This window comes from Ovis canadensis, chromosome 13 (genome assembly GCF_042477335.2).
Source record: "Ovis canadensis isolate MfBH-ARS-UI-01 breed Bighorn chromosome 13, ARS-UI_OviCan_v2, whole genome shotgun sequence".
In the NCBI taxonomy this organism is placed as follows: Eukaryota; Metazoa; Chordata; class Mammalia; order Artiodactyla; family Bovidae; genus Ovis; species Ovis canadensis.
In genome coordinates this window covers 41160686-41449043 of record NC_091257.1, presented here as the reverse complement: position 1 = coordinate 41449043, position 288358 = coordinate 41160686, and the positions used below count along the sequence as shown (strand labels likewise).

Below are 288358 nucleotides of genomic sequence, written 5' to 3'. Positions count from 1 at the left end.
ATGTGAAGAACTGACTCATTAGAAAATACCCTGATGCTGGGAAAGATTGAAGGCAGGAGGAGAAGAGGACGACAGAGGATGAGATGATTGGATGGCATCACCAACTCAATGGACATGAGTTTAAGCAAGCTCTGGGAGTTGGTGATGGACAGGGAGGCCTGGTGTGCTGCCGTCCATGAGGTCACAAAGAGTCAGACACAACTGAGCAACTCAACTGAACTGAACCAAGCACCCATGATCTCGTCCCTCTTCTTCATTCCCACCTATCAGAGCCATCCGTGTTTCACCGCCTCTAGAACAGCTCTTCAGCATCCTTACTTCCAGGTGTGCATGCATCTGGGGCTGCCAAGTTGAAATAAAATAGATGGAGTAGAAGAGCCCAGGAACAGGGCAAGACCAATCAAGACAGCCTCAAGTCACAGGCTGAAAGATACAAAATTGTGTTTTTGAGTTTAATCTGGACTGAAATTTATCCTGGGGAGGCAATTTCCTCAAGAATGAGAGAAAATCATGATTTAAATAATTACAACCTGGAGAGCATTTAAACACGCCTAGAAGATCAAGTTCTTTGAAAAGTTGGCCCAACTTGTAAATCTTATTCGATTTAAATTCTCTATGATGATGTAAGGATGACTATTTACTAACTGGTTAGTTACTAAAATGTTAACTAACCTGTGTCACTGTGACTCAGTTTCATGCCCAAGGGCAACGTCACTAACAGACTTAGTGTGGGGCTCAGACACGTCATCTACTCAGAGGGAACTCCCCCAAGTTCTACACAAAGCCCCAGAGGAAGATGGCATCTTCAAGGTTAGCATTTTAAACTCACCCCATGAAATTATGGCAGCATCACAAATAGTCGGCCTGGAGTCAACACTGGCTTCACAGTCCGTGGAGAATGCGTGCAGACTTCAGTACAAATTTTCTGAAAGTTTGTCATAAGGAAATAACCCAATAAGAGAAAAGACTCGTGTGTCCATGCCATTTTATTTTCTAATATCAAAAACCTAGCAGCACTTTATTCAACAGCACCCTGAATGTTCTATAGCAGAGGCTGGGGTTATTGATCAGCACCATCACTTGGTGGATTATTCCCCATCCAGTCAAATGGGTGATAAAGATCAGAGAACCACAAACAATGTGGCTTCTTTGTTAGCAAGGGGAAAAGGCAGAATAGAAGTATTACAAATGAAGTTATAAATTTTAACACCTAAGAAGCTAAAGAATACAAACAGATTATGCTATTGGGTTATAGAGGAACATTGGGGGCATTATTTCAAAACTTCTATGTTCTTGTATTTCCATTATAACTTTTTTTAACTTCAAGAAATGTTTGCCATACCAGCTTGCATTCAAACAGTTGCATTCTTCTTCTACCGTAGACTTTTCATACAACCTCAAACACCACATTAAAGACTCACTTATTAAAACCACAGGGTCCTGGGACTTCCCTGGTGCTCCAGCGGCTAAGACTTCATACTGCCAATGCAGGGGACTCGGGTTCAATCCCTGGTCAGGGAGCCAGATCCCACAAGTCACAACGGATCGTTTCCATGTTGCATCTAAAGATCCCTCATGTTGTAATGAAGATTGAAGATCTCTTGTACCACAACAAAAACCCAGGGCAGCCAAAGAAAAACAAACAAGAAACACAAAGTCCTACTGTATAGCATAGGGAATTATAGTCAGTGTCTTGTAATAAACCATAATGGAAAATAACATGGAAAAGAATATACTCTATGGGGACACGACTGAGACACTGAGCACACATACACAAATGGGGACCCTCTATTAATTTATTAACCTCCTAGAAGCCTACAATATTGCAAACACTCATCTTTGTGAACAATAACTCATTCTGACTGTCTTCAAGAAAGCATCTGGGAGTGATGGAAGGACCAAAACCAGCTGGGAGTGAGAAGGCTTGGCCACCAACTGGCCAGATTATCTTAGATGAGTGATCTCACCTTCCTGGACCTTCATATCCCCGGGTGTAAGATTAGCTGGTCAAGTTCAAGTCACTAAGGCTCCTGGCAGATGGAAGACTCTAAGATGCCAAATGCTGGATGGAACGGGCTTGGGAGCCCCGCCCCCACCCCCCTGCCCCCAGAGTGAAGTCTGGGTGAAGAGCCCTGGCCAGAGGCAGTGAGGACGCAGGTCCCTGAGAGAGGGGCATGCGAGGAGTCCAGGAAAGGGTGGTTACTTAATGCCCCATGTCCAACCGCCACGAGAGTAAGGGAGGCAGCCCAATTCCCTTCTCCTGGGAAGAAGTTTTGCCATCAGCTCAATAGTGGTCTATTTATAAACAAAAGAAATTGGATGGTGGAATATCCAAGTCTGAACCATAAAATTTAATTTTTAAGTATATGTTGTCTGCATTTATGCCCCAATCATCTCATCAAAAGACATGCTCAAATACAAGAATGGCCTTCCTTATCTTTCTCTAGTAATTCATCCCTTACCTTGTACAAGTACCAGGCATAAAAAAGATGCTCAATAAATACACATACGTAATAAGTCATTTTCACTATCTTCCATTTATTTCCAAAAGGTGACACTTTTTTAATAGATGAGGAAACAAAGACAAACAAATAAACGAAAAGCTAATGTTCCCAGAGCCCTCAGCTGGTGAGGGAATGGAAACATTTCATCATCCCCAGAGAACAGCTTCTCAACTTCTGTCTGAAGAAACCTTCTGGGCACAGAGCAAAAGCTGATGGACCTGCTTTAGCATAAGACTTTACTTCCTCCTCACAACCACGTGTATAAAATGACCAAATTTTTAATTTTGGAAGGAAACAGCACTAGATATGCTCGGTGTCAACTTTAACAATGCCTGAGGCTTTCTTCGGATCAAATATCCCAGGTGAGGAAGACCAATTACAAACATTTAATTGCCTCTCAAATACTCTTTCTGAGATCAAAAGCACTTTAACCTTTTAAAGCACAAGAAAAGGAGAACTCTAAAAGACAAAGTAACACATCGTTTCATACACCCAGGGGGGAAAACCTCATGCACCTTTGCAGACACCTTCTGTGACAAGTTACAGCCAGAGAGGAATTGTTGTGGCTGTTTAGGAAACAGGTTGGAAGGAGGACTCATACATGAATCGCACATGCTCTCCACGCAGCCCCTGTCCTTTGCGTTTGTTGGCACGTCCACCACGAGTTTCCTGGGTACTCACACCATAGGGTTGTGCACAATCCTCCCTGAACTCCATCTCTGCCAGTCTCAGCCATCATTGTCCATCTTATGTTACAAACCTGCCTCTCAGGCCAAACATTTGCAGTTTGCAGCCTGAACACGTGCAAAAGCCAGAGAAATGGACAATCAGACACTATAGGCAAAAATCAAGTAAAGTCGATATAAGGGGCCGCATCTCAACCCCAAGAGGATAAACCATTGTCTTGTTAAATGAACTCCTTCCCAGGAGACCTGAGTGCCTACAATTACTCCTTCAGCCCGAATTTCTCACCCCTTCTGTTTTCCAAAGTTAACCTAAAACAATTCCCAGATCTGCTGCTGGGATTTCTTAAATCCTCTTTTTCTGGGTGGAAATAAGTAAGAATGGAGCAGAGTGAAAATGCTCTAGGGGCGCCTTCAGGAATAAATTAACATCTTGGTGCTTAGAAGCACCGCATCCTAAACGTGGTCCAGGGGAGGCCTCTGCTGGTCAGAAAGGAGATGGGAAGGAGACTGGGAGCATCCCGAACAGTAAGGCAGTCCTTACATCCGCCTTTCAGCGCAGAGAAAATCAAAGTTCACAGAAACTGGACGAGTTGTTTAAACTGGAACAATGGCCTTTAGTTAGATTTCTACTGGTTTGCTGGCCTCTCAATCAGCTGGTGATAAGCTGATGTTTTGTTTTGTTTTGTTTTTCTTTTAGACTCACGGAAAGAGACAAAAGCAAGATATTACATGCTAGGTGCAAACCTGGAGCTGAATAAATACTGGTTAGTCAAAGTATCTCTGTTAATTTGAAATCTCATTTCTCAGCCTATTGATAAAATGCAGACAGGGGCTATGTGGAGAGCAAGAAGCACCCACCAGCAGAGGGAAAGAGGACTGCAGGGAGAGAAACCCATCCAGTTAACCAGGAGGGCAACTGACTGGGAGCCTAGGATTTAGAAAAGGCAGAGGAAACAGAGATTAAATTGCCAACATCTGCTGAATCAGAAAAAAGCAAGAGAAAACAGAAAAAAAAAAAAAAACTTCTGCTTCATTGACTACAATAAAGCCTTTGACTGTACAGATCACAATAAACTGTGGAAAATTCTTAAAGAGATGGAAATGCCAGACCACCTTACCTGCCTCCTGTGAAACCTGTATGCAGGCCAAGAACCAACAGTTAGAACTGAACATGGAACAGTGGGCTGGTTCCAAATCGGGAAAGGAGTATGTCAAGGCCATATATTGTCACCCTACTTATTTAACTTACATGCAGGGTACATCATATGAAATGCTGGGCTGGATGAAGTACAAGCTAGAATCAAGATTGCCAGAAGAAATATCAATAACCTCAGATATGCAGATGACAACACCCTTACAGCAGAAAGTGAAGAGGAACTCATGAGCCTCTTGATGAAGGTGAACGAGATGAAAGAGGAGAGTGATAAACCAGGCTTAAAACTCAACATTCAAAAAACTAAGATCATGGCACCTGGTCCCATCACTTCATGGCAAACAGATGGGAAAACAATGGAAACAGTGACAGACTGGGCTCCAAATCACTGTGGATGGTGACTGTAGCCATAAAATTTAAAGACGCTTGCTTCTTGGAAGAAAAGCTATGACCAGCCTAGACAGCATATTAAAAAGTAGAGACATTACTTTGCCAATAAAGTCTGTCTAGTCAAAGCTATAGTTTTTTCCAGTAGTCACATATAGATGTGAGAGTTGGACCATAAAGAAGGCTGAACGCTGAAGAATTGATACTTTTGAACTGTGGTGTTGGAGAAGACTCTTGAGAGTCCCTTGGACAGCAAGCAGATCAAATCAGTCAATCCTAGAGGAAATCAACCCTGAATATTCATTGGAAGGATTGATGTTGAAGCTGAAACTCCAATACATTGGCCACCTGATGCAAAGAGCCAATTCAGTAGAAAAGGCCCTGATGCTGGGAAAGATTATGGGCAGGAGAAGGGATCAACAGAGAATGAGATTGTTAGATGGCACCACTGACTCAATGGACATGAGTTGAACAAACTCTGGGAGATGGTGAAGGACAGGGAAGCCTGGCATGCTGCAGTCCATGGGGTAACAAAGAGTCGGACACAATCGAGCAACTGAACAACTAGAATGTGGACTTCCATTGGCCAGAGGCACATGCTATACAATCATTCCATCCTTTAAATGGGTCACATACTTCTGTACTCTGCCTGTCTGGGGATGGAAGAAACTTATTACTGAAATCCAGCTTTGGGGCCTTTCATGTGGTCCAGTGGTTAAGAATTCACCTTGCAATGCAGGGGACTCTGGTTCAATTCCTGGTTGGGGAACAAAGGTCCCACATGCCTCAGAGAAACTAAGCCCTCGAGCCACAGCTAGAGAGTCTGTGGGCCTCAGTGAAAGATCCCGTGTGCTGACACGGAGACCTGACACAGCTAAATCAATAAATACATACATTTCATCAATTGTGAAAATAATCATAAAAGAAAAAGTCTAGTTTTGCATTTGATTTTTGATTTCCTAAATTCTCCATGAAACTCATTTCATTGAGTGGAGCTTCTGAGAAAAATCAGTCACTTCTTTCAGCTCTCTTTTCTGCCACTCACATCTCTCTCTTGGGTCACAGCATGGAGGAGAGAGTTGCTCAAGGGAGAGATTCCCTCTATGCTGGACAGGAGGGAAGAAAAGTATACATTCCTCTGTTTCAAATGGGGAAGGTGGGGAGACAGCTGTTCCCTTTCTAGGAGATATTTCTCCCACAGAACAACCATAGCACAGCTGGCAGGACTCACAGGCTCGGCTGCCAACCGGGCCCCTGCAGTTCAGATGCTGCACTAGGGGCGGAGAAAGATCCTCTGCAGGAGGGGACGCTGGGCAAGTCTTCACTGCAGAGCCCCAGCCTCCTCCTCACCTCCTGCTGGAAACCAGATCCACACAGAAAATTTGAAGTAGATTCTCAAAGTGGATTCTAGCATCCTACCAAAAAAGAGTCACGTGTATTCATTCGGTAAATAATCCCTCTCTGCGCTGAGCAGGAGCATCATCTCACTGACCCTCACATGCTGTCTTGCACATCTGTCCCAGAGGGAGCCAGGCCCAGGTATGGTGGCTCAGTGCTGGGTTCCACCAGCTGGTCCTCACTGCAGCCAGAACACTAACTCAGGAAGATTTCTGGAAATCTAACCTGGAAAGCTAGACTTACACAGCATCTAACAAACCATTCATACTGAGCAAAGACCATCGCTGTGCACTTAATACCCACTAAGATTCTTTCCCACCTGAAACATTTCTGTCTAAGAACACAGTCCTGAGCACAAGAGATTCGGGGTCCAGACCCTTTTCTGTGGGTTCTCTGCATCGGCATCACCTCCTTTCTCTACTCTGCAACCCCAGTGCATCCCATCCAAGGACCTGAGCCAACATCCTTGCTTATCTTCTCTCCTGAGACTGGTTCACTGGCCACTGAAAAGGTATTAAATCCCTCCCACAGGGCAGGTACCCAGGGAACAGTTGCTGCCTGACGCGAACACTGGCCAACTGTTGGCCCTAACTTTTCCTCCTTCTTCCTGGACACATGGTCATCTCTCACTAACTGCTAGAAATTGGTTCCAAAATCCACAGATGGTCTTGTCTCTTATAGAAAATGGCCTAGTGTTTGCTTACAACCCAAGTGCACCCTCCCTTATACTTTAAATCATCTCTAGATGACACAATATCTAATACAAAGTAAATGCTATGCAAATAGTTGTAAATACAATGTAAGTGCTGTGTAGATAGTTGCCTGCATGCAGCAGATCCAATTTGGCATTTTGGAACTTTCCAGAATCTTTTGTAAAATTTTAGATCCATAGTTGGCTGAAACCAATTCACCCACAGATGCAGAGGGCCAGCTGTATAACTCAACCACCATTCGCAGCCTTCTGAGCCCTTAGGACTGAGCTCTAGCTGGGTATGCTAGGGCCCTTCCTGACCTGGCCTCAAAACAGTTCTGGTCTCTGCCACAGCAATCTTGGCATCATGGGCAGAAGATAGTAGAGCCTAGGGCGGGAGGAGCCCCAAGTCACCACCCAGAGGAAAACTGTCCATCCGTCAGAAAATGCAGCTCTTTATGAAACTGCTGTGCTAAGAATCTCAAATTGGGGTGACCTGTTAGAGCAGGTACAATTACCTAATTCCTGCTGCCTCTGCCTTGGGCAGCGGGTGACTCTGTAATGCTCCGTGGGAGGAACCCAAGCCCCTGAACCATCTTGTATTCACCCAGCGTGCCCAAGATACAGGTTTGCTGTTGCTGCTTAGTCGCCAAGGTGTGTCCAGGTCTATGGAAACCCCATGAACTGTAGCCCGCCAGACTCCTCTGTCCATGGGATTTCCTAGGAGCTGCTATTTCCTCCTCCAGGGGATCTTCCTGGCCCAGGGATCAAACCCATATCTCCTGTATTGGCAGGCAGTTTCTTTACCACTGAGGAACCAAAGAAGCCCCAAGATACAGAGAGGTGGACTGAAATCTTGGCAAGGAGGATGATAACCACATGATTTTCTACTTTTTTTAAAACCTTTTCTTGAACAGAATCTGAAAAACTTTTCCCCCCTCTTTCTAAGGGATAACTAGAAAAGATCTTTGAAGGCTTCAGAACTTGTCACAAACCAGGGGCGATGTACAGCAGCCTGTGTGAAAGAGAAGGGGAGGCTCACCGCCCTCTGTGTTGTTCTGATGAGGCAGTTACCATGAAGCGGATGCAACCAACCATGCTCCAGAACACACCAAGCCCCTTCTGCAATCTTGCTCTCACAATGCGGGTCACAGCAGATGACCCCACGTCTGTCCGTGCAGCCTCTGCCATCACTCAGCCAAGTGGGGAGTTGGTGAGTCATCCTCAGAGCCCCCTCCCCACTTTTGGGAAGTGCCCATCTCTCCTCCAGGGCAGCTCTCCCTGGCATAGGCAAGTCTCTCCTGTTCTGACCATTTTCATTTATGGAAACCTGTGCTCAGGCAGGTGGACCAGGCCTGATAAACTTTGGGCCTGGTAAACCAGCCCCTATTGATGTTAAAAGGGCTGACAGCTGCACCCGTCATTGCAGGCCCTCTTTCCTCACAGAAAGAAACTGAGGCCCAGAGGAAGGGAGTGACCTGGCCAAGAAATGATGGACATGGGGTCCTACCCTCAACACTGTATCTCTCTGCCTCTCTTGGTCTCCATTACTCTGAATGCCATTTACAGTTTTCCATAGAATAAATCTCCAGGCTCTTCCTCTAATAGTGGTATTTGGGACATCAACTGAGAGGCCCAAGCAGCCCTTACCAATAAACCCAAATACCAGCGCCATTTATAAAGCCAAACCTGAGCATGCACTCAGAGAACTCATAGGAGAACAGGGCCCACCCAGTCCTCTCTGGGGCCACGGCCAGGAGGGAGTCCCTGCTCAGCCCTCACTAGTTCCCTTTCCCAGAAGTTACCCAGATAGCAACCCACTTCAGTATTCTTGCGTGGAGAATCCCATGGACAAAGAAGCTTGGCAGGCTACAGTCTATGGGGTCACAAAGAGTCAGACACAACTGAGCGGCTATCACTCACTCAGCCAGGCACCCCACCAATATTTGTTAATTTTATTTCCTTTCTTCACTCAACATTATCAAGGCTCACATTGGGGCTTGGAGCGGTCCTGAGGAACTTATTTTTAAAATAGCAATGAAGCCCCTAGAGAATTCTTATGTCTGTAAGACTGTGCCCAAACTCAAAAGTACGCCAGAACTGCATACTGCAAGGGACAAGAAACAGATCTTTCCCCGAATACTTCAGGGATATCAGGCTCAAAAATCACATTTATCGAGCACTTGCTATGTGTGACATTGATCAAAGTTTCAAACAAAGGGGTCTGAGTCATGGTTCATGGTTTTGAATAAGTTGATGAGCAATCAAGAGAGAGAGAGTCAGAGAGTAGGAGAGAGATTTACTGCAAAGTTAAAACAGGTTCATTCATTCAATGAGCTTTATGCTAAGACCTATTTTGTATGATTTTTTTTTTTAAGTTTTAATCAATGGCTTTGATACTCTGTAGACAGATCAAGGAGGTCACTCCCCATTCCAACAGATATTTCACTGTCAAGGTTATCTTTAGAACAGTTTTAAAAAGTGCCCACTGTTTCCCTGGGTGTCCTGGTTCCCTTGTTTCACTGTCTGCTGGCTTCTTCAGTGTTGGGCGTTCGTGGACCTGAGGCACTTCATCCATTCTGGGAAGACAGCCTAGTGGCTCTTCCTTCCTCCTGGTGAAGAGGAACAGCCTTACCCCAACTTCTGCTGCACTGTGTCCTCCACATGGCAGTTGAAGGGAGCATGGAGGCTCTAACAGACTCTGCTCCAACTTGGCAGCACCTGGACCAAAATCAGGGCAAAGGGAGGAGAGCAGAGTCGATGGCAGGGAGCTCCCCTGGAAGACGACACTGCTGTGTCTGTCGGGTACCCCCTCCCCAGGTCATCAGCCCACAGTACAAAGCTGGAACACCCCCAGCCTTTCTCATTTGGGACATGAATGAAGACCCTTAGGGCAGCCCTAACGGTAGGACTGTCCCCAGGGCCAGGGGAGAGTCAGAGCCAGGACTGGAAGCCCTGTGACAACACTAGTTTTGCCATCAGCAGCCAAAAGTGCTCCCCTCTGCTCAGTGAGGACAGCCACCCAGCCGGCATGTCCAGCAACACTAAGCAAGCCAGTGGCCACTCCTCAGCTTGTGCACCTCACACCCACATGCAATAACCACTCAAGATGCCTCCAACAAAAGACCCCAATGGTTTTTAGCCAGATCTCCTGCATTTGTGGCTTCTCCTATGACACAGTGAAGTAAGAAGTGCGAGATCTCAATGCAATCAGCATTAATTTTATTAAAGGAGTCTGGAGAAGTTAAACGAATATATCCCTCTATGCATGAAGTTCCTAACAGATGCCGTTTTTAGCTAAGTAGAGAAACAAACCAAACCCCCTCCCCCACCAGAAAAAAAAAAAAACTCCTTCGAAAACATTAACATATTAATCAAAGCTCTGTAAATGCAAGAGGATGTGCTTTTCAACCTACAGGATAAAATAAGACAATAGAATCAGAGAGCAGCAAATTCAGGGGCCTGTTGCTCTTGGGTTAACCCATCCGCATTTGAACACCTAGGACGGTCGCCCCTCCCCCGAAAGGCTTTATCTAAATTAAATCTTTGGTGACCTGCATCAGAGCCTCCTGCGAAGTCCGTCTGTCCCGCCGGCTTTCCTTTCTGCGGTGCGGATGGTCGCCGCGTTCGGGTTCCTGGGGTGGGATGCCGGGACTCACACCCACTCGGACTTGCCGGGGCCGGACAGCGGGGCACGCGGCGCGCAGGGGCGCTCTTCCCACCCCGGGGCCGCCGCTCCTGGCCGGGCCAAGTGCGGCTGGTCGCTGGCTGAGGACAACGCGTCGCTCTCGTCCTCCCCCGGCAGCTCCAGGCTCCCGGGCGCGGCAGGCTCCGCAGCGGGGCTGTGCGCGCCCGGCCCTCGGGTCCCCAGTCCCGCGCGAGCGCGCTCACCGCGTCCCTCGTGCACCCCCAGCCCCTCCCGCGCCCCGCGTCCCTCAGGCGCCGCATCCCTTGCCCCTGGATACGGTCTCCTCCGGGCCCCACCGGGTCGCCCTCGCGTCTTCCAGCACACGCTGCAGACCAGGTCGGCGACAGTAAGCAGAAAGGACAGCGCGCACATCGCCCAGACGAAAAGCATCAGGATGGACTTCTCCGTGGGTCGGGAGACGTAACAGTCCACCACGCTGGTGCAAGGAGGGTGCGTGCAAGAGAACCTCTTGGGGACCAAGAATCCGAAGAGAAGGTAATGCAGGGCACCGAAAGCTGCCTCGGTCAAGGTCCGGAGGCAGAGGTGGACCACGTAGCCCGAGGAGAAGTCTGGCACCGTCAGGCAGCGCCTGGCCCCGGGGGTCAGCCCTGGGGCGTCGTGGTCCTCTGAGGCATCCTCCGGCCCACGGGATCTGCGTGCGGCCAGCTCAGCTCCTTTGTGCAGCACGTAGACGCCGAAGACCGCGGACGGAAGGAGGACAGACACGCTCTGGATCAGCCAGAATCGCAGGTGGGACACGGGGGCGAAGATGTCGTAGCAGACGTTGGCGCATCCCGGCTGCAGAGTATTGCAGACGAACCTCTCCTGCTCGTCCTGGTAGACGGGTGACCCGGCTAGGATGAGCACCACCATCCTCAGCAGCACCATGAAGATAAGCCAGATCTTCCCTGGGAAGAAGCAGCAGGAAGGGCACCATTACAGCCATACAAATACATCTCCTCCTAGTAGTTCTAAGTCCTTACGGAGGTGAACGGAGAACCGAGACTGGAGAACTAGGTGGATAAGCATGTTGAAGTCACAAGACTATCAGACAGTTGGCTCACTGGGTGAATATCTAACCAGCACTTACAACGTGTGGACCCTGGGCTCAACTAAGCTCACCCTGGAGACACTGCCGCTTTTCATCCAGACCGCCCCAATAAAGCGAGTCATAAGGATTTTTTGATTTCCCAGTGCATATAAAAGCTATGTTTTCACTCTACCTTGGTCTATTAAGTGTGCGGTAGCTTTATAAGGACAATGTACACATCTTAACTAAAAAATACTTCATTGTTAAAAACTGCTGACCATCCTTTGAGCCTTCAGCCAGTGACGGTATTAACACTGAAGATCACTGATCACATGGTTCATCAGAATAAATTTAGTAACAATGAACAACTTGGAAATATTTCAAGAATTGCCAAAATGGGGCACAGAGACAGGAAGTGAGCAAATGCCGTCAGAAAAACGGCACCAAAGACTTGCTTAAGGAAGGGTTGCCACATTCAATTGTTTCTTTTTTTTAAGTAATATTGGGGAGCACAATAAAAAGAGCTATGTCTATACTTGTTTGTAAAATGCTCTGAAATTGACAGATTTAAAGAAGCATAGATAACTAAAATGTTTAATCTGGCTCAGCTAGTTCAGACTCTGGGCTGAAAATTCTAGAAAGTTGGGCTGATGTGAATAAAGTCTTCCTCTTAAAGAGTGAACTTTTTCAAAGATGTTAGTGCTTTCCTGTAATTGTGTATAGCAAATAAAAGCTACTGTTTTCAGTGAGTTTTCTCTATGGTAATTGTCCACATGATCCTTATGTTTAATGTTGCTTTATGGCCCTTGAAATCAGATTTCTTGAAGAACATTCAGTTTTTTAGACTCTTCAATTATTCAGAACTCCTTTCCCCCTACTCCAACTATTATGAATTGAGGTTTTGTCTTTAACTTATCGTGAATGTGTGAGGCTAACCTAGAAATCAAAATCACTTCCAAGTCCTATTTTCATGTCATGAATCAACAAGTTTGGAATATGTTGAAGGACGAGTCAAAATAATTTGTAAATATTTTGTTTTGTGATGAGATGCAGAAATCATCACCTGACATCAGAAGAATTAAATTATTTTATCAATGAAGTCACTTCAACTCAAGAGAATTGCATGATAATTACGTGATAAAGTCATTAACTCAAACTTTTAAAACTAAGTTGACTTAGTTTAAAAAGTAATGAACAAGAAAAATATCAGCCACTTCATGGATATATTTTAATCCTTTTCTCAATCCCTTTTATCAGGGTAGCCACACCTCTCCAAAAATTTAACTTGGCTACATCAAACTCTAATAAATCAAAACTTTATTACTTTCATTGTTAGGGGAAAAAGGCTAAAACTAAAATTGGGATTTGGTTTAAAGTACACAAGAGAATTTACTAATCTTTACAAATGGAGCTTCAAGGATAATCCCTAAAAAAATGAACAAGCGAGCTGACTCAAGGCATGAATTTCTTAACTTGGTATTTTTACTTTTCCTAGTAGCCAGAGAAGAGTTACATAAAAATACCCCTGCCGCTTACTCAGCCCCCAAATGTTAGCAAGAAGAGGCCTCTTGAGAGGAACATTGCTCACCCCCAAGACATGCTTAAGTGATGGGGAGCCTCATGAAATGATGGAGAATTAGAGGAAAACTTGAGCCATGGCTCCCTGTCCTCCAGGGATAGGCAAGCCTTCCTCGTGGAGAAGGACCAGGAAAAGTGATCCAAGGCAGAATCTGTGCTCTGCAGGGGTTTGTACTACTCACCCACCATAGTCACGTTGCAATTTAGGGTGATGACGAGGAACCCCAGCAGATCCGACTGGTCCATGCTTCCAGGGGGTCACAGACTCAAGGTGACTGAAGCCGTCCGGAGCTTGTGTTCTCCAGGGAGGTGGGAAATCTTTGCAAGAATATGTGTATCTTTGCTACAAAATACTCCCAGGTGAGAGCTGGAGATACTAAAGGGACAATTCAAGCCCAGGAGCACAAGGTTGTTCTTCTGTCTCCAGTGGAGGCGGCCCCGAGCTGTTTGAGGCAAAGCCTTCCTGACAACTGCAGTGACCAGAGGCCAGTAGCAGCCGTCGCTCATCTGGCTATTCTTACCCTCTTGGGACATTCCAGGCCCCTGGCCATGCTCACATGTCTCCACCAGGAGAGCCGACGCCTCAGGATGTAAGAGAAGTGGCTATGTTTAACCCAAGAAAGAAAAGTTCAGTCAACCAGCCAAGTCTCTATAAAAAAGGCGTTTCCTCCTTGAAAACATTTCTATAACATCTTCACTGGTTAAAGAAGCATTAAGATGTCCACATTTCATCTCTTCTATGAAGCGCTGAATGGTGCCTGCATGCTCAGTCGTGTCTGACTCTTTGCAACCCTATGCAACTCCATCAGGTTCCTCTGTCCGTGAAATTTCCCAGATAAGAATACTGGAGTGGGTTGTCATTTCCTTCTCCAGGGGATCTTCCTGACCCAGGGATTGAACCAGCATCTACTGAGTATCCATCATTGGCAGGTGGATTCATTACCATTAACCCATCATAACTTGAGCCCCAGAGAATCATTGTCCTAACTCTGAATTCCTATATCTTGGATGACAGCAGGAATCTGCCCTGGGACTAGGTCATTGCGGAGCTATTTCCTATCTGGGTTAGCGATGAGAGCCCTTCATGCGGAGACAAAGAACCAAGATGCAAAACTGGGGCAGCCACCTGGTCACTGGGAATCACCACCTCTTCCCAATAGTCCTGTGTTTACAGCGGGGTTTGTGGGAGACAGACAGGAAGTGGTGTTTGTTGTGAGCACCGAGCATGTACAGTCCCCAACCTTTTTGGCACCAGGGACCAATTTCGCAAAAGACTATTTTTCCATGGACCTGGTGGAGGGATGGTTTCCAGATGATCGAAGTACATGGCATTTACTGTGCACTTTATTTCTAATCTAATGCTGCTGCTGATCTGACAGGAGGTACCGGTTTGTGGCCCAGAGGCTGGGAACCCTTGTGTGCAAAACTCAAATCACTAGCATTTCCGTCCCTAACTGGCCCCAAACACCCTCACAGATAATGCACTCCACTTGTATCCCCTGGCCCCACTGAGCCCAGGGCTGCAGCTATTGAATCAGCTTAACAAATGTCCATTCGATTTTTCGTAAAATATCACCATCTGGACCTGCTGACATCAATCACAGTTGCCTCAAAATCATCTCACGATCACCACTTTTCTACCTGGGAAGAGCTGTCCTGTGAGGCTGGGGGGTCTATCATCAGGGTGGGATTTGTCAACTTTAAAAGGAATGATTTCAATTTTCCATGAAAGCTCTTCTTGATATTCCTACCTTTTCTCCATTTCTGATCTATTCTTGACTTTGGTAATAACCCTAGAAAGATTCCCCAAGGAAGAGTACAACAAAGCTTCTTTCATCTTCATTCATAGGGAACGCTTCCATCCACAGAAAACATTTTGACCCCCTTGAAAGGAACCATAGTTGTGCTACATTTTAGTCAAATGCTTTGACACGGACAATGAAATTGAGAGAAATTGTAGTTAAAATATTTAAATAGTCATTTCAAGGGTTTGAGTATAAAATAAAGGAAAATATATTTGCTCCCTAATAGACCACACAGGATGTTGATTTAAAAGCGAAAAGACCAGGACAACAATGACTGAATTTTAAAAGGCACTCACAAGTCACCCATAAGTCATTGCTCAGGAAAGCAGTGACTGAATTTTGCTGCAGGGTCTAAAGAGCCTGTTCTGAATGGGGATTCAGAATGTTGTGACCTTGAGCCAATCACTAGAGCTTTTCCTGCCTCACTTTTCTCATCAGTGAGATGATGCCTTTTACCTACACAGAGTGGCTGTGACATGAAAAGTAAGATCATAGGCATGAAAATGGCTTAAAAATATAAAGAATGGCACACGGTAGTGACTTGGGCATCTGAGGGTCTACTCCTCCTGGTTCCCAGCCTTGGCTTTTCCCTACACATCCTGAACGCTTCCCCTGGTTTTCTCTCTGGGTGAGTGACACCAAGATCTGCCATGCTCCAGCAAAATCCCAGGGCTCAACTTGCTTGAAACACTTAAGGCTTTGTTTTGTTTTGTTTTAACTGCTTCACACTCTTCAGTGGCCCATCACCTTTGGGACCAGGTCTAGCAGGGCCCACCAAGCCCAGCTGGCCTGCCCAGCACGCACATCCCATCCCCAGTATAACCCCCTGGGCGGCTCCTAAGACTCTGCAACCCCTGAACCTGGCACAGCTGCTGGTTCCATTTGGGGCAACTTGCCCTCTCTGGTTGGTTTCCAGAGTCTTCCCCCTCCTTCACCAAAGTTGAGGAAGGTGCGCTTGTGAGTGCTCACATGGCCCACCGTGTCCATGTCATGATTGGGACCCTGGACTCCATCAGTGTTGGTTTCCCCCACCACCCCACCTGCTCCCTGACTGCCACCCTGGCCCCACAGACACAGTCAGATGCCAGCTTCCCTCACAGGCCAGTGAGCTTCCTTTACCCTATGCTTTTGGACTTGGGAGTCAGTCCTGCTTAAGAATCAGGAGAGGAGAAAACAGGAGAAAAGATGTGGATTTGAGCCTTAGTCCTGTCACTACTGACTCTGGGTCTCATTTCCTCTGCTGTAAAAACAAGGATAATGATAACACCAACCTCTCATGTTATTGATCAAATTAAATGAGCTAATCCATGTAAACTGATACTGGAAACAGTCAATAATGGAAGCTTGAGTTTCACTTTTTCTGGTCTCTTCTGCTTCTCTTTACTCATCTATTTTCTGCGTAAAGGACTGGCCCATTTTAGGCATGATGGTCAGTGAGCTGGAATGGTTCTTTCTCTTTGCTCATTGACTGGGGCAGTCACCACACACCAGAGGTTGCTTCTTATACTCTGAGCTCTTCCTGACTTAATTTTCCTTGGGATTGAACATTTGGCACCTACTATTTTGACCCAACTTTTGCTCCTGAAATTTGTCCAAATTTTAATCACCCAGAGACACCATGGATTGCATTGTTTCTCTGTGAAAACAGAATCTTATGCCCCTGAGGTTCCCTGGACATCGCTGGAAGCCCCTTTGTGTGAAGCAGATTTGTTCTAGGATGTGTGCTGACCGGCCCTGTCTCTGGGTCACCATCTCGCAAGGCACAGTCTGACTGCACTGCCCCAAATCTCTCACAGATCATGGGTCATCCTCTGGATTTGGATTTGTTTTGACTTTGAAAACATTGTGAGTTACAAATTTTTGATTCAGCTTTATTTGATATTTGTTGTTCTCCAATAAAGGTAGATGAAAGAGAGAGAGAGATGTTTGTTGCCATTATTTCTCTCTCCGGATAACTAAGAGACATCTTCAGGCCCTGGGTAGGACCTCCTGCCTCAAACACCTGTACCCCTTGTCTACTATTACATGTCAAATGCTCGAGGTCTTTCGGATTTTAAAAGCGATGATGATGAAAGTGCCTCAGGAAGAGGTAATACCTGAATTCCTACCAGTCACCTTCAGTATAGGGTACATCCAGAAAAGTCAGGCTTCCCTACGAAGGTGAGGACTTTGGTTAGGGAAGAGAAGCCAACAGAGTGTTGTAAATTTGCTCCCATGTTACCAAGCAATTCAAATTTGTTAGCGCTTATATTTTCTTCTTATGTTTTAAGTAATACTGGTGGGGAGAAGGAAGGGAGGAAAAGAAGGGAGGGAGCAAAGAAGGTAGGAAGGAAGGAAGGGAGACAGAAGGGGGATGGATGGGAAAGGAAGCAGGCAGACACTGGGTGGCTGTGAGTATGAGTCCAGGGTTAGATGAATGAGTCTTGTCAGGAGCACAAATCAGTCCCCTTTTCCTTCTGTGTGTGTTTCTGCCTCCTCCGGACCATGAAATACTAGAAGGGGGAGTGAAGGAATTCGATCTATTTTAAAACTCACAACTGTTAAACGCTAACCCTCCAAGCATTCAAAGCGCTTTAATTTGGGACAAGTGATGAGCCTGTCTGTTGAATGAAGGATATATTCGGAAGCCCCCCCAACAGCGGTGTCTGGTGGAGCAGCCAGGGAATTCCTCCCTGAACCAAGGTCCTCCCCACCCACCAGTGATGTGAGAGAAGCTGTCTTCTCAGACAGTGTTTTCAGGTCAAGTTCTCCCCTAAGGAAGAAACTAAGGAAGGAGGAAACATTCATTTCATCAGTTGCAGGGTGGTTGGTACCACCTGGACCTCCAGGGAAACAGTGAGCACGCTGTGCTCGCCTGTGAAGGCAAAGATGGACCGCAGGCAGAGGAAGTCAGTGTGAGGAAAGGGGCAGAGGGTAGACAGAGTGACGGGGGACACCTCAGAGGGGGATCGATGGAAAAGGACTGCTTTATACCTAAGTGTGCAATCCAGGTAAGAGCAGGCACAGCACAGGGACAGGATCCAGGCCCGCCCCTTTCAGGACACACAGTTTCTTTTTGGATATGTCGCAGGGTCACCCAGCTGGTGACGAAAGGACTGGGAATTCAAACACAGGGACGGACACCAAAGCCCTTTGCTCTCACCCACTAAAAGTAAGACAACCTCAGACTAGGAGAGAACAGATTTTGAGACAGGCCATGAGAGGAAGTCAGAGGAGTCCTTTTGTTTGTTTTATAAACAAGGTACTGGAGAGCTTGTTGAGTCCTTCTGAAAAAGAGAGAGAGAGTTTCATCCAACAATAGTATATTGACATCAACTCTATGCCAGATGCTGGACCGGGTCTAGGGATGTAGGGGAGTAAGACACAGCCCTTCCCATCAAGGACATTTCTACCCATGAGAACAGTGACCAACTTTCCAGACCCCAGGAGATCTAAGACACGGTCAGGTAACAGTAATGAGTGAAGGACTGTACCAGAGGCACGAAGAGGGCATGAAAGGAGAGAACGAATATCTGGAGTGTGTGCGTGTGTGTGTGAGTGCACACACGTGAGTGAGGCACATTATAGATGAAGAACATAGGGTTCTGTGATGTCCCATGATCACCTAAGCCCACAAGGTGTAGGTGCAAGGCTGGGATTCCATCCCACATTATTTGATGTCAATGTCCCTGGTCTTTCCATGTGACATAAGAGCTGGGGAGCCACTGGGGAAACTGAGGAAGCTCCCGAGAGAAGCTCTCACTCCCAGCCGAGCCTGGAAGACTTCTCTCCAGGTCTCTGCTTTTCCTTCCTGGAACTAGCTAAGTGCACAGGTTTGTTGGTGAGCTGCTTTCATCTTTTGTGGAAAGGAGTGCCAAACACGTGTATACCCGTGGCGGATTCACGTTGATGTATGGCAAAACCAATACAGTATTGTAAAGTAAAATAAAGTAAAATTTAAAAAAAGAAGAAATTCAATCATTTATTAAAAGGTAACAAAGAGCCAGCCTCTCCTGTTAGCTGAATTGGGATTTCTGGAAAGGCTCTTTCAGAGGTAATCCATGCTAATCCCAGAATGACCTGAAGGCAGTTTCCTTGGGAAATAGACTGAATTTAAAAATACCAAGTTGTGTCTACAAAGTGGATCTTTAAGAGTGGTTTTTTCCCAAGGTGTGGCACTGGCCTCATCGTAAGTGGGGCCACTGGTGTAACTAATCACTGGTGTAACTAATCACTGGTGTAATTAACCATCATGAGTGTGAATCACCCTAGAATGAATCTTTTTCCATAACTAGTCACAGCTTGCTTCAAGAATATTTGAAAGCAAGGGACCTACAGTAAGTCATCACAAGCCTTGTTGGGACCCCCAGTGTTGGTCTCTGGTCTCATGGGATGTTAACAATGATCGTCCTCCAGTTCTGTGGGTGCTAACTGAACTTATTTGGGTGGGTCATATAGCTACTAAGGCGTATTGTGGATGACTAAGCAGTTACAAGGCTGTTGGTAAGGCCAAGTACTAATCCTTCAAGACGGAAAATAGCCAACAGGAGCTTAATGATTTATTTGATTCAAAAATTGAAAGACAGAAGTTTAAGGAAAATACTTAAGACATACCTTTTAATCTTTTAATCTGTGTATGTGTGTTCTGTATTTCAGCCTCATTGTGAGCTCTTTGAGGTCAAAGCCAAATTTGTTAAGCTGTTTTTCTGTCACTCCAGCAACACCACAGGGTAGTTCCCTTAATCAATCTATGGTGATAAAGATGACCTTGCAAGTAGCTGTGCAGTATTTTCCTTTTTAATTTGAAACAGTTGCTATAGGTGTTGTTTTTTCCTGGTCAACTGGTTTCAGGTAATTTGAAGTTTTGTTATCAGATGCATACGTGTTAAGATTTTTATGTCTTCTTGATAAATTGACCCTTTTATCACTATGAAATGTCCCAATTCATCTCTAGTAATATTCCTTGCCCTGAAGCATATTTTCCTGATGTTAACATAGCCATTATACATATTTTATTTGTTTACTCTTAAATTCTTGAGTATATTAGAATAACTGGTCTTGAAGTCCTTATCTGCTAATTCCATTATCTGAATCTACTATGTTTGAACCTATTGCTATTAACTGTTGTTTTTTCTTTTTTTCTCTTTGAGTCACATTTTGCTGCTTTCATATGTCTAGTTATTTTTATTGAATGCTGGACATTGCATATGCTACATTGTTGAATGTTTGGATTTTAGCTTCCTTCAAAAAATGTTGAATTTTGATTTAACAGACAGTTGAGCTGTTTGAGTATTAGCTTGATCCTTCTGAGACTCGTTTTAAGCTTTATTAGAGTGGATTCAGTTTGGCCTGACTACTAAGGTATTACATTTCTAGAGTCTTCACTGAATTTCCCAGGTGTTTAACAAGAGATCCTCATTCTGGCTGACTAGAATTTAAATGTCTTCCTATGCTTTTTTTGCTGTTGTTCAGTTGCTAAGTCATGTCTGACTCTTCTGCTCCCCCCATGCACTGTAGCCCAAAGGCTCCTCTGTCCATAAGATTTCCCAGGCAAGAATACTAGAGTGGCTTGCCATTTCCTTCTCCAGGGGATCTTCCTGACCCGGGGATCAAACCCAGGTCTCAGGCTTTGGCAGGCGAATTCTTGACCACTGAGCCACCAGGGAAGCCACTTTATACCCTTATGAGGCCTAAAAATTATTTATTTCAAAAATTTTCCTTGAAGTTGCTTATTTCCTGACTGTTTGGAGTTTTTCTCTTTACATGTACAGCTCAGTATTCAACCTAAGATGCAGGGAACTTCTATGCACATTCCTGGGGTTCTATATATCTTCCTCTAATCTGTCTTCTTAACTCAGTGAAGCCTCCATGCTCTGCTTGGTTTTCCCCTGGGAGTAGTCCAAAAACTGCCTCCAGATAAAAAGCTAGAAAAATCGTGAAGTGACTTCATTCTTGTTTCCCTTATGTCAGGGCCCTTTGCTGCCTATTTTTAACATCTGGAAGCTTTTGCTTCATTAATTGCATCCAGTTTTTTAAGTTATTTACAGTGAGGGGGTCTAGTCCAGTATCATTTATTCTGTCATTACTATGGACAGAAACCCTACTTAATGGTCTGTGTCAACCTTGACCCTGACTTTCCTTTACCCTGAGGACATAGAGAAACAGCAAGGCTTTTTCCTCCCATTAATTTTTAATCTATTCTTGCCATGTGGCTATGTGTACTTGCCGTCAGGTTTCTGCAAGCACCTTGATCTGATGCAGTCTAACCAGGGTCATAAAAATGGTAAGTAAACCTGGGTATCATCACCTAGGGAGTGACCTGTATACCCTTGGGAAAGAGAGAGAAATGAAAAGAAGAGAATGAAAAGGAGGAAGAACAAACAGAAGAGAGAGAGGGGAGAGAAAAAAATCACAAAAGAAGAACAGATAAGGAAAAGAACAAGAACTTTAAATCTCCTCAGAAGTCACTGGCTCAAATCCTTCAGATATTAGCCATCAAAAGCAATGAAGTTTAAAAAGAAAATGTGTTATGGGCTGGTCTGTGTTTGCCATTCCTCCCCCATGAACCAGTAATCCACATGTTGAAGCCCTAAGCCCCAGGACCTCATAATGTGGCTGAATTTGGAGATAAGTCCCCTTTTTTAAAAAAAGGTTTTTTTTAATGTGGACTATTTTTAAAGTCTTTACTGAGTTTGTTACATTATTGCTTCTGTTTTATGTTTTGATTTTTGGGCCTCGAGGCGTGTGGTATCTTAGTTCCATGACCAGGAATGAAACCCACACTCCTGTGTTGGAGGATGAAGTCTTAACCACTGGACCGTCACCAGTGAATTCCCAGGAGATAGAGCCTTTGAAGAGGCAATTAAGTTAAAATGAGGACGTCCAGGTAGGACCTAATCCTATCTGACTGATGTCCTTATGAAAAAGATTAGGACACACAGGGTATAAATAATTAATACCAGAAGCCTCAATTGATTGAATGGAGTCAGGAGACCAGCAAGGGGAGCTCTCACACCCAATGACAATGGCAGAGCCCAAGAGAAGAAAGGAAGACCCGGCCCTTTTTCAGACAAGGACTCAGTCAATGACAAGCCATGGACTTTTAGTCTACCATAGCCCCACACCTACCCGTACCTCAGCTTCCTTTTCTTCCCTACAAAAGCATCCTCCTTCCTTTCTTGTGCAGGGTCTTTTACAGGGCTCCCCATGGTTGTAGACCTCAAATTGCAATTCTCTGCTGATCCCAAATATACTCATCTTTGCTGGGGAAATATCTGGCCGACTATTTGTTTAGGCCAACAAGGGAGACACCAGGGATGTTCAAACCCAGAGGAAGGACCGCATGAGGACACAATGAAAAGGCAATCATCAGCAAACCCCCAGAAGAAATCAACCCCACCTACACCCTGAACTGGGAGAAAAAGAAATTTCTGTTGTAGGAGCCATCCAGTCTGGGGCATTTTGTTATAGAAGCCTTTGCAAATAACACAGAAAGCCAAGGAACTTGCTCAAGATCATAGAAGAACTAGGGTCAGAGCTCTGAATCTTCTAGGACTTCGATCTCTCCATCTAACCACAGAGCACACACGTGCACAAGCACACAGGTGACTCATTCAGACTTTAGAGGGGGTGGTTTCGGTACAGCCCTCTGAAGGCTCAGAGGCCCTTAACAGGACAACTTGTCCAATTCCAATGCTACTTACAGAAGTCACAAGAAGCCTCACTCTGGAGACTCAGAGAAGAAGCAGAACTGGAGGTGCAGCGAGCACTTTGGATCCGCCCTCACGGCAGTGACTTTGTATCTGGGGATGAGTGTGATGGGGCAAGAGGTGGGGGTCTGTGACATGGCGGCTGAGCCCAACTGCAGGCCCCCGTTCCCTCCCTAACCGGATTCAGCCTGTTCTAGGGGACACATGCCTTTGCTACCATCACCCAACACACCCAGCTTAAGGGGAGATGCCTGTGTGTTCCCGTGGTGCCAAAGGGCTTAGATCAGGCTATTTTTGAAGGACTCTGCACAATGAAAGCATAAATAACTCCCGCTTAACGGCAAGCTGCTTTGGGGCCAACTCCTAACATCTCTCACTCCTTCTCTAACACAGAGCCCACCAGTTCTCTCGGCTTGAAACACATGGAGGATTCTCCACACCCCAGCCTTGGCTCTGGTCTTGCCACCCCTGTACCCGGTCACCAGCTCAGCCTGCATCAGTGTCATCAGCCTGGCTTCATAGAAGAGTCATGTCCCTTCGGGTTGGGTTAGCTGCTGTATTTTCTCTCTGTAACACTCTTCTCCATAAAGCACTTCCCCTAGCTTTATAACCTCACTCACAGGACTTTATACAAACATGGAATTTTGCTATCCACAGAGTGTTTTTCCACTGCTAAGTGTCAGTTGAGAGTGTGCATGTATATTGGGTGGGGGAGAACCGAAGAGAGGGGGCTCCCTGGGCCCAGGTGGCTGACAGGGTCCATGGGGCTGCTGTTCACTGAGAGGCTCACGGGAGAAGGACCAGGGATGGGGCAGAGGGAGGGTAGCAAGAGATGCTTATTCTTGATTGTGAGAGTGCCCAGATTTAGAAAATTCCAGTAAAGGCCTCCTGTGAGTGGCCTGCTCTCTGGAGAGATTTCCTCAACTTCTCAACCCGTTTCCATCTTGGTTTTTTTTGGCCTTGCCATGCAGGTTTCTCTCTGCAGCCAAGAGGGTGGCAGGTCCCCTGCCATCTCCATCATTGTTTCTGTGTGTCCTGCCTGCCCAGACTCACCTCAGAGATGGGCACATGCTCCAACGGGGCAAGAAGGCCTTCCCCTAGAAGCCAGGGGGTAGGGGAGAAGGGGGACAAAGTACTGCCACCAAACCCCCAGCTTTGTCAAGACCTATCGCTGCCAGCGAGTGACGGGACAGAATCTATACCAGCCTCCCAGGTGGGCCTCAGCCCAGGCATTCGAACCCCACTCTGCGCTCGAGTCCTGTGCTAACTCCACTCCTCTACCTGTATCCAGGCCCAGCACGGACATGGAGGATATGGAGAACACTCCCCTGTGCTGCAAGGCATCATGCTGGGGGCCCCTCTAACACTCGGGGGAGAGCCCAGAGAGGAGGGAGAACAGCTCATTTACAATGACCAGCAGGTTGGCATAAGCAGGCAGGGGCATAGCGACATACCTCCCACCAATGCCCTTTCTCAGTGACTCAGTCCATGCACGTGGCCTCCAGAGGCAGCCAACGAGGTCTGGGCAAGGAGAGGGGACCCTTCTGACCGGGGGCTTTGTGAATGGTGACTAGGAGCTGATACCAGAGGCCTGGGGTCTGCCACCCTAGCATAAACAGCGGGAAGAGAGGCTGGTGGGCACCTTCGACTTGGGTCAGAAAGCAGGTCCGTCTCTGGCCCACAGGCCCTCTGAGGACAGGGCCCTGCTCATCAGGCAAGGAGCCGGGCTCTTCCCTGTCAACACATGGCCAGGCTAGGTTCCACCCATGGCCACTGCCCTTCAAGGTCTGTCTTCCTTACGCTGAGCAGAAGCCCACAGCGCGAATTTAGCCCTGCCCCTGGCTGTGGCTCTGCTCGCTCTCTGGACCCAGGGCAATGCTCACCTGCCTCCCATCTTGTCCCTTCAATCCTTCAGCGTTCAGCTTCCCCAGGCCCTCCCAGCGCAGGAGAAGGGGCCAGTTCTGGGGTAAACAAGGGGCTTCCCTACTGGCCCAGATGGTAAAGAACCTGCTTGCAAATGCAGGAGACCTGGGTTCAATCCCTGGGTTGGGAAGATCCCCTGAAGAGGGGAATGGCAACCCACTCCAATATTCTTGCCTGGAGAATCCCATGGACAGAGGAGCCTGGTGGGCTACAGTCAATGGGGTCTCAAAGAGTTGGACAGGACTGAGCAACTAACACTCTCTTTTTACTTTCTGAGGCGAACAAGACAGAGTCTCCATGGCTTCAGGGAGCTCACAGGGCACTGGGATGAGCAGCTTCTGGATGGCCAGGTCCATCAGACCCGGTTTAGGGCCCATTCTCCCTGGTCAACAAGGGTGCTCCATTGGGTGCTGAAATCCCTGAGCCAACATCTTGTGCAAGATTCCCTTTGCTCAGGGTCACCCCCTGACAGCCAGTCCTTTCTGACAGGAGAGAGTTCCGCCTTCTGTTACAAGATGGAAAAGCCGGCTCGAAACCCAAGAGAAGCAGCAGATACTCTCAGCCGACGGCTGGCAGAGAAACAAGCAAAACTCAGAGGCCAACAGTGAACTATGGTGGCAGGAAGGGCAGGTGCCACTCCAGGGGAGGTAACAGCAGAGGCCACTGAGGGATGACCTCTGAGCTGAGATGTGAACAGTGAGGAAGAACAAGCCACACCGAGACACCCAGTGAGAGTCGCAGCCTGGGCATACTTTGAGCTAGAAAATGTACCTCAGACTTAAAAGTGAGAATTTGCACGTACAGAAAAAGAAAACCACAGTCTAGCTGCACCCTTGGAGGCCAGAGGATGGGCCATGGCCTCAGGGGAGGAGACAGCTGGGGCCATAAAAGAAATCCCTGGAGTCTAGATTCTCTGAAGGGAATTCTCTAACCCTAATCTTAGAGATGAGACCTGGTGGGAAGGGCGTCCCTGGAGGCTGAGCCGAAGTTTGGAAACGGCTACACCTGGAATCCACAGGATGCTGTGAGCAGGCCAGGACGCCATCTGTGTGGCATCTGCATTTAGCAGCTATAAAAATAACAGTCATATATGTCGCTCACGCTGGTAGGTATTGCTAAGCCTTTCTAAACGGCTAGAAGAGCGCAGCTGTCTCCCCACCAAGGACGTCGCTCCTGGAGACGGGAGGGACCTGCCCCAAGGAGGTTTTAGGGGCAGCTGGAGACGAGCCGGGGCTGTGCCCTCTGCCAAGTCACTCTGCCTTCCTGACTCCAGCCCGTCTGGAGACTGGGAACCAGGTCTGCTCAGCTCCATCAGGGAAATGCCCAGGGTGTAAAGGAGGAAAAAGCTCTGTGAGTTGAAGCTCTGAATATGAGAGAGCAGCGTTATGTTTCTGAGGGAAAAGCTATGTTTAAAATACTCTTCAGGACTTCCTTGGTGGCGAGGTGGTGAAGAATCTGCCTGCCAGTACAGAGGCACAGGTCCAGTCTCTGAAGTGGGAAGATCCCATGTGCTGTGGAGCAACTGAGCTCACAGGCCACAGCTCCTGAGTCTGTGCTCCGGAACCCGCTCTCTGCAACAAGAGGTCACCACAGTGAGAAGCCCACGTGCTGCAGCTAAAGAGTAGCCATTGCTCTCCTAAACTAGAGACAAGCCCACACAGCAACAAAAACCCAGCCTAGCCAAAAATAAATGGGTCGGGACGATCCCCTGGAGCAGGGATAGGCTACCCACTCCAGCATTATTGGGCTTCCCTTGTGGCTCAGCTGGTAAAGAATCCACCTGCAATGCGGGAAACCTGGGTTCAGTCCCTGCATTGGGAAGATCTGCTGGAGAAGGGAAAGGCTACCCATTCCAGTATTCTGGCCTGGAGAATTCCAGGGACTTTACAGTCCACGGGGTTGCAAAGAGTCAGACACAACTGAGCGACTTTCACAAATACAATATAAAATGATTTAAAAGAAAAAAAACTGGTAGAAACCAACACAATATTATAATTATCCCACAATTAAAAATAAATTTAAAAACAAAAAAATATTTTAAAAAAGAATTTAAAAAGGATTTTAAAAATTGTTTTACATAGAATACTGTTCAAATCTCCTTAGTTGACTTCAGTCGTCCATGCTTGCACCCGCATCTCTTCTGAGGGTGATGTCTCTCCAGTGACGGGCCTCAGCAATGCCCAGAGGGGAGGAAATGGGGAGAAGGGAAGGTATGGAGGAAGGACGGGAAGCGGGGAGAGAAAGCGGTGTTGGGAGGTGGGCACAAGGAGAGGGGACAGAATTCCTGAGTGAACTTCTTCCCTCTCGGTGTGTGCACAGACCCCACGACTTCTTCCCTCAAGGCCCCTCTGTCCCGGTTCACTGACCTCTCTGCCTCCTTTGGCCACACTCCAGGGGCAGGGGGACGGGAAGACGGGTCAGGGAGCTGAGGCACCGAGGGGCACGCAGGTCCTCGCTGGGACAGCAGCCTCCCACGGGCTGATCACAGGAGGCCTCTGGGACCACGTGACATCTGAGCAGCATCTGAATGAGAAGAATGGCTGCGTGGCTGAGTTCCAGAAACCTTGCTGGATTTCTGTTCATGCACAGGGTTGTGCCGGAGCTCGCATTCATTGCCTGCAAGGCATGTGAGGACCCACGCTGGGCCCACCCACCTGATCTGGCAGGGGAAGTTTTAGGACTTCCCCCATCAGCAGGCCTACCTCTCAGCACTTACTGCAGGGGAGAAGCATCCTCAGGGACAGGTCTGTCTGTGAACACTGGTCCTGGGCTGCATTCTCGGCTTCAGACCACACCCCCAGGAGGCACCCTGGGTTCACTTCCCTCCTTTAGCACAGTCTCTCCTCCAAGCCAGAAACCATGACGTCTGACTTTGCAGCCTGGCCCCGGGAATAGCAGCTGCCCCACAGTTAATTGGCGCTCAATACTCACTGTTCACATTCAGGTCATTTAATCCGAGGGCAAGGAGTAAAGCCCCAAATGTATGTGTTGTGCGAAATATTACACTTTTAGTGACTTTTATTATGCCTCCTTTAAGTGAAATTTATTCAGAAGTCCTCCTGTGAAATACCAGAACCCAGATGAGATCTTAACAAGAGTGTCAAAAATACTGTTTAAGGCAGTTCTTTCCTGGACAACCTGGAAGCTGCCTGTGGACACACTGCCGCCCCGTGGCTAAAAGCTGCCACTACTGCTGCTGCTGCTGCTAAGTCTCTTCAGTGGTGTCCAACTCTGTGTGACCCCATAGACGGCAGCCCACCAGGCTCGGCCGTCCCTGGGATTCTCCAGGCAAAAGTACTGGAGTGGGTTGCCATTTCCTTCTCCAATGGATGAAAATGAAAAGTGAAAGTGAAGTTGCTCAGTCGTGTCCAACTCTTAGCGACCCCACGGACTGCAGCCCACCAGGCTCCTCCGTCCATGGGATTTTCCAGGCAAGAGCACTGGAGTGGGTGCCATCGCCTTCCCCCAAGCTGCCACTGCAGATCCCATTCTCCGTGCGAGGAGAATGGGATTGTTTTTCTGGAGAAGTATTTTCAAACTAAGGCAAGATTTATAAGATAAAGATAATTCCCCAAATTTGAATTTCCAAAGGACTGCAGTACCTCCTCCAGGGACATCTGACAGCTTGTCTTTGCATGCTCTAGTCTTTGCGAGTCCATGGACTATAGCCCACCAGGATCCTCCATCCCTGGGAATTTTCCAGGCAAGAATCCTGGAGTGGATTGTCGTTTCCTTCTCCAGGGGATCTTCCCGACCTAGGGATCAAACCCATGTCTCCTATGTCTCCTGCACTCCTAGGACTCCTGCAGACGAATTTTTTTAGCACTTCAGCCAAGGCTAAGATATCTGACGGCTTGTTATGCGATAAGTCATCAGAAAACTAACAGTGATGCAGAGAGAATGGGATTGATGGATTTACTTTTCTCAGGGGGATAATTACGGAAAAATAGTCCTGATATAAAACTGTATGATAAATAAGTCAAGTCAATAAACAAAAATATTTTTCAGAAATATTTGTTACATTAGATCAACATTGTAAAGAAAACCAAGTAAACTGATGCCATTTATCTGTGTGTGCTCAGTCATGTCCAACTATGTGACTCCACAGACAATAGCCTGCCAGGCTCCTCTGTCCATGAGATTCTCCAGGCGAGAATACTGGAGTGGGTTGCTGTTTCCTCCAAAGGGGATCTTCCCAACCCAGGAATTGAACTCTAGTCTCCTACATCTCCGGCGGGTAGGCAGATTCTTTACCACTAAGCCACCTGGGAAGCCCACTTAGCAGCTTGCAGTTGCGGCTCTACAGTGGAGTAGAGCTGATTTCATCACCTCATGGCCTGTCTGCTTTTCTAGAAAAATGGGCTTACTTTAAAGACCAGCCACCCAGCAGCAATCCCGCTCCTGGATATAGACCCCAAGAACAGAGAGCAGGGCCTCCGGGAGGTATTTGCACATTTATGTCCATGTTCATAGCAAAGTTATTCACAGAAGCCAGAAGGTGGAAGCAACCTACTTACAGGCTGGATGACAATTTTCTTCTTGAAATATAATTAAGAATTTTTTAGTATTTTCATTTTATTTTTCTTGCTATAAAAACTGTATTTATTTGTTTATTTTACTTTTTATGATGAAGAAGGACAGATGCAGGAAGGCGTCTTCTGGGGCTACAGAAGGAAAAGGCTCTGCAGCGAAAGACCCAAGAACACGAACAAGTGCTCCCAGGGCAGCATAAAAATGAAGTCCCAGCCAGCCAGTAACCGGGGGGAAGGAGGCCAAAATGGGGAGGAGCCTGCAGTGGTCACTGGGCCCAGGGACATGGACGTGCACCGGGACACAGCGGAAACTCTCCCAGCCTAGAGCTGCCTTTGCTGCTGCTGCTGCTGCTGCTGCTAAGTCGCTTCAGTCGTGTCTGACTCTGCGACCCCAGAGATGGCAGCCCACCAGGCTCCCCCGTCCCTGGGATTCTCCAGGCAAGAACACTGGAGTGGGTTGCCATTTCCTTCTCCAATGCATGAAAGTGAAAAGTGAAAGTGAGGGAAACCAAAAGGAGGAAAATATTAGCAAGAATCATTTCAGCAATGCTTGTTTACCATAAGGAACTTAAGAAGTTCATCCTGATTGGAAGGACTGATGCTGAAGCATTGGAGGGATTGGAGGCATTGGAAGGACTGATGCTGAAGCTGAAGCTCCAATACTTTGGCCACCTGATGCAATCAGCCAACTCATTAGAAAAGACCCTGATGCTGGGAAAGATTGAAGACAGGAGGAGAAGGGGGCCACAGAGACAAGAAAGTTGGATGGCATCACTGACTCAATGGACATGAGTTTGAGCAAGCTGCTGGAGTTGGTGAAGGACAGGGAAGCCTGATGTGCTGCAGTCCATGGGGTCGCAAAGAGTCAGACACAACTGAGTGACTGAACAACATCCTGATTGAATGTTTCCAAGACAGTTTCTTTCTCCAGAGAGGCTGGGACCCCGCTTCCTATACGCCCAGTCCTGGGGACCCCAGTCCTTGAGCTGCAGCTAAGTGTGAGCTCATGATGGTGCCCTGAGAGAGAACATGCAGCTCGACCAGGACACACAGGGGGCCTCGGGGGCAGAACACTCATTTTAAGCAGCTGAACTTGGAAACTATGACAAAAGCAGTGAAAATCTTCTCTCTGAACACAAACAGGGAGCATTTGGGGGCTTCCCTAGTGGCTCAGTGGTAAAGAATCTGCCTGCCAATGTAGGGCACATGAGTCTGATCCCTGATGGAGGAACAAAGATTCCATGTGCTGTGGAGCAACTAAGCCTGCGAGCTGTAATGAAGACACAGCACAGCGCCCCCTGCCAAAGAATACCGTATATTCTTCTACGTCTTTTGATATATTGATCTATATATTTCACCTATAAACAAAAAATCAAAACTAAAATTATAGATAAGAGGTAAACAGTAATGAAAATATGTTAGCGTCTATGGAAAAGGCTCAGGAAACTTTCCCAGGTGGCTCAGTGGTAAAGAATCTGCCTTCCAGTGCAGGAGATGCAGGAGACCTGAGTTTGATCCCTGAGTAGGGAAGATCCTCTGGAGGAGCAATGGCAACCCACTCCAATATTCTTGCCTAGATAATCCCATGGACAGAGGCGCCCGGCAGCCATCCGTGCAGTCACAAAAGAGTTGGGCTCCACTTAACGACTAAATAACAACAATAGAAAAGAGGGAAACCCAAACACAGAAGAAAATCTGTAGACATTGATGTATTTACTGGAAAGGGACAATTCAGTATGTAAAAGTAGGGAAACCAGTTGGCAGGTGACTGTTGCCGTTGGAGGGAGGGGGTGGCTTCCTCTCTCTGGTGCCTGCAGCCAATGAAGGCAAAAGGAGGCTCTTCCTAAGCTTCGCAGGATGTGAGAGATGCAGCCTCACTGATTCTGTCTCTTGCTTGCCTAGGTCACCCATGCTCCCGTGAGTCTCCGCTTTGCAGCACAGGCAGCCGCGGTGGCATCTGCCAGCCTGGGGACCTCTGTCTCAGGCGGCTGCTGCTAATAGGTGATTATCTGCTGTGCCCCTGGTGGGCCCCGCTCTAAGCCGAATCCAATAAGGTCCTTATAAATGAGTTTACTGGAGTGAAACCTGCTTCCAGGTGCTTCAACCAACTCCTGGCTCTCTTTGCAAAAGTGCCTGGTGTCAGTGGATGGTTGTTTAAACAAAGAAATTCAAAATTGAAAACCCCTTAGTAGGTTCACAGGGGAAAAGAAAAATGGCATAATCTGTAGGACACATATCAAGTGAACCTTAAAGAAGCATTCCAATATACAGTTTTTGTTGTTCAGTCGCTCAATTGTGCCCAACTCTTTGCTACCCCATGGACTGCAGCATGCCAGGCTTCCTCGTCCTTCACCATCTCCCGGAGATTGCTCAAACTCATGCGCATTGAGTCAATGCTGCCATCTAACCATCTCATCCTCTGTCTTCCCCTTCTCCTCCAGCCTTCAATCTTTCCCAGCATCAGGGCCTTTTCTAATGAGTCAGCTCTTCGAATCAGGTGGCCAAGGTATTGGAGTTTCAGCTTCAGCATCAGTCCTTCCAATGAATATTCAGGATTGATCTCCTTTAGGATGGATTGGTTTGATCTCCTTGCAGTCCAAGGCAATCTCAAGAGCCTTCTCCATCAAACACCACAGTTCAAAACCACTATTTCCTCAACAATCAGCCTTCTTTTTGGTCCAGCTCTCACACATCCACACATGACTACTGGAAAAATAATAGCTTTGACTATACAAACCTTTGTTGGCAAAGTAATGTCTCTGCTTTTTAATACACTGTCTAGGTTGGTTGTAGCTTTTTTTCCAAGGAGCAAGCATCTTTTAATTCCATGGCTGCAGTCACCATCTGCAGTGATTTTGGAGCCCAAGAAAATAAAGTCTGTCACTGTTTCCATTGTTTCCCCATCTATTTGCCCTGCAGTGATGGGGCCAAATGCCATGATCTTAGTTATTTGAATGTTGAGTTTTAAGCCAGCCTTGTCACTCTCCTGCTTCACCTTTATCAATTCACTTTCACCAATATACAATAGATGCAGACAAATACAAGATACTAAAACAGTCAAATTCAAGAGTCAGAAAGTATATCATTGGTTGATGCCAGGGGCCAGGGGTTGGGAGGGTGGAATGGGGTCTTAAGTGTTTAATGGGGACAAAGTTTCAGTTTAGGAAGGTGAAAAATTCAGGAGATGGATGATAGTGAGAGTTGCACAAAAGTGTGAATGTACTTAGTGCCACTAAAATGTACAGTTGCATGCATGCACGCTAAGTCACTTCAGTCGTGTCTGACTGTTTTCAACCCTATAGACTGGAGCCCTCCAGGCTCCTCTTACCATGGGATACTCCAGGCAAGATCCTGAAGTGGGTTACTATGCCCTCCTCCAGGGGATCTGCCCAACGCAGGGATCGAATCCGCAACTCTTACATCTCCTGCATTGGCAGGCAAAACGTACAGTTAAATATTATTAAAACAGTGTATTTTATATTATGTGACTTTTACCACACACAAAATACCTTAGTTTATACAAAGAGCCACCCAGGATAGCAAACAATCAGATTTATAATGAATATGTGGATCAGGTTGACTTGCCCATGAAATTTCCATCAGGAGATGATTCTAACACACAGGAAGAATTTGGTCACGGCACAGTCGGGGATAGAAGAGAGCAGCTGCTGGCCTGGCCGCTTCCTATCACCAAGGGCTTTACATATATTTTCTCACTGAATTCTTTCCATCCCCTGCAATAAGTATCACTAACTCAATTTTACAGATGAGGAAAAAACTTTCAGAATTTATCAAGTGAAAAGACAAGATATTATCGAGGAATAGGGAATTCTGTCATTAGTCAAGAAGACTGAGAGGGGCTGGTGGCATTTTGGAATATCTGCTTCAGAGTCAGGGTGCATCAGAGACAAAGAATTCAGCCAGGCCTGGCCCATTGCTCCATCCAGGGATTTCTTCACTGAGCTTTGCTGTAATTATCAGATTAATGGTGTCAGTGGGTTGGAGACCTTCATACAATAGATTTACTCCTAGATTAAATCATCTCAAAATAAATTATTAGAGCTCATTGTGATAGGAACAGAGAGAATTAGTCAATACCAGAATCGAATTTCCCACCCATGCCTAACTGTGACTGGTTCAATCCAAAGAGATATTTTACCTGAAACTCCATCCACCCTTTCAAAAAAGTGAAGTGAACAGATGCTTTGTTTTTGCAAATTTAACAAGCGCATACACAGCACGAGGGGAATGCTTTCTTTTTCCCTTGGCTGCTGAGGAATAATGGGAGCCATCTGCTCTTTCCTGAACACACACCAGCCTGAGCTCAGCCAGCTGTGGAGATGCACAGTGAGGGATAGTCTCTCCCCCTAGAATAACATCTCAACAATTCAGAGGGAACAGAAACCTTATGCAAAAAAAATTGGGGGAGGGGGAGGACCATGCCTGGGAGGCTTGCAGGATCTTAGGTCCCCAACCAGGGATCAAACTCAGGCCCTTGGCAGTGATAGCCCAGAATCCTAACCACTGAACCACCAGGAAATTCCTGCAATTATTTAAATAAAAATGAATACTAAAGAAAATCCTCTTCTTTACCCTCTTGATCTCCACAATCCTAAAACAGACTCATAAGGAAATAAAGAGAAGTCCAAGGACATGGAAGCAGCCTGGATATCCATCAACAGATAAATGGATAAAGAAGAGGTGGTTCATACATGCAATGAAATATTACTCAGCCACGGAATGGAACTGGGTCATTGGTAGTGATGTGGATGAACCCAGAGACTGCTGGGCAGAGTGAAGAAAGTCAGAAAGAGGAAAAAAAAGTATCATATATTAACCCATATATGTGGAGTCTAGATAAATGGTACTGATGAACCTATTTGCAGGGCAGGAATCAAGACAGACACTTAGAGAATGGACATGTGGCCGTGGGGGAAGAGAGAGGAGGGGGGATGAACCAAGAGATGAGAAGTGACGCATATACACTGCCAGGCACAAAACAGATAACTGGTGGGAAGTTGTTATACAGGGAGCTCAGCTCAGGGCTCCATGCTGACCTAGAGGGGTGGGATGAGGGGATAGGAAGGAGGTCCAAGAGGGAGGGGACACGTGTGTACACATAGCTGATTTATTTTGTCGTACAGCAGAAACTAACACAACATTGTAAAGCAACTCTGCTTCAATTCACAATAAATAAAGAGAAGGCAAAAGATTTGGCAGCAAGTTTTTCTTTGGACCAACCAAAATCTGAATTGAAAGAAACTCTAGGAATCTCTCCTTTTCTTGAGTTTGTGTAGTTAAGTTCTCTTGGAATCCACAAAGTTATCACATTTCAGTAAATTAAAACTCCTCTTGAATGTCTTTTCCTTGGCAACTGTAGGAAGCTTTTAATTACTTTTTTTCAGAAGTGGGGAATCCCCACTTTGTGTTTACGTGTGTTTTCCTGTGCACGTGCTCCAGGACCAGCGATCCTGGGCAGGAGTGACCTTCAATGTAAGATCTTTTAATGGTTCTTTGCTACTTGCTTTTTGAGATGTTGGAAACTCTTTGATGGCTTAGGAAGACCAAGTCACTCTTCCTTCTCTTGGTGTGTGGCCAGTGAGTCATTCTCCTTATGTAAATAGAAGCTTGACTGTGCCTTGACTGTGACTTGACTGGACTTGACTGTGTTGGCACTTTCCAGTGAAGGCAAAACTGCTGATCCATGTCATCTCTCTAATTCTCTTGGGTGCTTGTCTGAGGCAAGGATGCTCTCTGAGCAAACGGGTTCAAACAGGTACTAGGTTATTTATCCTGGTAGAGATAACTTACTTCCTCTTGCTCTTTCTTCTCTTCAGCTATCCTGGCCAGCCCTTCTGGGTCTCTTGTCTCTGCCGAAGTGAAGGCTGAGTCCTTGATGGAGGCCATCTGCAGTCCACAGGGATGACTCACAGGATGGCCTTCTCCAGGGAGTTGCTGCTGCCACATCCTCGTTGTGTTCAGGATGATCGACTCTAGGTGGACGAAGTAGGAAGAAGACGTTGCCTTGAGAGCCCAGTCCTTACAGGCAGCAGCCCAGAATCCAAGTATAATGAACACACACTGACCATTCATGATGTTCTAGGCACTGGGCTCTCTTCTCTGAATCTTCGCTATCGTCCCGGGAGGTAAGTGTTCTTTTTGTCCTCGATGTTCAGATGAAGAACTGAGGCTCAGAGAGGTGCAGGGATTTGCTCAGGGCCAGGATTTGCTCAGAGTTGTTCAGTAGCCAAGTTGGCATCTGAGGCCCTGCAATGTCTCTAGGAGCCGCCTTGTTGCGCGAATGAAAATGTGAGCATGCAAGATCATCTGTCTCCTGGTGGGAGCTCACAGGCCACCACAAATCCAGCCTTCTAGGCCACCTCTTCCTTGATACTATGGTGCTTGCAAGGGCTCATCATACCTACTAAATCAAATATGTGTTTATCTGGCCTTGGTAGTGTCTGGGAAGGAAGTTAATGGGACTCAGAGCCTCATTGGATGTCAAGGACAAGAAGAAACTTCCTTGGGACCCCTCTGCTTCCGTAATTAACACCTGTGGTAGTTTCATCGTAAACACTGGGCAGGTAATTTTAATACTGTTTGGGTAGGCATGGGAACTGGAATCTCTTACTGTTACAGATGAAAGAAATATCAGGGGAGGTATGGGAATGGGAACATCTTTTAAGAAATTTCATCTACATTGGGGTAATATTGTTTTTATCATCAAAACAAATCTCTTTTGTCATTTAGTCTTAAAATACATATACCAGTGATGTAGATATTTGTTAATTGCAACTCATGGAAGACCAAGGGGAAAAAAAAAACCAACTGTGATGTCTTTTTGGGATGAAGAGCTTACAATAGTAATAAGAGCTTCATGCTTCTCTCTCTGTATTCGTTTCCCCCCCTATTCCCTGCTGCAGACTTCCACTAAGAACTGACTAGGTTGGCAAGAAAAGAACTGAGTTTATTAAGTCATTTCCAATAAAAATTTCCTTTGCATAAACAAGGACAGATGTTAAACCAGGTGTTTTTCCTAAATGAACATTTTGATACATGTTGCTGAGAATTGTCAGTTTCCATGCGGTGGCAAATGGTGTCGGATGTGTACATTTGTTTAAATCGTGGACCAGGAAACATTCTGTGAAGTAAAAAAAGAATTGGCTGTTCTAATCACTGGAGCCTGGGCAACACCTAGAACATGAAAAAGCCGATAACTCTCTCTTCTGAAGTCGACAGAATGAAATGAAGAGATGGTTTTGATATTTCAAAGTCACAACTTCTACTCTATCAAAGACTAATTTTGATGGGTTTTTTTCATTGTTGTTTATTTGAAACATCATGAAAGATCTTAGGTTCTAAGGGAGGAGTTCAATGCCAACAGGAGTTGGGAGGTATGTGGATTTGAAAATGAAAATATTATTGGGGAATCTGTAGCTTCTCGAAACATGTAGACTGCTTCACTACCTGTAGTCTTTCAAAGCTTACAGTCTGACTTACAAACATCCCAGTCAATTTAAGTAGTGTTCATTAAAAGCTAAGTGCCCTGAAATGGAGTTTGAGGGCAGGGAGAATCCAAAAGTTCTCATGGCATTACTGGTTCTGAGATTTTTGATTTATAGGGGAAAAGAAATGCAAGTTAACAGAGTTGCTAACTCCTTCTCTTATCATTTTAGAAACGTTAGAGCATGGATGAAGGAAAGCAACAATGAAATGCGCCAGGGGCAAAACCTGAGATGGGAGATTGACTTCAACTGTGTAAAACCCCGTCTTCATCCTGAACTTCTTTTGTACCCCATAGTAGAGACATCTTCCTTCTTCCTGGGTCCGCAGGCCAGAGGTTTGCAACACTCTGGATGAATGATCTTTCAGAGTATTTGCAGGTCTCTAAGCCTTTGTGTGAGGTTTCCCAAGTGGCACTAGTGGTATAGAACCCGCCTGCCAATGAAGGAGACATGAGACTTGGGTTTGATCCCTCAGTTGGGAGGATCTCCTGGAGGAGGGCATGGCAACCCACTTGAGTAGTTTTCCCTGGAGAATCCCATGGACAGAGGAGCTTGGCAGGCTACTGTCCATAGGGTTGCGAAGAGTCAGAAATGACTGAAGTGACTCAGCACTCATGCAAGCCTGTGTGTGAGCAGGGTGTCAGTGGTAGAGTGTATCCTGATTTGCCTTATCAAGCTCAGGTTGCTCTATGGGCTTGAGATGCCCTTAAAGGTATTAGCCTGGAGTGAAGAGATAGTACTTCAAGCAAACATATGGAGGGAGGCTATAAGAGATGAAGTTTCTGGATAATTTCAGTACTGCTTATAGGGGAACCAACAGACAAGAGCCAAATCAACAGGAACACCTGACATTGCTGCCCGGGTTCCCATTATTCTCCTGGGCTGGGAACAATCTGTTCCTGTTCACATCTTCATGGATGTTATTAAACTATAATCTGCACCAGGTGTTTATGTGGGTTAAATAAAATGTTAGCAGTTCGCATAGCACTTTGTTTCCAAGTGTGTGTGTTCTCAGTGGCTTCATTCATATGACTCTTTGCAACCCCATGGCCTGTAGCCCACCAAGCTCCTCTGTCCATGTGATTCTCCAGACAAGAATACTAGAGTGGATTACCATGCCCTCAACCAGGGGATCTTCCTGACCCAGGAGGGATCAAACCCACATCTCCTGCATTAAAGGTGGATTCTTTACCACTGTGCCACTGGGGAAGACTTGTACTCAAGAGTGTTCAACAAATATCCTTGTCATGCTGGTGCTGGCCAAAAATTTGTTCAGGTTTTTTTTGTACCAGGCTCTGAATTAGTAATTTCTGAAGCTGCTTGTAACCTTCACGGGAAGTCATTACACTTATTTTCTCCACTTCTGTATGTACATGAAATTTTCCATAATAAAATACTTAAAAAAAAAAAATTGGATCTGAGTGAAGGAGAAACCAGGGTAGTGAAAAAAGTATCCTTGAGAAGCAACTACAGAAGTAAGAGCTTTTTTTCCCCAAAGAAGACCCAAAGATGCTCTGAGCTCTGTGACAATGGAAAGACCTTTTATGCAGGCTAAGTCATTGGAAATGAGCCCCTCAACATGGCAAAGCCAGAACCAAGCATGCAAAGTCTGAGATATGTCCACATGTACACATTTATTTGGATTTAGAGAGACAACACATAAAATACTTTGATCATACACAAGTTCATATTTGGTAAGAGGATCAGGTTGTCACATGTTTATAGTTCTTTTTTTATTAGTGTTTTCTGTCTTTAGTAATGGAGCGATGCTGAGGAAGTGTCAATATCTTTCAGAAACACCAATGGGGAACAGTATTTCAGCATAGGTAACTAATCAATACACAGCATGTGCACTTAGCTTTTGAAAACAGGGGGCGCGTGCAAGATGATACCCACTGCTAGGTTCCTGGGTTCCCTGTTCTGCTGCTATATTTACACGCGTGCTTTCCTGGTCCATATTCTGAGGAGTAGCATCTACTCCAAATGATGCTAGCAGGGACAGTACCTGTGAGGTTGGCTGCTGGTGACCCTCCTTATTGGTCTCTTGTTCTCAGAAACACTGAAGTTGCATTCCCTTTGCATGGTGTGAAATCACACAATTCTCAAAGGAGACTTCTCAGGAGCAAGCGGAGCCAAGGGCACTCCCTGTGAGGGCTGAGGTGGAGGGCTTACCGTGTAGCAGAGAAAGTATGGCACGGAGGCAAGCGTGCTTCTCGGAATATCGATACGGCCAGCACACAGGAATAGACACATCAATAATATGTTGTATAAGCTTCTACAGCAACACATGTTGACTTGCAACACTGCAAATTCAGATCTAAAGTGCACAACCCCAATCTGAGGGGACGAGACAGTACTAGCAGTATATTAAAGGCAACACAGTTACACACAGGATTAACTTCCTTTTCTTTCCTCATGTCCTTGACACAGTCCAGGAAGTCAATACCATTTATGTGTCTCTGATGAAGACATACCACACTTTTTTTTTTCAAGTATTTAAAAATAAGAAATGCAATATTGCTGTCTAAATGAAAATGGCCATGTCAAATGTGATTAAAGCTAAAACCCAAGTTTTCTAATATGTTCAGTCACTCAGTCGTGCCTGACTCTTTGCGACCCCATGTAAAAGAATGGTCCCACATAAAGGCCTTTGGCACTGGGAATTGCGCTAAAGTTAAAACAATCTCCCTTCCTTCCTTCGCTCCTTTCTTCCCTACTTCCCTTCCACTTGAGCAGATTGCAAACCTACTTTAAAGAACGTTTAAACTACTGGGATCTATCAGGCTTTTATTTACCTCCTTCCCTGGGTTATGGTTGGTAGCATTTCACTGCAGAGAATGGAGCAAGGCTCGCAGCAAACTTGGGAAAGAACCTGGAAAGGACACGGTGTTGGGGAATGATCTATTGATAAAAACTCTTTCCTGGAATTTCAAACACAGGCACAAATGTTCCCTTTTAAGTTCAGTTGTACTATCAAGTGAAAAAGCAGTCAATTCTGCTGGGGATTCTGGACCCCCTAGGTAGAAGCCTCTTGGAGTAGAGAGGGGTCTGTCCAAATCAGGACATTGGGTTCCATCCTCCAGGCAGGATGGTGAGTTTGATAACTAGCATCTCTGCCTCTGAGATGGGTCCTTTGGGCCTGAGACTCATGATAGCTGGGCAGCTGTGTGCTTATTCTCAACAGCCAAATTCTAGAATGCTTGGCCATTAGACAGAGCCTAGAAGGAGAGGCTTACTCCTTCATAAAATTCTGGGGCATAGGGTTTTCTTCTAATCATCATGCATGCATGCATGCATGCTAAGTTGCCTCAGTCGTGTCTGACTCTGTGCAACCCTATGGACTGTAGCCAGCCAGGTTCCTCTGGATTCGAGGGACCAAAGTCACGTGCATCTCAAGTATCAATGTTTCTGTATCCAACTTAGGGGAGAGATGTACGGGCAAGCTCATGAAGCTTGCAGGTGGTTGGATCCTATGGTCAAGTGAGAGGGCTTTGCTACAGGATGAAGGATGGAGTCCTCTTCCCTCCCTCATATACCTGCAGTCTTCCTGATCACAGATCTGAGTGGTCCATACAGAAAGGATGAATGCTCCTAAATGTGCATCCACAGTCTGCGTATATGTGGATATATATGCAGGACATATATAGTTCTCTGTTAGCACTTGGAATCTGACAGTCTGTCCCACATAAATACCTATGAGAGCTCTCATTAGCTCCTATCTCTCCATCAGGTTTGCAGGGGCAGAAGGATGCTTTTAGAATATTATCTTGAATTCTATGGAGCATATGTCCTCTCTATATTCCAGTCACTTTGATCTTAATGGGACACAGAAGATAGAAGAAGGGTCTTAAGATGCTATCTCAAAATCCTGGGTAATGGGACTTCCCTGGTGGTCCAATGGTTAAAACTCCAGGCTCCTAAGGCAGAGGGCTCAGGTTCGATCCCTGGTCAGGGAACTAGACCCCGCATGCCGCAACTAAGAGTTCACATGCCGCAACTAAAGATCACGTGTGCCACGACTAAGACCTGGCACGGCCAAATAAATACATAAATCTAAAAAAAAAAAATCTTGGGTGAGGACCTCATTTCCTCATAACCTCTCATGGAGCAGAAATTAATTACTTGGGATCCCAGAGATGGGGAACTCAGCAGGAAGGACTTCTGTGGGCCGGAATGGGAGGGAATCGGAATAAGCAATGACCTGGGAGAAAATGACTCCTCCCTGGACAGGCGATGTGGCCTCCAGGATGACGTCACTATTCTCACAGAGACACTGAAGGCCAAGTGTGATTTTCTGGGCTTGCCACATCGGGAGTGTGTCTCATTCCTCTTTGCTCTGGCTGATTAGACTTTCTTTTCTCTAAGGAATCCAAATGACTTCATAAGAGAATACTGTCTGGAAGACAGCGCAAGAACCAGCATTCACCTTCTGTTTAGAACAGGCTGAAGGGAAATAAGAATAGAGACGATTACCCTCATTAGTCTAAGATGAAGCTCAGTCGTCAGGCCTACAGTGCAGGTCTGCTAAGGTCCAATGGGCGAAAAACCGAAAAGGGAAGAATCGCACTGTCGAGCTGACCAGTCGCTTTTTAAAGAAATGCAGTATTCTTTTGTGTTTGTTTTGTAAGAGCCTGAACAGAAAGAAGGCGTCATACTGTTAAAGAATTTTGTGGGCCCTATGTTCCAAAATAACTTTGCTAAGTGTTTAGTTGTGCCTCCATTCAAAGAAAGAAAAAAAAAATCTGGCTTAGTTTTTATATCTGCCCCTGCAGTTTGTATAACCCATATAAAATAAAAATCTATATGTTACAAAATAGGATTTTTTTAATATATATATTTTCCTTTTGTAAAATTATACGTATTTAAATACACTTGATATGTTACTATAGGTAAATTAGAAATTTTTTTCTAATACTATGAAAAAGGCAAGAGTTTTTTTTTTTTTAATTGTCAACATATATTTTATATTTACTTTATCCTTTTCACTGTACCCCAGAGAACCTTTTATGATTCAGGGGCAATTTGGCACTATTCAATCCTACTACTCTGACTTGAAAATAAAGTTTGATTTGCACGCTCTATTAAAAGTAAGGGAAATATTTATAACAATTGTAAGCTTTTCCTTATTGATTAGAACACAGCCTTTTGTCACTAATTATTACAGAGGTGTTCTAAACTTAAGAAACGATTTTTAAAAGGAATAATGTTTGTTAGTTTTTGATTTTTAAACTGTACTCTACTCTGACACCACAATATAGAAATAGATTTACTTTGGAACAAACTACAAATACATTTACATGGTTTGTGACAACTTAATTGTCTACCTAGAGAATTGAAACAGCTTAGTGAGCTAGGTTATTATAAATCTTGTCCAAGGCGTTCTATTTCTTCAATCAGGAAGTCAATGTCTTGGTGAGTTGCTGCGGGGTTTGAGATGACCATGCGGAAGAAGTTGACCTTGTCGCCCAAGGGCTGGTAGCTCACCATCGTGGTCCCATGCTCCATCATCCTGGCTTTAATCACGGGAGCCACCTGCGGGAGAGATGAGACCACTGCGATGACTGCTTCTCCCAGGGATTCTTCCTATTATCAAAGAATCCAGTGCCAAGTAGCATTTTGAGTCTTTAACTAAACAACCAGAACCATACCTGTTTTCCCTTAAAGGAACTGCTCACACTTTTTATGAGAACAGAGGGCTAGAACAGTTTAATAAATCCAAGATCTCAAAGGTGCTGAAAGGAATAATCAGTGGTGGGCTATCAGGAGCTTGACATCTTATCTTTGACTTTCTACTTAGTATTTGGTGACAACAGGAAGAATCTGATGGTGGTTCCAAGCATAAAAAGTTTAGCAATACAACATTTGGGGGACTTTTTAATCCTTCAGTAAATATAAAAACATTGGAAGTAAGACAAAATTCAGAGACTGGATACCACTATCAAGTGATGTGTGAAAATAAGCAGATTTGTGAGATCTTAAAGCAATTTTCATTCTTGAGATCCTAAAGCTTCCTAGTTTGAAAAAACACTTTTTGTTTTACATTAGAATATAGCTGATTAACAATGTTGTGATAGTTTGAGATGGACAGCAAAGGGACTCAGCCACACGGACACATATATCCATTCTCCCCAAAACTTCCCTTCCATCCAGGCTGCCACTTAACATTGAGTAGAGTTCTCTGTGCTATGCAGTTGTTGATTATCCATTTTAAATACAGCAGTGTGTACCTGTCCATCCCAAACTCCCTAACTATCCTATCCCCCATCTTTCCCCCTGGCAACCACAGGTTCTTTCTCTAAATCTGTAAGTCTGTATCTGTTTTGTAAATAAGTTCATTTGTATAATTTCATTTTAGATTCCTCAGTTCATAAGATGATTTGAAATATATTTCCTAATAGTGATGAAGAATCAGCTGAGGCAAAAAGCTGCACCCACAAAGATTTAACATTATGGAGTTGAATCACAGACAAGATTTCACCACATTTATGCCCGATGGATAATTACAGCCCTTGGTCCTCTATTGTGTATGAAATTAAGATAAAATGTGAGCGAGTGAAGTCGCTCAGTTGTGTCCGACTCTTTGCGACCCCATGGACTGTAGCTCACCAGGCTCCTCCATCCATGGAATTTTCTGGGCAAGAATACTGGAGTGGGTTGCCATTTCCTTCTCCAGGGGATCTAAATGCTTTAGTTCAGCACAAATGCCTTTTTGTCTCCAGTTCTGAGGACTCAGCTCCCAGGGCTCACCCAAATGAATCTGCAACTCTAACAAGACCTCCTTATTCCATATCCCTTGGATGTACTGCACATATTTTTATCCCTTCACATCATCCTCAGTCTCACCATGTCACATGTGTTCTGTTTGCTTAGAATCCCTTCTCTTCCAGTTTGCATCCTACAAAGATTCCAAGGCTCCGCAACAGTCCTACACCCATGAGGAAGCCTTTGCTGACTTCTGTAATCCACTAGCACATTTTCTCTAAGTTGTAAGTACATGATCCTTAGCCACAGAGTCTGTCTATATTCTAATTCCTATCATCCCCTCACTTATGTGAAAATATACTTCATCTTTGTACCCAACCGTAAGCTCCTGGAGGGCAAGGGAGGGGTCTTTCAGCTCCTTTATCAGCACGGCACTGTCTGCACATGGAGGGGTCCCTGAGTCCTTATTGACTGTAAAGAGTGTCCTGAGAGGAACAGCTCCCAGGATGAGGCATACATTTTGAATTATGTCCAGCTATACGCAGGACCTGTCCATATATTTTACCACTGGAGTTTGTAAATATAACATTGATCTTTTCAGTTCCTGGCTGCAAATACGTAACCAGGGATGTAGATATCAGGGAAGCTTTGGGCTTAGGCCAGATCTTTATAGTCAGTAACCCAGTTCAGTATGGGAACCATGCCCTCTATCACAGTTGTATTTGTCTTACATGAAGGATAGATTCATGTGACTTTTGAATATCAAGACTTATGTGACCACTGGTTTGCAATGAGGTTTTAATCCTCAAAGTACTCAGTGTGAACAATCAACATGGCTCCTCAAGAGGATCAGCAGCAGTTTTATTTTCTATGCATTTCTGAGGCCTGGAGTCTCTTCCACATTGTAATTGAGCACCAGTTTCTCTTGGCAGCTCAGCAATTTCAGCAGATTCCCGCTGAGTTGTGAAGTCAGGAAAGGTATGACCTAGTGCTTATGTTCAGCCCTCATAAACATGCTCTCAGAACACAGAGGCAGTCGAGTTGTTAAAAGTCTGGACAGACCAGTTGTGTGTGTCCTGGCTCAGCAGGAAGCCACAGAGGGCAGAGGACCTGTGACCATGGCTGAAGATAGATGTTCCCTAAAGACATGCACTTCTGTCAAGGATGATGGGAACACGACAGGCCCGTTATACAGGCTGAGGTCCAAGTCAGAGGAGCGTGAGTCCTTACCTTGGAGAGGCGGCTCAGTCTCTCTTCATCGTTGTCCAGGACACGCAGGCTCGGAGGTACGTACCAGAAGCAGACGTTGGTGTGCTGAGGCTGTGAAGAGGAGGGTAAAATTCATGCTCAGCTCAAACAGGCAAGTTTGAACATTTCAAGAATTTGAAAATTCGAAATTTCCAAATTTCAAATCTGTTCTGCAGCTTCTAGATACAATCCTACTTTTAAACCTCTAATCACCTTTGAACTGCCTGACTTTCACACCATTATACAATATTTGTGTGTGTGAGAGAGACAGTTGGATTTACACTTCCGTTCTAAATGGTTACCCCCTCCCCACTGCTTCTCCTTTGTCATGGGCTCACTTACTTGGACAGTACATTCTTAACTTCAAAAAATATCACTGAGAAGAGTTGAAATGGGGACTTCCCTGGTGGTCCAGTTTCTAAGACTTTGCGCTCCCAGTGCAGGGGTCCCAGGTTCAATCCCTGGTTAGGGGACTAGATCCCACATGCTGCAACTAAGACCTGGTGCAGCCAAATAAATACATAAATAAAATATTTTTAAAAACCACAAAGAGTTAGAATGGACTAAACTTGGGCGGGGGGCGGGGCACTATAGAAATCAGAATACATACCTTTCCATCAAACACCATTTCATAACCTTCTCGGTTTTTGATGATATTGTATAAATACTCCGCCAGCTCCAAACACTTATCAATATGTGCTTCAAATCCTGCGGTCCCCTACGTGAGAGAAGAAGAGAGCTTAGCAGTCAAGCTGAGAAAGATGGCAAGCTCTCAGGTGAGATGGGGGGATGCATCTCTCTGGACACTGGTGGTCTTCCGGGCCCTTTGGCCTCTGCTCTGCGCCAGCACTTTGCTTACACAAGACCATGTGTGTAGAGGCTTTTCTGACAATTATTCCTCCTTTCATGCTGTCCACATCAGATGCCCCTGTTCCCTTTCATGTCATTACAGCTCTCCACAGCAGAATCCTTTTCTTTCAGAGCCTCTATTCCCCAGCCAATTATTTTGATTACTCGAGGGGAAATTTTACAACTGCCACTCAGAGGAGTAATTATGGAAGTCATTAATGACAGGAGGGCTGGCTATTCTTTTCCTGCAGATAAAAGGCAGCATCAGAGACCACCCCTCCCCCTCCAGGATGTCTGCTGAGTCCCTGCCCATCAGGTGAATTTGCCGTTTCCAGATCCCACTTTTGTTCACCCATTATAGAACAAATAGGGTAGGTGCTCAATGAATATGTGCTGGACAAAAGAATCACTGACTCTTGAGAGGCACACAGATGCTCTATTAGCCTGCCATTTTGCAAAGCTTATTAGATTTCCCCTTTGGGGATAAATGGGGCTTCCCTGGTGGCTCAGGTGGTAAAGAATCTGCCTGCAACAAGGGAGGCCCAGATTTGATCCCAGAGTCGGGAAGATCCCCTGGAGAAGGGAATGGTTACCCACTTCAGTATTCTTGCCTGAAAAATTCCCTGGACAGAGGAGCCTGGTGGGCTATAGACCATAGGGTCTCAAAGAGTCGGACATGACTGAGTGACTAACACTTGGGGATAAATGACTCCTGTGTCTGTAATGGGTGAACATTATCACAGAGGCCTTTTACTTTCCAGCTGTTGGAAACCCAGGATCTGGACTTATGAAAAACAACACAACAGCCTTGGATTACAATGATTTCACTGACAATGGAATACACTAGGGCAGCAGTCCCCAACATTTTTGGCACCAAGAACTGGTTTTGTGAAAGACAATTTTCCACAGAGCAGGGGTGGGGAGAAGGCTTCAGGATGATTCAGGCACATTACATTTACTGTGCACTTTATTTCTGTTATTATTACATCAGCTCCACCTCAGATCACCAGGCATCAGATCCTGGAGGCGGGGACTCCAGCACCAGGGAATTACTTTTCACATGGCTTTACTCCTAACTCCACTGGTATGTGTGGAGTTCTACAGGAAAGCTTAGAGAAACAGCGAATGCTCGTCCCAGGAACTCTGAGAACAGACCTACCAGTGATTAATCCAACCTGGAATCCAGAGGAAGTAATAACGGAGATAAGATGGGCCCACTTTCCTGTTAACACACAGTCTCATCATCTCATCTAAAAGGGGGATCTAGCAGAACGATGACTTGTAGCATCGGAAACACATTTTTAAGAGTAAGCTGCATTAAAGAGAACTGATGCGTTCAGAAATCCATTTCTTTAGGGACTGCCACCCTTGCTGACTGATTCCTGTGACTCCAAGTGTCCACCTGATGCCTGGACATCCAGGCCATCACCCGTGCACCCAAAGAGTTTGTGGGTGCCAAAGATTTACCATTGGTTTGGACCAAGCTGGCAGTTTGCATCCAGTTGGGATGTACATTAAGTAAGAGGGAGGGGAGTTTACTGTTAGCCAAACTGTATCCTTGGGACCAGGCTAGCATTGGATTTCAACTTGCAGGGACCTGATCCAGGATCTGTTCAGAACCAGTATGACTCTGACCCTGTCCAGCCATATGGCCTTGGCTAACTTTTCTGGTCACATGGGAATGATGGTGCCTGTACTATTTCCCACACAGAGACATAGCGAGGTGAAATGAATGCTCTGAAAATGAGTGTGAGCAAGGTGAAATGAATGCTCTGAAAATGAGTGTGATTGTACCATAAAGGGAGTGGGGTTACCAAAGACAGGATGGGAGTTCTCTAGCCCTGCTAGTCTGGGACTCCACTCTGGCTAAGCTCAGGAGTAATCCATCTGCCCCACTGAGATGAAGGCTGACACATCAGGGGACTCTGATGTGCCTGTATAAGTCTGGGGTTCCTCCTTTCAAATTAGGTGTTCATGAGATAAGATCCATATTTTATTTTCAAGGTTTTGTAGGTTTTTAGGAGATTCTCTGAAATTCATTATATTAATATCAAATGCTTGCTGAACCATTACAGACCACACAGCTCTTCCTGTGAGAATGATAAAGGCATCTACAAATCCTTATCAGGCAAGGCCTCTCCATGACCCAAATCACTGGGAAAGAAGCTAAAAGCTCAGATGACCACTTCTGGGTGGACAGCAGGTTCCCAGTTTCGGGGCTACGTTGAAGGAGGTTCAGGAGAAAGATGTTTTTTCTTATCCCTCATCCTTACACACTCATAATGGGTTTGGATGGACCCACTCAGGCCCTCTTACTTCTCATCTGAATGGTAACATCCTAATTCTTCTTCAGTCAATTGAGATGCTCCACTAGCTCAGCATATGCCCTTCAGCCCCTGCCTGACCATCTTCCTGGGATGTCCTTTCTACCAGCCCTGCTGGTCGAGGTCTTACTTATCCTATCCATCCTGTTCACAAGCAATCTCAAAGGTCAGTTCTTGATCAATTATTTTTGGCTCTCAAATGAGGACTGAGCTCTCCATGCTTTAACTCTTCAAGGTGTGTCTGTGTTTCTTTTATAACCAGTTGTGTTCTATTTTTTAAAAAAATGTTTATTGGAGTATGTACTACGCTGTGCTTAGTCACTCAGTCATGTCCAACTTTGCAACCCCATGAGGCTCCTCTGTCCATGGGGATTCTGTAGGCAGGAATACTGGAGGGGGTTGCCATGCCTTCCTCCAGGGGATCATCCCAACCCAGGGATCGAACCCAGGTCTCCCGCATTGCAGGCAGATTCTTTACCATCTGAGCCACCAGGGAAGCCCTTATTGGCGTTTAGTTGATTTATAATGCTGTGTTAATTTCAGGTGTACAGCAAAGTGACTCAGTAGTGTGTTGTTGTTTACTTGCTAAGTTGTGTCAGATTCTCTTGTGACTCCATAGCCCACCAGGCTCCTCTGTTATTGGGATTTCCCAGGCCAGAATACTGGAATGGGTAGCCATTCCCTTCTCCAGGGGATCTTCCTGACTGAAAGATTGAATCCAGGTCTTCCGAAGTGGCAGGCAGATTCTTCACCACAGAGTCATTGGTTATACATATACATATATCCACTTTCATTTTTAAGATTCTTTTCCTATAGAGGCCATTACAGAGAATTGAGCACTGTGCTGTACAGTAGGTTCTTATTAGTTATACATATATCCATTTTCATTTTTAAGATTCTTTTTCTATATAGGCCATTACAGAGAATTGAGTACTGGGCTGTACAGTAGGTTCTTATTAGTTATCTATTTTATATATAATAGTATGTCAATCCCAATCTGTCAATTGGTGCTCTGTCTTTTATGATGGTCATTGGTGAATTTCTCTTTCCTGCCTGGAAACTGTAGCCCCTGATCTCATTCAGCAACAGATGCTCAGTAGCCACTTATGAAAAAAATTAATATTTTAGAGAGAAAGGGAACATTCACCCACTCAGTAAGGAGGGCCAGACATCCATTTCCCTTTAATAGTTTCTCCTGGTTTCTTTTTTCCCTCAGCTATTTGCCAGTCCCACGGTTATCTACACTTTCATTATGGAGGTCAATCAGAAAACTATAAGAAAATCTGCCAATCTGCATAATCACATACAAACATCAAGATTTACAGTAAAAATTCAGCAGTTACATATTAAGCCATCACTGGAGGCCTAAAAAAAGGGACTCCTTTTAAGATTTTTTTCTTTTTTTCTATCTACACAGAGTTTTAACAGAGGTAATCTGTCAAGATGAAAAATACGTTCTAGGATTCTCTAATAAAATAAAAGGTTTACCCAATAAGAACAGAGTTGAGGACAGACACAGTGTCTTTGCCAGTGAAAAGCTTACAAATCATGTCACCATCCAGAGTACCTTCTAGCATTCCACATCAGGAGGCTCAATTTTTTTTTTTTTTGCATTAATTTGCTCCAATCAAGTTGTCTTGGATTTAATACGACAATTGTCTTCAGTGCATTTAGCTCCATTTGTTATTAACAGGTGAAAGAATAGGAATTTATACTTAGATTACTATATTCCCATGGTTTATCTTACTAAGGAGAAAATGTGGATTCACTGGAACATTGTCTTCTCCAGGTGTATCGGATAACAGAGGGTTTGCAGATTAATGTCACATTCCTTCTCTTCCTCTTTATTATTGTTTTTGCAAATGCAAAACAGAATGACATGGTCAACTCTCATAGTTCTTCTTAGGGAGAGTGACTTCTCCTGCCCTGCCTGGCGTTATGACAGGGTTAGGCATATCAGAGGGTGCTTACCCTTGATCTGGGTTGTAGGACTGTGATTATTACTTTAATAGCTGTTATCATTTCCTTTTTTAAAAAAACGCAACTTTAAGTTGAAAACCAAATGGATGTTTTTGTCATTTAGATGTCTAGATACTTAAGGCTTTGTGTAAGGAATTTAAAAAATAGGTGTCCCTATCCTCTAAGTAATTCAAGTTCTTTTTTGAAGTTCTTTACTATAGTCTCTTTCTGTATTTTACACAGAAACAATATGTTGACTTTCATTAATTATAAAGAGTTATCCACATGTCTTCATTTCTGTTCACATCTTACACATGAATGTTAGAAAATGAATTATTCCTTCACACAAAGATGATGTACAAGAACTAATGAAACTATTTTAAATTCTGGATGATGATAAACTAATTTTCAATGCGAAACATATGTGTCTGTAAGTTACAAAGTCACTGTGACTTCTCTCTCTCTCTCTCTTTTTATCCCCTCTTCTGGTGCCTCTATCTCAGCCCTTTAGAAACTGGATCCTCTGTCTTTATTTCAAGCTTCACTGGTCCTGCTCTTGAGTTCACACCTGATGTCTTCCACGTGATTTCTCTGAGAACCAGCTGGCTGCACCAAGCTGGCAGGGAGGCTTCCGATGGAAAAGCAGCAGCAGGATCCGATGAACCATGTCAGATACATTTTTGTGTAAATATAGCTAATGATCATGATCTTAATAAAAACACCAGGGGAACAAGAGACAAAAAGAGGGAGAGGGACACTGAACAATATTTAGAGACCAAGCTTTCCTCAACTTCTTAGCTGATGTTTACCTCTGTCATTTGATCATTCCCACCAATCAAGGAAATGAAACGCCTGCTCATCTGAAAACAGCCTGAGAGTATACCAATAAGTCTACATTCTTGATGGATTTATTACTGCCAAATGAAAGTGTCATTGCCAACAGAGTGAGTCTTGACTTGGGCAGTGGGGACCAGATACCTGTCCTTGTCAGGTGCTCAACTTTCAAAAGAGGAAGGAGTCCCCTGCCCAGATCAAGGGCTTTGAGCCCACTCGTCACACACCTTTATGGGGCAATAAGTCACCCTGGGCCTCACTCCAGGTGGCTGTCTTGTACTTAGCAATACTTAAAGAAAACTCAATCAGGCCAAATAACATGATGGAGGTTTGCTGGAAGACCATGTAGTCAGTCCAGCCACCCCTGGAAACCAGCTAAGAATTTTTGCACATTAAGCAAGACCATCTTTCTAGTTAAACTGCCTTTTTCCAGGATGGGTTTAAAGAAGATTCCATACAATATTAAGTTGGTCAAAAAGTTAGTTTGAATTTTTCCATCAGATGTTATAGAAAAGCCTGAATGAACTTTTTGGCTTACTCAATAGATGTCCACTGTTTCACTGCTAAGTCCCCTCTTTTTCTTTTTAGCCATCCGCCCATTTGAACTGTTTAAGGAAATTCAGTTTGCTCAAACACCAGCATATGGACTGGGTACTGTGGACCTGGTCCATAGCTCTTTCTATAGACCTGACGAAGGAGCCATTCTGTGGTCTCATCCAGCTGACCAAGTCATTTGCTTGTTTCTATGAGGCTGACCCTGTCACCTCTTTGTGTAAGATATGTAGAAATCTGAGAGCCGAATGTCCCTGGGGGTCCAGTGGTTAAGAATCCACCTGCTAGTCCACAGGACACGGGTTCTATCCATGGTCGGGGAAGATCCCACATGCTTCAGGGCAACTAAGCCTGTGTGCAGTGCGACTACTGAAGTCCATGAGCCCTAAAGTCCGTGCTCTGCAATAAGAGAAGCCATCACAATGAGAAGGCTGTGCGCTGCAACTAGAGAACAGTCCCTGCTCACTGCAGCTAGAGAACAGTCCCTGCCCACTGCAGCTCGAGAACAGTCCCTGCCCACTGCAGCTAGGGAACAGTCCCTGCCCACTGCAACTAGAGAAGGCCCATGCACAGAAATAAAGTCCTACCACAGTCTAAATAAATATATAAAATAACTAAATATTAAAGGAAAGGAAGCTGAGAGTCAAATTTGTGGACCATTTCCCAAACACACTGGACCTAGGTCTCACCAGCTTCCCTCTCATCTCTCCCTTCGTCATGTTTCCCGCACATACTCTTAACAGTTGGGCTTTCCTAGCAGTTGGGTTTTTCCAGCATGTCCTCACTGGCTCTAGCCATTGCCTCCTGTGGGAGATAAATGAAACCAGGTGGAAAGTCACCAAGCTGTGACATTTAAGTTAGAAATCTGGTCAAAGTGAAAAATAAAATCGTTGACCTTCCCAGCCTGCTTACATTTAGCCACACATGTGTGCTCTTGGAAGCTATAATCAGGTCCAGCCAGTAGCATACAACATTGGTTACAGAGTTCCATGTCTGAGAGAGGCGTGATCATCCACAGTTAAATTCTGAGGCAAATAGAGAAACCAAACTAAAGGAGGTCACTAGGAAGTTCCAGGGTCTTTGAAAAAAGCTTTATAACTAGAGGTTACTCTACGAAATGACAAAAACAAGCTATCATGCTGATTTTTTCCTTTTCTTTTTTGTTCTCCAAACAAATAGTCTACATTTAACCTACCCAAATGATCAATCACTGGGTAAAAACCAAGAGTTGGGACAAGAACGGCAGTGAAACAGCTCTTAGGAATCCAGAGAGTCTGCTGTATAAAGCAACATGGATTGGTTTTTTAGATAAATGAGCATTAGAAGCAATTTGGCTTTAACAAAAAACAACAAACACACAACAGATTTCTTATATTTCTGCTCATGTAGAATGCAGATTACTAGATCTAGGATTCAGGAAACTTAGTCTTGAGTAAGTAATTTTCTATTTGGAAGTTAATTTTTGACATGTCCTAACAAGGGTCACCAGATACAGCGTCTGTTTTTAGTTGCCATTCAGCCAATTCTGGGGTGCTCACCTTTGCCCTCCACATTAGCCAGAGTTTAAAAACATCAACGTGGCGTCCGCACTGCAAGGCCTTGTCTCCAGTGTCATAGGACAGGTCATAGTGTTTATCTTGTTGGAAGAGGTAGGAGGCATGCATCTGGTTGCAACTCTGCATCAATCCCTAGAAGAGAAGAGAAAAGCTACGAAACCCTGTGCTTAGTTGCTCAGTCATGTCTGACTCTTTGTGACCCCATGGACTGCAGCCAGCCAGGCTCCTCTGTCCATTGGGATTCTCCAGGCAAGAATACTGGAGTGGGTTGCCATGCCCTCCTCCAGGGGATCTTCCTGACCCAGGTCTCCTGCATTGCAGGCAGATTTTTTACCATCTGAATCACCAGGGAAGCCCTTAGGAAACTCTCTACTGACTTTATAATGTGTTCTATTGGGTTTACCTTGTGCTGGAAATTATTAACAGAAATATATAAGAAAGAGGAGCTGAATATCCTGAAGAAAGAAAACAGTAAGAATTAAATGAGAAAAAAAAGTGAGACAAGTATCTGAGCAGGATAGACTGTTGCGATAGGTCAGTTCTATGGGAAAGAATGGCTTAGGGTCAGCTATTACCAGAGGTTAACATCAGGGCATATTTATACTTTTACTCTCCTTCTTAAGAGAAGGAATTCATCTTTTTTTTTTTCAATTTGTTGATTATTTCTGCTTAAGCTTCACAATACCCTTTATTGTGGCTGGTTATTAACAATTCCAATCTTACAGATGAGACTGAACGTCAAAAACTTTATGTAAGCTGCTCTGTAGCTTTTACCTAGAAATGGAACAGTTGGGATGTAAATCCAGCTCAGGTGAATTTCAGTAAGAAGGCTTTTTAAAATTTTTTTTTTTAAATCACAGTCAGAGTATAATGTTCATTGGGAGGATGTCCTGATGTTCTGGTTTTGCTTAATCAAACTATTTTGAAAACTCTTTGGTTTTATAAATTATCATTAGTGTGATTCTCCTACTGTTTCATTCATATTGAGTTCAAGTACTTTATCATTTAGCTGTAAGGGTTTGAGTTCTTTATGGAAATCACAGTTTTTAGGACAGTTCATTGTGGTGGTGGTGGTTTAGTTGTTAAGTCATATCCAACTCTTTGCAATCCCATGGACTGTAGCCTGTCAGGCTCCTCTGTCCATGGGATTTCCCAGGCAAGAATACTGGAGTGGGTTGCCATTTCCTCTTTCAGGGGATCTTCCTGACCCAGGGGTGGAACCTCCATTACCTGCTTGGCAGCAAGATTCTTTATCAGTGAGTCACGTGGGAAACCCAGTACAATTCATTGCTATTATCTTAAGATGCTAAAATCTAAAAAATAAAGACATTGGTACTCTGAGGTCTCCAAAATAGTGAATCTTTCAGATGTCATGCTCCTCTCTCAAGAGGGATTAGAGTTTGGGCACTGTGTTTTCATGCTCACTTGCTTATGGTAGTTACAGTGGAAAGTTTCGTTGTCAGTGACCATTAATTTACCCTGGCACCGCAAGCTAACTATGGAAAATGGGTGGCAAAGTGATTGAACTATTTCAAAGACCAGTGAATGAATCATGTTCTCTGACTAAAACAGCATCGTCAGCCTCCTTACCACACTGCAATTTGTCACGAGCCACAGGAAGTCTTTGACGCTTTGGTTATCTACAGTGTAATTGTAATTTTACAGAAAATTTGGCATTGACTTTTTCCCTTTGTGACTCATGACAAGAGAAGAAAAGACTAAACTGTGATCGCTTGGTTGAAGTTAGAAGTGAGAGCCCCTTTTGAAAGTTCTCCAAACTAAAAGGAAATGCAGGTAAAATTTGGTCTAGATCCTGAAAGACCAGACTAGGTCCCCAGATGGTAATAACAGATTGGGGCTCAGTCTTGTAGTCTGGACATCATATTCAGTGGAATTCATTATTTGTTTGAGAGTGGGAGAAATTCAGTACAATGTAATTGTAATAGAGCAGTAGAATGGGACTCGAAAGCCAGTAAGACTAAAAATTGCAATAGGTGAATCTATTTTGTTTCATGGTCCCAGAAACTTGGCACCATTTTTCCCCCAGCCATGCAAGCTCATAGCTAGGTGCCTTCAATCCTAAGGGAGACCACCCAGGGAGTGTGGAATCATGGATAGACCAGACCAGCTTCTACTGGGATAGGAAAAGCAACTCAGAGAACATCACTTCTAAAAGGTAAGACAGCACCAGTCTCCTTGTACAAAAGGACAAGTAGAAGTGAGATAAAAAGGGGAGATCATATTCTGATTCTGAGTCACTATATTCCAAACTTTAAAATACATGACTAGCTTATGGCTGTAAAAGAGTTGCTGTCAAAAAAATTCCCCTGATCAAATAAACTTCAGAAACCATCATAAATATCTTTTTTTTTCAGATATTTATAAAATACATCAGCAATTAAAGGCTCAGATACTCCCTGAAATTACGAAACTTGTTTTCAACTCTTTAAGCTAATATATTCCAAGTTTTTTTTTGAAAACCAAGAACTCTCTTATCACAGAATATCATCTAATAGAATGATATTATTCCTTGGACCTCTATAAAAGAAATGTTATGAACTCTTGGATTTCAAAGGGATCCTAGAGCTGTTCATCTATTGCTTCCCCCTTCTTCTTTTTTGGTCATGCCACGAGGCATGTGGGACCTTAGTTCCAAGAAATTGAAACCTTGCATCCTGGAAGGTGGAAGCATGGAGTCGGGCAGTCCCTATTCCAGCCCCTTCTATCTTTCCATCCTCTTTCTAACAAGTGCTTGTCCAATCTCCATTCAGTCAGCTCCCCTGATGATGAATTTATTCCTACATAAGTCATTCACTACCTGTTGGGCAGCTTAATTTTTAGAAAAGCATTCCTTTTATTGACCCTAAGTCAGACTTCAAATCATGGTTATTGTGATTTTGTCATCAAAGCCGTACCATCCAATGTGACTAACTCAGCTCCCTGAAGCCTTAAATAAAAAACAAATCTCTCCAACCTGAGTCATTTATGTTGTGAAGGCTGCTTTCCTCTCATCCCTTTAAGTTAAACCTTTTCTAGCTTAGATTAAACATCTTTAGTTCTTTCAACTACCTCTGTTCACGTAGATTAATGTTCCTCACTATTGGAGGCCTTGCTTGATGGGGTCTCCTATACGATTAGATGCTAACCTGAGCAAACCACTCCAAGTGTGGTTTAACCAGAGGCCAGTGAGGGACTGCCACCTCCCTCACCCTGAAACTCCACTTCTTTCAATCCCATGACTAATTTTTGAATGGTATTTCTCTCTTGACCCACTGTTGACCCTGCAGCTGACTACAACCTAATGTCCTATGCCTTCTTCACAAGCACAATAATTCAGCCATGCATGGAACATGACTGTCTCGTCTAGTCAGAATATAACCATCTTATATTTGGACATAAGAGCAGGGCTTTACAGATATCCTCATTGGCAATTTCCCCTACTGTAGATGTGGCTCACTGTTCCATTCTGTAAAATGGTCTTAATTTTTTCACTGCACACGTTACTCTATCCAACCCCAACTGCAGATGTGGCCACGAGTGAGGAAAGACATACCTCTTCTCTAACCAGGAGAGCAGAGCACTGCAAAGGAACGCCCATCATCTTATGCGGATTCCAGGTCACAGAGTTGGCCCTAAAGGAAACAAATCAGGTGAAGAGAGTGGCACCCATGACAGGCTCAGACGACCCCTTGTGAGGGCTCAGGGTGCTTGGCACTCTTTCTCAGACTCCAACATGACGTTAACTTACAAAACAAGAGGGGGACCCTTCAAAATCTACAGCCTTTCCTTTGTCTACAAAGAGAGCAGGGAAAGGCTGGTATCTCTCTTCAGCTCCATGGTGGTCTGAGAGCTCTGAGTGACTGGGGCCAGCCTGTCCAGGGTCCCTCCTTTGGCCACCACAGAGCAGGGCACCAGGGGGTCCCTCATGTGCCTTCAGTGTTCCCGCCTCTGACCCAACTGTAGTGGCCTGGGGCTCAGAGCAATGGCTCATTCCGCTGCTGAATTTTGTTCTTTTCCCAGTCCAGTTCCTCCTTCTTTCCACTCAGTTGATGACTAAGTGTTTCAAATGTGTTCTTTTACAAAAGCTAGCTCATACCCTGCTTCCATCTCTTCTCTCATCCAGAGATATCCTTTTGGACTGCAGGGAAGATAGCCTGTGGCTCCCATGGCAGCTTTCAGCCTATTTGTTCCAACACCCTTGATAAGCAGGATACTCTCTCACCAGTCACAGTGATGCTCAGCTCAGGGGGTTATGCTGTTTGAAACTCCTAAACCACAGTCCTGGTTCAGAATCCTTTAATAATAAAAATTGCTATTATTATTATTATTTTAATCTGGATATACTGTCTTAGCTGATGTTTGGTTTCCATTTCCTCCTCCACCGGGTACCATAGTTATTTTCTAGTTCTGTTTACAGCTCTCTCCTCTTCCTTTTGCCTCCAGCCTAAGTTCCAATTTGTAGGGTATGGCTCACGGTGTCCCCGCACTAGATCCCAGGCTATGCGCCTAGTCTGGAGTCCTGTCAGTTTCCTGAACCACTTTTCATCACACCAAAGTCTGTTTAGTTCTCAGAAAATTCTAGTCTCATGATCTTGGGTGCTATTTCCTCTTCCTGGAATGTCACCTCCTATGGCTTCAGTTGGTTACATCCTATTGATATTTAATCTTTTAAGGCCAATCAAGTATCATCTCTGCCGAGCTCTGCAACTGCCTTCAGCTTCTCTCCTTCTCACTCACCGTGCTGCTCAGCCCCCTTCCTCCTCCAGCTCCCCGGAGAGCAGCAGCTCACTTCCCATGAGCCTCTGCGCCGGTCTCTGAGAGACCGAGGCATCCTCGAGGAGGAGACTCGGGAACATGACCTTGGCACCAACAGACTCACAGGAGGAAGGGGAGCAGGACAACACGCAGCGGCTCCTCCACAGCGTTGAGCAGTACTGGCCCTCCTCCAGCTGAGTGACGGACGGGGCTCACCCCACTCCCAGCACTCATGGTGCGAGGACCTTGGGAAGAAATGAGATGCCAGGAAAGAGCCCATTCCTCTACTTGATGAATGGCGGTCAGCAGCTGGCCCGTCAGGGAACACTTACTGGCCTAGGGATCTTATCTGAATCGATGAATAGTCTGGCTCACTGTCTGGTCTTTCTTTAGCTTTGACACTGGCTGTCAGATATATTGGAAGTGAGGAAAGAAGCCAAGGTGGTTCATGGCCAGATGGGATGGCTATTCCCCTGGACAGAGGACTGAAAGACTTCATGAATAATAAAGAAACGGGTATCGAAAAGCTCCTTCTAGGAAAACAGCTCTTTGCTCTTTAGAATGAAACTAGAGTCAAGAAACCTGGGCTCTGAGCAGTAGGTAAGTTTTGGTTAAGGGAGGGGAGCTCAGGAGCCAGACTGTCTGAGTTTGCATCCAGGTTCTATCACTTGCTAGCTGTGTGACCTTGAGCAGGTTACTTAACCTCTCCATGCCTAGATTCCCTTGTCTATATAAGGAAAATAATAGGAAATTGTTTGGGACCTCCTTGTGGTCCAGTGGTTAAGAATTCACCTTGCAATACAGAGGATGTGGCTCAGTCTCTGGTCGGGGAGGTAAGATCTCACATACCATAGAGCAACTAAGTCTACACGCTGCAACTACTGAGCCTGTATGCAACAACTAGAGAGCCTGTTCACTGCACCAAAAGACCCTGTGTGCCACATGCAAATAAGACTCAACGCAGTCAAATAACCAAATGTTAAAAAATAATAAATCATTTGGATAAAGTGCTTATAACCACATCCAACACAATAAACAGTAAATAAGCCTGGCTCTTGCTACTAAGTTCAACTCTATCATTTAGAGCTTTGTGACCCTGGGCATATGTACACAGCCATTCGGTACGTTCTATACTATTCTATAACTGGATGCCCAATACTGACAAAATGCAGCTTTATCAGTAATGACACTAAATGGAGAAGAAAATAGCTGTTTTCCACGTTTCTGACTGAGGGTGTTTACTTCTACAGTAGCCCATTTGTCTTTTTAGACTAGAAGCTGTCAAGCTCCCCACTGACTGGTCCCTGAATTCTCCCAGAGGGGCTGCCTCATAAAAATGCAAAAAGATGCAGACAGTGATTCAACAACATGGCGTTAGTTCGTGTGAGAAACGTTGGCAATTTGTGAAAAGCAGCTTCAGGTTCATTTCAAAATGTTTTGCCTTGAGATGTTATTCTTCTGTGACTTTCAGTAAGTTTATAGAGAGCTGAGCCCCCTAGGGCTCTTGGGAGACATTTCCCAGTGCCCGCCTGTGCATGTCAAGCTCAGAAGATCCCAAACAAACTGGTTAACTAGCCCCCTCTTCATCCTTCCAGATCTCTTCTCTCTCCTCTATTCTGGACCTCAATTCCTCACACCCCTTTTCCCCCATTTTCCTCCCAAGCATTCAGCCCTCAAACCTTAGTGGTGTGGTTTCATTCTCTTTCTTTCCTCTCCTATCACTCTTTGCAGTTTTCTTTTTAAGTTCTGTATAAAGCACTTTATTCTGTAGTACCTTGGTGCTTGATTTGCATGTGTGTGTATGTGGATGATATATGAGAATCACTCGGACATTTTTCAGCATTCACATGCTACCTACATTTTCTATTTCCTATGTGGCAGGCAATGCTCTAATTGATTCACATGGATAATTTATCTAATCCATGTAGCCCTGTGATGTACACACTGTCATTGTACCAGTTTTATAGATGGGGCGACATCTTGCCCAAGAGCACATAGCTAGCAAGTGGGATTCAAGCCATTGGTTGTCCACAGGGTCCTTGCAATAATGGTGACCTAATGCTACAGGTATCCACTGAAAACCATGGAGAGTCTGAAATGTTTCCTTTTGGGGTGTGACTGGCATGCTGCTGCTAAGTCGCTTCAGTCATGTCCGACTCTGTGCGACCCCGTGGGCAGCAGCCCACCAGGCTCCTCTGTCCCTGGGATTCTCCAGGCAAGAACACTGGAGTGGGTTGCTATTGCCTTCTCCAACCTGTTACCTAGATGCCAGTAAAAAATGGAAACATCCTTGTGGTGATTTAGTCACCAAGCCTTGTCCGACTCTTGTGCATATGCGTATTGAAAAACTTCCCCAGGCCACTGTGATATACTCCCAACACAATGGTGCTAGATTTCTGATGTAACATTTGAGAAAAGTGTTTTATATACAAGTTCATGTTAGCTCAATGAAAGACATCTCCCCAAGAATGTCCCTCACTGTCTTCAACACAATATGCAAAACTGTAACATCTGTCAGGGAGGACATGCTCTGGAATTTCTAAAGGATTATTAACAGAAAATATAGCGAGGCAAAAAGAGCACTATATATAAATCGTACGTCAGCATTTTGTAACATCTGGCATTCTTAGTGTAATTGGAGTGTGACTTTTCCATGGGATCGGCCGAAAGGTTTGTTCAGGTTTTCCATAAGATGTTATAGAAACACTCCAGTGAACTTTCTGGCCAACCCAATATATACACACACACAAAGTATTTCAGAAGGAAGTGAAGGAAACAGAAGCACCGGCTTTTTAATAAATTACACCTGAAGAGCTGGTCTCTGATGACACATTCTGCCCCAGGAAGCAGCTCTCCTGGGTTCATCTCCTCCTTCCCCTCCACATCTCTGTTTCCTACCCTGAGCATCTTTCCCCTCCACTCCTCCTGCACCTGGTCCTCTGTGAAGCTCCAGTAGCTCCTCCTCAGTCCTGGCCTCCACCTCCCCTTGAACCCAGTGTGGCCTTTCCAAAGCACGGGAAATGCCACTCCTCTCTTCAGTTCAGTCAGTTCAGTTCAGTTCAGTCACTCAGTCGTATCCGATTCTCTGCAACCCCATGGACTGCAGCACGCCAGGCCTCCCTGTCCATCACCAACTCCTGGAGTTTACTCAAACTCATGTCCATTGAGTTGGTGATGCTATCCAACCATCTCATCCTCTGCCATCCCCCTCTCCTCCTGCCTTCAGTCTTTCCCAGCATCAGGGTCTTTTCAAATGAGTCAGTTCTTTGCATCAGGTGGCCAAAGGTGGCCTCTCTTCAGACCCCCACTATGGCTGCTATAGGAGGACCTTTCTCCAGTGTTTTTCCCCAACCCGAGAAACACAAAGATCTCTATGCACAATAAGGGCTCGAGTGGCAGTGATGTTCAGCTGAAGGATTTACCTTCGTCTGGATTTGGCTCTGCAGGCAGACCCTCCGCTGAGACTCACTGGGCAGGACTTCCGGATCCTACACTAGCTTCCTGGTCTTTGACACAAATCCATCTTGGTCTCCAACCAAGTTTGTCTGAACTTTCCCCAAGGACCCTCTCAAACCTCGGTGACCCTGCTCTTCACCTTAATGCCCTTCTTCTGCTTCTGCCTGATGACGCTCCATGCCCCCACACCCCAGGGGGAAGGCTTCCTTTCCTTTAATAACCCTGTTCAGAAGGAACAATCTCTCTCTTGAGCCTTTAATTCCTCTGCCTTGACCTGTAATCCATGGTTGACTGCAGTCTCCCTACTAGATTCTAAAACCCTTGAAGACAGGCTTCCTAGCATATTTGACTTTGCATCCACACTGTGCTTCATACAGTGGTTTGCCTAAGACATAGGGCCCATAACCAATGAACTGAGTTTCTGAACCTCTGGCCCTTAGGCGTGGGAGTAGGACTAAGAATTGGTAATTTGGCAGGATCTGTGCTGGAACCTTCAGCTGGGCCAGAAAGTCTTGAGAGTGGCCCACGACGATGGGTTCTTCCAGGTACACAGCAGCCTGCTGGCAGGAGAGATTAAAGAAAGGTCCGTTGACAATGCCCAGGAGTGCCAGGTCTCCTGGCACCCTCTTAGCTATCTCAGCTTGACAGTGTTACCAGAGAAGAAAGGTGCTTTCTGAGAAAGGCAGGCCCCTAGGTGCTTGTGACATTTTGTAATGTGGACAGCACTCTGGGATCCCTGTGACCAGGGGGCCACCTTCGGATCTAGGGGACAGGAATTCACGGATTTCTTCCATTTTAGAGTGAGTTCTTGTGCTTGGAAAGTGGGCATGGCAACACACTCCAGTATTCTTGCCCGGAGAATTCCATGGACAGAGGAGCCCGGTGGGCTACAAGCCATAGGTTGCAAAGAGTGAGACACGACTGAAGCAACTCTGCACACATGCATGCAACTGAGGCAAATTTCTTTCCTAAAAGTGTGTCCATGCAGAGTTCCCCTGGCCCTAAAATCTTCACCAAAGAAAGTGAGCCTTTTGTTGATAAGTCACCCAGATGGATTCTCTCAGGTCAATGGATTGCTGGGGAGGGTCCACTCAAAGCAGAACAATGGTCCCTCATTTTTTTCTTTTTGGCAGCTCCGTGTGGTACACAGAATCTTAGCTCCCCAGGGATTCAACCTGTGCCCCCTTCCATGGAAGCATGGAGTCTTAACCACTGGACCATCAGGAAAGTCCTGACAGTCCCTCATTTTAAAAAAGGACTTCTTTGGCTGTTTCCACTTAGTAGATTTACTTCCAACACAGCTTCAAGAATTCTGGCCACTAGAGAGGACTCTGTGTTCCATAACGAATGTTCTAAGCTTTACTCTCAAAGAAGAGTCTTCAGTACAAAAGTGCATGGGTGTTTATTTTTCCAAAGCCCAGAGTATGTGATTTAGCAAGCTTTCAGGTAGTCATTGGTGGAGGGCACCCCTGGCTGGCTGTCAGCACTTGGAGCCACAGCTGGCATCAAAGGTATAGAAACAGCCTCTCACATTCTGTGCTGGTCAATTTAAGGGGACTCAACGATGAGAAGGTTCTGTATACAGGCCAATTCTTCTGATAGAATATCATATCATCTGAATTTTTGTTCGATCTTCTGAACAAGCACCTTCTGGATGGTTTTCTTTTCTTCATTCTCTTTTCCTGTTTAGTTCACTCCTGCTATAGCTTCTAGTTCCAGGCAGATCTTCATGACAAGAAGGAATTCCGATCAACTAACCAGAAGCAGAAACTTAAAACTGGCTCCCCCTGGGAAGAGGCCAGGCCTGTCCTCATCCACTCACACCTGAATGGGCACCTGTAGTCAGAGTGTGGGCAGCAGATTAGGGGACACAATCTGCTGACCTGGGCCTTGGCTGGTCTGTCTCGAGTTTTCTCCAGCTCTCCTTCTGCTAATGAGGCAGGGTGCCTCAGACTCTTCAGTAATCCCATGCCCTCCTTACCCACCCATGCACTCTCTGCATGTGGGTAGGCCTGCATATCACACAGCACACCCTGTCCATTCATTCTGGCCCAGCTGCCCTGCGTGACTGGCGCTCTCAGATGTTTTCAAGCTCCGTCAGTCTCCTCATCTTGGTATAGAAATTATGCTGAGATGTCCAGAGGTAGAGCCAGGGGGAAACTTCCCCTTAACAACACCTGGCTACTTGGCTGGGCACAGTGGGCATTTGGCAGTCCTGGATGAATCCAGGCTTTCTCAGTTGCCTGGCATGTCAGGCTCCCTGATATCCTTGACCTGCCATGTTGTGATGGGAGAACTGGGAACTCTGAGCTCCCTCTGATTAGGGGCAGGAACCAAAGCCTGAGACCAATTCTGCATTCTGTGATTCTTTTTCTTTTTCCTTTGGCCCCGAGTAGGCTTTATGCTAATCAAATACTAATCAAATATCACTTCCTTTATGCTTTGCAGCTTTTTCTCAATGGTCCCCTGCTTAGTCTCCTAAGTAAAGGTGATTGCAGCATCTATCAGAACTCACCGGAAAGAACCATTATGGAGATGAAGCCATCAGGTGATGTTATCATAAGCAGGTTTCACTTTAAGTCAATGGGCCACGTTAAACCACAAACCCCTCTTTCAACACTGATAAATTACAAGGTGTTTCTTTGCGTCACAAAATTATTTATTGGTTTCTTTAAAGCAGTGGTTATTATCCTCTCATGAAACGTGAGAGCTACTTATCTCCCTAGAAAACAGTGGCTTGCCTGAAGCTTTTAACAATTTTGATAGTTGTTGGTTCAGAGATCCCAGGAAGGTTGTTCCTGAGTACTCTGGTCAACCATGGAGGCCAGTTAGGAATCTTTATGATCTCTATGTTTGAGAGACATACAACTTGGGTCACTTGGATAGGACTTGATGTCTCTGCTGTCTACACAAAATACTCATGCATTTATGACCACACAAGACAAAGCACACAAGCACTGACAGAATGGGCTCACCTGTACACCAACACTTCTTGGACATTGGGTGTAATTTGCTTTTCACATATAGCTTTCACACTTTATGTTGTTAAGGAGAAAAATGTATGTACCTCTCCACGCCGCTTAGTTTCCACTTGTGTTTCCGAGACATCAGTAATCCCCCACCCCAAGCTGCCTGGAAAAAGAAGGGCATACAAAGAAAAGGTAGTGTTTTTTCATTGCCTGGTTTTCTAGAGTTTGGTATCTTTCAAAACAGTAAGCATTGCATGGAGTGAAAGTTACAGCCTCAACCCCAGATAACTTGGGGATTGGCACTAGACTTCCAAGGGTTAAGTTGGGGGGCTATTCTAAGGTCTCAGGCTCCATCCCACATTTATATGGGTGTAAGAAGCCAAACACTTCCTCAGTCTACACGAAAAGAAGAAGACCCTTCCCAATCCATCATCACTGTGCTTAGTCCTAGGGAAGCTCATCATTTCAGAACTAGAAGTACTAATATCTCCACAGTTTAGACTAAAAATGAATTAAAACCCTTTAAACAACTTTCACATTGCAAGGAAAACTCTTTCTGACAACTCTGAGTGCATATTATTAATATAAAGCCAAAATGACCTAAACCAGTCTACTCAACAACATAAGCCTCTTGCACTGGAATGGAAAGCAACTTATGCTTCCTTCGTTGATAAAGCCTCACAATGGAAAACACATCAGCTGAACCAAGCATGGTGCTTAGTGACGATGTGGCATTGATTCCTGATCTCATTATGGGTCATTAGCAGTTTTCAGAGGGTTGCTGATCATTGAGCCACACTTTGAGTCATGCTGGTCTAAACTTAAATTCCATTAGTTTGTCCTTCTAAAGGTTGACATCTGGTTTCATTTGAAAATGTCTTGATGAGTGCCCTCCATTAATTATTTCTTGGTGTGACTAACTGTGGAGTCAAAACGTCTCATATATGGCCTATCTAACTAGCTGACCATACATTGGAAATTTGGTATTTCCTAGCAAGTTTAAGTCTACTTTCCTCCTCAGTTATACTTGTTTCTGACTTGAGTTGAATTTTTTATCCACTGGATCTCCTAGATAAATGAAACTCCTGTTTACTCTTTTGATCATTCTCATAAGGAAGGAAGCTTTGCATGTATGTGACTGTGTATTTTCATGTGTGAGACTGTGTGTCTGTGTCTTTGCATGTGTGTGACTGTGTGTATGTTTGTGTGTGTGTGTGTGTTTGCATGTGTGACTGTGTGTGTTCCTCTGTGGACATTATGACCTAATGAACCAAGAGCTAAGTGCTCAGCTCAGGTCCTGGTCCCAGAAATAAGAATACTATCCTGTTGGGGAAGTTAAGGCATAGTCAGCCTCAGACAGCTTCTAGCGCATGTCGTGTACTGTGAGTCATGTACTTCATTGTCTCTGCCACCTTTAAAAGCTTATCTATTATCATCCTGGGAATAAACTCCTAAAGTTAAAAAAAAAATACAATACATTTCATTCCATGAGCTCCAGGGGCAAAATGTGCAAGAACATTTCCGTGGTGCTCCCTCTCTGATACTTACATCTACGTGCATCCAGATCTTAAACTTTTTGCAAATGTCAGCAACCGCTAACAGGGGGTCAAAGGCTCCATACACAGTGGTCCCAGCCGTGGCGCTCACAAGGAAAGGGACAAACCCCTGTGCAAATGAGAAAGCCCCAAAGAATGTAAACCAGCAGTCCAAGGATTCTTTTAAAAAGCTGTGGACATTCTCTTCCTATCTTACACATCTGTCTTTTTTGGAACCACCAGAAGGGTTTTGACGATACCTTGGAGCCTAGTTGGAACAATGTTCGCCCTCCAGATCTGAGTTCTTCAGGCCATTCCGTAGGCTCTGCCAGTTGCCTTATGAGATCAGACACTCTGGTTCTCAGAAGAGGCTGCACTGGACCCAGGGGTGTGTAAACTTGGTGGTGCCCACAAATCTTTGGTACATTCCAAGGAGAGTTTCTGATCTTCCCCCCCCACCCCCCCCCACCCACTTACTTTCCTAGTCTTCCTTTTTCATAGAAGGGTCTCTGAACATAATAGAGTGAGCAGACAAAAGGATGAAGGGAAGGAACTCCTACCAGCCCATTATTCCTCGTTGGAAAATCCCTAGATAACTTATTTGGAGTCTCAGAGGATTCACTTGGGAGTAAACAATAAGCCATGATTTTTTCCATCTAAGTTGACTTCGTCTGTCTGGCCATGGCTAAATGAAAACTGATAGAAATAATAGACTGCTGACGAAAAATGGCCGAAGAATGTCACTCAGTCATGTCCGGCTCTTTGCGACCCCGCGGCCTGTAGCCCGCCAGGCCTCTCAGTCCATGGAAATCTTCAGGCAACTGGAGTGGGCAGCCATTCCCTTCTCCAGGGGATCTTCCCGACCCAGGGGTGGAACTCGGGTTTCCTGCATTGCAGGCAGACTCTTTAATGTCTGAGCCACCAGGGAAGCCCAAATGAAAACTGATAGAAACAATGGGCTGTTGCTGAAAGATGGCTGAAGAATGCCTCAAATAGGGTGAACAGAGTTACTCCATAAAGACATGACAGGCCCTGATGTTACAGTCAGTCTTTAGGTGGCAGCAAAGGTTTATGTGGTTACAAGTGGTTCTAGGACCAGAATAAGGGGAAAGGATCCTGCTGCCACTTTGCAGGGGAGGAAAAGGCCTAAGAAAATGAATAATGATTTCTGAGATCCTAATAATAAAATGCATGCGTCATGCTGTTGAACTGGGAACTGTAGAAGAGATCTACTAACAGCTCCAACCTGCAAATCATGAAGGGATGTAAATGACTTTCTAGAGCTTTGTAGGAATTTTCAGCAGGTCTTCAGAACGTGTCACTTCTAAAAAAAGTACTAAATGGCTTCCTGAAAAATAAGGCGTTTGGAGGGTCAATCATTTCAGTATGTGTCTTGGCAGGAAAACGGTCCCTTTCAAGTAACCACACACAGTAACTCCCATATGCTAAATTAGCTTCTAGGGATTTTCCATTTGTGAAAGCAGTCTTTCCAGTGAATCTGTTTAATGCCAATCCTCACACAGGAAGGCAAGTCCATTGGAAACTGTTACTACCATTGTGTTACTAGAACTGTTAGTATAACTGTGTTACTATAATTGTTAGTACCACTGTATATAGTATTTACCAGTAACTTAGACTTTTTCAAAGTAAAGCCCATCACTCAGAGAAATAAGTAATGACTGAATGAAAAATTCCACGTACTCTTTACAAACACAACAAAAACACTTTCTCTAGTAGATGGAAACAGAAATACACACCCTCAGCTTGTTATGAGCTGCATAAAACTCCCTTCAAAAACTTACTTTTTGTTTGGCTTCAAGGATCCTTCTTTCAAGGTCAGATGGGATCATTTTCCCCCTGAAAGGAGAAGCAAATATATGTTTGCTTTGAATAATTACTTTGTTGCCTTTACAAAGAGTTGCAAGGGGGTAAAAGTTCAACCTTAAATGATTGGTAATAAGGACCAGTTGGAACCATTCCTTGGTTGTTTCCAGAAAGAAAGGCATTTCCTCCCTGAGTGACACTGGATTGTCATTTCTGATATGCTTAGGAGACGCCCGATCCCGCTGTCCATGTGTCTCTCCACTCTGCACAGAGCCTGTTTTATAGGCAATCTCCTTAGTTAGAGCAAACCTGTTCTGGAGTGAGACATTTGGCACTGAAAGCAGATTTAGAAAAAAGATTTGTCTTCCAAATCTTCCAACAAACAGACCTGCAATTGCACACAGAGATGAAATGCCAAGAAGAGAAAATCCACTCTGAAACATCTGAATGAAAATATTACGTCTAAAGCCACCCAGTTACATTCCGAGAGCTAAAATCACAAAGCAGGCCAAGAACTCATGGGCTCAAATGTCAGCCAGGCATCAGAGAAACATCCTTTCATCTCCATCCTTTCATCCTTTCCTTCCTAAAGTAGAAACACATAGTGCTTTAGTTATTATAAAAACCCCACTATTGGACTTCTCTGGTGGCCCAGCGGTTAAGAATCCACCTGCCAATGCAGGAACATGAGTTCAATCCCTGGTCCTGGCAGATCCTGATGCCTCGGGGCAACTAAGCCCGTGCACCACAACTATTGAAGCCCGCAAGCCTAGAGCGATGCTCTGCAACAAGAGAAGCCACTGCAATGAGAAGCCCACGCACTGCAACTGGAGGGTAGCTGCTGCTCTCGCTGCAACTAGAGAAAGCCCTTGTGCAACAACGGAGACCCAGCGCAGCCAAAACAAATAAACTAGTACTTTCTAAAAAACTACTATTATAATAATCAAAGGAGCTGATTTCTACAAGAAGTTAGAGGCGGCTAGATGTGTGATCTTAGTCAAGCCACTTCTGTGCCTATGATGACCATACCTTAGCGATAATATTACTTATGGAGTTATGAGGGTTATATGAGTTAATAGATGAAAAATTATTTTTAAAAGTGCTTGGCATTTAGGAAGTATTCCAGAAAAGAGAGCTTTGATTGTTGAGGATTTTATAATGCATTATGACATTCCTACCTCAAGACTCTGGAGCAAAAATCCAAGCAAAAGACAAAGTAGCTAACTATACGTTATTGGAGGCGTGAATGATTTTTTGAACCAAAAGAACTCTTCTGAGGTTTCTACACCGTTAAACTTCTCACATTGGGGTCCTTGATCTAGGTTTGTAAAATGCAGCTTGGAAAAATAAGTGATGGGAAGGAGGATGTCACCATAAGCAGCTGGGAATGCTACTGGCATTGAGGGGACAGTAAGTGAGGTTTGGAGATTCACAGTCTTTTGTGGGGATCCTTGTAATTTTAGGTAAATATAGATTTAGATACAGAGTAAGCCATTAGGCTACTTCATTACAGCTTCTAGCATTGTCTTGCCTAAGCTTTCCTGACTGAAACGTGTTATCTTATTTTAAACTACTTTTCTCACCTTTCTCCATTTTATAAAAGTAATTTGGGCATAATGGGCATTGTATCTTCCACAATTTTCATTTCAAGCTGACAGAGGTATTACATAATGGTCGGCACAGAAAGCAGAGGTTACTTCCTGTGCTTTAAAAAGCATGGAGAACCACTGAGTTTTGTGAAGCTATTTTCCAAAGAAAGGCAGTTAACACATTATTGACTGGAGACCTATGAATGCCATAGGTGTTAGTTTCTTCAAAAATCCCCTGGTCAATAAAGCATTAAAATGCAATTAATTACCTGGCAACGGCAATGGACACATCACCAGTGATTAATCAGTTGGACTGGAGTGAAACAAAGAGCATTAAATGTATATTTGGTGCTGAGGGTGTGATTCTAATCTGAGCAGCCCACCTCTGGGGACTTTCTGTGGGATGGGCCCCTGAAGGAGGGACAGAAGGAATGGAGGGGCAGTCTTGTGGCAGGGGTGGGTGGGGGGGTGGAGAGTTCTGGAAGGCCCTTCACACCCTACATGTCTCCCTACACTTCACAGCTTGGCCTGGGAGCATCCCTGAAAGCTGTGATTTTATTTGCAAAAAGTGGAAACAGAGACACAGACATAGAGATCAAACATATGGATATCAAAGGGGAAGTGCAGGGGATGAATTGGGAGGTTTGGATCGATATATATACACTATTGATATCACATATAAAACAGATAACTAGTGAGAACCTACTGTGCAGCACAGGGAACTCTGCTCAGTGCTCTGTGGTGACCTAAATGGGAAGGAAATCCCCCAAAGACAGGATATATGTATATGTATAGCTGATTCACTTTGCTGTATAGTAGAAACTAACACAACATTATAAAGCAATTATACGCTTTATAAAGAAAAGAAAAAGAAAGTTGTGATTTTTCGGCCTCTCTTAGATCTGGCTATGCCAAAACACCCTGAGCCACCATGATAAAAACAAAAGGTTCAGAGGAAATTCAGGTCTTATATTTACCTTTGAAACTAAGTTTTAAGTACTTTAAAATTGCAAAGGTGCTTTTGTTGATAAACATAAAATTGAGAGATTTTCAGAAATTGTTTGCAAGTCTCAAATGTTATCTAGTCTACCATGACTAACCTCCTCTGCCTTGGAGAGTTCTGGGGAGACTGACTTGACAATTGCTATTTGCTCACTAATCACATCTAGATATTTTGTTAACCCTTGGCAGCAAGACCACACAGAGAAGTCACAGATAGGGGACATCAGAATTGAGAGGGGCCCAAGCAACCCACTCCAGGGTTCTTGTCTGGAGAATCCCAGGGACTGGGGAGCCTGGTGGGCTGCCGTCTATGGGGTCGCACAGAGTCGGACACGACTGAAGCGACTTAGCAGCAGCAGCAGCAAGACCTCTTTCTTGTTTTCTCAATGATTGTCTCATTTCTCAAATGAGGACACAGGATAAGACAGTTGCCTGCATGATAGCCTAGGATCAGGTAAAGCCTGGCTGAAACGAGCAAGTAAATGCCAAGCTTCCAGAACAAACTCAAAGGGCCAAACATATAGGAAACCTCTATGCAAATGTTGTTGTCTTTGAAGAAGATAAGATAAATCCTTTGTGATGACATTTAGCTTTCAAGAATCAGAGCTGTCATTCACACCTGCTGGGAAAGCAGTAATGAACGTATGAATGCAGGCGTGATAAGTCGTGTCCAACTCTTTGCGACCCTATGGACTGTAGCCCACCAGGCTCCTCTGTCCATGGGATTCTTCAGGCAAGAATACCGGAGTGGGTTGCCACCCTCCTCCAGGGGATCTTCCGACCCAGGGATAGAACGCACGTCTCTTATGTCTCCTGTTTTGGCAGGTGGATCCTTTACCACTAGCAGCACCTAGGAAGCCCAGTGAACACACATGCTGTCCCATTTCCACATGAAGGCAGGGAGAAGGGACAGCCTTGTCAAGTCATCAAGTCCAAGTGTTTGCTTCTCACAGAGTGGAAAGCTCTGGGTTTGTCCTTAACAGAGAGGTTCCAGACTTCTCCAGGCATCCAGCCTTCAAGTCTGTATTTGCCTTGCCCACTTAGAAACCCAGAGCCTGGCACACTGCAGGTGGCAGATGGACATTTGTCGGAGGTATGTGACTAGAAGGTTAACGTTTCACCCCAGGATAATATTAATATACTCACTTTATCTTGGTGACTGATCAGAAAGCTAGTATGGGAGACTCTGTAGACAAAACTTTTCACCTTTTCAGTGATCTTAGAATTGGATAACTTTGTAAAATTTCGCATGCATAAAAATCATGATACATGTTTTCAAAATGCATATTCTTTGGCCCTGATCTTAGGGATTTTGATTCAGAAGGTCAGTGATAGGGCCCTGGAATTAATTTATTCTACTGAATATTTGCTGAAAATATTTGCTGAAGACTCACTATGTGCCAAACGCTATTAGGGGTGCTGGGGTACCAGGGTAAACAGGCCAGTTTCTACTGTCCACGGCTTACATCCTAACAGAGGAGACAAACAATAACAAGTAAACAAACATGCATAGCAATCCACATTTCTAACAAGGAGATTGTGGCACAGGCAGACCTAGGTCCACATGTTGAGAAATGTTGCTTTAGAAATGGAAGTTTTACCCTGGCAGGTATTTCCATAACTGTGTAACATACTAGCCAGGCACTTTTCACAGGACCCAGGGTTTTGAGCCATCACAGACATAGGGAAGCTAGCAGAAGGAAGTCCGGCCATGACTTTGTGCATCCCCAACTGCCCACGTGCTGTGAGGAGGAAGAGAGCCTCCAAACTCCCCAACAGGCTCCTCCAAGGATTAGAAGCTCTTTGGCAGCCCTAGCTTTTCCAGACAAGCATCTTTTCATGCAGGGAAGCTTTAGACGGCAGCTATTGCATCCTGCATGTCTGGTTTAGAAGTATTTCCATAGCAAAATGTATATATTTTATCTTTAGATATGCAGCAGCCTGTAAGCACCCAGTGAAACAGTGGTTGATGCTCCGTGGTGCTATTCTCTATTAGGTGCCAGTGTTTAAGAGAAAAACTGCCATTAAAAGGGAGGACTGTTGAACAAGACTGCTGCTTTGGATGAGGCAGTTTTACATAGAGATTCTTGATTTTGATAGTCTTTTAAAAATGTATGTGATGGAGACTTCCCTAGCCATGCAGTGGCTAAGACTCTGAGCTTCCACTGCAGGGCGTACAGGTTTGCCCCCTGGTTGGGTAACTAAGATTCCACATACCACGCAGAGTGGCCAAATAAAAAAAAAAATTTCTAAATTTAAAAAGCAAAATGTGTCAGAATGGGTTAAAAAAAACCTAAGCATGAAAAATAAATATTAAAGAATTTATATGATGCTCTCATCATGTATACAGAAGTCAAAACCTTATGCTGTACATATGACATTTTGATAACTATGATAAACCAATGCTGTCTCAATAAATTAAAAATTTTTTTAATCCATATGATGCTATTGGGTCAGAAAACTTGATGAAGTTGCCTGAGCAAAATCCCACACTGCCAGCTAGAGCCACCAGGAGGAAGAATCTTCTCTTTGTGGAAAGAAGCAAATGACACAGATTACACTGTGCTATACAGATTCACGGTCATCTTCCCACGGCTGTAAAGGGGCAAACTGTCTTACCCAAAGGAGCACATTACTGGGGAGTGTGGCACTCTGGGCAGGTCACAAATGGGGTGCTTGAGTCTTTGGGGACTCTGCTCATTGACACTGGTGAACTATAATAATTCTACCAGCCAAAGAGCTGAGAGCTTGGCTCTGTTCACAGAGATTTGTGTGCAAAGAAGAAAGCATGTGTGATCCTTCCCATTAGAAATTGCCTAATGTTACAACCATTGTTAATAGCAATGGCCCCCAACAGTGACGAGGAACTACCAGTTTTAGAAGCAGTCACTGCACTGTGCCTTACTCCTGATCTCTGCCCCTCAGGTCAACTCTACAAGAGACTTATGACTGTGTTACAAGGGGGCTGGAAGGTTGACAACTCTTCTGGTCCAAGGCCAACAGGGTATCATGTATATTGGTCAGACATATTTCCTGTGAGGTTTAATAGCAATTTACTAATAATTTAGGTAAGTTAAAGGGAACCCTGAAGGGAGGAGCAAGAAATGGAGAAATCAAAGAACGTGGAAGAGAATGCTGGAGAGAATTAACTTCTAAAAGTACCTGAAAGTCCATACTGATAACACATATTAGAGACAGAAAGATAGACAGAGATAGAGCAAGAGAGATGGAAAAAGAGAGAAAAAAGGAAATTCTTCCTTCCTTTAGCATCATCAATGGATGCTAAACTGGTGAATGTATGTTTTAGGAGGGACATAGTATTTATATATAGTCTCAAAGCATCCCCTACCAATATTATTAACTGCAAAGTAGAGAACAGTCATTTTACAGTGGAGAGACCTTCCTGGAATTCCTGCCCAAAATGCATTGCCTGAATCTAAGGAAATGTCAAATAAACCCAATTAAGAAATATTCTGCAAAATAAATGATCTACACTCATCAAAATATCAATGTCATGATAAACAATGGAAGGATGAGGACAAGTTCCAGATTAAAGGGGACTAAAAAGGTGAAAACTGAGTGTCACTTGTGAACCTGGACAGCGAAAAAAAAAATAGCTCTAACGGGACAACAGAGGATGAGATGGTTGGATGGCATCTCGGACTCGATGGACATGAGTTTGCACAAACTCCAGGAGACGGTGAAGGACGGCAATGCCTGGCATGCTGCAGTCCAAGGGGTGGCAAAGAGTTGGACATAACTGAGTGACTGAACTGAACTGAAAGGATAAGATTGGGACAACTGATGCAATCTGAATAGGGTGGATAGATTAAAGATTAGTCTGTGTCAATGTCAAGTTTCCTGATTTTGGTAACTGGACTATGATTAGGTAAATTAATATTTTTGTTATAAAAAAAGATACACATTGAACTAGATTTCCCTGGTGGCCCGGTTGTTAAAACTATGCTTCCACAGAAGGAGTCATGGGTTTGATCCCTGGTCAGGGAAGTAAGATCCCACGTGCTGCATGCCGTGGCCAACAAACAAACAAAAATACACACTGACAAATTAATGGGTAAAGGGGAATGATGTCTGTAAGAAATTCTCAAGTGATTCAGAAAAAATTATATCTATAATATATGTATATTAATGTATGTAATATTGTAATGATTTCCTGGTGACTCAGTGGTTAAGAATCTGCCTGTCATTGCAGGAGACATGGGTCTTATCCCTAGGTCGGGAAGATCCCCTGGAAAAGGAAATGGCAACCCACTCCGTATTCTTGCCTGGGAAATCCCACTGGAGTGAGGAGCCTGGCAGGAAACAGTCCATGGGGTCGCAAAGCGTAGGATATGCTTTAGTGACTAAACAACAATACTGTAATATTCATTATGTTCAACATGTAATATTAATGTTAAATTCCATCCACAGAAAGAAAGAGAATGGTAAAGCAAGCATATCAGAATGCTAATGACTGGTGACTTTGGGTGTAGAGTGTGTGAGAGTTCTTGTTACTATCGTTGCAGTTTTTCTTTGGTCGAAATTATTCACAAAACTACAAAGTTAAAAAAAAGGCTGGATGAGTAAATGTCTAAGAACCTTTCTAATGCTGAGGGTATCTGAACTGAAATCAGCTAGCAGCTGGCCCCCTCCCATCCTCGCCAGCCCTCCTGCCTAAACCTCTTCCCTGCCCTTCCTTCACCACTCCTGCTCTCTCCTCCCTGTCTCCTTCCTGTTTTATAACGTAAGATGATTTCAGATTGCTTATGAGCTCATCAGAGGCAGTTCCTACATAATTTCAGCCACAAGAATAAGGAACTCACAAAGGAAATTAAACCTCGGCTATTTTTTCCATTTTTTTTCCATATAATTCACACTCCATCTCTAGCAGACTCTTCCCTGCACAGTTAAATATGTCTTAAGCCCCCTTGGGCTTACCAGGTAGCTCAAACAGTAAAGAATCTGCCTGCAATGTGGGAAATCTGGGTTCAATCCCTGGGTCAGGAAGATCCCCTGGAGAAGGGAATGGCAAACCACTCTAGTATTTTTGCCTGGAGAATCCCATGGACAGAGGAGCCTGGCGGGCTACAGTCCATGGGGTCGCAAAGAGTCAGACACAACTGAGCGACTTCCATTTCTTTCACACTTTCTTTTCTTTAAGCCCCCTTCCTCAAAACAACCCAACCCAAACCATGCTGGACTCCTTCCTCCCCTTCATGGCTCAACCTCTGGAAACAGCTGGCTTTTTTTCTCCATTTCCTCCTCTCCGCTTACCCTTGAATCCACTGCAAACTGCCTTCCAGTCTCAACCCTCTATTGAAACTGCTCCTGCCAAACTCATCAGCCACCTTCCTATAAGGAAAGCTGAGAGGCAGCTGATGACCCTCATCTCATCTACTGATGGCATCTGATGCTGCACCCACTCCACAGGCTTCCCTGGTGGCTCAAACGGTAATCTGCCTGCAATACAGGAGACCTAGGTTCAGTCCTTGGGTCGGGAAGATCCCCTGGAGAAGGAAATGACAACCCACTCCAGTATTCTTGCCTGGAGAATTTCATAGACAGCGGAGCCTAGTGGGCTACAGTCCATGGGGTCACAACGAGTCGGACAGGACTGAGAAACTAATCCTTTCAGCTTTCAACCACTTCTAGAATCACTCTCACAGCCCTGGGTCCTGATTCTCCTCCAACAACTCTGGACTGGCCCTCCTCAGTCTGCACGGCAGCTGCTCTCGCTCTGCCTGTCCCTGACACGTGGGTTCCCCCTGACTCTTGCCCAGGCCCACTCTGCACGGGTCCCATCACACATCTTCTGACCTCCAGGCTGATGCTTCTGTTGGCTACCCTGACACCCTCACTTGGACATCTCATAAGCTCTACAAACTCAGCATCTCCACTTCGGGGGAGGGGGGGATGGTTCCTGGCTTAGAGAATAGCACCACATGGATTTAGCCGGGAAGCCTGGTGTTTCCTCTCCTCTCACCTGTCAACTTGCACACACCCTCCCCCGGGTCAGTCAGTAATTCCTGTCAATTCCAGCACTTCATCTCCACTGCTCCTCCCCAGGTCAGCCCACCCTCCTTCTGCCGACAGGCCCTCTCCCTACTTGGGTCATATACGTCCAGGGAACTAGGATTATGCCTTATGCTTTTCTAGAACCTAGTGACATGGTAAGTGATCATAAATATCTCTCTAATAAATTCATATGAATAAATAAATGGTGAATTGAGTGGCTTCCTTTTAATTTAGTGGAATTTCTTATTCAATCCTTTTAAGACTAAATTTATTTTCTTACATTTTAACCTCACCTTTATCCAGAGTACCTACGAAGTTTGGGTACCAGATTAAGACAGGGAGTTTTCCTAAGAGAGCTCTTTGGCTCAGGCTCTGAGCTGATGAGTTGCTGGAGGCATTATTTACCTTCTGCTCCCTAAACTGTCCCCCTCCTGTAATCACTCCATCAAGTTCACACAATCTGTGGTGCCTGGAGGAGTGACACCTCCATAAATCAGTTCTCAACCCGTTGGCTGCTGCTTAAGTGCCCAGATGATAAATGTCCTTCTGCACCTTCTCGGTGCAGAAAATTCTGGTTGATTCAGCAAAGGTGTGGATTCAGTCAAAGGCCGTGAATGCCTCTGCGTCATTGAAGAACCACGTCCTAGGACTCCAAGCAAGAGGGAAAAAGAAACAGCGAAGACCAGCAGCTGGCAAGGAGGCAGGTCTGTGCCCTACAGGTCATCACCTGTTTTCAGACTTTTAAGGCGTATGTATACAAACTGCAAACTGGTAACCAACAAGGGTTGCAGATTCATGCTCACCTTTCATCACATTTAATCAGAATCACACTGTCTGTTCCAATGCCCAAGGCTGCAGCTCCCTTCTTGAGAGAAAAATGGCTCTGTAAAAGAAACCACATTTGTAATTAGTTGCAAATAAAGTCAAGATCCTTTTCCTTGGCTGTTTTTCTTTTTTCCTTTTATTTCTGACATGTCCCTCCAAAGCCTGAATTGCTGAGAAAAGATGGAATCCTTCATTTAACCTTTAATTTTCAATTGTGGTCAAAGGCACATAACATGAAATTTATCATCTTAACTATTTTAAGTCTCTAGGCCAATGGCATTAAATATATTCACACTGTTGAGCAACCATCACCACCATCTATCTCCTGAGCTCTTTATCATCTTGCAAAGACTGACACTCTGTATCCATTAAACAGCAGCTCCCCATTTTTTGACGACTCCTAGCAAAAAGACTATCAGGTATCACCACAGTGATAATGTATTCCTCATTCAAGAATTTGTGGAAGCATCCCTGGTGGCTGGCTCAGATGGTAAAGAATCCACCTCAATGCAGGGAACCCGAGTTCATCCCTGGGTCAGGAAGATCCCCTGGAGAAGGGCATGGCAACCCACTCCAGTATTCTTGCCTAAGAAATCCCATGGACAGAGGAACCTGGCAGGATACAATCCATAGCGTCACAAAGAGCTGGATACAATTGAGCGACTTTAACACTTCTACTTTTCACTTTTTCCAGTTAAACAAGCTGAATTAAATCTCCCTAGTACAGGACTTGTCAGAGCCTTTAATAGGAAAACACATGCAGCAGATATCCCAGGTAGATCTGTTTTGCTATGTTTCTTGCATTTATTTGTCAATGGAACCCCCTTAGCGAGAAGCACTCTACTTGCCCTGAACATGCACAGCGCAGGAGAACAGAGGCTCCTTCATGCTGGAGGGTCCACCCTTCTCGCCAGCAGTGGTTCCCAAACCGCGGGATACATCACAGTCTCCTGAAGGGCTTGCTCCTACCATTCTACTTTCTATCTTGATGAATTTGACTACTCTAATACTTCATGTCAGCGGAACCATCGGGTAATTTGTGTGTGTGGGTGACTGGCTTATTTCATTAGCATAATAGCCTCAAGGTTCATCCATGTTGTAGCATGTGTCAAAATTTCCTTCCTTCTTAATGTCAAATCACATTCATTTTGGACTTCCAAGGTGGCGCAGTGGGAAAGAATCTGCCTGCAATGCAAGAAGAGCAAGAGATGCAGGTTTGATCCCTGAGTTGGGAAGATCTCCTAGGGTAGGAAATGACAACCCGCTCCAATACTCTTGCATGGAAAGTCCCATGGACAGAGGAACCTGATGGGCTACAGTCCATGGGGCTACGAAGAGTCAGACACGACTGAGCAACTGAGAGCACGTTGCATATTTATCTTATGTACACACAATACTTTAGTTTTTCATTCATCTGTCAATAAACACTTGGGTTGCTTCCAGCCTTTGGCCTTGTGAATAAGGCTGCTATGAACATGGGTGGACAATCATCTCCTTGAGTTTTGCTGTTAACTCTTTTGGGTATATACGCAGAAGTGGAAATGCTGGATCGTAAGGTAATTCTGCTTCTCAGGTCCTGCCACATTGTTTCCTTAGCAGCTGCATTTCCTTTCTCACTGGCAGTGCACAACAGTTCCAGAGTCTCCACACCCTTGGCAACGGTTGTTGTTTTCTGCTTTCTGGTAACAGTCATTCTGATAGGTGTGCGGTGATACTTCATTATGGATTTGCTTTTTATAGACCTAATCATTAGTGATGTCAAAGATCATTTCATGGACTTACTGGCCATTGGTACATTTCTTTGGAGAAATGTCTCTACAAGTTCTTTGCCCATTTTTGAAGGGGGTTGTTTGGATTTTGTTGCTGTTGAATTCACTTGGGCTTTTGCATGAAGAGAACAAGATCCTGGAAATTATTTAAAAAAAAAAAACACACAAAACAAAACAAAAACAACCTGCTAGGTGTCTTAGTGGTAAAGAATCCACCTGCCAAGCCAGAGACACGGGTTCAATCCCAAGGTTAGGAAGATCCTCTAGGAATGAAATGGCAACCCATTCTAGTATTCTTGCCTGAAAAATCCCATGGACAGAGGAGCCTGGAGGGCAATTGTCCATGGTGTTGCAAAAGAACTGGACACAACTGAAGAGTAAACAACACACAGTAATCCATGCCAATCTCACACACAAGGCATCAGAACACAGCCACAGCCTCCAGCAGCTGTGTATCGTATGGCTCCCAGACTTACATTTTGCTACTCAAATTACCTTCACGCTTTTTCAAGTCCAGTGAAATTATGTGCCCTCAAGGAAGAGAAGCTGGCCTGAAACCCAGCACTCTTTCATCCCAGTCTCATTGGAGGGGCTGTTTGTGGTGGAGACGACCATCCAGCCCAGGGTGTGATCAGGATGGAGGCATCAGTCACCGGCTTGGGCAAACAGTGCAAGTGGAAAGGCCACCCTGATGAGCAGAATCTTTGTGATTTTGATTATGGATTCTGGCTAAGAATCTGAATCATTTCAATGGCTGTAATCACTGTGCATTCTGAAGAGCAGAGAGGATCCAACCTTGCCCAGCTGTACTGCATCTGCGAGCAGCCTCCTACTATTAAATACAGGTCATTAAGCTGTCCAAAAGGAGAGCTGCTTCCTCAATTTACATCCACAAAGGGTGGCTGCCTTGAATTTTAAATGATGGCTCCAGAGTGTGTTCTCCTCCAACGTACGCTTTGGACTTCTCCGAATTCTCAAATGTGCAGCCTAGGAACTGGTAACACGCATACTTCTAGGGGGTGTGGCTAATAAGCAAGAAGAAATCACATTTATAACAGCAGCAAATACTATAAACCAATAAATGAGGTGTTGAATATAGGAGTTTTAAAAAGCCCAGTGCCGTTAAGCATAGTGATGGGAAGGAGTCCTTAGTTTATTTTACAATCTCAGGAAGACAACGTGGACAACCATTACCAAGATACCTGGGAACTAAGAAAGTTTCATTGTATTTGGAAAGAAGCATGGCTTCCCCACCAAAAAAAAAGTTCTCTCTTACGTAGTTACTGGATCCCTGGGTGACCCCCAAAGGAAGACACTCGGGGAAAACGGCACTAAGTCTATTCCTACCGGGGAGGCACAGAATGGAGGTGCCAGCTGCCCTGCTGAGCAAGCACACACACCCCCAACTAGGCCCCTCAGTGAATGAGCCTGTAAGCACTATTAAAACCCAACACAAACAGAGACTTGAAAATTCCCTGAGCAGACAAAACCAGGGTAGTCAGACAAACAAAGCTCAATTTATCTGATTTTCCAAGACAAATGAGGCTCACTTGATGGGTCGCTTTTCAAGGATGCCTCTGAAAATCATGAGACTTAAATCATTCTCCCCATTTATAGGGGCTTCCCTAGTAGCTCAGCTGGTAAAGAATCTGCCTGGAATGCAGGAGACCCCAGTTCGATTCCTGGGTCAGGAAGATCCACTGGAGAAGGGAACGGCTACCCACTCCACTATTCTTTGGGCGTCGCTGGTGGCTCAGACGGTGAAGAATCCACAGGCAATGTGAGACACCTGGGTTGGGAAGATCCCCTGGAGAAGAGAAAGGCTGCCCACTCCAGTATTCTGGCCTGGAGAATTCCATGGATGGAGGAGGGAATGGCTACCCAATCTAGTATTCTGGCCTGGAGAATTCAATAGACGGAGGAGCCTGGCAGGCTATAGTCCATGAGGTCGCAAAGAGTTGGACATGAGTAAGTGATTTTCACTTTTCACTTTCCTCCATTTATAGGTGGGAACCATGAACCAATTCCCTTTCACTTCAGAAAAGTTTAATATTGTAACCAACCGCTGCCTCCACGTTATATAAGCTGCTCTGTAACAACAATCTCTGAGCCTCGTTGCTCGTAGTTTGCAAGGTGTCTTATTGATGTGTGTACAATAAACTTTTGGGCTTCCCAAGTGACTCACTGGTAAAGAATTGCTTGCCAATGCAGAAGAGGTGGGTTCTATCCCTGGGTTGGGAAGATCCTCTGGAGAAGGAAAGGGCAATCCACTCCAGCATTCTTGCCTGGGAAATCCCATGGACTAGGAAGCCTGGTGGACTACAATCCATGGGGTCACAGAGTCCGACATGACTTAGTAGTAGCACCATAAACGTCTACTATCAGTAATTCACTGGTTTCTGGGTTTTTCTTCCTCTCCTGAACTTTGACAGCACTAAACAGCTAAATGGCACACTGAGGATAAATAAGAGATCTGATGCACTGGTCAATGAGAGGAAGTAGCCTTGTCTGGTCTTTAATGAGGAAGAATGGGGATTCTCAAGTGAGGGGCAGTTACTGAGGATAATTGATCACTGTACCGAATGCCAGACATTTAAAGGAAAAACACACACCCAAATAGGAAGCTTCAAGAGGGGGAACAAAGGCATGAAAAAGAAAGTTAGGAACCAAACACTAAGTCCACTTACATTTTCAGGAGAGGGAACAGGGAAATAGCTAAATGCTATCTACAAATAGGGGACTTTCCTGGTGACTCAGGGGTAAAGAATCCACCTGCCAATGCAGGAGACACACATCTTCTGGGTTGGGAAGATGCCAGGAGAAGGAAAAATGGCAGCCTACTCCAGGATTCTTGCCTGGGAAATCCCATGGATAGAGGAGCCTGGTGGGCTACGGCCCATGGGGTGGCAAAAGAGACATGACTTCGCACTAAACAACAACAACATCCACAAATAACCAGTGACCTAGGAGAGAAGGAACTTGAGAGGGAAAAAAAAAGAGACTACCTAGTGAGGAAGAAACAATAAGGACAGCTTAAATGACAGGATGCCCTGAGCTTGTGAGAATACCAGGAGAAACATCTTTACTCTTTGGCACCATGTTGAACAGAACCCCTTGTTGATAAACCAGAGCAGAGCACAGCATCCTGAAGGCTGAGGAGCTTGGGAAGCAGGTATCTAGAGAGAGCTTTACCTCTCAGCTGGAAGGTCTACCAGTCATCCTTGGATTTGATCCTTTTTTACCAATATAGCCTTTCAATTTGTGAGAAGAGTGAACGGGGTCTGTGTGTGTGAGTGTGTGTGTGTGTGTGTGTGTATGTGTGTGTGTGTAGGCACACAGAACAGAAGTAGATGGATTATGCATCCTTACACGTCACAGATGCCCAGCAAGGAAATCTTGAAGCCCAGCCTAGCCTATGACTGAGCTGGAATCTGCTCCTTTAGCCCTTTGTCTTGCCCTGGAGTCCCTCCTCCACGGCCAGTTAGTGAACCAGCAGCCCTTCCCTGTCCTCCTGCTACTCCACACCCCTTCCTGACCCTCCTCGTTTGCCTCCTATACCTTCTCAGACAAGCTGGTCACTCTTGATCCTGCTTCTGCTCATCAAATGGACTAAAAGAGCATCCTACTTTGGAAAGCATCTGATGGACAAAGGGGCTTGTACTGTAGGAGCCCAGAGTACAAGCTCATTGGTTTCTGATTATCACGATTTAGTGGAGGGGAGGGGATCTCCCTCCATGTTCTTAGAGACTCCGTGTGAGTCAGAGGTGACATGATCTGCATTCGAGGCATTTTCTGTGCAGCTTCCACCTTATCATTTGCACTCAAAGCTATTAAGTTACCCCACTGTGAGTCTGTGCCCTAAGTATGTTTTAAAAGAAATGAATGGCGTGTACCAGGATTGAGTAGACCCAACAGTGGTGTGTGGCTACAAATGTGAACACCAGCACCAAGCATGTATCCAGCCACATGAAAGCAATTATTTCCCTGATTTTAGGATCCTGAGAAGAGTGGAATGAAAATGTGTAATGAAAAGAGGTCATCTGCCATGGAAAGAACCGAAGTGCCCATCAATAGATGAATGGATAAAGATGTGGTACATACGTGTATAACAGAACATTAGCCATAAAAAAGAATGAAATAATGCCATTTGCAGCAACATGGATCAAACTAGAGATTATCATACTAAGTGAAGTAAGTCAGACAGACAAAGACATATGATATCCCTTTTATATGAAATCGAAAATACGACACAAGTGAAGTTATCTATGAAACAGAAACAGATGCACAGACATAGAGAAAAGCTGGGGAGGGATGGATTGGGAGCTTGGAATTGGTAGATGCAAATGATAATATATAGGAATGGATAAACAACAGGTCATACTGTATAGCACAGGGAGCTATTCAATATCCTCTGATAAACCATAATGGAAAAGGAAATGAAAAATAATGTATATATGTGTATAACTGAATTGCTTTTCTGTACAGCAGAAATTAACACAACAACTATATAACTGCAAATCAACTATACTTCAATTTAAAAAATTAAAGAAAGAAAAAAGAAAGCTGTTCCTTGAGATAAAACAACCTGTCTCTAGTTAGGCAAGTTACTCTCCCATTGAGTCATCATTTGTTGGGCTGCAAGGATGAATTCTTACCTTGAGAGTTGGTGTGAGAAGCATAGCTATTGAATGGGAAGGGCCCACAGGTCGCCCAGCATTGATAGATGGTCACAAAATTGTGGTCCTTCCAATTCTCCAGTCTATCACCTAATGTAATACCACCATCAGATACCCTGAGTAACTTGAGCAGAATTTCGAAACCTTCAAACAAAACTAATGTCAATTCACTTTACGTTATAAAATAAGCATATGCCAAATTGGAGCATGTGAAAAAAACAAAAACAAAAACTCTCCAAATCATACAAGCAACAACAGAGAATCCAAACTGTCTTAAAGCTGGGATTCCTTGAGTATTCCTTGAGTGTTTTGGGGAAAATTGAAAGTGTTAGTCACTCAGTCATATCTGACTCTTTTTGACCCCATGGACTGTACCCCTCCAGGATCCTCTGTCTTGGAATTCTCCAGACAAGAATACTAGAGTGAGTTGCCATTCCCTTCTCCAGGGTGTCTTCCCAACCCTGGGATTGAACCGAGGTGTCCCACATTGCAGGCAGAGTCTTTATCATCTAAGCCACCAGGGAAACGTTTTGGGGGAGGTGCCATTATCCATCTTGAGAAAATAACTGACCCCCAGATATGCCCTCACCTTGCCCTCCAGAGGCGCTCAGCTCTCTACCTATGGGGACACCAGCGGGTAGCTGGTTACAAGAGCAATGTTGGTTGACATTGGTGGAGTGTTTACTAAAGGCCAGGCACTGTATTAGCCCATCTCGTCTTCCCAACAACTACATGAACTGGATGTTGTAATCTTCATTTTACAGATGAGGAAGAAATGAGCTAAGTAATCTCCTGGGAGGGGCAGAGTAGGCCCTGTCATCATTTCTAGTCTACCCCAAAGCTTATGAGCTTTATCCACTAACCTGAAGAAAAACAGGTCTATCCAGTGACTCGACCTGGCACTTGGAGCAAGGGAGAGTCACCCATCAGATGAGGAATGTGACTCAGAGGCACCGGGAGGGGTGACCATCCTCTTCTCCTCTCTGACAGTGCAATGCTGGCTCCTTGAGAGCCAACACTGGGTCTGTTCTGTTCACTGGCTGTCTCCCCAGTGCCTGGCATCCAGCAGCATGGAGTGAGTAGAGGAAGGAATAAAGGAAACATCTCAGTGCCCAGTGGCTGGATTTCTGCTTTTCTGCCTCATTCCTCACCTCCTATTGCAGTGAAAATGCCCCCATGAGAGGCAACACTTGGATTTTACAGTCATTTACATGATGGACAGGGAAGCCTGGCATGCTGCAGTCCATGGGGTCGCAAAGAGTCGGACATGATTCAGTGACTCAACTGAACTGACGTGACTTTCAGGTTCTTTCTGAAGAGGAGGTTTTGATGGGATTGGGTAGAGAAGATGGCACAGGGGTGACAAGGACCCTATGAAGAAAAGGAGGGAGGAACACAGAGGTGGAGTAGGGGATGCCGAGAGTGAGCTGAATTTGGTTCACTTGTTCACTTACTGAAAGATCAGTCAGTGTTTCTGTCTAATGAGGAGCATAACATGGGGGCTTTTTCCAAGCTGCCCAGGTCACCATTCATTTTTTGTTTTTGCTTTTATATTTCCCCAATTCTTTATTTTCTAGAACTTATCATTACTTTTGTTAGAGGATTTACATCATTATAAGATCAAAAGAATAAGTTGTTAAGGAAGATATGAATAGTTCGTTATCAACAAGAAGTTGTTATAGCCTTGTTATTCATATACATTGAATAATTTAGAATTATATTCTTTCTAAAATTTAAATTGAATTTTACAAAGTCAAATAATTACTTCAATACACCGTTCATTTTTTAACACAAAAGACATCTATTGTCATTGAAACCCTCTCAAAAAGTATTGCTATCTGAAAATCATCTTTCTAAAGCAATTATGAGAATCGTCACCCCCATGGAAGTGGACTGAGGTCATGAGGGGTCTCAGCAGAACACCAGTGATGATTCCAGGAGATGCAGACCCGCCCTAGACCTGGCATGTGACAAGTGGAGTGAGTTAGTTATGGTGATTTATCTGAAAGATCTCAGCGTCTGCTGTGATTATAAGAAACATTTTTCCTAGATGTGATTATGCTGCTTCATTGAAGCTATTTCTGGAAGAGCTTGTGTCACATGAGGAAATAAGAGGAATTTGGATTAAGCTCATGGTTGGGGCTTTCAAAAGATTTAGAGAGAGAGAGAGATGAATTACCAAGCTGTGATCTTAGCTTCCCTCTAAACCTGCTTTCAAGAAAGGACCTAAAATTCATCAGGTTAATTTTTTCTGGGCTCTCTGTCACTGAGTTTGATGAGATTCCAGCAAAGGATGAATACTGAACCAGATAATCTTTAAGATCATTTCCAATTTCGTGATTCTATATTTCAGAGAAAAATAATCTTGGAACTCCTAACTCATAACTTAACACTATCTCATTTCAACTCAGTGATTTATCACCATACTATTCGTTTGCTTTAATCTTAGGCGAATTTCAAGAACAGTTTGTTTTGAACAAACAAAACCAGCTTGCCCTCCTCATCAGCTAGGGAAAGTTCTAGTCTGTTTTTGTGGCCAGAGAAGTGATGGGTAGCTTTGTGGAACGTGGCAGAGAGGGAGTGGAGTGTCTTCTAGAAACCAACAGATGACCCTCTGCCTTCTGAACATGTGAAGTTTCTCTCTGGATGCTGGAGGATGGCAGTTTCTCAACACCATTTTCATCTCTATGGCACTAACCATGTCCAGTTATCAACTCCCTGCTCAGAATAGAAGAAAGGACAGTAACCAGCTCAGTTCAATAGGTCAGGAAATTATATTAACATCAGAATAACCAACATGAAGAAAACAGGATTTGAGGAAAGCTGCTTCCAGTGAATGTAGAACAGCCAGCTAGTGTGGCTCTCTGGTCAGCCAGCCTAGGAGCAGAAAGCACAGTGCTAGAATTGTTAGAAAACTGAGGTGCTAGTACTCTTGCCTGGAAAATCCCATGGATGGAGGAGCCTGGTAGGCTGCATGGGGTCGCGAAGAGTCGTACATGACTGAGCGACTTCACTTTCACTTTTCACTTTCATGCATTGGAGAAGGAAATGGCAACCCATTCCAGTGTTCTTGCCTGGAGAATCCCAGGGATGGGGGAGCCTGGTGGGCTGCCGTCTCTGGGGTCGCAGAGTCGGACACGACTGAAGTGACTTAGCAGTAGCAGTAGAGCAGATACTGCCATTGCCTGAGTGTGAAAGCTTGGGAAAAATATCTTCCATCTCTGAGGCCTGACTTCTTCATACATAAAACAAGCTGGTGGTGGTTTTTTTCAAGTTACCTAATATTTATGTGGAGCTTCCTACATCCCATTGGGATTCCCTGGTAGCTCAGACAGTAAAGTGTCTGCCCGCAATGAGGGAAACCTGGGTTCGATCCCTGGGTCGGGAAGATCCCCTGGAGAAGGAAATGGCAACCCACTCTAGTACTCTTGCCTAGAAAATTCCATGGATGGAGGAGCCTGGTAGGCTATAGTCCATGGGGTCGCAAAGAGTAGGACATGACTGAGCGACTTCACTTCCTACCTCCCAGGCACTGATGTAAGTGTTTTTTAAGACTCTCATTCCATTCTCCCAACGTCCTGTGACTTGGGAATTCTCTAGGAGCATAACAAGAGACAATAATGGAGGCAGTTCATGCCTCAGCCACTGGCCACTCCTTTCCCCACCTGACCCACACAGCACCCCACCCCACGCCCCCTCCAGTCTCCTTGCAGGTCAAGGGATTCAGGAAAGAAACCTAAATGCAGAGATGGAAACTAGCTTGTGGAAAGGGTATGCTGAGACCCGATTTGATAATTTTCTTTCTTCAGCCTGTGAAGGTCTATTTCTGGAGCTGGTGGAGACCGTGATTGCAAAATCCATTAAGATTAAGGAAAGATCCGGCATGGCCTGAAGTTGGAAGGAGCAGTACAAAAGGATGAATGGGATGGAATGGCCCTGAGGTCTGGAGCCCAGAGGCAGCTAGACATGGGGGTTATGCTACCACTTAACTTGAAGCTTCAAGGGCAGGACTCACTTTTAAGGGCTCATATGTCCAGAATGTCAAAGTGTTATTCTCTCAGTTGGGTCCGACTCTTGCCAGGCTCCTCTATCCATGGAATTCTCCAGGCAAGAATACTGGAATGGGTAGCCATTCCCTTCTCCAGGGGATCTTCCCAAGTGAGGGATCGAACCCAGGTCTCCTGCCTTGTAGGCAGACTCTTTACCATCTGAGCATGAGTTTGAGCAAACTCTGAGAGACAGTGAAGGACAGGAAGCCTGGCTTGCTGCAGTTATGGGGTCACAAAGAGTCAGACACAACTTAGCAACTGAACAACAACAAATGTCTAGAACGGTTTGGATCAAGTGCTCCAGGAAACACTGGAGTTCTTTAAATCAAGCTCTAAAACTCCCTTCCAGCCCAACCTATGGGTATCATGAAAGATATTCTAGTCTGGGGAGGGACAGAGAAGAAACAGTTTAGCATCGCCTCATGTTAAGAAAAAAGCTCTTGGTGGAAATCTGACTTGGGAAGGTATAAAATGTTAAAGCAGTCGATGAGCTGTAGTTTATAAAACTCTGTTGTATTTTTTAAGCTAGTTTCTACACTGATGGTTTGGGCAGGGCCCTCACTGCTCTGGGAGTCAGGAAATTTATTTAATCCTGGCTCTATCTCTCTAGCTAACTACACCCTCTTCATTAAAAAAAAAAAAAAAAAAAATCCTGAGAACAAGCCCTGTTCTGCCTGGCCCACAAGGTTGCTCTTGAATTAAATGAACATGTGTCTATTGGAGGTTAGAAATGGTCAATAACAATCAGATATACGGTCTTGCACGTTAGAAGAATAGCTTATCTGTCAAAATAATTATTGAGTTAGAGACAATTGGTAATTTAGGTTCCTAATTTTCAAATCTTGCTCCATAATTATAGGCACAGATAGGAATACCAGAAGGAGGTGAAGAATTGAATGGCTGTTGTAGAATCATTTCTTTCTAAATCACCTTTTTTTTCCTTGGAAAATGGAGAAGAGCGAGATCCCAAGTTGGCAATGTCAAGGAACTAAGGTATATTCAATTATCCTCAGATCACATGACTGAACTTTCTGAGCAACATTAAATGAACTTACATCCAACCTGAGCCCAAGAAACTCCTGCAGAAACCAGAGAGCACCATGAACATGCTGACAGGTCAACCTCATTCCAGATGTGGAAACAGCAAGGAAACCCAAAGAGGAAGATGCCAGTATAAGATCACCTGGGTGTTTCGAGCCTGAGAATACAGTAACATGTAACTACTGAGGGATCCAAATCCACTGTAGGGAAATAGTCACTGGAAGACAAATGCATTCTGGTTTTCTACCCTTGGAGAAGCTGAGAAATGAGAGCTATGTCATGGTGGGGAATCAGGCTTTGTGGGCTGAGTACTGTGCACAGTCATCTCCACAAAGAAGACCATACCCTAATCCCTTAAATCTGTGAACATGTAACCTTACGCGGCAATGGGGACTTTGAAGACGAGATTAAATGAAGGATCTTGAGATGAAAGATTATCCTGTGTTATCAAAGTATAATCACAAGAGGAAGAGGAAAACAAGAGAGTCAGAGCTAGAGATGGAGCTGGAGTGATGGCAGCAGAGGCTGGGGTTGGGGGCGGGGGATCTGAAGATAGCTGTTGCCGCTTTTGAAGACGGAAGAAGCGGCCGTGACCCAAGGCAGGCAGGGAGCCTCTGGAAATTGTAAAGGCAAGGAAATGAATTCTCTCCTACAGTCTTCAGAAGGAACGCAGCCTTCCTGACCCACTACAGATTTCTGGCCTCCAGAACTGTAAGATACCCATGTGGTTTTAAGCCACACAATTTGTGGTAATTTGTTCCAGCAGCAATAGGAAAAGAAAACATCAGGTGATTTCAGGCTGTCCTCTTCTCTGCTAAATTTGATGCCAATAAGTTGAGGAAGGGCATTCAACATGCTAAAACATGACTGAAAGCAAGATGCTAAGGATAATGTATTAAAATCAATCATGAATTTCCTTTAATTCCATTTTTAGTGGAGTGGTTATGAATTGTATTCACTCGCTTCCAAGGAACCAAGAGGGTAGAATATCTGATCAGAATTTTCTAACAGAAAGCCTGTATCAACAGGATACTTGGCAGTTTTGAATTCTGTACTGCACAGCATTGATGATCCATATGAGTTCACGGCTACTTTGCCCTCTCTCCTCTTCCTGTTTCCCCAACACATAACCTTATTACAAAGTAGGGAGTATAGGACTGGTGGTTGAAAGCAAACTGCTTTTACTTTGAGCATCTTTCTGAATTGCAAAGAGAAAGGAGCTCCCCGCACTGCACCACCCACCTGATCTCTCCCCTTCGTCCTCTCCCAAGAAGCATCTTCTGGAAAGAGGAAAACGTGGGGTAAAGTATTTCCAAATACCACTCCTTCAACCCAGGTTTTACGGAATATAACCTTAAACTTGGAAAGGACGTCGAACACCTACATGCTCAGACGTGAAGGCAATGAGCCTGGGGACGCCAGCCATCCCTTTCTCCTTGACTTCCGGGAACATCTTAAAGCGCGCAATCAGCATGGCGTACATGTTGGATATAGCGCCACCTAGAGGGAAGAGCAACAACAGTTACCTTTTCTAGTCATGGTTAACATGTCACAAGCAAGCAATATTAATTCCACTGACGCCATCTATGGGGTCGCACAGAGTCGGACACGACTGAAGCGACTTAGCAGCAGCAGCAGCAGCAGAGTCCTCTTTCAGAGAAGGCAATGGCAAGCCACTCCAGTACTCTTGCCTAGAAAATCTCATGGACGGAGGAGCTTGGTAGGCTGCAGTCCATAGGGTCACTACTAGTCAGACACGACTGAGCGACTTCACTTTTACTTTTCACTTTCACGCAATGGAGAAGGAAATGGCAACCCACTCCAGCCAGTGTTCTTGCCTGGAGAATCCCAGGGACGGCGGAGCCTGGTGGGCTGCCATCTACGGGGTCGCACAGAGTCGGACACGACTGAAGCTACTTAGCATTAGCAGCAGCAGAGTCCTCTTTGGACACGGAAGAAAATCGTCTTACTGGCTTGTGCTTTGAATTGAATCCTCAGACTCAAAGGCATTAGCTGAGAGGGCCCAAAGGAGGATTCGACCCAAACCTAGCATGGATTCCAGCCCTCTACATCCACGTCTGTCTCTGGGGACTTGGGGTTGGCAGGACGGGGCACGAACTGCAGTGGACTCTGCTCTTACTAAGAGCCGTTTGAAAAGGCTTTTAATAACTTAAAAAGTTGACTTCCTTCTCGGCTTAAGAGTAAGTCATTCAGCATTAGATCTGTGAAAATCCTATGTATGTCCTCATGGAGAAGACATTTCATTTCAGCTCATGCAGTGCCTTCTATCTGAGCTGAAAAAGATCAGTTGCTATTAATATCGTGGACTGTTAACAATCCTTATAGAATGATAAACATCCAAGCCCATCTCATCATACTTATCTGTTAATTCCCCTCAGATGGCTCTTCCCTCTTAATGACATCATTGCAATATAATTTTAATGGCTACAATTTCATAATTAGGAAGACACACAAGGGGAATGTTAAATCCATGTTGAACTACTTTTCATGTGCCATCCTAAGACTGTCAAGGATTTCATACCATAGAATTAGTGTCTCATAAGTAGAGTTTCATTTGACAAGCAAAGAAAAGTGAGCTTCTCCCCAGGATTGTTGGATAGTTTAGGATTTTTGTTAACCAGATAGAAGACAGGAAGTTGTGAAAGCAAATGAATATGCTGATGTGGGAGCTGTGAGAACACGATGAGGAGTGAAACACAATGACCCTCCTCCCCAACCCAAAGGGGGTCGCCAGGGCTCTGGCATCATGTGAGTTCTCTCAGTTCTTTTCCCTTCTGGTGGCTGTGGAGCAGGAGGGTTCTCTGTACCAAGCTGGATGGCCCAGGTGCGGTGATGATCTCTGCCTAGTGAGCACTGGGGTCCGACACAAGCAGGCAACCTGGCACACAGCAGGCATCACCCAGAGCCTGGCTCTATCTCAGTCAGAACGAGGGCAATTCCTACTGCTTCTGGACCCTAGAGACATGGGATAAATAGAATCCAGGTCAGGCCGGCTCTGAGCTGACACCTTGCCTAAAAGGCTGACTGGGCAGGATGCCGGGCATGGGACCAGCTTTCAGGCTGGACAGTTCCATGTGATGGGGCTTTCCTGGGCATCCCTACCCTCTACCCACCAGATGTCATGAGCACTACCTACTCCCCACTCCCAAATAAATTGTGACCACCAAAAATATCTCTGGACATTACCAAATGTCCCCTGGGGACAAAATCACTCCCCACTAAGAATTGCTGCCCTCATTATTTTCAGAGAGGCTGGGAAGAAAGGAGGGAGGAAGATAAAGGAAAGAAAAAGGGAGAAAAAGGACACAAAGAAAGTAGGCCTCCCAGGACAATGATCCAGGGAGCAGCTTCCCACTCTTCATCTCACAGCTCAGTCATTCTCCATTTAAAGGTTTGGCAGCCCAGGAGGGATGAAGAGGCTTCTGGGTCTCTGGACAGAGCAGACTACACTGTGTAACACAGGCAAGAGGAGAGATGCAGAAGCCCTATGTGCTCTTATTTCCCAGAAGTTTTCCACAAAAGGATGCAACAACAAGCCCCAAACATTCTGAGAATCCTGTTAGACAGGAACAGGTTTGTGACTACACCTTCTCCCCCTTGGCCCTTCAGGACATGCTGAGCAGTGGTGTTCTCCAGTCCCCTTTGACTCCCAGGTGAAGGTGACATCCCATAAACAGATTTCTTCTGAAAGTCTCTGAGAAATGGAGTATTTCCTGCCATGTCCATAAACAAGGATATCACAATCATCAGTGACTGTAGCCCTCCAATGTGAGCCGGTGAGCCTCAAGGGCACTCAGGAAGGAAAAGAATACCTGTGATCTGTGATCTGCCCCAAGGAAGGTCAGGATATGAAAATCCAGGATACTGGCCTCAGATGACTGATGCATATGAAAGGAATGATTTCAGTGAGTCCAAACTCTTGTATCTTCCCATTCATAAAAAAGCACTAAATTCCTTAATTTGGAATAGCTGGCTTCCTTTAATTAACAATCACCTTTGGACATTCAGACTACCAGCCCTTATTCACTGCAAAACTTCTGTAGACCCTGGCTCCTCCCTTCAACTCCTCAAAGGAGGGTTACTTTGAGATGCTGCCTCCTAGGCTTAAGTCCTAAAAATTTCCACCAAAGAAAATGTTTAGGCTCAACCATTAGGCTGCACATATTTTTTTTCGGTCCTCCTCAAAGAACTTTCCATAGCATGACCCCACTGGATGTTATAGATGGAGGTGTAGAAAACCTTGGCTGAGCTGAGTATTCAAGCCATGGACCTAACTCTCCATGCCTAGTCCCAGGCAATGGGACTATCAGATCTCAGGCACATAGATGTATGATTTCCCCTATGTTCACCCCTTAAATCATAGGCCCTTTCTCCCAGGAATAAGGCTGGATGCTACCCAGAAAGTCATCTATTAGCAACTGAGGATGCTATGATCCATTTCCTCTCTGTAATGCATTATAGAAAGCAGAGCAGAAACAGGTTGCTCATGACATTTTCTTCAGTTCCCTCCTGATTTTCCAGTGTCTTCCTTACTCTGTAGCCTGGCATTTTTGGCTTCTGTATTGGGAACCCAGAGCTCATGGATCTTCAGGATTCAAGGAAGGAGCCTCAGGATCGAACTTAAGTCTTCTCTATCTGATCATTCCCCATCATCGATGGGGGTGGCAGCCCTTAGTCCATACCTGGCTTAGCAGAATTGCCAAAGAGGAGTCTTTCTCTGGGTGTGTATTTTCTGGGACAGGCGTGTTCCAAGACCAGCCAGGTAGGTTAGGCCGGGTCCAACTCCACTTAGTCAACTTTTCCAGGTCCATGGGAGCAGCTGTTCTCTCCCCATTACTGCGAACCATGAACGTGGAGCCCAAGGAGCTCCTGGCTCCCTGGGGACAGCTCAGTCACACAGCCACTCGTACAAGAGTAGGCGGAACAAAGGTGGGAACAACATTCATCTCTGAACTTCACCTAGTTCCTCATGAAAAACACCGTAAAACATCAGTTCCAGTTAATGCTAACAAACTTCCCTCAGTCGGGGATGGTTTTCCAAGGGCACTAAATACTAAGCTCTCTACAAATTGAAACTAGCCTAAACTTTTCATCACAGCTGGTGTACAATGATTTTTTTTTTAAGGCAAATTTTCCCTTTCATTTAACTAACACATTTTCCTTCAGCCCCTGAAAACATATGCTATCTCTTTACAAACAGAAAATGAAATAGCTGATCTGAGCTTGTAGATAAAGTTGCTGAATTTAAGAGTTGGCCTCGAGGCCACTGTTACTCATCATCATGTCTTTTCTGTCTTTTCATTTCATTTTCTCTCTCCTTTGTGATCCCCCTGCCTTTGCAGATTTGCTAAAGAGGAATCATGACTTAGCCTTTGCTCTCCCTGACACGATGGCAGACGTAGCTCTGGCCTCCCCAGCAGGGCCAGTCTCCAGGTACCAAGCTCCAGGGCCAGTGACGCCCATTCTGATGAGCCCCCCCCGCCCCTGCTGCTGAGGAGGTGACGGTCTGTACGCCAGGTTTCTTTTCCACAGGTCAGTGGCTCTCTCTCTTCTCACTGCCTTCCTAGCTTTTAGTTCTCTGCATCAAACCAAGGTCACACACACAGACCTGGAAACCCAAAGCAGGACTTTCTGTCCCATGCTGACTATCGTGGCTGGAAGAAGTATACATAATGGAGCTTAGAATGCAATGGCTGGTGATAAAAAGGCAGAGTGGGAAGGACTAAATGACATCATTAAAAAAAAAAAAAAAGAATGGGAAACCTCTGAAAGAAATCATCACCGTTTTCTTTTAATGCTAAGAAACTGTCTTCCAGGCACTTTCTGTCCTACTTGAAAACTGTATGAATCAGCTTCCCTGCTTGTTCCTTGAAAGGGACGGCCTGTTATTTTCCTTCAATCAGAGAATGCTTTATTCAGTGAGGGTACCCTTCTCCTTTCACTGATGCTTGGGAAAGTACAATACCTTATTCCCTAATTCACTTATTAGGAATCTTTATTCCTTTGTTCCACACAATCCATGCATCCTGTATGTAGGATCACGGTAGAAGTACTGGGTTAATATCATTGTTGATTATCCTCTTTCTAAACACACACAAAAAATAATATTCAAGCATGGGGTAGTTGACTTGGATGCATGGTCAGTGGTCACATGTACTTAATCTCAATCTCCAGGATCTAATTCCTGATGATCTGAGGTGGAGCTGACATAATAATAATAGAAATAAAGTGTACAATAAATGTAATGTGCTTGAATCATCCCCAAACCATCCCCCATGAAGGGTGCATGGAAAAATTGTCCTCCACAAAACTGGTCCCTGGTGCCAAAAAGGCTGGACCTCTGGTCTATTTAACCTAAGCAGAAACACAGGCTATATATTTAATAATTCCTATGTTCATACTAAGGTGAAAGCTGAGGACCGAAGAATTGATGTTTTTGACCTGTGGTGTTGGAGAAGACTCTTGAGAGTCCCTTGGACTGCAAGGAGATCAAAGCAGTCCATCATAAAGGAAATCAATCCTGAATATTCATTGGAAGGACTGATGCTGAAGCTGAAGCTGAAGCTCCAATAATTTGGCAACCTGATGTGAAGAACCGACTTATTAGAAAAGACCCTAATGCTGGGAAACATTGAAGGCAGGAGGAGAAGGGGACGACAGAGGATGAGATGGTTGGATGACATCACCAACTCAATGGTCATGAGTTTGAGCAAGCTCTGGGAGTTCGTGATGGACAGGGAAGCCTGGCTTGCTGCAGTCCACGGGGTCACAAAGAGTCGGACACGACTGAGTGACTGAACTAAACTGATCTTCATAATAAAGCATGACAAACCAGAAAAAAGATATGAAGAAAGATTAAAATATCATATACCAGGAGAAAATATCCCATCGCCAGAGCCCCCAGGCCAGCCAATGATTTCTCTCATTTTCTTTAGCGTGACATATTCCAAAAGCACAAATACTGGAGCAATTTCATAGGTGAACCTGAAACATAGTAATGGCCACATTTTATGTCTGTCACTCAAAGGAATGATTCATCATTACAATATCTACAGAACAATTTCCTTGTTCAAACCCTGCTTTCACAAATGTTACAATTATAGCGTTAAGCAGACCAAAACAGGTTTGCTCTGTTTCCTACATTCATAAGTCAAGAGCTTCAGTGATTGGCTTCATGCACAAGGGTCATTTATCATAGTGAATAAATACATTGCAGGCTAACATTATAACACTATCTAAAAGACAACATCTAGTACCATTTCTCTCTCATATTACATGGAATAATACATCCAGTATGCCCCCAAAGTGTATTTTTATGTTTAAAACATGATGCATAACTTTGATTGCGTGAAAAAGAGATCAGGACTATTTTCTTTTAAGCAAGAGTGAATACCCATACTCTTCTGAAGTTTGTCTCACTATTTTAGGGGCTACTTTAAAAAAAAGAGATTTCTTTTTTTACATAAGAGGTAGAATAAATATTATGAAATGTCATTAATAATTATCCTGGATTACACAAGAACATATTTAGCTACTTACATGTTAGTGTTTGCTGTTGATGTCAGCCAGTCTGCTGCTAATCCAACCATATCCAGTCCGGTAGAAAGTTGATTGAAATACCTTGGATGCCCTGAATTAGATGGAACACCAGAATCAGGGTGAGTCCAGTGAAAATGAATGCCTCTGAAATCCATGATTTCTCTAGATGAAGAATCTTGAAAGAGCCTTCAGTAATATGAAATCCATACTCAGAAACCCATCTCGCACACACACACACACACACACGCACACACAGTCAGCAAAGGAGCATTTCCTTTAACAAGACAGACTGGTGTTGTGATATTTCTTAAAATACATGCTAAAAATCTTTCTTTAACCATACGCTATAAAAAGATAATAAATGTGGTTTGCAGTGTGGATACTGGTTTATTTTCTAGCATTCTTTCAATATATTTGTAGATTCAAATGCTGGGGCAATCCCAAGCTACTCAAAAATAGGCCACTTCTTGTTTACACTTGTGCTGCTAAAAAACCCTTTTCCATTAAATTGTGCTGGGAATCAGTCATATACGATGACATCTGCCAGGCATGCCAACATCCATATAATATCAGTGACAAATGGCTGATGATCAGAGAAGACAAGGCAAAAATGAGAAAATAGGACACTCTACTGAGTGATTTACCCTGAATTCAAAAGGCAATGACTGTCTAAAGCTGGTATGAACAAATGTAATTCTTCTCTATTCTTTTCTGTCCAAATATTTGATTCTACACAACAGAGCTCCTTCATAGTTGCAATTAAAAATAAAGCTAAATACAGACAACATCTCTGTTTTGTCCCCAAGATACATGAAGGTATATTCAACAGGATTGATCAGTCCCTCAGTCAGGCTTATCTAATTAACTTCTGGATTTCTCTAAAACTCTCTAAAGGGGTTGACACCCCAACACTCCTGTGGCTATTATTTAAAATGTGATTGTAAAGATCTCATTAGACTTCCATTTCCCTGTCCTGCTCCACATAAGCCTACCTATAAATCTATGATGTTGTTTTGCAGCCAAAATCCTGCAAGATTAACAATTCTGGAAACAGCTTCTTATTAAAACACGTGCGCCACTTACTGGACACCTGTCTGAAGCCTGGGGATGTGACAGACTCTCAGGCCAGCCTGGACAAAACAAGATAAAGGTAGGCAATGGGGAGAGCAGAGACAAAAGTCAACACAACCTTATCTCCGGGACCAGGGACTGCTCTCTTATCAGCCTCCAGCATGTGGCTACTAGATGAGTAGATGCTGAGAAGAGCTGGGAAAGAGCACATTTTAAAGAGACTGGGCAGCTCTCACTTATTCTCCGAATGGCATTGTTTTACATCCCTATGGCCTTGCAGGGTGCCCTTTGAGCTTTTTGCTCTTTCCCAGGCTCTCTGACGCTGCTCCCATCAGTCTACGGGTCCACAGAAAGGGAAAAAGCCTTCCTGGCTGTGGCTGCCGCTGCTGTCTGCAGCAGCCCTCCACCCCTCTCTGCCTCACTGACTCCCTATTTCATTAGCACTCACAGCTGAAATCATAGCCCTCGTCTCCCTCTCAGTGCCCCTCCATTCCTCTTTCCCTAAGCCATTTCCTTGAAATGAGAAAATTAATAAGGATCAGCAAATCTAGCCATTAATCGACTCTCTCAACTCCTATGCATTTTCTGGATGAATCTGGTATCTCTCATCTCACACCAAGTCTATGGTAGGAAAACCTTTGCATAAAACTGAGTGGGATCCCAAGACCTATGTCGTGCCCCAGGTTATCAGAAGGTCAATTCAGCCTGATGACTCCCTCTGGGAAACTATGGTAAGAAGTGCGATGCTGCAATTGCTTGGCTTCCTTCTTGTGTCAAATTTTGACCTTGGTCTATTTCACCAAAATCTCTCCAGCCTCAAAATTTGCATTCACTGATAATGATGTGGAAATACGCAGGGAGATAGTTTTGACAGATCAGAACAAAATGTCCCCTTGGTTGCTGGCTTCCTGTGAATAGGCTGCTGACAAATTCAGGTAGGGTTCCCTGAGACCTGTCTGCCTGCTGTCGGAGTCACCCTGGCATCCAGCTGCTGCTGCTGCTGCCCCAACCTGGTCCTGTGCTGCGAGTCAGCACCCTGCGAAGGAGTCGGATGGCCATGAGCTGCCGCCTCGGAGAGCGAGTTTGAAACTAGGCGCTGTTTGTGCCACTGGACCACTCCCCACAGATCAGCAAGTGAGCCAAGAAGGGTGCACAGACTGCGAATAGCCAGCCAGCCCCAGGCAGCTCTGACCCTGGTGTCCACAGTCTATTGGGAAGGGGGCCCAAGTTGGTCCAGACTATTCTCTCTAGACCAGCAACACACACTCAAGGACGGCTCATTTACTCACACTTCAATCCCTTTGTCTCATGATTGGGTTCATGAATCCCTTCACTCCTCAGCCGCCAACACTAACGCCAAACCTGATGACCCCAGCAAAGTCTAATTATTTCAGAATTTTATCATTCTCCACACTTTTCCATGTTCTATTCCAATATTTCTTACAGAGGTAATTTTAACAATGCATAAAGATTTCCCCACCTCCCCTCTCTTCTCTCCAAGCCTGGAGTCCAAGTGGAAATTAGGTTATGGACTCTCAGTAGTAACATGCTTTTATATAGGAATCTCCCAAGGAACATTAACACATCTAATGGGAGTGGTGACAGAAACTATTTCAAAGTACTACTTGTCAAATACAAGTTACACAGAAAACCTATAAACTTGCCAGTCAAAAAGGAAGGTGGCAGCTGTTAATTATTTGAAATGTTATTGGGGATGGGAGGAAGGGCCAGAAGACTATATATGTTATAAATAATGTTGTACTGAATTAATATTGATATGCCTTGGTCAGAAATTCAACTTAATCATATTTTTTCTGACCTTTAAAAAAACATATTAGAGCTACACTGACCAACAGTTTCGCAAGCATTATGGCAAAATCTAAGTATTGAATTGGCCCATCTTTTCCCAACACTAAATGGAACATTGACAGAACTATTGTCTTCATTGACCTGCAATTGTCATTATCTTTACTCTTTAAATTGCATTTCAGACTCCATCAGCTTTTAAGGACGAAGATATGAAAACACTTTTATAGATTCTTTTTGGCTTGGTAGCAATAAAAATAATAGGTAGTAAATTACTGTGAGTGTATTTAAATGTTAGGTTGGGGAGTAGGTCAAACAAAAATGAACTAAAAACATTGCTCAGGCTTGCACCTACAAATATACAAAAAAACTGGAAGGAAAAAAAATCTTTAATGCCTAGTATATACCTCATGTGGATTCTCTGTCAATATAGTTGAGAATGAAATCTAAGATGCTTTAAAAAAAGCATCTTCCATAGACTGAGTTTGATAGAAATCCTCAAGTTAAATTCTTTCTCCTATGTACTTAATTCTAAGTCTATAGTTTCACAAAAGTGGAAAATAATAGTATAGGAAATCAGTTTCCCAAAGTTTCTATGCATATCTATCCTGTCAATGAAAAGAACTCACAAAAACAAAAATATAGCAAAACAAAGGGCTAAAAGTCACACAAGAAACATTCTTAAAATTTGTTTTTGATTAGAATTGTACTGATAAGTCATGTAATTCTAAATATGCTGAGAAAAGGATCATGTTTCTAGAGTAATTAATGTTTTATGATACTTTACATATTTATTTGTTAGCAAATCTTTCTAAGGCTACAAATCAGTTTAGATCCACAAGGTCTTCCTTCCCTTCCAAATTCATTCATGCTTATTTTTATTGCTTTAATGACGTGCATGGCCACCATGTATCAGGATGATTAGAGGCAAAGCAGAAAAGGCAGGGGTAATCGTGACCTGGGGAGACGAATAGCTGACTTTGTGTAGCTAGAATGAAAGCTTAGAATGCATTCACATATATGTTACACCTGGGGCTAAAAAATGGATAGAGTATAGAGAATACTATTTTAAAAAACACACAAAATACACTAAAAGTATTGTCCCTAAGGATATCTGATTCCCCTCTATCCTTTTTTCCCTTTATCTTCTATACAGAGTGGTTAGGAAGCATATTCATCCTTGTATAACATGGCTGAATTGTTAAGCTAGTTTGCATTGTGTTTTCTTTTGTGTACATTTCTTCAAAAATAGAGAAAAGCCAGAGTTCAGATCTGAAGTCTTAGTCTTCTGAAACAATGCCAAAATACTACCCTTCTGCTTCAGCCATTACACAGATGGTTTGTTCAATTTCTATTCATTTCTATGCCAATGAAATACCAGCACTGACCTGGTATTTGGGCTTTTGTTTGGATCATGCCTTTTACGCTTTCATTTCTAGATTCTCTTTTTTTCTTTCTCTATAGGAGAGTCACTTCTACTGGCCTCTACTGACAAATGGTTGCTTCTACTCAGTGGATAATTTCCGTGGCCAAATAGTGTGATGTAAAATCTGATGATTTATACTTAGGTAACATTTCTGACTTCAAAACAATGAACAATAACAGTAAAGGGTGCTTTTGACATTAATCATTCTAATCACGACTTTTTAAATGATGAAAATAATGTTGTAAATTTGAAATTATCAACTCCATAAAAGAAAACATTTTCCTAGAAAAAATAAAAATCATAAAAGAAAAAAGAGCTTTATTATTTCTGATCAGACAATACCTGTTTTAATTGCATATTTTAGAGTTGTTTGGCAATGCATCAAAATTTCCTCCAAATTTTGTGGTTGGTCTGCCAATTCCCAATTATATTCTTGAAGAAGCTCATTAGGGTAATGAAAATCAATCACTTTGGTTGATCTATCAAAACTCTTCACCACATACTGAAGCAAAATGTCCACAACCTCTTGCAGAAACGCCAAAGTGGGCCTTTCTCCGTCACACGCTGGCAGCAGGTCTAAGAACAAAATCAAAATGCCACGTTTTAATTTTACAATGAAAATATCCAGGAAAGGTCTTCATCTGACACTTTCTCTCTGAACTGAGATTTTATGTTAAAAAAAATCTTCTGGAAAAGCAGAGCATCTTCTTTAAACGGGAGGTATTTTTCAAAAATGAAGGAATGAAAAAAATACGATTTCTTTCCTTATCCCAAATTTTCTTGCATTTCAGTTCATAACCAATTTGCTTCCTTTTCCTATCTTTTTTTTTTTTTTTTAAAGAAAATATACTTCCATTCATCTGTTTCGTCCGGGTTCTCACTAAACGGTATTTCTCAGTAAGTCATCTTAAACGATCACTTCAAGTCAGGAATGTCTGAGGAATGCTTTTGGGTAAATCGGGCAAAACGGCTCATAAGATTTTGGTTATCACTTGGCTTATTATTATCCTATGGCATCACAGGATCTCTGGCTTATTAACTAAGGCCCGCTGTTTCCTAAGTCAGCGTGTCTCTGTGTGTGTGTGGTGTGTGTGTGTGCGCGCGCGCGCTCGCACACTGGGTGTGCAAGAACGAGAGTGAAACTGCGCGCAGGTTTCCTGTCAATCTTTTTCCAGAAACCACAGCTACAAATCACTCTTGCGATCTGAAGACCTAGAAAGTCTAAGCTATTTTGAACAAGAAACCACATCTCACCCGAGGCCTCGGGCGCACGGAGAATAGGACCTGGAGCTAAGTGTGCGCCGGGGCGCCTCGGCCACCCGGAGACCCGAGGCCGGCGCTGGGCGCAGAGCGCCCGCAGTCCGGGAGCCCGCTTGGAACCACGGAGCCCAGCGCCACGCTGAGGCCCGGGTCTGGGTCTGACCGAGAGGGCAGGCCCAGCGTTTCTCGAGGTCTGCTGGAGTGTCTCCTAAGGTCTGCTTTTGCCCTGCACCTCGACGTCCCGGCTCAGGCTCCCGGCGCCGAGTCCCTCCTGGCCACGGTGGCCGCGGCAGGGCGAGGGGCAGAAGCTCCCGGGACCCCGGCGAGGCGCCCTTACCTGTTGCGTGTAGAAATGCATAGTTGACCTCCGCTTTGGGGCAGCTGCAGGGTTTCTGGTTGCAGGAGCAGGCGGCCTTGCGGGAGGTGGCCCGCGGGGGCTGGCTCCCGCCGCTCTCCGCCGGCTTCTCGGCGTCTCCATAGAGCAGGGCTGGGCAAGGACAAGGAGCGCGGACCTCGGTCGGCGGCCCGCCGGCCCGGCTCCCAGCCCCCGACCCCCATCCCCGGTCCCCAAATCAAGAATATCCGACCCCTCATGGGATGCGGAGGTGAGAGGGTGGCTTTGACTTCCTCGGGCTTCGCGGTGCCTGGCCATGTCCGCCTCCCTCCCTCGGGCACCCGCGCAGGCACTCACCGCACAGTTTGTTTCCGATGCCGCCCGTGAACTTCTGGGCCACCTGACACCAGGCCCTGGCTGCAAGGAAAGACAGGTGGGAGGACAGCGAGGCAGAAAGAAAACAGCAGACACACGTGTGAAATTTCGTTCTTTGTGAACGTCAATAAACCCGGGCTCCGGGAAAAGCTGCCTGCCTGGCGCCCGCACAGCGAGCAGGTGCCAGAGGCGGCGGGAGCCTGGCGGCCCGGCTCGACCCTTGGCTGTTTCCTCAGAAGCGGCCCACACTGTGGCCCTTTGCACTTGCCTTTCAGGTACCACTCGGTTAGGACAAAGTCTCCTTCTTGCCTCGCTTGGGCGAGTTTTCCTCGACACCCGAGGCCGCCCATTTCCTCGCACGCTCTCCTTTCAGATCAACAATTCTCTCCCCTTTCCAATTTTCCTTTTCCCCACCCTCTCTCTCTCCAGACACTAAGACCGTGGCAGAATCCCAGGCCCAGGAATTCGGTGTCGAGGAGACACGGCCTTGTTTAGAGGCTCTCCCAGATTTCAGCGGAAAGAACCAGACGGTCCCTGGGCATCTTCCCAGGGGATAAGAGTCTGTTGGGTCATCAAGGACCCACCCCGAGGGCAGGGCTAAGCGTCCGAAGTTTCCTGTTGCAGGTGGGAAAACCTTCAATCTTCCCCAGCCCCTCAAACCCAGTCCGCCCGCAAAGCTCTCCGCCTGCAGGTCCCGTTTCTCCTACCTGTGCCGGGGTTCTCGGGATCCCCCGAGCCATCTTCAGATCCGAAGGACCAAAAGCCCGGAGATGCCATCAGCGCTGCGATACTGGAGCAAGACGCCTCTGAGTGCAAACTGCCGGCGAGCTGCCTGCCCTCCGCTCCGCCCTGCGCGCGCGCGTGCGTGCGTTTGTGTGTGTTTGTGTGTGTGAGTGTGTGTGGCGGTAGGAGGAACACCGCGCGGGGTCTGGAGAGGCCGCACGACAGAGGGTGGGTGTCACACAGGGGCAGGAAACGTGCGTGTCCGTGTGCGCGCGTGTGTGTTGGGATTAGAGCTCAGCGAAGTGGCAAAGCTCTGAAAGCTTCGGGGAGTGAATAGAGGAGAGGATTGAAGGGTCCTTACCGCCGGGAGATGGGAAAGCGACCGAGCACTCGAGCGATTTTGAGGGAGAGGGAGCCCAGCCGGGACGCACGAGGGGGCGGAGGAGGGAAAAACGGGAGGGAGAGAGCTGAATCGTCCGAGGGCGAGGCAGACAGTGCGCCCGTGCAGGAGTCAGCGTGAGCGGGTGGGAGGTGAGCAGGCGATCCCTGGGGAGCGTGCGGCGCGAGGATGCTGGCGACCCCGGGGGCGCTGTCCAGGGTGCTAACGCGGCGGACTGCGCGCCGGCACCAGCGCGGGGAGACCACAGAGACCTTGGCGAGGCGGGAAAGGCGGAGGAGACAGCCTTTTATTTGCGACGATTGGTGTATTGTTTGAGGTCTGGTTCCGACTGCGGAGAAGGAGGCGCTAAGTCCTCGCCACCTTCCTGCGAGAGAGTGCTGAGGTCGCTGTGACCCCCCGGAGTCCCGGCGGCTGGGGGAATCTGGAGCCGTTCGCGAGCCTGGGAAGGGGACTGTGCGGGAAGGGCACCTAGGCACTGATGAGCTCAGTCCTGCTCCTTAGTAGAGCCTAACTCCTGCCCACTGAGCCGCGTAGTCTCCCCGAGGTGGGGGCTGGGAACCATTCCTGCGCTTCAGAGCGCTTGGTCGCCGAGCCCACTGCTCAAGTTCTGACTGACGGCTTGGGAGAAAGACTGCTGATTGAGGCAATTAAAATTCACGCTGAAATCTATCACCAAGAACCTCAGGCTGGGCAGAGAAATAATATGAATGGAAACTTCTTGAAAGGCGGCAAGGAAGAACAACTAGAGCCAGCAGGATTGACGGCTGATGGCTGATGGCTGATGGGGGATGCGGTCGAGTCATTCGGTGACCTTGATCGGCGAAGGCGTGGAAGGACCGCTGCTTACACGTCAGGGGAATCGTTGTATGCGTGAGAAGCCTGCACAGAGTTTCCAATAAACAAGCAATCTGAGCCTTCCAAAAGCTGAAAGAAAGTATGGCCTCCCTGGGCCCTGGTTTTATCGAGCCTCAAATCAATGACCACCTCTTCCCCTAAGGGAATCGTCGCGATGGCGTGGGGTGGGGCGGGGCCAGACGGGAGAGTCACTATTTCTGGTACTTGGTGGGGAGGGGTTTCTCTTTTCCAGGGAAAGAATCTGCCTGAATACAGGAGACCCAGGAGTTGCGGCTTCGATCCCCGGGTCCGGGAGATCCCCTGGAGGAGGACAGGGCAACCCACTCCAGTATTCTTGCCTGGAGAATCCCATGGACAGAGGAGCCTGGTGGGCTACAGTCCGTAGGGTTACAAAGAGTCAGACACGACTGAAGCAACTTAGCACACGTGCACGAGATCATAATCTCTCCGCTCTTACATTTTCTTTCTCAACAGCTATTACAAAAAGGTTGGTGGGGGGGGGTGCCTTGAGAATGTAAGGCCTGTTGAGTTCACGCTTCGTTCCCTTGGCAGTAGAAATCAGTGTCAAGTACACCCTGCGGCTCCCAGGAGCTGGAAGAGAGGGTGAGGATGACCCAGCTGTATCCAGCCTCCCAAGGCCACACTCTCCTGGGTGCTGCTCCCCTGGGGCAGGCATTTTTCATTTCCACTGTGTGCACAGGCCATTCTTTCTCTGATCTCTGAACCAAGTTACCAAAACTGCTGCTAAAGCACAGACCAGTGGACCCTCAGTCTATCATCCCTTGACCCTGGCTTAGGAAGGATGTCACAGGACCCGGGGTGGCCTAGTGCAAATCCTGTGCCCCACAGCATGCGGTGGCTAGTCAATTCTCTCCACAAAGCTTTGTCTTCTTCCCACGAGCCTGGAGGAGCCACAGGATCGGCACTATGGCGGCCAGATCTGAGCCTGGGAGTGGGTGCGGGGAAGGGTGCTGGCCCCTTGGCCTTTGGCTTGGCTCAGAGCCTGCTGTGCTCAGAAGCCTGCGCCAGGTTGCGGTCACCAGGTTAGCAGGAACACAGGCCTGCATTCCACACTCTTTCCCGAGCTCCCAGTTCCAACACTCCAGTGGATCCATTACAGGAGTGGATCCAACTCCAGGGGTGTAAAGATTTCATGGGTTGGCCGTTGGCACCACTGGCAGGTGGCTCTGCAGCTCCTGCTCCTCAGTGAAGAGAGAAGCTGGAGAAGAGACCCATTCTTCACTTAAATCCACTCCAGATCCTGCACGTTTCACTTCAAATCAGCAGGCTGGAGTTGCGGAATTTTTCTACTATGGATGAGTGGTCAAAAATGCAAATATTCTTTAGAATAGATTATTAAAACACAAGCACACAAAGCCTCGAAGAAGGGAACAGATTAAAATACAAGAAAGGTAGAAATCACAACACCGAATTTAATAGATTTTTTAAAAAAGCAATGACTTAAACTTTTTCTCTTTAAATAAACTGCATTAAATCAGAAACTCCAGAGTGTTTTGAATCTAATGGTGATGTTTACATTTTTTATCTAACACACCCACTTCAGATGCACACAGTATCTGATTTGTCTTTCCTTAATGCCTTCCCTCCCAAGACAGGCAATTTGCTTTATAAAGACTTTCATTTCAAAAAAGAGCCCGCTCCCCTCTCATTTGGGCTTGGGTTGGAGATAACAAAAGAGCTCTGGGAGGTAATAATTACAGTCATTAGTTCACAAAGGAGGCAGCCACTGGGTGGGGAGGAGAGGCAGGCCAGCGCTGGGGAAGAGCTTTCGAAGGTCCTTTCTCAAATAAGGGAAGAGACTCACGCTCCTAGGGCCGCTGGCCAGGGTCAGTTTCCTTGGTTGACCTATTTCTTGTCAGTGGTTTACCCAGAGATTGCCTTGCAGGCCTGTCAAAGAAGAATGTCTGGTATGAATTTTCCCTGGAGTCCTCCCTTAAGTGTCAGAGGACAAAGAAGAGATGGAAAGAGAGAAGGGAACGGAGAGAAAAATGAAGAATTTGCAAGAAGAAAGGAAAACAACATTGCAACCTTTCATCGCATTTTTGCTGCTCTCTGTTCTGGTCCCACTTCAAAGAGGGGGTGGTGTGGACTTTAGGGAGGGGCCCAATTGCCTCTGTCTCCAGCAACAGGCCAGGCTGCCAGGGCTCTGGTCTGTGGGGCCACTCTGGACGCTTTGATTGAAGAGGACTGGCAAAGAAGCAGAGCTGCTTTTATCCCTCTAAGGCCTCCTGGTGGTGGGTGGACAGATGAGTAGCAGCGGAGGGGGCCAATACCTTAGGTTAGAGATGCCCTTCATTCTCCTCCCTGACAGTACCCTGCAGGGCTGGTCTCCTGGGTGCCTGGACCAGGCCCAGCCCATACCCCAACCATAGCCCTGCAGTCAGTCCACACCACAAAGGTGGCTCCTCCTTCCAGGTCCCAACCCCCACGGAGACCCAGGCAGGAACCCAGGTTAAGGAGCAGGGCCTGAGTGCACTTGGCCTTGGAGCCTCAGTGGGAGGCTTCCTCTCTAGAGGGTGCCCTTTGTAAAAGGAAGAGGTTGTTGGCATCATCACTGGGGACCTTTCAGTGCCAACTGCTTGGGTTAGAGAGAACCTTACCACGCATCGGAGAGCACAGCAATGCATGCTGTTAGCCAGCTGCGCGTGTGCTCTCCCTCCCTCCTTGAATACTTTCCCCACGATCCCCAGCCCAGGGCCGTGGGTGCAGGAGCTGGGGACTCTGGCAGAAGAGATAGAACCCTTCCAGCCAACGCTGTCATCCAGGAAACCACTGCACGTTCTCCCCTCTCCTGTTCCAGGCTGTGCAGACTTGGAGGGCATCACAGCCACAGAAGAGCTTAACCTGAGTTTTTAAATAAAATGCAGTCAACTGAGGAAGGCAAACAGGTTGCCTACCCACCACCATCCCTTCCATTTTAAATACACCAAAACTCAGACTAGGAGAACCTTCAAAATTGGACCGCTCAGCTCAGTGGTGGGACCAGAATTTTTATGTTGTTCATTCACTGAATAGTGTTTGACTCTTTGTGACACCCATGGACTGCAGCACCCCAGGTTTCTCTGTCCTTCACCATCTGCCAGAGTTTGCTCAAACTCAAGTCCATTGAGTCGGTGATGCCATCCACCCGTCTCCTCCTCTGTAAGGAAGCCACCTTGGTTGGGAAGACTCTGTGTGTGTGTGTGTGTGTGTGTGTGTGTGTGAATGTGATAAGTTGGGGCTCTGTGCGTGTGGGCGCTGTGTGTTGCAGGATTTGAAGTCTTGTCTAGAGCCCACATTTGTGTCTACATTACTGGGGCTTTTTAAGTTAGACAGTATGTTCCTTTGGGATGGGGGTAGGGAGCGAAGTTATTCGTTGATGAAAGACAAGGCACCTCCTCCCCTCCCTGGGCCCTGCCACCCGCACAGCTGGGCAGCAGGAACCTGGGCCCTAAGAGGAATCCGGTGGACCACGTCCTTTCCAAGGCATTTCCTTTATTTGATAGCTTTAAAAACCAAAGCAAGGGAAAGCGCGAGTTTGGGATGAAGTTCATCTTCAAAGTCGGCCCCGTCCCCAACCCCCGGGGCTTTGTTCGCTTCTCACGGACTCAACCCCTCAGCGAGGACCCTGCGGGCCTGGCAAAGCCGTTTCCAAGAAAGACGAAATCTTTGAAATCACTCAGAAGGAGAGAGAAGGGGTCGGCGAGTGCTCAGGCGCAGTCGAGTCCACAAGAGGTGTTGCAGAAGTGAACAAAGAGACACACTGGGGGCCGGGGCCAGAGACGCCCAGCCTGGCTGGCTGGTGGGAGAGGAGGACGCCGGAGCGCGGAGACGCCACGGCTGAAGGGCTCTCAGTTGTCTGTCCTCCGAGCACCAGCGGCTGGCCCGGGCAATCGAGGGGCCAGCACAGCGGGCAACCCCTACGAAGGTCAAAGCCGCAGCCCCCGTGCCTGACGGCGCAGCGCCCGAGGGTCCCCCGCTTTGGCCCCGGCAAGCCCCGCAGTCTCGGGCACATCCCGACGGCGCTTGCCACGGAGCAGCGGGGCTACACCTGCTGGACGAGGCGCCGGCGCTGGGAGGTCTTGCGCAGGAGCCTCCTGTAGTCGTAGGGGTTGGCGGCGGGCCCATTCTCCTCCTCCACGCCGTCCTCCGCCGCCCAGCACCTGCGAGCGAGACCGGGGGCCGAGCGTCAGCGGCGCCAGCGCGCCGCGGCTTCCCCGCCCACCCCGAGTCAGGCGGGTCCTTCTCCCACACCTCCCACCTTCAGTGGGCGTTTAAGAACCGCACGTTCAAAACAGCAGAGCAGTGACCTAACGGATTTGCGGTATTTCCTCAGCAGGTTTGCAAAACTCCTGAGCGAGGAGCAGACGGTTTGGTGGAACCTGGTGAAGCCTAGTTGTTTGAATGACAGCTAAGTAAAACATCAGAAAGGTGAGCTTGGTTTGGCTTGAAATAATTCACAACCAATAAATACTTCAGTCCCTTCTCCTTAAACAGGAAACTCAAGGTGCCTCTATAGACAATCACTTTGCAAAAGCTCAGTTCTTTGTTTTAAAGGAAGTGTGTTAGTCACTCAGGCGTGTCCGACTCTTTGTGACCCATGGACTGTAGCATCACCCTACCCCCCGTCACCCCCAGGCTGCTCTGTCCATGGAATTCTCCAGGCAAGAATACTGGAGTGGGTTGCCATTTCTTTCTCCGTGGGATCTTCCCAACCCAGGGATCGAACCAGGGTTTTCTGCATTGCAGGCAGATTCTTTACCGGCTGAGCCACCTAAATGCTTCCCCCAAATCGGACCAATCACTCAGTTAGATTTTCCAATGTTTCAGCATCTTCAGTGAGGCTGTTGGGCCACCTTCCTGAAGCCACTGCTGGGAAACTCTGCCAACAACTACCTTTAGGTTCTGCAGCTTGCCTGGGGGAAGCAGGGAGCTCCCTAAAATGCAGCATTATTCATCAATCCATTTATTCATGGAGCACCTACTAAGTATCAGCTACCGGTGTAGGTGATGGGTTTTCACAAGTCCCTACTCTACCAGGATTTACAGTCTAGAAGGGGAGGGGACCATGGACAGCTCCAGTACTCTACGCGGTGAGAGTTGCAGGCTGGGAAAGTGAAAGTGAAAGTGAAGTCGCGTCCAACTCTTTGGGACCCCATGGACTGTAGCCCACCAGGCTCCTCCCTCCATGGGATTCTCCAGGCAAAAATACTGGAGTGGGTTGCCATTTCCTTCTCCAGGGCATCTTCCCAACCCAGGGATCAAACTCAGGTCTCCTGCATTGCAGGCATACATTTTAACCTCTGAGCCACCAGGGAAGCCCTGGAGGCTGGGAAACCTTCTACAAAGAAGATGTAGATGGATGGGGGTATATGTGTGTGAGTGTAAGCAATTTCATAGAGGGTGATCAGGAAAGGACTCTCTGATAAGGTGACATCTGATCGGAGACCTGAAGAAGGGGAGGAGGGAGCCAGGCAGATCTCGCAGGGAAAGGCAGTCATTCCAGGATGACAGGAGATCCCCATTATGGTCCTAAGATGACAGTGTGTATATTGTATTCATGGCACAGCAAGGAGGCTGTTATGGCTGGAGTGGAGCAAGGGGGAGAAAAGCAAGGGATGAGAGCAGGAGGAAGGAGGGGACAGAGTGACAGACAGCGTGGAGCTTTGAGACCATGGCAGGGACCCGAACAAGAGAGACGCTGGAGGTTTCTGAGTAGCGGAGTGATTCAGTGGAAGTAAACAGGCCTATGAGAAGACTGGGCAGCAGTCTCAGCAAGCCTGAGTAGCTGAGAACTGGTCAGGTTCTGGTCATTTTGGTAGGTCGATCTGGAAGAGTCTACTGAATGGATGTGGGGTGTAAAAGAAAGGAATTAAGAATGTCTCCAAGGTTTTTACCTAAAACAACAATAAAAATGAGGTTGCCACTTAATGAGATGGGGAAGGCTGCTGAAGGAGTATATTTGGGGTCGGGGGAGTTAAAAGATTTAGGTTTCAATTGTGGTAAGTTTTAGACAGTAGATATTCAAGAGGAGATACTGAACAGGCAGTTGGATATATATGCCCTGATCTCAGGGTATTCTCAGTTTGAGAGTTTTAGGTAAGTAGATGATATTTAAGATCATGAGAGTATACGTTGATAATAAAAGGATGAGACTCTCCAGTTTTGAGAGGTCAGGCAAATGAAAAGAAATTAGTCAAGGGGAATGAGAAGGAGCAGCCAGTGAGGGAGTGTGCAAACCAAGAGAAGTACTTACGGTCCTGGAGGGCAGTGAAGAAAATGTTTGAAGAAAGAATATATTTGTTTATAAAATAAAAATTTAAGATATGTAAGATATATAAAATATTCCAACAGATAGTTTGGCCTGAAGCTTCTCTAACTGTCCCCAAAGATCCTTTAGAGCTGTTTTTCTGTTTTGTTTTTTATTTTAAAGCCAAGATCCTATCAAGGTTGATCTACTGCACTTGGTGGTTTATCCCTTTAATCTTCCTTAGTTTAGAAATATGGCACCTCGGAGTTGCCTGTCAGCATGGTTAAATCAGTATACTTTCTCTTTAGAGCCCAGCTCCTCAGATACGGACATAAGGATCTTCTATCTGTGATCCTTATGCACCCCTGCATTCATTGCATCTCTCCTTCTTCTAGCACCCAGTGTGGGTGCCTAAAGTCATCAACTCCAAACGCACAAAGGCCAGTGCTCAAATTTTACTTCCATTACTTATTATCTAGGTGACTATATGCAGTATGAAACCTGGCAGGCTTAGCCTCCTCGTCTATGAAAAAGGACGGTGAGAGTAACTCCCCCACTCACACCCCCCTCGAGTCCCAGCTCCTAGGAAGAGTAAATGAGATTAAAGACAAGATAAGAGCACAACTGAGCACTCCACTGATGCGGGCTTCCAGCTTCTAGTCTAGTGAATGCTGACTTCACATCCTTAGGTGCCACTGGAATGTCAGGATAGAACAGGTTCACAGCAGATGTGTGTCTGCTGCTGGGGGAGGGGAGAACACACTGGAGAGGATTCAGACTGGCTTGTCAAAATTGGAAGCAACTAAGTCAGTGAGAAGCCAAGTGAGCCAGGATTGAAAGCTCTTGGATGTCAGTTCATGCACACAATGTGGGACTTTGGGCACATCCTTTAATCTCTTGGGCACTTGGTGTGCTCCCATATAGAGCTCTGTTGTTGGACCAGAGCGTCTCTAAGCTCCAACCTGTTAACAGTTCTCGGCTCTGAGATGGAAGAATACATCTTCTTTTGGAGACAAGGGGCAGAAATCATTGTTCAGGTTGGTTCTGGACAAGCCAACAAAGAGAATGACGGCCACCATTTATGGAACAACTCCCTGGCACCATGTCTGGCATTAATCACATCCGAATTCATCATTTCATTTCATCTCTCCAACAACAGGGAGAAGCAACTAGTAAATCCTTTTGCAGATGTGGAAACAGAAGCTTAGAGAGGCCCAGTAACATGAGCAAAGTTACTCAGTAACTAAGTAGCAGAATCGGGAACCAAATCTAAGACTCTAAAGCCTCTTCTCTTAACCACACGTCACATTGTCAAAGAGGTGGGTGAGGCATCTGAGTGCTCTGGGCCACAGGATGTTCACTTAGAATGTTGGAAAACCAGCTTTATATTGCCTGGTGTTGCTCCCATTTTTCATATACCACATGTCCACCTTATTATGTGCCCTCAATTTCAAAACTTTACCAAGAATTTTTTGAGGAAAGAAAAAAAGATTCCCCAAATTCTAAGTGAGCTACAAATGGTTTAAGTTAAATATCAAAGCTGGTGGCAAAGTGAAAATCATATCCAAAACACACATTTCTGTATGAAATTTTCTCCCAAATATTTTTTTTTGGTCTGACATCATCAATTCTGAGAAATTACATAGCATCATCAAGAAACCAGTAAGTAAATAAAATTACATTGTTTAGAGCCTAAACACAGGTTGTGGCTACTATTGAAGACAGGTATTGCTTACAGTTAGTATGACCATCGGAGAAGGCAATGGCACCCCACTCCAGCACTCTTGCCTGGAAAATCCCATGGACGGAGGAGCCTGGTAGGTTGCAGTCCATGGGGTCGCTAAGAGTCGGACACGACTGAGCAACTTCACTTTCACTTTTCACTTTCATGCATTGGAGAGGGAAATGGCAACCCATTCCAGCATTCTTGCCTGGAGAATCCCAGGGATGGTGGAGCCTGATGGGCTGCCGTCTTTGGGGTTGCACAGAGTCGGACACGACTGAAGTGACTTAGCAGCAGCAGTATGACCATATCATTATCATCAAAACTGAGGTATTTTAAAAGGAGATTCTATTGATGATTACACCAAGAAAACAAGTAAACACTGAGATTGTGGTAGAAAAACTGCGATATCTGATTACCTCCATAATCCTTGATTTTACTTTTAAACAATGTGTCAATCACAAGATGCAATATTCAGTAAGAACACTTTGTCATTAAGCTAGCAAGCTTAATCACTTCAGTCATATTCAACCCTTTGTGACCGCATGGACTGTAGCCTGATTAGTCCATACATAAATGAAAGTGCTCTAGAAATGGAATGGTGAGTATAACATTCAAAATGCTGTACTTTTAACATATATTTATTACCTTTCATCAGCTTTGAAACATTGGTTCTGGAGTTCTTGCTGTTGTCTTCGTTCTCTTAAACTAGGGTTGTGGTCCTTTGGTCCAGGATGACTGGGCAAGAACTCCTTATAATAGAAATCCTCCAGATCTAATAATTTCCCCTGACTGCAAATGACCAAACACACCATAGAATCAGGCTGTCCACTCGCCGAAACTTATAAGATACTCAGTTTCTTCATTTAAAGTATTAATATTTACAGTAATTGAGTCATACATGCATGCTAATAGGAATGAGAGAAGTCTTGCGATGTGCAAAAAATAGTACATACCATAAGTTAAAAAGAAAAATCACTCACCTCTTACCTTTAAGAGAGTATATAGCTGCTGGAAATGCTTTTCCAACTTCTACCACATCCAACTTGGCACAAAACTAGCAGCTACCAGATAGTTAGTGATTTAAATACTCATTTGGCCACGGCTCACAATTGTAAGCACTATGAGCACAACTTGGGCCACTATGAGCACAACTTGGGCCACTATGAGGAAAGTTGACCTTTATGTCCCAGCACAACCATTTCCCAGATTTATCCATTGGCCTATAGATGCACACAGGGCTCATGATCTTACCTGACTTCCTTCACAGGCAACCCCTGTCCTTCCCTATCTCCTGGTCTTTGGGGGATTAACTTCTGCACTAGATTTTAATTCCTGCACATGACACACATGCAGGGGTGTGTCCCCAACCATTTTCATTCGTGGATCTACTCAAGCTATGCTTCCGGTTCCTGGGTACTCTGTAATCTGACGGGACTTCATCCGAGGTCAAGAGGTAAAGGTCTGGAAAACTACCAGGTGTTACAGTCCTTTGGGGAAAAGCTCTTTCAAGTTCAGATAACCAATTTGCAAACACATTTTCAGAATGCCACCAATTCATAAATAGGGAACTCTGTGTCCACTCATGCTTCTCAGAACTCTCAATTGTTTTGAGCACTGTCTGGAAATTAGTTGATTGAAATAGTGGGATGATATTAAAAGTGTGGACTGAAATGTTACAGGGAAAGGGAAATAGTTTGAATTGAAGTAGGCCACATACACAGGTGTCAGAAACCTCATCTTCCTGACAAATCCATAACCATTATATTAATAAAATGTAAGATTTAGCGCATGTTGAAGAACAAAAAAGTACAAAGGAGTTTGGGGAAAGAAAGCTCATGAACATGAGCATGTTCAAATAGCTCAATCAAAACCATAGTAATGGGACAAGAAAGGACAATTCTGTATTGGATGGTACAATTTATTCAAAACTGTCTTGAGTCCGCAGCATATGTACCACGCACTGCATTTCTGCTTGCGCTCAGTCCTAAGTCACGTCTGAGTCTTTGGGACCCCGTGGACTGTAGTCCGCCAGGCTCCTCTGTCCATGGGATTTCCCAGGTAAGAATACTGGAGTGGATTGCCCTGCCCTTCTCCAGGGAGGTCTTTCCCAACCCAGGGATCAGATCTGTGCCTCTTGCATTGGCAGATGGATTCTTTACCACTGAGCCACCTACTGCTCTGGGTTTAGCTCAATATATGTTTTCAATAGGCAAGATCTTATAGATTACATATAAACTCCATATTTAAACATTTATTGACAGCACAACACTTTCCAAATCTATGCATATAAAATAGGTGGCCTTTAAACATAATTTGAACATATAGATTTATATTTTGGTTTGATGAGTTATTAAAATTTAAAAATAATAATTACCTATCTTTCCTTGGTCTTCGTTTTTCTTCTTGGATTGATTTCTAAAGGGAATAGAATTAAAAATAATCTATATAATATTGTGATCTTAATATAAGTAATGGATATATTACTATAGTATTAACATATAAAATTATTTTTCACTGGGTTCTAGCTCAAGATATTTGAACTTTTATATTTACATGTTGAAAAGAGTATATATGTATTTTAGGCTAAGGAAACAAATACTGCAAACAAGCTGAAGATATTATAATTGTGGAAACACTAATGTAAATCAATCAAGTTGACTGACACCTTAAAAATGCAAGATAATAAAAATGGCAATTATTAATAATAATGGTTTGTCAATAGGAAGGGTTTTCCCAAGTTATCTTTATAGATACACCAAATCACTTTTTTCTTATCGTTTATCATTTTAATACCCTAAAACGTTAGATGAGTCAAAAAGTTCATAGTTTGCTTCCTTCTTATTGGTTGGTATTGTAGCCAGTGGATGAGGTAGAAGTGAATGCTTACCTGCATCAAGTCTGGGAGTGGATCATTCTGGAAATAACAATGTAAGGGGCAGGACACCAAAGACATTCCTGTCCTTAACATTTCCTTTTAACTTCACATTCCTGACCCAGAGCCCTAGGCTAGGAGGTGCTTACAAACAAGGACGTACCAGCAGAGGTACAATGGCCTCCAGCACTTCAGCTAACGAGCCCCTGGGACCAGGGTGGTGTTCCTGCTTTAATCTGAGAGGTCCTGCCTCCTTGATCCATTATCTGAAAAAATGTCTCTCTTGTTCTCGACAGCAATTTTCTATAATCTGAAGAGATGCTGAATGATGCTGAGTATCAGAGATCCTCTTTCTATAGCCAAGAATCAAATACTGCTCTGCTCTGGCAAGGACCACATTTTCTTCTGGATCAGTATTTCTGTCTGGGAGATACTATGTACAAGTTGGTTCTCAGTTACTGAATTCTTAAAGGAAGAAATATTGTCTGCACTGTTTTTTCGCTCTCATCTGTGCTAGAGTACGCTTATGAAATGTAATTCTGTGGCATATTTTTCCCAAAATTATTTAAAATGGCTTATAATAGAAGCAATTATGTAGTCAAAGAGATAAAATAGGAGTTGTAAATAAGGAACAAAGAGAGATAAATCTGAACTTTAAGACAGAGCTTTACATTTCATTGTCTCTTAGTTTCCTAGGCTCTAGGGCTAAAGTTAGGGATCTATGTGATGGCATTCTTCATCATGAAGAAGGATACTGTACCACCTAGAAGAGGATTTAATATGCATTTTATCACTGGGGGCCTTTATATTAGGGGCACTTACATACTCATCTCAGAGATATTGCAGGTTTGGTTCCAGGACACAGCAATAAAGCGAGTATCATAATAAAGCATGCCACACAATTTTATTTTGGTTTCCTGGTGCATAAAAGTTACATTTACATGGGACTTCCCTGGCAGTACAGTGGTTGACTCTGCACTTTCAATGCAAGAGATGTGAGTTAGACCCCTGGTTGGGGAACTGAGATCCCACGTGCTGTGTGGTATGGCCGGTTTATGCTGTGTGCGTGAGTGCTAAGTCGCTTCAGTCGTGCCCGACTCTGCGACCCTACAAACTGTAGTCTTCCAGGCTCCTCTGTCCACGGGATTTCTCCAGGCGAGATACTGGAGTGGGTTGTTATCTCCCATTCCAAGGGATCTTCTCGACCCAGGGATCGAACCCACATCTCTCTTGCACTGGCAGGAGGGTTCTTTACCACTAGCACCACCAGGGAAGCCCAGTTTATACTACACTATAGTCTATTATAAAGTGCACAATAGCATTATGCCTAAAAAATGCATCCCTTAATTTAAAAATTTAAACATATTTTATTGCTAAAAATGCCTTTAAAATGCTGGTAGAGGGTCTGAAATATTTCAAAAATTACCAAAATGGGACACAGAGACAGGAAGTGAGCAAATTGTGTTGGGGAAACGGTGCCAATAGACTTTCTGAATGGTTTCCACAAAACTTCAACTTGTAAAATACAAAAAAACAGTACCTGTGAAGCACAATAAAATGAGGCATGTTTGAATTGCTAAGACCAATGATGTCTTAAATTAGGCTTTTTAAATTATATTTTAATTTTTATTTATTTATATTTTGGCCACACTGCATGACCCGCAGTATCTTAATTCCCTGACCACAGATTGAACCCATGCTCCCTGCATTAGAAGTATGGCATGTTAACTGCTGGACCACAGGGAAGTCCTCAATTAAAGTTTTGATATGACAAATTGCAAACCTGAAATTTAAAATGCAAATAAAGAACCAAACATCCTGTGGCAGGTTCTTGCCAAACCAGAGTAAAGAAGAAAGACAAGGAAACAGAGATGACTAAGAATGAGATCTGGTGAGGACGTATTCTGAGGAAGCTTTTGAAAGAACAGAGGTCTGAGCTCAGCAGACTCTGAAGAAACCCTTCCTTGGTCACTGCATTTTACACCTTCTCCTTCCCGTGTGACATAAAGAAATTTGCTTTATGGTAAAACTTGAAAATTCACCTCCATTACAACATGATGGACACACTCTTACTTTCCTTTTGGAAATACATGAATGCATTATGTATTCAGAGGTCTTCACAAGGATTAAGACAGTAGCCAAAATGCAGACATTAAAAAAAGGGACCTGGGAGTGATCAAACCACCCACTGCTATGGTTCGGGGAAGACGCCAGAAAAATAATGGGACCAGAAGGGGCTTGTGATGGGACTGTGTCCATCACTCATTTTTTGAGGAAGCTGTTGGCCCTGAGTCATTTTGCTGATGGCCGCACAATTTCTGGAAGTTAGAGCAGACACCACACCCCGTGAGAACAGAGCGAAGTATTCAGCTAACATTCTCTCCTCAAAGCCACGATTCAACAGCAACATTTCCTAGATATAGGAGGTTAAGAGAATCCCATCACAGAAGAGAGCTGGTATTGGTGTGAAGGCAGCTGGGATGATCACAGTCAATGGCAATGTCCAAGGAGAAACAAAAGCTGTATCAACAGGCGAGACACCTGTCAGCACAGCTGCTCATGTCAGGCAAGCACAAGGGGTGTCATGTCCACAGTCTGGCAGCGCCGAGAATCTTCTCTAAATATGTCCTGTGTTTTTTTAGCAAATAGGCTCATGATGAGCAACAATGGGGCTATAAGAAGGAGCAAAGTCTCTGTCTTCCTGGAGCTTTTAGTCCACAGGGGAGAGTCAGACAGGAAACACACAGATACATATTTATACCTGCTATGAAGAAATATGAAGCTGGGCCAGGCAAATACAGAAGCAGGTGCTGCTTCAGATACTACTGTCAGGCAGCTTCTTTGATAAGCACAGATGTGAATAAAGTACAAACATTTTTGCTGACTACAGTGGCCTGGGTCATGAAGAGAAGGCCTAAAATATGCAGCATATTTTAGAATGATGTTCATGAAAACCATTTAAAAGTACAGAATATGTTTTAATGTTTAAAAGGGATGGGGCTCCATCACAGCTTAAATTTCACTTAATGTGTAACCTCCCCAAATCCAGCTAAACATGAGCCCATGGTGTGTTTTTACTTATAATAATATACTAGTTTTCTATGTTTTATGTTTCATTGCAGCCACAGATTTCAAGAGTCAGGGCTATAAAACAGATTGCAGTCACTGATAATTTAAGATGTATGAAAATACTTTATATTAATTTAAAAAATAACAGTATGATGACAAAGTAATCTTCTTGGGATTTGGGACTCACTTGTGAGTCAGCTATATATATTTAATATATATACTGATTTACAACATTGTAAATCAACTATATTTCAATTAAAAGTTGTATTTTGAAAATAATTAAAAAAATAAAGTGAAATTGTGGTGATGGTTGTACAACTCTGTTTTTACACTGAAAAACATTTAATTGTATACTTTAGATGGATAAATTATATGGCATGTGACTTACATCTCAATAAAAACTCTGTGCCTGCATATGCGTGTGTGAGCCTGGACCTATAGTATATAGGTCTCTGTGTGTGTGTGTATGTGTATCCATAGTATGTAGATGTGCATATGCACACACACACATACATATACATGTATGGGTGCCTTTGTCCATCACATAGAATATGTAAAATGAACACTAGGCATTTTGATATTTGAGTTTGGAGAGAGGGGGAGGTCTGAGCCAGAGACCAGGATTCAGGAATTGGTAGAAACTGAGGTCATGGCAGCTGATGAGAATGTCTGAAGATAATGGGATGAGAAGAGAATCTAAGATTGAATCCCAGGCAACACCAAGGAGAACAGGACCCTTCCAAAGAAACTGGAGAGAAACCACCAGAGAGAAGGAAGAGGACTAGGACAGGGCTGACCTGGAAGTTAAGCTTCATTTGATACTGGGGAGATAGACAATTCCAATTCACAGGAAACCTTCGCTGGGTTCTTTGGGACATGGAGAATTGTTGCTCTCTCAACCATGCAGGGGGAAGGGGAAGGGAATAAGTATTCCAAATAGAAGGACCAGCAGGAGCAAAAGACTCGGGGGCATGGGAGGCTGTGCAATGGCAGAGATGCCAGTAGGTAACTCTGGTCAGTGGGGCTGGGAGGAAGAGCTGTCCCTGGTCCAACAAGGAAGGCATCTAGATTTCATGCAGGAGTGGCCAGGCTATTAAAGGCGCTATGCAGGGCGAGATGGACTACAGAGGCTGAGATTAGAAGCAATTAGGTGGGGTCTGAACTATCCAGGTGAGGAATGAGATAGTCTGGAATAAAGTAGTTGCCAAGGTAGCCAGAGGAGGATGAATCAGAGCCAGCCTTTGTGGGGAGAAGACACGCTTTCGAGTGACTGATCCGATGTTGGGTTTGAGACAGCAGGCAAGACTCAGGCTGCCCCCCAGTTTCCTGGTGTAGGTAACCAGGTGGATGGTGGATTAATGGAAGAACAGGAATCTGAGAGGAAGGACAGGCCGGTGGGGGTGATGCCAAGAGCTCCCAGGCTGCTCACTATGACTCAACAGATGTGGAATCAGAAGACCTGAGTACAGGGAATGGCCCTCAGCGCTCAGAAGTGACTCATCCATGTCTCAGAATCCTGATCCAGGAGATGGGGATGCCACCCTTCAGGCTCTTTCTAGAATTTGATCTCACAATGCTCGTGAATACACATCACTCTGAACCTAGAATTTAAAGGGTCCTCGATAAGTATCTCCTTCTCCCCGTCCCTTCCTTGGAGACTCACCCTTTCACGCTAAGGTCCCTCTCTGGAGAGCTCCTGCTGTGATGCTCTTCTCTATCTGAGTTGATATTTGCATATCGGTTCAGATTCAAGGACTAGCAGAGAAAACTCCTAGGAGGCCACAGGCCTGTGGGGAAGGGGTGGACCCTGAGGAAGAGAGACTAGAGGACAGGCAAGTGTCCAGCTCATCAGCCAGGGAGGGGCCAGGAAGGAGAAGCCAACGAGTGTCTCCCTCAAAGAGCCCTCCCTCTTGACAGGACTGTGTGGTCAGTTTCCTTACTGGCCAGTAGAGGAGACACTACAGCTCCCATCTGATAATGAGATCAAGCCAGTGGTGGCTCAGAAGGTTAAGAATCTGCCTGTAATGCAGGAGACGCAGGTTCAATCCCTGGGTGGGGAAGATGCTCTGGAGAAGGGAATGGCCACCCGCTTCAGTTTTCTTGCATGGAGAATTCCAAGGACAAAGGAGCCTGGCAGGCTGCAGTCCATGAGCTCACAAAGAGATGGACATGAACAACTAAGCACCTAACACACACACTTACATGAAGCAGAGAATAGTATGTGGAGTCTTCAGAGTTATTTAGTGTTTTGGGTTTTCGGGGCCGCCTTGGGGGTCTCAATATTTTTGGCTCCTCTCCTTTTGAGATACCTACAAGAAAGGTGATCATAAATAAGGACTCCATTATCAAAGGTATTATTAAGCAATGTTTTCCTTTAAGGTTAAAGAACAAATTATATATATACAACTGGGGCTAAAACTGATAGAAGAAATTCCTTTGTTGCTCCCACCAACCCTTATCATAATCCTCACCACATGCTTCCTTCCAATTGTCTGATGATCTAGGACTTTGAGAAGTAAGGGGAAGAGGAAGGAAAGAATTGCAGAGTTTGGTAACATGGAATAGCAGCTCAGAGGATGAGTGGGGTGGGCAAGGAGAAAAACTGCCATAAAATCTTAGAAAAGGAGGATAACGCTCACAGAATCCCCTGTTGCTGGCCTTAAACAGTGACCCACCTCTCTATCCATTCATCTACTCATCCACCCATCCATCCATCCACACACTGCATGATCCTCAGTCTAAAGCACCACCTCATATTATGGCCCAAATCAAGGGACTGCTAGTCTGCAGGCGGGCCTCTTTTCTAAAAGTCTAATCTAGTCTTTCATCAATATTTAGAATCTCAAACTATTAGGATGTTCAGACTGGACTTTTAAAATGCTGGGAAAGAAAGAATTAAGTTTGTCCTCCTTCCCTTACTCTTCCACAGAGCCAAGTTCTCAAATCTGTAGCAACATCATCAGAGCTCCTGATGGTCTTCACACTTGGCAGTCAGTGCTCCTTACAAATGGCTTTTTATGCACAGAACTAACAGGTCTCTTGGGGCTTCCCTGGTGGCTCAGACGGTAAAGAAATCTGCCTGTAACGTGGAAGGCCTGGGTTTGATCCCTGGGTTGGGAAGATCCCCTACAGAAGAGAATGGCTACCCACCCCAGTATTCTTGCCTGGAGAAGCCCATGGACAGAGGAGCCTGGCAGGCTACAGTCCATGGGGTTGCAAAGAGTCATACAGGACTGAGTGACTAACACTAGGCCTCTTACAAAGAATTTCTGTCTACATTTCATGATTCTTGATCTCCATCCCTGAGCGCATCTGTGCAGGAATGCCTGCACGAAAAATATTTTAAAGTTGGGCAAGGAGTGGGGTGCAGGTGCTTAGTGGGAAATGGCCTATATTCAACAGATATCTGAGCACACATTTTCTAGCAGGACTTTAAGGGTATCACTAGCTCATTACTGCATATAATAATGGGGCAACAATAATTCCTAATCCTCAGAGGTAGAAATACACAGAGAAACAGAATTGTTCCAAATCTTTCTAATCAAATCAAGTCAAATCTAATCAAATCAAAGAATATCTCATACTTATATGTGTAAGCAGCCATGACTGCCAGCATAAAACAACTCTAACCAGGATGGAGACTCACAGACGGCTAACTTCCTAGTCCCAGCCACAGCCCACTGTGTGAATAAACTTATCACAAGAGCATTCACATCCTAATGTTATCCACCTCATTCATTTTTAAATGTATGGGAAATTGCTGGATGACAAAGATCAGCTAGTTGGTGTGGAACAACGTGGACCAGAGAAGAGCAGGACAATCATTCATTACGTTACTTTTGGAATAAAACAAAAGAAAATGAGATCTTGATACATGAGATCACGTTTATAGACGCCAGAGAGAAAATTTTTAAAGTAATGAATTCAAAAGAATCCTGGAATGTATGGGATGGTCACATTTATATAAAATTATAAACATGCATGAGGGAATGAGCATATTACAGATATAATCTCAAAAGGTGTTGAATTTTCAGAATTTCTGATTAATTCTTATATCTTGCAGAATTAACTTTTTTCTTCACCAAGATAATGTGAAGCTTGGGCTGAATTATCTTAAGAGGTGTCTTCCCTTCAGCTATGATCATATAATGTGGGCAGCCAGTAGGTGAAAATTATTGAGGAATGTACTCAATAGAGTATGATCATTCAGATTAAACCTCCCCAGAATATTTAGTATTTTTTTGCCCTTGAGGTTATCAGCATACAAATATTTCAGAAAGGCACAAGTTTATTTTGCCTTCTAAAGTTTTGTTCCTTTGGGGGCATACAAACATTGCCTGCCAACATCATCCTAACTCCTTAATTATAAAAGTGACATGAACATTTATAATCACAAATTACCAGCAACACATCAATGTTGGCAGTAGAACAATTAGGTTTGTGAGCATTCTGGGTGACGTGCATGATACATATTAGCTCTTAAAGGTTGTTGCTATATTAAATAGCCAGAAGGTAAAACACTTATTTATATTGTAGTTCCACTAATAATTTCATTAAGTGTTTGAGTCTGTCAGGAATGCACATTTAAAAAATAATGAAAGGACAAATCTCAACATTTTGCATTCAGAAGGCAGAAGACAGACTTAAAACTCATTGCCAATATTTGCTCTAGAAAATTAATTTCAGCATTATTCTCATTTCATGATAATTATACTATTTTACTTAAGTAAACATGCAGAATATAATTTGCCGAAGTATCACACGTCTAAATCAGATATTAGCAGCATAGAAATGCATTGGTGTTACTGTTTCTTCCTTAAGAAATCTGTTTTTCAGTTCTGGTAAATTTCTATTCACAAATGGACAGTCTGTGAACTTGAAGCAATATAAGGACCCAGAGGAAATCTTAGAAGGGAGGAATGCTCATGGCTATGTGTTAAAGGCAGGATTCACCATTGTTTGGATTGCAACTTGCCTTCGGGAAGCTGCTCTCTCTGCCTTTCACCTTGTCTGCCCTTCAGCCAGGCTAGGTGCGCTTGGAGAGAACTGCGTGCCGATTCCGAGCTTGTGTAGATGATTCAGTCCCTCTGCGCTCCTTGCTGCCTTGCACTGCCTCATGCTCTGAGTTCCCAGAGATATTTTCACTTCTCTTGCTCGTTCCAGATCCGACCACTTGTTTTCCTTCCTTCCTTCCTTCTTTGGAGTTTTCCTGAGGTGATGCGTTACAAGGGCAGGTGCCTCTGCTCAAAGTATCCAGAGCACTTCAGGCGTGCCTTAGTGTTCACTGGATCTGTCTCCAGGCTCCCTGTGACCTCCTCAGAAGGCAGCTGCCAGCCCCACCCCCATCTGAACCTGCTCAACAATTACTTTGGCTCTTCCTTTCCTTTTTCCTTTTCCCCCCTTTGATGTGGACCCTTTGAAAAGTCTTCTGAATTTGTTACAATATTGTTCCTGCTTTATGTTTTGGTGTTTTGGCCACAAGGCATATGAGATCTTAACCCGCCCCCCCCCCACCAGGGATCGAATTTGCCGCCCTCTGCACGGGGAGGCAAAGCCTTAACCACTGGACTGCCAGAGAAGTCCCCCTTTGGCTCTTTTTTCCACCAGCTGACCACCGATGCCCCAGAGCCAAGTCAGATCTGTCCTCCTACAGCTCATGGGCTTTGAGCTCTCTGTCCCCTCAGATTTGAGAACTCTGCATCAGGATCTCGTAAAGTGAGCATTTAGCTTTTCACTTACAGTCTTAGGTTTGGGGAAGAGGTGCTCCCAGCCTGCCCCTCACATTCTCTTCTAAATTAAGGTCTCAGGAGAAACAGGGGAGAATGAAGCAGCTCTGCTTGTGTGGTGAGACCCACGGACGTCCCCTCTGAACCACCATCTGTCTCTTGGAAGTGCTCACTACCTATCTGTCATTTACTCCCATCTCCTCTGTTGGGCAGAGGTCATGGATTAGAATCCCCAGAGGCTAGTGAGTTTTGTTCTGGTCCATGGAGTTAGCGTCTCCCTCACTCCCAGCCATCCTGCATACATACAGGAGCACACCCCACCAGAAACACAGGGGGAACGCACACAATGATGCTCACGGTGGCTGAAGAGTGCCGCCTGCGCTGAGTCTCACACTGAGCCGTGGGCACGTGTCCTGCGTATGACCGTCCACGGGACTAAGAAGATAGTCACACAACAAAAATACATGCTTACTTGGCTGAAGAATAAGGAAAACTCAGGGGTGGCATTTAAAAGACCCCCAATAACCTCTTGGTTTTTTTTTCAAGATCATATTGGTCTTAATCTACCAGAAAAAAATATTTAAGTATATAGCCTGAGGTGAAAACCTACATTAACTTTTTTTCATAAGAGCCAAATTTTAGAAAATTATTTATTGACTGTTAGTCATTTTTTCCAATTGGCCTTTTAAAAAACACAGAATTCAGTTCAGTTCAGTCACTCAATGTCCAACTCTTTGCGACCCCATGAACCACCAGCACGCCAGGCCTCCCTGTTCATCACCAACTCCCGGAGTCCACCCAAACCCATGTCTATTGAGTCAGTGATGCCATCTCATCCTCTGTTGTCCCTTCTCCTCTGGCCCTTAATCTTTCCCAGCATCAGGGTCTTTTCAAATGAGTCAGCTCTTCCCATGAGGTGGCCAAAGTACTGGAGTTTCAGCTTCAACATCAGTCCCTCCAATGAACACCCAGGACTGATCTCCTTTAGGAGGGATTGGTTGGATCTCCTTGCAGTCCAAGGGACTCTCAAGAGTCTTCTCCAACACCACAGTTCAAAAGCATCAATTCTTCCATGCTCAGCTCTCTTTACAGTCCAACTCTCATATCTGTACATAACCACTGGAAAAACCATAGCCTTGAGTAGACAGACCTTTGTTGACAAAGTAATATCTCTGCTTTTTAATATGCTGCCTGCTGCTGCTGCTGCTGCTGCTGCTGCTGCTGAAGTTGCTTCAGTCATGGCTGACTCTGTGTGACCCCACAGACGGCACCCCACCAGGCTCCCGCTTCCCTGGGATTCTCCAGGCAAGAACACTGAAGTGGGTTGCCATTTCCTTCTCCAATGCATGAAAGTGAAAAGTGAAAGTGAAGTCACTCATGTCCCACTCTCTGTGACCCCATGGACTGCAGCCCACCAGGTTCCTCTGTCCATGGGACTTTCTAAGCAAGAGTACTGGAGTGCGTTGCCATTGCCTTCTCCAAATATAAACTGCCTAGGTTGGTCATAACTTTCCTTCCAAAGAGTAAGTGTCTTTTAATTTCATGGCTGCAATCACCATCTTCAGTGATTTTGGAGCCCAGAAAAATAAAGTCAGCCACTATTTCCACTGTTTCCCCATTTATTTCCCATGAAGGGATGGGACCAGATGCCATGATCTTCGTTTTCTGAATGTTGAGCTTTAAGCCAACTTTTTCACTCTCCTCTTTCACTTTCATCAAGAGGCTCTTTAGTTCTTCTTCACTTTCTGCCATAAGGGTGGTGTCATCTGCATATCTGAGGTTATTGATATTTCTCCTGGCAATCTTGATTCCAGCTTGTGCTTCCTCCAGCCCAGTGTTTCTCATGATGTACTCTGCATAGAAGTTAAATAAGCAGGGTGACAATATACAACCTTGACGTACTCCTTTTCTGGTTCCTATTTGGAACCAGTCTGTTGTCCATGTCCAGTTTTAACTGTTGCTTCCTGACCTGCATATAGGTTTTTTCAAGAGGCAGGTCAGGTGGTCTGGTATTCCCATCTCTTTCAGAATTTTCCACAGTTTATCGTGATTCACACAGTCAAAGGCAAAACACAGAACAGAAGAATACTATCTGGTTTTAAACAAGCAACATTTAGCCTTTCTGGTTTTCCCCACCTCCCCGCCCTGCTCATACTTTGTAACAATAGGATAGGTGGTTCCTCTCAAGGTAAGGTGAAACACATCAATATTTTTAAAAACCCATTATTCCTTCTGAGGGCATGTCTGGTCACAGGCATGACCTTAGGAGATGACAAGCAAGCTTTTGGTGACATAAGACAGTCTGGCAGCAAAGATGACCCATTGGAGATGGCATTCTAGTGTTCTCCAACCTGGAGGGGAAGCCCTGTACAGGCTTCAGGAATGTTACTCAGTAGGGCATCCACCCTACTGCGGAGCAAGCACTTGGTCCCCCCCTCCACCTTGGTCTCCTGGCTTCATGCAGGAGTCCCCAAACATTTGGGCAGCAGGGACCAGTTTCGTGGAAGATGATTTTTCCATGGATGGTAGGGAGAGATGAATGGTTTCAGGATGATTCAAGGGCATTACATTTATTGTGCACTTTATTTCTATTATTATTATTATTACATCAACTCCACCTCAGATCATCAGGCATTAGATTTTGGAAGCTGGGGACCCCTGCTCTACAGCTCTGTATTGGATGCTCTTGTTAGTGAACCACTCAACACGGGGGAAGATTAAGTGACTTATTTACAGGATTCTCATTCCAATTCTGCCGTCTTGTATCCCGTAGCTAGATTAGCTAGCAGTTTGCCAAGGTTCTTTGAAAAATGATTTTTAAGGGCTGTTTATATTCCATATATGAATGTGTCATTACTTATTAATCATTTTCTTATTGCCTAATTTCATTTTTGGCCATGTACATAATTTTTCTCTTTCAGCTCTGATTAGCTCCTTAGGCTACGTTCTTATAAGTGGGTTTACTGGGAGAATGATAGTAACTATTTCAAAGCTTTTCTTTACATATTGCTAAATCGCTTTCTGAAATGTTGAGTCTTTAGACTCACCATTAGTGTTTGCGGATAATTAAACTAGTGCATTCTCATCACTGTCATATATTTTTTCATCTCTGCCATCGTGATGAGTAAAAAACAGTAATTTGTTTTAATTTATATTTTTAATTTCTAGAATGATTCTGTATATGCTTGCTTTCCATCTGCATATGTTCTTCTATAAATAAATCAATGTCTTGTGCCCATTTTTCCATTGAGTTAGTGTTTTTCTTAACAATTTATGAGGTCATTCTACATCACATATGGCAACCGTTTTTCCACTTGTTCTAAATATTTCATCCAGATAGTCTGTAGCTCTTTAACTTGAAACAATGCTTTCTAATCTCTAGAAGGTTTTAACATTTACACAGTCTAAATTGACCACTATTTTTCTCTGTAATTCCTTTTATTACTTCTTCTCATGCTTTGTTGGCTCCTAAGCAGAGACTGTGAAATAGTCAGTTCATGTTATTTGGTTTCTCTTAATTTATTTCTCACATTTAAATCATTAACATTTAAATCATTAATATGTCTGTTAATATTGGGGTATTCTGTATAAGGTAAGACTTTTATTTATCCTCCTCAAATCAGAAAAATTTAAGCATTATCAGAAAATGTAATTTGGTTCAATTCTGGTATTTGGGAGTTTATGTACTAGCCCAGTATGTCTAGTGATAATAAATTTTTTTAAATATACTAGATATTTAAGAAGGTATTTTCTCTATGTGGTATGAAATTATAAATAAACTATGTGAATTTACTTTGTTGACTATATTATTTTATCAAATATGCTATGTAATTTCCCTTTGAATTGATCTCATGTCGCTAAGTAATATGGTGTCAAAATATGTTAAAAAAAACTATTTTCAGTGCTGCAGACATGCTTAGTCTTTTTTTTCATGCATTTTAAAATATGAAATTTAACAGGAAGTTAGAGAGAAATATACTGTTCATTGCTTGCTGCTTCCATGGAAGCTCCATGTCTTCTGTAGTTTAGAACAGATAAAAATTATAGAATGAGAAGACATAATTTGGGTGCAAAAAATTTATCTGTTTCCATTTAAAGCTTCTAAGTCAACTGTTTTGCCAGAATTAAATCCATTAACTCACCAAAAATCAATAACCCAGTGTAAACCTATGTTAGGCAAATTGATCTTTTATGTTAGCATTTAATATAATTAAAATGATAAACATAAATGATACTCACTGAATTGTAAGGTTGTAAATAAAATCATTTGTTTTTGGATACTGAAGGTTGTTGTTATGAAAGATTTGGGGGGAATTAGTATTACTTCCTTTTTTAAAGATTTTTAAATGTAGACCATTTTTAAAGTCCTTTTTGAATTTGTTTCAATATTGCTTCTGTTTTACGTTTTGGTGTTTCAGCGGCAAGGCATGTGGGATCTTAGCTTTGCAACCAGGGATCGAACTGACACCCCCTGGATTGGAAGGCGAAGTCTTAATCACTGGAAGTGATTAAGATAATACTAGGACTGAAGTCCTAGTATTATTTCTAATGAAGGCAGAATAGTAGCAAATAAGTTTAGGAAGACAAGTGTTCACTGGAGCATGTTGGGTGTGAAGCAATATAACTTCTGATCTCTTTACTTTCTACTCTTAATTTAAAATATGCCTATAAAATATATGAACCAACATTATTTGAGCTACTTGGCCTTCATATGAATGTAAATATATTTACAGATACATGTAAAAATATATTCTTGGATAGTTTGCAAAATGCATTTCTAGGGGCCAGCATTTAAAATGCTAGGCATACCTAAAAAAATATAAAATCTGCACCATAACACCTGAAAATATTAGGACTACTACATGAATCTAGATGCCATAAAAACTTAGAAATAAACAGAAGCAACACAAAAGTATTTTCATTCTATCTGCTCTGTGTAGGCATGGCAAGGGGCTGCCATGATGCAGAGCTGAATTTACGGATGCTATTATGCAGTGAAGCATGGGGATTACGGTAGTGCCCATATTTGTTAACCTTGCAGCCCATTAAAAAATTATAGCCTGTTGGACAGTCATAGCCTCTTTGTGAAAAGAGAGAAAGAAAATATGCTTTTGTGTTACCAGGGTATATTTTTCCTACAATTAATCTTTTTCTTCTCTTCACAATGGTCAACACAAATTGCCAGGTTCACCGTAATTAAGAAGAAAAACATCTCCCCCCGAAAAAAGAGCAACTCTGCATATTATTCAAAGAAATAGTGCGGTGTCATTGTACACTTCTGAATACAACATCATAGACTCTGTGATCAAATGGCCATTCTCCAGTTATATAAATCCTGTACCATATTTCTCTCAAGGAAAATGCAGGTGCAGTTAGGTCCTATCAAATTCAGTGTATAACAATTTTATTAAAACAAAGACATAAAACAAGCAGTTGGTTGACTATTTTATTTTTAAACTTCATACTTAGTTTATACTTAGTTCCTCAGTTTTCATTTGGACATTATTTACTGGTTTAGTGAATGGGGGAAGAGTGTGACTTAGGTTGATAAGAAGAAATTTTAATAGTGCATCTAGGTCTGTGAATCTGAACCTTCTAGATTCACACCTTCTACTTAATGTACAGATTTCAACAGAAGAAATAGATATGTTTCACTTGTTTGTTCCCTCGTCAAAATTGTACCTTGCTCTCTGCCTCCCACCCTCAACTTCATCCCTTTCTATTTCCTCCTGATGTCCTAAGCCAAATTCTAGTTAAAGTGTATATAAAGGAGGGAAAAAGAAAAAAACAAAAAGAATGAAATCAGAAAAGGTAGGAGATATATGGAATATTCTGGAAAAGTGTGTATCAACATATAAAAAAGTGAACTGAAATGAAGGTTCCTGCGAAGATAGAACACAGTCACTTCAAATCTTCCACAGAATAAAGGTAGGCAACTAACAAACAAATCAAGCATCTGGCTTTGCCTGTCCCTTCTGGAAGTTCCAACTCTCCCCATTTTTACCTGAGATGCACTGATGAGAAGAAACTCGTCTAGTAATTGGCTTATGAGGATAGACTCCAAAATAAAGAGGCTTCAGTTGCTCTGACAAGATCATTTCATTCAGTTTTTTCTGCAGAATGAAATATTCTTCAGATAGCTTTGAGACCTAAAAAAGAAGGTCAGGTGTCCAGTTAAATCAAGGAAAGGACTTCAGCCATCTCCACAGACACCCTGGGGATCTGATCAATCTCTGATCGGCTCCCTGTGGGGTTCTCATGTCCTTCTCCGGGACTCACCCTGACCCTGCAGCAGGTCAGACAGAGCGCTCACTCGATGAAACCTCCTGTTCTGTACACCATCTCACATTTTCCAATCCAAACTGCCAAACACATCACCCTCCAGAAGCGTTCTTTGCTGGTAACTCCATCCTGGAGTCCCTGAGCTCTGTCTTCCCTCCTTAACCATTCTGCTGCCCTGGCTTTTTTTTTTTTCCCTGAGGAACCCGTCTGCTGACTTAGACTGTATTAACTCCCTCCTTTCCTGTCCAGGCTTCTTCACTTGGCTTTATTTTTTAATTTAAAAAAAAAACCTTTTTATTTTGTGTTGGGGTATAGCTGATTAACGTTGTTGTGACCGTTTCAGGTGAACAGCGAGGGGACTCAGCCATCCATGTACATGTATCCATTTTCCCCCAAACTCCCCTCCCATCCAGGCTGCTCCCTATGCTGCACAGTATGTCCTTGTTGGTTATCCATTTAAAATATACCAGAGTGTACATGCCCATCCCAAACTCCCTAACTATTCCTTCCCCCCATCCTTCCCCCAGCAATCATAAGTTCGTTCTCTAAGTCTGTGAGTCTGTTTCTGATTTGTGAGTTCATTTGCATCATTTATTTTTTGATTCCACATATAAGGGATGTCATATGATAGGGCTACTTTTTTCCTTGTTCCATCTGGGCCCCTCTCTCTACCCTGTCTGATAACACAACCTGCTAGGTTGAAGTGAGGCTCCTATTTTTCTGTCTCTACCGCTGCTCCCGAGAGCACTGTCCATCTCCATGGTATTATTAGGCAGCTCTAGATAGATGCCCAGCTACTATACATCTCCTGAATTTCTCAGTCCCAGAGCAGGTCAGGGCCCTAATCTCTGCTTTGGTCTTTAGAGTGAGCATGTTAATCACAGGAAAGGAAAGGCTGCATGTATATTAAACTCATTATTTCCATGTGCTTAAACCGAAAAGGACAGGAAGAGGATGAATTTATCAATGACTGGTCTATGAATAGCTAGAGCCTGGAGATGTTCGGGGCACATCTATAGCAGTCTGGGGGCGTCCACAGGCAGTTACTGTGTTTCTTGTGGGCTCAGCCACCATCAGAAAATAAGTACAGATTAGGGACTCAGGAGTAATAGGTGATAACCAGTTATGACATTTCTAACCCATTATGCTATTTCTTCTATGATTTCATACACTATTGACTTCCCTGGTAGTACATATTCATTTACAATATGCATTTTAGAGGTCATCTAGTGACACTCCTTCACTTTACACAGGAGAATATAAGGGTGCTGACACCTAAAGGGATCTTCTCAAGGTCAAATACCTAGAAAGAGAGAGCGCCTGAAGGGGGCAGGGACAAGGCCGTCCCCATGATCTCTCTGTAGCACTAATTTATCAGAGTTCCATGTACAGTAAGTCCCCTACATACGAACCTTCAAGTTGTGAACTTTCAAAGATGCAAACGTGCTTTCACATGTCCAATCACGTAAGGTCACACGTCTGGCATACATTGTCACGTGCGTGCACCCTCTACAAGCAGCTCTGCTTTGGGGTACTCTACTGTACAGCATTGTGTAGAGTCCACTACTGCAGTTATCTTTCTTTATTGCCGGTTCACTCGATGCCAGCCCCTGCAGGCCAGCTGCTGTATGGTACTACTCTACTTTTCAAGGTACTGTACTGTAAGATTAAAAATGTTTTTATTTTTTGTTTGTTTTATATATTATTTGTGTGAAAAGAATTGTGAACCTGTGACATTACAATATATATAGCTGATTGCATTAGTTGGGTACTTAAGCTAACTCTGTTGAACTTAGGAACAAACTGGACTTACGAACACACACTTGGAATGGAACTCCTTTGTATCTGGGGGACTTACTGTACCCTCACAAGTTCTATTGCCCCTTTTACAAACAGCTGAAACACACCTACGAACAGCATGAGATATTCTTCAAGAGGGAATTTTCCTTTGTGATTTTTCTTTATGGTTCCTCATTATTGTTATGATAGCACATGCAGATGTCCATCTTCACTGCACACGTGTTCAGTGATGGTACTCACCTGATTCTGGTGCATAATTATATCTTCTTAGAATATGGGGGTAGAGAAAGCATAGACTTTAGAAGATTTTGAAAACTTTTTTTTAACACTATAATGGGAGATCTCAGAAACATGGAAAGTTGCACTGTCAAATGCCAGCATTTTAGTAGGCTGTATCACTCAATGACTAGTCTCTTTACTATACTAGATTTCTACCATATTTTATATTGTTTTTATCATAGAAAATTGTTTTAAAATATATGGCTATTTGAATAGCACAGCCTCTGAAATATTTTATTGAAAGGTCCCATCAAAACAGATGAAACAGTTACCAATTGTTTGTTTAAACTCAGTTATGTGGAGTTCCTAGAGATCTGTACTAGTAAACACATCTGTTCGTTTACGTACCTGTTTTGAAAAAATTGCCAAATCACACGCTTCTTTTTCTGAAACTGCTTTTGTGTCTTTATAACTCTTCATCCCAATGTTACAGGAGTCCTCAAGTTTTGTGGGGTAGGAATACAAATTGTGAGTATTTCTTGCTACTTCTGCCGGTGTTGCAACGACCTTTTGATTTCTAAAAGAAGACATCCTGTCCTTCCGTAACTGCTGCCTCCTCTTGTAGCTTCGGTATTTGCTCTGAATGAACACCGCGGCTCTGTCTTCTTCCTGGGCTTGCACGGCTGGTTTCACCTGCCTCTCCTGGACCGCCCCGTGGCTCAGATGGCTCCTCTGACGGCTGCATACAGGTGCATTATGGGTGATCACAGATGTCTTCTTTTCTTTGTCCTTGCTATTTTCATTTTGACAAACCGACCTCTGGCTGAGACAAGGGTCTATCATCTTTTTGCAAGAAGGCTTGTTAGGACCTGGAGTCTCCCTGTCTGCTGACCTAAGTCTTGGGTAACTTGGCCTTTCTGATAGGGCCTTCTGTTCTAGACATGCTGCTTTCAAGTCCTCGAAATTCCTTTCCTCTGGGTACTTCTGATAAAAATTCTGGACCACTGTGTCCTCCTTTCCTGTTTTCCTTATCTCACTATTTTCTTCCAAGTCTTTCATATACTTGTTACCGATGTTTGCTTCTGCCCAAGCATCCTGCACCAGATATAGTTCTTCCTTAGCCTCTTCCTCATACGTGTTGTTCATTTTTTTCTGAGTCTGATATCCTCTGTTGTTACTTTCCATAGCATTCGTGGCTTCCCCCTCAGCTTTGAAAGTACAAATCTTCACCACAGATGTATTCCCTTTATTACTAATATTTGGGGCTGGAATGACGGTTTCATTAGCAGAGACTGAATTCTCTGTCTGTTTCTTCACAAAAGAGTCCCTGTGTAAAGTATATTGCATCAGAATATATGATACTAAACCAGAGTTTATTACCTTGTTCAGTTTATTACCTTGTCATGTTGGGAGAAAAGCAAAAGAGGCAAAAAACCCCTCAAAATTTAAAACTTATCATGTCACAATAATCAAGTGTTTCCCCAAATTGTCCTCTCTATGGACAACTGTGATGGCTACTCAGATAATGAGAAAACCAGTATCAACTTAAGAGTGAGAAATAACCTAGCATAATTTCACTTGCTGAGGTATCAAAATTCTAGGAATTTAATCACTTCAAAGAGAAAAACCAATATCGCATATTAATACACACACATGAAACCTAGAAACATGGTATGCTGCGGCTATTGCTGCTAAGTCACTTCAGTCGTGTCCGACTCTGTGCAACCCCTTGGACTGCAGCCTACCAGGCTCCTCCGTCCATGGGATTTTCCAGGCAAGAGTACTGGAGTGGGGTGCCATTGCCTTCTCCAGAAGCATGGTATAGATGAACTTATTTGCAGGCAGGGACAGAGATGCTGATGTAGAGAATGGATAGGACATGGGCTGAAGGGGGATGGAATGAAGACAATGGAACTGAGGTATCTGGACTGCCCTGTGTGAAATGAATAGCTAATGGGAACTTGCTGTATAACACACGGAGCTCAGTTCAGGGCTCTATGATGAGGATGAGAGAATGAAGGGGGGGATATGAAGAAGATCCAAGGAGGAGGAGATACATGTATACATACAGCTGATTCACTTCATTGTGGAGCAGAAACGAATGCAACATTGTAAAGCAACTACATCCCAATTAAAAATAAAGAGGTATGTCCTTTTTCAAAGTACCTACAGTGAGAAGTGTGTAAACTATATAGTGTAGAAACTATATCTAGATTTGAGACCAGTATTGGGGATGTTCATTAGGCTGGCATGCTGTACTTTGATAACCTCTACATCTACGGATCACAGAAAATATCTTACAAAATTAAAGGAAAAGCAGTGTTCCTGCTACAGTTCATGATCTTGTAATATGCTGGCCAAAATTTCACAGCTGTGCCTTTATTAATATCCTTTCCAAAGGATCCTTGGAATGATTTTCCCTTATCTTGAAAATAAGATCCTTTTTAAGAAGGAAAGTGTGGTCATTGGAATGAAATGCCAACAAACTCTCAAATAGAATAAAGGACACAGAAGTAGTCACGGGGTGTCCACTGACATTTGATGCCTCACTGTTAGGAACCCGGTTAGGTATGAGAAAGACCGTGGGCTTTATTTCATGACTTTCCAGTGTGAAAAATCTATAATGTCAAGACAGTATAAGAATGAATATTATTTTACCTTTTATTTGCAAAGTTTTTCTTGTAGTCACATTCCTGGTCTTGAGCCTGAATGGTTTTTACTGCTGCGTTTTTTGTGTTAACAATTTCCTTCCTTTGTTTCCTGGCTAGATGGCCTCTTGCCGCTGAAACATACAAAGCCCAGAGTAATGTTAATTATAATACATAATAAATATTACTTCAATGGGTAGAAACAAATGAGTTTTGACCATCAATGTCAAAGAGGAAAATGAAATTAAAGACTGCATATAGAATAGGTTCGTAAAAAATATGGGACTCATTAACAAGACTGTTTCAGATGACAAGCTTTAGCAAGAAAATAATTAAAGTACCTTTCATGTTAAGGGGAGTATTAATATGAAACTAAAATGATAGAGATGACCTCAGCTGATGAAAAAGACAAAATGGACTCACTCGTTTATTTAAAATCTGCTGATGTTTATGTTCCTTTCATTTTTGCCATGTTCAAACTATTCATGGGAGAAAACCCCTATTATCTAAGTACATGGCTTGGAACTTTTGGCCAATTATCTTTAGAGCCAGATATATTTCAAAATTCAGATTTAAAGTTTCAAAAAAAATTTTAGAAAAGTAATTCAGGACAAATTAATATATATTCGGTAACATTCCCCATGGTGATTCAGCATTCCATAATCAAACACATGATTATTTTGCCAGAAAAACACATAATTGTTACTAACTGGGATGAATAAAGGCCTATGAACATTAGGTCATGTTTCACTTTCAACTGAGTTATGAAAAATCTCTTTTCTCAGTGTTTTATGAAGTTTGGAATTGAGGATAAAGAATTAAATCTCAGTTACAGGGTTTTCATTTTTGATGACCCAGTGAGTCATCAAAAGGGCTTAAAAGCTGATGAGCTTTTACAGATTGACAGAAGTGGACCTCGAATCTCTTGAATGTTAGTCAGCTGCTCTGCCCACCATGGTAGTGTTCTTCAGAATGTAGGTTGCAAATAAATGGTGGATCATAAAATTGATTTACTGGGCCAAATCTAGCATCTAGAAATGAAATGGAATAAATCAGAATAGAAAACTATCAGAGTGCATTGTGCATAGTATGTATATTGGGTTACAGAGTAAAATACACTTCTTATTATGGATATTTAGTTGAAAGTCTTTAAAAGATACTGAATCAAGCCATGCTGGAGTCTAAATTTTGCTTCTTATAGAAAAACAGAAAGTGACATCCAAACTCTATTAATATGTTTAATAAAAACTTGTGAAATATGACTATAAATATTCTTTCCCTATGGCTAATAGAAAGAAATGGATGCCCTTTAACAAAATGAGATTTCATTAATTTGTCAAAAAGTATGGCAAGTGTAACCTTTGGAATAAAATAGGGAAAATGAGATTGTCCAATGGGTTATAATAATATGATTCTTGAAATGTACAATTAATTCAGTATCTTGCACAATAGGTCAATTGTGTTTCATTGTGACAGCAAATTTAAAAATTATTCTGTTTAAAACAAAACATTTATTCAGATATTAAAAGTGTCAATCTCTAAAACAACCATTCAGATTTAATACAGAGAAAATATCAATTGAAATTAAATACAAAACCTACGTAAGACTGGAGGTTTGTAAGTAAGATTTGATTTCATGCCTATATCTAAACATAGCGTTATATTTTGTTACACAGTGAGGTGCTCTGAGTGGTTACCTGATTGTATTATTATAGCACTCTCTTTCCTTTTCTCCTGTAATTTTTGGTATCTTCTTGAACCCAAGAATCCTCTGACACAGGCTTGAATCAAAATCAGCTTGTCAATGGCTTCCTTTCGCATTAAATTTAACTGTTCCACATGATAATACTTAAGGAACACCTTAAAAGAATTAAAATAAAATGCAAATAAAACTATGGCATGCAGGTATGAAACAGTCATGTGCTCAGAAGACCAGATTATGTTTAAAATATTTTTTTGACTTTGGAAATCACTATCTGTTGCTTCTTTGGCCTAGATGTTGCTATTACCTTATAGATTTTTATGTTTGAAGACAGTCCCTCTTTGAGGTCGAAAAGAGTCTGACATGACTGAACGACCAACACTTTCACTGTCACATAGTTTAACAATCATACTGGTTCTTTGCAATAGGTATCCAGCTTTTGTTGGATGGCCCAGTATGAGTGGAAGATATCAAACTCTTTCATCAAAGTTTTAGCAACAGATACTCTGGACAAAGCTAATTTTTATACTATTTTGAAAGGAAACAATTAAACTCCCCAAACTTAAAAATTCTTACAAACCTATTTGTAAGAGAGAGGACAATTATAGTTATAGGAGCTCAGTCACCAGTTGCTTACTGAGACCTATGCTATATACTTTTCTGCAAGGATACCAGGGGCACTTTCTGCAAGGATACCAGGGGCATTGCCTTCAGGGGCTCACAGAGTTGTCAGTGGAGAGACTAAGGCAGAGAGAGGGTCCCATGGAGAATGAACAACTTTCTCCCTGGACCCAGTGGCCACTGTAAAGACCGGAGGGCTGATTTTCAATGATTCTAAAATCAAAATGAATGGAAGCAACAGGGGAACCTGAAGACTTGGAGTTGTTCTCAGCTAAGAGCTTTTAGCCTCCCCCAGGAAACAGGAAGGTATATTTTTTCTTTTAATGGTTGAGTGTATTAATGAAAATCACCTCAAAGAGAGTTGATTGAATCCACTAAGAAAGTCACTTAAATTCAAATTTAAGAGCTGAGTCATGAGACCTGGTGACCCTGACTATAGAACTCTCCCAGTACTTTGAAGCTTGGCACCAAGGGCCAACAGTTTAACATTACAGGTCTTGACTGAATTTAGTTTTAATTTCTACAAGACTCTAGACCTTAATATATTTAGTCCATTCTACTGTTGACAATTCATTTAAAATTCAATCTATCTAAAAAGGTCATTTTTTTTTTTTGCATAACATTAGAAATGTTCTTATATTGTATCCATCCTAATGAGTTGGAAAAGGTGAAGTGGAAAAATACAAATAGCTTTAAAATGCTACCTAAATATCATGAAAAACTGGAACTGCAAAGGCCTTTTTACAAGTTAAAACCCCATTTGAAGTTAGGCATGTGTTTCAGACCATAAATCATGAGATTTCAGCCCGAAAAATTCATCTTTGTGAGAATCTGAAAGAACATGGTGTGAGAAAAATACAGATTAAAAAATATCTTTCTAATGCTCAGAAATTACCCTCACTAAATACTAAGGTAAATATAGACTCCTGAATATGGAATATGGGCTTCCTTGATAGCTTAGTTGGTAAAGAATCCACCTGCAATGTGGGAGACCCTGGTTCAATTCCAATGGGAAGATCCGAGAGAGAAGGGATAGGCTACCCACTCCAGTATTCCTGGGCGTCCCCTGTGGCTCAGTTGGTAAAGAATCTGCCCGTAATGCGGGAGACCTGGGTTTGATCCCTGGCTTGGGAAGATCCCCTGGAGATGGGAAAGGCTACTCACTCCAGTATTCTGGCCTGGAGAATTCCTTGGACTGCTTAGTCCATGGGGTCACAAAGAGTTGGACATGACTGAGCAACTTTCACATCACTGAATATGGAGAACACTCAGTATAAGGTAAAACACTTAAACATTCCCTAAATTTTTACAGGACTAACTTGTCTTTTTAAAAATTAATTTTTATGGGAGTATAGTTGATTTACAATGTTGTATTAGTTCTTGCTGTACAGCAAAGTGAATCAGTTACAAGAAAGGCAAACATCATATGATATTGCTTATATGTGGAATTTAAAAAATATAGTACAAATGAACTTATTCACAAAACAGAAATAGAGTCACAGATGTAGAAAACTAATAGCTATTAAGGAGGAAATGAGTGGGGGGATAAATTAGGAGACTGAGATTGACAAATAGATACTACTATCTGTAAAACAGATAACTAACAGGCCTAAATTTTCTCATCTGAACATTATGAAAATCCTAACTTTTCATCTGCACATTATGAAAATCCTGTCCCACACCTCCTGCAGCTAATACAAATTTCTTGGAAAATGTAGAGTTTCAGTCCACATCTATGGTGTGGCTGATAGCAGTTATGCTTGAGTGGTCAATCTGAGTACATCTGCCTTAGCTTGGCTCTTTCTCCTTCCTCCCCAGTGATACATTTAGTGTCCTCCCAGGACCGGCACCATGTTTTATCTCCTTATCTCCATCTTGTTTGTAACGCTCTGAGGATATCTGAGAAGCAAATGCATCCTTTTTCCAAGAACCCATCTGTCTTACTTCCATATTCAAAATGGATTATGATTTTGTACTTCATTCTTTAAGGGATTAAATAAGCTAAGATCTCATAGGCTCTCAAATTTGATCCATAAACATTCCAGTATCCAAATCCTATAGTGAGTCTAGTAATAACATTTCACTCCAGATAAATTTCAAGTTTACAACAGAAACAGATTTGAGAATTAGGAAAAAAATAAAAACAGAATCCTACTGAATTCATTATGATTTTCAACAGCTTTCTGACTATATTTGGTGGTAATAAAACAGAGAAAATAAAAAATTTTCTAGACTCGTACGTTCCAGCCTTTTGGGGATAAATCTTCAAGATATATTTTTCTTGAATTTATTAAAAGAAATCTGTATGAGAGCAAAATATTTAATTCTGCTGAAGAAAGAAACCTTTATGAATTTATCAATTTTCTTTCCCTATTACAAGCTAGAGATTCTATAACATGAAAAGCCATGATATTTTCTATCATTGCAATATGTAATTTTCCATATGTCCACTATAAGTATTACTTTTTTTCCTTGAAAATTACATGAAAACATTACTTTGGTTTTCCCAAGAGCCCAGTTATCAAGACCAGCTTTTTCCAAAATGGCGGCACACGTGTCAGGGCTCAACGGAGGCTGTTCACACCACTTGTAGCAGAGAATCTGGTACCTTTGAAAGGGAGAAAGGGCTGGTTAGTATTTCATAAAAGTTCAGAGTCTCAGGAGCCTAGTGGGTCCTTCAGGCTTCTTAGAACAATTCTTCAGTAAACTGAATTCCAGACTGACTACTTGCGTAATTTGTGTTTTTCACTTCAGTGATTCCTTTTCAATGTATGATCTTTCAGTGATAAAAAGCCTTTGCCGGTTTTTTTTTCCATCCTAATCCTAAGTGTTCTTTCCTTGTGTCCCCAACATTCCCTTCCCACCCTGGCCTCCCATTTTTCCTTCTCCCTCTCGGTCTCTTCAGCAGGCCTCATATTGAGACTTGCTGCTTAAATGTTAGATTTTTCTGAGTTCTGTTTCTTTCTAAGCTCTGTCCATATGTGTCTCATCTACATGCACGGCTCTGACTGTTCCCTATATGTGATGATTCCTATATATACATCCTCAGCCCTGTTTTCATAAACAGGAAACACATTACTCCTGGCTGCCTGCTAGACACCCCACCTGCTTATCCCACAGACACTTTAGACTCAGCAAAATGCATCACATTTTCTTTCTTCTGCTAGTGCCTATCTCCGAGAATGATGTCAACCCTTCTTAAAAGTGAAAGTTGCTCAGTCGTGTCTGACTCTTTGCGACCTCATGGACCATAGAGTCCATGGAATTCTCCGGGCCAGAATACTGAAGTGGCTAGCCTTTCCCTTCTCCAGGGGATCTTCCCAACCCAGGGATTGAACCCAGGTCTCCTGCATTGCAGGTGGATTCTTTACCCTTCTTAAAAAGGCTCTAAAACAGGGAATCTGCACGTCATCCTAGATTCTCCCCTATTCTTCACTCACTGTATCCAACCAGCTTGTGCTTTGTTGTGCTTCTTAATTTAAAGCCAACATACTGATTCTACTTTGTTTTTATGAGTTCACTTCAAGGTTTATATGGTGGCATTTGAGACCAGAGCACAGGCGGTATTAAGTAATTTGGGGAGTTTGGGACTGAAGCAAAAATAATAATGAAGATAGTCATAGCTGAAATGTACTGTCCACATTTGGTTCTATCTGTAGCCTTCCTAAATATTGCATCATTCAGTGCTCATAACCACCTATACAGTAGATGTTAACTAACATCATCACCCTTATCCGCAGAAGGGAAGACTGAAGCCCGAATGTTACTCAAGTGATGCTGAACAAGGTCACACGTTTAGTATAAGTGGCAGAACTGGGATTCAAATCTGGATTTTCTCACTTTAAGGCATGTGCACTTCTCCCTTCGCTATATTCTATTTGTGTTAGAGCTCTGAAAGCCAAACAATTGTGCATCGGTGACTGGTAGAAAAATAGATCCAACTTCAGTAGCTTTTTAGTATAATATAAGGGCTCATTAGAAATAACTACAGTAAAACCCCAGTGTCTTGTGCAAAGTAAGTTAATGTTGTGTGTCTTCCTTTAGGATTATCTCTTTGTCACACAACAGAAGAGTTTATCCATAACAGAACAGACAAAGGGTCTGATGATTTTACATCTTACAAGGCGGGTTAATCAAACGATAAGGCTGGACAGGGAGGGTTATTTAGTCCTATTTACACCTCCACAGGGCCTTTTCAAACTGTCCTGCCTTCCTAAGAGTCTATGCCAATTCAGATGACAGTTTTCAAACTTGTGACAGAGAAAAGGCTTATTAGCCTTTATTTCTGGAGCTTTCTAGATTCAGAACAACTATTCACATGTTCTCCAGAAATTTAGTTTTTTCCCTTATTCACTTATCATGTAGTAGTTTGCTATTCTATAATAGCATGGGATTGGAAACATATTTAAAAACTTATTCTCACTTCTGACCTTCCAAATAAGTAATGCTCAATCGCTCAGTCATGTCCAACTCTTTGCAACTCCATGAACTGTAGCCCGCCAGGTTACTCTGTCCATAGGATTCTCCAGGCAAGAATACTGGAGTGGGTTGCCATTTCCATCTCCAAAATAAGTAATACAATACATCAACTACAAAATCATCAAGAAAATAGGTTCAGCTCTTCGAGAGTCCATGTTGTAAAACCATGGATAGTTTTGAAACTATTGGTTTAGTCTAGCATTCAGGGCTCTCTCTTCATAACATTAACCTGATCAGTTTTCCCATTTGATCCCATCTTTATCACTCCTGTCACTTCACTAACACACACTGCTGAACCAGTCTCACCCATGTCCCTCTGGTTTTTGGAGCACCAACCTGTACACAGAGATGGCCCCTTCCTGTCTTCTCCACAAACCATGCCCCCCACCAGATCTCAGTGCAGCGCTTTTTCTTGATATTCTCTCTTATCAGCCTTCATGGAGATCATCCTTCACTTTACTAAACTCTTACACTACAAACCATCTCTTTGGATCTTGGTATTTATTACCCTGCACTGTTTACTAACTTTCCACGTCTATGGCTCTGAGAATCCTAACTGGATTGTTCATTCTTGAGGACCAAGTAAGTGTTACAATTCACTGTCTTCCAGACTAGATGTGACAGTGAAAGTGTTAGTCGCTTAGTCGTGTTTGACTCTTTGCGACCCCATGGACTGCAGCCTGGGGGCTCCTCTAGGAATACTGGAGTGGGGATAGCCATTCCCTTCTCCAGGGGATCTTCCCAAACAGGGATCAAACCTGGGTCTCCTGCATTGCAGGCAGATTCTTTACTGTCTGGGCCACGAGACTAGATACAAGTAGAGAAATCAAAAAAGGGGATTCCTTGGCAGTCCAGTGGTTAGGACTCAATGCCTACACTGCAGGGGGCGTGGGTTCAATCTCTAGTCGGGGAACTAAGATCCTCCATGGCACATAGCTAAAAAGTAAATAAATATGCTGTCTCATTTAACATCACAAATAACCTTGTGAAACAGGTACCGTACAAAAAGAAAAAAATGGACTTAAAATTATTTTTAAAATATTAATCTAAATTAAGTTAATTCCAGTATATTCAAAGTACATAATTGCTCTTTTAGCTGTTGAACTTCACCTTAAAAAATCTATAAGCCACATTTAAGGTCTATTGAGTCTTAAAAAAAGTATAGATAATCACAACTTCCTTTTGATTTCTAATATACTAAAGGTTGGTTATGTGCTTACAATACAATAAAGAAAAAAAAATTCACTGTCTTCCATAGTATTTAGCATAATGCCTTGTGTATAAAAATAGTCACTGAAGTTTAAGGGTACTTCTCTTAAGATTATATTAACGTTATTTATATTGATAGTTGAGCAAGTTAAAGATGAACTCTTTAGAAAAATGAAAAGTGTGATGATAAGGTCAAATTTTAATTTGCAATTTGAAACTCAAGAACATGTGGGTTACCTGCTTTCGTGTATAGAATGGAGAATTTCCCTATATTACCTGGGTCTCCCAGCTGACAACAGACAGTTCCAGCCCCTATTAAGAGTTACCTTCTCTTTGGATACACAATCACTTTCGTGCCTTCTTTCTAGAACATCTGAGTCATTCTCTTTCTGTTTCCTATCATTCTCCTCAAGAATTTTTATACAAAATGTCCAAGGAAACTTAAAAAGAAGTTCACACACCGTTTTATAAAGTTGGCAAAAAGTATCCGATGTGAATATCCCAGCCTTCGGATTCTTGCTGTTTCCAGAATGCCCGTGTAGCGAAGCTGGAGCACAACCTTTTCTTTGTCATATTTTCTTGCCTGACGTTCACTGTTTGGCTTGATGCAGCGGACGAAGTGAGGTTGGCCGACCACCATTTTAGATAACAAATCCATCAGAGAATACTGTAATTTGCAACAAATATAAAATTCCCAGCATAGCATATAGACACTTAGCAGCCTGCACATCTTTCTTTTAATTATAAGAATCAAATCTGAAAATTTAGTGTTATACAGTAATATATAATTTTTATTAATGCATTTAATTAACATATGCATTAATAAAATTGTATTTATTGTATATATTTTAAAACATACTATATTTATGATATTTACTATTAAAAATGTAGAAGCAATAGCTAGGAATGTACATATTAAAAGGTTTCCTGTAAATTCTTAAGGCAACTTTAATTAATAGATAATATTGTTTTCTCTTACCACAACTTTTATTAATAGGCTTAATTAACATGAAAATGTTACATATTAATTTCAAGGCTGGTGCTTGGGACTGGAAAGGCCCTGAATATTATTTTTGATATAGTGTGTTTGGAAGTAATTATATCCTCTCAGGGAAACTTGACGAATTTCAATATTTAGGCACACAATTTGGTTTCCTCCTTATACTATTAATTTCCTTGTCTAGCTCTTTTTTTTTTTTTTCTAAGAAAGTACAAAGTCCTTGTCAGTTATCAAGGACTGAGAAGTTAATACACTTTAATATATAAGACACAGTTATTCATGTGTGTGCTAAATCACACACACACAGTTACGAGTGTGTGTGCTACGTCACTTCAGCCATGTCTGACTCTTTGAGATCCCATGGACTGTAACCCACCAGGCTCCCCTGTCCAAAGGATTCTCCAGGCAAGAATACTGGATTTGGTTGCCATGCCCTTCCCCAGGGAAGACACAGTTATGAAAACAAGCAAATCCATTAGGTACTCAGGTACTCTAATCTGCTCTGGTTTGATGATTTTCTTATTTTAGAAATATTTTAATCAGACAGATATGAAAACTGTCTTCTGCAGCAATACTTTATTAACCAGCAGCCAATTGCTGGATAGCCAGCAACACAGTAGGATAATCATGGTTCAACTAAAAGTGGAATCTCAGAAAACTAGTGAGAAATGGAATATTTCCTGCCATACCAGTACACAAAGGATGTCACAGTCATTAGCAATTGCAGCCACCACTGATGGTGAGCTGGCGAGCCCTGAGGAACTCAGGAAGGAAAAAACACCTGCCATTTAGCAGCCATCAGACTGTAGCCACTCCCTACAGTAAGTCATGAGAACATTCAAGATGTGAATATACAGAATATTGGCCCCAGATAGGTGAAGTGCATATCAAAGGAATAGTTTCAGTGAACCCAGACTCTCGCATCTTCCTATACACAGAATAGCGCTAAATTCCTCAACTTCAGATATCCAGTGTTCTTTATTTAACAATAATCTTTTGATGTTCAGACTACCTGCCCTTTGTTGGAAAACTTCTATTTACCCTGGCTCTCTCCTCGTCTCTTCAGAGCAGTTCTCTCAGCCTTGAAGTCCTAAAAATTCCCATTGAATAAAGCATAACTCTCAACTTTTAGGTTGTGAATATTTTTAAAGTCAACTCCAGTATGTCAAAGACCAGGATCACAACTGTTGAATATACGGACAGAGACAGCTGTTGCTAGCTGAATCTCCTTTACTGATGGACATTTCAAGCCTGGGTGATGAAGCCAGTGCAAACTAAATCTTAGAACTGGGTAACTGACAAAGCACTGGATTTGCATGGCTTCTTCATGGGCACTGAGACCCAATTGTGAGCTTCTTCAAACAGCTGGGCTCTGACACTATGGGGGCCTTTTCATTACATTTCTTTGTAATGAAAGTGAGTAATGCAAGTGACTCACTCTCTAAAGTGAGTCATGATCACTTTAGTCCCACATCTTTCAGGCACTAGAGATACAAGTTTGATGGACATGTCTGCTGGCATTCTGAGCAAGAGCTCCCTGAAACTTTGGCATCGGAGTTTCTTAGGGACCAAGGCAGAGTGCTACATTATGCTCATCCTCTGCAGAATGAAAAATAACTGAAAATATGTTACATACTGTGTGGAACAGATACATATGTTACATACTTAGAATATATTACATACTATATGGAATATATCCATTTTCACTGCAGCCTGAGGTACAAAACAACTTTATGAATGAATGGTTTAACATACACACAGTGTTTAATGTCAACAACAGTGATATGGTAATAGTCTTGCATAACTCACTTAAAGCAAAAGAAATAATCTGGCTGTAAATACTCTCATTCAGCTGTGCTGGAGCCTGCTCTAAGGTGGATGTACCTGAAGCAAATGAGATATTCAGCATATAAATGCATGAGGTGATACTTAAAGGTGATTAAGCACACACAGTCTGCTACAAGCTTAGGACCTGAAAAAATATTTAATAAAGCTACCCAGTTATTTTTAAAAAGTATTTCATGACTCTGTTGAGAATTGGATTTATTCATTGAACACAGAGTAAATTTAACCCAATTTCCTCCTCTCCCTCCATGTTACATGGAATCAATATTTTCTAAGTTTTAGGTGGTATCTTATTCATTTTCATTGCCTGGTTAATTACCATTTCATCAGAAGATATAAACAAGACCAGGAACCAGTAATGAAGACAGGGTAGGTTCTCCAGCACACAGAGAGAACAAAGGGCTTCTTAACTTAGCTATCTCCTATCTTGTCCCAGGAAGAAAAGTCACCCTGATTCCACACTGAGGTCACAGTGAATCACTTCCTTGGCCCGTTACTGTGTTTCCCTGGTGGCCCTGCTCTTTGCCCCATGTCTACACTGGTTCTATTTTTCTCTTGAGGTTTTCAGCTCGTCCAGGCAAAGGGAGGTATTGATGGAGATGAATGTTTGACCCTGTTCCATCTGTCTGTCCACCCTAAGATCATCCAGGGCTTGAAGAAAGATTGATGGATATCATATCATTGAATGATAAACCTTTTTAGGCTTTATTCTAGTGAAAACGTGCTTGGTTCTATGGAAAAATTGTAACCAAGCTATGGACCTCCCTTAAGACTGATCTAGTATACAATAATTTTATCAATAAAATGCCAAAGTAAACCAATCCATAGGTTTTTGACAATACCTAATATATCCTATATCTAACAGATAGTAAATGAAATACAACAAAAATTCTTCTTTGCTAATAGCATTCTGATATTTGTTACTTACTTTTAACTGGCAACTCTCATTTAGAATAAATAACATGCTTAAGCACAACACATCATAATGTCATATCTTACTCTAAAATAGGATGCAACTGTTTGTGTTTTCATGTTGGTCGTCTCTCTGGCGTGACGAGTGGCTTCTCCAGTTTCACCCTAAGACCAAGAAAGACAGTGATGCTTCAGCATCTGTTGTACTTTACGATCTACAGGGAGCACGTGGAACCTTCCTTAGTCTGCCCTTTCACATACTTAAAATGACAAAATGCTGAATTTTTACTTTAAAGTAATTGTTTACTTTGAGATTGTCATTCTCATTGGGACTTTAATCAGTTTTCCATGGGATGTGAGTATCTCTGACTTTCAGTTCAGTTCAGTCGCTCAGTTGTATTCAACTCCTTTCAACCCCATGAATCGCAGCACTCCAGGCCTCCCTGTCCATTACCAACTCCCAGAGTTCACTCAAACCCATGTCCATCGAGTTGGTGATGCCATCCAGCCATCTCATCCTCTGTCATTCCCTTCTCTTCCTACCCTCAATCCCTCCCAGCTTCAGAGTCCTTTCCAATGAGTCAACTCTTTACATGAGGTGGCCAAAGTACTGGAGTTTCAGCTTTAGCATCAGTCCTTCCAATGAACACCCAGGACTGATCTCCTTTAGAATGGACTGGTTGGATCTCCTTGCAGTCCAAGGGACTCTCAAGAGTCTTCTCCAACACCACAGTTCAAAAGCATCAATTCTTCGGAGCTCAGCTTTCTTCACAGTCCAACTCTCACATCCATACATGACCACTGGAAAAACCACAGCCTTGACTAGATGGACCTTTGTTGGCAAAGTAATGTCTCTGCTTTTGAATATGCTAGGTTGGTCATAACTTTCCTTCCAAGGAGTAAGCATCTTTTAATTTCATGGCTGCAGTCACCATCTGCAGTGATTTTGGAGCCCCCCAAAATAAAGTCTGACACTGTTTCTCCTGTTTCCCTATCTATTTCCCATGAAGTGATGGGACCAGATGCCATGATCTTCGTTTTCTGAATGTTGAGCTTTAAGCCAACTTTTTTACTCTCCTCTTTCACTTTCATCAAGAGGCTTTTTAGTTCCTCTTCACTTTCTGCCATAAGGGTGGTGTCATCTGCATATCTGAGGTTATTGATATTTCTCCCGGCAATCTTGATTCCAACTTGTGCTTCTTCCAGCCCAGCATTTCTCTGACTTTAGATAATACATATTTAGTTGGTCTTGGAGTAACATTTAAACTAATTATAAAAGAGGAGTTTGGACTATATCAGAAATGCATGATTATTTAAGTGACAAGCAGTAATATGAACATAACAGTATCTGTTGAAGTAGAAAAGAAAGATCAAAAAGAGAAAATGAAGGGAAAGGTTATTTAGCCTTCTCATACAAATACTGCCATTGTATGAGGAGGTTAGGTTCTTAGACTTACTGCCATGAAAAACCTTTTCTTACCTTTGTCAGGTTGATTGATTTTTCTGAAGTCCTCATTTGATAGTTTATTATGTTTTTTGTTTGAGAATGTGGCAGATTACCTATGGGAATGTAGAGAAAATTCATAGGCCTTTTAGAATCTTTAATGGCTACAAGGTTTCCTCCACCTGAAAGTTAAAATAAGAATTGCTGGTCCTACAATATAAATACTTGTTTAACTGGTCATTGAGACACTTAGAAATAAAATAATATTACTCAAAAATCTATAACTAGTGTTAAATTCAGAAAAAAGTAAAACTTCCAGCTTAAAAAACAGAAAAAGTTGAGGTAAGAGTTAGATTTCCTTTTACCTGCTACAAGATATGGGGTGATTAGGACAAAGGAAGCAATCTGCTTCTTTGTGTGTGTGTTTTAAATAGCAGCTGAGATTTTGGTTTTTTTTAAGATTTTTTATTTGATGTGGAAAGTCTTTATTGAATTTGTTACAATATTGCTTCTATTTTACTATTTTATTTTTATTTTATTTTTCTATTTTATTACTTCTGTTTTGGTTTCTTTGCCACCAAAGAGGGACCTGGGATCTTAGCTCCCTGATCAGGGATCAAACCTGCAGCCCCTGCTTTGGGAGGTGAAGTCTTAACCACTGGACTGCTAGACAAATTCCCTGAACTTTTCCTTAATGCAAACAATGGGCCTTAAAAATCATATGGATCATTAATTCACATGAAGTAATTATATGCAAATCAAACATGGTTGAGATCAAAGGACATTTTCAACCTAACATTCAGAAATATGTGCCTGGTGCTGGTCTGTATAACTGTACACAATTGAGGTTATAAAAACTTGTGGTGTAGTGAAAATATTATGTCCTTTGAAGCCAGGAAGACCTGGGTTTACATACCAGCTGTAGTTCTTAAATTGTGGATTATTTACTTGGTCTCCGAGCCACAGTGTGAGTCCATAAAATAGGGATGATAAAGCCCACCTCACAGGATTTTGATGGCATGACAGTAGGTCTGGCGTGAGGTAGGTGCCTGGAAATGTTAGCTATTTTTCACTTCTGGCACACCCTTCCCACCTCCCACACCAACCACAGTACACCAACCAACCTACAATCCGTGAGTTTATCATCCTAGGAGAAGTGACTGAAATGTCTCCAGAATTCAGTGTCACTTCAGGAAGACAGTTTTCTTTTGTCCTTTTAGGCAATAAGTAAAGGCTATGTGTTTTGGCAAACCTTTCACTTTTTTTTTTTTCTTTTGTCTTTTGGTGGCTGCAGAAGGTTGGCTCTGACCTAAGGGTGCAGGAAGGAACCCTGTCTGGGCTGTGACTGGCATGCCACTGCTCTGGTCTCATTCCCCTCCCCTCATCACTTCAGGAAAAGCTCTGGGGTGAGAGCATGGCTTTTCTGCTGGGCTGAAACTGCCTCTGCACACGTGCCTCTTGAAATGAGACTCTTTTGGACACAGGTGAGTGGACAGAGATGGTCACCAAGCATTGTCAGAGGGGCAGCTTCAGGAATTATGCTTAGTGGGTTTTTTTTTTTTTTTTTCTGTTTACGATTACCAGGGAAAGTTTTGGAAAAAAAAATTTACTTGGGGAAAAAATGACCACCGACTCAGATTTCTTGGAAGCACGATGAATATACAAAGTGAGAAAAGCACATTAATTAGGATAGACTCATTGCTTTTAAAAATCTGTATTTGAGGGGGTTTCACGATGGGGGACACACGTACACCCATGGCTGATTCATGTTAATGTATCACAAAAACCACTACAATATTGTAATTAGCCTCCAATTAAAATAAATAAATTAATTTTTAAGCCCTATATTTGAAAAGAAGAAATTTTCTTAAATCAATGACTTAAGTTTTCACATTAGAAGTTAGAAAACATAATAAACCCCAAAGGAAAAAGAAGAAAACAATAAGACAAAAGCAAAAAAAAAAAGAAGAAATCAATAAAATAAAATGAAAAATTCAATAGGTAAAATCAATGAAACTATAAGTTGGTTCTTCAAGAATATCAATAAAATTGGTAAATCTCTAGAAAATCTATCAAAAATAAAATGAGAGAGGACACAAGTTATTTATATCAGGAATGAGAGAACAGATATAACCTCAGGATCTACAAATATCAAAAGGACAATAAAAGATTATTATCAACTTTATGTCAATAAACTTGACAGCACAGATTAAACAGAAATTTTTCTTAAAAGATAAAACTACTCTAAAGCTAATTCAAAATTAAAATAACTTGAATAGCTTTGTATTTATCAAAGAGTTGAATCTGTAGTTAAAAGCCTTGTCACGGAAAAAAAAAAAAAAAGCCTTGTCACGCACATAAACACAAAAACCCTTTGGGTTCAGATGACATCCCTGGTGAATTTTACAAAGTCATTTAGAAACAAATAATATTCACCCTGGGGGCTTTCCCTCATAGCTCAGTTGGTAAATCTTCTGCCTGCAATGCAGGAGACCCGGTTTGATTCCTGGGTTGGGAAGATCCGCTGGAGAAGGGATAGGCTACCCACTCCAGTATTCTTGGGCTTCCCTTGTGGCTCAGATGGTAAAGAATCTGCCTGCAATGTGAGAGACCAGGGTTTGATTCCTGGGTTGGGAAGATGTCCTGCAGAAGGGAAAGGCTACCCATTCCAGTATGCTGGCCTGGAGAATTCCCATACAGTCCCATTCCTATACAGTCCATGGGGTTGCAAAGAGTCAGACACAACTGAGTGACTCACTAATTTTTCCTAAAAATTGAAGAGGAAGCATTATTTCTCAATTCATTCTATGAGACCAGCATTACTCTGATTCCAAAATCAGAAAAAAAAATTATAAGAAAACTACAGTACAATATTGTTCATGAACACAGATGCAAAAATTCTCAACAAAAGGTTAGCAAATTGAATCTGGCAATACATAGTCAAATGCATCATGACCATGTCAAGATTTTCCCAGGAACTAAAGTTAGTATAATGTTCAAAACCCAATACATGCAACTCACCATTTTTATAGATTTTAAAACAAAACAAAGTAAAAACAAATAATCATCTCAGTATGTGCAGAAAATGCATTTGACAAAATTCAAACATGCATGCTTGATAAAAACTTAGCAAACTAGAAACAGAAAGCAACTTCCTCCTGATTAAGGACATTTATGAAAAACCTATAGCTAACATATCATAGTTAATGGGGAAAATCTGACGGTTTCCTCCAAGATCAGGAATAAGCCAAGAATGTTCACTTTCACCATTTGTATTCAACATTGCATCTGTGATTCTGGGCAGTGCAACCAGGCGATATGAAGAAACACCACATAAAAAGAATGAAAAAGAAGGGGCAAACACTTTAGTCCCAGATGACACTTTAGTCCCAGATGACACCACCATCTATGTAGAAAACCCATGGAATTTACAAAAGAAGCTACTCTAACATGAGTTTAGTAACATTGCAGGGCAAAATATCAACACACAAAAATCAACTGGATTTCCATATACTAGGAACATACAAACTTTGCACTAAAAAGCACCATATATTAGAGCATAGAATGTGATATAATAGTAGATAATTTGACAGAAAACATGCAAGACTTGTACACTGACAACTACAAAATGTTGCTGACAGAAATAAAGGAAGACTTGAGAAATAAGCATATTGTGCTCCCTGATTGGAGGACTCGATATTATGAAGATAGCAGATATCCCCAAACTAATCTATAGCTTCAGGGCAACCCAATCAAAGTTTCACCAGCATTTTGGGTAGAAATTGACAAATTTCATTTTAAATTTACATGGAAAGGCAAAGGAATTATAATCATACCTGAACAACTCTGGAAAAGAAGAACAAAGCTGGGTGATGTATATTACCTGATTTCAAAATTTTTAATAAAGCTACAGCGATCAAGAAGTGTATTATTGGCATAAAGACAGACAAATATCAGTGATACACAATACAGCCCAGAAATAAACAGACTCTCTCTCCTTCTCTATCTCTCCAAGGATGTCCAAGCAATGCATTAGGGAAAAGAATACTCTTTTTAACAAATGATGCTGAAACAATTGGAGAGGGGCATGAAGGACTGGAATGAAGAACAATAAAGACTCAAGAGGAAACACCATTTGGGGATAATGAACTTGTTCACTATTACCTGTGGTGATGGTTTTACAGGAGTCTATGTATGTCAAGGCCTCATCAAATTTTACTGTCTAAGTATGTGCTGCTTATTCTATGTCAGCTATGCCTCAACTATAAACTATAGTTGAATTATATCTCAACTATAACTCAAACTATAAAAAATGAAGTGCAGAAAATAACGTTAAACTCCAATAAAGAAAAGCAAACCAAATTACACTTTTTGTGCTTAAAAGCAAATGCAAAGATTATGTAGTTGGTTGGAACAAAGGCATGTGACTTTTTAATCAATAAGGCAGACTCGCTAAACTTGTAGAATCTCGAAGCATCATCCCATGCTGCCCACTCCTGACACAGCAGATAATTCTAAACTCTCTGAGGGTGACTGTACTCTTCTAATGAGAAGCTCGAACACCATCAAACTTTCTGGTGAGTGCTTCAAACACTTTACTGGAAACCTAGCTTCTTTACAAAACTAAAAACCAGCTCACACATACAAAAAAGTGGAGGGATATTGCCTCAGCTTACCTGTTCTTGTCAGAGGATGGTTGACTAGCTGTCGAATTACACTGTTTTCTGATGACCTCAAAAGGAGCACAATATCAGTGGGAAGAGTGTCTCTATTTTTAGCTAAGAACCCACTTGCATTATAGATGACCTGTTGATAAAGTACATTACCAACACTGTCACAATCAATGTCATCACCCTGGTCCTCACTACCATCATCATCATCATCAATAGATACATGTGAAAGTGTTGAAGTGTTAGTCACTCAAGTTGTGTCCGACTCTTTGTGACTGCATGGACTGTAGCCTGCCAGGCTCCTCTGTCCATGGGATTCTCCAGGCAAGAATACTGGAGTGGGTTGCCATTCCCTTCTCCAGGGGATCTTCCCAACCCAGGGACTAAACTCGGGTCTCCTGCATTGCAGGTGGACTCTTTACCATCTGAGCCACTAGGGAAGCCCACATTAATAGATACATATAGACAGCTTACTCAGTGCTGAGTGGCAGCTACACAAAGATTTATAATGGTAATCCATTACAACTTGGCTAGAAATGTGAACCTCTTCAGGTTTACACTAACTCTTTTCAGAGACAAATTTGTGCCCCACTGATTTTATTTGGGTGGAAACGATCAAAAAGGGTTGATTCCTCCCATTTATTATAACGGAAATGTTGTGTGTTTCCCACCTCTATTTGGAGGATTGGGGCCAGAAAGATATTCTCATTTCTATGACAATTGATTTACCTGCAGTGAAAAGGCCTTTATAGAATTTGCTCCACAGCAGCGGGGTCTAGATATACTGTGGGTGTTTTGTGTTTCTGGAACTTCTAAATAATTTTAAGATTTTTAAAGATCAATGTAACCCCAAGATTTCAATAGGGTGGTTCAATGTGGTTGCTTTTATGGGGTGAATTTCATCCCTCCAAAATTAGGTATGTTGCAAATCTAACCCCCAATATGACTATTTGGATACAAGGTCTTTAGAAGGTAATGAGGGTTAAAAGAGGTTTAAGGGTGATGCTCTAAGCCCACAGGACTGGTGGTTCTTATAATAAGAGGAAGATATACAGGAGATCCCTTTCTCTTCCTTACAGGTACATAGAGGAAAGGCTATCTGAAAACAGGGAGAGAATGCAGCCACCTGCAAACCAGGAAGAGAGGCCTCACAAGATACCAGATCTGCTGGCCCCTTGATCTGGGACTTCTAGTCTCCAGAACTGTGAGGAAATACAATTTCCATTGTTTAGGACACCCAGCCAGAGGTATTTTTGTTATGGCAGCCCAGAAGACTAATATAGTTAAAAATAACTGAATAAAATGATCATAGGAAATTCTTAATGATTGTTTTAAATGAGACTTACTGATAAAATCGTGTGCTGAAAATCATAAGAAAGGCTGTAACTAAAATATTTAAGGTAGATTTTGCTTTCAATGACAAAAGTCTGGAATGTTGACTGACACAGAAGTTCTATTAGACTAGAATTCTTAGGGTTCTAGCCGTTATTCTGTTTATGTATTTCTATGAATTCCCCTTCTTGATTTGAATATTTTCTTAGTCCTCCAATATTTATAATGTCATTGTGAGTGAAAGATCTGTTATTCTCTACAGAAGGAACAGAAGCCGTCTTCTGGGCGCAGGACAACATATCTGAGGTTTGCTTTGGTATAGGAAAGTGTATCCATCAGTGCATAAACATTGCTTCCTCTAACTGCATGCCAGTCCATAAGCTAATCCTATCTAATTAATCAGCTCAGTTATCTGGACATACCTCCTGCCTGGTACCTTCTCTTGTTGGGAAGGAGGAGAGACAAAGGCTGCAGTGGACAGAGAAGCATCTCAGGTCTGAAGAAGGCAGTTTATACAAAAGTTTCCCCGTTATCATTAAAAGAAGGGAAAACTGCCAGCCAATTGCAGCCCAAGCCAGATCTTAGGATCAGAAAGATGGACTCTTTATCTCATTATAACTATGTGTAAACATTTGGGGCCATAATTTCCATAGCTTTATTATTCAACAAAAGACTAAAGAGAACCTCAGTTATAGTGCTTCAGAGTTCTTACCTTTCCTGCATAATGGTGAATTCCAAAACTAAGCTCCATTCTTTTAGGTCTCCAGAAGTACTGTGATTTCAGATTACCTTCAAATTTTTCTGTAGAAAAAAAATTTAACTCTAAGATTAAGCATGTTGGAATGTCTCAAAAAATACTGATTGACAGAATCTTCTCTTTCACCATAAAATGGAAAATGTGCAGTGAAAAAACGGAAAATTTTATATAGCTACTGCATGTAAATTTGTAATATAATTATAAATGGTAAGGTAAAACTCGAGATCATGAATTTCACCATTCCATTACAATTGTAGTAATGGAATGGTACTACTGCACAGCAGCAGCACTCAAACCTTGCCAAGCGTCAGAATCACCTGGAGGGTTTGTTGAACTGCTGGGTCCCACCTCCAGAGCTTCTGACTCAATAGGTCTTGGAGTGGGATCCCAGAATTAACATTTCTAGCAAGTTCCCAAGGGGGATGCTGATGTCCCTGGTCTAGAGACCACATTTTAAGAACAGACGAAAGAAAAAACCAAGTACTTGAGATTGTCCAGAGAGCTTTGTGAAACACAACTGGATGTGAAACCATGAGCCTAGACATTTGGTATCTTGTCTCTCTTTTCTCTAAGAGGAGCTATAGGTTATTACTGATTACATAGGAAACACAATAGGATCATAAAGGAAGTTCTACAATAATTTTACCAACACAAGATCTCTGTTATTTCATGTCACGGAAGGTACATTTTAACATCAAAATCAAGTGACTAGTATGAAATGATTTCCCCACAACTTTGGGGTTATTTTCTTTTCCATCTATCTCTTTTCCATTCTGAGAGCTGTCCTTTTGCCCTGCCCTTCCATTTCTAATTTTGGGCTGGATGATCTCTAAGGTCATTTCTAACATAAAATCCTATGGTGAGGGCTCTACCATAATATAAGGTGAAGTTTAATATGGAAATTTATTTCACCCTATTATAAACATTCACTGGTCCAGGTATTAGATCAAAAGCCTCTTCTTTAAAGTTAGATGTCCAGTCTTTGTCACAGCAACATTCTACTAAGTAACTTTAAAAATTAAAAAAAATTCATAATCGCATGACTGCATTACATGAAAACTATGTAGATGTACTGAATTTAAAACTCACCTACAAGAGTTTGGTCGGTGGCCTTGGGAAATCTACTTTCTTCATCAAGGAGGGACAGTAAACCCATTGGCTTCTGCAGAAACATGTCTAGGAGAGGCCGGTTATCTTCATATTCAATAACTCTAGCATCAATATCTTCATTTAGGTATTCATTCTATAATGGGACATGACAGGCATAGAAATACTTAAAATTTTGTAAACAATATGTAAACTGGCAGAAATTACCTGAAATTCTGCTCTTCACATAAAAAATTGCTCCCTATGACCCTGCCCTTAAACTGAGGGTATCATTTTATTTCTCTCTCTCCAGATGTGCTAGTTCATTAAAGTCAGCACTGCTGATATTCAGGCTAGCAATAAAAAGCTTCTATTCCCTGTATTAGAATTCCCTCTATTAGAATCTCAAGCTTTCCAGACATGGGGGACTATGTTGTTAGTGAGCTGTAATGAAATCACATTACATAATTTCTTTTGTTAATGATTTCTTTGATGTGAACTGTTTCTTAAAGTCTTTATTGAATTTGCTACAATATTGTTTGCTTTTTATGTTTTGGTTTTTTGGCTGTGAGGCACACGGGATCTTGGCTCCCTGATCAGGAATGGAACTGGAACCTCCTGCATTGGAAGGCAAAGTCCAAAACACTGGACCACCAGGGAAGTCCTCAAGAATTGACAGAATATTAATTAGGTATATCTTAGGGTCATATTTCCCCCAATTTCAGCCTTTATCTAACTTCAGATGCTGAATATCTCAACAACATCACTTTTCAATCATGATGACATTTACATTATTTGGGATGAACAACTGTGGGTCACAGGAGCCACTGATGGATGAAGAACCAAGAACATGCAGGTTCCCATTGGGGCTCTGCCACTTAACTAGCCACCTGTCCTTTGGAACTTTCTTCCTCTTAGACATCCATTTTCTCATCTACTAAATGGAAGTAACAATCTCCATCTAACAAAGTAAAAATACCTGGTACGCTAGTAACCATCTGTGGTTGAGTATACTGTAATGTCAAATGCATAAAATAAAAACAATAAACAATAATTTCTGGAAGATGGCAGTACCAGCACAACATAGATGCTGATGATCTATTTTACGAAAGGGATGGGAAGAATCATGCTGCAGCTTTGCTCCTGACTTTTGCCTTCACTCTGCGTCCTCCCCAACCCCTAGTGCTGCAGTCTATAAGAGAGGACATAGATGACCTCTGACCTCCAACCCTTAGAGACACTTACATGGAAGGTACACAGCAGGTCTCAGGTTCTAATGCAGCTATTGCTGGGCAAGTATAACAGATAATCACTGTCTGGAGCAGAGTGTTCTCCTCCATTCACAAACTCAAGTCACAGGCTATTTTCATTACTATTTTAATACATTCTTCAATATATGTATATATTTATTCAATATATTCAATAATACATTGAATATATTACCCAATAATATATTCTTGAATATAAATATTTTCATTGAACACTTTATAATAAATCACTGTGATGGATGATAAAGAGATGTTTAAAATGAAGTCCCTGTCCTCAGTGGATTTAAGATAAACTGAGTGATTAGTAAATAAATACCTAAAATGCAAGGTAACACAGGTTAGATAAGTGGTATGTACAGAGTGAAAAAGTTGGCTTAAAGCTCAACATTCAGAAAATGAAGATCATGGCATCTGGTCCCATCCCTTCATGGGAAATAGATGGGGAAACAGTGGAAACAGTGTCAGACTTTGTTTTTTGGGGCTCCAAAATCACTGCAGATTGTGACTGCAGCCATGAAATTAAAACACGCTTACTCCTTGGAAGGAAAGTTATGACCAACCTAAATAGCATATTGAAAAGCAGAGACATTACTTTGCCAACAAAGGTCCGTCTAGTCAAGGCTATGGTTTTTCCAGTGGTCATGTATGGATGTGAGAGTTGGACTGTGAAGAAAGCTAAGCTCCGAAGAATTGATGTTTTTGAACTGTGGTGTTGGAGAAGACTCTTGAGAGTCCCTTGGACTGCAAGGAGATCAGTCCTTGGGATTCATTGGAAGGACTGATGCTAAAGCTGAAACTCCAGTACTTTGGCCACCTCATGCGAAGAGTTGACTCATTGGAAAAGACCCTGATGCTGGGAGGGATTGGGGGCAGGAGAAGAAGGGGATGACAGAGGATGAGATGGCTGGATGGCATCACCGACTCAATGGACGTGAGTTTGGGTGAACTCCGGGAGTTGGTGATAGACAGGGAGGCCTGGCGTGCAAATGGTCGGACACAACTGAGCGACTGAACTGAACTGAACTGATGTACAGTGTACTACAAGCGGTTCTGAGAAAGAGAATTTATCTGGGATCTTGGTGGAAGAATTTAGTCCATGGCAGGTGGGGATTTAATATGCAAATCTTTTAACCACTGCTTTTAGAGCCTTGTAAAATTCAAATCACAGTTCGAGTGTCACCAGGAAAAAAATAAACATGTATTTTTAAATACAACAAAATCTTAATACATAAAAACGAGGCAGAACCCACTGCTCTGAAAGGGTAGATCACCTGAAAGACGTCCAGTTTACCCAGTATGAAAAAGTGGAAACTTACAAAAAATGGGAACTGCGAAATGAAGTTTCACAGCTTTTTCACTGGAAGGTAACCTTGAGAGATGTACACAGACCTAGAATTACTTGGCTGTCAGACACATTATGCTGACAGCAGATTATAGCTTAAATGGCAACTGCAAAGTTCAAAGAGGCTTTGTATGTTTTCTATGGAAAGTGTGCAAGGTTAAGGTCTAAACCAATGCATTTTTCACTTCTATTTGCCTGTGTCTAGATCCACTGACTGCTTTGGTGGCAGGTTACACAGAGCAGAGATGAGGAACCTGGAAAACAATGGACTTAGACTTTTAAGACACTGATTAGTATCTCTAGGCAAATTGATGGAGAAAATAAATGCTGTTAGGATTTACAAAGCACTGTTAGTAAAATGGTTATGCCTGAAACAACATATTATGTATTCTTATAGCTGTTATGATCTCAAAACATTGTTGTTTTTTTAAGTATATGTGGAAATATGTAGCCCATATAACTACTCAGAAAGTCCTCTGTTATGTCCTGTACATTAAAAATACCTTCAAAGAGGATGAGTAGAGTTTTTTTTTTAATGTTTATTTATTTATTTGGCTGTGCTGGGTCTTTTCTTTTTTTGCATTTTTATTTATTTTTTACTTTATAATATTGTGTTGGTTTTGCCATATGTCAACATCCACCACGGGTATACACACGTTCCCCATCCTGAACACCTCTCCCACCTCCCTCCCCGTACCATCCCTCTCGGTCATCCCAGTTGTGCTGGGTCTTAATTGTGGCATGTGAGATCTAGTTCCCCAAATAGGTATTGAACCCAGGTCCCCTAGACAGAGAGGACAGAGTCTTAGCTACTGGACCACCAGGGAAGTCCCCAGTGGAGTTATTATCTGCAGTAAAGCTGAGCTGTTCAGCATATAAAATCCCTGCTCTGTTCAGGTGTCCCAAATTCTTTTTGAAAAAGGGATCATTTTAAATACATATCAAGGAGAAAGGAAGTGAGAAGTTGTGTTTGTTAGAAAACTTCATGCCTAAGATAAGATTTCCTTGTTTTGCAATGAATTTTGAGTGTGAGGTGTGGACAGAGTAGAAAGAAAAGGCTATGGAAGATGCATCCACAGCTACGGCCTACACCACAAGCTTACATATTTTGGGTCAAAATGTCACCCCAGGAGAGATTCAAGATCACTACACTGTCCTCAGACTCACACAGCAGCATAGAAGGGTGGCTACCATTAACAGATAGAGCCATGGATATTTAGGGGTAGGTGGGACCAGGGCAGGTAGAAATAAAGATGAAAAAGGCAGAGTTTCTGTCCTCTGCATGAGTGCTAGGTCGCTTCAGTTGTGTCCGACTCTTCGAGACCCTATGGACTGTAGCCTGCCAGGCTCCTCTGTCCATGGGATTCTCAGGCAAGAAAAGAGACATGGAGTGGGTAGCTGTGTCCTCCTCCAGGGGATCTTCCTGACCCAGGGATTGAACCCACGTCTCCTGCGGCTCCTGCACTGCAGGATGCTCTACCACTGAGCCATCCAGGCCCTCAGAGCACAGGAAGAATGCTCTCTGCCTTTCCATTTCAACCTTTAAGTTACCTCCTCGGGCTCCCCTGTTTTGTCTCTATTCTCTTTTCCAGTTGTTGCATCTACGAGGTCTATAGCCTTCCCGTTCGGGAGTGTCTACGCTGTCCCGCTGTCACAGTCTCCGTCACTGCGGCTGCCACCTGCGCCAGTGCTAGCATGCTCTTCACTTTCCTTCCTTCCTGATTTAGGTTGACTCTCCTTGGCCTTTCTCTTTCTCTCTTTTTCCTCCCTTCCTTCCTCTCTCCCTCCTTCCTTCTTCCTTTCTTTCAATGAGATAGAGCCTGTTTTCTTCTGTATGAGAGAATACTTTGTTTGGTTCCTGGTTCTTTTCAACTTTATTTGTTAATGAGAAGATGCTCGGATGGGTATCAGACACCTGGATTCTGTCCTGGCTTTGTTTAATCAGCCTGTAACACTGGGCAAGTTATCTATGAACTGTATAAATGATCTACTTAGGTTTCTTCCAGTTTTAACATTTCAAAATGCTGACACTGCCTGAATGTGTTGTAAAACTTAATAGATAAGTGAATGTGTTGTTGACAGAACATTTGCAGGGGGAAAGAGGCCACACATATACATGTATTCCCTGACATCTGTCTTTTAGTAAAAGAATTCTTACTCACCAATTGCTCATGAGTGTACATATTCATGAAAATGTTGCCCATGTGGAAAGAAATCATTGAGAAGTTATTCATTCTAAGAGAGAATGAAAACCTTTGTAGGTTGAAAATCTGTGATTTTGCGTGTTATCAGTACTCGAGGTGAATTATATATTTATTACAGTGAAAAAAGAAATTTTGCCACTTTTTACGCTGAACTAATTTCAAACTAACAGGAAAGTGGCAAGAATGGTACAGAGGACTTCTATGTATCCTTTCCTAACCTTTTATTGCATTTGTTTTATCATTTGCTCTCTTTCTATATATACATATTATTTTTAGTAATAATATTTTACTGAAATAACTTTTTAAAAAACTAAAAATGAAGAAAGCAAAGTGGCAAATATGCATGCTGTAAAAACCTAAATAAAATTTATGATTGGAAATATATTTCTTTCAGTGTTTTCTATTCAAAGCTGATATCAATGGTTCTGCTCATTTTTACGTTAATGTTTATAGCAAGCCAAAGGGAATATTGATCATCAATTTGAGATGACATAGGTCTTTAATTCAGAATTTGACAAGTAACCTAATGAGGCAGTATTTTGGATAATTCCTAATAAATATATATATTTTACATTTTACATATATTTCCCTGGTAGGTCGGACAGTAAAGAATCTGCCTGCAATGCAGGAGACCAGGGTTTGATCCCTGGGTCAAAAGATCCCCTAGAGAAGGGAATGGCATATCACTCCAGTATTCCTGCCCAGAAAATTCCATGGACAGAGGAGCCAGGCTCCAGTGTATGGGGTTGCAAAGAGTCAGACATGGCTGAGAGACTAACACACACACAATGAATTTTGTAGAAAGGAGATTTAATTGATGTTCCATAGAATGGCTCCCTTTTTTTTTTTTCCTGAATAAAGAGCTGTACAATATATTTTGAAATGGTAAGTCTCATCTAGTCACTTTTTGTACATGGTACCTTGAAAAGTGTTTAAAAGCCATAAAGGACTTAACAAATTTATACTCCATTGACGCTGATTTAGGATAAGGAGACATTGCACTGGAATCCAGACATGTAACTTTCTTTACACCAGGATCTCCTTCACCTTAAACTAGTTCCCCTTTACTGTCCTGTTTCAGTCTTCACCAAAAAATTCTTTCTGGTTTGTCAACACTGTCCTCTACCCTCACATGTAGAAAACCATAGTAGCTGTATACAGGTCTATGCTCCTAACTGTATATCTCATTCAACATTATTTTTATTCATAATTAAAATATTTTAAAAATATTATCAAATTATAAAAATAAGTACCACACATACCCACATCCCATGCAGAGCGTTGACCCACTTCCTTGATGGAAGAGGAACAGTGTGCGTCGTGAGTGGTGAGTGAGGGGCGGGAAGGACCAGGAGTCCAGAAGGCAGCCTGTGAGAGCCAGAGGGAAAAGGCATTTTGCTCACAGCCAGGAGAGGCTTCAGGGATGCGCCACGTGCATCTACTCATTTAGGTACCAGCTTCCATACTTAGGGCTTCCCTAGTGGCTCAGACGGTAAGGAATCTTCCTGCAATGCAGGAGACCTGGGCTCGATCCCTCAGTCGGGAAGATCCCCTGGAGAAGGGAAAGGCAACCCACCCCAGTATTCTTGCCCAGAGAACTCCATGGACAGAGGAGCCTGGTGGGCTACAGTCCACGGGGTAGCAAAGAGTTAGACAAGACTGAGTGACGTGTGTGTGTGTGTGCGTGTGCGTGTGTGCGTGTGTGTGCGTGCACATGTGTGCATGTGTGTTCCATACTCAATAGGTGAGAAGTTTAAGGAACATCTGGTGTGATCTCAAACAGTAGCTGAAAATTTGGCCAACCATTTATAAAGGAAGATTTGTTGTATACCAAGGGTTTCTTCAATGTACAGTCTGTCAGTGCTGATAAGGCAAATGCCTATAAAATGGCCTTTACCCCTTGGAGAGCACACAGAACACAAATGCCACTACCACTGCACACACATGGTGCAACAGGGGAAAAAGCTGGATATAAAATAAAAATTCACACTTGCAAGCAAAACAATCTGAAACGTATAAGGGGTTTATTTTTTATCAGATGATTGATTCTTTTTACTTTATGATGCTAAAAAAGTGGAAAGTGTAGATACCATATAATTGAATGAATTTTTGTTCTTTGCAATTGCCACAAATTATGTGTTGGAGCCCACGTCCAAATCCTCAAAAGCTTTAAACTTTAGAATATGAACAGCTGGAGATAAAATTCATACACATCACATTCTGAGATAGGTCACTTATTGCATTTATCGCTTCCATTATGTGCTGTAAATAGCTTCCTGCTTATAAAATGACTTCTGACTTTTAATTTTAAACCCACGGGCACATATATGAATTACCTATGCATATTATATATATAATCCTATCCTTTAGAGAAACAACTATTAATAGCTCACTTTAAAAACCAACTCTAGTTTGGTTAATAGAAAAATGTGCTAATGGATCAGAAAGCTTATCCCCATCAATAGGCACACGAGGAAGTAGAGTGGATCTTCAGGATTCTAGAACAATGCTCTGGGGCATCACACAAGAATTCTGAGTCTAAGGAACAACGGTATTTATTCCAATCCAAACTCACGCCCATGGGGGACTAATCCATGGTTGATATTCATTCTCTTTAATTTGAATTATAAATTTCTAGGAAACAGACATCATTTCTTCTTGTCTGTACCACAATGATTACACCACAGTGCACGATTAAACGGACAAAACCCATCACTACACACCAGTCTGACTCTGACTTGAAGAGAACGTCAAGCTTTCTATCACTCTTTGCCTACAGTTGAGCTCCCTTCCACATGGAAGAAAATCAGAAAATAAGCAAAAACAAACCCCCAAGAAGCAAAATCTTGGCTACAGATTACCATGGAGACTCACTGTGAGGGCTATTACGAAAAGCTGCCTCCCTTAGTAGAAATTCTCTCTTTAAATGTGGTAGCTAATACACAGCTACATAAGCATTTCTCAGTTACATATAAATCTTGCCTTCACAGGGAAGTGACAGAATGAAAGGAAGAGAAAAAAAAAAAAAACAATCAGGTGCACCCACATGTTAAAATCAACAGAATCCATGACCATTCCTGTGTCCACCAGATCACAGATTCACTGACCTGGTCACTCAGCTGCCAATGTTTGGTCCATAAAATCATGAAGTAGGGATTCTCTGGTCCTTACCCCATGAAGGCACTTGAAAGGATTGGAAATGGCCTTAATTCCTCAAAATGCTTTGCATAATCCTGGATTTTAGTCGCATTTGTAATTTGCTGGAGCAATTTTGAGTTGATTTTGTCTTGAAAAACTCTCAAGGATATTTTTTTAAAAGTCATATTAGGAGTTTCACTTGTAGCAAGCCCAAACACAAAAGAACTAAAAGCATTAGGATGATAAATGAAATTCAAGGCTGTCAGTCAAAGTGAACCATAAACTAACATTCTATTAAAAGTAAAAAGTAAATAATTGTTGAAAGATGTACATTGGGTTAAAGGCTAGTTCCAATAACACCAGGTTCTAAGCTTAATCCCTCAAAAAGAAGACTAATGGAAGCCTAGCAACACACATTATTGATTAATTAAGCAGAAAGGAAATGCATCAAGATGTACCAGATCCCATGAAGCAGGTAACCCACATAGATTCCTATCAAAAATTCCAAATCACCCCCTGTTGCCTCAAGTTTACTTGTTTCAATTTCTGACTAGCATTGATGCTGTGGACACTGTGAATCATTAAAGCAAGATGATATTGATTTAATAAATACTCATTGAGCATTTGCTCTATGTCAGGCTCTGAAGATAGAAAAAGAATTAATATATAATTGCTCAAGGAGCTTTCAGCCTCGTGAAAGAGAGCAAAAATGAAAACCAAATATTGTGTTGTCAAATGTCACATGTTTTTACTGGAGCATAAAGGAGGAAGGAATAAGAAAAGTCTCAATGGGGACTTCCCTGGAGGTTCAGTGGCTAAGACTCCACACTCCCAGTGTAGGGGGCCTGGATTCCACCCCCTGATCAGGGAACTAGATCCCACATGTTGCCACTGAGCGTCTGCATATCACAACTAAAGTCTTGAGTGCCACAACTAAAATAAAGATCCTGCTGCAACTAAGACTTGGCTCAGTCAAATAAATATTTAAAAAAGAATATGTCTCACTGTTTTTGTTTGTTTGTTTGTTTTTTTGAGTAAGCTAGTGGTTAGAGACGCCATTCTATGAGAAAGAATATAAGTGGGAGGAAAAGATGAATTCAATTCTGGATCAAGTTCTGGAAGTTGTCCTTACAGGAGGAGGATCAGAGAGGCATGGGGTTACAGATGAGGAGTGCAGCATCTCTAGCACATAGGGAGTAGCTGAAGTACTAGAAATAGATTCTTGCCTAGTGAATATGAGAAGATATCAAGGATAGAACTCTTTGGGAGCTAGCATTTAGGGCAGTAATTCTCAACCTTGGCTGTATTCAGTTGGACTAGACTGGAACCTCAATGGCACCCCACTCCAGTACTCTTGCCTGGAAAATCCCATGGACAGAGGAGCCTGGTAGGCTGCAGTCCATGGGGTCGCTAAGAGTCAGACACGACTGAGCAACTTCACTTTCACTTTTCACTTTCATGCATTGGAGAAGGAAATGGCAACCCACTCCAGTGTTCTTGCCTGGAGAATCCTAGGGATGGTGGAGCCTGGTGGGCTGCCATCTATGGGGTCGCACAGAGTCAGACTCGACTGAAGCGACTTAGCAGCAGCAGCAGCAGTCTCATACCGAGACATCTGACTTAAACAGACTGGGACAGGATCTGGGCACTGGAATTTTACCCAAGTGATTCTAATGTGCAGCCAGGGTTAAGAACCACTGATGTATGGGTTGGTGCAGGAAGAGTAAAAAAAGGAAATCATCAAAGAGGAAGAGAAACAGAAGGCGTGTTAGGGATGCCCAACACGGGGTTTTCCAGAAATAGGAATCCATCAACAGGGTTGAAGATACAGAAAGACCAATGTAGAGACTAAAATGTTTCTGATTTTAGTGACTGATGAGATTAAGAAGGGCCATTCCTACACAGTAGTCAGATGCTATGGACTCAGTGTACCCAGGAGGGGAAGAAATCAATATATTACAAGTGAATGTTGAATATGTTTTCATGGACCTTGATTGTGAAGGGAAGAGAGAGGGCCATGGCTACAGACATAAGCAGGCTGAGGAAGGGTTTTGTTTCTAAAGACTTGAAAAGATTTCATTGTATAACTAAGCTAAAGGATGGCACTAATGGAGAGGCATGGAGAGGGTGAGAGAAACAAGAATCTGGGGTGGATGAGAGCTGTGTAAATACAGATAAAATCTTAAATTCTTGCCCTTTTTATTAAAAATAACTTTTATTTTGTATTGGGGTAGAGCCGATTAACAATGTTAGGACAGTTTCAGGTAAACAGTGGAGAAATTCAGCACCAAGAAATGTCACAATCTAAACATTTTTTGTGCAACCACCATTTTCAAAATGTGATTTCAAAGTAAATTTGCAATAAAGCTGAGTATTTTGAATAAAAAAAAAATCCATGTACCTCTAGTTTATTTCAAATTTAAACAAAAACTTCAATTTTAAGTTGAACACACAACCATATAACAGTAAACACACAACAGTATAATACTACTTACAGGAAAAATGATATGCTAAATGATATAAAATATGACTATTTCTTTTAGGCTTGATTAACTAAATAATTTTAATACTACATTTTTGCCAAATGCAGTTCAAGTAACACTCTGATTTTTGAAGCTGAATCATAAATTACTTATTGTACTCTGACAAAATTACCATCTCATGGCGTTTACATCAAATCCATTATCTTGTGTTCTGTTGCTTAGCAACCGGAATTTTGAAGTTTAATGCATTTTACGTGGGTATTTAAATTCCAAACAGAATTTCAGCTTTGCAGTCTACAGAAAGAAATCCCTAGACACATCTGCTTACTTCAGTTTCCAAATTTCCTTTGTTTGCAAGGGCTCAGATATGTTAAGTTCGGAGAAGAGTCCAGCGATTTTTGGTGGAGCACATTCAACATCAGTTATCAAGACATACTAAATGCATACCAGCTTTTTAGCTTGTTTTTATTTTGACTAGGAGCATGGAGCAAAGGAAATCTTTTTGTAGTCTTTACTAAATGTTTCAGGCATTAAATCTATGATTTAGATCCCACTTCATAGTACAATTCTCCACAGAACACACACTGCATGTGCGTACACTATATATAACTTCCCTGGTGGCTCAAGCATCTGCCTACAGTGTGGGAGACCTGCGTTTGATCCCTGGGTCGAGAGGGAAGACTCTCTGGAGAAGGAAATGGCAATCCACTCCAGTATTCTTGCCTGGAAAATCCCGTGGACGGAGGAGCCTGGTGGGCTACAGTTCATGGGGTCGCAAAGAGTCGGACTTGACTGAGTGACTAAACTATATGTAACAAAGCATCTCAACTCACCTGTTCCCAGGCGAATATGTGTTGGTTGAAATAAAACTGAATTTGTTCATTTGCAACGTTAATGCACAGCTGCTCAAAGGAATTTTTTTTGAAATTTTCAAAGCCAAATATATCCAGAATGCCAATGCTTAGTTCATCACCGTTGCCACTGGAAAATTAAAGAGGTATTATTTTGAGCTTTTATTTACTTTCTTAGGAGGTAATTGAAAGCAGGGTATCTCTGAGTCACTTTTGTGATTTAGCTAAGAAACTATATATTATTAGAACACGGAGTGAAATTTTTCTTAATTCAAAAAGTTTCCCTCCATAGAACATAACGTAGGTAGCATTCATTTTAAGATGTAGACAGTACAATATTTTCCCTATACTTCAGAAACTATTTCCATACTATCTTGAATACTTAAACAAAATAACCTTTTTGCCCTATAGGTTTATAAACAAAAAAATCACAGCCCCGAGTGAGTCATGAATCACAGGGAAAACCTATCAAGCACTCAGAATACAGCATAACTATGTTCAATAAAAGCCACACCAGAAAAGCAAAAACTCTGTGAAAGAGCATTTTGTCTCTCATTTTAGGACAATTAAAATGTCCCGCTAAAAATATTTTACTTAAAGAAAGGTTACTTGTTTTTGAATTATTCACTTGTCATTTTTAATACAGAACACACAGTAACCTGGAGAAAGTTATAAATATATATTAATTTATTTTATAATGTAATACTTTAAAATACAATTAAATACTATTTTACAATTCAATATTCCAGATGCGTTCTTTCCCCTGCTCCTTCACAAAGGTTATCTCTGTTCATTGATTTTGAGGGACAGATAGTCAAGAATGTTATTCCTCCATGTTCTTAAGTCCCTTGAACAGTTTGAATGATATGGCGTGGTGTGTATTGTAATGGAAAAATAACAATGAATTGCAGGCCTGAAATATGTATAAAATGGTCTTTTATGCATAGTAAGCACGTGCGAATGAGATGACCTTAAGGTAGAAATCTATCTTGTTCTTCACATACCAATTTCTAAAGATTGTATGATTTACAGAATAAAGCTGTGGATGTAAGTGTGAAGATATATCTCTGCATAATCTCTGGTGTATAGACAGGCCACAGACTTACCTTATATTTTACATCGGTTATGGTCACATAATACTACTGCTTGTACCCTGCCACTTACGAGTTTATCTAGAGCATTTCTGAACCAAATTTCATTGGAGGTCATATGTACCCTTGTTAGGTTAAAGTATGAATAGAAGTTTTCCAGGACTTTCCTGGTAGTCTACTGGTTAAGACTCTGCACTTCCAGTGCAGGGGGGCTCAGGTTCAATCTCTGGTTGGGCAACAAAGCTCCCACATGCCATGCAGTGCAGCCAAAAAATAAATAAATAAGATAATATAATAAATAAAAAAGAAAAGAAAGCTTTCTTTTGCCTTGAAGATTTAATTCAACCCCTCAACACAAAGAACTGCTGAACAGACATTCTCTGCAAGTATAAAATGGTATATACGCTTCACAGTACACCTTCTAATTAAAAGAACATGTAAAATGATAGTAAGAAGTCACACTAAAAAAATCACTTTCTATTATGTTTATCCACATTGCTACAGTTTTTGTTCCAGCAGTTCTAAGAGTTTTACAGCCACATGGGGCAGTGAAGTATCATTAGGAAACAAAGCAGATCTACTAGAAATATAACTTTAATAATTAAATGATACTAGTTAGAATTCTTCAAAGGAACTCATAGAAAAATCAGTAAATTAGGAAGCAGATTTACATCACTTGACATTTGGGGAGCGTGTTCAATGAAGATTTTTACCTGGGTGATGCCTCGTGCTTCAGTAAGCTATTAATGCGGTTGACTATCCAACTAAATAAGCGTCCATATAAAGTTTTAGCCATTGCATCTCTGACATCAGTAGCCTTCTCTACAGTGTTGGGTCGTATGATGGTTTCTCCTCTAGTGACCACACAGTGGGAGGTGAGAGCTTCTTGCAGCTCATCTACTTGAATGCAAAGCAAAGAAGCAGCTAAAAATAAATAAATAAATAAGCAGGTGTTGTTAGAAGACTTTATGACAATGAAGTCAGTCCACAGAGAATGAAAATCTCTTAATTCACCTTCTTTAAATGACATGAAATAAGCATATGAGTGTTTTATAATATAAAAAGAAGCTCCTATTCCATAAGAATTCTATGTCTCTTCTTGATTATCTTTCTCCACTTACCTTGATTGGTTGGCGGCAGGCTGTTGTATAACATAGCACGACCCAAACCGAACTGACTGACAGAGCAACCAACTGCACAAGCCAGTGGTTGTTTAGGTTATGTCAAACAGAATTTCACTAATTTATGTTAAACAATTTAAAAACAATGAAAACTTCTGTATCATTTGATTGTGATTATACAGACACATTTTGAAAATACAGAAATTAATTGTAAGGTTACCTAGACTTAAGGGGTATATGCAAACAAATGTCTTTTAAATAACATTTACAATATAGAAACAAAGGAGAATAAAATATCTTAACATTTTTATCATACTACTTATCAGTTATATATGTGAAGACTAAAGTTTGTTAAAACGTGCTGCCTGAATATTTAATACTTAATGATAATTAAATATCAGAGAACTTTTAAATGAATAATACTTAAGTTCAGTGAACTAAACTCATTTTTAATATAATAAACACACTTAACCAAACTATTACATGACAGGCTAATTTCTCCAATCAGTTGTTCTCCTTTTAAAATATTTTGAATATTTTAAATTTACTGTTAGCACTTGGGAAAAGATATTTCTTGACTACGTGGCTAAAATTGTTGAGCCTTATTTAAACAAAATATTTTTTTCACATTGTATAAGTAATACTGGCTCAATGCAGAAATCCCTACCTTCAAAGAAAACATTCTGTGTTTCTTTCCTTTGGGGCATGTTTATTGTTACTATTCTGCACATACATTTTATTTTAATATCTTAAGCATTTCCAATTTTGTTGAATAGTATTTGTTAGTATCATTTTATTTTGATGCATAATATTCTGACATATATCTTAATGTATCAATTTTTAAATTGTTGGATGCTTAGGTTGCTTCCATATGGTCACAATTGTAAAGAATGTGAGGATAAATATTTGGGGCACGAATCTGTATTCCTGTCTTGTATTATTTTCTTAGCATAAATTGCCTAAATTTAGCAGTTGGTTCAGAGTATATATATGTATCAACATATATATAGTGTTGAGATACACTATTGCTCTTCAAAAACTCTAAACCAACTATACTCCCATCAGTTAAATGAAAGATAAATAATTTCAATACAAGATCACAGACTTCAGGGATTATTATTTTTAAAAATGTTTTCTTCTTTCAATTTGTGTTTGGTTCCTAGAAAAGCTGAAATCTTTCTTCTTTTCATATTTTTTATTAGTGACTTGTTCTTATTTTGTAAACTGCCTCTTTTTTCATTGATATATTCATCTCTTCCTAACCTATTTATAAGTTTAAAGAGAATAATGCTTTGATATATACATTGCAAGTACTTTTCCTCATTTTTCATCTGCATTGCAATTTATTTTCCTGCTTTTAGGGTAAAACTTTTCATTTTTATGTAGTCAAATATCTACTTAAAACTTATATGTGATCTTCTCACATGAAGTCCTTCAAGTCTTTTCTCATCTCAGGAGTATATAAATGCATTTTGTCCTGTACACTTATATATTTACTTATTTGCATTTATATTGATACACATTTGGAATTCCCTTTGTATTCGGTATATGAGAAGGATTCAAACCCCTTGTCCTTCAAATGGTCAGCCAGTTGCCTATCCCTAAAACACTGATTCCCTCGTGATTTGTAATGCCTTTTCTGGTAATTCTACTTAGCTCTGTTTCTGATTAATGTCTCCTATTTTGACTGGTATGTCTATTTCTATTCCCCCATTATTCATTCATTTGACATGTTTATCTACTGAGCATCTACTGCATGCCAGGCATTTTACCTGGGGATATACTGCTAAGTAGAACACCTTGGAAGGCAAAGTTCTCATCTTGATGGTCTTCATCCAGGGTAAATGAGATGCTAATCAAGAAGTACAAGTGGGAAGATAGAGGCAGGGTGTGGAAAAGGAGAGGGGCAAGGAGCGAGAGGGAGACGGAGAGATCCCATGGATACATGTGGTAAGTGATTCCTGAATGAACTGTGAAAGACAGCTTGGAAAAGCTCAAGAATTACGGTGGAATGAACCACTGTGTGGTCATTCAGTTCAGGTGAGAGGGGATATGTCTTTGATGAGAACGATGATGATGGAGATAAAAAGAAGAGGCCATATTTTCGAGACAGTTACAGGAGAGAAAGGACAAAACTGGTGCCTGATTGAAACCGTGCACCTGTAAAACCATCCAGAGCCACAGCCTTCATTTGCAAATAATTCCTTGTATCTTTAACAATAAATCATTTTCATGTAAATTAGCAAAATTTCTGTTTCCCATGAGTGGTTGTTTCAGAAAGTGGTTTAATTAATTTCAACTATATCAATATTAACATTTTGTGACCCATATGACTATCTCCTGCTATACAAAAATAGGTTGTCAGTCATTAAAATCATTGTTCAGTTTGGTGGTAATTCATGTACTTATATCTACATCATAGCTTTATTGCAGCTCATTCTGTTGGTGCTGATAAGTCATGTAAATATGATCAGACAGTGAGGTTTGAATTTTATCATGGTATTTTCTGGCTACTCCTTCCACTTCTGATAACCTAATATTGTATGAGCCAATTAAGTTTTCTTTATATAGGAAAAGACTGACAGGTTACATGCCAACCTCAGACACATCTGCTGTGTTACTCAGCTGGTTCCAGATACTCAGTAGGATGAAGATGACAGAGATCTGTGGATAGGTTCAGACCAGGATGGTTTGGCATTCGGCTCTCTGAAATCACCTTAAAACATCTCATTCTGTTCATAAGTAAGTATAAATCAGAAATATATATATACAGTAAGTCCCCTACATATGAACCTTCAAGTTACAAGCTTTCAAAGACGGGAGCTTGCATCTGATTCCAGCAAGGAACCACAACCTGTGCCGTCAACGTCAGGCATGAGTGAAATTGCAGCTTGCCCTCCGTCTCCTATTGCTGATGATCCTTTTTCTCTACCGCCTCCCACCTCGTCTCCCTCCTCCAGTCAGTAACTCTACTTGCCTGTTCCCTTAATGCCAACCCATGCATGCCTTCTGTACTGTACTGCTGTATTTTTCAAGATACCATACTGTAAGATTTAAAATGTTTTACTTTTTGCTTGCTTTAATGTACTGTATGGTGATTGCAGCCATGAAATTAAAAGATGCTTACTCTTTGGAAGGAAAGTTATGACCAACCTAGATAGCATAATGAAAAGCAGAGACATTACTTTTCCAACAAAGGTCCGTCTAGTCAAGGCTATGGTTTTTCCTGTGGTCATGTATGGATGTGAGAGTTGGACTGTGAAGAAAGCTGAGTGCTGTAGAATTGATGCTTTTGAACTGTAGTGTTGGAGAAGACTCTTGAGAGTCCCTTGGACTGCAAGGAGATCCAACCAGTCCATTCTGAAGGAGATCAGTCCTGGGTGTTCTTTGGAAGGACTGATGCTAAAGCTGAAACTCCAGTACTTTGGCCACCTCATGTAAAGAGTTGACTCATTGGAAAAGACTCTGATGCTGGGAGGGACTGGGGGCAGGAGGAGAAGGGGATGACAGAGGATGAGAGGGCTGGATGGCATCACCGACACGATGCACGAGTTTGGGTGAACTCCGGGAGTTGGTGATGGACAGGCAGGCCTGGCGTGCTGCAGTTCATGGGGTCGCAAAGAGTTGGACACGACGGAGTGACTGAACTGAACTGAACTGATGTACTATTTGTGTAAAAAGTTTTACAAATCTATTACAGTACAGAACTATATAGCTAACTGTGTTAATTAAATGCCTAAGCTAACTCTGATGGACTTATAAATAGAATGCACTTACAAATGCACTCTTGGAACAGAACTTGTTCATATGTAGGGGACTTACTATAAATTAAATTTTATATCATATTTCCCAGGTTACAAATGAAACTTTAACAGATCTGGAATTGTGGGGCATATGCCAATATTAAAAATAAAAATAGGGTATATTCTAAAAAAAAGTTTGCCACAGGATGGTATCAGTGAGAAACTTTAAATTACTGAAATAATTCATTAAACTTAGTCAATATAAGTTGATTTGAAGCAAATACCATGATGTACTTTACTTGCATAGAAAATGACTCCAAAATGAACCAACCCAAGATGAATACGTATAAAACTCCATTCAGTACAAAAATAAATATTCAGATCTTCATTACTTATAAATGACAGAGATGCCAAATTTACACAGTAACAACTTCAACTTTTTTTCAGATCAGTTTGCTAAATCTTAATTATGTTTTCTGTACTTTTACACTGAAATGTAAATAGCTCCTAAAATAGTCACGAAAGCCTAGTCTTTAGAAATGTTTCCTATAGTAATTAGCTAATTTATAGACACAAAGATCTGTTTTAAACAGTGGACTCTGGAAACTTCACTTGATGTAAATTGAATTTGACTATTCTTTTTTAGGGTTCCATAAACGTACAACTGCCCCGATGTGACACTCTCACCATGTCATCAGATATTTTTTAGGAGTTCAGTTTTGAATGAAAGATAATGAAACTCACAGTTCTCCAGAGCTGCATGATTCGAAATGTGGCTCTTGTCAATCTGGTGTTCCGTTGCCACAGAAGAAAATTCAATGTTTCCAACGTTCAAGATTGCAGCCAGTATACTGTATATACTTCCAAGTTGCTGAAATGCAGCATGGAAAGGTTAGCAGCTCTCTCACCTTGAGAACAGCAAAGCAGTGACTGTGGCTGCAGACAGACCAGGGAAGAATCCAGGCTCCAGCATAACAAGGTCATCCCACGGGCAATGATGCCGAACTAAGAGAAGCCAACTGGCTTCCCTGGTCCTCTCATTCTACTCAAATCATCAGTGCTGGCTGAACTGCGATCTTCAAGAACCGTAACTTTTTACAATGTTGAATGAAGACAACTAGGTATCAAATTATTGTTTTCAAATTATTATGAAATGACTAAAAGGGACTTTTATGCCCCTCCCATTCTGACTAAAACCAATTTTTTAAAATAAAATGTTTCATAGAAATTCACCACTTTGTGTGATGCTTTAAAATATTTTAAAATTTACTTCACAAATATTATTTGGTCATAGTGGAAGCCACAGCTGATAATCCAAAGAAAATGTACTATATTGTGAATTTAGACTGTCATAGAAAATATAAGGAAACTTAAAGCGGGGGAAAAAAGACATTCTCATCTTCAACAAAAGACATATGACTCTGTGCAAAGGGAGACAAATAAAATTCCTGTCATGACATGATAAAAATTGCCTCTAAATGAGTTGACTCATAAAACTACTAATCATTTATTTTAAAGCTATGGCAAGAAAATGGCTTAGGGAATCATGTGTTTTTAAAAGTTTTAGAGTTCTCTAATTTGTACTATTTTTAGAGAATATTTTATTTTGACTTGCCTGTCAATTTGCATGGCGTGTGCTGAATCACAAATGTACAAGTAAACTAAATCCCAGGGATATTTAAAGGGACACATACACCATGGGTGCTGTCAACACCAATCAGAGAAAGACAAGGACAGAGAAAGAAACAGGGAGAGAGAGAGAGAGAAACATTCTCTCTATTGGAGAGTCACCAAAATTGTGAAAGGCAGCAAGCTGTGCTTACAGGATATGAAAATCAAGCTATTTAACTTTATCTTGCAAGTTGCCTCTTTTCAAGATGAAGTTGAAGCAACTATGAACAAAGGACGCATCCAAAGAAGCCAGAGAGATGACATAAAAAAAATCAGGAGTGGGATAAAAAGGAAGTGAACACCCACTCAATTTAATTCCACTCTGTCCCATCCAGGACAGTCTGTCTTGTTAACTCTTGGAGGCTCTGCTTCTAGGTGGGAGACCAGTACCTTCTAGGAGGGTCACCTTGAACTGGACTAAAAATCTTCAAAAATATTTAGCAGTAATTGTGCTTCAGCTCCAGAAACAGATGTTATATTTTCTTTCCTCCTAAGCTGTGTGTTTGGATATTCAATAAACACTGACTATGTTTAAGCTGAAACCTGCAGTTTTACATAAATGAATTACATTTGTCACTAGACTCTGACTGCCAGACTCGTTTCCTTGTATTGTGACTAAATGTTGCTTTGCCAGGCAACGGAAAGCAGATGAGGCAAATAGAACTGAACCATTTTCTCTAACGGCTCGGACTTGGAAGTAAACAAACCAACAAACCAATTAAAACTGATACCCTGCTTCTAAGATAGTAACCTCTGGGGGAAGGAACTGGTAAAAAGTTAAGTTCCTCTGATGATGCAAAGCAGGAAAGAGAGCTATAAAGAAGCCCAGTTCTGGGTTGGTGGCAGAAGCTGCTTGCTGGGTGGACAACATGCTTCCAGTCTGGAGGATGCGCTGAGATCCAGTTAACCTCTTGTTTCCCCCTAACCAGGCAACCAACAGAGCCAGACCACAGTTCCAAGGGGCATCGACCACTTGCTACATTCATAATATGACCAACAATTGGAGACAAGAGTAGACACTGCTTTTTTTTCTTTATTCACTGCATCCTCTTCTGTTTTAAGAGCTACCCCCTAGTGCTTAAATTGACTTGTCTCCATACCTACAAGCTGTGGGTAATGGCACAGTTCTGGGGAGGTTAGGGAAAGGGAAGGGGCATCCCAGGTGGAGCTAGTGGTAAAGAACCTGACTGCCAATTCAGGAAACACAAGAGATGCAGGTTCGATCCCTGAGTGAAGAATCAGATCTCTTGAAGGAAGAAATGGTAACCCACTTCAGTATTCTTGCCTGAAGAATCCCATGGATAGAGGAGCCTGGCAGGCTACAGTCCATGGGGTCACAAAGAAGTGGACTAAGCCTGGAACAGGATGGGCATGTGGAATCACCTGGAATGTCTCTCAGGGCTTGTCTGAAATCTCTGGGTGGCAGTCATATGTCACTTGGAAAATGGCTGAAACTCGTGCCTTCCCAGTCAGGGACTTTCTCTCCCAGACCTGAACTACCTATAAACACACTAATTTCACTAGTAATAAAAACGTCTATTTTATTAGGAAATGTGTTCATCAGGATCATCTCTAACTCCAAACGTTCAGGTCAGATTAATATGGTTCCCAAAAGGTAGTCAGGTAAGGTTGACAGCACAGTTTTTAGTGTCACATGATGTCCACTACCCAGACCTCATGCCTACAAAAGGGCACAAACCACACCATTCTTCACATGAGATATCCACAGTGAGTTCTATCATCTCAGTACTCTCTCAATGGTTCAACTCCATTCTGTCCTCATTTTTGTCCCAAATCTCCAGCAAAGGCTGTGATCGATCAAGCAAACTGTCCTGTCCTTATATATCAATCTAATCACTATGTTAACCTTAGCTGCTCCTTCTGCTTATTCTCCTCCTCCACCCTTCCTCCTTCTTTTACTTTCTTTTGTAAGGGTACAGTAGAAGAATGAGATTTATGCACTGGTCCTTTACCATGCATCTGTTGCACCCGTAGAAAGTTCTTCATTTTAACACATTACAGCTAAGAGCAAAGTCAGCAAGCTTCCCTAAACACCCTCAGAAATCTTAAAAATGAATTCTTTTTTCCATTTCAAAGCCTAAAAGCTATTGAATGCATCAACAGAGAGAAAGTCTCCAATCATATCCTTTCTGCCTATAGACCACAGAACCACTGTTTCCTGATTTGCGCTGCAGTTTATAGAGTGGACAGTCAACGTTCCAGGCAAGGTCCATGAATCTTTGGAAAGAATGAATTATCCAAAATAAATATGGCTGAGCTGGAGCCTCTACTTCCAAACCAAAAAGTTATCAACTTCAGCCAAGGTAAGTAAAGTATTTACCTAAGGATGCACTCAACTCGAGCTTGTCAATGAGTCTACAGTATGTTTTCCTCTTGTCCATTTAGCTCTTAATCTTCTGGCAAAAACTGAAAACTCTTTGGGAAAGTCATGGTAACGATTCTTCTCTGATCCCCAGAGGAGCCATTTCTCCTTGGCTGATCCTGAAAACAGCCTTCCAGGCCCCCTAAGGCTCCTACAGCTCTCACCCATTCCTTCCCACAACAGGCTCATTCACCTAGAAACACAGAAGCAAAGTATTTCAGAACTCAAGGGGGACTCTAAATTCTGGGGCTGTAAAAGCAGCCTGGTAGGGAGTCCTCCCCACCCCCCACATCACATCTGAATTCCTCTTGGTTATGGAGAAAGGCCACACCAGAAAAATTAACTCTAAAAGTTGAAACATTTCCTGATGCAGAAGGATTATCTTGGTTTACCTAAACCTCTTCTGAAGAGAAGGCCCTAATTTCAAATTAGGAAAAGAAAAGCCATTCATGTGTCCTTCTCCAACCTCATCAAGTTGGCAGAGATCACACTCTATTCACTAAGGTCAAGGTTCTTAAAAATACTTCTCCTCAGGCCTACAGCTAGGATACTCAAGGTGGAGTCAAAGACTTTCCAAAAGAAGTCAAGACTGGGGAACTATCTGTCATCAGAGCTGCCAACAGGAGAGGCTCTGCATTTGAGAAAACACACTTAGCAGCAAACTTTGCCCTATGCAAAGAACAGGTACAGCAGGGTTTTTTTTCGTTTGTTTGTTTAGAGTTTTTTGATGTGGGCCATTTTAAAAGTCTTTATTTAATTTGTTACAATATTGTTTCTGTTTTATCTTTTGGTTCTTTGGCCTCAAGGCATGTAAGAGCTTAGATTCCCAGTGAGGGATGGAACCCACACCCTTTGCATTAGAAGGTGAGGTCTTAACTACTGGGTGGCCAGGGAAATCCCCAGGTAGGCTCTGAAATAATTATTTGGGGGTGAGCAAATGTATCAAATGGATGAAAGGCTACTGTGACAGCCTTCTATTTTAGAAGGGAGTCAGCAGTTCTTAACAAACATGCTACAAAATTAGATTCAATAATATCACTGCACATAATTTGAATGATTCTCATCACGTTTCACTTCGATCAGCATCTCTACATTTTATATCCTGCTGATAAAACTTCCCAAATTTTTGGAAAAGAATTAGGTATTATTTTTAGCTCAGGCTCTTAGTAGAGATTTCATAACCCAAGACATTTCAGTAAACTTCCTAAGCAGACACATGAACAATTTCAAGTTGTAGGAGTGTCATTTATGAAAATGAAATTAAAATCCAACAAATTGCACACTACTTTCTTGCAAGAGTTCATCTAAAAGCCTGATTCCCATTCATAGTGAAGTATTCTTCTTATCACAGAGCTGAATCAGCACAAACAGTAAGCTGCTAAGGGCAGAGTCTGAAAGCTTCTCTAAAAGCCTTCAGGGAGTCCTTATTAAATAAGATACTTTGTTATAAAAATTTTAAACATACAATCTAGGACACAGTAAGAAATCTTTATTACTCAAGGATAAATTCATAGCCTTAAATGCTTTCATTATTAAATAAGGAACATGAATAGAGAAATGAAGCATTCTCGTTAAAAAAAAGAAAACAAGAAACCGAATTCATACATTAATAAAAAACATTTTTAAATAAAATCAATAATACAAATAATGTGTTCAAAAGGTGCCATCAAAAAAATAAAAGACAACAAAAGAGAAAATTTTTGCAAATCATGTAAGACACTTGTATCTACAATATAAATAATTCTTACAACTCAATGATAAAAAGAACTTAATTAAAAAATCAGCAAAGAATGTGAACAGATGCCCGTTTAAAGAAGATATATAAATGACAAATGACCAACAAATGCATGAAATAGAACCTCAGCATCATAAGCCTTTAGGGAAATGTAAATCAAGCCCACAATGGCATACCATATCACACCCACGAGAGTGGCTAGGACCAGATAATAGTAAGTGCTGGGGAAGATGGAGAAAAGTCCAAATCTACCTACTGAATTGAAAAATAGTGCAGCTGCTTACATTCTGGTAAGTTCCTCAAAAGGTTAAAAATAGTGTTGCTCTGTAACCTGGCTCTTCCGTTCCTTGGTATACACCAAAGAGAAGCAAAAGCTCATGTCACATAAAAACTTGGACACGGATGATCACAGCAGCATGATTCACCATAGCCGAAAAATGGCACTGACCCAAACGCCCATCACGTCATGAATGGATAAATAACAGGAGGCGTATAAACACAATGCAGCAGCACACCTCAGTGAAAGGCAGTGAAATACTGACACACGTTACAACATGGATGGGCCTTGCGGACATCATGTCAACGAGAGAAGCTGATCACAAAGGGTGACATAACGCATCACTCGAGTCGTGTGAAACGTGCAGAATAAGCAGATCGAGGGTGACAGAAGCAGAGGTGGGGTGGGAACGAGGAGGAACTGCCAGGCACGAGCAGGTCTCCTTGGGGTAAAAATTTAGAACATGAAAATATTCTCAAAGCGATTATGGAGAAGGATGCACACCTCTGTGGCTGTATTGAGTCATTAAAATGTACAGTTTTAAATGGCTGACTTGTAAGGCATGTGAATAACATCTTTGTAAAGCTGTAAGACGGAGAAGGCAATGGCAACCCACTCCAGTACTCTTGCCTGGAAAATCCCATGGACGAAGGAGCCTGGTAGGCTGCAGTCCATGGGGTCGCTAAGAGTCGGGCACGACTGAGCGACTTTACTTTCACTTTTCACTTTAATGCATTGGAGAAGGAAATGGCAACCCACTCCAGTGTTCTTGCCTGGAGAATCCCAGGGACGGGGGAGCCTGGTGGGCTGCCGTCTTTGGGGTCGCACAGAGTCGGACACGACTGAAGCGACTTAGCAGCAAAGCTGTAAGAAGAAAACACTGCACTAAAAAGTGTGATATGATCACATTTATGTATTTACATAAAATTTTATATATATGTGGGAGAGATAAATATATATAAAAGATTAAGAACAAAACTAAGTTCAATTATATCTCAAGGCCACAGTTTCCTCAAGTATGAGATAAAAATGACAATCGTTATTTCATAAGGTCATTTCAGTAATTTAAAAAATTATCCATATAACGCACTGAGCACAATGTCTGGCATGTGGACCACTCTATAAATGCTAACTCTTACCATGAGTGATGACAAAAAGACGCTTAAAGGTTTAAATGTCTTCCATACTCACCTCCATTGTAAAACCGATGACTTTGAAACACTGCTCAATTAATTCATATTGGGATTTATAGAAACTATTATTCATCATGTCTTGTATTGTTCTGATGTGGTCATTCTGCAGGTATCTGGGGGTGGGGGGCGGAATTCCAAAGGATAGGTGAGGATCTAAAATTTAGTGAAAGGTAGAAGTATTATTTATAAAAGTTCAAGCTGCTGGGTTACCTGGGAGGCTTGTCTTCTGGCAATTTATAATGGGCTAATTTCTTCTTTTCAGCTAAACCAGTATAGATGTAATAAAAAATATGGAAGTTTTTTTCTCCACTGAAAAGATAAGACATTTTCAGGACGGTAAGAACACTTATTAATTGCTAAAGTTTCTTGGTGATATAATTATCAGAACAACTGTGAGTCCACGGAGGGTTTCCTGGAATACTGGATTTTGGCTTTCTGTGGTTGTGACTGTCTTCAGTATTTTCAACTACAACTGTCATTGAATTACAGACTCTGCTGAGTGCTTTGTATGAATCATTCAGTACATATTTGTGGGCCCACCAGGCATTTTCTAGGCATCGGGGATACAGCAGGAGCAAACAGTCAAAATGCCCTGACTTCTTAAAGTTTACATACCAGTGGGAACAAAGTAATAATGAATAGAGCATGCCAGGTGGTGGTGAGTGCTACACGATCTTAGTCACCTGCCTTAACCCCCTCATTTCACATACAAAGAAACTGACACTTAGAGGGGACACTAACCTCCCCTCAGGTCACAGAGTGGATGGCCAAACTGGATTTCACCAGCACTGTTTGATTCTAAAGCCCATGTCACTAACCACCTCTCTACCCTGTCTTTCTGGGGCTCAGTTTTCTCTCTTTCAAGAGAAATCTGTTCCTTACGAATCTCAATTTCCTCAACTCTGCGGTTCTCTCTATAATCAGCATTTCCAAGGCTTTATAATAGCACAATTAAGAAATGTTACAATGAGGTATTGAAGACCTATTGCTCAGAAAAAAAAAAATTTCTTCCAAACTATGAGAGCTCATGGACAAGGCACCTGGTCACCCAAAAGCTCTGATGGAGATGTACAATGAGATTAATGGTGTTTTCATATCTGCTAACACAGCATCCACTCTGCAGCCCATGGATCAAGAAGGAATGTTGACTTTCAAGTCTTATTATTTAAGAAATATATCTTGTAAGGCTATGCCTGCCATAGATAGTGATTCCTTTGATGGATCTGGGTAAAGTCAATTGAAAACCTTCTGGAAAGGACTCACCATTCTAGATTTCATTAGGAACATTCACGAGTCATGGGAAGAAGCCAAATATCAAAATTAACATGAATTTGGAAGAAGTTGATTCTGACCCTCATGGATGATTGAGGGGTTCCAGACTTCAGTGGAGGAAGTAACTGCAGATGTGGTGGAAATAGCAAGAGAACGAGAATGAGAAGTGGAGCCTGGAGATGTGATGGAATTGTTACAGTCTCATGATAAAACTGGAATGGCTAGAGAGTTGCTTCTTATGGATGAGCAAATAAAGTGGTTTCTTAAGATGGAATCTACTGGTGAAGATGCTGTGAAAATTGTTGAAATGACAACAAAAGATTTAGAATATGACATAAATGGAGTTGATAAAGCAGCAACAGGGTTTAAGGGGACTGACTCCAGTGTGGAAAGAAGTTCCACTGTGGGCAAGATGCTATCAAACAGCATCACAGGCCACAGAGGAATTGTTCATGAAAGGAATAGTCAACCAAAGAGGCAAACTTCATTGGTAATAAGCTGCCACAGACACCTCGATCTTCAGCAGCCACCAACTTGATCCATCAGCAGCTATCAATATGGAGGCAAGATCCTCCACCTGACAAAAAATTGTAACTGGCTAAAGGAAATCAGCCCTGAATATTCACTGGAAGGACTGATGCTGAAGCTCCAATACTTTGGCAAGCTGATGAGAAGAACTGATTCATTGGAAAACAACCAACGAATGTTGAGAAAGATTGAAGGCAGGGGGAGAAGGGTCAACAGAGGATGAGATGGTTGGATGGCATCACCGACTCAATGGACATGAGTTTGAGCAAGCTTCAGGAGTTGGTGATGAACAGGGAAGTCTGGCGTGCCGCAGTCCATGGGGGTGGCAAAGAATCAGACAGGACTGAATGACTGAACTGAAGGGTCAGGCGATGGCTAGCATGTTTTGGCAATAAAACATTTTAAATTAAGATGTGTGTATTTTTTTTTTACATAATGCTACTGCACACATAATAAACTACAACATATTGTAAACATAACTTTTGTATGCACCAACAGACTGAAAAATTCATGTGACTTGCTTTATTCTGTGGCTGGAACCAAAGCCACAAATATGTCTGAAGTATGCCTGTATTCAATTGAATTTGAGATGAAAGCAGGTTGTTGGAAATGAAAAATATGAACTTGGGACACAGCAAGACACACATCTTCTGTTGTCAATCACACAGAGCTATCCATTGAGGCCATGATGTCAGAAGAAATTGCTAAGCCTGAGAATATTCAGAGAAAAAAACACTCCAAGAACAAACTTTTGATAGGTACGCATTTTGGGAATGGATGGATGAATCTAAGTCAGAGAGGAAAAACTCAGAGATGAGTTCAGTCATGAAAGCAAAGACAGGTGAGCGTTTCAGGAGAAGGGGCGTCCACAGGCTCAGATGCTGACATGAGGATGGCCGCACCCTTTAGAGCTGACTGTGTTCATACCTTCTACGCCTCCAGCCATCATTTGTGGCAGTCACCAGAAACGCTTTGATGAACAAGAGTATTGTACATGAGCAAGCTTGGAACAAAACTGAAAGCTCACTTCTGGTCTCTTCTCACCACAAAATAACAAAACTCCTCTAGGACAGGCACAGCATATAATTTGGTTTGCTTTGTTCTAATGAAATCACATTGATTGCTCTATGTGTCATAACTTTAACACTTAAACGATGCGGTGCACAATTAGCAGAGTGACTCATAAGTGTAGACACACACAATTGGTGGTGTTCTTGTTAATTATCAGTTTACATTTACTGAGGACTGTAATTTGATAAGATCTGGAGATGATATAGGAACTATACTGACCTTCAGTAGATAAACCACTAGAGAATTAAAGGAACAGGAAAAAAAGATTACCCAGCTCAGGGGTATCTCCAAAGATTACCTAATCTCATGTCCTGCCTTTACTACATCAAGAAGGGAGAGCTCATATGATTAGTGATACCCAGGTCAGAACGGCCTGGGGGCAAACCTCAGGCTCAGCAAATCACCAAGTAAGGCAGCTTGAACAATGGAGGTTTGAATTTCATGGGTCCATTTACATGGATTATATGAATTATGGAAATTATATGCAAATTTTTCCAATATAAAACAAAAAAATGTGTGTAGATCTTCTTGTGCAAGATGAAGTGGAGAACTCTTTCACCCAGGCATACAGTGGGTGGTGACAGTTAACATAAAACTAACCCTGTGTTACTTTTCTTACTATTTTATCACTGCTCTCACAGCATTACATGACCAGGCAGCATGCCTCTCTCTTGTAATTGGAGAAACTGCATATCAGCCTATCGTCACCAACTGGTGTTTTTTGTTTTGTTTCTTAATGTACCAATGTTTCCAATACTGCATGACAAATATGACTGTAATACTATCTGCCCTAATATTTATAAGATTCTTAAAAAGAATAAGATTCATTCATTAGTGTATCAGCTAGGCTACTGTGAAGCAATTAGTAAATATGCATTTATTTTTCACATTATCATTTCCTTTTTGATGTCCAGTGTTAGGCCAACATTGAAAGTATCATCTAAGACAATACTGACATAGGTATTAAGAGATGATTCATCTTGTAAAGAGACAACATGAACTTCACGGCATCAGTAGATACAGTACAGCACTTTCAATATATTTTCTCTTCCTTCTAGTTTTCTTAATAACATTTTCTTTCCTCTAGCTTACCTTACTGTAAGACTCAGTACATATAGTTAGACCCTTAGAACTGGTTCTTTCCTTTCAGTTCCTGAATGACAGGGTGTATCATCTTTAAAAGGACTTACTAAGAATTCTTCTATTACATCTCTGATACTTTCACTTTTAAACATCATAGAAAAGCTTCTCTAGTATTTAAAAATGAAATTCAAATTAAGTAAAAGAAAAAAATAGATGTAAAAAACCTAGAAAATGGAAAAATTTTAAGGCAAATGTTCTTGAATTATAACTGAGATGTATTTCGACCTGGAATACTTTTCCCAATAAACAATGTAAAACTAAAGTCATTTAGGCCAGCTGAAAATAAGCTTACTTTCTTCATAGTATGCCTAAAATATGATCCTAATTGTGCTGTTTTCTAGACTCTATGGTGCAATAGTCCAATAAACATGAATGACATTATTTTTATGAGAGCAAATTTGAAAGTATTTATATTAAATACTTATATTGCGTGCCTGCTTAGTCACTCAGTCATGTCAGACTTTCTGCGACCCCATGGACTGTAGCCCTCCAGGCTCCTCTGTTCATGGGATTCCCCAGGCAAGAATACTGGAGTAGGTTGCCATTCCCTTCTCCAGGAGATCTTCCAGACCCAGGAATCTACCTGGGTCTCCTGTTTTGCAGGTAGATTCTTTATTGTCTGAGCCACCAGGGAAGCCCAAATACTTATATCAAAGGCATTTATATTACATTCCATTGTACCTAAATTCCTGGGAATTTAACATACAACACATAACTACAACAATGTAGATAATTCAGTATGAAACCAACGTGCACTACCATGTGTAATGTAGATAGCTAGTGGGAAGCTGCTGTAGAGCGCAGGGAGCTGAGTTCAGTGCTCTCTGATGGCCTAGAGGGGTGGGGTGGGGGGTGGAAAGGAGACTCAGGAGGCAGGGGATATATGTATACATAAAGCTGATTCACTTCATTGTGAATCAGAATCAGTTTCTGCTGTATTACCAGAAACTAATACAATGTTGTAAAGGACTTCTATTCCAATTAAAAATAAATTAATTTAAAAAGTAAAAGCAGATAAAATCCATGAGATCTTATCAAAAAAAGAAAAGAAAAATAGAAGACCCTAAATTGCCACAACTTTTTAAAAATACCAGGGTACAAATTCAAAGCTGTTATTATAGTTTTTTCATTAGAATAACAAACAAAGATGGTTTGGGATCATGAAGACAGAAGAGAAATTTTGTCATTCAGCTACAAACTGCCTAAAGGAACTTGCTCAACCTGAACATACCAGAACATCATGTTGGTGGCTCAATCAGAAGACAAAGAAAAGAACACAACCATAAAATCCCTTCCTGAATCCGTTTTTTCTGGGGGGTGGGGATGGGGAGAGGTCCCTTGTGTATAAACACTGGGGAGAATATAATCAATACAAAGATCTATTTATGTATACCAGCATTTAAAAGAAAAAAATGAGTTTTCTAATTAAATTTCACGTTTGTTTTGTATAGAGAAGTATATTCTCTTCTACTTAAGAAGTCACTCTAATTTATCCAGTTAGTACTTCTATGATGGGCTTAGGCTTTCTCTCTGTTTTCATAAATTTAGGTTACTTACTAACTCTTTTTAGGGCTTCTCTGGTGGCTCAGTGGTAAAGAATCTGCCTTCCAACGCAAGAGATGTGGGTTTGATCCCCGGATTGGAAGATCCCCTGGGGAAGGAAATGGCAATCCACTCCAGGATTCTTGCCTGGGGAATCCCATGGACAGAGGAACCTGGAGGGCTACCACCCATGGGGTCACAAAGACTCAGAAACAATTTAATGACTAAAACAACAACTAACTCCTCTACTGGATATAACCTATAAGAGAGTAAGATAGTGCTGAGGGATCTCTGTTTCCAATAGGCAATGCCTCATACATAGTAGATGATGAACAAACTTCTGTTGAACTTTTGTTACATGAGGAAGATACTTTATTATTAAAACAAAAGCATCATCTTGGCTTACGTTTCCCAGATAATAGGAAATAGGTGACGTGAACTTACCTAGCTTGATGGATAACTCGGGATTTCTCCAGCAGGTATTCAGAGATCTGTGCTCCCACGACAGCTCCAGAAGGGGTAAATTTCATTTCTAAGTATTTTCCAAATCGGCTGGAATTGTCATTTATAATAGTGCAGGCATTGCCAAATGCTTCCACCAAGTTGTTCACTTGTAAAATCTTCTCTTGCAGGGTTTTGTTATTAGCCTACAGAAAATGTCAAGATGTAAAAAAAGAGTAAAATTTTATTTTTGTATGAAATGAAAAGTCTCTTTGGTAAGCACTTTATGTAGATGTAAACATACAAGAACATATTCTTGGTTTGTTGCCAGATGTTACAACCCCATTTAAAAAATTTAAGGTAGAATTACATAGAGTGAGATTCACCCTTTATAGAGTATAGTTCTGAAAGTTTCTACAAACATATGCAATCATATGAATCCCACTACGATTCACATACAGAACAATCCAATAACCTCCAAACTTGTCTCATTACTCTGTAGTCAATCCTTCCCTCCACCCTCAGCCCCCAACAATCACTGACATGTTTCTGTGCCTACAGTTTTAAATTGGCAAGAACGACACAGAAAGTGAACCATATGGTATGTAATGTTCTTAATCTGGTTTCTCTGACTTAGCCTAGGGAATTTGAGATTTAGCCAAACCTCACCCAGCGAGCTTTATTGCTTTGTATCAGGGTTCGTTCCTTTTTGTTGCTGAGTAATATTCCACTGAACGGATATATACCATTGTTTCTTTATTCATTTCCTAGTTCCCTTGTTTCCTCTTCTTGTAGATCGTGAATAAAGCTGCCATAAATTATCTATAGTTTTTTGTATGAACGTGGGTTTTTATTTCACTAGGATAAATACCTAGCAGTAGAATTGTTGAGTTGTATAATGAGTATGGTTAGACTTTCTAAGAAGCTTCTGTGCTGTTTTCTAAGGTGGCTGTACCATTTTGCATTCTCATCAGCAACGTAAGAGACTTTCATTCAGTTCCTCTACATCCTTATCAGCACTTAGCATCCTTATCAGACTTTTAAAAACTATTTTAGCCATTTTGATGGAATTTCATGGTGGTTTTAATTTGCATTTCCCTAATCACTACTTAAGTAATGCTCAAAATTCTCCAAGCCAGGCTTCAGCAATACATGAACCATGAACTCCCTGATGTTCAAGCTGGTTTTAGAAAAAGCAAAGGAACCAGAGATCAAATTGCCAACATCCGCTGGATCATGGAAAAATGAAGAGAATTCCAGAAAAACATCTATTTCTACTTTATTGACTATGCCAAAGCCTTTGACTGTGTGGATCACAATAAACTGTGGAAAATTCTGAAAGAGATGGGAATGCCAGACCACCTGACCTGCCTCTTGAGAAATCTGTGTGCAGGTCAGGAAGCAACAGTTAGAACTGGACATGGAACAACAGACTGCTTCCAAATAGGAAAAGGAGTACGTCAAGGCTGTATATTGTCACCCTGATTATTTAACTCACATGCAGAGTACATCATGAGAAACGCTGGGATGGAAGAAGCACAAGCTGGAATCAAGATTGCCGGGAGAAATATCAATAACCTCAGATATGCAGATGACACCACCCTTATGGCAGAAAGTGATGAGATGGCTGGATGGCATCACCGACTTGATGGACATAAGTTTGCGTGAACTCTGTGAGTTGGTGATGGACAGGGAGGCCTGACGTGCTGCGATTTATGGGGTTGCAAAGAGTCTGACGTGACTGAGCGACTGAACAGAGCTGAACTGAATGACTACTGGGTTGAACATCCTATTTTCATTTGCTTTTGGCCCTTTACATATATCTTTGGTAAAATGGCTAGTCATTTTTATGTTCCTTTTTTGTTATTTGATCTCTTACTTTGGAATTTTTTATTTTTTTTTAATATAAATTTATTTATTTTAATTGGAGGCTAATTACTTTACAGTATTGTCTTGGTTTTGCCATACATCAACACGAATCTGCCACAGGCATACACGTGTTCCCCATCCTAAACCCCCTCCTTCCTCCCTCCCCATACCATCCCTCTGGGTCATCTCAGTGCACCAGCCCCAAGCATCCCGTATCATGCATCGAACCTGGACTGGCAATTCGTTTCATGTATGATATTATAACATGTTTCAATGCCATTCTCCCAAATCATCCCACCCTCTCCCTCTCCCACAGAGTCCAAAAGACTGTTCTATACATCTGTGTCTCGTTTGCTGTCTCGCATACAGGGTTATCGTTACCATCTTTCTAAATTCTATATATATGTGTTAGTATACTGTATTGGTGTTTTTCTTTCTGGCTTACTTCACTCTGTATAATAGGCTCCAGTTTCATTCACCTCATTAGAACTGATTCAAATGAATTCTTTTTAACGGCTGAGTAATACTCCATTGTGTATATGTACCACCGCTTTCTTATCCATTCATCTGCTGATGGACATCTAGGTTGTTTCCATGTCCTGGCTATTATAAACAGTGCTGTGATGAACATTGGGGTACACGTGTCTCTTTCAATTCTGGTTTCCTCGGTGTGTATGCCCACCAGTGGGATTGCTGGGTCATAAGGCAGTTCTATTTCCAGTTTTTTTAAGGAATCTCCACACTGTTCTCCACAGTGGCTGTACTAGTTTGCATTCCCACCAACAGTGTAAGAGGGTTCCCTTTTCTCCACACCCTCTCCAGCATTTATTGCTTGTAGAATTTTGGACAGCAGCCATTCTGACTGGCGTGAAGTGGTACCTCATTGTGGTTTTGATTTGCATTTCTCTGATAATGAGTGATGTTAAGCAACTTTTCGTGTGTTTGTTAGCCATCTGTATTTCTTCTTTGGGGAAATGTCTGTTTAGTTCTTAGGCCCATTTTTTTATTGGGTCGTTCATTTTTCTGGAATTGAGCTGCAGGAGTTGCTTGTCTATTTTTGAGATTAGTTGTTTGTCAGTTGCTTCATTTGCTATTATTTTCTCCCATTCTGAAGGCTGTCTTTTCACCTTGCTTATAGTTTCCTTTGTTGTGCAGAAGCTTTTAAGTTTAATTAGGTCCCATTTGTTCATTTTTGCTTTTATTTCCAATATTCTGGGAGGTGGGTCATACAGGATCCTGCTGTGATGTATGTCGGAGAGTGTTTTGCCTATGTTCTCCTCTAGGAGTTTTATAGTTTCTGGTCTTACATTTAGATCTGGTCTTCTTTGATTTCTTTTATCAACTTTTTATATTTTTCAGCATACAAATCTTGCACATGGTTTGTAAGATAAAGATTTAAATAGTTCATGCTTTTATGGTGCTAATATAAATTTAAATTTATATAATTTAAATTTATAACTGATCAGTTTTGGTATGTATAATTAATTTCTGTATATTGACTCCCCTTCAACTTGCTAGTAACAAAAGAAGAGGAAATAAAGTATTCAGTGAATATATTAGGGCCATAAAGAGAGAAAATTACATTTATAAAGCCTTGTCTACTAAGAGTGAGAAAAGTTAGAATTTGCTCAAAACAAAAGCATATGCTTCTTATACTTTTTGTTATATTTTACACTCACAAAGAACAACAAATGTATTATAATTTCTGGGCATTATTAAATGTGGCATTATTAAATTCATGGATATTAACTTCATCAGTTAAATTTAATTCTGAAATATAACAAATATCTCTGTTAGGATAGAGAAAGAAAGTAAATTATACCTTTCCAAGCACTGTCAGCTGCTGAACTAAGAGATGAGCACTTTCAGTTTTTCCAGCACCACTTTCTCCAGAAATAACAATGCACTGTGCAGTGAGAAAAGGGACCAGTAAGAACACTTCATCCTCACAATATTCAATGGACACACGAGAAACTAAGAGGAGAATTTCTAAGAATGTGAGCTTCTCCTTACCTGATCTGAACTGTATGTTACCATAGACTGGTATCCTAAGTCAGCCATGGCAAAAATATGAGGAGGATTGGCAGTTCTCTTTGCTCCAATATACAACTTGGAATGCTAGAAGTTAAAAAGAACATGTATTGTAGGGCTTTGGTTTCTGTTTAAATCCTATTTTACAGATAAAGCACTAATTTTTAAAGCAACAGGTCCATCAAATACCTGCAAAGCATTATTAAACCACCAAAACATTAATACATATTACATATACACATACATGCACAAATCATGCACAATTATGTAAAATAAAAGTTTGATATAAAACAACAGGGAAAAATGACATGATATAATATGACATAATGTGGTCAGTGGTATTTAAATGAAGACTCATTTGAAGTGAATACCACTTCCAAAGTAGAACTTAAGGTTTCCAAATGCTATAATTTATTTTATTTATCTATTTTTAAACTTTTCTTTTGGCCATGGGGCATGTGGTATCTTAGTTACCCTACCAGTGATCAAATCTTTGCTCCCTGCACTGGAAGTACAGAGTCTCAACCATTGTACCACCAAGGAAGTCCCTATTCTTTAAATAAGCAATTTATAAATAAGACAATTAGGTATCACTCTGTTAACTATTTCTTAGATATAATAATGTCTGACATACAAGTACTACTTTTTTCCTTTCATATCATTTATTAATAACATACACTTTTTCATTTGATTTGCCCAAGATTCCATAGTTAATTTATAGCCGAATATGCACGCAAGCCCAAATCTTCTAAAACTTTTGTCAGTGCTCAATATGCATTATTCTTCTAACTCTTAAAATGGTAGAGACTGAGAGAATTATACATTTTCACACAAAAAAGTATATTAAGCACAGTATAAAAACAATATTCTAGGGTACTACACAAATAACTAGAAGAGTATGGACCCAACTAAAAATACAACACACACACAAAATAAATAATAAAAAGCCTAGCTTAACTCTAGAATATTAATCTATATTTAAACATTAGGGGTTGAATATTAGATAAATATATATAGTTAAATTCATAAAATATATCACCTGATATTAAAAATCAAAGATTGATGTACCCCATCAATGTACCCCAATGTTCATTGCAGCACTACTTACAATAGCTAGAATATTGAAGCAACCTAGATGTCCACTGGCAGATAAATGGATAAGGAAGCTGCAGTACAAATATACAATGGAATATTACTCAGCCATAAAAAGGAATGCATTTGAATCAGTTCTAATGAGGTGGAAGAACCTAGAGCCTATTATACAGAATGAAGTAAGTCAGAAGGAGAAAGATAAATATCATATCCTAACACAGATATATGGAATCCAGAAAGATGGTACTGATGAATTTATCTGCAGGGCAACAATGGAGAAAGAGACACAGAGAACAGACTTATGGACTTACAGACTTATAAGTCTTAAGGGAGGACTTATCAGACTTATAGGGAGGGGAAAGGAAGGTGAGATGTACGGAGAGAGTAACATGGAATTACGTTACCATATGTAACATAGACAGCCAATGGGAATTTTCCATATGTCTCAAGGAACTCAAATAGGGGCTCTGTAACAGCCTAGGGGGGGTGGGATGGTGAGGGAGATGGGAGAGAGGTTCAAGAGGGAGGGGGCATTATGGCTGATTCATGTTGATATTGGGCAGAAAACAAAATTCTGTAAAGCAATTGACCTTCAATTTAAAAAAATTAATTTTAAAAAATCAACCTGTATGTCAAAAGGAATTTTTAAACTCATAATGCTGAGTTTACAGCCACTAAGTATATAGTACCTATATATACAATGTAATTTTACTTTTGATTCTCTCATACTTGATAGACATTAAATCTACACATTTTAGGCATCTGTTTATTGCTATGATACTTAGTGTGAACCAGTTACCAATTACCAATAACTGGAAAGAAATAACACATCTCGCACAAAGACCACAAACTGCACCCAGATATATTTGTCTTCTCTAATTCTATATTTTAAAAATAATTATTTAACTACTGGGCTTCCCAACTGATTTGGCCACCTTGTGTGAAGAACTGACTCACTGGAAAAGACCCTGATGCTGGGAAAGATTGAAGGCAGGAGAAGGGGATGACAGAGGATGAAGTCGTTGAGTGGCATCACCAACTCAACGGACATGAGTCTGAGCAAGCTCCAGGAGTTGGTGATGGACAGGGAAGCCTGGCGTGCTGCGGTCCATGGAGTCACAAACAGGTCGACATGACTGAGTGACTGAACTGAACTGGGATTCCCAGGTGACACTGGTAGTAAAGAACCTGCTTGCCAGTGCAGGAGACTTAAGAGACCTGGGTTTGATTCCTGGATCAGGAAGATTCCCTGGAGTAGGAAACGACAATCCACTCCAGTGTTCCTCCCTAGAGAATCCCATGGACAGAAGAGACTGGTGGGCTACAGTTCATGGGGTGGCTAAGAGTCAGACAAGACTGAAGCGACTTAGCACAGCACATTTAACTATTATTTATTTATCGGTGCTGCAGGGGCTGCTGAAAGCTATTTTCTGCCCAGAACCATGTGTATGTGGCCACTACTCAAAGGTTCTAAAAAGTTTTTGAAATTTGAACCTGCAGCTATTCTGGTCATTGTTGTGATCAATGATTTCTTTGGCTACCCAGCACAAACATGTGGGATATTAGTTGCCTACTCAGGGACATGTATGGATGTGAGAGTTGGACTGTGAAGAAGGCAGAGCGCCAAAGAATTGATGCTTTTGAACTGTGGTGTTGGAGAAGACTCTTGAGAGTCCCTTGGACTGCAAGGAGATCCAACCAGTCCATTCTGAAGGAGATCAGCCCTGGGATTTCTTTGGAAGGACTGATGCTAAAGCTGAAACTCCAGTACTTTGGCCACCTCATGCGAAGAGTTGACTCATTGGAAAAGACTCTGATGCTGGGAGGGATTGGGGGCAGGAGGAGAAGGGGACGACAGAGAATGAGATGGCTGGATGGCATCACGGACTCGATGGACGTGAGTCTGAGTGAACTCCGGGAGTTGGTGATGGACAGGGTGGCCTGGTGTGCTGCGATTCATGGGGTCGCAAAGAGTCAGACATGACTGAGCGACTGAACTGAACTGAACTGAACTGAACTCAGGGATCAAACCCATGCTCCCTTCAGGGGAAATGCAAAGTCTTAACCACTGACCACCAGGGAAATCCCTTAATTGTTTATTCAAAGGACTAGATAAAATTTTATTCAGCATCATTTGGTGGTGGTTTAGTCGCTGTCATCTCTGACTCCTGCAACCCCATGGGCTGTAGCCTGCCAGGATCCTCTGTCCATGGGGTTCTCCAGGCAAGAATACTAGAATGGGCTGCCTTTTCCTTGTCTGTCATTTAAATTAATTTAAATATCTAAAGAACATAATTTTTGTACAAAGTAAGAAAACACAAGTCACACCACATACCTCTGCCGAATAAATATCCAGACTCTGAAATGGGTTAAGAGCAATGAGTATGTCTCCCACATACATGTAGATCTGATCTCTGGAGTAACACTTCTCAAGTTGCTCTGCGACTGTATTCTATAATGAAATAAAAATAATTTCTTTCTCTTAAAAAATCATTGATGGTCAATGATCATTTTTAAAATAAATGATGACAAATAAATAAAACATCTGGAATCTGGAACAGGATCAGAAAGAAACAGATCTATTGAGAGTAAGAAGTATAACCTCAGGTCATCAACTATCTTATCCTTTGATGGGTATTTTCTTTTCTTTCAAAAGCCATAGAGGAATGTCACTGCAACCTATGTTTTCCATAGAACATAGTAAGTTACAGGGATTACATATACAGAATGCTTTCAAGGAAATAAGTCGATGCAGTAGATGAAGTAAAGAGAAAGAACACTGCAATAGGGAAGGGGAGATACAGTGAATGCGATTTGATTCCAAATCAAGGTTAGTCAAGGGCTCTGCGGAATGTCTTGGTCCTTCACTAAAATATTTGGCTTTGAGACAGAGTAAAAGTATAGAGAAGTAACTTCCACAGTTGATAAATCATATGAGTATATGGAATCAATTTTAATAGTGCCAGGAATCATCATTTATAGTATATGACACAAAAACAAAAGCTCTTACATACTTCGGTTAAAAAAGAGACACACACACAAAAATGCAGTTAATAGAAACAAACCCAGTGTTCAATATGTAGGCTGGCCATATGATTAACAAAGTCTTCTTTATAACCCACAAGCCTAGGAATTTACATCACTGGAAAATGTGATACACAAGGATTCATAAGGTGTTGTCAAATCTCTGACTTGCAAATCCTATTTGATTATGAGATATTTTACGTTCTGAAGAGAGGTTATTCTGATGAAGTACTTGAGTTGTTTATGCAACCCTAAATTTACCAAAAGACTATGAATGTGAGAGTTGGACTATAAAGAAAGCTGAGCGCTGATGAATTGATGCTTTTGAACTGTGGTGTTGGAGAAGATTCTTGAGAGTCCCTTGGACTGCAAGGAGATCCAACCAGTCCATCCTAAAGGAGATTAGTCCTGGGTGTCCATTGGAAGGACTGATGTTGAAGCTGAAACTCCAATACTTTGGCCACCTGATGAGAAGAGCTGACTCACTTGAAAAGACCGTGATGCTGGGAAAGATTGAGGGCAGGGGGAGAAGGGGATGACAGAGGATGAGATGGTTAGATGGCATCATCGACTCGATGGACATGGGTTTAGGTAGACTCCGAGAGTTGGTGATGGACAGGGAGGCCCGGCATGCTGGCGGTTCATGGGGTCGCAAAAAGTCAGACAAGACTGAGCAACTGAACTGAACTGAACTTCTGTTCAGAAAATGCCTCCTGATTTCTTGCATTTTTAAGCAAAATGCTCAGGTATGCCTCAAAGTATTAAAAAATAAAAATCTGTGGATCAGGCAGGATAGTGAATCCAACCTTTTACTGAAAAGGAGTCTTTTATTTTTCTAATGATGTAATTACATGAAATGAAAGGAGATGAGGAAAAAAAGGCTGAGACCATAAATTACTGGTTTGGACTTGCACCTTCACAAGAGATGTGTGAAACATTTCTGAGCTCATTGGGACAAGGAGTTTAAAGTAGAATTCATTTCCTAAAAGGTGGACTCTGTGATCTCATGAGGGGTCCACAGACCATGGTAAAGATGGGTTCTTGAGGTATCTAAGAGGCTTTGGGTCCTGCCATTCAGTGTGAAACAGAAGAGAGAAAGGAGGGATTGTGCCAGATGATGGAAAGAAAAAAAAAAAGTGAAAGTCACTCAGTTGTGTCCAATTCTATGTGACCTCATGGACTGTAGCCCACTCCTCTGTCCATGGAATTTTCCAGGCTGAATACTGGAGTGGATAGTCATTCCCTTCAGGGACTGAACTCGGATCTCCTGCATTGCAGGCAGATTCTTTACCATCTGAGCCATCAGAGAAGTCAGATGGTGGGGTAAAAGGCAAATGGTTTTCTGACTACAGTAAATCATTCTTTTGAGACTCCCAAAGAAACCTCATGGGAAGAACAGGACTGTGATCTAAGCAACTCAAGCTTGTGGGAACTAGCATCTTTGTGATTTGAGTATAAAATACAAGAAAAAGTTGACACCGGGCTGGGGTGATCTGGAAATGTGAGTTATGCACAGAAAAACTGAGGACAGGAGAGATGCTCAGGAAACTAAAAGATAAAGAAAGCATGAAACCTACAGATGCCATTCAAAGAACCTCCTGCTCAAATCACTTCTATAAATGTTTAAAAATAGAGAGGAGGCTTAATTAAATTGAGTTTCTTACCTCATCCAGAACTTCCAGGGTTGCTAAATCATCTACATCCTTGAGACTGGAAATTAAAGGTTTGCTGAAGTTACTTTTCTTGGTGTAAAGACGTTCATGTCTGAGGAACAATGAAAAGGAAAGCCTTTCTGATTTGAGAACTTATTACTGATCACACTAAAGTCAAATTTAGATACGACAAGACTGAAAAACCTCTATAAAGCTTATTTACTTAAATTTGACAGTAACAACTTACCAGAAAACAGCCTCATGTATTTTATGTTTTCTCCTCTCCACTTGGAAAATGCAACACATCAAACTTACTTCATGGATGATCAGAGGAGTTCATTATTTCCATCAAGAGCTATCCTATATTTTTTAATTTATTTTCTTTATTGGCTGCATTGCACAGCCTATGGGATCTTAATTCCCTGACCAGGGATCAAATCTGTGCCTCCCGCATTGGAAGCATTATCTTAACCGCTGGACATTCAGGAAAGTCCCTGTCCTACATGTAATATTCTTTAACGTTTCCTCTAAATTCCAATGCGTGATTTAATCTGTTACAAAGTGATGAGTTCGGGAGATTTGCATTCATTAGATTTGCAGTTTTGTCTGAGGTAGTGTTAGGTCACTGGTGGTCAAGAAATGATAATTTGAAAAATTATTGCTCAGCAGAATTTAAGGGAAATACAAAATAAGCCATACTGCACACTTTCAAAAGGTAAAATGCATATATATAGAAGATTGAGTTCAGGTACGAGGAAGTCTATTTTCAAAGTGAAACATTTCAGCAATTCTGATAACGGCATAAAGATCTGGATTTGACATGAGGTCTAGAGACTGGAAGAAACACAAGCTGGAATTAAGATTGCCGGGAGAAATATCAATAACCTCAGATATGCAGATGATACCACCCTTATGGCAGAAAGTGAAGAGGAACTAAAAAGCCTCTTGATGAAAGTGAAAGTGGTGAGTGAAAAAGTTGGCTTAAAGCTCAACATTCAGAAAACGAAGATCATGGCATCTGGTCCCATCACTTCATGGCAAATAGATGGGGAAACAGTGGAAACTGTCAGACTTTATTTTGGGGGGCTCCAAAATCACTGCAGATGGTGATTGCAGCCATGAAATTAAAAGACGCTTACTCCTTGGAAGGAAAGTTATGACCAACCTAAACAGCATATTCAAAAGCAGAGACATTACTTTGCCAACTAAGATCCGTCTAGCCAAGGTTTTGGTTTTTCCTGTGGTCATGTATGGATGTGAGAGTTGGACTGTGAAGAAAGCTGAGTGCCGAAGAATTGATGCCTTTGAACTGTGGTGTTGGAGAAGACTCTTGAGAGTCCCTTGGACTGCAAAGAGATCCAACCAGTCCATTCTGAAGGAGATCAGCCCTGGGATTTCTTTGGAAGGACTGATGCTAAAGCTGAAACTCTAGTACTTTGCCCACCTCATGAGAAGAGTTGACTCATTGGAAAAGACTCTGATGCAGGGAGGGATTGGGGGCAGGAGGAGAAGGGGACGACAGAGGATGAGATGGCTGGATGGCATCACTGACTCGATGGACATGAGTCTGAGTGAACTCCGGGAGATGGTGATAGACAGGGAGGCCTGGCGTGCTGCGATTCATGGGGTCGCAAAGAGTCGGTCACGACTGAGCGACTGAAATGAACTGAACTGAACTGAACTGGAGACATTGCTGAGGTAAACACATGGGTCTCTTTTGATTTTTCTAGACATGAAAGCATCATTCACTTATTTAGAGTAGAACTATATTTTCAGTATTTTTGGACAGATTGTTAAGCATTTGAATTTGCTTAACAGTAAAAGGGGAAGGAATATGTAGATTATGAAGGATAGTAAGAACCATACCATTTCTTCACCAAACTATAATGGTTTCTCAGAGAATTAGAGCTTCCCTCATAGTTCAGTTGGTAAAGAATCAGCCTGAAATGCAGAGACCTGGGTTCAATTCCTGGGTCAGGAAGATCCCCTGGAGAAGGAAATGGCAACCCACTCCGGTATTCTTGCCTGGAGAATCCCATGGACAGAGGAGCCTGGCAAGCTACAGCCCACAGGGTCACAAGAGTCAGATAGGACTTAGCGACTAAACCACCACCTCCACCAGAGAATTAAGCCATTATTAATAATGGTCCCCCCGCTATCTATGGCCAGATGCCCATTCTGTGCACTAGATTCCATCTCCTCTCACTCACTCAAAGTCATCACTGTCAATGGGTCCTCTTTTACTCTTCTTCTTGGTGTTGTTTAGCCACTATATCATATCCAACTCTTTCATGACCCCATGGACTGTAGCCTGCCAGGCTCCTCTGTCCATGGAATTTTCCAGGCAAGAATATTGGAGTGGGTTGCCATTTCCTTCTCCAGGGGAATCTTCTGTAGTATAACTTAAAAATTCCTTCGTATGGAATTCATGGACCTTCAGAGGCTTGTTGCAACCTTTCCAGCACTCTTCATGACTATATACAATATTCCCTAAGATGCCCCATATTTTCAAGATCCTGTTCTTTGTTCATTTTGTTTCCTCTGCCTGGAATGAATTTCCTTCCATGTCTGGCAAAATTCTATTTATCATGCAAAGTCAGGCTCAAATATCACCCTTGCTATGAAGCTGTTGTAGGATTTTCCAGTGAAAATGCATCACTGAGAAGAATTAGGTGCATTCCCCTTCTTGCCAGACTTGGAGAAACTTGTGGGCAGAAACCAAGTATTGCATCAAGAATATGAAAGTGTAAACATACATTTGGTGGCTTGAGTTGCAATGTTGAGCCCCATCAAACCGGCGGGTGTACAAATAATAGTATCACTTAGTGACCAGTCCTACATCCTTCCCTGTTGATTCACATCCCAATTCTGAGAAGTCGCTGAACAGTAAAGTCAGCTTAGGCACCACCTTTCTCACCTCTTGCCCCAATGCACACAGTATTCACAAAATTTGACATGGTGATTCAGTTTTAATGGAAACTTTTACCTGAGAGTGGGGAGGCTGGCAGGCTGATATCTGGCGGGGAAAGAGGGAAAGGCATGCCTGAGACCTGGACGCAGGGATAGGCCCTGCAGCTGAAACAGAGGGGGACAGTGGTCCAGGGTGAGGCAGGACTTCAGGCACCACAGGAAGCCAATGGAATATTTTAATCAAAGGGCAGAGTATGGAAATAATAGGGTGGAGCAGCATGTTTTCGTAAAGTAAAAAAATCATTTCACTATACTTCAGAAATAAACATTATCACTAGGTTAAAAAAAAAGCTAAGAAAAGTTAAAATTCTAGTAGTGAATATAATGTAGAGTCATCTATTCTAAGAACTTATTATATGATAAATGTGGCATTTCAAATTAGTAGAGAAAGAAAAAAATTCAAGAAATTATGCTGGAACAGCTGGTTAAAATTTTTGGAATCATGTATTTACTTTAAGCAAAAATTAATACCAGATGGATTTAAACTTACAGATTTAAAATGTCATCATAAAAGTTCTAGGAGAAGATGCAAAGGAACAGTTGTGTAATAATGCAGTAAGAATGGAATTTTTAAGTATGAGAAGACAAAAAAAGAGAATTAAAAATGGAAGAGATTTGAGAAGATAATTTTAATGAGTATAATAAAAACTTAAAAATTTAAAAATTGGGGAAAAGATTTGCAATATGTAGAATGGACAAAGAATTAATAAATCTAATATATCAAGAACTCTTAAAACTCAAAGAACAAACACTGAATATGAGATACCATGAGATATTAGAAGAGTGATCTTGTACTGAACAGACACATTTTAGGCTTATTTACTTTAATTTGGGAAGATAAATGTATCATTATCATCACTTTCTAAAAAGATATTATCACCAAAAAATGTTAGAAGCTAATAACCTTACCTAGTCCAGTAATATTAAAATAACTGAATAAGGGACCTCCCAAGTGGCCCAGTGGTTAAGACTTCACCTTTCAATGCAGGGGCTATGAGTTTGATCCCTGGTTAGGGAAGTAAGGGACTTCCCAGGTGGCTCAGTGAAAGAGCCATGCAATGCAGGAGACACGGGTTTGATTCCTGGGTCAAGAAGAGCCCCTGGAGGAGGACATAGCAACCCACTCCAATATTCTTGCAGGCTACAGTCCATAGTATTACAAACAGTTTGACACAACTAAAGTGACTGAGCATGCGTACCTGGGAAGCTAAGATCCCACATGCCTTGTGGCCAAAAAACCAAAACATAAAAGGGAAGCAATACTGTAACAAATTCAACAAAGACTTTTAAGAAATGGTCCACAACAGAAAATGTTTTTAAATTTTAAAAACAAAAATAGCTGAATCACATAATCTTTGATGCCTTCCAGGCCTGGAATTCCCTATCGAATGACGTTGGTGAATTGACAGGCATCCTATGGAGCATATGGCTGACTGCTTCATTCTGAAGAGAATATACAAAGCCATGTTCATGACTTTGAAAATCTAGGTTTTTACCATTTGTAAAGACTTCACTGGGGGAGCTGAAAGATGGCTTGGCCCTATTCTAGAGCATAACTCCTTTATTTATATTTTTTCCAGTTGAAGGGTAGAGGAGCCAAGGTACCTGAGGCATGGCCACCAGGTAGCAATAATAGCCAGAAAGCCAGGGAGGAATAGAGCCTGACTGATAAACTGTTAACACTGAACTGAATTCTGAGGTGGTTATATAATCAAAAGGTATTTGTGAAGTTATATAAATCCTTTCCTTTGTTTACATCATAGTATTAATGATATCAATGTTACAGTTAAGAGGCTGGGCTCTAGAATCTGAATGCTCAGATCAAATAACAAAAGAATGTGAGGATAAACAAAATGGATTATGTCTTATGAAACTTTCATTTAGAATGGGCATATGGAAATGCTTTATATATAATTGCTATTATTATTCCAACTGTGGCCCTACCACTTATTGGCCATGTGGCACTGGGCAAGGAACTTACTCTGCTTTTTCAGAAATAAAATGGAAATAATAATGACTTATTTCATACAGATATTAAAAGATTAAATGATAGAATACATGTAAAGTGATTCATACAGTACCTGCTTTGGTTAATAAATTTTAATTATTTTACTTTTCCATTTGTGGTCATAGTCTGAGCCCTCACTGTCTTTATGTTTAATATTATTTTCCTTTATTTTATATTTAATATTTACTTCTAAGTTATATTGAATTATAACTTTTAATTTAAGTTATATTTAATTTCTATTTCTACTTGTTTTGTATTTTGTTGTCTTCACTCTTTTTGTCCCAGAGGTGACCCTCTACCCTTTCCAAACATGAATGGTAAAAACACAATACTAAAATCAGCATGAACTGAGTAGAGAGTGAGAAAATGTGGCCCCAGGCCTTGCTGATGGAAGATTCCGGAACATCATTGCTTCTGAAGGACTCTATCGCATTAACAATTAAATCCTACATAACCCTGATGGTAGTATCTCACAGGAATTATGCATTATATCAGCAAACAACTCTTCCTTCGTTTCTCTCCCTGGGTCACCGCAGTGCTCAGACTATAACAGTAACAGGTGCTGGAGGAAGGTGGTGGAAAGGCACACCTCGGTGTCTGCAAACCCCAGCATACTCCACCCACCACCACCTCCAACCCCATCTCCCACTGCTTGGAGGTTTGGCACTGCTCTCGCTGAGGGCAGCTTAACTACAGAAGCCTCCTGGCCACTGGGACTGCCTGTTTATATTTCTCCCATGTCTGTACATCTGCACCACCAGTGACCGCTGGACACAGCCATCACTGTGGACTGTTCCAGAAAGCACAGTCAGCACTGCTGTCAGTCACTTGGTTGGGTCCTAAACATAATAAAGACAATGAGGCCAAAAAAACGGCAGTTTATAACTGTGACAACAAAGTAGCACAAGTGAAGGACTCACACTTATACTCTCTCAAGTGGTAGGATTAGTTGAATCAACAATTTATCTTAATATTTCAAAAGTTACACAATGGACCACATCATAGGGTGTAAAACTGAGAAAGGACACTAAATTATATTCAGTCCAATTCTCTTTCACTTTTTAAGTATTTCTTTAAAAATTGCTTTACTATTCTTATTTTTATTTTATTTTTATTTTTTGGCCATACCTTACTGCATGTGGGATCCTAGCTCCCCGACCAGGGATCAAACTTGCATCCCCTGTGTGGGAAGCACCTAGTTTTAACCACTGGGCCACCTAGGAAATCCCTCTTTAATTTTAAGAACTGTGAAAAGGGAGGTCAGCAAGGGATCAGTATGAGACCTCCCTGCCTGTTCTGATTTGTCAGACTTTCCCCCAACCCAAACACACATACATAAACACAAAGTATGGAGCCTGTACATTTCAACGTCTACTACTGCATTCATTCAACAAAATATTTAAATTTCTAGAGCATCTATTATGTTTCAGGCACTGTTCAGAGCTGGGATAAAGCTATGAAGACAGACAAAAGTCTGTACTCATAGAGAACACATATTCTAAACACCTAAAATAGTAGCTGGAACATAGTAAGTACTCAATATATGTGCAGGATGAATAAATGAATGATAATTATTTGCCAAAGGAAACTGCCTAATCTTCATCACCCTATCTTTCAAGATACTTCTACACTTTTTACCTTTTCCTTTTGCCTTCATTTTATAGAATTAATTTGCATTCTTGTTACTGTATTAAAGATTTAATTTCTGTAACACTTGGAGAAGGCAAAGTCAGCATCCTTCCAATAAGATTTTTGTCCTCTTGTGAAAAGAGCATTCTTCCAATAAGATTTTTGTCTTCTTGTGAAAAGTACAGCTTGTTAACCAGATTATATTTCTCATTTACTCTGTATGACTGGGGAGACATAGCTTCAAACTACAAATATTTCCTTTCTATGTTGTCAAAAGGTCAGAAATACCCTCAGGGGTGGTTAGTATAGCTTCACTTGTATTTCAGTTCTACACACTGAAAAAAAGAAACAACTCTTGCTGCTGCATGTTAAATTTTTATCCTTACTATTCAGTTGTACTATTGTAATGCCACAGCTTTATTTGCTTTTACTTTGGTTAAATATTCTCTTTTAAATATCAAGCTCTATCTTCTAAGGTGATTCAGGAGCCACTGGGATAGTACAGAAATCCTTTGTTAAACAGAAATCTACTCAATGCTTTTGTTTTAATGTCCTTAGATATCTTTAAACTCCACTAACAAAGTCACAACTGGTAACACCCATGGGCATACAGACTCTCACCAGTGTGCCCTGGAAGACTAGTTTTTATCAATCTTCAGTTTGACCCTTTTGGCCAACTGTGCAGTTTTGAAATGATGCTGAGAAAGAAGTACACCCCAGCTGGACCAGCCAGAAGAGCAGATCAGCTTTGGCGATGACTGGAGTGACAGATGTCATCAGTACCCAGCTCCAGGACACTTTCGATGGCCCTGTCCCTTCACACAGCCCTTCCTCTTTTGTACATAATTATCTGGAGGCCGAAGAAAAATGTTCTCACTGGGAAATCGTGTCTATTTCTGCTGTGAATGTGACTCTTCTGCCATTATTTTAGAGTGACCTGGTTTTAGATGTTGACATCAAACTAACATCTGTGTTTGCCAAGAATGCTTGGTGATTCCCCCATCTGCCAAGAGTTCCTGACAGCTTTCTTCTCCTCACGCTTAGCTTACAGACAACCAAGAGCAGAGATGGTTTCTGTAAGTAGGATCTTGTTGTAAACATGGGGTAGCACAATTGCTTCAATGTGTAGAGTTAAGTAGCTGTATGACAAACATCAGTACAGCAAAGTGATCTGGTTCCAACAAACACAGGGACTTCCCTGGTGGTCTAGAGGCTAAGACTCCATGCCCCCAATGCAGGAGACCTGGGTTCAATCCCTTGTTGGGGAACTAGGTTCTACATGCTGCAACCAGAGTTTAAGTGCAGCAACTAAGACCTGGAACAGCCAAATAAATATTAATAAATAAATACTTTAAAAAAAACAAGAACAAACACAGCTGATGAGTTATGTTTAAGTCTGACTTTCCAAGGAATGATAACATGAAGGGTCAGAGAGAGTGTACGATTAGCTTTATCACATTCATTTTTACAAGTATATAAAATATTCTTAGCTTTTAAAAAAAACTGAAATATACCAAAAAACGTATAAAAAAATAAATCACCTATAACTGTATCCCCAAGAGATAACCACTGGTGACATTTTGATATCGCCTTTCATTCTTTTTCACGTGCTCATAATTCTTAAACAACTCGACAGGATCTCACCTTGGTGTCCTCTTACCCTCACAGCCTGCTCTCTGGTGCCAAGGACGCATGTCCCTGCTCTGGGCAAAGGCCAGCTGTTTTGCTGGTACGCCTGCTTGCTCTAGGATCACTGCCGTGACGCTCTCGTCTCTTCGGTGGCACCAACCTCTCCCTCTATCAGTGTACAAAGTGCTCTAGTATCTCTTATCTTTAAAAAACACTCTCCTTTGACTGGCAGTGCCTTCCAGTTACTGCCCTATCTCTCCCCTTTTATAGCTGAGCTTCTTAAAGAGTAGTTCATATTCAGTGTCTCTCCCTCACCTCATTCCTCTCCCTAACGAGAATTCTCTTAACTGGGGCTGTCCTCCACCCCACTCTGCTGAAAGGATCTGGTTGAGGTCACTGAAGAACTTGTGTGTCCAAACTCATTATTACTCCAGTTTTTAAAAATTTCAGCACTCTTTGGCAGAACTGTTCCCTCCTCGAAACACTGGGTTTATGTGGTTCTCAACCAACCATGTTCCCCTGCTCTTCCTCCCTAAAGGGCCACAATCTTTCAATTACCTTCCCTGGCTCCTCTATCCCTGCTAAATTCCTAAATCCTCACATTCAGTGACCTCATTTGTGTCACACTACTTAATACCTTTATAAGCAAATGACAATGACTATCTCCAACATGGGCTTCTCCCCTAAAGCCCAGACTCCTATATCTACTCCCTACTGGATAACTGTACTTTCATGTTTAATTGGCATATCAAATTTAACTTGTCCCAAAAATAAATGATGACCACCCTCTACAGGATTTTACTAAACACAGGAGAGCTGCATTTTCATCCATGGACAGGGAACACCACCCACATTTTAGGCTGGACTGTCCAGGTAATGTATTTCAATTTTATATATTTGTATTTTATAAGTATATATAAAATACTTACTTATATAGCTAATAGACACCTACTGTTTTTGAGGGGATCTTGTAGGACAATCAAATCTATAGAAGAAACAACCGTGAAGTCATAGTATTCTATTGCAATTTCTATTCCCAAGACTGGAATCGCCATAGTTAGCTATTTATCTTCCTTCCTTTCCTCCTTTTTGACAAAACACTGGGGATTGTGATGTCAGATCTTTCACTCAAAAAAAAAAAAAAAAAAAAACCCCAGCTGTATTTATATAAATGTATAAAAATCTAACTTCAAAGTGAATCATAATCTTCCAAAACTAAAAATTCTGTTAAATACAGCACTTTTTTTTTGGCAGAGATTACAAAACTAAACGGGGAAGCAAACAAGATTAGGACAGCTGAGCAGCCAGAGATAAAGCTTTACGTGCCTGGCAGGAAGGGATGAGAGTCATGTCATTCTGAATTCTACTTAAAGGCTGAAATCTTCTGCTCTAAACCTTAACTACTATCTTTTTAAAAAAACATTTCTCTCCTCTTTCCCAGCAAAAAGATGGTTAACAGATTTCCCTACTTTAAAGTACAAATTTTCCAGGGACTTACTCTCAATATACTTATTACTAAGGCCTCTACTATGAGAGCAAAAATATATTTGCAGGGCAGTGCAAGTGGCTCAGTCATGTCCGACTCTTTGTGAACCCATGGAGTCCATGGAATTCTCCAGGCCAGAATACTGGAGTGGGTGGCCTTTCCCTTCTCCAGGGGATCTTCCCAACTCAGGGATCAAACCCAGGTCTTCCACATTACAGGCGGATTCTTTACCAGCTGAGCCACAGGGCAGCTATATGTATTTAGAGGACTACAAATGTGAAGGCACTTGGGGAAGATGGTTGCCTGCCCTCCACTCAATTCTTTCACTTCTCTTTCCTGCAAAAACATTAGGAGTGTCTATATTCAGTGTCCTGGCTCCTATGAGGCACTGCAGAATTCAATAGGAAATAATCCCATGCAAATGTGTCTTTTCCTTATAGCAATAATCCCCAAAATGGATGCAGTCAAATCCTAGGCTATTGCTAATTTGAAAGAAAAGACACAGGGAGGCAATACTGCAGTATTTCTTGCAACCTTCATAAGTAGGTCAAGCCTCTTGATAATCCCTTAGGGTTTTTTTTCTTTTTTTTTTTTCTCTCTAGATTAAATTTTTTTTTAAAAGACTAATGCCTTTAAGGGAAAGGCCAAAAGATACACATTCAGAATTTTCCGGGAAATTTTGTTCTTTTTAAAAATTGTGTTATATTTTGCTCTAATTAAGTGCATACATTTATTGTATTCATTGCATTTTTATGTCATGAAATTAAATGTGATCAATTTCAGGAGCCTCTTTAGATAAAATAATTATAAAACTATAGGAAAAAATATTTTAAGAACAAGTAAGGATTTGAGTCAAATTAAACAGCTAAAAATGGATAATGCCATAATTAAAATAATTAATGACTTCTAGAACATCAGGGGAAACACGAATATTACAGGAATTTGGGAAGCTGATATAAGCTTTCAGAATTTGTAAAGTGGCCCTAACATCTAATAAAATTTAGGTTTCCCTCTAATGAACCAGCATATTGCAATACTAAATGCTAATGTAAAACAATCTTTCATTGACTGAGGTTAGAAAGATTAAGAAAATGACCAATAAATCTGCCTACATGAACTTTAAAGAAACATCACAGGTTTCCATCCTCATACAGATTTGCTGAAAGCATTTTTATGTGAAAGTCCTCAGGAGGACAAAATTTTTCAAACTAAATTAGGACCAAAATAATAAACAATGAGCCAGGGTCAGCTTTTTACTCTATCCAATCCTTTATTTGTGCTAACGTTACATACACATAGCTAGCATGACAGATGGGACTCTATTTTGTGTTGTACAAGTGTATTCAGAATCTTCTCAGGCTCCTCATCCACAATCTGCAAGGTGTAACTCCGGGGGGCACCATTCATGGCATGTCTTTGTGCTTGGGCATGAGAGCATTCAGGTGAAATATGCAATGAACAGTGTCTCCTGGAGCAGCACAGTGTGGGCTGTCCCACACCACTTATGGGTACAGCTCAGTCATGTCCAACTCTTTGCAACCCCATGGGCTACAGCCTGCCAGGGTCCTCTGTCCATGAAATTCTCCAAGCAAGAATACTGGAGTGGGTAGCTATTCCCTTCTCCAGGAGATCTTCCTGACCCAGGAATCAAACTCAGGCCTCCTGTACTGCAGGTATATTCTTTACCATCTGAGCCACCAGAGAAGCTCTTACAGGTACAGCAAAGTGTTATAATGAAAGTGAAAGTGAAAAAGTGTAAAAAAGGGTCATAATACTAGTAATCAGATCTTTCTTGCTCTTTGCCTGCACATGCTAGTGTAGGACTCTTGTGGCCTTAGACAGTCCCCATAAGTATGCCTCAAAATTGCTCATAGACAAGTTGGCTTCAGCCAGACACACCTGTGACTCAGCTCTTGCTCAGCTGGGTGCCAATAGTTGATACTCTGCTAGTCACTTTGATAACCCCTGCTGGTCCCTCAGCACATGAAGTCCTTTCTAGCCAGGCTGGGCATTGCTCAGTGCTTTCAACAAGGCTAGGCTCAAAAATATCACAGGACTACTTCTTCTATTATATTAACCAAGGAAGTCACAGAAAATGTCAGGTTCAAGGGTAAACAACACAGAATCCCACTCTTAATGCAAGAATTGTCCAAAAAATTGTGACCGTCTCTAATCCATCATACCCCATCCTACTTTACTAAGAAGAGACAGTTAGTTCAAGTTAAGATCATAGAGCAATCAACCTCTTTCCTTGCATGCTCAGTCACTCAGTCATGTCCAACTCTTTGTCACCCTATGGATTGTAGCCCACCAGGCTCTTCTGTCCACAGCATTTTCCCAGCAAGAATACTGGAGTGGGTTGCCATTTCCTCCTCCAGGGAATCTTCCTGACCCAGGAATCAAAACCACATATCCTGCACCTCCTGCACTGCAGATGGATTTTTTACCACCAAGCCACCAGGGAAGCTCATTCCCTTCCCTTAAGACTTGCTAAATAACAAAAAGAATGGCAAGTAGAGAGAAGTCTCCTTTATGAGAAACAGAAATGGCCACAGTCCCAAACCACAGTCTATAAAGCACAATTACCAAATCCTGTGAACTCTGTGTTGAAATGAGAGAAGCTGAGAACCAACATGTAATTCTTTAGGGCTCAACCAATCACTTCAGTCACTCAGTTGTGCCCAACTCTTTGTGACGTCATGGACTCCAGCACATCAGGCCTCCCTGTCCATCACCAACTTCCGGAGCTTGCTCAACTCATGTCCATCAAGTCGGTAATGCCATCCAACCATCTCATCCTCTGTCCTCCCCTTTTACCCCCTGCCTTCAATCTTTCCCAGCATCAAGGTCTTTTCCAATGAATCACTTCTTTGCATCAGGTGGCCAAAATATTGGAGCTTCAGCTTCAGCATCAGTCCTTTCAATGAATATTCAGGACTGATTTCCTGAATTTAGGGAAATTTAGGATTGACTGGTGGATCTCCTTGCAGTCCAAGGGACTCTCATGAGTCTTCTCCAACACCACAAATCAAAAGCATCAATTCTTCAGCACTGAGCTTTCTTTATGGTCCAACTCTCACATCCATACATGACTACTGGAAAAACCATAGTTTTGACTAGATGGACCTTTGTCAGCAAAGTAATGTCCCTGCTTTTAAACATGTTGTCTAGGTTTGTCATAGCTTTTCTTCCAAGGAGCAAGCATCTTTTAATTTTATGGCAGCAGTCACCATCTGCAGTGATTTTGGAGCCCAAGAAAATAAAGTCTGGCACTGTTTCCATTGTCTCCCCATCTATTTGCCATGAAGTGATGGGACTGGATGTCATGATCTTAGTTTCTTGAATGCTGAGTTGTAAAATAGAAAAGCTCATGAGCAACTGCCTATTCCTGTTTATTTGAATTTATTTATTACTCCTTAGGAACAAAAATGCTCATAATGGTCTTCCAGAGAGTGCTGATTCAATCATCTATTCCTTATAAAGTTCCTGGAGACCATGTTTAAAAGCTATTCAGCCCTTATTTGGGAGCTTTTCCAGAAGGGGAACTGGTGCAGAAAGGCATAAAAAGATATCTCAGGTGGGGAAGGAGAAGTGATCATTTCTTTTCTAAATTTCCTGGTCCTAGGGAGCTTACAACATTCCCAGGGTTTCATCAGTCTCTTTCTAGGTTATTGATCTTGGATGGACACTGCCATCAGCTCATGCCTTGATGAGACCTTTTCTCCTAGATCTTCCAAGGAAAATTTGTTCAACCCCTTATTTTGGCCAAAATGAGGTTTGAATTTTTCAAAATCAAATATACTTAGAGGCATGCACATGCATGCATGCACACTCTCACACACACACCAATTAAAACATCCCACAAAAATATAGAAATAAGTGTATATGTCAATAGGCTCTTCATTTCAAAATATCCAACAACAGCCACTAAATGCTTTGATAATTAAACATAATAAGACCAATTTCCAATTTTTGGAAAAATAACAATAGTTTAAAGTTAGGAAGAAACATGGAGGAAAAGCAAAAGGTATTCAAGATTACTGCCCCAATCTGTCTTGGTGTGTCTGTAGTTTACCTTTTGGAACCAATGGCAGGAGGGTGCCCAGCAGGACACAGGGGCCTTGGGACCCACCCTATCGGGGCTCTCAGGGACCCAGGTCAAACCGCTCACTCAACCTGACTTTCAGTGCTCTCTGTAGTCTCGTCTCTGCGTGTCTCTCCAATCCTATTTCTAAATTTTCCTCCTTACAATTCTGATTAAATGTATTTCTCCTTGCTTTCATGATTTTGATCAAGCTGATCCTTAGAGCAATAATGTTCATCTAGCGGTAACTCTATTTTCACAGGATTAAGTCTGGCTTCTCTATTGGGTGTGGATTAAAGACTGCTTCCTGGATAAGCCCTGGTGTCACTGCCAGTGGAGATACTGCCGGCTTCTTTCAAACTCTCACAGGACATTACTTTCATTCCTTTTAGGGACTGAAGCTTCCCACTCTATATAATGGTTATATACATGCTGTTTTTCAGTTTAAAAGTAAGACCCTTTTCAGTATCTTATTTTGGTCGAAACAAGAGGCAAAGGAATTATCTGTGTGGAATCCGGGAGAGGTCTCATCAAGGCACGAGCTGGTGGCAGAGCCTGACCAAGACGGAGAGCAAAGAGCACGGAGTCCCCAGCTGCGTCAGCTGTCAGAGCCGTGTGGAGCACCTCGTCCACACTGAGCTGGCCTCGGTCAATACGGACACAACACAAGTGCTGTCTCAGTACATCATTCCTATGGTGGCAAGGACTGCATCACAGTTGATAATGGGTTGAGTGGGGCCGTAAGAAATTTAGCCTTGCTACGTTAAGTAGGACAGAAAAATACGTCAAGATAATCCTGAGATTTCTGGTGGTTATGGGGTGAGTGGTGGTGCCACTATAAATAAAGGGAAGAAAGAACTAATTTGTGGTGGGACAGCACAGGCTCCATGTTGGACTGGCTGAGTTTGAAGCAAGTTTCTTTGAAATACACATGTGGAGAAGGGAATGAAAAGGAGTTATTATGAGAGCAGTCAGGATAGCATTTTAGAAGTCCTGTGTATTAAGGGTGAGTAATTCTCACCATGACATTGTCAGAGACTTTAGAGGAAAATTATCTTGCCCAGAAAATAGAAAGTAAAATTGGGCAACGTATTGTATTGCAGTGAAAGAACCCTGTTATTATTTCCTATTGATTTTTCTGCTTCCTTCTTTTCTTTTCTTTTGGTAAAATCAAAATCCCATTCTAGTGAATGTACATTACATAAAGTCCCACACTTAGATAAATAATTGACAGCCTGAACCAGGCACTAGTAGCACTAAAAGTTTGGACAGTTTTTAAAATTCATCTTTCATTTGTTAATCCTTTGAAATGTGTCTCAAATTTGCCTTATACTGTGGTTTAAAAATCACATATGTTGGGACAAGTGGGATGATTAGAGCAGTTTGGGATTGACATGTACACATTGCTATATTTAAAACAGATAACAAGGATCTACTGAATAGCACAGGGAACTCTCCAATATTGTGTAATAACCTGAATGGGAAAAGAACTTGAAAAAGAACAGATACACGTATATGTATAACTGAATCACCTTCCTGTATACTTGAAACTAAAACATCATTGTTAATCAACTATACTCCAATATAAAATTAAAAAAATTTTAATTTGTGGTAGAAGGATATTTAAAGATATGAATATTTTTTCACTAGTCAGTGAAAGAAGGTAAGCTCCAGGACATATATATTTCAATTTTGTTTTTAAATGTATTTCCAATAATAAGATACTAGAAGGTATAGATTTAAATTTTATAATTGATTTTATGTTGTATACTTCTATGTATCTTCTAAACTCCCTAAAATAAACATATATACTATCTATAAGCAGTAAAAATAGTCAATATTATGAAAACTGTACATAATAGATCATTAAAAATGATTTTTGAATATAATTCAACCAGGGAAAATGATATCAAAAATAATAGTGTCAAAAACTATTTCAAGTGTTATGTTCATTTTTAAATCTCAAATCTAAGATGCCTTTCTTCACAGAAGAGGAGAAAAATACAAGAAAATATAAGCCAATTCTAATCATCTATTGAAGTTTATATTCTTTGTTATGAAGAAGTTGTTTTAAAAAATGCTGCCAGTAATATTACCAATATCAGGATGCAACTCAACTTGAGACATTCACTCTTCATGCAAATACAACCTTATCTCCAAACCACAACCAGGGACCTGAAATAATTAAACCAGGAAGTTCTTTTCTCTCCTTAACAACCATTGCATTATAAAGCTGTCAGACTCTTTAGATGATCTTTGGACTTTTGATTATTTGATTACCTGGCCTTTTCTGTGCCTCCCGTGCACTGATAAATGCCAATGAATTCTGTGAGTTGCTTTTGTAGCTTCGCATCTTTGCCTTCAACTTGAGTAATGAATGTATGCTGTAAAAGATCTGACACCGTTGGACGCTTTTCATAATCCTTAGTCAAACACCTGCACTGGCAGAAAGGAACATGCAATTATTAGATAAGTTAGAGTTTTGAATTTATTATTCACAGTCCTAAAAACTACTCTAACACAAAGGAATGATGTTCTTCATTGATTCTCAGCCCAAGAAACATATCTCAAAAAAATGTTAAAGCTGAAATCTGAGGAATTAATGTCTGTGAAAGTGCACACATCTGTGGGCGATTATGCTGTCGTGAAACCAACTTTCAACTAAATTCTACTTTCCTTGTCTCCTAGCAAGCATTACTGCAGAGTGCTAATTGAACTCCGTCTCCATTGCCAAGTCTCTTTTAGCGAAAGATAAACAACAATGAAGTCATTACAGTTTTAATGCTTATCTAAAATTACAACAAACTTTTCAGTCTCCCTTCACTAACGCTTTTAAAGGTTTTTCAATTGATCTGTTTCTTTCTACGTGGTAAAACTACTAATCCATGTGCAAGGGCTTATGCACTGCTGCTGCTGCTAAGTCGCTTCAGTGGTGTCCGACTCTGTGCGACCCCATAGATGGCAGCCCACCAGGCCCCGCCGTCCCTGGGATTCTCCAGGCAAGAACCCTGGAGTGGGTTGCCATTTCTTTTCCCAATGCATGAAAGTGAAAAGTGAAAGTGCAGTCGCTCAGTCGTGTCTGACTCTTCGCAACCCCACGGACTGCAGCCTACCAGGCTCCTCCATCCATGGGATTTTCCAGGCAAGAGTACATGATTGGGTTTGCCACTGCCTTCTCTGGCTTATGCACTGAGGATGTTTAAATCCCATGTCAGTGGACGGGTTTTGAGGTCCTACAGTACACGTACTAATGTGTATCACACCTCTTGATAGGATCAACCAGGTGAGAGCACCTGAAACAGCATCACAGGAGGAACCCTGGAACAAACATCGGATGTTTAATCAGCTGCCTTCAGATATTGGAAAGAGGAGTTAGACTAGTTTTCAGGGCAAGGAAACAAAAAACCTAGGATCGATGGGTAGAATTAAAAGAGAAATAGATTTCTGGTCCATATAAGGGCGAACTTTTTGACAGAAGATGGAATGGGCAGCATTGGGAAGTAAGATTATTATTATCAGGGGATTACTGGTTGGCTTCTCAGTGCACCATGTTCAAGAAGAATGCATGCTCTGCATACTCTTTCAGTCCTGAGATTTTGAGGATCTACGGTTATGAGGAAACTGGTCAGGGTGGGGCTGTCATTTGAGGATAGAAAAAAAACAAAAAGGAACCCAAGCCTGACCTGAGCCATGCCACTTCTTATCTGTATTGTTAATCTTTCTGGTATGAGAATTTGGCAATTTATTCTACTGGAATTAACTAAACAGATACTGGCTTCCAAGATGGTGCTAGTGGTAAAGAACCCACCTGTTAATACAGGAGATGCCTGAGACAAGGGTTCGATCCCTGGGTCGGGAAGATCCCTTGGAGGAGGGCATGGCAACCCACTTCAGTACTCTTGCTGGAGAATCGCCATGGACAGAGAAGCCTAATGGGCTACAGCCCACAGGGTTGCAAACAGTCAGACACTAGCAACTTAGCTTACAAACACAAAGAGATACTACCCAGGGATGCTAAAAGATGCTAAGGAATAAGGATGACAACGTCTCAAAATAAGATGCGCTTTTAGTTTTCATTTAGTTTAGCACAATGTGTCAATTTCTACCACCTGCAACACTTGTATCTACCTACTGAGATTAGTCACATTGGATATTATATTATTCACATAAAACCTTAACAGTTAAACTGCTGTGTGCCAGCCACTGAACTTAGAATGAAAAACAAGGCATATTTGGTACCCTGGAGTTGTTTACTGTCTATTTAGGGAGCAAGATCTCTAAACAGGGAGTGAAATAAAGAAGAAATGGTATTAGAGGAAGAGGAACCAAGGACAGGGAGAGCTTCCTGGGCAGAGACCTAACTACCTGAAGGAAACAAGGAAATGCTTCTCAGAGGTGAAATTGTATGGAATATGTCAAAGTCATCGAGCTGCGTTAACGGATCCACATGGAAGGATCTGCCCACATGAGTCATGACTACAAGTCGTGGGGAACACTTCAAAGTTACCAACGATTCTCCTATGAGGTCTATGGAATTCAGCTGCAGTTCATTAAATATTATGCAGTGTGTAGTACATATGTAGCAATGATTAGTTAAGTGAAAACTAAAAGAAAAAAACATTGCCAATATTTCTTGTGTTTGTATAACCCTTAAATCAGCCTCTTACCTTTATAGAAACAAGCAGATATTCTTGGTATGAAAACCATCGATTTCAATATAGACAAAGATGATTAGTCCCTCTACTGTTTTGCCCATTTTACATTTTCTGAGTGAAGTTTGACACATTCATGCTTAATGACCCCTTCTCTCCCATTTAAAACCTTCAGTCATTCCTTCCCTTATATTTTCAAGGCAAAGTCATGAGAAAGACCATGAAAAAAGTTTCATGGACAGATTCAGAAATAGCTGATGCATAGCTTCTGCTTGGTTGTCTGGAGGCACTGCATTTATACTAAATATCTATCAAATTAAAAATGAATTTCAAATATCTAAGATTTTATCTGTATGATTATCTGACTTATCAAGTGCAATGAAAATTCCCAGGCTGTGATGAGAATTAGTGATGCAGATAACTGAAGGGCTAAATAACTGACTGACTATATGATTGGTAAGAAGGTGGGAGATGCTAAGGGCAAGACTGCAAAAGGCAAGTGGACAGAAGAAACCATTCAAGGGTGATGCAACGTCTGCAGAAGCACAGTCAATAGAATGAATGTGACCCTGAGATCATTATCAAAACAATAATAAGTTCACTGAACATTCAGAAGACACTACAAATGCTTGTTTCGACGAAGATCATGGGAACCTCCAGGGTTATTTAATAGATAAAGAGGAGAGTCAGAAGCTTGGAGGAATGATTATAAAAGGCCCATCTCAAAGTCATATAGCAGGATGGAATTTCTTTGACTCCTCTAAAAGACTCTAAGGACTCTCCTGGTGGTCCAATGGTTAAACTTTGTCTTCAAATGCAGGGGGTGTGGGTTCGATCCCTGGTCGAGAAGCTAAGAACCCCACATGCTTCCTGGCCAAAAAGAAACCAAAACACAGAACAGAAGCAATATTGTAATAAGTTCAATAAGGACATTAAAAATGTGTGCCTGCTAAATCACTTCAGTTGTGTCTGACTCTGTGCGACTCTATGCATTGTAGCTTGCTAGGTTTCTCTGTCCACAGGATTTCCAGGCAAGAATACTGGAGTGGGTTGCCATACCCTCCTCCAGGGAATCTTCCTGACTCTGGGATCAAACCTGGGTCTCTTAAGTCTCCTGCATTGGCAGGTGGGTTCTTTACTACTAGTGCCACCTGGGATGGCCCACATCAAAATTTAAAAAAAAAAAAAAAAAACATAATAAAAAGAAAAGATTCTATTGTTACTCACTTGCTGATGAAGTCATTGAATTCTGCTGACCATATCTCAGGTTGCCTCAGTTTTGGGGGTGGATTCCTAGAAAAATAAGATACAAGGTTGGATAGTACACATTGGCCAGGCAGGGACAAAATTAATAGGCAGGACTGGACAGACTAACGTATCACTGCATTCAAATCCTGCCAGGTATAATCAAGTATTATCATCATTTTCCAATTCAAAGACAGATAATTAGTTATTAATCATTCTTTATATGGAATGACAGGTCTCTTGCTTCTCTGAAGGCACATAAAATACCCATTTTTTTCCCAGCTGATCTTTCTTTTTTTCTTTGAAAGAAACTTCTTGCTTTGAACTGAGAGCCCTAGAGGAAAACATAAATACTTAGCTGATTAGAAACAGTGGCTCCTGGGGAAAAGATTTTTTGAGTCCTACAAAAATCTCTGATGGACATTCAGGAGACACAAAGGTGACCCAAAAGGAGGATTAGTCAGAATATGCAAAAACCTTAGCAGAGAGGCCTTTATAGAAGAGTGCCTTTATGACTTGTTCTATTGTTACTTGGGTAGATGGCCAGAAACAAGATTACAAAAGTAAGGAACTGGAAAATATGACTGGCAATAAAGCTCTGGATGCCACTGCAAGATTCTGTTATTAATTCCTTTCATTTTAAGCTGAACAAATCTTTTCTTTTTTTGTGATATTCATGAACACAAAGGAACATCATCTGCAAATGAGGCTGATCTCTGACTGTAATCAAGCAACACTGATCAACCACGATAACCATGATAGTTGGATGTCCTGAAGTACCACTTTATGTTAATTCCAACAGCTCTTTGTTTTCATTAGTGGAATGGAAATACTTTGTCTTCAGCTCTGCATTAGTCCTTAAATAGCTTAAAATGAAATTAATGTACAGTCTATACAGGCTCATTAAAGAAAAGTGCAGCTACTCATCCACTAGGTCACACTGAAAGCTCATTTTACAATCCTTAGGACTATTTGAAGATTGCTGGTTTGCACATTAAAAGAAGTAATTCTTTTCTCCAATAATTTTGCTTGGCTTCTTGTTCTCCTGAAAAATTCTCTTTTAAGAGATTTACTGGTTTGCTTCAAGTAGAGCAAGATTTTGATGATTTTAGAACATTCAGAACCAGGTAACTTTACAGATCCCCTTTTTTCCTAATTATTTCTTCAGTCAGTATTCTTAGAACTCTATTTTAAAGATATACTGGCGGTACAAGGAATAAGAAACAACTGAGAGGGTACAGTTTCCAGAGGTACCTTGCTCACAGGTACCATATAGCATCCCTCTTTCATGTGGCATCATCATTAACAGTAAAAACCCTAGGCTATGTTCATTTAAACCATAATTTAAATAGCTCAGGAAAAATAGTGCTTCATCTCACATACAGAATGACAACAGGAATTAGGATATACAGATTCTGTTGGTTTTCCTCCAATTTAATGAAATGCCTTAGACCTGATACAGAGCAGGTTTTCTGCTCTTTTTCTGTAATCTCATTTCCCCACTTACTGTGTGTGCTAAGTTGCTTCAGTCATGTCTGACTCTGTGCAACCCTATGGACTGTAGCCTGCCAGGCTCCTCTGTCTATGGGATTCTCCAGGCAAGAATACCGGAGTGGGTTGCCATGCCCTCATACAGAGATCTTCTGACTCAGATATTGAACCTGCATCCCTTATATCCTGCATTGGTAGGCAGGCTCTTTACTACTAGTGCTACCTGGGAAGCCCCACTTATTAATAAGCAATATAGTTTACAAACAGTAAGACCTGAGAGATACATTGAGATTGTTATGGAAAGGATGATATATATTTAAGGCATTATAACTCAGTAAATACAGGCAGGAGAGAAAATTACAAGGTAAAGTTAAAAACAAATTTGAGTGCTTTACACTAATTTAATTCCATGCCAAATATTCCAAATAGATCTATTTGGAAATGAATAGGTCATATTGGCATTATTTCTTTCGGACTGGAACCACCCCCAACCAGGGCTTTTACATATGATTCAATGTTCTACAGGCATTAGGATCCCACAATTTATTTAATGGAGAGTGTGGGAACAAATTTTAGCATACCTCATCTCTCCACCCTGGACCCATGTTCCCATAGGCCCTCTCTGTGCATTTCATTAAAATTAAGATAGCAGGCAAAATCCATAAGAAAGTCTTTAGGATTTTCCTGGTCATATAGTGGATAAGAATCCACCTGCCAATGCAAGGGACATGAGTTTCATCCCTGGTCCAGGAAGATTCCACATGCTGCAGAGCAACTAATGCATGCGCCCCAGCTACTGAGTCCTGGAGCTGCAACTACTGACACCCACGTGCCCTTGAGTCCATGTTCCTCAATAAGAGAAGCCACCACAATGAGAAACCTGAGCACCACAACTAGAGACTAGCCCCTGTTTTCTGCAATTAGAGAAAGTCCATGCACAGCAATGAAGATCCAATGCAACCAAAAATAAATAATAAATAATATTTTGAAAAGAAAGTCTTTAAAAGACAATACATGTATAATAAAAATAGGCAGTCTTTTCATGTCAGTTTTCTGAAATATCTAGGAACTAACCAAAACATTTACAGTGTTTAATTAGTGATAAGCAAGAGGGAAAATCTGACAACACACATAAATGGGGAGGTGTCTACGCAGGAAAGTGCCTTCCTGGCTCCAAAGAGATTATTTTTCTAAGCTTAATGTTTTATATTAACATATTCAAAACACTAACATATTTAAAATCATTATCATTTGATCAAAAATTCTACATCTAACTTTCTTAATACTATCATTTTAAAGCTCTAAACAAAGGGAAGTCTTAGCAAGTAATAAAAAATTATTAGATTGATAAGGGTGGAACGGAGCACATTACTGTTACACAGACTGTGGACCAGGGAGCCTCACTGACAAATCTGGGAGTGAATCAAGAGTGACAGGAAGTACTGTTTGCCAAGCTCAAATCCTTGCTAAAGAAAAAAAAAAAAAAAACCACACACACACACACAATACCAAAAGAAACCTCTTGTTCTTAGACCAGGGGAAATAAAACTATGGTACAAAAAGAGTGTCTTGAAAGAAGCAGAATGATATTCCAGGCCACTCTGCTCCCAACCTGTGGAAATAAATCTGGATATTTCCATGAAGAGCTTGACAAGGATTTGGTGGCTGGAGGAACAGAGAAAATTGGCAGGTACTGGACCCACGTGAGAGCCCTCTGACCTGGGTATTTTGAAGAGTGCTCTCATGGGATGCAGGTCAGCTAGTGGAGGGTCTCCATCCCCCAGCTCAATGGCCGTGATCCCCAGGGACCACGTGTCACATCTGGCATCGTAAGTTGTATCCAGTTGCTGTTCACACGCAATCACCTAGCAGAAAGTGAAAGAAAAAGGAAGCTTACAACTTCAATAAGCACATAGGAAAATGCTTAGAATGATGTGTAAGTGTTCAAACTAATGAGCTTTGAGAGCACCCGGCCAAGGCAGTAACACGGGGAAGTAAAACCTCAAATTATAATTAGTAGTGGTAGTTTTATTCTAAGAATGTAGAATATCTTAGCAGGATTGAAAACAATAAGGGAAGAAGTCTATGAAAAAAAAAAGTATTTTTGAAAATGCAAAACAGAGGGGAATGAAAAAGTGTCCCTAATGGGAAGGGATGGGATCAAACATATAGCTTAAACTTGTGCAATGATAGTCATCTGATAAACATTTGATTAGTAAATGGAGTCATTCATCTTGGCAAAGATAAAGAACACATCTTTAACAAAATTGAAAGATACAAAGAAAAATAAGCTTGTAGGAAGCCTATGTATATGGCCTCCATCTTTTTTGACAACTTGAAGGCAGAAATGGGACAAGTGTGGAGAAATTAAAAAAGGCTTATGCCATCAACAAGAGAAAAATAACTGGATAAAAATAAACATTGATATGAGGTTAGCAGTTATCTGGGAGCACACTAGATAGTAAATCCCGTTGTTGTTTAGTCGCTCAGTTGTGTCTGACTCTTTGTGACCCCATGGACTACAGCACACCAGGGTTCCTGTCCTTATACTATCTCCCGGAGTTTGCTTAAACTCATGTTCATTGAGCTGGTGGTGCTGTCTAACCATCTCATCCTCTGTCTCTCCCTTCTCCTCCTGCCTTCAATCTCTCCCAGCATTCTTTTCCAATGAAGTGGCTCTTCACATCAGGTGGCCAAAGTATTGGAGTTTCAGCTTCAGCTTCAGTCCTTCCAATGAATAGTCAGGGTTGATTTCCTTTAAGATTGACTGGTTTGATCTCCTTACTGTCCAAGGGACTCTCAAGAGTCTTCTCCAGCACCACAGTTCAAAAGCATCGATTCTTCGGCACTCAGCCTTCTTTATGGTCCAGTTCTCACATCCATACATGACTACTGGAAAAGCCATAGCTTTGACTATACTGACCTTTGTCGGCAAAGTGATGTCTCTGTTAAGCTACAATCAGGTTTTTTTTAATTCCACTAGTCACAGGATGTCATTGAACAACAAGAAAAAAATTTTTACATGTTGTGAATGCCAACTCATAAGATAAATAAAACATAATCTGGGGATGATAGCAGGTTAGACTTCTTATCATTTAACTACAGTAATATGAAATGAGATGCAAAGTGAAAGAAATCTAAGATCCTGTCTGGAATAGCGTTTCACCTTTCTGACTCCACTTAACATCAAATTTAACACATTAAAACATCCTTACGTTGGCACAGTGGGTGAATTTATGTTCCAATGTACCCATGACACTCTTAGTTTATGCTCACTTTCCTAGACTCATTATAAATACCTTCCCGGTTCACTCTCCAAATTGTCCTGGCTTGTACAATAAGTTACATGGTCACCTATCACAGCCACTGTCTCCCCTTCACCATGAAACACACATACTCTGGGAAGGATGGCTTTACATAATCAACAAATGCTACCTTTGGTCTAGAATTTAATTGAAAAGGATGTCAAATCAAGAATGCCACTTTTCAATTAATAATTGATTAAAACAACCTTGTTTACCTTTCTGTTTTCTAATTCTTAGAAATTAGACCTAATAACATAGAGCTGGTATTTATGTGATGTCTTCATTAACTAGATAGTTGATTATTCAAAACACATTCTTCAATAATTCTAGGTAAGTGGAAATTTACTGAAGTATTGCCAATCATTCAAAAGTTGGCGAATGCTTATTACAGAGAAATGAATATAATATGCACAAAATGTTAAACATATATTTATAGGATAATTTGAAAAGACTACAATGAACCTTTCTCTTTTATATATTATTGGTTGGCTGAGCAGGAAAGCATTTTCAAACCATGTTTGTGCTACAGTAGGCTTATTAATGACTTATCAGTAAAACGACTGTCTGAACGTCGACATTCTAGGAATCAGCGAACTAAAACGGACTGGAATGGGTGAATTTAACTCAGATGACCATTATATCTACTACTGTGGGCAGGAATCCCTCAGAAGAAATGGAGTAGCCATCATGGTCAACAAAAGAGTCCGAAATGCAGTACTTGGATGCAATCTCAAAAATGACAGAATGATCTCTGTTCATCTCCAAGGCAAACCATTCAATATCACAGTTATCCAAGTCTATGCCCCAACCAGTAATGCTGAAGAAACTGAAGCTAAATGGTTTTATGAAGACCTACAAGACCTTTTAGAACTAACACCCTAAAAAGATGTCCTTTTCATTATAGGGGACTGGAATGCAAAAGTAGGAAGTCAAGAAAACACCTGGAGTAACAGGCAAATTTGGCCTTGGAATGCAGGATGAAGCAGGGCAAAGACTAATAGAGTTTTGCCAAGAAAATGCACTGGTCATAGCAAACATTCTCTTCCAACAACACAAGAGAAGACTCTACACATGGACATCACCAGATGGTCAACGCCGAAATCAGATTGATTATATTCTTTGCAGCCAAAGATGGAGAAGCTCTATATAGTCAACAAAAACGAGACCAGGTGCTGACTGTGGCTCAGATCATGAACTCCTTATTACCAAATTCAGACTCAAATTGAAGAAAGTAGAGAAAACCGCTAGACCATTCAGGTATGACCTAAATCAAATCCCTTATGATTATACAGTGGAAGTGATAAATAGATTTAAGGGCCTAGATCTGATAGATAGAGTGCCTGCTGATCTATGGAAAGAGGTTCGTGACATTGTACAGGAGACAGGGATCAAGACCATCCCCATGGAAAAGAAATGCAAAAAAGCGAAATGGCTGTCTGTGGAGGCCTTACAAATAGCTGTGAAAAGAAGAGAAGTGAAAAGCCAAGGAGAAAAGGAAAGATATAAGCATCTGAATGCAGAGTCCCAAAGAATAGCAAGAAGAGATAAGAAAGCCTTCTTCAGTGATCAATGCAAAGAAACAGAGGAAAAGAACAGAATGGGAAAGACTAGAGATCTCTTCAAGAAAATTAGAGATACCAAGGGAACATTTCATGCAAAGATGGGCTCAATAAAGGACAGAAATGGTCTGGACCTAACAGAAGCAGAAGATATTAAGAAGAAGTGGCAAGAATACACGGAAGAACTGTACAAAAAAGATCTTCACCACCCAGATAATCATGATGATGTGATCACTAATCTTGAGCCAGACATCTTGGAATGTGCAGTCAAGTGGGCCTTAGAAAGCATCACTACGAACAAAGCTAGTGGAGGTGATGGAATTCCAGATGAGCTGTTTCAAATCCTAAAAGATGATGCTGTGAAAGCGCTGCACTCAATATGCCAACAAATTTGGAAAACTCAGCAGTGGCCACAGGACTGGAAAAGGTCAGTTTTCTTTCCAATTCCAAAGAAAGGCAATGCCAAAGAATACTCAAACTACTGCACAATTGCACTCATCTCACATGCTAGTAAAGTAATGCTCAAAATTCTCCAAGCCAGGCTTCAGCAATACATGAACCATAAACTCCCTGATGTTCAAGCTGGTTTTAGAAAAGGCAGAGGAACCAGAGATCCAATTGCCAACATCCGATGGATCATGGAAAAAGCAAGAGAGTTCCAGAAAAACATCTATTTCTGCTTTATTGACTATGCCAAAGCCTTTGACTGTGTGGATCACAATCAACTGTGGAAAATTCTGAAAGAGATGGGAATACCAGACCACCTAACCTACCTCTTAAGAAACCTGTATGCAGGTCAGGAAGCAACAGTTAGAATTGGACATGGAACGACAGACTGGTTCCAAATAGGAAAAGGAATACGTCAAGGCTGTATATTGTCACCCTGCTTATTTACCTTCTATGCAGAGTACATCATGAGAAACGCCGGACTGGAAGAAACACAAGCTGGAATCAAGATTGCCAGGAGAAATATCAATAACCTCAGATATGCAGATGACACCACCCTTATGGCAGAAAGTGAAGAGGAGCTAAAAAGCCTCTTGATGAAAGTGAAAGAGGAGAGTGAAAAAGTTGGCTTAAAGCTCAACATTCAGAAAACAGAGATCATGGCATCTGGTCTCATCACTTCATGGGAAATAGATGGGGAAACAGTAGAAACAATGTCAGACTTTATTTTGGGGGGCTCCAAAATCACTGCAGATGGTGACTGCAGCCATGAAATTAAAAGACGCTTACTCCTTGGAAGGAAAGTTATGAGCAACCTAGATAGTATATTCAAAAGCAGAGACATTACTTTGCCGACTAAGGCCCGTCTAGTCAAGGCTATGGTTTTTCCTGTGGTCATGTATGGATGTGAGAGTTGGACTGTGAAGAAGGTTGAGCGCCGAAGAATTGATGCTTTTGAACTGTGGTGTTGGAAAAGACTCTTGAGAGTCCCTTGGACTGCAAGGAGATCCAACCAGTCCATTCTGAAGGAGATCAACCCTGGGTGTTCTTTGGAAGCAATGATGCTAAAGCTGAAGCTCCAGTACTTTGGCCAACTCATGCAAAGGGCTGACTCATTGGAAAAGACCCTGATGCTGGGAGGGATTAGGGGCAGGAAGAGAAGGGGACGACGGAGGATGAGATGGCTGGATGGCATCGCTGACTCGATGGACGTGAGTCTGAGTGAACTCTGGGAGATGGTGATGGACAGGGAGGCCTGGCGTGCTGTGATTCATGGGGTGGCAAAGAGTCGGACACGACTGAGCGACTGAACTGAACTGAACTGAACTGAAGGAGTATTAATTTTAATTATTAACTCATGTATTATTCTAATAGTTATATTTTAGATAAAAATATTAACTTTACTCATAGAGTGCTTCTAAGATCCACTAATCAAAATTGTTTTTACTAAATGACAAACTTAAAATATAATAATAGCTTTGTTACTATAAATTAGTATATTAAAATATAAAACTAGACTATTAATTATTTAATAGAAATCATATAGTTATATTATAGTATTTATTATAGTAATTATTCATATATGCAGATAAGATGTACAGCTTGGTATTACAGGTAGATGTTATTAACTTCTCATCTTTAAACTTTTCACAAGCTTTTAAAACACTAGTAATATATCAGAATTGAAAAAACCCACATTTGAAATTCTTTTATTCAATTTTGTTTTTGCTTATATGACTATACAGTCTACACATATTTTATTTAAAAAGTTTCTTAAGATAATTTATCCTTTCTCCATATTTTACATTACATTTATATTTTACCTTTTTTTGCAAGTAGTAATTGAATTAGTATCAAAATAGGAACAGCACACCAGGACTTAATCTTCCAGCAAATTTAATTCTATGATTTTGCAATATTAATGTAGTATTTAAATTAGTTCTCTTCCTGTCACTCCCTAGAAAGATGTAGGCAAATAGCAGAGCTTTTCCCAAAGATGGCAAAGTTTTCAAACATAAATATTTTTTACTGATAAATATAACTAAAAGGATTAAAAGCATTAACATTAAAGTGACTGTGGAGAAAAGATGTAACTCTAGAAAACTTCTCCTCAACTATTTTAGCAGTTTTTCTACATCTTCCCACAGGTGATGCTCAAAAGAATCTTCCAGGATGTGATGTGGCCCTAAGCAGAGACACTCAACATAGAACCTACTATAAATATAGGTTAAAAGCCTACATCCGATTTTAAATAAAGTCAAGGCTGTATATTGTCATCCTGCTTATTTAACTTATATGCAGACTACATCATTTGAAATGCTGTGCTGAATGAAGTACAAGCTGGAATCAAGATTGCGGGGAGAAATATCAATAACCTCAGATATGCAGATGACATGACCCTTATGGCAGAAAGAAAAGAGGAATTTAAAGAGCCTCTTGATGAAAGTGAAAGAGGAGAGTGAAAAAGCTGGCTGAAAACTCAACATTCAAAATACGAAGATCACAGCATCTGGTCCCACCACTTCACAGCAAATAGATGGGGAAACAATCGAAAACAGTAAGAGACTTTATTTTCTTGGGCTCCAAAATCACTGCAGATGGTGACTACAACCATGAAATTAAAAGACGCCTGCTTCTTGGAAGAAAAACAATGACAGACCTAGACAGTGTACTAAAAAGCAGAGATGATTATTTTGCCAACAAAGGTCCATATACTCAAGGCTATGGTTTTTCCAGTAGTCATGTATGAGTGTGAGAAATGGACAATAAAAAAGGCTAAGCACCAAAGAATTGATGCTTTTGAACTGTGGTGCTAGAGAAGACTCTTGAGAGTCCCTTGGACAGCAAGGAAATCAAACCAGTCAATCCTAAAGGAAATCAACCCTGAATATTCATGAAAGGACTGAAGCTGAAGCTGAAGTTGAAACTCCAATACTTTGGCCACCTAATGTGAAGAGCCACATCACTGGAAAAGACCCTGATGCTGGGAAAGACTGAAGGCAGAAGGAGAATGGGATGACAGAGGATGAGATGGTTGGATGATATCACTACTCAATGGACATGAGTTTAAGCAGACTCTGGGAGATGGTAAAGAGCAGATGAGCCTGGCATGTTGTAGTCCATGGGGTCACAAAGAGTCAGACAAGACTGAGCAACTGAACAACAAAAAAGGCACTTTTATATTTCTATCCAACTTAAAAACAAAATCTAAATATCATTAACAGAGATCTGTGCAACCTAGATGTCCACTGACAGAAGAATGAATAAAGATGAGGTCAGTTCAGTTCAGTTCAGTCGCTCAGCCGTGTCCAACTCTTTGAGAGCCAATGAATCACAGCACACTAGGCCTCCCTGTCCATCACCAACTCCCGGAGTTCACTCAAACTCGTGTCCATCGAGTAGGTAATGCCATCCAGCCATCTCATCCTCTGTCATCCCCTTCTCCTCCTGCCCCCAATCCCTCCCAGCATCAGGGTCTTTTCCAATGAGTCAACTCTTCGCATGAGGTGGCCAAAGCATCGGAGTTTCAGCTTCAACATCAGTCCCTCCAATGAACACCCAGGACTGATCTCCTTTAGGAGGGACTGGTTGGATCTCCTTGCAGTCCAAGGGACTCTCAAGAGTCTTCTCCAACACCACAGTTCAAAAGCATCAATTCTTCGGTGCTCAACTTTCTTCACAGTCCAACTCTCACATCCATACACGAGCACTGGAAAAACCACAGCCTTGACTAGACAGACCTTTGTTGGCAAAGTAATGTCTCTGCTTTTTAATATGGAATATGCTATGTACTCGGAGAAGACAATGGCAACCCACTCCAGTACTCTTGCCTGAAAAATCCCATGGACAGAGGAGCCTGGTGGGCTGTAGTCCATGGGGTCACTAAGAGTCAGACACGACTGAGCGAATTCACTTTCACTTTTCACTTTCATGCATTGGAGAAGGAGATGGCAACCCACTCCAGTGTTCTTGCCTGGAGAATCCCAGGGACGGCAGAGCCTGGTGGGCTGCTGTCTATGGGGTCGCACAGAGTCGGACATGACTGAAGCGACTTAGCAGCAGCATGCTATGTACTATGTGTTCAGTCACTCAGTCATGTCCAACTCTTTGCGACCCCATGGACCATGGCTGCCAGGCACCTGTGTCCATGGGAATCTCCAGGCAAGAATACTTGAGTGGGTTGCCATGCCCTCCTCCAGGGGATCTTCTGGACCCAGGGACTGAACCCAGGTCTCCTGCCTCTCCTGCACTGTAGGCAGATTCTTTACTACTGAGATATCGGAGAAGCCCATACAATGGAATATTAGCCATTTAAAAGAACAAAGGTGGGTCATCTGTAGAGATGTGATAGACCTAGGGTCTGTCACACAGAGTGAAGTAAGTCATATATTAATGCATATATGTGGAATCTAGAAAAGTGGTACAGATGAACCTATTTTCAGGGCAAGAATAGAGATGCAGACTTAGAGAAGGTACATGTGGACACAGCGGGGGAGATGTAAGGTGGGATGAACTGGGAGCTTGGGATTGACATGTACACTACTATGGACAACATAAATAACTAATGAGAACCTATCGTATAGTACAGGGAGCTCAGCGGGGCACTCTGTGATGACCTAGAGGGTTGGGATGGGGAAGCAGGGGTTGGAGGGAGGCTCAAGAGGGAGGTATATGTGTGTGTGTGTATATATGTGTATATATATATATATGTATTGGCTGTATATATATAGCTATATTAGCTGTAAGCGAATTCACTTCATTGTACAGCAGAAGCACAGCATTATAATGCAATTATATTCCAATAGAAAGTGTATTTAATGAAAACATAAGGTTGTGAGTACAGCTCACCCCTGAGCAACACATGGGTTAAAGGTTCCAATCTCCTGACAGTTGAAAATCCACGTACTGCTATCTCTGCCTCCACAACAGAGAAACTGATATATGACTCACCCAAGGGCAGGAAGCTGAAAGTTTGGCTAGAACCAGGACTCAAACCCTGGTTCTTTTGAATCCACACATTGTGAGCTCTGATTAAATACAAATTTTAAAGATCTGTAAAATGAGACTGGGGATTAGTAGATACAAACTACTATGTATAAAAGGAATAAACCACAAGATTCTACTGTACTGCTGCTGCTGCTAAGTCGCTTCAGTCATGTCCGACTCTGTGCGATCCCACCAGGCTCCCGTGTCCCTGGGATTCTCCAGGCAAGAATACTGGAGTGGGTTGCCATCTCCTTCTCCAATGCATGAAAGTGAAAAGTGAAAGTGAAGCCCCTCAGTCGTGCCTGACTCTTAGCGACCCCATGGACTGCAGCCCACCAGGCCCCTCCATCCATGGGATTTACCAGGCAAGAATACTGGAGTGGGGTGCCATTGCCTTCTCTAACTGTACAGAACAGGGAATTATACTCAATATCTTGTAATAACCTATAATGAAAAAGAATATATACATATATATAACTGAATCACTTTGCTGTACAGCAGAAACACAACATTGTGTATCACCTATACTTCAATAAAAAAGAAAAACTGTAAAATGAAAATACAGGTACTATATTTATTGACAAAAATTTGCAGGTAAGGGGACCTGCAATTCAAACCTGCACCATTCCACTGTAGTTTCTCTCTACCTCGTCTGACTTATTCATTCAGTCTTTCATGTATTCATATATTTGCTCACAGCCCATTTATCATCTCCCAGGTCACTCCTCACACATGCAAATATCTCACATAAAGACAACACAATTGACATTTTCTTCCAGTAGATTGTAACACACATATGGAGCTACAGCATACATGAAAACAAAACTCAGAAAGAATCAAACATCCCATGTGTCTCCCTCAAAAAAACTCCATCCGACCTCAGGAGCCATCCAAAACGGCGTTCCTACAGATGTGTTCCGACGGTGCCAGGTGCTGGTGAGTTGAGCAGACACACCTGGAAGGAAGAGACCAGACTTACTTTCTTGCATTCATTACTCAGGTTAAGGAGATTTCAACTGCAACAAATCTGCTTACAAACAAATATGATTCTCTTACAGCTGTCACTGGACTTGAACTTCAACTTAAGGCACCCGAACTCAGGATGTCTGCATAGCCAAGACATACAATGGTCCTCCTATTTTCTATTTCTCATATCCAAACCTATTCAAACTTAAAGCCCTATGTCAAGCTTAAATTCCCCCATGCTGACTTCATCTGCTCCAGATTATACTAATCTCTACAGCCTTGACTTTCTAGATTTTAAACTATTTGTCTGTATTCCATATTTTTGCACATGGTTGTGATCTGAATGGTAGGCTCCCTTTGCTCCTTCCTCTCACTACTAATGCAGAAGGAAATGGCAACCTACTCCATTATTCTTGCCTAGAGAATCCCGTGGACAGAGGAGCCTGGTGGGCTGCCTGTCCACGGGGTCACACAGAGTCAGACACGACTGAAGCGACTTAGCATCAGCTGCAGCCCACTACTAAATTCTAGTGAACTGGATTGTTTCATATGGTGGCATACACATAGAAGGTGACTTGTGAATGCAAATAAAATTATTTTCCATCTATTATCTTGGGACAAATCACACCTGATGGGAAGTTTCAAATAAATTATTGGGGTTGGCCAAAAAGTTCACTCAGGTTTTTTCATAAGCTGTTATAAGAAAACCTGAATGAACTTTTGGCCAGTCCATCACATCTATTAATATTTAAACCGACATCAATAGGATCAGTTATTTTCCTTTAGAGAGACTATACACAGAAAGATTACAATGAGGAGATTTAATGAAATGTTTCAATCTTTTCATCCCGTTAATTCTACCTGGTTAGATACAATCATAACTGGCTCTTAAGAAAATCCGGAGTACAGTCTCCCTCCTCACAGCTCATACTTCTGCTCCTCTGGCTGCACGATGCTTCTTCCCTTGACCTCACTCTGGACTTCACGTTTTTCAGTTGCTAAGTCATGTCCGACACTTTGTGACCCCAGGGACTGCAGCACGCCAGGCTTCCTGTCCTTCACTATTTCCTGGAGTTTGCTGAAACTCATGTCCATTGAGCCAGTGACACCATCCAGCCATCTCAACCTGTCTCTCTCTTCTGCTTCTGTTAGTTCCAAATTGTGAACTTTAACTCCCTGACATCCTTGCTTTGAAAAGTACCTCCTGGGTGTCACATTTGTTTTAGGCTCAGGCTGTTTGCCTTATAAGTCAAGTAGAACAAAGACACTAATTGAGGTTTAAAACTGGATATATCTGATACCTCCAAGATGAGGTATCAAATTTAAAGGTCATGAAAATTCAAAGGTCATATTCAGTCAAAAGCCTTTCGCTGGTGGAAATATACTTGAGCTGAGGGCTAAGTGGTATGTTTTGGTTCTACATTAATTCTCTCCCTCAAGGACTTCCTCCACTGAGGTAGTAAGTGGGATCTTGGCCTAAATGGGATCTGTATCTGAGCCTTCAAATTTTGCCTTTAAACATTTTATTATTTGACAGAAAAACTATCCTCATGAAATTGTTTTTGAAATTCAGAGAAGATGAACTAATCTGAGATTGAAGATTCTCTTGAATATTTATTTCTTTTTTTGGGGGGGGGGGCAGGGCCAGCGACACCTTCGCTTCCTCCCCAACTAGATCCCTCCAGAGAGGTGTCTGTGGCTGCGGCCGCTCGAGTGGCTGCGGCTACTAAAGCCGCCCCAGCAGGTTACCTTGAATATTTCTAAAAGATGATCTGAAGAAAGGGAATAAACACTTAACACACGTTTCCCCAAAATGCACATCTCTCCCCAAGTATTTCAGCTTCCAAAACAATTAAATGTTAATCTAAACATTTAATCTTGTCTTTTTCTATGAATTAAAGGCATAAATAACTAAGCTTGACTTTTATGACAGTATCCGAGTACAGTCATTTATTTCTATAAGTAGGAAGAGTAAATAGATTTTAATGAAATTTAATTTAAAATGATTATAAATCTATTAAAATTTATTCTAACAGTTTCTAATGATTTATGAAAAGTCAAAAATTTTATTTTTCCCTCAGTAAACATTTCTGTTTCAACTTCATAAAGATTCTGTAAGAATTCAAATGTCATTTAAAGCAAAATGTAAAAGGGATAGAAAATAAACATGATTCAGTAAAATATCTAAAGTTCTGCTTCTGGCAAGAAAGTGACAGACTAATCATTTGATAGTTATTTCTTCTTTCTGGAGATAAAGAAAAGATGATGTCACTTAAATTGGCATCTTTCAGCAAGCAGTCATGCCCTGGTGTTTGAATTTATACATATGGATGACAGGAAAGGGCCATCCCTCCACATTCCACAGGAAATATATGGAGAAAGATGCTGAGAAGTTCATTAGGATGTATTATGGGACCCAAGACAGACCATTCAGATTTTCTCTTGAAAATGTGAATCTTGAGTGGAGACAGTCAGGCAGGGAGGTGACTAGAGCAAGTCACCCAAAGTCGGGGCTCTAAGGATTACCCCAAGTGATGCTGCTCCAGGTGATGCTGTTCTGGAGGTCCAGGGATGCCACAGCCCTTTCCTAGGAGGCCAGATCGCCCAGTCTCTCCCTTGACTTTGTACGTCACTTAGTGCTATTTTCAGTATCATTGCCTAAGTGGGTCAGAGTTAAGTTTCTGCTGCCTACAATCAGAACTCTAACACAAGAACAAGAATGATTTTACAAATAAAGGAGAAGATTAACAAGGGTAATGGCCAATAATAATGAGTTTACAAAGCATAAGATCATTAGGTTTTATATTAATATGAGAGTATATTACTTTTATCTATATTAATATAAATTTAGAATTTTTTAAAGCAAACATCCGGCCTCCAAACTCCTTGATCACACTGTTCCAAACAACAAGAAACTTCTGAGCAAGCATACCTAATACAGACATAGACTACCTTCCATATGTTTCCAGATATATTGATATATACATTATGAAACATACAAAGATAATTTTAAAGGATGGTATTAAAATATAACTATTATGAATATTTCATAATTAAGTTGGCTATTTCTTCACTCCAATGGTATATCCGGGATAATGAGTTACGATGCTAGTGGTGCAAGTGAAAGTGAAAATCACTCAGTAGTGTCTGACTCGCTGTGACCCCATGGACTGTGTTCAGGCCAGAATACTGTAGTGGGTAGTCTTTGCTTTTCCAGGGGATCTTCCCAACCCAGGGATCAAACCCAGGTCCCCTGCATTGCGGACAGATTCTTTACCAGCTGAGCTACAAGGGAAGCCCAAGAATACTGGAGTGGGTAGTCTATCCCTTCTCCAGCAGATCTTCCCAACCCAGGAATCAAACCGGGGTCTTCTGCATTGCAGGTAGATTCTTTACCAACTGAGCTATGAGGGAAGCCCACAATGCTAGTGGAGTGTCATATATTAAGAGTTTTTTGGGATCCTGCAGAAAGGATGTTTTACACCTGGTCTCTGTAAACTGTATAGAAACAAGAAAAATTTAGCCTGGAATGTGAAGCAGGAAAAACAAAAAAGTCTCAAAATAAGTGAAAAAGGAAAAATGCAAGTAAGTAGAATAAGAAACCCCTGAGTCTGAAAATATTAGATGATTCTCAAGTCAAACACAATACACACACCTATGAAAGCGTGACAGAGGACGCATGTTTGTTAAATGTTTCTGCAATAACTGTTAACCCCAAGATCGTCTTTCCAACAGAACCAACTTCAGAGACAGAAGGCAGCTTAATGGTTAAAACATCTAACATGATCATTTTCAGGTTAGTAAACTTCAGCTGGACAGAAAAGTGAGTTTCCTGAGGACAAACAGCATTTTTACTTAACATAAATTCCCACAAGAAAATTAGCTAATAAGGTATAAAAATGCAAAATTCAGTTTAAAATGATTGACATAATTACTTTAAAAGGCAACAAGAATCCAAATTATGAGTTCAGGACCTGCAGGAAGTAAATAAGTTTAGGAAAATCAACTTGTACAGAGAGGAGCTAAGGGAACAAGTCACCAAAGTAAACAGTTATATAAGCATGTCAAAGGAGAAGAGGCCGGAGATGGAAAATTCCAGGCAGAAAGTTGGGATACAGAGAAGATATTAAAAGGAACAGAAGCCAACAAGAGATCGGGCTGAATGGAAAACAGATTAGAAGAGAGGGCAATAAGCCTTTAAAAGTCAAAGCCATAGGAACATTAAGGTTTGTGTCAACAATTCTTCAGCATTTTGCTTTGATTACATTGCTCGGGAATTATTAAGTCCTTCTAATAAGGTTTCCTGCACTGTTTGATGGCTGGGCAGCCACCCTGTCCTCTATGGCTGATGTCCTGTTTCCAGGATGGGGGAAATGTGCAGGATTTATATTTGTGGTTAGGACTCAAGTCTGAGAGTGAGAAGAAACATCAGATATGTGGTTTCCAAGGTGGTTCAAAAAGACCAGATGACTTCAGGGAACTTGATTTGCTATAACCACAAGACAAGACCCTTGACATCTCAAGGGAGCAAAGGGAAGAGCTTGGGGTTTTGTTGTTAAGAGCAAAACACTGCAGGGATGAGAACTGGGACCATAAAATTTACTATACCATCTAATACCCTCATTTTGTTGGTGAGGTTAGGACACTGTGATGATTAATTTTGTGTGTCAATTTGGCGGGCCCTGGTGCCCAGATATTTAGTCAAATGTCCTTATGGATACTTCAAGGAAGGTGGTTTTCAGATGAGAATTAGCATTTATATCAGCAGACTTTGGGTAAGACTGACTATTGTCCTTAATGTGGATGAGCCTCGTGCAGTGAGAGACCGTGATAGTGATCTCCCCCAGATGAGGACTTCTGCCAGCTGACAGCCTTTGGACTCAACCTGCATTTTTTCCTGGGGTCTTCAGCCCACCAGCCCCCCATCATATTTTGAAGTCATCGGGCCTCCACAGTCACAGGAGCCATTTTCTTAAAATAAGTTTCTCTATATACACACAGTACACATCCTGTCTGAGCTGTGTTTCTGGAGAACTCTGACAGATGCAGATATCAGTGCTGAGAGTGGTGCCAGAGGCACAGAATCTTAAAGATGAGTTTTCTGAACTGGTCCTGGGGTTTCTGGAATTGACGCTTAAATCTGATTAGATTCAAAGACATTAACGGCTCCATTTCCAGGAGTCAAGAGAGCACCAACAATCCATGGCATGATATGGCAATAGAGATACACAAAATACCTATCATTGAACACGTATAATTAAACACTCACTAGAGGAACAGATCAGTGTGACCATGTATACGATATCTCTGAACATTTTGGTCAAATGAATAAGTATATTGAGACTGGCTTATTGCTTTTAATCTTGCTGGACAAAATGAGGAAAGAAAAGGATGAGCTCAGGGATTCAAATTCCCAGTAAGTACTGCATGAATGACCCAAAAGCTTCCGCGTCTGCCCCCAAAAGAGACCCTTCTCTCCTGCAGCCAGATTTGAGACTGATGAAAACCAAACCCAGAATCTCATCCTGCAAGTGGCTGGATTAAGATGCAAACTGAATTCCCCCAACTTCAAAGGGTGTCTACCATTAAAATCAAGGCACTGACTGGGAAGCAATGGGATCCCGAAAACTGGAATGCAGGTGTGTGAGAAGATCCTATTGAAGGTGGGCTCTGAACCCCTAAATTCTGATCAATCTTCTCTGTCAGTAGAGGTAGCCCATGTGAGGAGATTAACCTTGCCTTTGCCCAAGGAAACTACCTTAATGGTCTCCTCTAATATACATCCACCCCAATTACCTCTCTTTGCTCCTAAACCTATAATCAGACTCTAGTCCCACAAGAACCCTACAGGTGTGGCACAAAGAGCTACTTGATTTTTTAAACTTTACGTAGATAGAAATTCAGAGAATATGTGTGGGAGTGGATATTAAAGATGTGGTATATGGTGGAAGGAAAAACATAAAACTTGAATCAGGCTAAAGTGACTGATATGAGCCCACTAAGCAGACAGCTTACCCCTAACATTGCATCTAACAAGTCTGGCTGGTTGACTCAGACATGGATCAAAAAGCGGCCTCCAGTAAACGAACCTGAAACACCAAAACTGGTTCACTCTAGAGGAAGGGATGCAAAGACTTAGGATGACCGCAGTGTTAAGAGGGGGGCTATCACTTAAGACCTAAGATCCCACATGCCACAGGGCAGCTAAGCCTGTGTGCTGCAACTAGAGAAGTGCCCATGCACCAAAACAAAGACACAGAGCAGCCAAAATTTAAAAAATAAATTTAAGAATGTAAAAAGTGGGGCAGAGAGGAAAGATCGGGTTTCTCCAGTGAGAGAGGAAGAGGCAGCAAGCTGTCCTGGTTCCTGCCTTCTGTTCTTCTGTCCATTCTAGTCCCTTCCGTCCTGTTCTTCTTACCCAGGAGACTGCCTTGTGAATCTTATTCACTTCTGGAGCTAGTTTGCGGTTCCTATCCTTACAACTGAAAGACCCTTGACCAAGACATATAACTCTATCTGTAACGTAAAACTGCTTAGTTCAACTTGAGAAAATATTCAGTCTGAAACACTGGAGACCACAGCTTCAGCTCGAACCACAAGGTCTAAATAAAGAGCCCATTTATTCATGGTTTTGCTTTACAAAATGAAAGAATTTATAAACGCTTTTCCTTTCAAATAAAATAAAGGTCACCTCTCTGAAGTATAAAAATAAATTCGAGCTGAGGAAAATATTAATTTTTTGTATAGGTATGAAAATTCTCAAGCTTTTAAAAATAGTTCTTTCCTCTAGTTTCTTTTTTTTTCAATATATCATTTCATTATATAAAACACTAGTTTTCCAGTTTTCAAGATGCATAACATTCAACTAACAAATACACACATTTGGTAAATATGTATTTGTACTTATTACATAATCTTTAAACATGTACATAAACATCTTTAGACATCTGTATTGTCTCCAAATTTTCTCCATAGTTTACATTTTTTGACATAATCTCGACCTTAGTGAAAAGCTGTCAAGAGAAGTACAAATAATATTCTTTCCTCAACCATATAAGTATGTAAGTATGTAAACCACAGAATGTAAGTGGGCTGCTTGGTGCCTTTTCACCTCCAAATACTTTAATGTATGATTGCTACAAACAAGGATGTTCCCCTACGTATTGGCAATACAACTAATAAAACCAGGAAATTTAACACTGATCCCTTTCTACCATCTAGCCTACAGACTTCATTCATATTTCATCAATTGTCCCAAGTACCCTTACAAGAAATATGTCCTTCCAACGAAAAGATCTAATCCAGGATCACATGCTGCATTTAGCTGTCCTGTCTCTTTGCTCTCCTTCAATCTAAAGGAGTTCCTTAGGCTTCCCTTGAACTTCACGACCTTGATACTTTGTAGGATTTCAGGCTAGTTATTTTGTGGAATGTTCTTGAACTTGGACCTGTCAGATACTCCCTCGTGATTAATATTTTCGGCAGGACCATCATGGAAGGGAAATCTCATTGTCTCCTATTGGGTGGTATGTGATTTCCACTTGTCACATGGTTGTATTCACTTTGTATACTTGGTTAAGTCTGTGTCTGCCAGGCTTCTAGCTTGTGAAGTTTTCTCTTTCTCTTTTGTACCTAAGTATCTTATGCAGAGGTATTTAGAGGCTAAATATCCTATTTTTAATAAAAACTTAACTCAGTAGTTTAGCATCCACTGAAGTTTTTGGATGAATTAATTATTACAATGTGCTAAGTTGCTTCAGTCGTATCCAACTCTTTGTGACTTCATGGATTGTAGCCTGCCAGGCTCCTCTGTCCCTGGGATTTTCCAGGCAAGAATACTGGAGTGGGTTGCCATTTCCTTCTCCAATTATTACTATGATGGGTGCCAAAAGATAATTTCAAAAATTTCACTATTCCTTCTACATTCATTAAGTTGGCATTCTTCTGTAAAGAAAAGCTTTTGATTTTTTCCATTCATCTGTTGATGTCTGTAAGTATGCAAGTATTAATTTATGGATTTCTACTTTATTCAGCAGATACCATTGTCACTTCATTATTATCATTACTGTGAAGTTCAAATTGTCCCAGATTTGGTGAGTGAGAATCACTTCAATGTGGCTTCTATGTCCTTTTGACATTGTCTCCATCATTCTTTGAGCTTTTCTTTACTTCTTGGCACATCAAGTTCCAGGCTCAGCTTGTTCAGCCTTAAAAAAATTCAGTCTTTTCCCACAAATCCTTGCTTCCTATTAGTTGAGAATTGTGTTTCAAAACTAAGAGCTAGGTACTTGATGTGCTTGCTCTTGGGGCATCAAGCATGCGTGTCCTTTTAGTGGACATAGCCAGGTAACCAGGACATACACACACATTAAATTTATTTTTATATACCTCTCTGTATATCGAAAACCCTGAGTTCACAGAGACACTTCCAATGCAATCCAGAACCATAGGGTTCAGTTCTCTTTCCATATTCATAATTCTCATCTCCAACAGTAAAAAATCTGACTCCCACTGATCTCAGTATATTTCCTCATAGTATCAAGCCTCCTTTATGTAACCTGTCCCTTGTCTCCATGTAGACCCCCAGCCACACGGATCCCCTTCTTACCCAGTTCAGGCTCTGACAACTTGACTGGGGCCACCACCATCCCCCTAGAGAAACACTCTCTTTGTCCCCTCTGGGACTCAACGTCCCAAGCCAAGGACACCCCTCTCACCCCTTTCAGGCCCAAACCTCATGCTAAGTTGCACCCCGACTCCCATGATTACTCAGCCCCACTGAACAGCTTTTAAGTGATTCCAGAAAAGAGGAAGGAATGGAGGGAACTTCATAGTTTTTAAGTTCAGGTGGACCTGCATCATGTGATGCTACAGAAACGGGTTATTAATGAATAAGTCACAACTTCTCTTTGACCTACATTACTTATTGGGGATTTGGCCTAAAATTGGGCACGTGGGTACTAAGAGATTGAAAGCCATAAAATACTCTGTCATAAGAACGATGTCTAAATAAATCACAAGATGTACACTTTGTACTTTTGTATTGAAATGTTAACTATTCCATTAGAAATGAAGGTCCCCAGAGAGAAATCTGTAGAAATGAGAACTGAATACTGCCTTGGTCTCCCCTGCATTTTCTATTCCAAATGAGGACTGCTTTTTCAGACCTTACTTGACTTGCCTAAAGGGGTTTCTCTCCTGGGAAGTCATGTTATTTATTGATTGATCGTATACCAGTGACTGTTAATGTATTTCATTAATAATGTCTGCAAGCTCACTTGTCTGTTTATTCCTTGAGGCAGCTGGTGAAAGTCTAGCCCACTTAAGAAGAAAACAAAAGGTTTTCTTAAAGGCTGCACTTATAACCAGCACTAGCAAACTGAATCTTACTATTAGTGTAATTAAATAGCTTGATATTTAAAGTTAATACCCAATCGACTCTAGCAAAGGGCTATTAAAAAAAAAAAAAACAGAAAGAGGCACCAATTTTGGTGCACCAGATTTTTTATTATTTAGCAACTATTTAACTAAAGTATTTGCTTATCATTTTTCAAGTACCTACTATATGTACAATACTGAGCTAGGGGTGAGGTGGCAGTATTATTTTACAATAATGTTAATAGTGCAGATTTTTAAAATTATAAAGTGCCAATAATTATACTAAGCAGTTCACCTGTACTATCCCATTTACTTTCCACAATGATCAACCATAGGAGATAGACACTGTTTTTCTTATTGTTGTCCCTGGAGATTTTAAGTGACCTTCTCAGGGTCACAGAATTATATGGAAAGTCTTACTTCCCATTCACTCCTTCATTTAAGAGTATTTACTGAGCACTTCCAATATGCCAGTGTCAAACTTGGTTCTGGGGACAGAGTGACAGACCAAACAGCATGCCATCCTGAACCTCACACTTTAGCAGGGAGAGCAGCCAAATTAAACACATGATTACAATAGAGTGTGACAAATGGCTGGCTGAAGAAAGGATACGATGCATGTATACAATGGAATATTACTCAGTCATTAAAAAGAATGAAATAATGCCATTTGCAGCAACATGGACCTGGAGATAATCATACTAAGTGAAGTAAGTCAGGAAGACAATGACAAATATCCTATGATATTCCTTATAGGTGGAATCTAAAAGAAATTATACAAATGAACTTATTTACAAAACAGAAAACATATCCACAGACTTCGAGAACGAATTAATGGTTACCAGAGGGAAGGGTGGGATGGGGAAGGATAGGCCAGGAGTTTGGAATTGACATGTACACACTTCTGTATTTAAAACAGATCACCAACAGAGACCTACTGTACAGCACAGGGAACTCTGCTCAATATTCTGTAACAACCTAAATGGGGAAAGAATTTGAAAAAAGACAGATTATATATATATATATATATATATATATATAAAAAACTGAATCACTTAGCTGTATACCTAAAACTAACACAACATTGTTAATTAACTATACTCCAATATAAAATAAAAATTAAAACAAAAAAGAAAGAATAGAGTGCTGGAGAGGTTCTCAGCCAGGCAGACAGAAGTCACCTGGGTACAGCAACGAGGGGAGGCTTCTATGCAGGGAAAGCATTGTGTCTGTAACTGGTCACAAAATTCAATGACATTATACTTAGATACATAGCAAGAATGTAACTGTGATTTCTTCATTTGGGCTTTCACTATTATGGCCTCTCCTATGCCCCTACCCAGGGGTTTGCCAGGTAGCTCAGTGGTAAAGAATCCACCTGCCAATGCAGAAGATACAGGAAGACACGGGTTCAATCCCTGGGTCAGGATGATCCGCTGGAAGGGGAAACGGCAACCCACTACAGTGTTCTTGCCTGAAAAGTCCCCTGACAGAGGAGCAGGGTGGGCTACAGTCCACGGAGTCACAAAGAATCAGACATGCCTGAGTGACTGAGAAAGCATGCCTCTATCCACTGGCTGGGAGAAGTAAAGCTTAGACCCAAATCCTAAGTCCTTTGAGAAAGAATTCATTCTCTCTTGGATGAAAGCCCTTGCTCCATCTCTGCCTTCACTCCATCTCTCAGACGGCAACCCTTCTCCCCTCCTGAAGATGTTACTGTCTGTACAGAATGAGGGATGGCTTATAAGACCTTGTGTGGCTTATAAGACCTTGTGGAGAGGAGAAGAGGGAGGGTCCTGGGGTGTGGTGGGTCTCCGATCTCTGGGGCCATGTGTCTTTCCCCCTGGCCTCTCATGCCACAGTCTGCATCTGGCGAGCCTGTGGCCTGTTCTCCTGCAGGCAGGCCTTCCTGCCGACCTTCCTGGCACATGAAGACTCAGCTGAGGCAGACAAGGGTCTAAGGCCTGGCTGTGATTCCTAGTCAGACCTAGCCTAGGTGATCTGCTCTGTACCTCACCGCCCATCCTGAGCAACCCCCTCTAAAAACTCCCCAGCCAGATTCGAGTTATTGTTGGGTTAATGGGAACAGAGGATAAGGGTCTAGAGAACTTTGGCATGCCTGAGTGCTCCCTCTACCTAATCAGCCTCCACCTCCAGGTCAGGACCACACGGTCACTGCCATCTGGACTGGCACAGACTCTGCAGGGCCTCTGGGGTGTGGAGTGACGGTGGTGGAAAGGGTGAGGTTAAGAGCTCCCTTCTGCCATCTTGTCACCTTCACTTTTCAAAAGCTCATTTCGCTGTCCCACCTCCTTCTCTGCTTCACCTTTTCACAATTACCCAAGAACCAGAAAGAGTTTCCATCTTCTTTCTGTTCACTCTTAAGGGAAACCCTATGATGGATTCTTGGAATTTCCCCCTCCATATTTTAAAGAGAAGATAAAGCAATTTAGACAGACCTTCCTGGGGAGACAAACTGGGTCTTGCTATACACTCCTATTTTTTATTATTAACCTCAGCCATCTTACTGCATTCCTTCTGAAACAAATCTTAACCTCCCCCCAGAGAAAGAGATGCCTCTGGCAGATGGGTGAAGATCACATTCTTGCATAAACAAGAGAAAAGCATATTAACCAATTTTGAAGTACTTCCTCCAACACATATATAAGAGCCCTAACTGAGAAAGAGGATGGGTACTTTTAAGGGACTGAAACAAGTTGACCTGGCCCATAGGTCACAGGAAGAGGGAGTCCCTCACGAGCACCAAGGGGTAAAACAGGTGTTAATGACTAAGTGCTTACTCCGGGGCAGCCGAGAGGACCGTAATGTCTACAGGAAACCACTGAACAGAACACGGAACAAGAGAGTGGCCGGGTCAGCTGAGCTTTCTGGCTGCAGATGGAGTGTGGACAATGGTCTGGAAGGAAAGGAACGAGGCTGGATGCAGGGGGTTAGTAAGGTGTAGCTGCAGGAGCCCAGGTCAGAGATAATGGCGAGGACCAGGGAGGGGTGATAAAGACATGGTCTGGGGATTTATAATATATAGAGAGAAGCTTGTGACTCACTGTAGATGCAGGAGGTGAAAATAATGGGTAGCTCAAGAATCAGAGATTTCTGACATTTCTGGCTTGAGCAACAAAACAGATACTAAGACTTTTTCTAAGACAAGAAACTCTTGATATGAAACAGATTTCCAGGGATGGATGAGGTGGTGGAGTTCCATTCTGAACACTTGGAGGACTGGCAGCCATCCAAGTACAGATCTTCAATATCCGATAATGAGCATACCACACACTTTATGAGGTGAGAAATTAAAATAAAAATGTACTCTAAACCCCTTTACTCCCAGCTGTGGCGTTCGCTGAAAATCTGATTTAAACATAAAATGAGGACATTGATTTTCAGTTTGATTCGGCAGTTTGGGGCTTAGCACATCTTATTTCTTCTGCCCTTGAGAAATTTTACTCTGCATGCACCACCATCCTCAAGTTTTAATCCATATGAAAACCTTAAAACATTTTAGGTGAGTTGAATCCATGTCCTTTTATGATGGAGAATACAGATATAAGCATTGTTTTATATGCAAATAATAGCATTTTGGTATCAGACACTAGGAACACATATCATAGGCTCTTTCCTAATCGGTGCTGACAGCAAAGTCTTTAAATCAATTAGTATAAAACCAAAGTTCTCATTTTGTCAGCTTTCCAACTTATGACTACTTTCTAAAGATATTGTAATGAAGGCCACTTTACTTATTATCCAGGTGTATATTTTTACTCTGAACTACTCTGGAGGGTGTTCCAGAAAGTTGCTTTTCTCAGAGTGACTGGTTTATCAAGGTTTTTTTTTGGGGGGGGGGGGGGTGTTACTAAAGAAGATGTTCATTTACACTTGTTTTAACAATTTCCGCCAAGCCTAGCTCAGCAGGTAAAGACTGCCTACAGTGCAGGAGACACAAGAGACGCAGATTCTATTCCTGGGTTGGGAACATCCCCTGGAGAAGGGCATGGCTACCTACTCCAGCATTCTCGCCTGGAGAATCCTATGGACAGACGAGCCTGGTGAGCTACAGTCCATGGGGTCGCAAAAAGTTGGACACAACTGAAGTGACTGAGCTCATGTATATCGTAGCCATATTTTAGAGCAAGGAAATTATAAGAGCTCAAGTTAAATACTAAGTTCTCCGTTTGGGTCCTTTAAGAGTGGAGCCAAAATTATTCTGAGGAGAGTCATGGCTCTGTCCACGGTGCAGTGAAGAGTGTTTTTTACTGCTGTTTTTTATAATTTCAGGCACAAGTTCTTATTAGTAGCCTAACTCAGCCAGATTGTTCAAACGCACAGCTCTAAACTCAACTAGTAACACACACTAGCTGCATTCACTGTCAAGCTGCTCCTTGGTTTTCAAATGCTCAGCTGAGGAGAAAAAAAGCACACGTCTGAAAGAAACACAAGCTGGAATCAAGATTGCTGAGAGAAATATCAATAACCTCAGATATGCAGATGACATCACCCTTATGGCAGAAAGTGAAGAGGAACTAAAAAGCCTCTTGATGAAAGTGAAAGCGGAGAGTGAAAAAGTTGGCTTAAAGCTCAACATTCAGAAAACGAAGATCATGGCATCCGGTCCTATCACTCCATGGGAAATAGATGGGGAAACAGTGGAAACAGTGTCAGACTTTATTTGGGGGGGCTCCAAAATCACTGTAGATGGTGACTGCAGCCATGAAATAAAAAGACGCTTACTCCTTGGAAGAAAAGTTATGAGCAACCTAGGTGGCATATTCAAAAGCAGAGACATTACTCTGCCGACTAAGGTCCGTCTAGTCAAGGGTATGGTTTTTCCTGTGGTCATGTATGGATGTGAGAGTTGGACTGTGAAGAAGGCTGAGCGCCGAAAAATTGATGCTTTTGAACTGTGGTGTTGGAGATGACTCTTGAGAGTCCCCTGGACTGCAAGGAGATCCAACCAGTCCATTCTGAAGGAGATCAACCCTGGGATTTCTTTGGCAGGAATGATGCTGAAGCTGAAACTCCAGTACTTTGGCCACCTCATGGGAAGAGTTGACTCACTGGAAAAGACTCTGATGCTGGGAGGGATTGGGGGCAGGAGGAGAAGGGGACGACCGAGGATGTGATGGCTGGATGGCATCACTGACTCGATGGACGCGAGTCTGAGTGAACTCCGGGAGATGGTGATGGACAGGGAGGCCTGGCGTGCTGCAATTCATGGGGTCGCAAAGAGTCAGACAGGACTGAGCGACTAAACTGAACTGAACTGAACTGTGGTCATTTGAAAGATATGCTATTCAGCTCTTCCTGTCTAGATGCTCTGAAGTTCATTCCTAGGTGAAGCCAGATCACTAGAGACCCACATACTTGGATATTAAAACGATTCATTTCTAAAGTGACTTGATTACTTTCCCTAAGCTTCATTTCCCAGTATTCAAAGTGAAGAAAGATTCACTCATTCACTCAATGATTACTCACTGAACTACTCTTCCCAAAGTATTAAGTCTACAAAATAGAAGACATAGGCCCACTTCTTAATGACCCTGACTATCTACTAATATGTGCTTAAATATCTTTACCTACATATAAAGACCAAAAAGACCATTATCATCCTATGTGATAAGCAAAGAAATACAGAAATATACAGAGGAGAGATACCTTCCCCAGCTTGAGTGCAGGAAGGGGAGGATGACAACGATACCAACACGTCCCAGAATAATGTCGCCCACTCTCTCTGGTGTCGAGTGTTACTGGGGATCCAGTGAGAAGAGGGGGAAGGAGCTCTGTCATGACTGGAAGAGGAGGAGCAGAGGTGTCAGCTATGGTGCCCCTGGCTCCAACACAGACACTTTCAACTGGCTCAGTCAGTGCGGAAATGTATTATCTCATGTGACAAAAGGTCCAGAGACAGGGGAGGTTCAGAGCTGATTTAGCGGCTGGGCTGTGTCACCAAGGACCCTTCTTCTTCCCATCTCTCAGGGCTTGGGATGGAACACCTCAGGATAGAACCAGGTGGTTGCAGGCATCGCAGTAAAACACAGAAGGCCCCAAGGAAGAAAGAGACCATCTTGACTTGAGCTTCTTTCTTAGAAGGGAAGATACCCCAGAGACATTTGAAGATTTCCTCTCCTGTCTCAAAACCCTGACTTTGGGCATCTGCCAATCAGTAAAGCAATCAACAGTAAGGGCCATGTGCTACCACCTCGACTCAGTGTCATCATTTGTAGCCCGTCTGTTTTAGAGAATCGACCACATACTGCTCCAGGGGCATTACAGACACACGCTGGCTGACTTGAAAGAACTCATCCTTTCTTCTAAGAATCTCTCATTTGCCAAAGTTTTAAAAATCTCTGCAACTTTCTTACCTCAATTAGATAGGTTTTTTTTTTTCTCTCTACTGTCAATGCCTAGAAAGTAAGGCTGATGGAAACTGATCAAATCATACTACTCATTTTGCAGCTCTAATTCATGCACTTCAAACAAAATTTACCAAAATCTACGAGTTTAACTCCGCCTTCAGTGGTTAACAGGATGTTATTCCCTTTTATATCACGGTGGATAGTTTTGTTGTTATGCAGATGCTGAAGTCCCTGGAAGAGGAAAATAAATATGGTGACTTTTGAAGGAAATACCAAATAAAAACACATTTTATTTCAGAAGGATGCATTTATACAAAATCAATAGTGAACACATGTTAAAATTAACACTCAAACCTTTGTAAATGTTTCACATTGAGTTAGTCGAATCAAAGTACATCATGTCCACTTTGGACTGAAAAAAATTTTGAAAAACCAGGGCAAACTCCTGGCCTTTAGGAAATATTTTATTTAGAATGTGCTAATCTCAATAGAAGAAAAATTCTAAATACTTATTCTAAATAATGGCTGTTAAAAATAAATAAATAATGGCAAATAAAAACCTATTTGTAAAAATATACAGTATCTACCTTCATCATCATTGATTTCAGAAATATACCTAAGAGATCAAAACTCAGGATTCTGTAGACACAGGAGGGTAGATTTTTAGTGGAAAAGAGGAATTAGTTATGCTAAATATTTCAGATTTTGCATCTTACTCTTGCATCAATCAATACTAATGAAGTGTTTTTTCTAAAAATAGAATACACATTTTTTATTTAACTAGAACTGCCTCATAATTAATGCACGAATAATTTAAACTGCCTTACCAACAGTGCTTCACGTAAAATATAGGCAATTATGGGCTCACTCATTCTTTTGCCCTCCTTCAGAAATCCTTTCACAAGATCTGTCACTGATCCTCCATTGCACAGCTACAAAAGAATATTTCAAAAAAAGAATATTTTTAGATATTAAAATGGATGTGACATTTTAAGTACTTGCTATAAAAGGTTTTCTCAAAACATTTTAAAAACCTGTTCCAATTTCTTGTTTCAAATGATTATTCCCATCGTTATGATTTTATAAATGAACATATAAACTTGTATACAGTCAATTATTGGAACACAGTTTCCATATGAATTAATCTTAGAAGAGAATCTGGAGAAGCACTGGGCTTGATTTTTAAATTCAAGGATAAGAATTATGATTCTACAAATTAGTTTCAAATTTTAGGACCTAGAGCTCTTAAAAGACTTCCCTGATAGCTCAGTTGGTAAAGAATCCGCCTGCAATGCAGGAGAGAGCTCTTAAAACTACTCTTGATTCCTGACGCTATTGCTGTCCAGTCGCTTAGTCATGTCTGACTCTTTGCAACCCCATGGACTGCAGCACACCAGCTTCCCTATCCTTCACCATCTCCCAGAGTTTGCTCAGTCTCATGTCCACTGAGTCAATGATGCTATCCAGCCGTCCCATCCTCTGTTGCCCCCTTCTCCTGTCCTCAATCTTTCCCAGCATCAGGGTCTTTTCCAACGAGTCAGCTCTTCACGGTATGAAAAGGCAAAAAGACGTGATTCCTGATGGTTTAGTTAACAGTACAGTATTACCTCAGTCCATGGCTATATACTGCCTCATTTGTGCATTAATTTGAAAACATACTTCCTCTCTGGTAAAATCTCAGAGTGCACTGAAATAAGGATTACAGACAGTATTTAGAAAACTAGTTTAAACGTCACATTTCCTAACTTTCTCCCTTTGCATCTCCCAAGAGCAGAGGAATCTAAAAAGAAAAACAAGAAGGAAGAACATGATGGGGGAATTTTTCACATACAGCTTTCTTCCAAGATAGGTAACATGAAGTCCCACGGCAAACATTACAAGGAGCTACGTGTGGCTCAGATGTTACAGAATCTGCTTGCCAATGCAGGAGACACAGGTTCGATTCCAGGTTAAGGAAGATTTCATGAAGAAGGAAATGGCAATCTACTCTATTATTCTTGACTGGAGAATTCCCTGGACAGAGAAGCCTGGCGGGCTACAGTCCATGGGGTCACAAAGAGTCAGACACGACTGAGCAAGTGAGCATGATAAGCACGAGCCTATTTGCAGAGAAGAGAAACAGTGACATCAACAGCGGAACATGAGTGGGGACATAACCAGCTAAAAGGCCCCAGCAAAGCTCTGACCCCAGGAACACTTGGTCCCCAACCTGGGATCCTTCAGTCTTTGCTGTCAGCTCTGTCTCTCCCCGCAGGGCTCCTTGCTCTTACCCTGACCTCTGGGATCTCCTCTGTCACCTCAGTGCCTGAAAACTAAGAGTTGTCATTTCCTCGACTCTACTGACCTAAACGCAGTAGAGAAAGGAGAAAGAAAGTGCGTTCGTAGCATCCTTGTCTGAAATACTGAACATATTTTCTCTCAAACTTTCTTCTAACATGGTAACTAGATTTTATTGGATGCCTGAGCACTTCTGATACATTATGAATTATATAATAACAGTTGTATTGCTCACAGACTTTATGCTAGCACGTTCCTAATCCATTTACATGCATTATCCATATGTCTCACCACTCTGTAAAGTAGGTATTATTATCATCTCCATACTAAAGATTGGGAAAGTGAGGCACAAAATGGTAAGGTAACTCGGGAACGATCACATTGTAGTGACAGAGCTAAGTCAGGAACTTGGACAGCCTGACTTTAGAGTCCAGCCTTACATTTAATCATGATACATCATGATCCCCCAACAGGTTGTCTGGGCTGGCAGGTCGATCTAGACATCATGTGTGATATCAAAGTTGTTTTTTTCTTAAAGATTCTTTTGATGCAGACCATTGTCAAAGTCTTTATTGAATTTGTTACAATGCTGCTTCTGCTTTACATTTTGCTTTTTCGGCCACAAGACATGTGGGGTCATAGCTCCTCCACTAGGAAGCGAATCTACAACCCCTGCATTGGACAGTGAAGTCTTAACCACTGGACCTCCAGGGAAGCCCTCTTTTATAATATTGTTTCAATAAGTGTATTTAAAATCTAAACACGAACTCACAAATGAGCATTTAGATGCAACTCCATTTATAACTGGTGTCTTTTTACATTAAACAAAGCTTTCATCTTCTATAGGAGCAGGGGCAGACCTGGCATTCCAAAAGGGACATTTTCTTCCGTAGGAAAGGGAACACCTTTTAATGGGATAAGCAGAAGAGTATTCTGGCAGCAGAATACAGGGTCACGCTGCCTCCAGTGTGGCCCAGCATGATGGGGTCACAAAATTATTCAAAACTGACGGAAATGAAATTCAGAGCCCTTAAACTGCACAGCACTTATTTAAAGAACTAAGTTTTAGGGCCATTTTTTAAATTTTCAAAACTCATTGCAGAGCATGTGTGAGGGCTGGGGACATATGAGAAAACTCTATACCTACCTCTCAATACTTCTGTGATGCTAATAAAACTACTCTAAAAAATAAAGTCTTTAAAATATCTGTAAAATGTACAGTGCAAAGAATTAACCCTAATGTAAACAATGGACTTTAGTTAATAATGCATGCATATTAATCACTTCAGTTGTGTCCGACTCTTTGCAACTCCATGGACTGTAGCCCGCCAGGCTCCTCTGTCCATGGAATCTCCAGGCAAGAACACTGGGGTGGGTTGCCATGTTCTTTTCCAGGGCACCTTCCCAACCCAGGGATTGAACCCAAGTCTCCTGCATTTCAGGCAGATTATTTATTTTCGGAGCCACCAGGGAAGCCCTGAGTTAACAATAATGTGTCATTACTGTCTTACCAACCATAACAGATGTGCCATGCCAATGCAAGATGTTAATAATGAAGAAAACTTGGGCAGGAGGATATGGGAACTCTCTGAACTTACCACTCAATTTTTCCACAAACCTGAACCTGTTCAAAAAACAAAATCTATTAATTTTTTAAAATCTAGCTGCCAACATCAAGTATATTCAAAAAAGTCCTCAACTAATAATGAAAGGGCATGCAAAATTAATCCAAGTTATGACAGATGCCCCATAGTGTTAGCTTCAGTTCAGTTCAGTTCAGTCGCTCAGTCGTGTCCAACTCTTTGTGACCCCATGAATTGCAGCACTCCAGAACTCCCTGTCCATCACCAACTCCCAGAGTTCACTCAAACTCACGTCCATTGAGTAGGTAATGCCATCCCATCCATCTCATCCTCGGTTGTCCCCTTCTCCTCCTGCCCCCAGTCCCTCCCAGCATCAGAGTCTTTTCCAATGAATCAACTCTTCGCATGAGGTGGCCAAAGCATTGGAGTTTCAGCTTCAACATCAGTCCCTCCAATGAACACCTAGGACTGATCTCCTTTAGGAGGGACTGGTTGGATCTCCTTGCAGTCCAAGGGACTCTCAAGAGTCTTCTCCAACACCACACTTCAAAAGCATCAATTCTTCGGTGCTCAGCTTTCTTCACCGTCCAACTCTCACATGCATACATGACCACTGGAAAAACCATAGCCTTGACTAGATGGACCTTTGTTGGCAAAGTAATGTCTCTGCTTTTGAATATGCTATCTAGGTTGCTCATAACTTTCCTTTCAAGGAGTAAGCGTCTTTTAATTTCCTGGCTGCAATCACCATCTGCAGTGGTTTTGGAGCCCCCAAAAATAAAGCTTAGAAACCATTAATAATTATTCTACTATCTGGCTGCTACTTAAGCAGGAACTGTGGTTGAATTTTTCAGAATGGAAAAGGATCTTTTGAATTAAACTTCGAGAAGAGTCAAGTTAAGGGTTCTTCTTTCCTACTGTTGTGTTGTGCCATCCTTCTGCTTCTTCCCATGAGAAATAACCACTATCCTAAATTTTGTGTTTATCATTCCTGTCTTTAAAACTTCTTTCTTCATTATAAATACATTTCTTCTAAAATATGTGGTTCAGTTTTGCTTTGCTTTGTGCTTTATACAAATAGTATCCTACCTGGATTTGCTTTTTCCTTTAACCAATAATATACTTCTAAAGTTCATTCATGTTGACTGATGAAGCTGTCACTAATATTTACTGTTATAGAAAATGCCATTTTATAAATATAAAAAATATATGTTAAAATGAAAAGAGAAAAGGAGAGGACAAACACAACAAACATGGAATTTATTAAACAGACCACAGGGACCAAATGTCAATAAGCCACAAGTTAATTTGGGGGCTGATCTTTTTCTAAAGATGCTCAAGACAATACCATGAATTTTCTAAATCCTCATTCAAAATTTCAAATATCATCTTTAATGAAATCTACTTTTGTTCGACTAGCATAAAATGCCTTTCATGTATGAAGACAAATTTTTTAAAAATTAACTGAAGTATGTTTGTTTTTAAATGAATGTGAAGGATTAAAATATATTAAAGGAAATGAAAATGTTCTTAAATTAAGCAATAGATCATAAAAATTGAAAATGACCATATGTTTCCACTTAGAAAGAACTGCATCCGGGGAAATGAATTGTGTCATATTAACCCTATGCAATTCTTAAATCACCAAGACAGACTAAAAAGAGATTTGTAGCAGGGGACCAAAAAACCCATAAGTGTCGCTTTGTGACAGTGCTATTATAGGGCCTCCATGTTCTCTCATCAAACAAAATTGAAGTATAATTTTCTTAAACCACAGCTACACTAATGAAAGAACAGAGCAGCCCTAAAAGTGAATTCTATACTTAGGCTGTAGTCAAACATTAAAAAAAAACCAAAAACTAAATCTCTAAACAGATCGTTACAACTCACTTCCAAAGACAGCTTTTATAAGCTTTCAAAATGCATTCTGTCTTTACTATGTAAGCATAGGACATGAGATTTTTACTCAGATTTGTGGAAAAAGGACTACTGATTTCTGCAGTTGGCATTTCTGACTTTTGCTCTTTTTCATTGTTTTTTGTTTATACTGAATGCTCTAAGACCCTCACTTAGTGTGACAATATCCCATGTGAGACCACAAAAGCCAAAACTCATTTTCTGACACTCATCTAGGTTTTACTTTGCTCATTTTATAAAAGTGTTTGATTCTTTTTATAGAAACCAATTTTTAGCAAATGCCTACAAGCGACACTTTTAGATCATAAGGTAACTATAGATGTAATAAGACATTAGCTATATTGCCTGCAGAGTGACTGCACCATTTCACACTGCCTAAATAATCTAAAAATGTTGTTTGCTTCACAACCTCACCAACACTGGGAATTATCAGTCTTTTAAATTTTAGTCATTTTAGGGAGTGCGTACTAGTAGTTTCATTGTGGTTTTAATCTGAATTGCCCTCTCCTTTCCTTTTTTTCATTTTAACCTAACTCTTCTTGAAGTTTCATTCAAGAACACTATTATAATAGCTATTTTAAAGTCTTTATCTGCTAATTCCATCATCCTGATTAGTTCTAGGTCTGTTTCATTTGACTGATTTTTCTTCTGACAATGGGTTACCTTTTCCTGCTTTTTTAACCTATTTATTAATTTTTATTAAATGATGGCCATAACTAATTTCACATTTAAATGTTCAGATTTTGCTGTCTTCTCTTAATGAATGTTGAATTTTGTTCTGTTAGGCAGTTCATCTACTTGGGGACTGACGTGAACATTTCAAGCTCTGTTTTTGAAATTTTTATAGGAGGCCAAGGGTAGTTCTTATTCTAGGGTGAGGTTAACCCTTCCTTTAACACATAACCTGTCAGCAAGGTCTCTACTAAGTGTCTTAGATGTTCAACAAAAATTCCTCAATTTGACTGGTCAGAACTCAAGTATCTCTCCAGCTTGCACAAACTCCAGTAGTTGTTCATATTACTGCTTTTCAGTAATTCTTACCCTTATTATTGTTCGTTGCCCAACTGCCTAGAATCTTGCCCTATACATCTCCAGCTTGGTTTCCAAAGACTCAAGAGAACCCCTATGCAGATTTCTGAAGTGTTTTTTCTGCTTAACTCTCTGTTTGAAAATTCCAGTCACTTCTGTCTTAACAGTCTTTTCAGTTCAGCAAGATTGCTGTGATCTCCTTGAGAACGTCCTCCTTATGCCCGTGGTCTGAAAACTGTCTCCCAGAATAAAGATGCAATGATTGTAGTGTTCCTCTAAATTTCCTTTTCTCAATGTCACAAGCCTAAGCTGTCTCTTTCACAGTGTTGGAAAACTGTTATGTTTTTAAAAATATATTCTATTTTAGGTATTTACAGTACAACTGTGCAATGTGACACAATTTACTGTGACGGCCAGAAGCAGAAGTCCCAGACTATTTCTAACGCACCCTGAAATCCAAGGACCTCTGGCAGGATTTTCCAAACTTCCCTTTGATAAGAATCACCTTAGGACTTGTTTAAAAAATAAGTTTCTGAGCCCTCCTTCTCGGAGTTTCTGCTTCCGTGGGTTTGAGATGGGGCTGAGTCTTACCAGAGTGTCTGGAATGTATATTAAAGAACAAAGGTACTAACAGGATCCTCGGTTTGTTTCTTTTTTTTTTTAGGTGGAAGCTTACGTGTTACCCACTCATCTAGGCCTTCCTTGACTTCTCTCTTCACATAAGGTCTTTTTCATTCTTTATTAGCCCTCCATTTCTATTCATAGTATCAACGCTACTGCTGCTTAGTCGCTTTAGTCATGTCCAACTCTGTGCAACCCTATGAACTGTATGCAGCCAGCCAGGCTCCTCTGTCCATGGGATTCTCCAGGCAAGAGTACTGGAGTGGGTTGCCACGCCCTCCTTCAGAAGATCTTCCCAATCCAGGAATCAAACCTGGATCTTCTGCATTGCAGGCAGATTCTTTACCACTGAGCCACCAGGGAAGCCCATAGTATCAATAACCATGTATAATTATTTAATTAATTTGTCTATTAAGCTTTAAATTATCTTTCTGCACTATTAGACTCTAAGTACCAGGATGACAGCTGGTCTCATTCTCTACTGAATATCCAGAACCTACCAAAATGCTTGGCCCAAAGTAATAGATATTTATGGAATTAGTAAACGACTGGATGAATATACTTTAGTCCTGGACACTTATGCATGTACACACATATAATGACAGAAGGCCATCTTTTTATATGAAATGGAAGGTGCCTCTTCAAAGTACGAAATGTATGACTCAATATCAATAAAATACATATACTGATGTAGCAAATTCTGCATTCCAATGAAAGACTGATAAAAGATTAATAAGAGTGACACCATCACCTAATAATGTTTCCTAACGTGTAATACTGTAATATGTACAATTTTCACATTACATTTCTAACTTGTAAACTAGAAGTAGTATGTTTAAGCTATTACAGACACACATTCTAATTGACTCACTGAAGGATGCACTTTGATGTATTTTGGTAATTGTGTACAATCCTGTAACCACTAAATCAAGATATTAAACAGCATCCCTCATCCTAAAGCATTTCAACATTCTTAGGAAAACACCATCAAACACTGGTAATGTGAGCAACAAGATATCTTTGATAAACAAGAAAATGTAGAAGAAATCTTTTCATCTGCCTGGTCAAAATATGGTTTTCCCTGGTGGCTCAGCATTGAAGAATCTGCTTATAATGCAGGAGCTACAGGAGACATAGATTTGATCCCTGGATTGGGAAGACCCCCTCAAGAAAGGCATGGCAACCCACTCAAATATTCTTGCCTGGAGAATCCTATGGACAGAGGAGCCTGGTGGGCTACAATCTATGGGGTTGCAAAGAGTTGGACACAACTGAAGCAACTTAGCACACAGTCAAAATATATTGATTTACCAAATGGCAAAACATCTCACATTTTTCCCTCTGTGGTTAATATTATAAACTTGCACTCCTATTCAGAGAGCAGATGTATCTGCAAGCATCAAAGTACTACTAGGGAAAAAAGATATACTAGCATTATATATGTTTTTATGTATTTTCAGGGTTATAAGAATATAAAGGAGTACATGCATACTTGTTTTTCCATCCTGCCCTTTAAACAAAAAAAATGAGATGACTCTAGGTAATTGTCTGTCTTGTTCTGTGGTGAGTACACCAAATAACAGCCTTTTATATGAGAGCTGGGAATGGTTGTCCCAGCCCTAAGAGCATGAAAAGAATCGGCATTCGTCTACTCCACTGCCACTGTGCACAGCTAATGAAAGGGAGAACCAGTGCAGTGCCATCGGAGTGCTTCAGAAGCCCAGGTTTGCAGCCCTGTCCTGCTTCCCTGCCCCCTGGGACATATACAAGCCTGCAGGAGTTCCCTGTCCCCTTCCATGTACATGTTCTCTCCTGGGCAGCAACATTAAAGAGCTAATAACTGAGCAAACAGAAACCATTCATTCATTCTGACTCATTTTCTTTCTGTCATCCTATAGTTTCCTTTTCTCATGATGGACTGTATCTTACTTATTAGATGTAAGTATAAACACAGAATAACCAATAATGCACGAAAGTTAGTATTCAGGTCCATGAAAATCACTTTCGTTACCAGAAATGTGCATTTGTGAGGCTTTAGGACTATTTACTGAACTTTTGTGCTTCCAAACGCCACCTGTAATTTCCAGCCTTTGAAAAGGATATAATTTCAAAGAGAAAAATTGCTATAATTAGAAAGCAAAGAGAAAAAGCAGTGTCACTATTAAGAATGAACAAATCAGGACTAATTCAGATAAATAATAGAATTCAGCCTGCAGTACTGCCGTGAAAGGAGCAATTACAGCTAAGACTGGATTATGAAGGGAAAGACCTTTTAACAAAAAGATGTCCTAACTGGATTTTGGTTCCCTTATGGCTGAGGATACACTAAACAAACAGATGCTGAGACAGAAGACTATATTCCTTAAGGTGTTGCTGTTCATCCAACTAAGAAGGGGGAAATTATAGTTAAATCTCAGTTTTGCCCTCTGTGATCATCTGCAGTAGATGCCTAGCACCAAACCAACTTAATCCAATTTCAACCCTGTTTTTTCATCTCATCTCCTGGTTTAGTGGTAAGGATATGCAGAAATGAACCACCTCCCACCTCCTAAGGTCCCCATCCATCCTGCTCCTGACCCTCCACGGTAGACACTAGGAGTGAAAAGAAACACTAAGCAAAAGCAAAATCTACAGGGATTTCCCTGTTGGACAAGTGGCTAAGAATCAGAGCTCCCAATGGAGGGGCCCTGGGTTTGATCCCTGGTCAGCAAATTCCAAATGCCCAAACTAAAGATCCTGAGTACCACAGCTAAGACCAACACAGCCAAATACATAGATAAATATAAATAAATATTTTTTAAATTTAAAAAAGAGGTATCTATATTTTACAAAGCAAGTCAGTCAAGAGATATGTAATAGCAACAAGCAAAAATTAATATTAAATATAAGTATGGTATTTCAAAAGGTATAATTAAAAAAAAAACAAACTAGTTCTCCCTTTATGCTGACATCATTAGGAAAACCTAAATACTAAGTGACAATAAAAATTCCCATAAACATTTTGCAAAAAAAATTATATGTATATATATGTATATATATGTATATATATATATATATATATATCAGTTCCCACAGGAGAAAATCTTCTACCCCTTCTCTTCTTTTGTAGTTTCATTACAAGTGTGTAACTGGAATGTAGGAGGGCTAGTAACTAGTGCTCTTCTGTATGTTCTGAAAATGAACATACAGAGAATTTAGAAGGAAAGAATTTCTAAACAGAGCCTTGTATATTATTCATGCTCAAGAAATTATAGTATAACAAAATTTAAGAAAAATACAAGAAGAGGAAAAATTGTATCAAAGTGAAAGCAATCATTCAAAACTCACAAATAAATAATAGAGAAAATAGCTGGCCCAGTAAAATCTGAGCAAGTAATTCTTTTCTTCGAATTTCAATTCTGGATTGCAATATAAATACAATGATTTTTCAAGATGAAAAATCTCTGGGTGAGAGTTTGTCCAAGCTGGTACAGTCCACCCACCCCCCACATATGCCAGGCTGATAACAAGGATGCTACTCAGACCCTCCAAGAAGCACTGTCTTTATGCAGATTCATGTCAGAAGTCTAGCACTATAAGCATGACTTTCTGGGTACTACCAAAGTTCCTATTTGGCCATCCTTTGGGTACCCTCATGCAAAATAATTCGTGCGCCTGCTGCGTGCACAGTTGTTTCAGTCATGTCCGACTCTTTGTGACCCATGGACTGTAGCCCACCAGGCTCCTCTGTCCAGGGGACTCTCCAAGCAAGAAGACTGGAGTGGGTTGCCATGCCCTCCTCCAGAGGATGTTCTCAACCCAGGGGATCGAACCCACATCTCCTGTGTCTCCTGCATTGCAGGCAGATTCTTTACCGCTGAGCCACCAGGGAAGCCAGCAAAATAATTTATTGAAGCTTTATTATGATAAGAGGTATAATTAGCAGTCATTTTGTAGAATAAAGTATTGATGCCACAAGCCAATTTTCTGAAAGTGCCTTTAAAGCACACCTGCACCATTCATGTTTATAAATCAGGTAATTGTACCACTTATGTGTATATATAATCAGTCTAACCTGCATATGTAAATCAATTGTCTTACATACAGTTTGCCAGCTCTTTGCTTTTTCCATGTTTTCCCCCAGCTCTGAATTTCAAATAGATCAGATTTCTGAAATACTATTTTAATAAACTACTGTTTATTCTTTTTTCTCAAGCCGTTAAGGGATATTTCCAACTCTTACATCTAATAATAAATACAATTATAAAGACAATATGTAAAATAGCTAGTGGGAAGTTGCTGTATAACGCAGGGAGCTTAACAGGTGCTCTGTGACAATGCAGAGGGATGGGATGGGGGGGCGGGGTAGAAGGAAGGTTCAGGAGGGAGGAGATATATGTATACTCATGGCTAATTCATGCTGTTCTATGGCAGAAGCCAACATAACATTGTAACGCAATTATTCTCCAATTAAAAATAAATTTTAAAAATATATATACAAAGTTCAAAGAAGCTAAGTCTCTGCTGATTCATTGCATCAGGATGCCACTTTGCTTGTACTGGATGTTTCAAGACCTTTTTAATCAATCTTTTCTGCTCTCTCAAAAGAACACTTAACTATAATCTGGAATCTTCAACTCCCACCTACCCCTGAGTGATAATATTAAGAAATGACAATATAATTAGAATAGGAATTTTTTAAGCATAAAAGACATCAGCTGATCTTATTCACAATAAACTGTGGAAAATTCTGAAAGAGATGGGAATATCAGACCACCTGACCTGCTTCTTGAGAAATTTGTACGCGGGTCAGGAAGCAACAGTTAGAACTGGACATGGAACAACAGACTGGTTCCAAATAGGAAAAGGAGTACGTCAAGGCTGTATATTGTCACCCTGCTTATTTAACTTCTACGCAGAGTACATCATGAGAAACACTGGGCTGGAAGAAGCACAAGCTGGAATCAAGATTGCCAGGAGAAATATCAATAACCTCAGATATGCAGATGACACCACCCTTATGGCAGAAAGTGAAGAACTAAAAACTCTCTTGATGAAAGTGAAAAAGGAGAGTGGAAAAGTTGGCTTAAAGCTCAACATTCAGAAAATGAAGATCATGGCATCTGGTTCCATCACTTCATGGCAAATAAATGGGGAAACAGTGGAAATAGTGTCAGACTTTATTTTGGGGTCTCCAAAATCACTGCAGATGGTGACTGCAGCCATGAAATTATAAGACGCTTACTCCTTGGAAGAAAAGTTATGACCAACCTAGATAGCATATTCAAAGGCAGAGAGAGACATTACTTTGCCAACAAAGGTCCGTCTAGCCAAAGCTATGGTTTTTCCAGCTGTCATGTATGGATGTGAGTTGGACTGTGAAGAAAGCTGAGCACCGAAGAATTCATGCTTTTGAACTGTGGTGTTGGAGAAGACTCTTGAGAGTCCCTTGAACTGCAAGGAGATCCAACCAGTCCATTCTGAAGGAGATCAGCCCTGGGATTTCTTTGGAAGCAATGATGCTGAAGCTGAAACTCCAGTACTTTGGCCACCTGATGTGAAGAGTTGACTCACTGGAAAAGACTCTGATGCTGGGAGGGATTGGAGGCAGGAGGAGAAGGGGATGACAGAGGATGAGATGGCTGGATGGCATCACTGACTCGATGGACGTGAGTCTGAGTGAACTCTGGGAGTTGGTGATGGACAGGGAGGCCTGGTGTGCTGCGATTCATGGGGTCGCAAAGAGTCAGACACGACTGAGCGACTGAACTGAACTGAACTGATCTTATTCAATAGTTTAAACTCTGGGAAAGATTTATACTTTTTCCCTTGCCCATTTAGGCCTATGTTAAACAGAACAACTGAATCTTCAAATGCTAATTTTCCAGTTATTTTACATGGAAAAAAAAATAAAAGATGCATTATTGAAAATGTTCTCAAAGATATAAATATACAAAATTTTTATTCAGGACTCCATCAAGGATTTGCAGAGCATCACATCTCAAATACACAAACACAAATAAGTAAATTATCTATTAATTTAAGACAAAATGGCTTAAGTTCATAATTTATATTCTGTTACTTGGGTAATTGTATTGAGAGAAGTAAAAGTTTTGCTTTGTTTTTTTTGTGTGATTTAACTAAAAATATAAAGCTATCTTGAATTGAGAAATACAAAATAATTCTGAAATCATAACAAGTGGCCTATCATCAAAGAACACGCCTAGCTCATAAAACATTTTTTTTAACTTCTATAAAGTAATAGTTTCAGATTCTGAAAAGGTTCTTGAAAATTCTATTGTAATTTTGAAAGACTGTGATTCAATCAAAAGTCTCAGATTAAATATATACATTTATTTCCTCTTACTCATGAATCTCCATGAAAATGCCAGTAAAGGAATAAAAAAATAAAAAAAAAATAAAACCACTAGAGAAAAAAGAACAAAATGGGAGAGAAGTGAAGAGATTGCAACAAAATTTTTCAACATGGAATGCAGGTGACTGAGTGGTTAACTGATCCAGCAGAGAAAGCCACAAACCAAAGAGCTAGGTGGGGGAGCTGTGTTGAGGTCACCTGAGCAGATTAACCCAGAGAGGGCAAGATAATAGTGAAAGTGGAGGAGGTCGGAGGGGAGGGGCAGAAAACAAGGCTTCCTTTGCAAGTCTCTCTTCAAAAGACTTGATGCTTTCTTACCCCACATTCAAAATATCCACATCGAGCTACTTCACACACACACACACACACACACACACACACACACACACACACACACACACAAATGCACAGACTGGAGGTTTTGCTCCCTAGAGAAACTAACTGAAGGGACTCAATATTTGGTGACATCAGTACAGTGAATAACAGGAGGAACACACAGAATTCCTGATGTGCAAAACAGAGAAGTAACCTTGGAAAGAAGAGGCCAAGGAATCCAGGAAAGTGGATTCCACCCAGAGAGGCAGCAGGGGTCAGGCACCTGGCAGACCTCCAGGATGGAGCAGGAGGATGTAGGATTCCAGAGGGGCAATCAATAATCGTGCCAACATTCAGAACATGGATTAGAAAATGAAAGAGTAGAGAAACTGAACCATCTGTTTCCAGGTTCAACAACCAACTCAGGAAAAACACATACCTACCTGCTCAGGAAAAGGTGGTACCACTAACCTGGATCTACAGTAATACTGTCCTGTATTACTGCTTTCTATGAAATTTAAAGGTGTTTGCTCCTTGGAAGAAAAGCTATGATAAACCTAGACAGTGTATTAAAAAGTAGAGGCATTACTTTGCCAACAAAAGTCCCTATGGTCAAAGCTATGGTTTTTCCAGTAGTCACGTACAGATGTGAGAGTTGGACCACAAAGAAGGCTGAGCACCAAAGAATCAATGCTTTTGAACTGTGGTGCTGGAGAAGACTCTTGAGAGTCCCTTGGACAGTAAGGAGATCAAACCAGTCAATCCTAAAGGAAATCAACCCTGAATATTCACCGAAAGGATGGATGCTGAAGCTGAAGCTCCAGTACCTTGGACACCTGATGTGAAGAACCAACTCACTGGAGAAGACCCTGATGCTACAAAAGACTGAAGGCAAAGAGAGAAGCAGGCAGCAGAGGATGAGATGGTTAGATAGCATCACCAACTCAATGAACATAAATATGAGCAAACTCTAGGAGATAGTGAAGGACAGGAGCCTGGCGTGCTGCTGTCCAGGGGGTTGAAAAGAGTTGGACTTGACTTAGTGACTGAACAACAAAAAATTAATCAAGTGAATGTATTTTTTTTTAAGATAAAAATGATTAAGTCTATCTGAAATTATATGAACTGGAAAACAGGCTAAACTGATAAGTGATATTGTCAATCATTTTAAACATACAAAAATAGATGAAGAAAATATATTCAAAATTAAGAGTGGTTCTTTTTATAGTTTCAAGTATTCTCTACAATAATCACTACTTGTATATTCATTTAAAAACCACCATAGAAAAAATATGAAGTATGGAGACAATGTGCAAATTATTACTGTATAGGAAAATCAGTGGTACATTCCAAAAAAAAAGAAAATAATCAAATGCTAATAAAATAACGTGAATACAAGACACAGAGCACAGACTTGTGGTTGTCAACAGGAAGAGGAGGTGGAGGAGAGAGGGATTGGGAGTTTGGGATTAGCAAATGCAAAGTATTACATATATTAACAGAATGGATATACAATAAGATCCAGCTGTAGAGCACAAGGAATACTTAATATCCTGTGATAAACCATATGTATAATTATGTCAATACATATAAATATATGGGCTTCCCAGGTGACTCAGAGATAAAGAATCCACCTGCCAAAGCAAGAGACGTAGGAGACTTGGGTTCTATCCCTGAGTTGGGAAGATCCCCTGGAAAATGAAATGGCAACCCCCTCCAGTATTATTGCTTGAAAAATCTCATGGACAGAGGAGCCTGGAAGGCTATAGTCCATGCGGTCACCGTGGGTCGGACATGACTGAGCACACACACAGCCTAGCATATAAATATATATAACTGAATCACCTCACTTTACACCAGAAACTAATGTTATAAAAAGTAAAATAATGTAAATACAATAAATAGATGCTGTTAGAGTAATCAAATAAAGGTTTTACTAGCCCTGGGTTTGATAAAAGAAGCTTTAAGAATTTTTTATAGATTTTATTGTAATTAATGATTAGTTCAACTTAAATAAAAATACCCAGTGGAAATCAGAAAAAAACACATTCTTCTAGGGCTGGCAGTAACCTGAGTGGTGCACCTTCTAATACTCTTGCATTGGAGAGAACTGTCGCAAGCTATTCTCAGGAACTGAAAAGCCAGACTCTGCAGTACCCCTTTGGCAACTTATTCAGTGTTCCACACCACTTCTAGTAAGGTTCCTCCCCCCATAAATGCAAATACAGTTGATCCTCTGTATTCACGGATCACAGCTGTTTGAATCTGACCATGTGGAACCCACAGATATGGGGGACTGACAGTACCTGGTTCTGCAGTTTATGTCATTAGTATTCAGTGAAGTCAGAAGAAATCAGCAACTCACCGTTTTTGCCTAATGAAGCCTCGGCAACATTAATTTTATCTCACATCATAGCACCTGGCACTGAGCCTCAGTCACGTGTTGCACCAAACACAGATAAATAAATAAAAATTATAATGAAGTCCCTTTTTAGTATGCCCTTCTGCCAGGAAAATATCCTAGTTTCTTTAGTCTTTTATTATGGAAACATTTTCTTTTAATCTTTAATTAATTTTCTTTCATTTACTGATGTTTCTAAAGATGGCAAGACCAGAACCAGGAACAAGATTCAACAAGGGATATAGAATGGAACATATCAGATGAACTGGTTTATGGAGGTGACGTTACTAAACACATCATTCCAAGACCACACTGCAAATTACCACATAGGAAAAAATTCTAAACACTTACCTCAAGAACCAGCCATAGCTTATCTCCATTTATTTTATCCTTCTTAAAGTACATGCCATAGAACCTGACCACATTAGGGTGGTCAGAAAGTGCTTTTAGGATGCTGTACTCTGCTTCAATCTCTTCGTCAATATCCTAGTTTCAAGAGTCATGGGGAGAGAGCAGTGAGAAAAACATGAGTGAAATCAAAGAAACATAAGTTAGACTAGCAAACGCAGAATTTTATTTTGTTAAAGCAAGGTCAGAATAGTTTCTACTGTGCTCAATACAATGTATTGACATTTCTTATTACACTGCTTAAGGGGAGAGATCATGATTTTCCTGTTAATCGAAAATATCTCTAATTATGTTCATTTCATTGAAAAGAAATAAATAAAAGGCTCTTTTTATGCGCAGTTAGAAAGAAACATATAGGGACTTCCCTGGTGGTCCAGTGCCTTCCAGTGCAGGGGACGTGGGTTCCATCCCTGGTCTGGGAACTAAGATCCCTCATGCCGCTGGGCAACTAAGCCCGGGCACCTAAACTACTAAGCCCATGAGCAACTAAGACCTGATGCAGCCAAATTAAATTAAATTTTTTAAGTTAAAAAATAAAAATAAAGAATTCTAATCACAAAATCTAGGGAAAAAATATATATGGAGAACTGCTTAAGGTGATCTTCCTTCTTTGTAGTGTTAACTTTATTTCAATGGTAAAATTATTGTTTTGACATGAAAACTTTTAGCTGGTTACTTTTGTTTCTTTGAAGTATAGGATATTTAAAGGCTATCAAAAACCAATCATACATGCAATCAACTCCTACCTTTCCAAAAATGTGAAAGGGTTAAGTTATATAAGATGGCATACAGCCTTTAGTTAGCTAAAGACTCATTCACCAGAAGTAGAGTAGGTTGTAACCCAGTCAATAAAAATGCAAACAAGACTACGCACTAAGTCATGTACCTAGAAAACTACATATACATAAAATAATTCACTGTCATAAATAAAAGACTTCTAATATTTTATGGTAACATTTAATGTTCACATTGTTTTAAGACAGAATCATGGAATCACAAAGCTGGAAAGAATTTTAGACCAGAACACTAGTCTCAGAGGAATAAACTAAAGCTAAGAAAATTAATTTTTTTAAAAAAAGAAACTAGCTCAAGGCAGTTAGAGTCACAAAACTGGTTCGTGTGTGATCCAGGACTAGTCTTTCATCTACTACCTTCTAGTCCTGCTCATTTCACCCCCATCTTGGAGAGGAGATTATGAGTTCAAAATTCATAACAGTAAGACCTTTTTAATAAAAAAAAAATAGCCACTCTGAAAAATGCTTGGGTGCATTTAAATTTATTTTATTAAGATTACAATCTCCTGGTTATAAATCTTTCTTTATTTGACTTGTGGCATGATGAATGAAGAGTAAATAAAGACTTCTTAGGAAAATATACATGTACTATGACAAGAATAAAAGCAGCAAAAGAACACATTTCATACTACAGTTATGAACCTATATGTTTCATTAAAGCAAGAGAACAAAACCTGATTTGTAAGGTAGGCTGTATAGCAAATGTGATAAATTATGAAAGGACAGCTGTTAATGTATTCAGAAGTCATTTGCTCTTATTCACTAAGAAGCAGAGGAATGGGAAAGAGAGTCTGATTGTGCAGTCACACATTGGGATCAGCCTGGAGCCCTTTCTCTCGCCACCATGAACCCCAATCCTTAACAGCAAAGTTCAAAGGGCAGACTTGTATTGCAAAGCCAAGTGGTGCAGTTACTCTGGTACAGCTTAAATGGTGTCTCTCTTCCCTCAGTTTTAACAGTAAGAACTTTTCAACAGAATATGAAGACATGCAGCACAGTGCTTCTCATTTTTTTTCCTCCAGTGGGCTTCCCTGGTGGCCAGTGGTAAAGAATCCGCCTGCCAATGCAGAAGACATGGGTTCAATCCCTGGGTTGGGAAGTTCCCCTGGAGAAGGAAATGGCAATCCACTCCAGTATTCTTGCCTGAGAAATCCCATGACAAAAGAGGAGCCAGCGAGCTACAGTAGATGGGGTCACAAAGAATCAGATATAACTTTGGGATTGAGTAGGCATGCACTTATCTAACTTACTTCTTGAAAAGAAACCCCCACCCTCTCTCTCCTCTGCTCAAAGGAAAATGAAGCAATGTAGTAATAACAGATCTAGTAAAAATAAACTATCAAAAAAGAAAGAGCAACCCCAAGATGAACAGAGGGCCAGAGACTTTTTGTAGAGTCCTTTTGCAGGCTTTGTGAGTGTCAGAGCTGTGACGAGGCCAAGAACTCCGAGGCCTACCCCACACACATCTCATCATTTCCATCAAGCCACACCCCCATCACATGCACAAAGTGAAAGTCAAAGCGAAGTCGCTCAGTCGTGTCCGACTCTTTGCCACCCCATGGACTGTAGCCTACCAGGCTTCTCCGTCCATGGGAATTTCCAGGCAAGAGTACTGGAGTGGGTTGCCATTTCCTTCTCCATGAGCTGAGTAATTAGAGGAGTTGCTCTCAGGAGAGGTTTGGGGATTATGGAATCACTGAGTTTATTCTGGCTCCCCCACGTGCTAGGGGAGACCTATATATGTCCTAGTACCTGAAAATGCGCCCAAACATCCAGCCTCTGTCTCCTGGAAAAAAGAATCTTGTCTCTAACAGGCAAATCTCATGCTCTTACAGGCAAAGCAAGATGAGTTTCCCTGATCACAACTGCTATTCCCCCAAAAAGCACCATTGGCACTGCTGGAAAAGAGGCCATATGGACTGACCACGACATTGAATTCTTCACAAGAACCACACCTGTAAAGGAATGTCATTTCTGTTTAGAAACACTTAAGTAAACCTGAAAATTAATTTCCCTTTTTTGAAAGAAATTTTAAAATATATTTCTTGTTTGGCATAAGAGGAATTCTGCCTGAAGCCTAAATAAACACAGGAGGAAAATGAAATTTGGCCAAGACGACATTAGACAATTTTAGGGTTAATTCTAGACCCGTGAGTCTATATGCTGACAACACTCTGAAATCTAAAAATATTAAATCAAACCATTGAGCTGCTTGAGAGAAGATAAACTTTATAGATATGTTTGTGTGCATACATGCTAAGTCGCTTCAGTCATATCTGACTGTGTGACACTATGGACTGGGGCCCTCCAGGCTCCTCTGTCCCTGGGCTTCTCTAGGCAAGAATATTGGAGTGGGTTTCCACACCCTCCTCCAGGAGATCTTCCCAACTCAGGGTTCGAACCTGTTTCTCTTATGCCTCCTGCACTGGCAGGCAGGTTCTTTACCACTAGTGCCACCTGGGAAGCCCCCATACTTCTCTTTACTATATATTTATTTATTTATCAAGTATTTATTGGACCTTCTAATATATGTTAAACATTTAACAAGGAAAATCTAACAAGATATTTTTAAACAAACATTTCCTTCAAATTGCAACTGACATTGTGATAAATAAATCAAGATAAGATACCAATGGACTTTTTAACTGTTTAACACAGATTTTTTTTTTAAGTTAATTAGCAAACAAACAAACAAAAAAATCATGACATACATGAATGGGATCCAGAATTTTGACTGCTGCTTTTTGGCCATTTTTCTTATTCAACACTTTAAAAACTTTTCCATATGTTCCTTTGCCAATCGTTTCAGTGATTTCCCAAGTATCAGAAGGGTCAGGAAAGTTATCAAAGATGATTGATTTTCCAATTAATGGAAGCATCTCAAAAGTTTAAATCACTGGAGAGAAAAAGTACAGAGCTTCATTGACATTTGATTGGTAATATTAAACAGCACACACAAACTCATGGGAAATTATCTAATATTTTCACTGATATGATGGAAAACACACAGCAGTAACCAAATGTACTCAGAGTCAAAGAAATTTTTAATTTCAATTCTTTTTGCAAACAGATGAATACAAGTTTAATAATGTTTTGTAAGCAGGGATTTCTATGTTTAATACTGTCCCATATTAATTGCTACTGTTAGTAATTATTTTCAGATTAGAGGCACACATTTAACTCATTTTGATTTACTGCTTTATACTCATGAATGAAAGAATTTTAGAATAAACCTTAGCAATGATAAAAATCCAGCTTCTTCATCAAAGCAAATCCCACACTTTAAAATGATTGTGTTTTTTTAATTTATTTTTTAATTGAAGGAAAATTGCTTTGCAATACTGTGTTGGTTTCTCCTGGATCACATCCTTCGAGAACCAGTCATAAGTATACATATATCTTATCCCTGTTGAGCCTCACTCCCCTTCTCCTCACCCCATCCACTTAGGCCATCACAGAGTGCCAGGCTAAGATCCCTGTGTTATACTGCAGCTTCCCACCAGCTATCTGTTTTACACATGATAGTGTATATATGTCTCCTCATCTGCGTCTCCAATACTGCCTTGCAAATAGGTTCATCAGTACCATTTTTCTAGATTCCAAATATATGCATTAATATATAGCATTTGTTTGCCTCTTTCTAACTTACTTCACTCTGTATAACAGGTTCTAGGTTTATCTACCTGAGCACAATTGAGTCAAATTGGTTCTTTTTTATAGCTGAGTAATATTCCATTGAATATTGAATCTCTGCTTCATCCATTCATCTGTCAATGGACATCAAGGCTGCTTCCATGTCCTGGCTATTCTAAATAGCACTGCAATCAACACCAGAGTACATGGGTTCCTTTTGAATTGTAGTTTTCTCAGGGTATATACCCAGTTGTGGGATCCTTTGGTCATAGGATAGGATTATTCATAGTTTTTTAAGGAATCTCCTTACTGTTCTCCATAATGGCTGTATCAGTAGGAGGGTTGTTCCCTTTTCTTCACATCCTCTCCAGCATTTTTAAGTGATTGTGCTTTATATTACTGCTGCTGCTGCTGCTGCCGCTAAGTTGCTTCAGTTGTGGCCGACTCTGTGTGACCCCATAGACAGCAGCCCACCAGGCTCCTCAATCCCTGGGATTCTACAGGCAAGAACACTGGAGTGGGTTGCCATTTCCTTCTCCAATGCATGAAAGTAAAAAGTGAAAGTGAAGTCGTTTAGTCGTGTCTGACCTTTAGCGACCCCTACCTGGCTCCTCTGCCCATGGGATTTTCCAGGCAAGAGTACTGGAGTGGGTTGCCATTGCCATCAGTCCCCTATTGCTTTTAGTATGAAATTTCTTTCATATAACCTACCACATCCTTTAAAATATGGCCCTTGCTTAATTTCCTAGCCTCATGTCTCATTATATCTTCCCTCAGACACTACAAACCAACCCACTTGGGATCCATCAGGTCATCCCTTCTTGCTTGAGGATCTTCACACACAGTCTTAGCTCCCACTTGGGTCTGTGGTTTCTTTGCTAAGCTCTAATTCCTACTTATCTTTTCACATATTTTCTGAGATGTCATGTCCTCCAAACCTATCCATTCTCCACCCCATCTGAGTTGTGTGCCCATCTCTGCGTTCCATGAGCCCTCTGAACCCACCATGACCTGATATTCCTGCACACCCAGCACTTGGCGCAGTGCTCAATTAGGAGAACATGGCCAATGAGGCCAAGTGATTTTAAAAAAGATTTCACACATAAGCTGAGATAAGATCTTCCAAGTAGTGCTACTAACCTTTCATGTTGTCCTTAAATTACACTCAATCCTTTGTATAAATTTAAAGGAAAAAAAAAATGAACAGTAAGACCATCCAGAACATCTGTGGTGGTCCTCTGAATTTTTTGGTTAACCCTGCAAAACCTCACTCTTTTCAATGCTATAAAGTTGACTGCAATTGTTCCTGGATGTGTATATATACACACAGAAACACGTCTATTAATGAATGTGTTAATATTCATAGCCCATGAAATTCATCTGTCTGACTACAACTTTCAACCTCATCTAATCCACCAATCCACTGATTCACTTTCTTTATATCCATCAACTCTCTTCCGTCTTCATTTCCACTTCATTTTCTCCTTCCCCAGCATAAACTGGGCTTCCCTGGTGGCTTAGTAAAGAATCCACCCTACAAGGCAGGAGACCTGGGTTCAATCCCTGGGTTGGGAAGAGCCCATGGAGGAGGGCATGGCAACCCACTTCAGTATTCTTGCCTGGAGAATCCGCATGGACAGAGGAGTCTGGTGGGCTACAGTCCATGGGGTCACAGAGTTGGACACGACTGAGCAACTAAGCACAGCACACAGCACAACAGCATGAATCCTACAGCTGGAATTATTATAACTTCCTTGCAAATGTCCTAAACATTCTTGTTTCTCTCTTTCTTCACCACCAGTCCCCTGGGGTTAAAAACCAACCCTAGTTAAACCTTACATCTTCTTCACACCTGTGCCTGTAGCTGGAGAAGACCACACAACTGGGCTGAACCATTTCACTTTAAATGCAGGATAAAAACCTTACAAGTAGACCCTCAATGATGCCCAGCAATCCTAGTGCACTTCCCTGCTTGGTGTATTCACTTCTCTCTGGTGAGTGATCTCCGTCCTCAAATTTCTCTCTCCTCAGATTGTTCCCTCGTTGCTGTACATCCTCTCCCACCAAACTTCCCAGCTAATGTCTTCATTTAATAATTAAGTGACAAAATGGAAGCAACAATAAACTCCTTAATCTTCCCATCTCAAAAACCACAAACCAATGTGCATCAAACAGAAGGAGTTCATTCTATTTATCGTCCATTAACTGCTGTCTGGCCTCAGTCTTTTTCATTTGTTCCACCTCATCCATCATATTTCAGCTCAAATATCACATTTTAAAAAAGATCTCCCCTGCATATTTTATTCCTTCTTCAGGATGTAAGCTACAGAGGTACAGACTTTGTTAATTTTACCTCTGTATCCACAGTTCCCAGAATAACATCTAACACATGGCAGATAACTAGTAAATGCAGGCTAAATGGGCAAATGTTTACTTGTTTATCTGTTAATTTGACAGCTGAAACCTTACCTCTCAGTTCACTTACAAATCTTATAATGCCTAACTCTGTGTCTGGCATAAAGTAGATGTTAAATATGTAGCTGCTGAATGAGTGAATCAATATTCTTACAAAAAAAAAAAAAGAATGAGAGAAATAAGGATTAGAAAGAGCTAAAGAGAATCCGAAAATCTAAACAGAATAATGATCATATTCATTATATTTAAGGGGACATCATTCAGTAAATGGCTATGAATGCCTACTGAAAATTACATCACTACATAAAAAAAACAGGAATAGTTCTTAGAAAACTTAATCTTTATGAAATTTGTGCCTTTGATCCAAAATGCAAAAAAAACAAGTAGGAGGTAATCAGTAATAATCATCCAATTCAGTGATTTCATAATCAGTGACAAGATAACTACTTTCTACATCTATCTACTTGACTCATGCAAATAAGCGTTTATGCCATCTATATAATGTAAATGTTAAACCAAACAAAAAAAAATTAAATCTTATTAAATGCCTCAAATAGAAGTTTTCAACCAGGAAAAACATTCATTTTATGGAATAGTGCCTTTTCACTGGCAATGTTAATGAACATAATAAACCATGACTAGCACACAGTACCCAGAACAGTCAAATTCAGGGACAGAAACTATAATTGTGGTTTCTAGGAGCTTCGGGAAGGGAAGTGGGAAAGACTATTTAACAGCTATAGTTTCAGTTTGAGAAGGTAAAAAAAAGTTATGGCGATGGATGGTGGTGAGCGTTGTACAATGCTGTGAATGTAGCCACTGAAGTGAATACAGTTTTTAAGTGGTTAAAGGGTAAATTGTATGTAACGCATATTTTACCGTAGAAAAAATGCTACTTTGGACACAGTATAGGGAAACAAAGTAATGAAAAACAGGAGACCCAAACTGAGAGATATGGAAGGGAGACCACAACTGTCTGCTTGCTCTCAGATCCATGCGTGACCTTCCGTGTCCTGAATCTCAGGGGTTGACATCTCAAAACTGTATTCCCCAAGCTCCCTGTCCCACTGGTGTCCTCCGCTGTTGGATTCCATCAGTGGGTGGGCCAGGCAGGAGACTGGATGGGAGGAGGATCTTTCTCCTCTGCTTTCTTTGGCTTTGTGGTATGTCCATGTGGCTCCATCTCCCTGAAGGTCCCTGTTTCTGGAGGGTAGACCTGCCATGGTTCTAGACGGCCTCAGCATATGCATTTTGGTATGATCATCTCCTTGATGTTACTGTACAGTACAAGGAGTAATCATAGTTTTTAAGATTATGATTCTAACTCTGAGATCACCTCATTACCTTCTGCTGGGCTTTCGAATATCCTAAAACATTTATAACGAAATCCCCTTATGCCTTAGTCTGTTCAAGCTGCTTGAACAAAAATAACATAAACTGGGTGGATTGGAAACAAGAAGCATTTATTTCTCACAGTTCCAGGGGCTGGGAAGTCCAAGATCATGTTGCTGATAGACTTGGCATTAGATGTGGATCCACTTCCTAGACGGCGTGGTGCTTCTGCTGTAACCCCATTCGGTGGAAGGGAGAAGCTACCTCCCTGGGGTCTCTTTTATAAGATGCTAGTCCCCATCACTTCATGGGAAACAGATGGGGAAACAGTGGAAACAGTGTCAGACTTTATTTTGGGGGGGCTCCAAAATCACTGCAGATGGTGACTGCAGCCATGAAATTAAAAGACGCTTACTCCTTGGAAAGAAAGTTATGACCAACCTAGATAGCATGTTAAAAAGCAGAGACATTACTTTACCAACAAAGGTCTGTCTAGTCAAGGCTATGGTTTTTCCAGTGGTCGTGTATGCATGTGAGAGTTGGACTGTGAAGAAAGCTGAGCACCGAAGAATTGATGCTTTTGAAGTGTGGTGTTGGAGAAGACTCTTGAGAGTCCCTTGGACTGCAAGGAGGTCCAACCAGTGCATCTTAAAGGAAATCAGTCCTGGGTGTTCATTGGAAGATCTGATGCTAAAGCTGAAACTCCAATCCTTTGGCCACCTCATGTGAAGAGTTGACTCACTGGAAAAGACTCTGATGCTGGGAGGGATTGGGGGCAGGAGGAGAAGGGGACAACAGAGGATGAGATGGCTGGATGGCATCACCGACTCGATGGACATGAGTTTGAGTAAACTCCAGGAGTTGGTGATGGACAGGAAGGCCTGGCGTGCTGCGATTCATGGGGTCTCAAAGAGTAGGACATGACTGAGCGACTGAACTGAACTGAACTGAATCCCTTCATGAGGCTCTGTCCTCCTGACCTAATCACTGCCCCCAAGGCCTCACCTCCCAACACCACTACCCTGGCGGTTAGGGTTTCAACATATGAATTTGAGGAGAATACAAATATTCAGACCATGGCATCATATTAAATTCCCTCTGTTGAACTACTTGGTATTAATTATATTTTCCTGACTGATTCAGCCTGCTGATGCTGCTGCTAAGTCACTTTAGTCGTATCCGACTCTGCGTGACCCCATTGACGGCAGCCCACCAGGCTCCCCCGTCCCTGGGATTCTCCAGGCAAGAACACTGGAGTGGGTTGCCATTTCCTTCTCCAATGCATGAAAGTGAAAAGTGAAAGTGTAGTCGCTCAGTCGTGTCTGACCCTCAGCGACCCCATGGACTGCAGCCTTCCAGGCTCCTCCATCCATGGGATTTTCCAAGCAAGAACACTGGAGTGGGTTGCCATTGCCTTCTCCCTGATTCAGTCTAACATACATCTAATCAGTTTGTGGAGGAGAGATTGGAGAAAAGTCAACAGATAATGGGTGAAAGTTCTCCCAAACAGGCAAAGGGTATGAACACTCAAATTTAGGAAGTTCAGTACATTTCTTTAAAAGATTCACAGTTGGATACACAGCAGTGAATCTAGAGAACACCAAAGACAATGAGAGGCTCTTGACACCAACCAGATAGAAAAAATGTATCACATATAGAGGGAAACAATTAGAATGACTGCTGATATTTCAATAGAAAACAATAGTATAATGTATTCAGAATGCTGAAATAACTGCTCATCTAAAACAAACATAAGTATCCTGCAAGGTCAAAGGCAAATTAAAGATATTTTTCACCTCAAAAAATTCAGTTTAACAACAATGGCCCCTGAGAAAGAGAATTTCTAAAGGATGTCTTTGAAAAATGACAGTTCAGGTCAGTTCAGTTCAGTCGCTCAGTCATGTCCGACTCTTTGCGACCCCATGAACTGCAGCACGCCAGGCCTCCCTGTCCATCACCAATTCCCAGAGTTCACTCAGACTCACGTCCATCGAGTCAGTGATGCCATCCAGCCATCTCATCCTCGGTCGTCCCCTTCTCCTCCTGCCCCAATCCCTCCCAGCATCAGACTCTTTCCAATGAGTCAACTCTTCGCATGAGGTGGCCAAAGTACTGGAGTTTCAGCTTTAGCATCAGTCCCTCCGAAGAAATCCCAGGGCTGATCTCCTTCAGAATGGACTGGTTGGATATCCTTGGACTCTCAAGAGTCTTCTCCAACACCACAGTTCGAAAGCATCAATTCTTCAGCGCTCTGCCTTCTTCACAGTCCAACTCTCACATCCATACATAACCACAGGAAAAACCATAGCCTTGCCTAGACGGACCTTAGTCGGCAAAGCACAAGGAAGGTCTAAATTACCAAAAACAGTAAATAGTTACACATGTGTGTAAATCTAAACTAACACTGACTGTAAGACACAATAATAGACAAAAATGAGCTATATAATCAAAAGTAGAATGCTAGAATTTAAAATGTTCTCAAGTTCCTCATATAAAGAGGCAGTTAAAAATATTAATTATAAATTTAAGCTTTAAGAGATCCATGTCAAACACTTAAACATTAGACCCTAAAAATATCATGCATAACTTTCAAAATATTAAAAGAGAAAAACTGATGTTAACAAACTCAGTCAAAAAACTCTGGAAAGGAGAATAAAGGAAGCCTTTAAAAAAGAAGAAATAGAAAGCATAAAATACCCTGTGAAAAGAAATATGAATATGCCAATAATCACAGTAATTGTAAATGTACCAAACTTTTCATGAAAAGACAGAAACTGGTAGCTCACATCTGTTTGCAAGAGATTCACATAAACTATAGACACAGATAGACTGTAAATAAAATAATGGTACCATGTACCATTCAACAAAAGAAAGCGATGTGACAAGATTCACATCAGGCACAAAGTACTCAAGGGAAAATTATTTACTAGAGGTAAAGAGGGTTACTACATAATAATCAAAGCCTTAATTTGATTAAGAAAAGATAAAAGAAAAAAACAAGAAAATATAAAAGTTCAAAACAGAAGCCTAGAATCTATGAAATAACTGAAAGAAATACAGAGAAAAAGGGAAAAAGCCACAATTTTAGTGGGAGATTTCAACACAATTTGTCAGTGATTTTTGTTGTTGTTGTTGTTGTTGTTCAAGTAAAGATAAAAGTTCTTAAGAATAAATAAGATTTAAACAACTCTAATCCGTTTTGAGCTTATTTTTGTGTATGGTGTCAGGGAGTATTCTAATTTCGTTCTTTTACATGTAGCTGTCCAGTTTTCCCAGCACCACTTATTGAAGAGACTATCTTTTCTCCATTGTATATTTTTGCCTCCTTTGTCATAGGTTAGATGACCACAGGTGTGTGGGTTTATTTCTGGGCTTTTTTATCCTGATCCATTGTTCTATATTTTTAGTTTTGTGCAAGTAGCATACTATCTTGATTTCTATAGCTCTGTAATATAGTCTGAAGTCAAGTAGCCTGATTCCTCCAGCTCTGTTTTTCTTTCTCAAGATTGCTATGGCCATTTGGTGTCTTTTGTGTTTCCATACAAATTATAAACTTTCTGTTTTAATTCTGTGAAAAATGCCATTGGTAATTTGATAAGAATTGCACTGAATCTATAGATTGCTTTGGGGAGTAAAATCATTTCACAGTATTGATTCTTCCAATTCAAAACTATCATATTCTCCCATTTATGTCATCTGTTTGTACTGAATGGATATCCTGAAATACACATGAAATCCTGTATCTAACAACAAATAACCTTCCCGAGTGTACAGGAAAGTCAAAGTGTTAGTTGCTCAGTCATGTCTGACTCTTTGTAACCCTATGGACTATAGTCCAGCAGGCTACTCTGTTCATGGAATTCTTCAGGTAAGAATACTAGAGTGGGTAGCCATTCCCTTCTCCAGGGGATCTTCCTGACCTGGGGATCGAATCCAGGTCTCCTGCATTGCTGGCAGATTCTTTACTGTCTGAGCCACTAGGGAACCCTGAATATACATGACTGCCATGTAATTAAGTAAGAAGACAACTACTAGATAAATTTTTAAAAACTGATAGTATCAAATACTTTAAAAGTAACTACTAAACAGCTCAAGGGCCAAAGAAAAAATGAAATGACTTTTAAAAATAGACTTAAAACTGAATAATAATGAAAATACTACTCATGAAAATTTATTGGATACAGCTAAAGCAGTATACAGAGGAAAACATATAGCCTAAAATTTTATCTTAGAATGGAAGAAAGGCTAAAAATTATGTAATTACCAAATAAAAGCAAAGATTGTAGAAAAAAGGAAGAGTTGAAATTAAATACATTACAGAAAAAGAATAAGACAGATTAGAGAATGATAAATACAACAGTTCTTCAAAGAGAATTTTTTAAATAGATAAGCCCTTATTAAGACTGATCAGTAAAACAAACAAACAAAACAGAAGATACAGATGAGCAATACTGAGGTTGAAAAGACTAACAAATTATAGCAGAGACTAAAAAGATCATAAAATGATAAATTTTTTATCAAGAAACTTAAAAATTAGACTAAGTGGACTAATTTAGATTAATTAGACTAATATTAGAGGGGAAAAAAACAGAAAAATAAAAGTTAGTTTTTTGGAATGTTTGCATTAATGTGCTTTCCTACTATAACTTCTAATACTTAAGGGGACTATGCTAAGTTCTTAAGTACCAGAAAATCACTCTAAGTATCTTTTAATACCTTAGAGGTAATGACCAAATTTATCAGCAGAAGGGGCTAGAAACTCAATTAAAGGATAAGTGCTTCATAAGCGAACATAAACACGTTTCCTTTTCCCATATAACACAAAAAAATAATCAACCTGTTAACTTTTCCAAAAGATAGGCAGAGAACACCATTTCTCAATGCAATGAAAATGCCATTTGCCCATGATATAAAACACACTAAGAAAGTAGCAGATGGTTTTACTCAAAATTGAGTGATATTTTAATACTGTGATTCTCGCTTTTCAAAACACACATCATGTATTTTCTGCAGAATGTTATGGAAAGATTCTTCCCTTTATACACTCCCTTCTGCCAAGCTGTTTAAACTCTACTGCATGCATATGGTTTACATGAGATTCAAAAGTAGCTCCAGCCTTTGATTGAAGGGGAATCCTGGAATGCCAGTGGGGCAGAACATGTGTGTCTCCATGGAGCATCCCAGAGGGATCTCAACAGATAAGCCAGACGACATTATTTTCCCATTAAAAGTCCTTCAAAATCCACGTTCTTACTCTGTCCTCCAGATCCTTTCTGACCCCTCTAAACTCAACCTACTTTCTTCTTCGCCTCTCACACCGACCACAGCCTCAGCTGCCTTCTGACAAGTCTTAGAACAACACTGTTCCTGATTTGAATTTGTTGTAGAGAATATTCTCCTGGAATGATTATGAAAGTCATAAAGCCTTGCTGGTTAAAAGTAGCCTACAGAAAAGTGAATCTTCCATATAAAACCACCTTTCAGAGACACCAGGCTGAAGCACTAGACAAGTTCTAACTACCTGCTTTCTCAAAGAACTTTAAAACACAAAGTGAACAGAAACCTCTGGTCTCAGTTCACTACAGACCAGATGAACTGGTCACACATCCCTCCAGCTTTTCACTAACACAGGCAATAAAGTTTGGTTTAAAACAGACCTTGTCCAGTGATACGTATGGTCTGCTTTGAATAAACCATAATTAGTGTTTGTTCCCTTCAATTTGCTTAAAAATGTTTTGCAGAGAAGGGGGAAAAGGTCTACTTATGTACTTCTATCTATGTATTCTGCTTTCCACCACTCATTTTCTCATTCTGTAATTACTGTGATAAAAGCATGTGCTTACATGCTGGAACCAAAAAAAAAAAAAAAAAAAGGCTATCATTTCCTAGAAACTTAAAACATTATTTTAAGTTTTAGCATAAACCTATAAACGTCAGCATCCACAGCTGTAAAATGGAATAATCACGCATGTCTGCGGAGAAAGCAATGGCACCCCACTCCAGTACTCTTGCCTGGAAAATCTCATGGACAGAGGAGCCTGGTAGGCTGCAGCCCATGGGGTCGCTAAGAGTCGGACACTACTGAGCGACTTCACTTTTATTTTTCACTTTCATGTATTGGAGAAGGAAATGGCAACCCACTCCAGTATCCTTGCCTGGAGAATCCCAGGGACAGGGGAGCCTGGTGGGCTGCCGTCTATGGGGTCGCACAGAGTTGGACACAACTGAAGTGACTTAGCAGCATGCATGTCTGAACTAACTCTAAGAGTTGACCTAAGTATCAAATGAGCTGTATGAGGAAATGATGCTTTGTAAATTGTAACACAGGACAACTCGCCTCCTTTGTCAAGGATGCAAGGTGAGTTATAGTTTTGGCCACACAACAGCCTGTTCCAATTAGTAAGGGATAGTTTCTGAGTCAGAAATCACAAACTGAGGTGTCTGCAGGGACAAAGGAGGTAAAATGCATGAGTGAAGCACATCCGGATGAAATAAATGCAAGGAGTTTAGTGTGGCAAACTTGAGGGCAGTGTTTCCCATCCAAACTGCACAGCTACATCCCAGCTGCAGGGCTGGCAGACACAAGCCCTGCCTTGCCTGGTCCACTTGTTTTTCAACAGAAGTGAAGACTCTGGGAATTTACTTAAAATTTACAAAATTTAAACTATTTGGTAATAGTTGTAAAGTATTCATTATTTTAAAATACAAAGCTGATCCAAATAAATATATCAAATTCAGCCTTTAAACTATCAGCCTATAACTTCTACATGAGGTTTGTTTTGTGTTCTTTGTTAAAAATGACCAACCAACAAGAACCTCTCCACCTGGTATAATCACCCTGAGACATCAGGAAAACTAGATTATAACAGTGGCAAGCATTTTTCCGACTGTTTATCAGTGCCAAGTACCTACTGGGATTCTACTTTTACATGTATTACGTCATGTAACTTTAACACTTATGAGAAGCCCTTCAGAAAGGCATTATTACTGTGTCTCCATTTTCAGAAAAGAAGACTGAGGATTAGACTTTTTAAGGTCATAATGCTGGTAAATGGCAGAGTCAAGAAACAAACAAACCAGGACAAGGTCCATGGTAGAAATTGGATGTTCAGTGGTAGATGATTTCAGTTCTAAAGAGTAATGCTTCCCAATTGGAGGTTCCTAAATCCCTATGTGTCCTTAAAGTGGTATGGAGTCTTTACACTTAGTTTTAAAGTGTAATGGAAATCTGTTTACCTTCTAATGGATAACTTTTTTAAAAAATTTTATTTATTTATATTGCTGCACTAGGTCTTAGTTGCAGCACATGGGATCTTCACTTGCGGCATAGACTCAGTTATGGCAGGTGGGATCTAGTTCTCTGCTGCTGCTGCTGCTGCTGCTGCTGCTAAGTCACTTCAGTCGTGTCCCTGACCAGAGATCAAACCTAGGAAGGCAGTCTTAGCCACTGGACCACCAGGGAAGTCCCTATAATGGATAATTGAGTTAATCTTTCAAATTATCAATCTAGGGAAAAAACTAATCAAGAAAAAAAAGGGGGGGAGGGAGTAAATAATTTAGAGCGCTGACACTGCAGAAATTATTAAAGTGATAAAACATTTTTACAGCAAAACTTTACATAATTTGCATCTATATAGTCTAAAGTATATTTGCACTTTCAAATATTTATCACCCTATTAGTAGTAACTAATGGACCTTCAAATAGTTTGGATTTGACAGGCAAAAGTTATTTTTCAAAGAATATTTGCACAAAAAATATTAGGCTGTAGAGAGAAAATTTTAAAAAGGAAGTGCAGGACCGTAGTACTCCTTATATGATTGACCAAAATATTTTCAAACAGATATAGTCTGGTAATAAAGATCACCACACTGAATCTTTTAATGTGTACTTTTTTGTTCTCAACAATAATAAAAAAAGACTAAGACAAATGAGAGTAATTTTTCATACGCTAGACATCACATGAATAGACACATAAAAAACAAGTTATCTTTGAAATCTCATCTCTAAATTTTCCCATTTGAAAACAGTTATCTTTACAGTGTAATAAAAAATCAATATGGCATGAATAACATGCACTGTCATTTATCTGTCAAAATTTAGCACTTAGGCTAGTGCAAATCCAGAAGACTGGTCAACTTTATCACCTACCTTTAGCACAGCTTGAAAATAACTCGTTCCCATATCATGACAAAGAGTAAATGTCCAGGCTGCAGCTATGTTCCTGAGTCTGTAACACACAACAAACTCAGTGTTACAGGTTTAAGCATCAAGCCTCTGGGGAAAGCGTTTAGAAGCTAAAGGTAGAAACATCGAGGTAGTATAATAGGACAGCAATTTATTACTCAGGTTTAATATTTTTTAAGCGACTAAGAGGGAACACCACACATCCTGTGCAGTCATAGAATAACTCTGAAGTTATTGGAGCAATGAGAAATCAAAAAAAAAAAAAAAATTAAGAGGCTTTAAGGAAACCCATTCAACCACCAAGAAAACTCAAATCCGTGAGGATTCTTGGGGTTTTCCAATTTAAAACAACAAAAAGTATTTTTAGTGCCATTACAACGTCTATTTCAAAGCTTACATCCAACTATCATCCCAATAATAGTAAAATATTATTAATTTTGTTTTAATTTCTCACAGAAAAATTCTAGCAAGGTTCAAATAGAAACTATTACAGAACAGAGCTGTTGGTGAACAAATCGAAACGACATCGTTGCTGGGAGGATTGCTCTACTTCTTAGTAATGACCCCAATGTTCTTTCTTGTCTGCCCTTTCTCCTTAAAAAGGAAACTTTACAGATGCGTCTGGCGGGGAATGGACCCCAGCTCCACCGACCTGCTCCAGATAAATCATTCCTGAGCAGGAGGTCCCTCGAGTGGACCAGGCGCGGCGCGGGCCACAGGTGCCCCGAAACCGCCGGGACTAGGCTCGCGGTCCCAGCGAGTCCCTCTCGCGTTCCCGGTCCGATCCCCGGCGCGCACCCCACACCACCTGTAGCCAGGGAAGTGATGCCGGCTGACCCAGGGCTCCGCGCCGCCGAAGCCCAGGACCCCTACCTGGGACGGAGGCGAGCGTCTCCATCCTCCCCTCGGGGGCTCAGGTTGGGGCGCGCCTGGGCGGGGCGGGGCCACAGGACGGGGCACTCGAGGGGGCGGGGCCACGGGGCGGGGCACTCGAGGGGCGGGGCACTCGAGGGGGCGGCCCCTCTCCAGATTCTCTAGAGCTGTTCCTCCTCCCACCCCGGCGCGCCGCCGTCCTCGCTGCCCGCGGAAAACAGGCCTCTCCGTCCGCCCCGCGCACCTCGCAGGGCCCAAGGCTGGCGGTCAAGCCTGGGACTCGGTCACGCCTCCCTGGTCTGTAGCCCGGGGTCAAGGGAGGGGACCCGCCAGACCCTGGAACAGCCCCCTCGGACAGGCCCACTTTCCTGAAGCAATTTCTCCTCGCAATGCGCAGTGTCTTCCCCCAAACTCCGTGGGGCTCACAGGATGTCATCTCTAGGCCAGCGGGCTCTGATCCGGAAAGTGAGAAGAAAAGTAGGTACTGAGATATCCCCGCGGATACCAGTTCACTTTAGCGGCCTGCCAAAGTGAAGTCGTTAACCACCAGTCCTCTAACTGGTCATCCCTGACACCTGTATGGCCAGGTTCCCTGAACAGCCTCAGGTGACATTTTGGGCGTGGTTATGCCTTCCGCCCCTTCAAAAAGTGAGACCCACAATCAAAATGTCGTTTAATTGTGTTAATAATCTAAATTGGTCTATCATTTGTGATGTCTAAATAAGAATTCTAGAAGAGGTCAGTTCAGTTCAGTTCAGTCGCTCAGTCGTGTCCGACTCTTTGCGACCCCATGAATCGCATGCCAGGCCTCCCTGTCCATCACCAACTCCTGGAGTTCACTCAAACTCATGTCCATCGAGTCGGTGATGCCATCCAGCCATCTAGAAGAGGTCAGCTAGTCCTAAATCAATGCATTTGTCTTAAGGAAAAAATATGATTGTTTGAGTAGATGTCAAAAAGGCATTCAGCATTTTCAAGATCCTTCCTCATAAAATATCTTTGAAATCCAAAACTTAAACAGTGGGTTTTTCTCAGAATATCATATATCTCATCTAATATATAGTATCTTGGAATATTGAGAATATCGTATCAATACTAACATTATATAAAAAGATTCATTTTCAAGTTATTTCTTTAAAAGAATATATTATACCAAATATATTATTTAACTTAAGAATTAATAAGGAGTAAGCAAATGGCCATGTACAAAATTGTAGGAGGCCAACAATGACCAGTTAAAATACAATGGAAAAATGAATCTTGTTCACAATAGCAACAAAGACCATAAAATAACTGGGAATGATAAAAAGTGAGAAATGGGGGAGATCTGAGAAAGGAAAATGCAGGACTATCACCTTGGAGAAATCATGTATAAATTATTTTATTAATTGAAGAGACATAGGATATCCTTAAGTGAGAAGACAGAATTTTAAATACATAATTAGTGAAGTCGCTCAGTCATGTCTGACTCTTTGCGACCCCATGGACTGTAGCCTACCAAATTCCTCTGTCCATGGGATTTTCCAGGCAATAGTACTGGAATGGATTGCCATTTCCTTCTCCAGGGGATCTTCCCGACCCAGGGATCGAACCCGAGTCTCCCGCATTGTAGACAGACGTTTTACCGTCTGAGCCACCAGGGAAGTCATACCTCCCAAACTGAGACAAAATATTCTGAAATTCATCTGAGAAACTACAAGCTAGAATAGTAGACCAGTAGTCTACTATTAGAATAGCTAAGACCAGTAGTCCTCAGACTATAGTCTGAGAGCATCTAGGGTCCCAGAAACCCTTTCAAGGGGTCACAGAATTTAAGTTGTTTTCAAAACAATATTGAGACTTGTTTTTAACTCTTTTTTACTCCCATTCTTAAATACATATACAATGAAGTCTTCCAGTGGTTACATAATATGTGATATCACAACAGATTAAATGCAGAAGCAGAAATGTCTTCTATCACACAAAACATTAAAGGAATTTACATGAAGGTAAAACAGTGTTATTTCTCCTACTAAATTTCCTTTGGTTTGGAAAATATAATTATTTTTCATTAAAAATGTTATTTATGTTAACATGTAATGAGTTTCCTATGTTTTAAAATTAATTTAGAAACAAATATTTATTTTCTTAGTTTTAATTTCTGATATGGTATATATCAGTGAATATAACACAAAATCTCTGGAATTCTCAATAATTTTCAAGAGTGTAAAGGAGAGTTCAAAACCACAAAAAAATTGAGAACTGTCTGATAACAATGAAAGAAACATATTATTGAACTATAATAATTAAGAATGTGGCACTAACACAAGAATAGAAGAGTGTGTCTAAGCCAATCAGCATGGACAGGCACACCACTACTCCTCCCCTCCCCAACTCCATGAGTGTGTTTTTGTGATAAGAACTGGTTGCATAATTATTTTCTAGGAAAATTGAATTTGGCCAATTAAGGGTTTTGTTTTGGCAGAGTAGAATTGAAATGTTTGGGAAAAGACTCTAGGGAAAGAACTAAGAGATCCCGGAGCCATTTGATTACGTTTTGCTAGAGGGTGAAGAATAGAACCATTTCTGTCTCTGTTAGGAAGCCTTCAGTAAAACCACAGGAGGGATGGTGTGCAGTGGAGATAAGAAGAAGTATGAAGTCTAGCCTCAAGGTGACTCACGTACTGGTCATCTAGCTAGAGAACTGTGGTCCCAGAAACAGAACAGAAATACAGAAGGAGGTGTGGATTTGGGATAGAAACAATGAATTCTAAATTTCACGTAGTGTGTCTAACGTGTAAGTAATTGTTAGGCATAAGTTACAGCTTTTTTAGAATGTTCAGAGCTCTCCTTTTAGAATAGGTTCATGTTCACTTTAGCTCCAGAAAGTGCAGAGTTTACTTGCCCTATGCTTCCTGTGTTACTTTGTTCTGCTCAAAAGCTTTTTTTACTGCTTTCATATTCTGCCATCTCACAATATTTTCTATACGGTTATTTTTACCTGTATTTTCCCCAGTTTATCCAGGAGATGCTCATCCTCTCTGCCAGAGGTTTAGGAGAGTTTATTTCTAACCAGTTAGAAACAAGATACAAAGAGCTGTGGCTCAGGGTACAGTGTTGTCTTTATTACTCTCAAAAGAGGCTATGCAGGCTAATAAACATGAACTAGAGAGGGAAAAGCAGGAGGTGGGGATTAAAAAATGAAACCACCTCTTCTCTCTGATTCCAGTTTTAACCCACCTGTCCGGTGCTGGGCAAAGGAAAGCAGGAACTGAATGGACTTGCAGGAAGCTGACCCCGCCTTGTAAACCAACAGCACCCTGTAAGTGAACCCAGCACAGCTGGTGCAGAGATTCAGGAGAGCAAACTAGAGAAGGAACAGGGTTCATCCTTGCTTTTGTTGCAGGAAGGAGGACCCCTTCCAGGGCCTCAGAGTGGGCTCTTATCTAACACTTGGAAATTAATTGTCCAAGGAGACACATGTGTTGACAAACCAAGAGATTTTATTGAGAAAAGGAGTCTGGGCGGAGAGCAGCAGGGTAAGAGAACCCAGGAGGACTACTCTGCCATGGGTCTCAGGTTTTATGGTGATGGGCTTAGTTTCCAGGTTGTCCCTGGTCAATCAATCTGACTCAGGGTCCTTGCTGGTGGTGCACATGTTGCTCAGCCAAGATGGATGCCAGAGAGGATTCTAGGAGGTGGTAGGACACCTGGCATCTCCTTTTGACCTTTCCCAAACTCTTCCAGTTGGAATAGTTCTGTGTTCCTTACCAGGACCTCCTGCTGTAAAATACCATGCAAATCTATGGTGCCTGGCCAGTGGCGGGGGGTGGGGAGGGGGGTGGTTTCAGTCAATGTTACTTCTGACACTGTGAGTCTTAGAAACGCCTCCCTGAAATATTTGTGCAAAATAGAACTACCTTATGACCCAGCAATCCCACTGCTGGGCATACACACCGAGGAAACCAGAACTGAAAGAGACACATGTACCCCAATGTTCATCGCAGCACTGTTTATAATAGCCAGGACATGGAAACAACCTAGATGTCCATCAGCAGATGAATGGATAAGAAAGCTGTGGCACATATACACAATGGAGTATTACTCAGCCGTTAAAAAGAATTCATTTGAATCAGTTCTGATGAGATGGATGAAACTGGAGCCGATTATACAGAGTGAAGTAAGCCAGAAAGAAAAACACCAATACAGTATACTAACACATATATATGGAATTTAGGAAGATGGCAATGACGACCCTGTATGCAAGACAGGGAAAGAGACACAGATGTGTATAACGGACTTTTAGACTCAGAGGGAGAGGGAGAGAGTGGGATGATTTGGGAGAATGACATTCTAACATGTATACTATCATGTGAATTGAATCGCCAGTCTATGTCTGACGCAGGATGCAGCATGCTTGGGGCTGGTGCATGGGGATGACCCAGAAAGATGTTATGGGGAGGGAGGTGGGAGGGGGGTTCATGTTTGGGAATGCATGTAAGAATTAAAGATTTTAAAATTTAAAAAATAAAAAAATAAAATAAAATAAAATAAATTATAACATAATATTTAAAAAAACAATGAAAAAAAAAAAAAAGAAAGTTCTAACAAGCCAGAAAAGGGTTACATTCCACTCCATGGAAAACAGCGTGGCCTTCAGCAGCAGAGATATTCCCAACTGGTAAGTCACGGCTTACTCTTGCCTGGGAGAACTTGTGAGGAAATTGTAGGATGTTTACAAAGTAAAGCTTATGTTTAAAGCCATTCAGTGCTTCCAAAAATTAAAATTATGCCTGAAAAAAAAAGAAAAAAAGAAATATTTGTGCAAGAACTGCAGGCCAGGGACTTTCCTGGTGGTCCAGTGGTTAGAACTTTGCCTTCCAATCCAGGGGGTGCTGTTTCATTCCCTGGGGGGAGGGAGTTGGATCCCACAAGCCTTCCAACCAAATAAAAAAGCCAAAGCATAAGGAAGAGGTAATGTTGTGGCAAATTCAAAAAGACTTAAAAAAGAAATGATCTACATCAATAAATAAATAAATAATGCAGCCCAATGAAACTAGTTCTCAAATGAAGCCTTATCTCAATCACAATGGTGTTCCCTTCTTTTAGATTTTCACTTTCCATGGTATTCCATCTTTTACCTGACTTTCACCTTGGCTTTGCCATCACAACTTTACAGTAAGTTAAATCATGGGCTGTATTCCTCCACGCTTCCCTTGTTGCTCAGCTGATAAAAAACCTGCCTGCAATGCAGGGAGACCTGGGTTCGATTCCTGGGTTGGGAAGATTCCCTGGAGAAGGGAACAGCTACCCACTCCAGTATTCTGGCCTGGAGAATTTCATGGACTATATAGTTCATGGGGTCACAAAAAGTCAAACACGACTGAGCAACCTTCACTTTCACTTTGGAGGATGACGCCTAACATTGACAGCATACCCGTGTGGTCACCCTCTCAGGAGCTTATAGTAAATGGTCCACAGGTTTCGCAAACAGTTCTCTTTTAAATGCCAAGGTGGGGGTGTGGTGGGGGGTGGGTTACTAAGATTACTAACTCTTTTAATGATGATGAAATAAGAGTTCATTTTCTGCTATATCAGTAAACAAAGGGTGTCACAGTCATCAGCAATTGCAGACACCATGGATAGTGAGCTGGTGAGCCCTGAGGGAACTCAGAAAAGAAAGAATACCTGCCATCAGATTGCAGCCACTCCCTACAGTGAGCCCTGAGGAAACTCTAGATATGAAAACACAGAAAACTGGCCCCAGATGTGTAAGGTGTATATCAAAAAGATGATTTCAGTGAATCCAGAGTCTTGCATCTTCCCATACATAGGAAAGTGCTAAATTCCTTAATGTCAGATATCTGGTGTTCTTTAATTAACAGTAATCTTTTAATGTTCAGACTACCTGCTCTTTGTTGCAAAACTGGCTCCACCCCTCCCCTCCTCAGAGAAGTTCTCTCGAGGTTCCTTGAAATGCTGTCTCCTAGACTTGAAGTCCTAAAAATTCCCACTGAACAAAACGTAACTCTCTACTTTTAGATTGTGAATAGTTTTAAAATCAACAGAGTTTTTAGGCAAAGATGGTTCAGGGTAAATGTTTTCTGATCAGTGATCTAATCACACTTTCCTATAATTACAACAGTTAATGAATGGGCCAGGAGTTCAGAATTATGGAAGAATTCTGTTCCCATCGATTTTAGCAACATTAATAAAAACCCCAATGTACTTTTTTTTTTTCCCCAAGAGCTCCTGAAGCTGAAACATAGACGTAGCCTTCTCTTTTGTGTTAGAAACCAATTTCTGATTTCAGAACATGGCAGAATTCTTCATCATGTAATTAACTCAAGGCTGAGAAGCCTCAAATGCTGAGGTGAAGCAGGTTGTCTTGGTAGTGTTAAATTATACATTTGCCTAAAGCTAAGGTAAAATAACCCCACAGAGTTTGTTAAAATATTTACACTGCCAATTAGTGTAATGGGGGCAGTAGATTCTGTGCAAGATAGCTTTGGAAGCAGGAAAACCAGCAAAGTAAATGTCAAACAAGAGAATTAACAATAAACAAAGAACAAAATTCACCTTTGGAAACACGTTTAAAAATGTTTGCAGGTCCTCCAACATATTTCTCTCTCCAAGCCCACCAAATGTGTGATTTTTCACTCCCTTTTTTGTACATCTGTCCTTCTGATCTTTAAAAATTGTGAACATTAGGGCACAATTAATTCTCACTTCATTGAATTTATCTTTAAAAGGAAATGAACATACTAAGCACTCCCTGTGCCATATGCCTACCAGGTCCTTTCCATTCACCATTTCATTGAATCCTCACAAGAACCCAACCATAAATAAATCAGCATTTTCACTTTACAAAAAAAGGAAACTAAGACCAAAAGAAGTTAAGTAACCCAAGGTTGCACTGTTTATAAGTGGTGTACCCAGGTAATGAGAAGCAACTATATAAGTAGTTGACCATGTATAGAGCATGGGATGTGTAGCTGATGTGCCTTGTTAAAAGTTGCCTAAAAAATTCTTATGGCATCTATTTGTTTTTAGACACTTTGTTGATAAACAGTTGTTCAGATAAGAAATGAGGGACTCTGACGTATCAGATGGGTTAATTGTCCTTTTTTTAAAGAAAAAAACAGGTAGTGAAATACATAATACATTAAAAACTCCTGCCTTAACTAGTTTTAAGTGCATAGCTCAGTAGTTTAAAGTACATTCATATTGTTATGCTACCGTCGCCACCATCCATTCACAGAACTCTTATCATCCTATAACACTGAAACTGTGCCCACTGGACTGCCATACCCCTCCCCACCCCACCCATGGCAATCACCATTCCACTTTCTGTCTCTATGAATTGACTACTCCAGTTACTTCAGATAAGTAGAATCACATGGCGTTTGTCCTTTTGTGACTGGCTTATTTTATTTAGCATCATGTCCTCAAGGTTCATCCGTGTTGTAGCATAAGTCATAATTTCCTTTAAGACTGAATAATATTCTATTGTATGTGTATGCCACATTTTATTCATTCATCCATTGATGGACCTTGCTTCCACCTTTTGGCTGTTGTGAATAATGCTGCTATGAGCATGAACATATTTATACAAACACCTCAAGTCTCTGCTTTCATTTCTTTTGGGTATATATCCAAGAGAGGAATTGCTGGAGCAAGTGGTAATTCTATTATTAATTATTTGAAGAACAACCATACTACTTTCCATGGACCGTATAGTCTATGGGGTCACAAAGAGTTGGACATGACTGAGTGACTTTCACTTTCACTTTCCAGTAATCTTGCCTGGAAAACTCCATGGGCAAAGGAACCTGGCAGGCTACAGTCCGTGGGGCCACAAAGAATCAGACATAACAGCACACACAGGGCTGTGCTGTACCTTCAGGGATAGTATATCACCAATTAGATGATGCACATTTGCTCCAGAAAAGATTGTGAAGGGGATGATATAGAATATCTAGAATGGAGCCTAACTTAAAAGCCTTTTAAGTTAGGTGAGTATGATATGAAAGATGATTTCCATGGCCCATTATACTCACCTAGACAAGTGCTACCTCAAATGTTATTTGATTTGCTGGCTCCCAGTGAGAGATCCAATTCTGGAACAGATCTGGAAATTAAGATATGAACTTTGATCTCCAAGGGACTGACTGGCTAAAGGCAACCCTGGGGAGTTTGGCATCTTTAAAAGTATACTTGATAAAGAAGATCCTAAAAGAAAGTAGTTTAATTAAAGTACTTCTGCAAAGCAGGTCAGAGAAGTCCTAGGGAATGCTTTACCACTGTCCTCAGAAAATATTTCTAAAATCACTTACAGACACACACACACACACACACAACTATAGGTAATCCAAAAGGTTTTGTTTATAAAATGAACTGCACAGTGTGTGTGCGTGTGTGTGTGCGCACATGCGCGTGCGTGTATGTAAGCGTACACACATATGCTGGGATGATTCCTATCTCACTCTAGGTCACAAATATTTTTAGAATAAATGGGTAGTAAAGAAGAAAAATTAGCCAGTGGAGGCTCTTATAAGAAGTCAGATGCTAAAGGAAAAGAAAGAGGGATGGCAGTGTCGGAAAGACTTTTTTTTAGATTAGTTGAGATTAGAGAAAGAAGCCAATAGAAGAGCAACTGAAGAGCACGTTCCAATCTTGGAAAAAAATATATAGCAGATGTTAAGCACATATGTCTTCCCCCGTGCAAATGACTTTCCATAAGTTTCCTCCAAACAACCCTGAAGCATGAACCCTATTTTCTCCCATAGTACCTTTAAAACCACTCTGAGCACATTGCTTTGGGATTTTTGTTTATATATCTCCTCGAAGGCAGAAATCATCTTTTATTCATTTCTTTGTCCTTGATGCCTTCTCACAGAATGGGAGCTGTGTTTGGCAGTTGACTAAATGACTGAAAGAAAAGATAGGGGAAAGAGGTGGGAAGAAATGGAGTGAATCCAGGAGAAGGCAAAGGAACACATCGGCATCCCAACCCTAGAAAGGTGATGTTAGTCTTTAGAAATGTAGGTGAAAGAAGACCTAGAGAGGAAACATATAGGAAGCTTTTGTAATAGCGATATGAACATGCAGTGAAAGTGGGCAGTGCATTGCTGAGCTGGTCAGGACAGTAAATGAGAGTCTGTGTATGCAGGTGTGTAGGTGGAGACTGGGTCTCCTGGAGAAGACAAGGATTTTGTAATCAGAAACTATGAGGGAAGAGTAAAGACCTTGCTGAGTACCCATGAGGAAGTGTGACGGGAAGGAGCTGAAGTACCTCAATCACTGGAGTTGAAATCTTTTTTTCCCACCATAGTTGGAAATTCAAGAACGGGAATTGGCAAGGCAAAAGCTGCAGATAGTCAAGGAAGGAAGCAATTGTTGGGTGGTAACAAACATACAGGGTGGACACCAGGCTGGAGAGTCTAGTCTTGGGAGACTGGAGGTAAGAAAATCTACCAGAGAGGCCCCAGATTTCCTTCCACTTTCTGTCTTCTCTGACTGGTTCATTTTTTTTTTTTTTTTCCTGATAAGCCAAGACTAGAAGCACCCAGTTGGGCCCTTTTCTAGAAGCATCTAGAGCCTCCTCAAATACTAGGCCAATTTTCCAGAGGTGTTTCATCCCGAGGAGTCAGTTCAAACCACAGACTTGAGGGAGGCAGACTCGCAGAATGTGTGTGTCCAAGCTCTACCTCAGTCATCAAATCATCATCCCCTCCCTCTCACAACTGATCCGGGATCCCCAAGTTTCCTTTCTTGGAAATTACAAAAACCCTACAAGGAAGACATTTCTGGCTTTTGCTTTGGGTGCATGACACATAAGAACACAACAAACAAAGTTCACACAAGGCTGCTGAGCTAAATCTATTGCTGTTCCCACTAGCTAATGTCAAGTGCCCATTTATCTTGCTGACTCAATCAGAGAAGGCACTGTAGGGCATGCTGGTCCAAAATGGTACCTCCCCTATATGAACACTGATAGGTTATACATGCTTATCCAAGGACATATCGCTTCTTCCTCTGTGATGGTGAACCATCTTCCTGCCTGTGAAACACACTGAGTTTTTAGCATCTGATCATCTGAGTATTTCTGAAAGTAAATAAAAGAAACAATAATATTTGACATTTTGATCCAGGTTACCACTGCCCATTTTTTTCAAAATCATTTTTACTCCAGCTTCCCAGGGTCCAAGATGATTGATATCATTACTGGGAGCAAATGAACAACTGAGAAAGGCAAAGTGAAGCCTGTCGGAGGTCATTTTCTGTCAGCAATCCATCCTGTATAACCCTCAG

The 288358-nt window shown here is 41.6% G+C and overlaps 3 protein-coding genes across 3 annotated transcripts; all 3 read right to left on the bottom strand.

Annotated features, from left to right (window-relative positions):
• Positions 1-10024: 10024 nt before the first annotated feature.
• On the bottom strand, positions 10025-13624 carry GJD4 (gap junction protein delta 4). The gene is made up of 2 exons (XM_069548856.1): positions 13298-13624; positions 10025-11415 (listed from the first exon to the last, which is right to left on the bottom strand). Exons 1-2 carry the CDS (start codon positions 13359-13361, stop codon positions 10475-10477), a joined length of 1005 nt encoding a protein of 334 aa, XP_069404957.1. The 5' UTR covers positions 13362-13624; the 3' UTR covers positions 10025-10474.
• Positions 13625-41926: 28302 nt separating this feature from the next.
• Positions 41927-102706, bottom strand: GAD2 (glutamate decarboxylase 2). Its single transcript, XM_069548855.1, has 16 exons — positions 102637-102706; positions 101912-101971; positions 101558-101707; positions 100303-100536; positions 95658-95748; positions 94990-95102; positions 89482-89597; positions 76541-76620; positions 67110-67164; positions 65321-65437; positions 63871-63935; positions 56146-56224; positions 52575-52724; positions 45129-45236; positions 44501-44590; positions 41927-42100 (listed from the first exon to the last, which is right to left on the bottom strand). The coding sequence occupies exons 1-16, from the start codon at positions 102704-102706 to the stop codon at positions 41927-41929; spliced, it is 1752 nt and encodes a 583-aa protein (XP_069404956.1).
• Positions 102707-107385: 4679 nt separating this feature from the next.
• MYO3A (myosin IIIA) lies at positions 107386-278117 on the bottom strand. The gene is made up of 35 exons (XM_069548854.1): positions 278066-278117; positions 277157-277235; positions 264339-264523; positions 260777-260911; positions 244755-244859; positions 244059-244158; positions 228091-228167; positions 218635-218780; positions 215407-215472; positions 211808-211963; positions 195734-195833; positions 193381-193497; positions 189936-190040; positions 189745-189828; positions 186057-186259; positions 180267-180365; positions 180055-180169; positions 173542-173668; positions 168647-168857; positions 166825-166972; positions 155560-155713; positions 154426-154514; positions 152388-152517; positions 147748-147827; positions 146355-146432; positions 142972-143177; positions 139319-139430; positions 136197-136359; positions 134510-134633; positions 132260-133178; positions 129555-129699; positions 120027-120133; positions 114258-114298; positions 112529-112672; positions 107386-108070 (listed from the first exon to the last, which is right to left on the bottom strand). Exons 3-35 carry the CDS (start codon positions 264504-264506, stop codon positions 107953-107955), a joined length of 4872 nt encoding a protein of 1623 aa, XP_069404955.1. The 5' UTR covers positions 264507-264523; positions 277157-277235; positions 278066-278117; the 3' UTR covers positions 107386-107952.
• Positions 278118-288358: the final 10241 nt, after the last annotated feature.

Bases quoted from the DNA above. Each gene is read 5' to 3' on its own strand.
- GAD2 (XM_069548855.1), bottom strand. From the start codon at position 102,706: ATGGCATCTCCGGGCTTTTGGTCCTTCGGATCTGAAGATGGCTCGGGG. The intron at 89,598-94,989 runs GTATATGATATT...TCTTCCCTCTAG, and splicing joins CGATGGGATATTTTCTCCTG to GTGGCGCTATATCCAACATG. The intron at 56,225-63,870 runs GTACATACATTT...TGTTTCCTTTAG, and splicing joins AAACTAAGCGGCGTGGAGAG to GGCCAACTCTGTGACCTGGA.
- GJD4 (XM_069548856.1), bottom strand. From the start codon at position 13,361: ATGGACCAGTCGGATCTGCTGGGGTTCCTCGTCATCACCCTAAATTGC. The intron at 11,416-13,297 runs GTGAGTAGTACA...GCTTCTTCCCAG, and splicing joins TTGCAACGTGACTATGGTGG to GGAAGATCTGGCTTATCTTC.
- MYO3A (XM_069548854.1), bottom strand. From the start codon at position 264,506: ATGCTTCCATTAATTGGAAAATCAATCATCTTTGATAACTTTCCTGAC. The intron at 152,518-154,425 runs GTAAGAACTCTG...CTTTATCAACAG, and splicing joins TTCACCATTATGCAGGAAAG to GTCATCTATAATGCAAGTGG. The intron at 112,673-114,257 runs GTAATTATTATT...GGTCATTTGCAG, and splicing joins CGAAGACCAAGGAAAGATAG to TCAGGGGAAATTATTAGATC.